The sequence below is a fragment of the Marmota flaviventris genome, chromosome 6 (genome assembly GCF_047511675.1).
Source record: "Marmota flaviventris isolate mMarFla1 chromosome 6, mMarFla1.hap1, whole genome shotgun sequence".
Taxonomy (NCBI): Eukaryota; Metazoa; Chordata; class Mammalia; order Rodentia; family Sciuridae; genus Marmota; species Marmota flaviventris.
In genome coordinates, this window is record NC_092503.1 from 25,895,247 (window position 1) to 26,139,039 (window position 243,793).

At 37.1% G+C, this 243,793-nt stretch overlaps 4 protein-coding genes and 1 non-coding gene across 14 annotated transcripts; 2 read left to right on the forward strand and 3 right to left on the reverse strand.

The window, feature by feature from the left end:
* Positions 1-5,461: 5,461 nt before the first annotated feature.
* Abracl (ABRA C-terminal like) lies at positions 5,462-17,172 on the reverse strand. Its single transcript, XM_027938539.3, has 3 exons — positions 17,002-17,172; positions 12,061-12,127; positions 5,462-6,057 (listed from the first exon to the last, which is right to left on the reverse strand). The coding sequence occupies exons 2-3, from the start codon at positions 12,119-12,121 to the stop codon at positions 5,873-5,875; spliced, it is 246 nt and encodes an 81-aa protein (XP_027794340.1). The 5' UTR covers positions 12,122-12,127; positions 17,002-17,172; the 3' UTR covers positions 5,462-5,872.
* A 29,513-nt stretch (positions 17,173-46,685) lies between these two features.
* Reps1 (RALBP1 associated Eps domain containing 1) lies at positions 46,686-122,894 on the forward strand. 10 transcript variants are annotated; one of them, XM_027938455.3, is made up of 20 exons: positions 46,686-46,932; positions 81,036-81,159; positions 83,076-83,272; positions 83,402-83,555; positions 84,098-84,222; positions 84,737-84,899; positions 85,182-85,245; positions 86,472-86,626; positions 97,726-97,829; positions 101,220-101,300; positions 107,830-107,917; positions 108,808-108,909; positions 111,313-111,385; positions 112,593-112,711; positions 113,570-113,634; positions 117,654-117,839; positions 118,944-119,039; positions 120,038-120,186; positions 121,274-121,379; positions 122,619-122,894. In XM_027938455.3, exons 1-20 carry the CDS (start codon positions 46,780-46,782, stop codon positions 122,685-122,687), a joined length of 2,373 nt encoding a protein of 790 aa, XP_027794256.1. In that variant the 5' UTR covers positions 46,686-46,779; the 3' UTR covers positions 122,688-122,894. The 10 variants fall into 10 exon arrangements, with proteins under 10 accessions (XP_027794256.1, XP_027794257.1, XP_027794258.1 ...); XM_027938456.2 differs by having other exon boundaries at positions 111,316-111,385; XM_027938457.2 differs by having other exon boundaries at positions 101,223-101,300.
* A 1,899-nt stretch (positions 122,895-124,793) lies between these two features.
* Ect2l (epithelial cell transforming 2 like) lies at positions 124,794-216,203 on the reverse strand. Its single transcript, XM_071613871.1, has 23 exons — positions 216,125-216,203; positions 200,862-200,957; positions 199,146-199,221; positions 198,868-198,985; positions 196,799-196,911; positions 171,557-171,719; positions 166,773-167,025; positions 165,269-165,437; positions 164,090-164,231; positions 161,704-161,872; positions 159,515-159,643; positions 153,543-153,635; positions 151,666-151,848; positions 150,010-150,113; positions 143,584-143,670; positions 140,433-140,647; positions 139,387-139,534; positions 138,195-138,268; positions 137,943-138,099; positions 137,038-137,103; positions 135,477-135,565; positions 126,603-126,775; positions 124,794-125,203 (listed from the first exon to the last, which is right to left on the reverse strand). Exons 4-23 carry the CDS (start codon positions 198,967-198,969, stop codon positions 125,076-125,078), a joined length of 2,757 nt encoding a protein of 918 aa, XP_071469972.1. The 5' UTR covers positions 198,970-198,985; positions 199,146-199,221; positions 200,862-200,957; positions 216,125-216,203; the 3' UTR covers positions 124,794-125,075.
* Positions 174,289-174,399, forward strand: LOC114095352 (U6 spliceosomal RNA). The gene has a single exon (XR_003583240.1). It is a non-coding gene; the product is annotated as a U6 spliceosomal RNA (small nuclear RNA).
* Positions 216,204-218,817: 2,614 nt separating the features above from the next.
* Positions 218,818-235,970, reverse strand: Ccdc28a (coiled-coil domain containing 28A). The gene is made up of 6 exons (XM_071612991.1): positions 235,888-235,970; positions 233,484-233,683; positions 229,852-230,015; positions 226,025-226,179; positions 223,257-223,279; positions 218,818-219,416 (listed from the first exon to the last, which is right to left on the reverse strand). The coding sequence occupies exons 2-6, from the start codon at positions 233,639-233,641 to the stop codon at positions 219,362-219,364; spliced, it is 555 nt and encodes a 184-aa protein (XP_071469092.1). The 5' UTR covers positions 233,642-233,683; positions 235,888-235,970; the 3' UTR covers positions 218,818-219,361.
* Between the last annotated feature and the right edge of the window lie 7,823 nt (positions 235,971-243,793).

Below are 243,793 nucleotides of genomic sequence, written 5' to 3' on the forward strand. Positions count from 1 at the left end.
AACACATGGGGGCAATATTTATTATGTTTTAAAAGGATAGTCATGCCAGGAGTAATGGGGCACGCTTGTAAATCCAGTACCTCAGGAGGCTGAAGCAGGAGGGTTGCAAGTTTAAGGCCTGCTTCAGCAACTTAATGAAACCTTCAGAAATTTAGCAAGACCAAGTCAAAATTTTTAAAAATAAAAAGGGAATGGGGATGTAGCTCAGTGGTAGAGCATCCCAGGGTTCAATGCACAGTACCAAAAATTAAACCAAAAAGGAAAAGGATTGCCATGTCTTTCAAATTAAATTTGCCATTTTCACACTGTGCCATAAATCACAGAGTATTCTGAGGTAAGGCTTATTCAAGTACAATCACACTGCCTGCCACATCCACAGGCAGCTCAACTCACAGACCCCATGGCAATGGCTCTAGACGGCCACACTCTGTGCCATACATTCCCGTGTCCCATCCACAGCCATAACTGATTGGATCAGGGGTAGGCAGCTGAGCCAATCAATCCTTGCCTGGCCAGTGACCTCCGATGTGGCTTCACACAAAACATTATCAGTTAGAGACAAATTAAGCTACTAAGAACTTCTTCTGCAGGGCATTTGCTTTGTTTTTAATTGGCACATAAGAAAAACACATATTTTGTGGGGTACAGTGTGATATTGTAATATATGTATACATTATGTAATGATCAAATCAGGGTATTCAGCATCATCTCATACATTTATCATTTCCTTGTGGTAAGAACATTCAACATCTTCTCGTATTTTGAAGTACTTAACACGGTACTGTTAACCATAGTCACCCCACTGTGCAATAGAAACAGAACCTATCTGCCTATCTATGTGTAACTTCCTACCTGTTAATCAATACCTTTTTCAGGCATTTGAACTCAGACATAGAGACATACAGCATCGGAGACAGGAAGCAGCACAAACTGACACCAATGAATCAAAGTAATGTGAGAGCAAACAAAATTCGAAGGAGAGGTTATGAACTAGAGAGAAGAGAGTGGGTAAGGATGCTGACTAGAAGCACAAGAAGCAAATTGAAACAACATGTATGAAAACAGCAGAATGGTGTTAACTTGGAAGTTCCTGTGTCATAAAGTTCTTCTCCAGAGCTGCTCATCAGAATCAGCCTGAGAGATGTTCCCTCATGGAATGCCATCAGAATCTCCAGTGTATTTAGAGGTTGAAAAAGCTATCAAAGCTATTCTGACAGTTGCCGGTCAGGAGTCCCTCGTCTCCAGAGGCCCCACAGTGGCACGTTTCCCTCTCTTGGATTTCATGGAATCCTCTATCTTCCTTTTGACTTTTGAATTGTATGTGCCCTGACAGTTAACCCACTTTACCTAGCCACATGATTTTTCCACTCCTTCTAGGCAAAAGTATCTAAACAATTACTAAAAGGAGAGCTGTAGAAAAGGGGGAAATTTTTTTTTTTGCCTTTATACATGTGCTTTTATTTTTTTGCATTACAATTCTTATTACACATATACACCACAATTTTTCATATCTTTGTATATAAAGTAGGTTGACGCCCAATTCATGTCTTCATACATGTACTTTGGATAATGATGTCCATCACATTCCACCACCATTGCTAACCTCCTGCCCCCTCCCTTTCCCTCCATCCCCTCTTCCCTATCTAGAATTCATCTATTCCTCTCATGTTTCCCCTCCCTACGCCACTATGAGTCAGCCTCCTAAAATCACAGAAAACATTGTTTGGGGGAGATTGGCTGACTTCACTTAGCATTATCTTTTCCAACACCATCCATTTATCTGCAAATGCCATGATTTTATTCTCTTTTATTGCTGAGTAATATTCCATTGTGTATATATGCCACATTTTTTTTTATCCATTCATCCACTGAAGGGCATCTAGGTGGGCTCCACATTTAGCTATAGTGAATTGTGCTGCTATAAACATTGATGTGGCTGTGTCCCTGGAAATGGGTTTTAAATGGAGTTATCTTCCAGAAAAGTAGGGTTTTGAGAAGCTGTTTTTTTTGAAAAGTTGCTTATAACTTGAGAGGGAACCCCGAGACAATTTGGATATAAACAAAGTTACATACATTTCTCTTCATATTTTCTCAATTCATGACTCTAATACTTCATGCCACGTAGAGAAACCAGCTCTGGTTCCTGTCACCTCACGTGTTTATACTTTGTCTGTTAGTACGTGGGCCTTATCTACCTCATGTCTGGAATCACGGACAGTAGCTCAGACACTATGGTAGTCTGAGATGTCAACGTACAATTAAAACAAATCACCAAATCAACATTTCTGTAACTTATTTTTGTGACTCCAGGACACTAAGGGATGCTTGGATCTTCTTTGATGGCCGTTGAAGGAAATTTGAGGATGCAAAAGCGGTAGTGTTAATCAATATCCAATTAACAGTCATTCACAATGAAGATGATAAGTTCTAATTGTAGATTGTCATGATTTCAATATGTAAAAAAAGCACTGTATATTAGAAAATTAGAACTAGAAAATTAAAGTTATTGCATAATTAATGGTACTTATCAAATTACACGTTTTAACAGTTCTTTGTAATTCACCATTATTACGACATACACTTAAAATTGTTTCTTCTATCTTAAGAGTTGAAAACAATGTCCCAACCTTCCTTTCTACTGAAGTTCTTGATATTCCTTTCTTCTTTGCCCCAAGTTACCTGCTTTCTCTGCCTTTGTATGCAGTAAGGTCTCTCCCACTGAATTCCTTCCTTGTTATTTTACTGCTTTACAGCTCCAACAAACTTTATCTGTGAAAGTCCCTGGGTCCACCCAGGAATAATTAGTCATTTTTAAACCCATGTCCCCTACATCATTTACCCCCAAACTTCTTCTACATTGGTCAATATATTTTGTAGAAATTATTTCTTTTTGAGGACTGGGATCAAATTTTATTTATTCATATTTTGCTTTGCTGTAGTAATTTCTAATGCTTAACACAGTGACTGGAACAAAACAGGTGCTAGACACTTTTGTTGCAAAAATGAAGAATGATTGTATGTGGTTGTACACAATTTCTAATTCCCACGTGGCTATAGTCAATGGTACTTATTACCAAGATAATTAAGTGGAATGCAGTTTATGGCCAAGAAAGATCATACTCCCTGTAAATCTGGCTCAAAAGAAACCAAATCCATGATTTTGAATTTTAAGGCCATGATCCAAACAAGACAGAAATATCCACATGTGAAATTGTTGCAAAAGAAGTTACCATCTTGAATCTAAAGGAAAATGCATAAAACTCTGTCATGGATGTCAGTAGTAGATAGGAACACTGCTGTGTCAATAAACTTGAAGTAACTAACAATTAACATGGAAATACCTTTTCTGGAAGATATTTATTAAATGTTAAATCATCCAATATTTAAAACTTTGAAACTCCATTTGATACTGAATGAGAGGCTATTAAACAAATACAAATGACAAATTGAGTAACCATTTCAACTTCTTTTTTTTTGGCGGGGGGTGGGGGGGGTGGGGTATGGGTTACCTGAGATTGAACTCAAGAAAGTTTCTTCAGTTACACGAAGTCATCTATCTCATTTAAAAAAAAAAAAAGTCTTATCTGACATATTTGCACCATCTAGACTGCTTTCCTCTAAAAGCCGCTTCATTTCTGAGCCTGGGCTTTTTAGAAAGCCTATAGAAAATACATCATTTTGCATTTGCTGGAAAATTAAAATGTCAACTTAATAGTGATAAGAGGGGGAAAAGTAGAATTATCTATACAAATCAAAATGAAAATCAAACTATTAATTCTTACAACTGCTTGAACTCTGCCTACATCCTGAAACTTCACCTGGGTCCCAGACCCCAAATCATCTGCTTTCTACACATTTTCTCTAACCACATCAAGTTTACCATGCCCAAATGAAACTCCCTAAAATTAGCCCTCCTGTCCATTAAAAACACATCATTCTCCGAGTCACTAAGGTCACTTATAGTGGTGACTTTTGACCATTCATTTGCATTTTTCTTTTATTTTTTGCCCTTTAATTCTATGGATCTGCAAAGTGAACCTATGTTGTTCCCAATATCCAGCATCCCTTCCTTGCAGAACTAGCTCTCTTGCATTTGAAGTAATACTGTTAATCATTCCTTCCACCTGCATCAAGATGCATGTGACCGGGGCGGATCATTCGAGGTATCTCATTCCCCAAGCAAATAGTATTGGTCAAAGAGATAGGTTTATGCAGCAAGTGGGGCAATCAGAATCCCTATCTTGGAATTCATAATTAAATATTGTAATAAATTCTCTCTCTACTAGCATTGCTAATATAGGAATAAGTGGATCCAGAATAGAAAGAGAATGACATTAAACCCAAGAATGACATTAAACCAAGAAAAAAGCCAGTTTTAATGACATTGCTTGCATCCCTGACACATCCATGCTTGAAGTCTGTCCCATCCCTGAACTTCCAATTAGGTGAATTTCAAAATCCTGATTCTATCACCTTTTACCTAGATAATCTTGGATAAACTATTCAACTTTTCTGAGCCTCACTTATCTCATCTGCAGAATGGAAAATAATATTATTACCTATCTCACAGGACAATATGAGGATTAGCACTGTAAAGTCTCAATAAATGTCAGCAATAATCATTGAGTGCCAGTGAATTCCTGATCTAATTTGAATTGGGGTCCTGTCACAACAGAAAGAGTGATGATGATAGGATTTCAATTTCCTTAAAAAAATGCTTGGAGTTCATCTATCCTTTACCTTTCCATTTTTACCACATCCACAGGAGTCTTAGCAATGTTTTACCTGACTGCCCTTTAATCCCTACAGTCCACCCGTGCCAGAGCGGCTGCAGTTAGCATCACTTTCTTCTTTGCTCCAACTCCCCCTGACTGCTGAGGCTCCACCTTTTCCATTCAATCTGAATTGCCTCTAACATTCTGGTCAGCCTCATATCCTACCTTCCACAAGATCCACCTTGCTAATACTGGTCCCTCTGCCTTCTGCCATCACCCTCATTCGTTCTACCTTTTTTTCCCTCTCAATAATCAATGTCAACCATCCCCTGATGCAAGTTCTGCCTCTTCTAGGATGCCTTCTCTGGACCTCATGGCTTTCACTGAGTTACTCTCTGATATTGCACCTCACTTTCAATTCTGGACTAATAGGCTACAACCTGCAATCATAAACAGCTCCGCCTCACTTCAGGTGGACCTAATTAATCCAACTAGAAAGTGAAGTTCGTAAGTTATGTTTCCTGGCATGTCCCTCAACTCAGGGGCAAGTACATACTGGCATCAAAACAAATATTTTTATAGGCTTCACTGATAACACTAACCATTTCTATTTTTCGATCCTGTTGTCTTTAGAGAATTTTTTTTAAATTAAGATGATTTTTACTGCAATTACCTAATCTTCATGCAAACACTCAATTTTGAGAGCACATAATTACTTTAAATGACAAGATAAAGCAACAAGGCAATTTTAAGAGTTACATGTTTTTATTACACAAACATAACATTTCTTGTGGGAGTGGATCTTCAGTTTGCTTCCTGCTTTGACAGAATGTTAAATATCTGTAGAAACTGTCTAAGAGTGATTTATGAAACAAACATTCCGCTACCCCCTTCAAGGAAAAAAAAAAAAAGTCTCATTGCCTATATTTCCCAGTCAGATTTCTGAGAAAAATAATAGGTTTTCTTTATTTTTACAGTGTGGTACAAACAATTTCTTTAAAGATATAAAAAAGGACAGACTTGTAAAATATGAGCCCCATTTGTTTACAAAGTTCTATAAAAATACATTAAGTAAGCATGTGTTGGTCCTTTGATTTAATATTCCAATTTACCAGAAACGAAAAAAAATTCAATTACACAAAGATATGCAAACTACATTAATCTTGCAGTAATATAATGTCAACATCATCATGAACACCTTGCAAGAGTAGCTCTCCTGGATATGTGACAATCTTCCTTCGTTTTGCAGCTTTGAGAGTTCCTACCAATGCTTCAAAGAGATTGGCACATTTGTCATCTTGGAAGAGGACCCCAAATTTCACACTTAACTTTCCATCAGCATCTAATTTGAGAAAATACAAAGTTAGTAAATGCAAAATTTGTTTCTTGCCTCCATGCTTAGTGAACTTTCAAAACCTTTAATAAACATCTAACACTGGACTAACCAAGATTACAATGTAAAGCTTAGCCATAATTCAAGCAGCCTCTTCCTAGAGCCGAATGATAGAATAAATACAATGTGTTATGACTCTCCCAGCTTTAACATTATCTACTCAAAGACCGAAAGAGAACCAAGAAATATTTATAAAAAGTGAATGTGCTATGGTACAAATACTGTAGATGAATTCCTTTTGCAGTTCTAACTTTTCCTCTCCAATGACAATTCCTGAGTTCAGACTGTAATTGCAAGTTGGTAAATGATAATCCTTTCCCCATTTTTGTCCACCAACAAATACACCATCCACATTGGTGCAGAATTAAAAAAAAAAAAAAGTAAAAGATTTTTTCATGTATTTTTAGTTGTAGATGGGCACAATACCTTTATTTTATTTATGTATTTTTATGCGGTGCTGAGGATTGAACCCAGTGCCTCACACATGCTAGGTAAGCGCTCTACCACTGAGCTACAATCCCAGCCCAGAGTAAAAGAAAGTTTATCAGAAGCAAATCTGCTTGATACTCTTCCACTTTAATTGCTCAATGGCTCCCTATCACCTTCCAAATAAAGTGAAGCCCATGCCCTCATAATAAGAACCTTCATCCTCCAACTACACATCCATTTCTTGCCTGATCTTCTGCCTCATCACAAGATATACCTTTTGATCCAATCATGATGAACGCTTGTCATTGTCCACAGTGACATTAAAGAAACTGATTTTGTAATTGTGCCCATGTTGAGGCATCTGCCCAGCATCACAGACCCTTTCCCTAATAAATTCTTTTCTTCAAGAATGGATTCAAATGTCACTTTCTCCAAGAAGGTCCTCCATGATTCTCTCAGAGAGTTGATATCTCTTCTTATAAAACTGACTATATGTCTATCAAAGCACCACCATCAACTATAGTAAAAATAAGTAACACTTACTAAATACTTGCTATAGTCCTACAACTATTCAATGCATTTTAGTCATTAAAATTCACATAATCCTTATTTCATAGAAGAGAAGACACAATTGATTGCAAGAAGCACCATTATTTTATGTTCCAATTAAACTGCCCACTTAACTCCAGCACACCATGATTAGATAAATCCTCATTTCAAAAATTTTTAAATGTAAAAATGTGTACTTGAATCGCTGAGATACAGTATTAGTATACACATAAGGCAACCAAGAAACAGAAAAGTTTAGTCGTGTACCTAAGATCACAAGTAAGTATGTAAGGAAGTTGGGATTCATTCCCAGAGAGTGTTGGGATTCATTCCCACTCCAGTGTCCATGTTCTTAACCACTTCCCAAAACATGCTCCCAGTCTGTCCTCCAACTACCCAAAGAAGTCTTCAAGGACTAAGACTGAATTTTGTTTATTTCTACATTTCCTGCACTTGAGCACAAAGGAAGCATTCAAGAAATAGCTGTTGGATGAAAGCATTTAAAACTCCAAATAGTCAGTCTCCACTTAGTCTTTTCTAGCTGAAAAATGAGACTTTCAAGAATTTGACTTTAGGGGCTGGGGTTGTGGCTCAGTGGTAGAGTACTTGCCTAGCACATTGGAGGCACTGGTTCAATCCTCAGCACCACATAAAAACAAATAAATAAAATAAAGGTATTATGTCCATCTACAACTAAAAAAAAAAAAACAGAATTTGACTTTAAAAGAAACAGAACTTTGTTCATCCATTTCCAGCTAGAGTTAAAACATCATATGTTTATTAGTCAAAATTACTCCAGACACAACTTAAATAATTAACCATAAGATGTCAGAAGTTGACATATCTCCATATATGCTTTGCAACTCAGCAAGTCATTTTTTTTACCAAAACAAGAAAGTCAATCCATACAATACTGCTACCCCCGAGAGACATGACATCCTTGGGCTAGAAGAAACTAGGAACTGGGGAGGAATAAAAGCAGGGGTAGCACTGGTGAAAACAAGACTTAATAAATTTCCATCAAGTGGTAATGGTGAAGGGGTTGGAGGAAAGTGGAATTAGAAAGATTGTTCATTTGCCTGACCAGGGAAGTAAATAAATGACATTCTCCAATGTCTGTTTGGTGTTCTCCTCAAACATCAGATTCATTCCCATTCCAAAGTGAACTCATGCTTCTCCTCCTATACTGACCTGCCCCATACTTCAAAATCCTATCTGAGATCCTAGGTTTAAGTAAGTGCCCCCAACTATTATATCAAGAATCAATTTCTACAGTCCCATGCTGAACTGTCAGCACTTCATAGTTTAGCATACCATGTTTTTTTTTCCTGATAATTGCTCCATAAGTGCTCCTTTAGTTTCATCAACTAAGTAGTAAGATTCTAGAGGAAGGGTGCACCTATGTCACTTGTCCCTGCGACATATGCAGATGCTCAATAACTATTAACTGACCATAAGATTAAACTTGCTTGCTTGTTAAATCCACACCACTTTTATATGCCTCCTTCATCTTTTCTTAGTACATGATGACTCAGATTTAATGTAGTAACCAAGTGACTAGAGAAGACCAAAAAGAGAAATGGGTGCTAGGGGTACACCTCAGTGGTAGAGAACTTGCTTAGCATGTATAAGGCCCCAGGTCTGATCCCCTAAAGAAAAAGAAAAAGAAAGAAAGGGAGAAACTCAAAGATACCCATGTCCTAACCTCTAACCTCTAGGACCTGTGTTACCCTACATGGCAAAAGGGGCTTTTCAGATGTGACAATGGAGGACCCTGAATTGGGACAATTATATTGTATTATCTAGATCAGCCCAAGTAACTACAGGTCCTTAAAAATGGAAGACAGAGGCAGGAGAGGAGGTCAGTGTGATACAACATAAGGACTTCACAAGATAATACTGGCTTTGAAGATAGAGAAAGAGGCCATGAACCAAGTAATATGGGGTGGGAAAAGGTAAGGACTTAGATTTTTCCCCTAGAACCTCCAAAAAGGAAGATAGCCTGCCAACCTCTAGATCTTAAGCCCAGTAAGACCCTCATCAGACTCCTGATCTACAGAAGATATGAAATATGTTAATATGTTAAATGTATTATTTCATATCACTAAGTTTGTGGTCATCTGTTACACAAGAATAGAAAACTAATACAGGAGACAGTGGAGATAAATGGTTCAATGGAATTTTCAAAGTGTGTCCTATTATTTCAAAGGATTGGGATTCATAAGCAAATACAGCTTTGAAAATCAAGCTATAAATGATGAAATTCATTTGGAAAAATAAGAGACCCAGAATAGCCAAAGCAATCCTTAGCAAGAAAAGTGAAGCAGGAGGCAACACTATACCAGACCTTAAATTATACTACAGAGCTATAGTAACAAAAACAGAATGGTACTGGGACCAAAACAGATACATAGACTAATGGTACAGAATTGAAGACACAGAGACAAACCCACATAAATATAGTTATCTCATACTAGACAAAGGTGACAAAAACATGCACTGGAGAAAAGATAGCCTCTTTAACAAATGGGGCTGAGAAAACTGGAAATCCATATGTAAAAAAATGAAATTAAACCCCTATCTCTCACCCTACACAAAAAATCAACTCAAAGTGGATCAAGGACTTAGACTCTAGAACAGAGACCCTGTACCTACAGAAGAAAAAGTAGGCGCAAATCTCTACCATGTCAGCTTAGGAAATGACTTCTTTGATAAGACTCCTAAAGAAAGATAAGAAGTAAAATCAAGAATCAATAAATGGGATGGAATCAAACTAAAAAGTTTATTCACAGCAAAGGAAACAATAACATGAAGAGAGAACCTACAGAATGGGAGAAAATATTTACCATATGCACCTCAGATAGAGCATTAATTTCCAGGATACACAAAGAACTCAAAAAACCTAACACCAAAAAAATAAATAACCCAATCAATAAATGGGTAAAGGAACTGAACAGATACTTCACAGAAGAAGAAATACAATCAGCAAATAATATGAAAAAATGTTTAACATCACTAGCAATTAAAGAAATACAAATCAAAACTACAATGAAATTCCATCTCACTTCAGTCAGAATGGCAATTATCAAGAATATAATCAACAAAAAATGTTGGCAAGGATGTGAGGAAAAAGGTACACTCATACATTACTGGTGGGACTGCAAATTGGTATGACCACTCTGGAAAGCAGTATGAAGATTCTTCAGAAAACTTGGAATTGAACCACCATTTGACATGGTTATCCCACTCCTAGGTTTATACCCAAAGTATTTAAAATCAGCATACTACAGTGATGCAGCCACATCAATATTTATAGCAACACAATTCACAATAGCAAACCTACGGAGCCAACCTCAGTGTCCTTCAACAGATGAATGGATTAAAAAAATTGTGGTATACACATATCGGAATATTACTCAGCCATAAAGAAAAAAGGAATTATGGCATTTGCTGGTAAATGAAAGGAACTGGAGAATATCATAGTAAGTGAAATAGGCCAGTCCCAAGGCTGAATGTTTTCTCTGATATGTGGATGTTAATTCACAATGTGGGAGGGGGCTAGGAAAGAGGGAGGTACTTGGGAAGAGAGAGAGGAGTGAAGGGAGGAGAGGGAGTATGAGGGTCGAAATGATAGTAGAATGATTTGGACATTTATCACCCTATGTGCATGTGGTTATAGAACCCATATAACTCTGCATCATGTACAACTAGAAGAATGAGAAGTTATACGCCATTTATGTATGATGTGTCAAAATGCATTATACTGTCATGTATAACTAATTTAGAATTAAAAAAAAAAAAGTCATGTATGTAAAGGGGATTAAGAATGCAAAAAAAAAAAAAAAAAGCAAAAACAAACCTGAACGTTGATCTAATCAAGTGTTAGGGGTAATGTATAAAGAAAATTAAATTCCTCTCTTCCTTAGTAGGAAGTAAGCAGATTATTCTTAACACCAAAACATCACGAAAGATAAGTATGCTGTTTAGAGACATGGAGGTAACTAACAAAGGATGTAAGTTTTTACTTGTGAAGGGCAGGAAATGTGGAGAAACTGGGAGTAGAAGGAAGACTCCTATCAAGCTTTTCATCTTTATTATTTGACTCCTTAAACAATGTGCATGTTTAACTTTGTTTTTTACAAAACCATTTTTTAAGTAAAAAGAAATGTTATAGATTTAAAAAAATCAAGCTATAATGATAAAATAACTCTTGTAAGATACTTCGTAAGTATGTTTTTCATTTATTTGATGTAATTTTAAAACTTTGAGTTCCATTATCCGAGTCATTACTGACTATGTCTATTGTTCTTATTATTTTTAAAATGCTCCCCAAATTCTTATGTCTTTTCTCTGAGATGTAACAAATACCTAAAGCTACAAGTATAATAGTAACTCTGATTACAACTTAGGAAAAAGACACTAATACTACCAATTTTACATGTCACTATCTTTATAGTAGCTGCCTGCCTAGTTGTTGAAGAAAAGGACAATTTAAAAGAGAATATCCTAAAAGATTTTGTTTTAAATTCTAGTTATATGCTCACATTTGTATAAAACTCAAGAATTTAGAGAAAATAAAGACGATTTTGTATAGTTGCGATTGAAGTCCTGAGTTACTTTGGAAGTTCATAAAATGGTGGCAGAATAAAGCAGAAAACATGGATTTTAATAGTGTGGCAAATAAAAATTTGAACTCAATTACCAGATTTTAATGCAACCAGATACAAGATGTTCAGTGATTTTCTTTCCATTCAAAGGGTAAGGAAACATCTCAACTATTCTACCTCAGAAACTGGATACCCCAGTAGCCCTGTGTCTCAAGGTGTGCCTTCATGGCCAAGGGTAGTTACTACTTGAGACTGTGGACAGAATTGCCAGTCACTGTCCTAAAGCCCTGGGGTGGCCCCTTTCTAGGTCAGAATGCCAGTGCAGCCTGCTGTGAAGTAAACTAGAAGAAATACCCGTGTTACTTACTTTTTGAACCCAAACGATGAATTTCCTCCACTAAGAGGTTAACTTCATGATCCACATTCATTGCAACCTGCAAGAAAAAATAAGACTACCTTATGACCGTTTCTATGTTCCATCAAGCACCTATAATCCAATGGCTCTATCTTTTTTGATGTGACATTTGTCACTATTATTTTCCATGTCCCTCTCCCTAAAAAGACTGTGTGATGTAAGGGCATTAAAGTATGCCCACCTTCACTATCTGTGTACAGCTTTCCCTCTTGGCTACCCCAAATCCTGTTGTCCACCCCAAATCCTGTTGTCCACAGTCTATTGGGGGAAAGGCAGCCCTTCTTCTCCTGCTATTACTCTAAGCAGGTGTCCTTCACAGTGCCCTGGGAGACCCAAATACTACAAAAAGTGAGTAACATAGGATCCTTGCTCAGGGCAGAGGGTTCTGGAACCAAAAGCAGGGTGACAAGCACTCTAAGAGGTGAGTCCAAGGCATTAAGGAAAGCTGGAAAAGGCTTCCAGGAGGTCACGGGGAAGGAGTGGAGCAAGCAGACAAACGGGAAAGAGTGTTTTATGAATGGGGAAGAGCATGTGCAAAATCATGGAGAAACTGATATACTTCCTGCCTTTCAAGAGCCTGCAGTCTAGAGGGGAAGGCAGATTGATAAAAGTGGCAATTTTAGTACCCTCAGGTCAGTGCAGTGATAATTTATGGGTCACAGTACATCTGACAGCAGTGAAGAGCTTGTGGTGAAGACTATTCACCTTCAGATAAGGAGGTGTTCAGGACCTAATGGGAGTGGAGATTTATCTTGGATTGCTAGGTCCTCTATAGGCTGCTTCCGCACACTTTCAGCCTCTTTCATTCTTCCCCACTTGAACTCCAGGCTGCAACCACACTGGGTTTCTTTCCATTCCTCAAACGTTCCTTATTCTCATCTCCAGCCTTCCCACATACTGTTTCTTCAGCCTAGACTCATTATTTCTTTCTCAAGGCTAACTCTCATGTGTTCACTTCCTGCTTAGAGGAAACTTCCTCCAGAAAGCCTTCCCCGAAGCTCTGGAGGTAGAGAGCTCTCCAACTCTGTGTTCCCACAGGGCCCTGTGCTCTTTTATATTTTACTCCATTGGAATTACTGGTTTCTCCATTTTCTCCACTAAATGATAAGCTCCTGTCTTCAGGAATTTGACTGAAAAGCTCCCTGTTTATCACTTCTGACACTGAGAGTCAAGGTTCCATAAATATTGGTTTCATGGACTGAAAAAAACAAGCAAAGAGACAAGAGGGGATGGAACTATATCTGTAAGCACATCAGAAAGTTCAAGCAACTGGGTGGAACAAGCATCAATTCAGTCTTTTTGAATCATACTTTTTTCAAACCGAATAAGGGACAAAAAAGGGGGGGGGACTGTGTATATGGTTTCCTTTAAGGTGACAATAATTTGGAAGAAACAACTTTATCCAGATGGAAAATAACTAATTCCTGGTAGCTTTTAGAGACAAGAGTGACATCTATGTCTATAGACCACCTGTTTAAATGATATTGATTGGAACACCAGATTTTCTATCAGCTAATAATTAAAAGCACCACTACCATCTGCTATGTTATTTATCTGAATATTATAATTTAAGGACCTTGTATTGCAATAAAATGCAAAATCTTCAATTAAATGCATCTATATAAAACTTATTATCAAAAATTATCCAAATACTGGGACTTTGCATTTGGGGGAAATCATATCTTTAACATTGTATGTAACTCAAGACATAGTTTAAAAGAGATACTAAAAACATGAAATGTATCCAGAGATTATGGCCAGAATGCTGAAGGCTTGAACAGGATGCCATGAGAAAAACAGCAGGGAAAAAACCTATTAACGACAGAGTGGTGGGAAGCTTTTGTTTTTGCCTGCCAGTACCCATTCCCCATTCTCACAGTGAACAATCTCATTTTTGTCTGCTTGGAGCACTTCCTTCCTTATTCCAAACCCATGGATCTTGGACAGAGCCTCACCTGAGTCTCCAAGAGTGGTTCAAGACCAAAAAGGTTGGTTTGAGGCATTAGGTTGGTGTTGCCATCCACATCAATGAAGTTAAACCCTAACATTTTGCTAGAACTAGCAAAACACCACTCTCTTCCCACTGGATTCTAAGATGTTAGTTTATAGCCCTGATGTTGGAAGATCCCATGTTGAAAGTACCTAACAAGGACAGAGCTGACACAAAGAAAATCCAGACATGTTACAATGACTAAGCCCTTATGTAACTCTGGACTCTCCAGTTACATGAACCAATGCTGTCTTTCCTACTTTTTCTTGTGCTGGTTTGACTGAGTTTCTATCACTTACACTTTAAATAGTCTTGACCCATAAAATTAGTTAGAGATCTACTTTTTTTTTTTTTTAACTAAAGTTCTTTTTATTTTTTTCTTTGTGATACTGGGAATTGAACCCAGGGGTGCTTTACCATGGAGTTAAATCCCCAGCCTCTTTTATTTTTTATTTTGAGACAGGGTTTCACAAGGTTGCCCAGACTGACCTCCAACTTACAATCTTCCTACCTCAGTCTCCTGATTTGTTGGGATTACAGGCATGTGTCACCTCGCCCAGCTAAAGCTCATTTTATACTCTTATATGATTAGTCTTGTTTCATATTTCGCTATTGGATAGATAGGATGGATAAATGTATTAGAAAAGCAGATTCGGGGGCCATATTTTTTAAAAAATTCTAAGGCTGGGGATAGCTCAGTAGTAGCATGCTTGCCTAGCATATGCTAGGCTCTGGGTTCAATCCCCAGCACCATCAAAGAACAAAAACTCTCTAACAACCAAACTGCCCAATAATACAGTTTGTATTCTGTTCCTGGAGGTATTAATGAAGAAGTAGCAAGGCTCTATGAGGAATGATGAAAAAATTAGCCTGCACTGGACAGAAAAATAATGAAATGTTCAAGATTAAGAATTTCTTCAATTCTCCTATTATCAGATTCCCAGGCCCTGGAAATTTATCTCTTCAACACCACTCCCCCATTCCTTCCACCCATCATCAGCAACACATTTCAGATTTAGATCTCAATTAATAATGAGAATCAACGAGAAAATCCCTCTATTATGTTCAACATGCATACCTGCATTATATTAAGCAGATGTATGTCCATCCAATTCTGAGAAAGCAACCAGCATTTCTTTATAATCATTTACACATTCAGGTCTTTACCTATTTTAATTCACACAGTTCTAAGAACCTTGCAAAGTACTTATTATTCATTCGATTTTTATGGATATTGAAACAGGCTCCGAGGGATTAACGCCCCACAATTAAATACTGTTTCCAACATATCATTCTGGTTCTTCCTCCTCCTCCTCCTCCTCTTCTTTTTCTTTTCTATTGTACAAATGCACTAAATATAATAGCGTATTTGTATGAAATATTTCATGCTGAGTACTTGCTAAGGCAGATCAACTTACAAAGCAAAAAGGCTTCCTGCCCAGACCCCTATAAATAGGAAAATAATAGGTTTTGAAATTAACTGCTAGCATACATAATTTGGCATGTTTTATTCATTTCTTTTATTATTGGGGAGGGGAGGGTAGGCATAAAGAAGAAAACTGCTCATTGTGACACAATCCTTGGATGGCCCATGACATTTTATTAGCAGGACAGAAGCCTGAGACTGAAGTGAGCAAGAAGATCAAGAACAATGAGAGGCCATAAGCAGAACAAGCCTAGGGGGAAGAAAGAGGTTGTCAATGAGGCTGAACCAGAAGAAAGAAAGCAGCTCAAGGGAAGGCGAAGGCAGATGCTAGTCGCGCCTTCTGTCAGAGAATCTAATTAGGCTTTGTGCGTGGGAATCACAAAGAAAACGGAATGAGGCATATGCTGGGACGCCCCATCAATACACGCTGAAGAATGTATTTAAGGTCCCTCTAATATTTGTGTGTGTTAAAGTTTGGAGGCAATGCGTGAAGATTTTCTAATAACTACGGAAATAAAACCTACTGGAGTGGGGACTCCAGGAAATCAGGAGCGAACTTCACACAACACACACACACACACACACACACACACACACACACACACGCCGGGCGCTTTCCCAGCCCTCCCTTGCAATCACTTAACAGCTGGTGAGGGTCAAAGGATGACTGGGTTCCTTCCTCTCGCTGGCGCGCGCACGCTCCATATTTGGTCATCGCTTCTCTAAGTTTGGGATCCTGCCAAGTAAGGGTCCCAAGCCCTATGCCCTGCAGGCCATCACACGGTCACCACTGGCACCGGTGCAGGACTGGGGAGTGCTGAGCTTCTGCCCTCCATCTCCGAGCAGCCCTACGCGTCCCAGGAAGAGCTGCGTCCCGGAAGCCTTTGTCCCGGCAACTCACCGGCCAGCGCTGCCTGCCCACGTTTCCCCCAGGGCCGGGTCTGCCGAAAAGGGACACGGCCCAGGGTTCCACCAGTCCCCTCACTAACCTCTTCCCTACCCCCGACCTAAGGGCAGGGCCTCAGCCACCTCCCCCTACTGCAGAGGACATTGCCCCGAGGTCACCAAATTTCTAGGAACAGTGTCTCCCAGCCCTCCAATCCTTCTCCACCCAGTTCTGCAGAATTGGCACCCGACCCACCGTTAAGTGCAAAACCCAAGCGTTACACCGCGGTAAAAAAAAAAAAAAAAAAAATCGTTTCCTCGTTTCTCGCTTCACCGTCAGCCCCTAGCCGGCAAAACGTCACGTGAGCGGAGTGCGGAAGTCTGCGGGAGAAGCGGGGCGTGGGAGGCGCGCGCCCACCCAGTCCACTCCTTCACGGTTTCAGCCCCCGCCGCTCATCGCCTCCGCGCACCCCTGAGCCGCCTCGCGGTCCCGGCTGTCCACCCGCAGCCCGCGATGCCGCCAGCAGATTGACCCCTGCCGGACACTCCAGTCCATCTTCGCTACCTTGCCACATCTTCCCGGGGGACTCACCTATAGCTTCGTTTTCTTTATCAATGAAGAATTGGTGTCGAGTCGGTCTAGACCCGGTTATCTTCTTCAGTGTGTTGGGGAGGAAGAGTCTGAAGAAGGAAGTGGCCGCTAGGCAATAGAAAGGTTCCTGGGGAGGAGGAGGAGGAAGGGGAGGAGGAGCCGGGTGGGGAAAAAGTAAAAGAGTTTCTGCGCTCAGGAAAGGGGCCGCCCATTCACCCAGGGACAAGCCTATGAGGAGGAAACTTGGGGGAGGAGACGCCAGAGAAGGGGGCAGTCTCTGGACAGGTGGCTGGGCACGCGGGGCTCCTAGGAGTACCAACCACAGCTTGGATTACCTCCACCTTTCCTTCGTGCAGCCCAGAGTCCTGAACCGCATCACACTGCATCTGATCCTACCGGAGTCTCTCTCCCAACAAAAGGAACAAAGCGCCCCCAACGTGCTCAACAGTGAGGGCTCTTAGGAAGACCGTGACTCACTTGGGTTCTATTTGCCAGGAGCAGGAGCCTCCAGAACACTGAGTGTAATGACTCAAGAGTGGTCTGAATTGCAAAGCCAAGTGCATTCTTGAAAGCCAGTTTGTTTTACTGCAAAGTAATGTTTCTTGGACAAAGCAAGCTCTTAAGCTTCATTATTTCCTACATCTAACTTTATAATTCAATCATTTTATTCATACTCCCTTTATTTTAATCGTGTGTGTGTGTGTGTGTGTGTGTGTGTGTGTGTGTGTGTGTGATATTTGCTGTATCCAGGTTTTGGAAAGGAAAACCAGCCCAAACTATTCCTAGAGCAGGGGTTGTACAAATAATGAATAATAACTACAAAATAATGTTCTTTCCCCAACCCCGGCTGATTGAATTAAGAGTAATAGTTCCCGGGCTAAGGTTATAGCTCAGTGGTAGCGCACTTGCCTAGCATGTGTGAGGTACTGGGCTTGATTCTCAGCACCACACATAAATAAATAAAGTTCTATCAACAACTAAAAAATGATTTAAAAAAAAAAAAAAGAGTAATAGTCCCACCCGAGCATACACATTCATAAAGTCCTCATTGAAGTAACCAAGGGCAAGCAATTCTCACCAAACAGGGTGGTAATTAGCAAATTATCTGACAACTGTCTGATGGAACTGTGATAATTAATAAACTAATCAAAATATCCCTTGGAAAAAGAAAATAGAGAATGAATTGAGAGGGGGATGAGGCAGAAGGGGCCAAAATAAGCTTCCAGAAAGCAAGACCACTGACTAAGCAGAAACCAGCATGACCAAGTGGAAGGTGGGTGGTGACAGAAATGGCGGAAGCAGCAGCTAAGACAGTGTTGGAAGGAGGGCAACAAAGACCTGCTTCCCCAGGGTGTGTGAGTATCCAGGTCCTAGGGCTGCACTAGATCCATCCACTTCCCAAGCTGGGTTCTAGTTACCCTTTTATATCAATACCTGTCACGTGGGTGTGACTCTGAATGAGACTCTGTAATCTTCAACAAAGATGCGATTCTTCTAAGCTTCTCATGTCCGATGCAGTTTGAGGAGATTTCAAGATCCTCTGGGTTCTGTTTTTTCCTCACCAATAAAAAGCTATGAAGTTATACTTTATATCTTTCAAAGACTACATAATGCAATGATTATAATTGAGAAAAATGTCATATTAGTAATTTTCCAAGCAAGACCTAGCTATTTCTTCCTGTGGCAGTGATCACAATTGGTCAGATAATATCTAATGAAGTGAATAATGAATGATGAATAAGGGTGTACTGTGGTGTGTCACTAAGGAGTTAGTGTTTTCCAGTACTCTGTCAGCCAGGAAAAAATGAAATAGATTACTTTACCTAAACAAGTCTAAATCTATGTTAGCTTTAAGATAAATTCTTTTACAATGTTATTTATACACTTTTCACACTAGGTATTACAGACTTCATATTAATCTACAGTATAAGGAATTATAATTCAAGACGATTGTTTTTGATCAGAGATAATTAAAAGTTTTGTCAAAATAAGGTTTTTCACACCAATTACTGTTCCCTTAGTTTCCATACAGACTTTTGCTATTTTTTTCTTCTCTTAGGAATATTATTGTATATAATGTAAGCAATGTGGAAATTTTATGGTAAATGTAACAATCCCAGATAGTCAACAGTCCCTGACTTTTATTATTCCTTAAAGTAAGGCTTCTCATTGGGACATGTCATTCCAGTTCAGTAATAATAATAATGATTGCATGTCTTGGCACTAATTCCTGAAACAACTGGAGTACTGTTTGAGTGCAAGTAAGTAAATATAAAATCTGTGCCTCAGCCAGGTATAGTGACACACACCTGTAATCTCAGCCGGTAGGCTGAGACAGGAGAATCACAAGTTCAAGGCCAGTCTGGGCAACTTAGTGAGACCCTGACTCAAAAACAAAAACAAAACAAAACAAAAATTCTATGCCTTCAAGAAATTATGGGAGAAGGATTATACAACATGAGCAAGTAGGGTTTATCCCAGGAATGTAAAGTTGATTGAACATTCATAAATTAACCAATATAATACAATGTATTAGTGGAATAAATGGAAATACCACGTTTTTTTTTTTATTTTATCAGGTGCAGGAAAAGCATTTAAAAAATCAATTACCTTTTCATGATCAAAACACAAAAGCAACAACACAACTAGGTATACAAGGGGCTCTCTACAACTTATCAAAGGGCATCTACAAGTGACTCACAGCTAACTTTATACTTGATGATGAAAGACTGAAGGCTTCCCCCTGCATTCAAGAACAAGACAAGGGGCTGGGATTGTAGCTCAGTGGTAGAGTGCTTGCCTCACACACAAGAGGCACTGAGTTCTATCCTTAGCACCACATAAAAATAAATAAAGATTGTATCCGTCTACAACTTTAAAAATATTTTTTTTAAAAAAAAAGAACAAGACAAGAATATATGCTAAAGAATCTGCCTCCCCCAAAGAAGCCAGACATGGTGGTGCATGCATATAATACCAGCTACTCAGGAGGCTAAGGCAGGAGGATCTCAAGTTTGAGGCCAGTTTTGGCAATTTAGTGAGAGCCTGTTTCAAAATAAAATAAAATAAAAAGGGCTGAAGATATATAGCTCACTGGTGGAGTGCTTGTCTAGCATGTGTTGAGGTCCCAGTATGGGGGTGAAGTTATCTTGAATTAAGCATGTGGGGAGGTCTGGAATTTTGTTGCATAATTTTGTGAATATACTAAAATCCAATTGATTGTACACTTTAAAATGGTGAGTTTTTTGGCATATGAGTTATATCTTAATTTTCTTTAAAAAAGAAACTACAGAAACTCAAGACTAATGGATAATTAATTAAAAGCTAAATCAGAAAACAAAAAATGATGATTTAGCTGAAATACTAAACTGTTGAACAAAAGGGCTAGTGTAACTGCTTTAGGAATGTGTTGCATTTATTCATTGCTGCTTTATTCATTCATTCATTCATCCAATATTTACTGAAAACCACTATGTGCCAAGTCTCATATATCTCTTTCTTAAAATGTGGTCAAAGACAACATTTTTATATGAAGGAGAACCATTCCTGTCAAATGAAAAAGACTCTTCTAACTTGGCTCATTACACAATTCATTCTAATTTAAATGAAGATATTTTCTTTTTCTTTTTTTCCTTCCTCCATATCTTGCTTTAGTATTTCTTTTCTGTAACTCTCAAATCAGAAACAATATCTTCAACAAGACTCTTAATTTGTAAGAAATAAAAACATATTAAACTAGCACCAGTAATTGAATTATTGAAAGATTGCAACAGAAATTTTCATGGACATTCAAGGATAGGAAACAAAGTATGTGCTAGTGACTTTAGACTTAGTGGAAAAGTCAGGACCAAAGTGTTACCATCTCTGGAGACAACACTATCACCCCCTCCCCCATCTCTCTCCTCCTTTCAATATGTTTATAATCTCCACCCACTCACCTCTAATTCACATTGCTTATGGCTTTAGTTTCCCATGGCACAAAGTCTCTGGTGCTAACTCTACTTGTTCAACTTGTCATTATCAGACAGATGCGGTCTTTCAGAGTGTTCTTTAAAGAAACAATCTAATTGGCCTAATATGGATTATCAGCCCAGTCAAATCTGCTATGTCCAAAACTAGGGCTTCTCCTTCCAAAAAAGACAAATGAGATCATTTCTCTATCAAAGAGGTATGAAAAGGAGTTATTACAACCTATATCTTCCATGGACAACATCAATATGTAGCTATTAGTCCCACATGGATTTTGTCATTTATACTTAATTTAAAATTTAAAAAATATTAAATATTCAGAGCCGTAGTAGACACATCTCAAGTGCTCAATTACCATAATGGTTAATGACTACTATATTGGGTATCACAGATTTTTCTACTATCTCAGAAAATTCTATTGAGCAGAGCAGTTTTTCTTTTTTCTTTTTAACCATTGGTTAAAAAGAAATCAACAAAACTTGGAAAATCAGTAAGAACCCTAATGAGATAATTAACCACTGGTCTTCCAATTCTTCCCTCACTCCCAACCACCAATCAACAAGTTCACAAATACTTGTGTTTTATACCTCCTGATTTTCTGAAAAGAAACTTAAATTACTACAATAAAATGATTCACCAAAAAGACAAATCATGGGACTGTCCCAGTCAATTTAGGACAACTGGTCATCCTACCCACATTTCACCCTCCCCATTCGTAGAGTTGTTTCATTTGGTATTCAGTTTTTCCACTTTCTTTTTCCTGTGTCTTTGTTGTGGCTCCAGGAGGAGAGAGGCTACATTATCCCTCTTTGAGCTTGAGCCAAATGGCCAGTGTTGCCAGCTGAGAGTTAAAGTTTCAAGATCATTAAACCCAGTCATGAGAGGTTAAATGCTGTGTGCAAAGAGCAGCCAGATGGGCAGCTGTGGGGAACTCAGTGGAGTCAGGTGTCAAGGAGGGCACCAAGAAATACAGTTGTTTTTTGTTTTTTTTTTTAATCTGAACATCCAAGTGACTATCTAGGGAGTCTGGAAAGCTTGGAGGGGAAGGGCTTACTGCCACCAGACGTGCACATTAGAATCACCCACCAACTTTAAAATGCAGTGCCTAAGACCTAACCAAACTAGTGGATCCAGAATTTCTGGGGCAATCATGTTTTAAGGTCCCCAGATGATTCTAATGTGCAACTGAGGATGAGAACTACTGTTCTAGATGGGCCTGTGAAACCTGAAGCCAGCAAAAGCTCATGGCAGCAGTTGCTCCAACGAATTTGAAAGAACTTCTGCTACTTTTCAGCTAGAGTAGCCTATGGATGTCTTGTTAGTCCATCCCACAGAATGTAAAGTGCCTGTTCTGATCTCTTCTGAGGCTTCCTCCCTTGTGGTATCCGTGGCAGGACACTCTTCTGGGATGAGCAAAGAACAGTCTTACATCTAGATAAGGTAGGGCCAAATAGCATTGCAAGATTGGAGGGATGCTCAGGAAGGTCTCCATTCCCGTCCTCGATATCTTCTCTATCGCCACATGACTTAAACCTGAAATTCTAATTAGTATAAGTAGCTACACACACACACACACACACACACACACAATAAGTATGGAGTTTGCATTATCAGTTGCCTATTGAGGTAGGCAAGTAATCTAAGCAGATGAAATAACCGTGATTGACCACTTCTTTTGAAGGGATAGCTGCTGTTCACTTGCAATATGGGAATATGCATCCAGTTTTGCTAGATCTTACCATTTTGCTAGAGAAGGTAGAAATTTGGACTTTTTAAAACAAAATTTCCCATTTTTAAAGGCATGAGGCAAATCATTAAAGTGTTTTAAAAACATTTTCCAGCCAAATGAACCTTTCTTCAGGCTGAAAATTTCCCCTCAAGCATACACATGTCCCTGGGAGTAACAGCAGATGGCTTCGTTTTGTCAAAAATATCTGTTGATTTTTTTTTTCTTTCTACAAACCAGATAACCCCTCCTACTCCTTGCCTGCGCTCTCGTTTTTTCTCTTTCTCAACAAAGTTCATCAATTAGTACTTGAAACTTGCTGTTTCTATCCCTTACCACCAACCATCTGTTTCACTGCTTGTAATCTCGCTTCAGACTTTGCCTCTTTATTGAAACTGTTCTCTTTAGTCTAAGGTCACTAACGACTCAATTGGCGAACAATATGGCCTGTACCCAGTTCTCATCGCACTATATCTCTCTGTAGCACCTGATATTGTTATTACTCCCCTCAGTCACGACCATCCCCAACAAGGAAAGTGGCTTAGGCACACACCACTGGCTGGAAATCTGGATTGCTGGAGATCAGGAAGAGGGTGACACTGGGAATGGATAAAAGAAAGAAGCACAAGGCAGGGGACTCTGGGAAAGGGAGTGATATTGTAAGGCTCCTGAAGCAATTCAGATGTGAAATTCTGATCTGGAGGTTTCAGGACCTGGGGAGAAAAATTGTATGCTCAGCAGTACTAAATAAACATTTATGAAACAAAACTGATCTCTACCCTAGCCTTCACTAGTCTCTGGATCTTATGTCCAGGACTGGAGATGATGGAGAGGAACTAGAGTAGGAAGCCAATGTCCCCTGCCAGGGATAGTCATGGGCAGACCCTCATCGTGAGTGCCTAGAACTCTTTGCAGGATTTTCGTGACTATTGCCAAGTTGATGGGATCCTTTCTGTTTGGAGGGGACTCTGAGAGAGGCTGGAATAGTGTGGCCTCATCTTCCTATAATATAGGTGGGAGAGGAGTGAGATAACCAGAACACTGGGAAAACAAGTACAGAAACACAGGAGAAGGGACAGAACTGTACACAAGCTCAAACCCCTTCCCGTGTCAAGGTATGGGATAAAGAGCTATGTACATAGTCTCCCTTCACTATTTCTTCTCTAATTTCTTTTGCAGTCTGTTTCTGCCCTGAGGTCCTAAATAGAAGAAGTCCATAGGGGTTCTGAGCCCACCCCAGATCCTCTCTCAGAATCACTAAGGGAGAAGAGCTTGTTAGATATGCAGGATTTCAGATTTAGGAAAAGAGAGGCTGTGTTACCTTGTGTTTGAGATGCTCTGCTCTGGTCCACCCTCCTCTTGACTGCCAGGTTAACTTTGCTTTTTGTATTGGGAATTGAACCCAGGGATGCTTTACCACTGAGCTGCATCCCCAGCCTTTATGTTTTATTTTGAGGCAGAGTCTTGCTAAGTTGCTGAGGCTGATCTCAAACTTGGGATCCTCCTGCCTCAGCCTCCCAAGTCACTGGGATTACAAGTTTATGCCATTGCACCCATGCCAATTTAACTTTCTGAAACTACAACTTTCATTAAGTTATACCCCACTGAACAATTTCACAGTCCACTCATATTCTATTAAATTAAGAATAAACTTTTCACTGTGCCTTAGAAAACCTTCACAACTTGGCCCCTGCTACCTTCTAGATTCCTTACCCTCCAATATTGTCTGTGAGAACCAAGACTCCCTCAAACTGAACTTTCCATCCATTCTTTCACCTGATCCAGAGTCAGGTGAGGGGATGGGGTGGAGGGCAGCTTTGTTCTGTAAATGTTTATGTCATGCTTTCTTGCCTTGGCTCAGATTACTCCCTCCACCTAATACCTCCTCCTCTGGTGCCATAACTTCGCCCACTGAAACGGAACATGGCATGTCCTGTTCCAAAGTCCCTTCAACTGCCCTCCCTCTGGGCTTGCTCACTGCCCTCTCCTAAGCTTCGGCCTCCCTTCCCACTGGCTGCCTGGCTGGCACTGTCCTCTACTCCCAGTCCTACTCCTCAGGAGCCAGAAACTCCAGTTCTTTTCCTTGTTATGCAGAGCAGTTTGGTTATAGCTCAAAATCCAAAGCCTCAATAATGTGCTCTGCCTCTGACCCTTGGACAGGTTGGAAGATCTGGTCAAGAGTAAATTGCTCCTGTTTTTCCTCTTCCTTCCTGCCTTTCCCTCTCCACACCACTAATCTCTATCAATGAAAATAAGCTTTAAAGCATCTTATTTTCTCAGTGATACAAGTTAGGACAACCCTCTTGAAAGTCACTGTGGTCTGTTGATAGATTGATAGACTAGTACTGGTAATTGAACCCAGGGACACTTTACTGCTGAACTGCATTCCCAGTCTTTTTCTTTTTCTTTTTAATTTTGAGACAGGATCTTACCATGTTGCTGAGGCTGGCCCCAAACTTGCAGTCCTCTTACCTCTGCCTCCTAAGTCACTGGAATTATAAGCATGTGCCACTATGCCTGGCTCAATCATTTTAAATAAAACATTTATTTAAATTAGTATTGAAATTGTACCACGTCATTTCTCCTTAGTAGACTATAAAATTCTTAATGGCGGACAGTATATTATCCATTTTGTATTCTTTGCAATACTTGGCATCAAGCCTGGTAGAGAGTGGGTGCTAAATATCTGTTTAGTTGACTGGACTCGAGGGTTGACTATCTCACCTCTTGACTCCTCCCCCAGGCTATGTCAAATGAAAGATCAGACATGTAAACCAATTATTTTAGCTATACTGAATATATTTTTCATAGTCACCAAAAAAGAGGTGATATTTAAAATTTTACATATAATTATCCCCATTGATATTTTATATCTCTGGCTTTTTATTGTGAGATTAATGTCTAGAATCGGTGCCCTTGCTGCCTCTGGATCATATTCAATTGAAATAATCTGCTGAAGTATGTAACAATTAGTTCAATATATTTTCAGTGGGTCAAAGTGTCAAGTACTCACAACAAGGAAAGTTTCATTGATATTACAATTTACAAGATATGAATTTTAAATATTAATTTGCATGTAAAATTCTTCATAACAGCAAGCTGCCTTTTAGCCATCAGTTATTAGTAAGTTCATAATATATATTTATTAACTCTTACAGAAGTTTCAGAGAAAGGAGAAGATGGTTTGATATTTTATAAACATAAAATTTAAAGATCTATCTATGACTGTAAATTTTTAAAGTCTTTTTGGCAGTTGTTTTATTACATATTTAGTTAAAGGATGAAACCACAAAAATGTAGATTTCTTTTTTTTTTTTTTAATTTTTTATTGTGGGTTGTTCAAAACATTACAAATTTCTTGACATATCATATTCCACACTTTGATTCAAGTGGGTTATGAACTCCCACCTTCACCCCATACACAGATTGCAGAATCACATCAGTTACACATCCATTGATTTACATATTGCCATACTAGTGTCTGTTTCAATTTAAAAATTCAAACATTCTACAATTATGATGTTTCAATTAAGTCGTGTGTGTGTGTGTGTGTGTGTGTGTGTGTTTAATGGAAACATCCAGATGATTCTGGATGGGTTTCTCAGTAGTTAGGTAGGTTCAGGGTGCTCCTCCAGGTATGACACACATTAAGAAAAGCAGTTCTTATTAACCAAGCATACAGTAGATTGTCTTTTAAAATTGGCATTATTATACAGTAATAAATTCAACTGTAACAAAAATTAGAGTAGCTATTCACCTAAGAACATCCACAATTTACAAATAGTATTGATCTACATGCAACATCAGATTGGTTTTCAAAAGTGGCATTAATAATCACAGAATTAAAGACAAATAATGTGTATTATTTTAGAGGTGATCTAGTTCCTGGAACATTGATAGAATTCAAAGCTTATGAGAGCAAAGAAAGAATATGCATGGCTATCTTCTAATCATGCAAAATTTGATAATGAAATTTTATTTTGGAAGTTCAAACAACTATATTTATCAATGGTAATTACAGCCATTAAAATATTTATTAAGTGGGCTGGGGTTGTGGTAGCACACTTGCCTGGAATGTGTGAGACACTGGGTTCAATTCTCAGCACTGCATATAAATAAATAAAATAAAGGTCTATCAACAACTAAAAAAAATCTTTGAAAAAAATATATTTATTAAGCAATTATTTATTAAGCACCTGCTATGAAATTAATAAGTCATTTTTTCCTCTAATAAGGGTTTTTGGTCTAATATGTAGTACCATTCACTCCACTGGGGAAATATCTACTCAATAATGCTAGACCTGAGATTGTGTAAGTCTCTTCTCAAATGCTCCCATTTCAAAACCTTAAGATGATTCAGAAGCTTTTGTTTGTAGTTATTAAACTATTGTTCTGTCTCCCCTAAGAGTAGAGAACTTCTAATAGCTACCTAAGTCCAGGCTTATTTTCAAACCAAGGGTAAAGAGGCCTTAAGTAGACATATGGTAGTCAGCCATTAGTGTGGTAAGATTTGAGATATCAAAACATTCTACTAAGAATTCAGGCTGTCTTGCTATGGTTCAAAGCACCTACTTGCAATTCCATAGACAAAGAGTTGGAATTCTGACCACATCAGGAAGGCCCTTTTCTTTCCAGTGAGGTATCAGTGTGTTACCTTGTGATAATGATTGTTTTCAGTTTCTGCTATTTGGCTTTTAATGACCATAAATGTATATTTAAGTATGCTTATGATTAATTATAAATGACTTTTAGTTATTGAGTAAGTATCATTGTGTATTTGCATCAGTTTTATTTTGGGCCCATGATTTTCCTATAAGCAACTGCCAAATGACATACCTAAAACACCAAAATTTGCTGTATGATAATATTTAATTCATCATATGCTCCCCAGCAGATCTATATTATTTAAATAACTTTCATCATACTAAGTTAAGTAGAATAATTTATAGTGTCATTTTGTGATTTATAGATTATTGTTTAAGATGTGTAATTTGCATATGTCTTTATTCCTGTTATAAAATAAGTTAATGTTCCAAGTTAGCAACTTACTGTAGCTTTTACTTATAAGTTTTTGTTATCAAAAAGCTCTTTTTTCTTTCTTTACTACTTTTTTCCTGGCAAAAATGGGTCTTCACCCAACACTGATGGAAACATTAAAGCACACACCATGGATAGAATGGATAAAATTCTAGCTCTACCACTTAATGTGTGTCTGTGGGCTCAATTTCTCTGACTCAGGTCCTTCAAATATAAAATAAGAAAAATAACACCTTCTATATAGAATAAGTGTAAGTTTAAATGTACTTAGTTCTTCAAAGCAATTATTGAATAAATAGTAAATGTTGTTATTCTGAACTATGTGATTAAATGATGGAGCTTTGTGTCTAGGCCTTGGGAGATACCCTGTCTAGGGTGATGCCGAGCAGACTCTTCTGGAATTGATGGGCAGGGTGGATGCATTGCAGCTAGGTCCAAGAAAAGAAACCTGTGCCATGTCCTTGAGGCTGACTTGCATTTTGTAGGTTCTGAACAAGCCAAAAGAAATTGTCATGCTATCTCAGCAGGAACTTCTGATTTCTCAGGATGAGGTGATCCAATTTTCTGTTTTGGAATTAATCTGTAATTTAATCTTGTGTGGGTATAGTAGTCCTCTGGGCCTTCTTTCCATTAACTGATGAGCATTTCAGGATTTGCAAGAGGGACCCTTTCAATCCATATCAGGTACTCAAAGGAACAGGTAAGGGTGTGTCTTATGCCCATAAGTTTGAACTCTCATTGCCAGAGCCTGTTTTTCACCTTGAGAGCAGAGTACAAGTTAATTCTTGGACTAGGGGTAAGGCTCAGTGGTAGAATTCTTGCCTAGCATGTTCAAGGCCCTGGATTCAATCCCCAGCCCGGGAATGGGGTAGGGAGATGGTTAATTCTTCCTCTGAAATTTCTAGAAAACTAGTATGGTTTAGAAAATGGATTCATATGGACTTGAGAAGAGGATCCTAGGGGTAGGGTTTGAGTAACTGGATGAGCACAGTTGCATTGATAATGTAGACTTTGCCATAGGCTCAGGGTTTGACTATCTCCCTTCCCTTTGGTGAGAAGAGATGGGAATGTAGCTTGATCTGGGCACTTCCCAAGGGACAGGAGTTGAGCTAGGGCTTCATGTAGGGCAGAGACACCGAGGCTGTAAGAGCAGGAAAAGTCAAAATTATGCAGGATAGCCAAGGTCCAAATGGCCAAAAGTATAAAGAGCACAAAATCTGGGGTTCTAAGTATCTAGGTCAAGTTCAGAGAAAATATAGAAAAGATAAGAAAAGGCAGAATATAAGAAAGGCAGAATCAAATGTGGTAGAAGGATCCAAAAAGGCTGAGGAAGGAATAGTGTTCCTGAAAATTTTTCTAGAATATCATATATTGGTTTCCTATAGGAACCGAAGAGGTGTTGGTGACCAGTGGTATGTGGGCAAGCACAGATTAAAGAGTGGGGGGTAAAGCATCCCAATAATAGGGAGATTAGTTATTTTCTCCGTCCAGGCTGATTTTAAAGTTCTTTGGTTCAGCTCCTAATCACAAGTGGGATGATCTCTCTCCTCTTCTCATCTTCCACTGAGAGCAGTGCTCTTGTCCTTTTCTCTGAGAAGTGTGGCTATTCTGGGCCATTGCAATTGTGGAGAGGGTGTGTCTTGGTATTCATATGGGGAGTGAGCCTGGCTGAGCTTTGCTCTGCTGGACAGTCCATTGGGTGGAGGACATCTTGTACCAATTATAGACAGGACGAATGGGTCCAGAGACAAAACATACCCTTCAAAGGTGGCCTCCAGTGAACCACCTCTTCTAACTAGGCTGTACCTCTTTAAGTTTCCATCACCTCCCAATAATGCCTTCAACACATGAATCTCTGGGGGACATTCCAGATCTAAACTGTATCATTTGATCCTTGGCCCCCAAGGGCTCATGCCCATCTCACAATGAATCTTACATGGCAGGGGGAAGAGTGTGGATATGAAAATGATTCTCAATTAACAGATTAACTTTCAAAATGAGAGTTTAAAAAGAGAGTTTAAATGTATTTTTAAGTGATAATCCATGAAAGTAGTTAAATTTATCTTCCATCTTAAAGCTTAATTATGTTCTGCTTTTAAAGTACAAAGGGCACAGTCAAAAAGATTGGTGATGTCAATTTGAAAATATCAATGCAAAGGATACATTTCTGAGAAAAAAATATTCAACAAGCCAAAAAAAAAAAAAAATCTAAACAGGTCAATAACCTAGAAAGAAAATATCACCCAAAATTGTCAAATGGTTTGATAGGCAAATAATTCCCCTTAAAAATAAAAAACAAGCCATCTAGTTAATTTGGAAAGTTAAACATAATCTTAATGAGAAAGTGGCACATGTTCAATGCCAACTGTTGTTGAACAGAAAGATGTAGGATTGACTGACAGGGAGAAACATAATCTAAAGGAAATCCCCTGGTTAGCTACTTTCATTTTTTTTTTTTTTTAGTTACTGTATAAATGGCTTAGAAAGACATTTTTTTAAAAACTTGGCTTATACTTATCCTCTTGGAAACCTTGCCCTTCAGATAGTCCCTCTTTAAACCAAATCAGTTATGCTATAAGAAGTCCAAACACATGGAGAGGCCATGAGGTGCTCCAGGGGACTGTCCCAAATGAGCTTCCAGACAACAGCAATTGTCATCTGCTACTACCATGTGAGCATCCAACCTGACTGAGCCTTCAGATGATTGAACGTATAAAAAACTGTGTATGTTAACAACTTAACTGAGCCCTTCTCAAATCCCTAACCCACAGAATCATGTTTTATGCTGTGAAATTTGGGGATAATTTGTTATGCAGCAAAACCTAACAAAACTTCCTGACTAATTGAAATTCCTAATTCCAAGAAATAACTTCTTAAGTTCCTATATGGACCAGTGGAACTTCTAATGAAAGGATTAGTGGATGAAAGAGGCTGCCAAGTACAGAGACTTAATGATTGGAGGTTAAAGTCTACAAGTGATTTTATCAAACCAGCTTGATGCTTCAAAAACCGGCTAATTCTGAGATCACTTCAACATAAGCCTGGGGATCAGGCTGAACCACCAACCTTATGGTGGAGCCAGAGGACAGCACAAGGACTCTCACTTGCATATTTGAGTCCCCTTTCTCCTCACAACAAAACCATATGAACTGATCTGTACCTCCCACTCTCACATACCCCAGGACATCTGGGAGAAAGGTAGGGAAAAGAGGAAGAAATATGGAAGGCTGAAAATGCAAATGAAAGAGATTGATTTGCTCAAATTATTACACTTAAAGAGAAAGATACTGATGGTAACTGTATTAGTCAGCTTTACATTCCTGTGACTGAACGACCTGAGAAGAAAAAATGAAAAGGAGGTAAGGTTCATTTCGGCTCATGGCTTCAGAGGTCTCCATTCATAGACAGCCACTCCATAACTCTGGGCCCAAGGTAAAGCAGAACTTCATGGTGGAAGGGCATGGCAGAGGACATGGCAACAATGAAGCAGAGAGGGTGTGAGAGCTCTGCTCACCAGGGACAAAATACAAACCCCAAAGTCATATCCCCAATGACCTAATTCCTCTAGTCATACCCTACATGCCCACAATTACCACCCAGATAATCCATCAGTGGATTAATCTACTGATAAGGTTACATTTCTTATAATTGAATTGTTTTGCCTCTGAATATTCTTGCATTGTCTTATACATGAGCTTTTTGGGGGATACTACATATCCAACTCGGAACAATAACTGACAAAATTAAGTTCAACTCCCATACTGCAATACTGAGGAAGTTATATTCAGTGGTGAAAAAATTTAAAAACAAAATGTTTTATTCCACTACACTATGCACCTGTACCAAAATACATCAGCTTTACATTCCTGTGACTGAACCACCTGAGAAAATAATTTATATATATTTTAAAAACACAAGTAGATTTTAAGAACTAAATGCTTGCTGGCCAGAATACTTGTTGATCAGATTGCAAATTTTCTAAATATTATCAGATTTTTTAAAAATTCAGTGGTTTTACAGAAATAGCAACAATTTAAAGACTTGAAGGAAATGGACATGATAGCTGAAAATACAAGCTGTAAATAATTATTTATGTCTTAATAAAAGGTCTTCTTTCAGTTGTTTGAATTATTTGAACAAAGATGCAAGAGAAAGTATAAAGAATGCAGATTTTAAGTGACTGTGTTTGTCTTTCATAATAGCTGCCAGTTGTTAAACCCCATTTAAACAACAACCTTTGACATACATTATTTCTTTTTTTATATACTGATCAAATAAAGCATCCCATTTTACAGTGGAAGACATTCAAGCCGAGAGAGGTCCAACTTGCCCTAGATTACTTGACTAATAATTGCCAGAAGTAGGCTTCAAACTTGCAAGGGTATGACCTCAAACTTATTTCAACTTGCTGTCTTCCTATTGCTATAGCCATTAAGATTTATGTTCAGTTTACTTTCTATATTTTCTAAGATTGCACAGAAACAACCTCTAAGCATCCTCAGAAATTGAAATATTGACAAGAGCAAAGCATGCCACAAGATTGAAATGGAAATAGACTTTACAAAGCAGACAACCTAAACAAAGGGTTATGGACTATGGAAAAACATTTTGACGTTTTCCATGTGAAGAATTCAGAATCTGAAAGCACACCAAATAGACAATATTTATTTACCAAGGAAATCTAGGGGGAAACTGCTTTACAGAGTAGGTAAGTAATAAATATTTGTTGTTTTGATTTTTTTATTTGAAGGAAAATTTTTAAAATTTTTTGGTTAATCTCTCCGGAGAATTCTACTTCTACAAAGAGTTGATTTATTTTTGCTAAGCTAACAATTTGGTGAAGGTTTCTATGCCCTTCCTCCCAATGAATCTGATGCAAATATGAGACCTTAAATTTATATGACATTTTCTATCTCATTATCAATCCACAGATTTACAACTGCATTTTCAAAAAAAGTAATAATTTTATGATTCTTTCCTATTTAGGCATTGAAAATGTATCCCATTGGCAATATAGCATAAGATTGCCTCGTGTGGTTTTTGGAGAATTTAGGTGTTTTTGTATGTTAATCTAATATGTCATTTTATGGATGACTTCAAAAGAGGAAAATAAATAAGATTCATATTAATTTTTAAAAAATGACAATTTTACATGTATAATCTGCATTTACGTGAACAAGATGTACTACAAAAGGTATTAGAAAGAAATAAGCATACAATATCAAATAAATGGATGCATCATACATTATTGCATTTTGTTCCCTATTACTTTATATAGTAATATATGCAATGTACCTATTTATTTGATATATCTGGTTATTTAATGCATAGTGTCCATTTACTTGCTATTTATTGTGTGTCTATGTCTTTTTATTTTATTTTATTTATTTATTTTTTTCTTTGAGACGGTGATTTTTATTTCCTTTGGATATGTATCAAGAGGTAGGATTACTGGATTACATCAGTTGTATTTATAACTGAGTAACCTCCATAGTATTTTCTGTAATGGCTATACCAATTTACATTCTTACTGACTGCTTTTTTTTTTTTAATTTTTTATTGTGAGTTGTTCAAAACATTACAAATTTCTTTTTTTTTTTTTTTTAATTTTTTATTGTGGGTTGTTCAAAACATTACAAATTTCTTGACATATCATATTCCACACTTTGATTCAAGTGGGTTATGAACGCCCACCTTCACCCCATACACAGATTGCAGAATCACATCAGTTACACATCCATTGATTTACATATTGCCATACTAGTGTCTGTTGTGCTCCGCTGCCTTTCCCATCCTCCCCCCTCCCCCCTCCCCACCTCTCCCCTCCCCTCCCCTCCTCTCTCTCTACCCCCTCCACTGTATAACCCTGAGGGTCTCCTTCCATTACCATGCAATTTCCCTTCTCTCTCCCTTTCCCTCCCATCTCTCATCCCTGTTAAATGTTAATCTTCTTCTCCTGCTCTTCGTCCCTACTCTGATCTTAGTTACTCTCCTTATATCAAAGAAGACATTTGGCTTTTGTTTTTTAGGGATTGGCTAGCTTCACTTAGCATAATCTGCTCTAATGCCATCCATTTCCCTGTAAATTCTATGATTTTGACATTTTTTAATGCAGAGTAATACTCCATTGTGTATAAATGCCACATTTTTTTTTATCCATTCGTCTATTGAAGGGCATCTAGGTTGGTTCCACAGTCTTGCTATTGTGAACTGTGCTGCTATGAACATCGATGTAGCAGTGTCCCTGTAGCATGCTCTTTTTAGGTCTTTAGGGAATAGACCAAGAAGGGGAATAGCTGGGTCAAATGGTGGTTCCATTCCCAGCTTTCCAAGAAATCTCCATACTGCTTTCCAAATTGGCTGCACCAATCTGCAGTCCCACCAGCAATGTACAAGTGTACCCTTTTCCCCACATCCTCGCCAGCACTTGTTGTTGTTTGACTTCATAATGGCTGCCAATCTTACTGGAGTGAGATGGTATCTTAGGGTGGTTTTGATTTGCATTTCTCTGACAGCTAGAGATGGTGAGCATTTTTTCATGTACTTGTTGATTGACTGTATGTCCTCCTCTGAGAAGTGTCTGTTCAGGTCCTTGGCCCATTTGTTGATTGGGTTGTTTGTTCTCTTATTGTCTAATTTTTTGAGTTCTTTGTATACTCTGGATATAAGGGCTCTATCTGAAGTGTGAGAAGTAAAGATTTGTTCCCAGGGTGTAGGCTCCCTGTTTACCTCTCTTATTGTTTCTTTTGATGAGAAAAAACTTTTTAGTTTGAGTAAGTCCCATTTGTTGATTCTAGTTATTAACTTTTGTGCTATGGGTGTCCTATTAAGGAATTTGGAGCCCGACCCCACCGACTGTAGATTGTAGCCAACTTTTTCTTCTATCAGACGGCGCGTCTCTGATTTGATATCAAGCTCCTTGATCCATTTTGAATTCACTTTTGTGCATGGCGAGAGAAAGGGATTCAGTTTCATTTTGTTGCATATGGATTTCCAGTTTTCCCAGCACCATTTGTTGAAGATGCTATCCTTCCTCCATTGCATGCTTTTAGACCCTTTATCAAATATAAGATAGTTGTAGTTTTGTGGATTGGTATCTGTGTCCTCTATTCTGTACCATTGGTCCACCCGCCTGTTTTGGTACCAGTACCATGCTGTTTTTGTTACTATTACTCTGTAGTATAGTTTGAAGTCTGGTATCGCTATACCGCCTGATTCACACTTCCTGCTTAGCATTGTTTTTGCTATTCTAGGTCTTTTATTTTTCCATATGAATTTCATGATTGCTTTCTCTATTTCTACAAGAAATGCCGTTGGGATTTTGATTGGCATTGCATTAAACCTATAGAGAACTTTTGGTAATATCGCCATTTTGATGATGTTAGTTCTGCCTATCCATGAACAGGGTATATTTTTCCATCTTCTAAGATCTTCTTCTATTTCTCTCTTTAGGGTTCTGTAGTTTTCATTGTATAAGTCTTTCACCTCTTTTGTTAGGTTGATTCCCAAGTATTTTATTTTTTTTGAAGATATTGTGAATGGAGTGGTTGTCCTCATTTCCATTTCAGAGGATTTGTCGCTGATATACAGGAATGCCTTTGATTTATGCGTGTTGATTTTATATCCTGCCACTTTGCTGAATTCATTTATTAGCTCTAATAGTTTCTTTGTAGACCCTTTTGGGTCTGCTAGGTATAGAATCATATCATCTGCAAATAGTGATAATTTAAGTTCTTCTTTTCCTATTTTTATGCCTTTAATTTCTTTCGTCTGTCTAATTGCTCTGGCCAGTGTTTCGAGAACTATGTTGAACAGAAGTGGAGAGAGAGGGCATCCCTGTCTTGTTCCAGATTTTAGAGGGAATGCCTTTAGTTTTTCTCCATTCAGAATGATGCTAGCCTGAGGCTTAGCATAGATTGCTTTTACAATATTGAGGTATGTTCCTGTTATCCCTAGTTTTTCTAGAGTTTTGAACATAAAGGGATGCTGTACTTTGTCGAATGCTTTTTCCGCATCTATCGAGATAATCATATGGTTCTTATTTTTAAGTCTATTGATGTGGTGAATAACATTTATTGATTTCCGTATATTGAACCAGCCTTGCATCCCAGGGATGAATCCTACTTGATCATGGTGTACAATTTTTTTGATATGTTTTTGTATCCGATTCGCCAGAATTTTATTGAGGATTTTTGCATCTAGGTTCATTAGAGATATTGGTCTGTAGTTTTCTTTCTTTGAAGTGTCTTTGTCTGGTTTAGGTATCAGGGTGATGTTAGCCTCATAGAATGAATTTGGAAGTTCTCCCTCCTTTTCTATTTCCTGAAGTAGCTTGAGAAGTATTGGTATTAGTTCTTCTTTAAAGGTTTTGTAAAATTCTGCTGTATACCCATCCGGTCCTGGGCTTTTCTTCGTTGGTAGTCTTTTTATGGTTTCTTCTATTTCCTCAATTGATATTGGTCTGTTTAGGTTTTCTATATCCTCCTGACTCAATCTGGGCAGATTATATGACTTAAGAAATTTATCTATGCCTTCACTATCTTCTAATTTATTGGAGTATAAGGATTCAAAATAGTTTTTGAATATCTTCTGTATTTCTGAAGTGTCTGTTGTGATATTGCCTTTTTCATCCCGTATGCTAGTAATTTGAGTTCTCTCTCTTCTTCTCTTCGCTAGCATCGCTAAGGGTCTGTCGATTTTGTTTATTTTTTCAAAGAACCAACTTTTAGTTTTGTCAATTTTTTCAATTGTTTCTTTTGTTTCGATTTCATTAATTTCAGCTCTGATTTTAATTATTTCTTGCCTTCTACTTCTTTTGCTGTTGTTTTGCTCTTCTTTTTCAAGGATTTTGAGATGAAGTATGAGATCATTTATTTGTTGTTTTTTTCTTTTTTTAAGGAATGAACTCCAAGCAATGAATTTTCCTCTTAGAACTGCTTTCAATGTGTCCCATAGATTCCGATATGTTGTGTCTGTGTTTTCATTTATCTCTAAGAATTTTTTAATTTCCTCCTTGATGTTTTCTATAACCCATTGATCATTCAGTAACCTATTGTTCATTCTCCAAGTGATGTATGCTTTTTCCTTCCTTCTTTTATCGTTGATTTTCAGTTTCATTCCATTATGATCAGATAAGATGCATGGTATTATCTCTACTCCTTTATATTGTCTAAGAGTTGCCCTGTGACATAATATATGATCTATTTTTGAGAAGGATCCATGTGCTGCTGAGAAAAAAGTGTAACTGCTTGATGTTGGGTGGTATACTCTATATATGTCAATTAGGTCTAGGTTATTAATAGTGTTATTGAGTTCTATAGTTTCCTTATTCAACTTTTGTTTGGAAGATCTGTCCAGTGGCGAGAGAGGTGTGTTGAAGTCTCCCATGATTATGGTATGGTGGTCTATTAGACTCTTGAACTTGAGAAGAGTTTGTTTGACAAACATAGCTGCACCATTGTTTGGGGCATAAATATTAATGATTGTTATGTCTTGTTGGTGTATGTTTCCCTTAAGCAGTATGTAGTGTCCCTCTTTATCCCTTTTGATTAACTTTGGCTTGAAATCTATTTTATTTGATATGAGTATGGACACTCCTGCTTGTTTCCGAAGTCCATATGAGTGATATGATTTTTCCCAACCTTTCACCTTCAGCCTATGTATGTCTTTTCCTATCAAATGCGTCTCCTGTAGGCAGCATATTGTTGGGTCTTGTTTTGTGATCCATTCTACTAGCCTGTGTCTCTTAATTGGTGAGTTTAAGCCATTAACATTTAGGGTTATTATTGAGATATGGGTTGTTCTTCCAGCCATATTTGTTTATTTCTGTTACTAAACATGGTTTGTTTTCCTCTTTGATTATTCCCCCCCCTTTACTGTCCTACCTCCCACTGTTGGTTTTCATTGTTATTTTCCATTTCCTCTTCCTGTAATGCTTTGGCGAGGATGTTTTGAAGAGATGGTTTTCTAGCTGCGAATTCTTTAAACTTTTGTTTATCGTGGAAGGTTTTAATTTCATCTTCCATCCTGAAGCTTAATTTCGCTGGATACACAATTCTTGGTTGGAACCCATTTTCTTTCAGTGTTTGAAATATGTTATTCCAGGATCTTCTAGCTTTCAGAGTCTGTGTTGAAAGATCAGCTGTTATCCTGATTGGCTTACCCCTAAATGTAATCTGCTTCCTTTCTCTTGTAGCTTTTAAAATTCTCTCCTTATTCTGTATGTTGGGCATCTTCATTATAATGTGTCTAGGTGTGGATCTCTTATGATTTTGCACATTCGGCGTCCTGTAGGCTTCTAGGATTTGGGATTCTGTCTCATTCTTCAAGTCTGGGAAGTTTTCTCATATTATTTCATTGAATAGACTGCTCATTCCTTTGGTTTGGAGCTCTGTACCTTCCTGTATCCCAATGACTCTTAAGTTTGGTCTCTTAATGTTATCCCATATTTCTTGGATGTTCTGCTCATGATTTCTTAACAGTCTTGCTGAGCTGTCTATGTTCTTTTCCAGTTGAAATACTTTGTCTTCATTGTCTGATGTTCTATCTTCTAAGTGTTCTACTCTGCTGGTAGTATTCTCCATTGAGTTTTTAAGTTGGTTTATTCCTTCCTGCATTTCTAGGATTTCTGTTTGTTTATTTTTTATAACCTCTATCTCCCTGTATAGTTGATCCTTTGCTTCCTGGATTTGTTTGCGTAATTCATTGTCGAAGTGATCTTTCATTGTCTGATTTTGCTGTTTAATGTCTTCCTTGATACTCCAGATCATCTGAAGCATGTATATCCTGAATTCTTTATCTGACATTCCATCTGCTGCAGCTGTTACCTCTTCTAAAGTTGCGTTGACCTGCATTGCTTGTGGTCCTTTCTTTCCTTGTCTTTTCATACTGCTTGCGTATCTTTCCTGCAGGCGCGGGCGGCGGCTCTGCTCTCTCCTTATTCCAATTGGGGTGTCGTGGCTACCACACCGGCAGGTCATTGGGCCTGTTCTGGGCACTGGCGGCGGCTCTGTTCTGCCCCTACTCCAATTGGGGTGACGAGTGTACCACACCGGCAGGCCACCGGGCCTGATCCGCCGGTCGGTTGCAGGTTTGCCTACCCTGCAGGCGCGGGCAGCAGCTCTACTCTGCCCCTACTCCAAATGGGGTGACGTGTCTGTTGTACCGGCAGGCCACTGGGCCTGTCCCGCTGGTCGGTCGCAGATCTGCCCACCTTTCGGGCACGGGTGGAGGCTCTGCTCTGCCCCTACTCCAATTGGGGTGTCGTGACTACCCCGCCTGCAGGACGCTGGGCCTGTTCCTGGCACGGGCGGCGACTCTGCTCTGCCCCTACTCCAATTAGGGTGGTGTGTGTACCACGCCGGCAGGCTCCTGGGCCTGATCCGCCGGTCTGTTGCAGGTCTGCCTACCTTGGAGGCGCGGGCGGCGGATCTGCCCTGCCCCTCCTACCACGCCTGCGGACCCCTGGGCCTGATCTGCAGGTTGGTCACATGTCAGCTCACCCTGCGGGCACGGGTGGCGGTTCCGCTCCGCCCCCACTCCAATTGGGGTCACGTGACCACCACACCGGCAGGGCCTGATCCGGGCGTGGGAGAAGGATCTGCTCTGCCCCTACTCCAGTTGGGGTGACATGTGTACCACACTGGCAGGCCACTGGGCCTGACCCGCCAGGCTGTCACAGGTCTGTTTACCTTGCAAGCGCGAACCGCGGCTCTGCCCTGCCCCTCCTACCACGCCCCTATACCACTGGGTCGCGGGTCTGCCCACCTTGCGGGTGCGGGTGGCGACTCCGCTCCGCCTCCTCTCCAATTGGAGTCACGCGGTCACCACGCTGGCGAGCCGCTGGGCCTGCTCCGGGTGCTGGCGGCGGCCCGGCTCCTCCCCTCTGGCTCCACAACAAATTGAGGAGACTCGGGTGTCTGTGCCTCACCCCCCCTACCAGGAGACCAACTGTTTCTGTCACTCCTGGTATTGATGAAGTTCTCTCCTCTGCGGCTTTCTGATGACATCAGATCTCTGCCATGTTGGTATCCTATGCGAATGGCAGCATTTCGTTCCCCTTGCCGGGCAACCAAAGCAACGGGTGAGTCCTGACCGGCCCTCAGCAGGACCCGGACCGAGAAGCAGTTTCCGCGGGCTCCTAGCCCCGGGCCAGGGAAGTTCCGGGAGCCGGAACTCGGCCGCTTCGTGCTCGGTGTAAGCTCCTATAAGTGTAGGCTCCAAGAAGCAGTCCCCGCGGGCTCAGTTCCGGGAGCCGGAATTCGGCCGCTTAGTGCTTGGTGTATGCTCTGATAGGAGCAGGGTCCAAGAGGCAGCCTCCGCAGGCTCCGCGGCCCTGGGCCAGGGCGGTTCCGGGACGGTTCCGGGAGCCGGAACTCGGCCGCCCCGCGCTCGGTGTTCGCTCCGATAAGATCAGGTTCTAAGAAGCACCCAGGCACTGAACCCTAGCACTCTGTCTGCAAGTCGCAGGCGAATTGCAGCCTGAAATTACCTGTTCTATGGCTGAATGAGCTGCGGTCAGTCGAAAACAGGTATGGTGATGTCAGCTTTCCAACATGGTGGCTGCTGGCCTCCTCTGTGGTCTGACCGGTGTGGAGAACCGAGATGGACCGCTTCCTTCCACCGTCTCGAACCCAGAATTCAGCCCTGAGTACGGTGCTTGCACGGCTGGCAGAAACTGCAGCGCTGTATCCCTGCGTCGCTATCTCCTCGTTTCCCAGCGCGCGCTGCAGACTCTAGCCCCGGGGCGATTTGCTGAATAAGCAGTGTTACCCTCCGAGCGACAAACCTCTCGCGTTTGAGTCCCCGTAGCCGATCCTCGTGCGATGGAAATCCTTCCTCCAGGTTCCGGAGCACCCCACTATTGCTGGAAATTCCTAACAAGATATCCTTTAGCCGTCCTGACTTGTCATACTCCCACACAGTGAAGCAGCACACGGGGGCAATGCACTCCCCTCGCCGCCATCTTCCCGGGTCTGTCTTTTTATTTTAAACAAATGACATCAAGAAAGATACTCACTGAAATGTTAATGAGGTTCCCTGCAAGTGGTAGGATTCCAGATAGTTTTTATTCTTTCTTTATTATTTTCTGAGTTATTTTGAGTTTTTACATGAATGTATGTATTTTTACAAAAATAATAGCTTTTCCAAAAACAAAAACAAGACATTATGATACCAAATAAGCAACTGTATTCCAAACTCTACCTCAGTCAAACAAGAAGCATACATTGAATAAACTGTGCCCAATGCGTGGATACCATCCATGTTGTTTTCCCAACTCCAACTGTTTCTTCATGAATCCTGCAGAGAGTTCCATAGCAGCTTGCACTCGTGTCTTCCCAAAGCATCATTCTTAATTTTTGTAGAAACAAAGGCTGACTTTTTGTTTTCCTAATTAATTTGTTTATATTCAGTCCAATTATAATAATTACATTAATAAGTCTAAGAGGTTGATAAGCACTAAGTAACTCAACTTAAGAGATCAGAAACGAGTGGGTGGCTTAGATCAGGTTCCCAGAAAACAGATACTGAGATGGAATCTTGGAGATGAGGAGTTCACTGATAATTGTCAGTAAAAACATCAGTAAAGAAGAAAAGAAAGCCCAGAATCAGGCAGAGGGAAAAATGTAATGCAGTAACAATGGAGGCCCCCGTCAATACCAAGAAGGGTTCTAGAGCTGAGATGATTCTTTTAAAGTTGTACCAAAACAATGCAAGGATCATAAGCTCCTCTGTCTACTGACTGGTCTTTGGATGTGGGCTGCCTCTGGGGCAGGAGTGTAACTTGAGCAAGGCAACTTCCTTTTCCTAAGGACAATTGCTGGAGAGGAATTCAACAGTGAGCCTTTCAACACTCACAGAAGCTCATGGGATGGGAGTCTGAGGCCCGGAGATTGACAAGAGTTGTGCCCACAGCAACCACAATAGTCCAGGCTCACACCTGTTGGATCTACTTGCTTCATATAATGTAATTACCTTATATGGAGATGATTCCTCCAGGATTCTTATTGGTCTTATTTCCTGAAAACTTTATAAAAGGAAGGTTAGTGGAATGAATGATATCTGCCACCATCACAGCTAATCTCAAGGCCACATCTGTTACTCATAGTCTCCTCTCTATTTCTCAATCTAGATTCCTCTCACTGTCTCTCAACACCTTGGCCACTCCAGTGGCTGGTATCTTGTGGCAACCCAGACTCTCATTCTAAAATGGACTGGATCCTTGTTACCATATCCTTCCAACTATATCCTTTGTCCATCAAAATGAACAGAGGAGTGCTAAAGAAAAAGAATTATTCAACGACACTTGCTAAAGCATGATAAAGCTGACTATTCTGGAATATCATGATAGGTATAGGGACCAAGTGGAAATTTAAGGCTAAGGATCAGGGTAGGGGTCAGTCGATGTACAAAAATTACTAAGAGGAAACTCAGTCTAAAGGGGAAATTCTGGCTGAACTGACGTAACTAGATTCTTGCTGAAGATAGGCCAGATTGATTAGATGGCCAACTTGGAGATAATGGGGGATAATGGACCAGACCAGAGATACAGGATGACCAGATATTGAAGGAGACGGGATCTTGCTAAACTGAGTTATCAGGATTCTTTGTTAAAACTGGATTTTATAAAGAAGCACAGAGATGAGTCTATGAGAAGTTTCAGGAAACTGATTAAAGTTTGGCCAAGCAAAGAATCTTTATCAAAAGTACTAAGAAATGCTTCTGTGGATTTCTTAGGTGTAAAAATTACTGTTTCCTGCTTTGGTTATGAAACATAAGTGCTATTTCCTTCTGGGAAGTAAGTTCAATTACTCTTTAGTAGGTTGATTCTTTGGTTATCTACTAAACTTTTAACACAAGGAGCCCTAAGTGACTGGACAATACCTGTAACTGGATATTTACTGGTTGATAATAATTCACCTAATGGAAGCTTTGAGTCACCTTTGAGAACCAAAACCTTTAGACCCAGACACAGCCTGTCATTGCAAGGAGAAAAAGGGTAAAGGCAGAGGCCAGTGTTCCACTCTGGTTCATCGTCTCATACAGCCGACTTGCTGGGAACACAACAGTACATCTGGTCACTTATTTGGGGTGCACACTGTGTCCTGGAATGTGGAGTCCCTTATTCACAGAATATCATGTGCAAGCTGACACATAGCTTCCCCTTCAAAAGACCATTTTATTATTCTCTTGGATTGGCAGCTTTTGGATGATGTGGCTTATGAGAGGTCCAATAAATTAGGTCTCTTGTTCTGAAAGGATGTAGAGAGACTAGGTTGGTTATTTGAAGTTCAGATACTGGTACTGGCTGAGGTCCTGTGATGAGAAAGTCGATATATGTCCAGAATAGATCTGGTTCCAAACAACTTGTCAACAAGTGTTCAATTGATCTTCTTGAGGGATGATGCTGTATTGGGAACTCACCTTGGGTCTATCTGGATGGAAGGTTAAACTTTTTTTGGCCTTGGTAGCTGGAAACCCATGGTGAGGGGCCCATGTATAGTTTTCTTTGCTGTCATCGTAGTCATTCAGTTCCTGAAGGCAATGTGCCACCACTGGGCTGGGTGGCTGAGTGATAGGCTGCCTGACATCAACTGACCATGTCATTTTGTTTACTTAGTCATTTTGTGCCTCCTCCATAGTGGGTACCTTCTGGGGGGTATGAACATGTAATACCAAGATATTCACACTTCATGCCCCATTCAATAGGCTTGCCCAGGTGCTTCCCCCCAAGACTTCCTTCTTTCTTATTTTCTGAACTGTGTCTTTCCTGACTTCCCAGCTAAACTACACCCATGGACTTATTGTCTATTTTTATCTTCAGCCCATCTCTCTTACACAAAGACAATGACAAGGTACACTAACTGAAGCTCTCCTCAATGTTTCCATTCATTACTGTTTAGGAGTTCCCCTGATTTAGGTTTAACCCAAAATTTAAATTTTTTTTTTTAGTTTACCTTTATTTTATTTAATTACTTTTATGTGGTGCTGAGGATTGAAACCAGTGCCTCATACATGCTAGGCAAGCACTCTAACACTGAGCTACAACCCCAGCCCTGGTTTAACCCAAATTTTAACTATTCTTTTCTGCATAAGATACTCCTAAGTAAAGATACTAGTCATAGACTGTAGAAAATATTGATCATAGACTATAGAAAATACTTGTAAATTACATATCTGACTTATATAAAAATGAATAAAGAAATTTGAAAACTCAACAGTAAGAAAATAACTCAAAACAAGCATGGAAAATTTTTTAATAGATACTTCACCAAAGAGGATATTAGGATGGCAAGAAAGTACACAAAAAAATCAATCAATGTCATTTGTCCTTAGAGAAACACAAATTTAAATCACAGAGAGATACCATTATGTACCTATGAGAACAACTCTAGAATGGATTCTTGATGATGTCAATACAAAACAAAACAAACACTGGGAATACAAGATGGTACAGGCATTTTGGAAAACAGGTTAGTGGTTTCTTATAAAGTTAAACAATACATTTAATCATCAGCCCAACAATCTCACTCAGATATTTTATTAATGATCACCCTGAATTGGAAGCAACCCAAAAGTCCTTCAGTTAGTGAATAAGCAAACTGTAATCATCCACACAATACAAAACTACTCAGTAATTTAAAAATGAACCACTGATACAAATAAGTAATGGAATAATTTCAAAAGCATTTATATTCTTTGAGAATAATCCAGAGTTAGAAGACTAGGTACCACATGATTCCATTTATATGACAATTTGGAAGAGACTTTCAAAGCAGTGGTTGCCAGAGGCCCAGGGTGGAGAGTAGGGGATTGGGGGAATGGAGTGATTCTGCCTCTTGATTTTTGTGGTGGTAGCATGACTAAATGCATTTTTCAATACTAACATAACTGAATACCAAAAATAATTAATTTCACTACATATAATTTATTTTTAAAAACTAGAGATTTCCAGTTTTAAAACAGCTGATGCTTTTACTGGCAGTAATTCACTATTTGATCTTACCTGAAAACCAGCATCTTTAAATTTGTTGCTATATAATATAGACCATCTGTTTTAAAATAGCTTTCTTATGATGTCACTTTTAAATATTGGTATGTCTAGAAATATATAGGAAATAAATTAGACTTGACCTCAAAGGGCCTACATGCTTAATTGTATTTCTTTCCCTTCATACTTGGAAATATAAATTTAAGTGACAGATAGAGAAAAAAGATCATTCCCTTGTAAACAGTTCAACCATCCACCCACGCAGCCCACCCAGTATTCTGGGGGTGACACAGCTTCCATTCTTGCAAAGTTTCCATGTCTTTCTGAGCTCCTGTCCCCAAGGAGGAGTATGCATCTGTTTGGAGGGGCTCACACACCACTCCAATTGCTTCTTACAGAGCAGTGAAACCCAGGACCCCTCCTCCATCCTGGAAAGTGTTCTGCTCAAGGCCCACGCAGGTTTATAAAGGTAATGGTATAACTTTCCAGTACAGTAGTCCTAGTGACCAGAATGGCTTTGTACAAAGAGCAAAATCTTGCCAGTTGCCACCCTCCCCCAGCTACTCAGCATATTTTGTTTTTCAGACTTGGATCAAGAGTAGGAACCGAATCTCTGTAGTGGTCTTTATATGAGGAAGTTTCCCTTTTTTTTTTTTAAATTTTTTATTGTTGGCTGTTCAAAACATTACATAGTTCTTGATATATCATATTTCACACTTTGATTCAAGTGGGTTATGAGCTCCCATTTTTACCCCATATACAGATTGCAGAATCACATCAGTTACACATCCATTGATTTACATATTGCCATACTCGTGTCTGTTGTGTTCTGCTGCCTTTCCTACCCTCTACTATCCCCCCTCCCCTCCCCTCCCCTCCCCTCTTCTCTCTCTGCCCCCTCTACTGACATTCATTTGTCCCCCTTGTATTATTTTTCCCCTTCCCCTCACTTCCTCTTGTATGTACTTTTGTATAACTCTGAGGGTCTCCTTCCATTTCCATGCAATTTCCCTTCTCTCTCCCTTTCCCTCCCACCTCTCATCCCTGTTTAATGTTAATCTTCTTCTCATGCTCTTCCACCCGATCCCTCATCTACGGGATATCCCTCAAAGCAGAAAATCATCCTCAGCAACTTCTGCTATCAGAAAGATACAAATAATAAACTGAATAACATTTCCCTTTCACTCAGATGTTTGTTAAATGCTTTGTGCCAGAAGCTTCGAAATATAAAAACTGCGACCCATATCTAAGTTCTCTAGCTCTAGCATGCTGATCCCCCAGGTGTCCCCCTCCCAGGGATCTCGTCCACCGGGCTCTGAGGCGGCTGGCCTTCCCGCCGCCGGGCTCCGGCCACCAGGGGGCGCTGCGGCCCGCTCTCTCGGGAGCGGCGGAGCCAGCCCGGTGGGTGTTTCTCTCTCCCTCTCGCGCTCTCTCCTCCCGGCCTCACATCCGGGTCTGGAACGCGGCCGCCGCTGTCAGTGTTGGTGCGGGCGCGTTGGGGCCGGGCCGGGGCTCAGTAAATGGCGGCGGAGGGAGGCGGAGCGGCGGCCACGCTCAGCCCAGAGCCCCCGAAACTTTAGACGCGAAGCCCCACAACTTTCCGGGAAGTGCTGCCGCTCCGGGGGCGTGGACGGAAGGGGAAGCCGAGGCGGGAAGTCTTGGGGAAGCGGCGGGGAGTGGGGAACCTCGAACCCGCGGCGGGGGCGGTGGCTGAGTCCGCCCGTGCCTCGCGCCGCCGCGGCCCCCGCCTCCTTCTCCGCGCTTCGCGGCTGCTGGAGCCGGGGCCGCGCGCCGTGCCTAGCCCGGGACTGCGCGGGGCCTCGCAGGCGGCGGCGCGCGGAGCCCAGCCGAGCCCCCTCCTCGCGACCTCCGGGCCCTGTTGCTCGGGCGCAGCCGACTCGCCAGAGGCCGGGGCTGAGGCTCCGGGCGTCTACGGGGACCGAGGAGGAGGCCGGGCCGCGCGGCCACGCGCAGACCCGCCGGCCCGGGGTCGTGGGGCCGGGCACCGGGTGTTGCATGCGGGGCGGGGCAGGGCGGCCGCGAGCCGGAGGCGAAGATGGAAGGCTTAACGCTGAGCGATGCGGAGCAGAAATATTACTCGGATCTCTTCTCCTACTGCGACATTGAGAGCACCAAGAAGGTGGTAGTCAACGGGCGGGTGCTGGAGCTGTTCCGGGCCGCGCAGCTGCCCAACGACGTGGTCCTCCAGGTAACGCCGCGTCCCGGGTTTGGCCGGCCGCCGAGGGTAGCTTCCCCGCGGCTCGGGCCTCCAACCTCCTTCCTCCGGGAGTGGGAGTGGGCGCCGTTTCCAGAAGGGCTGGTGGTGAGCAGGTTTCCCCCAGCTTTCCAGCTGCGGGCAGGGGCCGCAGGTGCCCGGGTGGCCGCGACTTGCGCTGCGGCCGAGGGGGAGGGGTCGTTCCTAATTAGAAGAAACTCCTGTGATGGAGGTAATGGTCTGAGGAGCCCTGACCCCTCATCCCTTGACTGCTCCTGAATCTTTGTTTTCCAAGCACTGGAAGAACACTTACCATGAAGAATCTTGGGTAGTTAATGTGTTTGAATCTTAGATTCTGGTACATGCCTAGCTCTTCCGTTCCTGCAGGGTAGGTTACCAATATAGGCGAAATGTTATTTTAATTCTTGAATTAACCCTGACGATCTCATAACGTGATTTTTGTAGATTTAAGAAGATAAAAAGCAGTTTTTAAAAGGAGACAATTCTTAGGGAAATTAAGAAGTTCGAACTTTCAGCTAATTGTTTACAAGTAGATTTTAAAAAAAACTTGTAAGTACTCATAGGACGTGTGGCTGATGTAAACTGGACAGTGTTTTCCAGTGGACATTGGATTATATTTGTTGAAATTTGTGGGTTTAGGTTGGGAGGTAAGTATTCAGTAGCTTGAAGTGGAATGTGCATGCTTGCTTCAGTCTGTAGCCTTGGAGGTAAGCAGGGTAAGTTAAGACTTCTTTACCATATCTGTTTTTAAAGCAGGAGGCTTCCTAGAAGTTCTTAACTAGTGTATGTGGTGAACATCAATGTTACTGTTTAATGATTGATAGCTGCTAGTAAGAGTCTCACTACACGTCTAGAACACGTTTTAAGCTTTCATTGATCCAAACCAGTTTTTTCAGATCTCCAAAACTGAAAGCCAGACACATAGGTGTAATGCAGTGGACTGCAGTAGTCTTGAGGCCTGGGTTTTTGACTTCACCTCTTGTCAAGTAAAATTGTGACTTTGGGTCAGGCACTTTCCCTCTGAGAGCATGAGTACTGTATATTCATTTGTAGAATCAAAGTTGCTTATCTTCTAATAAAAATTATGTAAAATATAAAAATATCCACACATACACTTCTGATTTAGAAATTACCTGTGCCTTAACTAAGTTTGATCATTTTGCATAATCCTGTATGTTTTATATTGAATTTTTTAAAACCTGGGGAGAAAAAGTTGAGTTTGTTAGGTGCCGTGAAGGACAGGTAGAAGGCCTAAATTCATGCTGTGGGAGAGACAAATGGTAAATATTTTAGTTGTCATTGGCTACATATAGTCTCTACTTTTTTCTTTTTTTGACTTTTAAAAATGTGAAAACCATTTTTAGCTCAGGAACATAACAAAACAGGGTTTGTAGTATGCTGACCCTGCTAAAGAATGGTGGTAGTGTGAATAACTGCACTGTCCCCATATAGATTTGAAGTAGGACTTAAAGAGGTCTGGTCAGAACATGCTCGCTAATGATTCTGCTCTTTTTATGGAACAAAACATACCTTCAGGTCAGTTAGGAACTAAAATGAGAAACCTCCCATGTTCTATTTTGGTTTATGTCTTTGGGGCAGGAAGAGTTGAAATAAACTGACTTTTCATCTTTTTAATGGTGCACAAGACTTGATGTTCAATATATTACTTAGGACAGACAAATTAGCATCAATTAACCTTTACTTGAAATATATTTAGTCTAATTAATCCAAATTATGTTTTGCTCAATTTTATTAACATTCAAAAATTAATTTGTCATCTTTTTTATAAAGCATTAAATAGCTTTACTATTCAGGATCCAGTGACAAATCAGAAGCTATAGTAATTCCCTGAAGAAGGACTCTTGTGGTAATATATACAGTTAAGCATCTGATTTGAAAAATCCAAAATGATCCAAAACTTTGAGGGCCAATATGATACCACAAGTGGAAAATTTCACACCCCAAAACTTTGTTTCATGCACAAAATTATTAAAAATATTGCATACAGTTATATTCAGGCTATGTGGATATGGTATATATGAAACAAGTGAATTTAGTTTTAGACTTGGATCCCATCCCCAAGATATTATGTATACGTAAATATTCCAAAATCTGAAAAATAATGAAATCTAGAACATTTCTGGTCCTAGTCATTGTAGATAAAGGAAGGATACTAACCCTGTACTAAATATCAATCTGGGCATTTTGAAGGAAATTTACTCAAGAGTTGGCCTAAGACATAAATGTGAGATAAAAGCAAAATATGAGCCCTATTTCCCTTAGGGAATTTGGATTTTCTAAAAAGTTCTCCACTGCTTTCTAAATAAGAGTTATTTGGGGCAACTCACATACTATACTGAGTACTCAGCAGGACTAACAAAGAATAAGAAGCTCTTAAGGATCTTGTAAATTGTGGAAATAGTCATGTGTAACATAAAGCAGAACGTGAAGAGAGGGGTGCAAAGTATTTTGTAAACACGGAGGAGGTATGACCAGATTTAATTGGTCGTAATGATTTAATTCAGGTGGGCTTTAAATTGGTGTGAGGGAGAGGGATAGAATGAAAAGAGCTTCCAGGCAGAGAAAAAACATGACCAAAGGTGCACCATGGTCCTTTTCAAGGACTAGTAGATAAGCAAGTTTTCAGGATAATGGAACTTAGAGGCCATTTTACAGAAGACTGAAAAACAGGCAGGAGACTTCATATGTATTTTAGTAGGTATTGGAGACCTCTTGAAAGTTTTTGAGGGTGAGGAAGGAGGCTTTTTGAGAGGTCTGGAAGGATGGTAGTTAATGGCAACCAAAGGAGAGTAACAGCAGTATAATAGAAAAGGAGGAACTGGTTGAAGAGCTGCTGGATAGTCATTATACGAAGTGCCTTGTGGGAATAATGTTTAATTTTTAGGCCAGATTATCAACACTGTGTGGGGAGCTTTGAACTGATTGTGAGCAAAGGCAGTAGATTTAAGAGAAAAGACTGAACAGGGGTACTTTAAGAGGCCTTTGTCAGTGCCATGGTAGTTAGAGGAAAGCAACTGGACGGTGACTAATGTGTGGGCTGATTTTGTATCAGATATGAAGTAATGAGGAGTTGGGCCAGTGGCACTCAGACATGGAGTGAGGGGGTCATAGAGATTGATTTTTGCCCCCAGCCAAGGTGGGGCATTTGGCAATGTCTAGAGACATTTTCGGTTGTCATAACTGGAGAGGGGAAGGCCGAGTTCTACTACTGGCATGTAGTTAGTAGAGATCATAAATTCTACTAAATATCCTGCGAGGCACAGGATAGCACCCCACAACAAGAATTATTTTCTCCAAATGTCAGTATTGCTGACCCTGAGAAATCCTGACCTGGATTCTGGTGGTAGCAGTGGAACAGAAAATGAGGATAGAGATACAATAGTGATTATGAAGATAAACTTGATAGGTCTGGGTTGCCTGGCATTATTTAGGTGGGAGAAGAATGGGACAAGAATTATTCAGTGTTGGGTACCACTCACAACTAGAAAAGGGCAAGAAGAAGGCCTGACTTTTTAAAAGAGATAATGGTGAGTTTGAGGTCAGGCATTTTGAAGTGTTGGTGCAAATCTCCAGAGATAGTTAGAAAGGGGATTTGTCTATGATGAATGTTAGTTCTTACAGTGAAGTTCACATTTGGGGTGTCTTCCTCACGTAATTGTTGGGGGTAGGGGCTAGACAGTGTCTCACACTGTGGGCATGCACACACACATCAGGGCCTTGATTGATCCAGTAGTTCTTACTATTGTTAATAAGCATCATGAGAGAGGGCTGAGTCATCTGGAGGAATGAGTGTAGAGAACAATGAACATAGAACCAGAGCTGACAGAGGAAGGAGCTGGCATTTATTGGGTAACTAGAGTCCATTTACCAAGCAAATCATTTTCATTCTAGATCTCATTTGATCCTTGGCACCAACCCTGTGAAGTGGGTATTCTGGTTTATTAACCAGAAACTTGATAGGCAGAGAAGTTAAATAACTTATTTATCAGTAGTGAGTATTTCTCTCTTACCATCATTCATTGTCAACTTCTAGCTCTATCTTCCCTTCACTGTTAATGTGATTCTGGGGCAAGGTGGAGAATAAAATTCAGTTAGATTTTGATTTGCCCATACTTTTTATGAAGAGTAGGGATTTATTTGGTTTTGAGTTATATGTGAATTTCCTCTTTTGCATAGTAAAGAGTTTAATGTATGAAAATGTCTTGAAACACAACAACTTCAAAGAAAGAGGGAGATTCTTGTTATCTTGGACACACATAGAGACACAATTTTATATTATAGCTGTCAGACATCTTAAGGTATGTTCATTACACTTGTTTTAAAATAGCAGTGTAAAACCTATTTTGGATTAAAGGGTTGGATTTTGAAGACAATGTCAATAGACAAAATCAAGGAGTTAGCACTTTGTAAAATTGTTCCATGCTACAGAGCTGAATAAGGGGGAGAAAAATCTGGCTCATAGGATTTAATCATAAGGAATTTTAATGTGCACTGAACCAGAAAATATTTAATGTTGTGTCTTAAAACAACTTTTCAGAACAAATTTACTTTTTAAAGATTAGGAAAGGTATATTATTTGCCATATTATCTGTTTTCTTAGCTTTCACTTAAAAAAAAATCTCTATTCTCTATTTTGGGAAATATCTTAAAACTGCATACAGACTTTGAATACCTAATAGCTTGATAAAAGGTTCTAGTACTAACTGTTCTTTATTGAAGTTTGTAAGCAGTGTACTCTATTAATGAAGCTGAAACTCTTTAGATCATTTGTGTTGAGCAATTTCTTGGTAACATTTGAATTTTGTGTATAAATTTAATGGGTGAAGGCAACAAAAACAAAATATAACCATTTTGTCTTTCCTGAAACTTGTTCAAGTTGGTTATAAGTTCTGTTCATTAGTGTTAGGTCTAAAAATAGGGAAGCACAGTTTCATTTATGCATTGAAAGATATAAATTTATTAAAAATGTCAGATGTGTTACTTTGAAGTAGTGGGTTTTTTAAATTTGTAATTCCCAAATCACTAAAATAATTGTAACAAACTTAAAAAATAAAATTATCTTAATCAGACATTTTCCTGTGTACGGCTGAAAAATGCTGTTTGAGAAAGAAGTCACAATTAATGTCTTTATGCACTGTCATTTTTACTTTTAAATTTCTCTCCATTTAGCTTCATATCATGATAGTTTTAGTTCATATGTCCTCCCCGCATCCCTCAATATCCCAGAGTTAGAGTTTTAGTATTTGGGGGAAATTATGCTGAGCATTTTGACAAAGCTACAAAAGAGCATAAGAAGTTGGTAAGAAACACTAAATAAACATGGGAGTCCTGGCTTTAGCTAGCTTTGTGGACCTTGAACAAATCACATAATGTCTGAGTTTAGTTTTAGCACATGAAATGATTGGGTTGGATTATTGTGATATCTGACTCAAATGAATATCATCGTGTAGGGGTGGTTACTCTTTTCAGACACACCCTAAGAAAGTGGCACAGATTTGTAATTTGATTCGTTATTTTAACACTTCATTTGGCTTCTTCACATTTCTTTGAAGGATTTAAAGAGGAAAGTCTTAAGCCTAAAATTTTGTAGTAATTATAAGAGGAAACTGAGGGAAGGGTCCTAAACTCATGGTGTATAATTCTTCAAGGTGTCTAGCTGGAAAGAATTTGAAATAGGTGATAGAATTTGGCATTTCTGATACTTTTCTTCAGATAGGTTTCATTTTCTATAGCTTTTCCTGGGATGCATCTTTTCATTCATCTCTTCTGCCTTTACCTCATTTGTTTCATGGAAGTTAAATCATACACCACATGTATTTTTTTGAGATTTGGTAAATTACAGAACTTTGGGTTTTTAAAAATAATACATCTGTTTTGTTTAAAAATGGGCTATATGTTGAAATTGAGTTCTAAATTGTTAAATATTACAGCCAGAATTTATTAGACTATAACTTTTGGGTTGTTGATTCCTTCGAGAGTCTGGTGCACATACTGGATATTGCTTATAAAACATAATTGCACAAAATTTTGCATATTATTTGAGGTTGTCGACCTCCTCCAGCCTAGTCAAGCTTGTCTCATTTGTCTCTACATTAGTATTAAGATAGAACAACTGGACCTGTGAAATGCTGAAGATAGATCTTTCTTAAATCAGTGTTTGTGATCACTATTTATATTCAGAGTATATATGTAGTTTTGAGAAATGTCTTCACTCCCTTCATGGATTATAACTGTGCTAATGTTAAAAGGAAAAACTGTACAATAACAGAAAATCATTGGGTAAGGAGGCAGTGGGGACCTACTTGTATGCAAGGGAAGGCCTCTCAGATGAAGCATGAACAGGGAGGGGAGTGGGAGAGAGATGTTTTTAGTATAGAGAAAACTATGTGAAAGGGATGAAACTATGAAGAACTTAATATGTTTAAGGAAATGAAAGCTAAAGCATTAGGATATGAAGGGAGAATGATATGGACTGCATACTGCATGGAGTTTGGATTTGAATGGGATTGTATAAGAGTTTTTATTCAGGGAAGTAGCATTGTTGGATTATATTTTTAAAAAGATCACTCTAACTGCTGTGTAAACAAGGAATGCTGGGGCAAGTAGAAACAAGTTGGTCAGCAGATATGCAATAATCTGTGCAGGTAAGCTAGAAGTGACTTAATTTTAGTGTGGTGGCAGTTGGATGGAGAGGAGTGTATATATTTAAGATTACTTGAGGTGACAGAAATAGTAAGGCATGGAGATGGATTGCATATAGAATTTAAGGGAGAAGAACTCAAGGAGGTTGTTGCAAGTTGCCATTTTGTAATGTTTAGGAAAGGAATAGGTATTTGGAGGTTTTAAGTTTTATTTTGGTGGATGGATAATGGTGAGTTCAAGAATTTCCCTTTGTTCATTTTAAATTTAGAAAAGCTTATGAGATTGTCAATTAGGCCTTCACAATGGAGGATCTACAAGTCTCAAGGAGATATATGGCTTGGAGATATCAATTTGAGGATTGTCTGTACACTGGTGATTGTGTAAGCAATGGCAGTAGACAAAATAAAAAAGACTATTAAAAAAAGAAAGGATTGTCTATAAATGGAGCTATGGAGAACACTGAACATTTCTAAGCTGGGAAACGGGAAGGCCTCCTGGGAAGGAAGACTAAGGATAACAGGAATCGTTGGAGGACAGTGTGGGGGGTGGGGGGATGCCTAATGTAAATCATATCATGGATACCAAATGAAACAAGTGTTTTAAAGGAGGGGACAGTCAATTGTATTGAGTTTGGTTGAGAAGATATGGGCAGAAAAATGTGGCCATGGGACTTGACAACCTAGAGGTCATTGATAACTGTAATAAATCAGTTTCATGAACTGGATACCAGATTTAAGTGACTTGAGAGATAAAACGATGGCGGAGGAAGTAGAGATGTGATGTGTAGATAGCTTATTAAAGAAGTTTGCTTATGAAAGAGAATAGGTATAGAGCAGAAACTGGAGGTGAATGAGGGTATAAAAGAATTTTTTTTTTTACTTTATGAGAATAAGGAATATTGCAGCATGATTTTAGTTAGAATTGATAAAGGAAGGAAGGAAGCAGACCTTGAGAAAGCAAGGATGGTCACGATCCGGATTCCATAGAGTCCTTTGATGGGAAGGGCACCATTTCCTCAGTTTTAACAGAGGGGAAGAAAAGAACATGAGTTCAGAGACAAGTAGTTATGTAGATTTAGTTGGGGGAAGTGATTTGGATGTTCTGGACTAATATCTTCCAGTTTTTCTACAAACTGAGTCAAAATAAACAATGTAATAGTGATATGAAATCTTAATATAATAGTAAGAAAAATTTACAGTAGAACCAAAAGATTGGAAATACTTAGGAATAAATTTAATAAGAAAAGTACCAATTTTTTAATATGGCAAACTACAAATCATTACTTGTAAACCAAAGATTTAATAAATGAAGAGATAATATATGTTCATTGAATGTTGAGATGGTAGTTCTTACAATCTTTATCTGTAGATTCAACAAAATCCTAATTGGACTTTTTTTGTAGAAATTGTTGATCCATCCTGAAATTGATAAGGAAATAAGGACCCAGAATAGTTGAATTAAAAAAAAAAATAGGAGACTTGTCCTACCCTATTTTAAAACGGACTATAATGCTGTAGTAATCAAGACAGTGTGATTGGCCTAAGGTTAATAAACATGTAGATCAGTAGAACAAACTGAAAATCCATAAAATGCCTGACATTTATCATCAGTTCATTTTTGAAAGTGCCTGAACAGTTCAATGGGGAAAGGACTTCTCAACAAGTGGTTCTGGTACAGTTGGATATCCATATGTTTAAAAAAATATATTTAGACATGTTGTTTCTACTTTACACCATACACAAAAGTTATCTCAAAATAGATCATGGAGGCTGGGGTTGTGGCTCAGGGCTAGAGTTCGATCCTCAGCACCACATAAAAATAAAGATAAAATAAAGGTATTGTGTCCAATTACAACTAAAACAATTACAACTAAAACAATAAATACTAAAAAAAATAGATCATGGACTTAATTGGGAAATTATAAAACTGCTAGATGATAAAAACTAATAGAAGAAAAATCTTTGTGACCTTGGGTTCAGCTGAGTTCTTAAATATGACACTAAAAGCATGAGCCAAAAAGAAAAAACTGATTAACTGAACTTTATCAAAATATTTTCAAACTTTTGACACTTCAGAGGATACTTAAGAAAGTAAAAGACAAAGCACATATTGAGAAAATTTTGCATGTTATAAACACGATAAAGATCTCTAATCTAGAGTATAGTTAAAAATCCTACTATTTCCGCTATAAAGAGAAAAGGAGTTTAAAATGGTCAAAGTGGATGTTTCACCATAGAAGATAATATGAATGGCCAGTAAACATATGAAAAGATGTTCAACATCATTAGTCATTAGGAAAATGCACATCAAACCACAGTGATGTATTGTCACATACCCAGTAGAATGACTATAATTTAAAAGACCTGTAATACCTACTATCAGTGTTGTGGAGAAACCAGAACCTTTATACACTGCTCTTGGAAATGTTAATGGTACAGCCATTTTGGAAAACATTTTGGCCATTTCTTTTCTTTTTTCTTTTTTCTTTTTTTTAGCCATTTCTTAAAAGGTGAATATACACATACAAACAAAATTGTTTGTAAATGTCTGTTAGCATTATTCATCATGGTAAAAAACTAGATAATTAAATGTTTATCAGGTGGTGTTTTAATAAATAAAACATGACATATCTATAGAATGGAATACTACTTTGTAGTAAAAAGGAACAGATTATTGATATATACTACAACAAAGATGAATGTTTAAAACATGCTAAGTGACAGAGGCTAGGCACAAAAGGATTACCTATTATGTTGCTTTTATATGAAATGTTTGGAAAAGACAGATCTATAGAGATAGCCAAACAGTGGTTGCCTGAAGCCAGTGTAGGAGAAACAGTCTTGAGGGAAATATTTGGGGTGATAGAATAGGTTGGTGTGATGGTACACAACATTATACATTTGTTAACTCAGTAGGTTGTGCACTTATCATGACTGAATTTTGTGTTGTATAAATTGTATCTTAAAGCAGTAAAGTTAGCCAGGCATGGTGATACACACCTGTAATCTTGGCAGCTCAGAAGGCTGAGGCAGGAGGATCACGAGTTCAAAGCCAGCCTCAGTAACTCAGCAAGACCCTAATTCTAAATAAAATACAAAGAAAGGACTCGGGATATGGCTCAGTGATTAAGTGCCCCCGAGTTCAATTCCTAGTATATATATATAAAAAAAAAGAAAGACAAAGTTGTAAATTTTTTTTTAATTTATGAAATACCCATCCTGAAGAATGTGAAGTTTGAGTGTGATGAATGAAGGACTTTGTACTGCATATATAATTGTAATTTAAAAACTGCAACATAATTTAATGTAATCTGGCTTTTGGTAAGGTACTTGTATTTTGAAAGGACAGATTTTATGTGTGGAGAAGATTGTCATATAAAGATGGATTATAACTGAGTATATTTAAATGAAGCACCTATAATAATTTCAGTTAACATTTATTCATCTCTTTTTGTGTATCAGGGATTATTCTGTGTTTGTTACATGTATTAACTTTTTTTAAGACAGAATGTTGAAATGTTGCCCAGACTGAAACTCCTAGGCTCAAATGATTCTTCTGCCTTAGCCTCCTGAGTAACTGGACTATGGGCTATTGGCATGTGCCACCGAATCCCACTAACTTTTTTTTTTTTTTTTTTTTTGACAGTACTGAAGATTGAACCTGGGTGTTCTACCACTTAGCTATATCCCCAGCTTTTTTGTTTTTTATTTTAAGATAGTTTCTCACCAAGTTGCCAAGGCTGGCCTTGGACCCGTGATCCTCCTGCCTCAGCTTCCTGAGTAGCTGTGATTAGAGGCGTGTGCCTCCACATCCAGCTGTGACTAATTAATTTTTTTATAAGTATATTGTTAGATTAAAAGTGGCTAAAAAAAGAATGAATTAAGGTCAATTTCCATCTATTGAATTTGGGTGTTATGCTGAATTTATATACAATTAAGTTGAATATTTGAATTTTATGGGAAATTATAGAACTGTAATGCCTCAAAAATAATTTGAATTTGAATTAATCATGTCTGACAAGTAATAGTTTTAATGAAATAGTAATTTCAGTCCATAGGACTGCTTAGGGTTGCTTTCTTCCACTGGAGTGATTACTGTCACTATCATGATTATTTTTGAAGTCTAAAAGCTTCTGTTGTTACTTAGAGGAACTGATTGAAGTCTCTATATTTCTAATGGATGAGTATGAACTAATAGCTAGAGTTTGGATTCAATCCTTTAAATTATATGAGCATGTTCCTTTGGATAAAAATCATTGTAAAGAGTACTGATCAAATAGTGATTATTGCTTCTTTTTGCCTGTGGATTATATGAAAGGTTGTATGTGGAATTTAGAAATATCTGTATCTTTGAAAAAAGAAATATTGTCTAGAAATTATTTAAGAGTATTAATGGTTGTCTCACCTTGATGTCTCATTGTGAGTAGGATGATTAGGGGCCTTACTATTTTGAATTTTATTGACATATTATTAATAGAAGAATTTATGGGTTTTTCTTTTTTTCTAGAGTACTTCATTATATTTCATATAAAGCATTTAATTAAACATCCTTCTAATTTTCTGTGACAGTAAGCATTGAGTTTAGTCAAAATAGCATAGACTTTGGAATGAGACAGTTCCAGATTTGAATCTCTACTTGGTGCTTATAAACTTCTGATTTTTTTTTTTTTTTCCTTTTGGTACCAGAGATTGAACCCAGGGATGCTTAACCACTGGGCCACATCCTCAGCCCTTTTTAATATTTTCCTTAGAGACAGGATCTCAGTGAGTTGCTTAGGGCCTCACGAATTTGCTGAGGCTGGCTTTGAACTCCCCATCCTCCTGCCTCAGCCTCCCGAGTTGCTGGAATTACAGGCATATATGCCACTGTGCCCACCTAAACTTCTCACTTTGAACATGAGCATTTTACCTATTAGCATGTAACTTAATCTGTCTTGAAGGTTTTATAATACCAAACTGAAATGTAGTGACAACTAGCATAGTACCTGTTGCTTAGAAGGTGATCAGATAGGTTTCATTTGCTCAAGTTCTACTCTGCATGAGAAAACGAATACTTTGTAGTATTTTGGTTTTAATGATAAAACACTGTCGATTTTTATTCACACCTAACTTTATGCCTTTTGTGGTGTTAACTTAATGCTGCCCCAATCCTTTGATCCAGTCATTTGCATTTTATTTTTTCCTTTTACTGTGTAATTAAATTAAGGGTTTGTTCTTCTGAAGTCACGTTTACCACCAAAGACACACATAAAAGATGCTTCTGAGGTTTTCAGCCTATAGAGCTTACAGAATAGTGATGCTATAATCAGGAAGTGAAGGGGATGGTCTGGTTTTGTGGGGAGACAGCATGCTGAATTTTGAACATTCTGAGTGAGATGCCATATTCATTTCATTTGGGCAACAAGGGTAGGTGGATATTTGAAAGCATGAGAGAAGCATTTGCGTAGCTTCAGAAGCTTGGGCAAAATTTGTTCTGCAAATGAGGCCATTCGCTGAAAAAACAAGAAATGCAAACTTAAGTTTATTAATATTTGAAGTGTCCTGCATTTAGGCAATTAATTCAACTATTGCCTTAGTGCATTCCTTGGAGCATACTGTTTGTTGAATTAATGAATGATGTAAATACAGGATATTAAATTTTTAAAAAATTAATATACAGAGAATAGCAATTCACTGAAGCCATCTCAAAGGCAGCATAGTTCTACAAGATAACTAACCCTCAAAGAGTTTGTATACAAACCTTCAAGAATCTGCCAGTTCTTGTGTGTCATAAAGAGCATACATTTTCTTATAAACAAAATGGGGATACCAACACCTGTCAGGCTTATAAAGATTAAATGAGATTCTCTGACAAATGGGAAGTGTAAAGCTGCATTGAGATGCTGATGCCAGAGTATGGGCTAGACTTCGCTATCTATAAAACTCAATTCTCTAAGTGCAATTTACTAAGTGTCCAGGGTTTTGGGAGTTACTTAAATAGCTAAAGCCTATTGTATGATTAATATCTATTATCCTACTTCCATCCCTTATCTTTGCTCTCTAACATATCTTTAAAGTACTCAGAATCTTCAATTTATTTATTTATTTTTTTAGTTGTAGTTGGACACAATACCTCTATTTCGTTAATTTTTTTTATGTGGTGCTGAGGTTTGAACCCAGGGGCCCACACATGTGAGGCGTGCGATCTACCACTGAGCCCCAGCCCCGTCAAATATAAATAAATATAAATAAATAAAATAAAGATCTATCAATAATTAGAAATTTTTTTAATTAATTAGACTTTTACAAGTCACATCGAGGGGCTCATTTGGGTGATGTAGCACTGTTGACCCTGCTTACAGAGTTTCTCAGAATTACTTTGAATCCTGTTAGAATCTAATACTGTTTGTTGAATTAATGAATGAATCCTCTGTCTTGTCTTGTCTGAGCATGTCTTAGAACATTTGTAGATAAATCTTAAAATAGTTCCTTTTGCTACATTTATTTGGATGTCACTGATTATTTTTAATAATTTGCAAAGTAAATTAATTTTATTAAAATAAAGAGATATTTAAGGGCTGGAGTTGTGATTCAGTTGTAGAGATCAGCACACATATAAATAAATGAATAAAATAAAGGTCCATCAACAACTAAAATTAAAAAAAAATAAAACTTAGACACATGACTTTTGAATTGATTGTTAAATAGAATTCTTTGTTTCAACAAAGCAAAGTTAATCCAGAGCTACTTCAGTAAATCTAATATTCATTCATTTGTGTGACTAGTTGTTAGGGATTTAATGCAGGGCCTCAATACAGGCTATGCATGGGCTCTACCACTGAGCTACACTCCCAGCCAGTTTGACATTTTTGAGGGCCTGCTTAGCTCCATAGAAGACTGAAACTTGAGAGAAAGTTCCATAACATGATTTGGATATCCTTAGCATGTAGATGGCAGTTTATGAATAAGATTAGCCAGGATGAATTTGTTGAGTGAAAGAAAGGAGAGAATGAGAAAGAGTCTGAGGCAGCTGCCTGAGGCATTGGAGGGAAATGAGCAGAGAAGCAAGGAAAGGGTATGATAGAAAGAATAGTTTGTCACAAGAAGCACAAGTCAGTATTAAACTTTTTGGAGGTATACCAGTGAGAGATTGCTTCCTGACAGTTTTGCATAGTATTCCTTCAAAAATATTTTTTATTTAGACTTTTGACTAATTCCTACTACATTTTCCCTTACATTCTCTATACTATTAACTGAGGTTTTATTGAAACTACTGTATCTTTCTTGAGCCAGAGCAAATCCTCAAATTATATTCAGATACTTACAGACCAATTTATTTTTACTTAGTCCTTGATTTCCTTCATAAGTTTTACCCCAGGTATGTTTATCTAAATAATCTGAATCATTAAGTAACATCTGTATGAGTGTTATATGGCATTTCACGGAATTAGAAAGGTTTTTGAAAGGTTTTTGAAATATTTAAATACTTTCATTTAAAAAAATTTTTTTAAATAATTTTATTTATAGTGGCATTAAGAACATTCACATTGTTGTGCAACCATCACCAACATCCATCTCTAGAACTCTTTTTTTCTTCCAAAATTGAACTTGGTATCCATTAAATAATAACTCCTCACCCTCTTCTTCACCTAGTCCCAGATAACTTATTTTAAATTTTTTCATATAAAATACCATGTTTTTGTTGTCATTGTTGTTGTTTGCTTATTTGATGTCCTGTTTTTTGAACTTTTCCCTGATCATTCCAACCAGATAACCCTTCCTCCTCCTGTAATCTTCCAGCACTGTCCTATGTTAGCACTTGTATATATTTTTTACTTTTAGGGTCCTCTACATGTATCTCTGTTTTCATTGATAGGTGGCAAACAAGTTGAGGGCAAGTTTTAATTTAGCCTTGTTTTTTCCCTCAGGTCACTTTGTTTATGATAAGGCACCAAAAGCCTGTTAAGACTAGTTATTTGGTGCTTTAGAACTTCATTCCTTTAGTCTGATGGTGAACATGCCCACTAAAGACTTCACCTTAAGGTATTGTTACCTCAAGGCTGTTTGCTTTATTTTATTTTTTAAAGATGATAAACTTCACTTTATTATTGAACTCACATGAGTTTCTTTGTGCTTCAAAGACATAGTTTTCAGTTGTTGAACTTGACAATGAGCAAGTAGAGGTAGACAAATAATGTAAATAAGGAAACAGGTCAGTGGACTTTCTCAATTTAGTTAAACTCTGTTGGAGGGAAAGTGAAACATTCTCTTAAAATACATGATGGGAGGGAGAGCGTATCAAATCTGGCAGTCATGCCTACTCAGCCTTAAAAGCTTCTGCCAGTTCAGCCCCACATCTCAAGTCTTATTTCTGATTATTCTCCTAATGTGAACTTTGTGTTCCAACCAGCATATCTGTTTTCTGTTTCTCACACAACTTGCTTATTCTTTATCAGTTTCTTTTCATTGTTTTGCTTTCTTATCCTCCATACTCTCTCCCTACTTCTATGCTTATTCTTCCCTCCTTTTAAAAGCAGGACTTAACCTTAGACTTTGGAAATCCTGATCTGAACAACCTCAGTCTCACTCTGAGACTACTTGCATCCTACCCATCCTTTTATATGTGTTTTGCATTGTGTTGATTTTTATTCATTTATGCTGTTGCCAATTTATGCCATTGATTAGATGCTTCTCCATTATATTTACCTCAACAATATTAGAAGAAGGTTGTGAATAAAATTCGGACTTCTTTCCTCTCATGAACTCATGATGTTGATTGAGAGCAGCAAAAGCACAAAGAAAACATTGACAGTTTCTTAGGGCAAGCCAGTTGCTTAGCCTTGCTATATTGCTATGCATTCAGACAGGAGTGGGATGATAAAGTTAATGCAATTGTGGGCTCTTCACCCAGGGGATTAAAAAATCCGGGTAGTGAAGTTTGCAGTCTTGAATGTTCCATTGCCTGGCACTGTGAGTACTCTTTCCCCACCCCAATCAACATTCTGGGCATGAGGAGAGAAAGAGGCAAGAACAGGAACAAATAACACTGAATTCTGTGAGCTCTGACTTTGCTGGCAGACATTGCCAGTTCCTCCTCCTCCCTTTCCAGAACTAACTCTCTCTCTCTCTCTCTTTTTTTTTTTAATAGTAGAGTGACTATGAAAAGTTTTAAGATAAGCAAAACTATGAGTTTATTGGCAACTGAAAATATAAATTAGGGTAATATCTGAATATCTGGCATTGTAGCATATATTTGCATTCACAGAATGTAATAGAGCACAACCTCTACAGAGTTCTATATTACCTGTCTTCAAGTGCAGAAACATAAATCAACTTAGAGATGAAGGTACACTCTTAACTCTTACATGGAATCACAGAGAAAGCACATTTCCTGGCACAGGCCATTAGACTTGTGCCTTGTGCCATGTCAAAATTACATATTGAATTATTTGTTAAGTTTGGTGTAAGTCTCATAGGACTATGAGAAACTGCAGTGATCCTTTGAAATCTAAGAGTGTATTGTGTTTTCTGTTTGCCTTCAAAAAAAAAAAATGATGGCTAGAGGAGTTAAGGTTAGTTTTTCTGTTTACTACCCACATTTTTGAACCCCTAGAGATAGAAATCTTTTACTTCTCTAATCACATTTTCCTCTAAGACTTGATCCTGGAGTAAATCCAAACCTAAATTTTTCTCACTAGCTCTAACAAATGGCAAAACCAGGAATTCTCATAGTTACTAATTGTATCCTGCTTATTTTCTACATAGTGTTCTTTTTGCTTCTGGTGTTATTCATTTGACCCTGCACATCCATCTGCCTTCCTATTTTTCCTTTAACTGCAGAATAACAAATGACCCAGATTTCTTCTTTCCTAGCCTGTACCCTGCCTACTCTCCTTAAGCACTTATAATTTAATATTTGTAAAAAATATTAAACAACCCACCCCTCCAACTTTTAAAGGTATTTATAAAGTTCACTTTTATCCTACTCACCAAATCCAGAGACCTTTTATTAGGTCTTATTCTGTTTTACCACCTCCCTGGCAGTCAACACTGGATAACATCTTGGTGGATATATCTTTTTGTTCATCATGGTGTTAAAGTATTCTGTCTTTTGCATCCTGATTGTCTTCATATTCTTCCTCTTACTCAGAATCGGCTTTGACGCCTCCTTCCCTTATATTCAGCTTACAAAATCCTGAGATTCTTCAAAAGATCTCAGCTAATTGTTATTTTCTTTCCCTGTCATTACTATTATCCTAGCCCTGATCACCTGCATGCAGTGGCCTCTTAAATATTAACAGAGCTTTTCTGTAGTTACTAACAAGTAGAATAGACAGGTGACTTAAAAATTATGTGATAATTTTTAAAAATGTTCAGGAAGATTAGCCTGGCATTTAGAGCCCTCCCTAGCTAGCTCTAGTTTACTGCCTAGTCCTCTCATCCCCACTGCCCTGCCCCTCCTCCCCTCACACAACCATTGAATTTTCTACCTTGTTTTGACTTCCCCAAAACCTCCCCTGTACTTAGGATCAGATCAGATCAGGCTCCTTTAAGCAATTTTTTTCCCCAACCCATATTAACCTTTAGTCTCAGAGTAATAAGTACTAACTGTATTGTACCTATCATGAACCAGACATTGAGCTATTTGGTATAAGTTTAAATTTAGAGATAGTTATTTTCAGTTTTCAGCTATGAGAAACCTGGAGCTCTAGAGAGGCTGTATGCTCAACATGAGCTGGAATTCACATCCTCCATTTTATGGCAAAACTTATGTTCACGATACTAAACACTTTGATTCTTAAAATTACAGCTTTATGTTATGGCTTTTTAAAAAAAATCAGATTATGTGTTATTTGCAGCTAGATAAGATTTTAGGGAATAGGGTTGTGTATTAGAACTGCATTAGAACTTTTTGTGTGTTTCCCCAAACCCAGTAGGTACTTTGAATATAGCATGTGAAAACTTAAGACAACATTTTTTTAGAAATTTCTAGAGTGCTGCTAAGTATAATAATTAGTTCATCTCTTTATCCTAGAGCATTTGATAAGATGTTTGGAATACAAGAAAGACTGTAGATATAGCTGCATACTTAAAGGGAGGCAGCAGAGTGGCCTTATGTTGTTTTCCAAAGTGTGGGATGTACCCAGCAAGATGTGGAAGTTTTTCAAATCTGATTATTTAAGGAGAAAGTTTCAGCTTGGTGCTAGTAAGTTAACACCTTTCTAACACAGATTACTGTTAATAAAGGACAGGTAGGCCTTGATGTAGCACATTTAGCAATTGATGGTATTTGGCTGAAATTAAATAACAGTTTTGTTTTCATTGAGTTTATTATTTTTAAATTTTCTATTTCGGGAGATATTCATTTTCCATTTACATTATTTACAAAGTTTCTTTCTTGATTTAAAGAATAAGTATTAAGTCCATATCAGTGAAGGCGTTCTATAGGCATGGCAGAATTCATGAAGGTAGGATGCAAGTATCTGAAGTTTGAGAAACACTGGCATAGAAAAGAAAGCCAGGCATTAGAGTCATATAGAGAAAAAACATGTCTTGGTCCTTCTTGTTTCTAATCTGTGACCCTCAGGCAAGAATGCTTTCTTCTTCCATTTTTTGATTTATAAAGTGAAAATTATGATGCCTACTTTTTAAGGGTCGTTTGAAGATTGTCTTAAATAAATTCTAGTAAGCCACTCGATAAATGGGAGCTTTTTAAATCATCATTTTTGTTATTCATATATTATTTCTCAGCTAAAAATCTTTGCTAGAATTTTAAAGTTGCAGTTTAATTCTTGGGTGTTCTTACATTAAGTAAGTACTTAAATGGTATAAACCTTTTTCTCTTGAATATTGGGACTTATCACAGCAACTACCTCATAGGATTATTTAAAGATTAAATGAATTGGTAAAATAACAGGAATAGAGCCTGGTACATGGAATAGTACTACATAACAGTTAACTATTATTATTTTTCCCCTAGAAAGAATAGATTTTTGGAAAGCTTTTTTCCCTTTGTTCTCATCATCCTGAGTTGGAGTTGTTTGTATATGTTCTTTAAACACCTACTAAGTGTGAAATGTTAACATACTGCCACTATAGTAAATAAGCAAGGGCCAATAAGGTCAAAATTTCTTTAAGGTATTATTTGCATGGTTATATTTATTACTATTTTTGTTTTATAATTTTTATCTATTTTATGGGATACACCTAAGTTTAAGGACAAGAAGTGTTGTTTTTTTTTTAATTTTGAAAAGTTTCTAAAATGTCAATTGTAAAACAAATGTGATAAGCCAGACCATTTTCTTCTTTGTTTTTTAGTAATTAAATTGTTGTTGTTCTTCTGTAGGGAGAATAATTGGTCCTAGTACAAAATAAATCACTTACAAAATACAAATGATTGAATTCTGTGCAGATATTTTTTTTTTTCTTTTTTTCTTTTGGTACAAGGACTTGAACCGAGGAATACTTTACCACTGAGCCACATCCCCCATCCTTTTTTTTTTTTTTTTTTTTAATTTTGAGACAGAGTCTCACTAAGTTGCTTATGGTTTTGTTAAGATGCTGAAGATGGCCTTGAACTTGTGATTCTCCTGCCTCAGCCTCCCAAACTGATGGGATCACAGGTGTGAGCTACCATGCCCAGCATGGAACTTGATTTATTGGACAAGGTTTAGCAAATGACTTAATAAATTCTACATAATTTCCAACATTGTTGAATGTAATTCTTTGTTTGTTTGTCATAACTATTCATATTTAAGTATACACCTCTTTTTGTTTTGGGGGTACCTGGGATTGAACTCGGGGGCACTTGAACCACATCCCCGGCCTTATTTTGTATTTTATTTAGAGTTGCTTAGCACCTCGATTTTGCTGAGGCTGGCTTTGAACTCGTGATCCTCTTCTCGGCCTTCTGAGCCCCTGGGATACAGGCATGCACCACTGTTCCTGGCACCTCTGTCATTTTCAGAGGATAGTTTGTGTTGTTATTATATACATCATATGAAATTTGCATTCAGGGAAATAATATTTGCACTACACTAGGTCTTAATGATGGAATCCAACCCTTTGATTTTTTTTTAAGAAAGAAATTTTGAAATTATGACACTATATTAATATAGCAAGCACCTATCAAAATTGAATTCTGTTTCAAGGTCCTGGGTTCAACTCCCAGTACCACAAAACAGCAAAACAAACTTGATTCAAAACCAGGTGTGGCGACACATGCCTATAATCTCAGGTACTCAGGAGGCTAAGGCTGGAGGATCAAAGTTCAAGGCCAGCCTTGGACAATTTACTTAGTAAGACCCTGTCTCAAAAATAAAAAGAAATGGCTAGGATATAGCTCAGAGGAATGATGCATTGGATTAAATCCCCAGTACTACAAAAAAATGTAGTTAGGTAGGGCAGGTTGGATTGTAGCTCAGTGGTAGAGTACCCCCAGATTCAGTCCCTAGTTTTGATTCTGAAACCTGTGCACCAAAAACTTAACTCGTATTTTATGATATAACACAGTAGAACTCTGTTATAATGTAGCTTATAATATGTATGTACCACTGGGAAAATCATATCCTTTATAGATCCCTTTATAACATTTCTTATAAGGTAACACAGTAATGAAGAACATGGGTTTCCATCCAAGTTCTGTTACTTTCTGTTTGTTCTTGAGCAAGTTACCAGAGGGTCAGGTTTTTCTTCTGTAGAACAATAGCTAATCTCATAGCATTATTAAGATGATTGGATTAGCGAATGTGAACGTTTTATTAAGCTTAGAACAGTTCTTGACATGTTATATACATATAGTTAATGGTAACTTTTACCATAATAGGTCTTTTTGGTCCTCATCCTCACGCTATAGCATAGGTTGTTAGTGCATTCTCCTAACACCAGAATAAATGGGTTTCTCTTTATCAAAAGTAAATTCCCAGGCCCATGTTTGCTGCTGCTTGACTTCTGGTAACAAATATATACACCAGAAATTGTATCGGGTGCTTAATTCTATTTGTCCCTAATTCTGCCCTTCTCACTTAACTGCATACACTTCATAGCTCCCCTCTATTCTGTGTATTCATGAAAAATAGTGGGCACTTAGAAGAGTGAAAGTGGCAACAAGTTGCAATATGAACTCCTTCTGAAAGAACATGCTCTGGAGTCAACCTCATCACTGTGACCGTGGATGGGGATGCTTCAGTTTTCTTATCTGAAAATAGGGATAAAAGTCCCTTTCTTTGGGAGTTATAAAGTGCCTGGCCCTCTTACTTAAATATTCTATTATGAACTATTATTATTTTTAAAAAACTTTGATTAACTAGGAGTTGTGGCTCTGAAATAGGTTTCCATGTAAGAAAGCAGGGATTTATCCAGGTATGGTGGCACACACCAGTGATCCCAGAGACTCAGAAGACTGGAGGTTAGAAGGATTGTAAGTTCGAAGCCATCCTTGGTAATTTAACAAGACTCTGTTTCAAAATAACAAGAACTGGGAATGTAGCTCAGTAGTAGAAAACTACTGAGTTCAATCCCCAGTACAGAAAAAAATGGGGAAGGGGTGTTTGAATACTAGTTTGAAATCAGAACTGATTTCTGAAAAATATTACTCATTAATCGGACATTAATATTTTATATGGCATATTATTAGGAAACAGATTATAAGTGTTACCTTATGCACTTTTATTGGGTAAAAGGGATCATATGTCTTCACTGGAATTTTAGAAGTACAGTTATAAGTCTGGTTTATTTAGAATAGTCCCTGCTTGTGCCTCTTGTCCAGGCATAATTATAAGTAGTGTCCCTTTCACTCTTAAAAATGTCCAAGGTTTAGGGTTGGAGTTGTGGCTCAGTGGTAGAGTGCTTTCCTAGCATGTGTGAGGCACTGAGTTTGATCCTCAGCACCACATAAAAATAAAATAAGGGCATTTTGTGTTCACCTACAACTAAAAAATATATTTTTTAAAAAAGTTCCAGTTTAGATGTAAATTTTCTGGCTACCTTAAGTATAGTTTACTTATCAGATTTATTTTACTGGATGGTTCTCATGGCCCAATATTATCTTTAAAAGAAAAATACTAATAATTTATGTTTAAGTTTTAGATGGTATATTATCTTTTTCAAATCCTTTTTTGTGATTTTTTTTCCCCTTAACATTTAGAGTGTAATTGTGTGTATTTTTAAGGTTCCTTTTTGTCGTTGTTAATGTCAGTAATACAAAGAATTATTTTAGTTGGAAATTTGAGACTTGGATTGAACTACCAATAAACTCAAAAAGTTATCATATTGTCATCCTCTCCCTACTACTTGTAACCAGCTTGTTTCATAGTGAGTTATTTTTCCTGTCAGTAATTACCCATATTTTTGTTAAAAAAAAAAAAAAAAGAGTTCTTATTTTTGAAGCTTCCAAAGTGTTTTATTTAAACATCCAGTGACTGTGATACTAATGATAAGCAATTTTATATATATATATATATATATATATATATATATATATATATATATATATATATATTTTTTTTTTTTTTTTAAACTTGTTTGAGATTTTATTAGCAGGACCGTAGCAGCCAGTCGCAGAAGAGAAGGGGTAGAGAGAGAGAAAGGGAAGAAGCAATAAAATATTTATTGGACTATATGTACTATTATCAAGAGTAGACTATCAATGGGATCTTGTATTGCCTGAAGCAAGCATAATTTTTATTTAGAAACAGGGCCTCACTAAGTTCTTGGGGGCCTGGCTAAGCTACTGAAGCTGGCTTTGAACTCACAATCTTGCCTCGGCCTCCCAAGTCACTGGGATTACAGGCATATGCACTGTGCCTGGCAGCAAGCATAATTTATTGCCAAAGAATTAGAAGTCACACCTTGCTAAGGGGAATCTCTGCTATCTCAGTCTAGAAGTGTACAGTCAAGAACTCCACAAACATTAAAAAGCTGTTTTAATCCTCTTTCCTATTGATTATTTGACACAGCACATTCCTTATGGTTCCTGTCCTTAGCATGTAGAATAAAATCTGCCTTCCAGATATTAAGCTTCTTTGTCTTATAGCAGTAGTCTATATTTTGATGGTGAGTTCTTGATAAATAGTAGGGGTAAAAGTAAAATAAAATATTCAAACTTTGTCAGCTAAAAAGTTATAGTAGACATTTGTAATTTTTCTTTCTATTGAGAAATATACCTTTTATATTTCTATTCAGATACTTATATTAAAAAATATAATTATCTTTTGTTGGTGCTTTTTTCTTTGTTCATTTTTATTTTTTATGTCTGCTTTATTTTGAAGTTCACAAATAGAATTTTTATATTGTATAGAGCATGTTGTTTTGAAATATGTATATGTTATAGAATGGCAAAATTATGGTAATATGCATTTCTATTTTTTTGTGTGTGGTCATATTTCTGTATTTCATTGCCTGACATAAAACAAGAAAAGTCTGATGTTGCTAGTTAGCTCTAGTAATTCTACTAGGACGGATTTTATACATTTCTTTTTTTTTTAGGTGGTCTTTAAAATAATGTACCTCCTTTTTGAACATCACAACATATAAGCAGTTTATTATATCCAAGGACATACTGTTGGGGAAAGACTTACCCACACTGAAATAGAAGAGTGGTTGAAATGTAAAATGGAAGTTACCAATAATGGTTTGGGTGACAGAAAGAATGTTTTTATAAATATTAAGATAAAATTGAAGCAGGAGACAGAAAAGAATACAGTCTCAATCTACAGATTTGAAAGCAAAGATCACTTGAGTTATGTAAGCAAAGGAATCAGCAATTAAAGATTTTGGATAAGAAAAAAAGTGGAAATGAGGTGAGATATTTGCTCTGCTACAATTGATTAAGTATCTCGGAAGGGTTGGGCCAATCGCATTTCATGTTAGAACTAAGTTTATTTTTACTTATTTACTTGTTACGGAGATTTAACCCAGGGCACTTTACCACTGAGCTACATTCCCAGCCCTTTTTGTTTTTTATTTTGAGACAGGGTTTCACTAAGTTGCTGAGGATGGCCTTGAATTTGTGATCCTCCTGTAGCAGCCTCCCACACAACTGCAATTATAGGCATGGGCCACTGCACCTGGTTTAGACCTAAGTTTAAAAGGGTTTGGCAGTGGAGTTGGTCACCAAGGGATAGCAAAACATCATTTAGGAATGCAAACATGATTGTGAATGCAGTAATGGATATGAGTTATCTGTTTAATTTGGTGGATTGTGCTTAGTATTTAAATTAAAAATATTCGAATTTGGTGTGTCCACAAAGCTAAATACTTCTGTTTTGACAGCAGAAAGAAATTAAGCCGTTTTGGAATAACCTGAGTTTGATGTTATTTCTTTTTTTTTTTTTCCTTGACCCATTCCCTTTGCAACAGTGTATTATAGTGCTGTCCATTCCAACCTCTGGAAGCATTTCCCCTCTTTTCTAGTAGTTTCATAGTTTCACATGTGGAATTTCACAAAGTTGTGTAGAAGTTGAGTAGATGGTGGTTCTCAGAGGCTGGGAGAGAAGGAGAGGGGGAGATGAGGAAAGATTTATCACCAAGTTTTAAGCTACAGTTAGGAGCAAGAAATTCTGGTATCCACAATAGGGTCACACATGATAGTAATGTGCCGCATTTCAAAAAACATGAAAAAGGCTTATGAAAGTTTTCATCATAAAGAAATGATAAATATTTGAGAAGATATATATGTTTAGCTGAATTTAAACCTCATGCTATATATATGTATTAAAGCATCACATGTTATCCCATTAATATGTACAATTATTATGTTTTATGCACCAGGTAAAATAAATTTTATTTTTAAATATGAAAATGTTACAGAAAGTAGAGGGTCATAAAATGGGTTATGATGGAAGGGTGTTCTTTAAAAGGAAAATGTGGGTATAATATTGTGAGAGGGAAAAGGAAAACTACAGAGTCTGTGGAAGAGCCTAACCTAGATTGATTTAAGAAAGATTAGGAAGGAAGTTTGGTGTTATAATATGACTACTAGACTTAGAATTTTGTTCTTTAAAATTTAATAAAATTATTTGTAGCGATACTTGAGGACTATTGATTTGGTAGGCTATGTGTAGGAGTGAAGAGATTACAACAGAATCAATCCATAAATAACATTGATTCATTCTTTTTTCTAGCCACAAATATAAATTGACCCTGTCAGGAGTTGTTCTGGGTGCTAGGGATGTAAGTGGCCTTCCCTATTCTCTAGAGTCTTATTCTTTCAGGAGATACAATAAATAAGTTAACAGTACAGTGTTCAGGGAATCATCTGAGATCATTGATATTTGAGCTGAGACTTGCATGACAAAGCAGCCAGAGAAGCAAAGGTCTGAGGGAAAACATACTAAGGATGTAGCAAGTGGAAAGGCCAAGAAGCAGGAGCAGTCTTATACTAGAGGAAAGAGGGTTTGTTTGTTTGTTTGTTTTTTAGTTGTAGATGGACACAATGTTCTTTGTTTTATTTATTTTATGTGGTGCTGCTGATCGAACCCAGTGCCTCATGCATGCGAGGCAAGTGCTCGACCACTGAACTACAACCCCAGCCCCAAAAGAGGTATTTTAAAATGTACACTGTTGGAATATGTCATTAAGTACATATTCCAATGAGGGATATTTTAGAAATTACTGTTCCTTGGTTTTTGTTCAGTTGTCTCAGTTCCTTGAGTTCACTATGCCAGATAAGATCTTACATAATGCTAATATATAGTAATTCATTGGTGGTGCCAGATAACAAGAGCTTACATAAAGCTAATAATATATAATAATTCACTGATGATTTAAGAACAGTTTTTTTCTTGGGCATCCAGAATCTGCCATTATATAAGCAGGACAGTTTAATATAAAATATGCATACATACACATATAGGAATGATTACCTTTCATGAAACTTGGTCTCACTTTCTTTTCCCAGTCTACCTTTACCTACTCACTAGAGGAGAAGGCCCAGTATGGGAATTTCACCATTTATTTTATTGCTTTTTTTTTTTTTTTTCCAGTATTGTAAAAGACCCTGTGGGATAAAAAGTGTGGACCTGTGGTCTAAGTGTTTTGTTTGGTCTGCATATTTTTTTGAGTCCACATTAGCATTTGAAAAATGGGAACAGAATAGTCTAGATATCTAGCTTTTAAAAAATCTGAAGATGGCATCGCGGGGAAAATGGTTTTGTATGGAGGCGTCTCTCTTTATACTTGCACTTAATTCACTGCTTTCCTCACCTGCCAGTTTCATTAATTTATATTACTTGCTTGCATCCATAGACATTGTGTTTTGGGAGGCTATTCTAGATCAAAGTTCTTCCAAACACTTACTATACTCCTTTTCTCTCTCTCTCTCTCTCTCTCTCTCTCTCTCTCTCTCTCTCTCTTTGTAAAAGAAGAGGGTATGGTCTATAATAGCATTTTTCAAAGTGTGGTCTGAAAGTCCCTGTTCTGTGAAATCAAAACAATTTTTATAAAAATAATAAGACATTACTTGGGCATCCAGAATCTTTTTATTGTTTTGACTCTTGGATTGACGATGTCAAAGTAATGGTAGATAAAACTGCTAATTCAGTCAGGTGTGGTGGTACACACCTGTAATCTCAGCTACTGAGGCAGGGGGATCACAATTCAAGGGTGGCCTCAGTTTATTAAGACCATGTCTCAAAAAATAAAAAGGACTTGGGGGGCGGGTAGCCTAGTAGTAGTGTGTCCTTGTGCTCAATCCCCACTTGCACAATCAGTTAATATCAGAAAACACTGCTGGTTCTTTAAGCATAGAACAAGGCAGTAACTCCATACTGTACCTGTATAGGATCTTGGGCTGCTATGTAGTAAAAAAGCCAGTTTCACTTAATTATATCCTTTATATAGCAGTGAAAATTACCAATTTTATTAAATCTTGACTCTTAAGCATACATATTTTTAATATTTTATATGATTAAAAAGGGTATATGTGCATAAAGTATTTCTCTCCCATACTGAAGTATGATGATTGTCTTAAGGAAAAATACTTTTTGAGTTAAATTAACCATTGAGCTAAACAAACCTTTTAATTTTTGTTCAGGGAGCATCAATTTTCTTGAAAGAATAGCTGAATTGGATTTAGGGTATATATTTTCTTGAAAACGAAGGAAGTATGCTTGTTACTTCAGGGAAAAGAGCTGATGCTGTTTATTGTTAATGATAAAATGCAAGCTTTTTGTGAAAATTAGAATTTCAGAAAATCTTTTATCCATCACATGTGTTTGACTGCGTCTCAGTGCTTAATGATTTAATTTTCTGATGAAATCAGTGATATTAACAAATATGATTTGCAAAAATATTTTTTAAGTGAAATGTGTCACATTTGGGAAGTCTTCATAATTCATTAGACCAGTAATTTACAAATGGTCAGTGTAAATGCAATGTACCAAGACACACATGAATTTTATCATCAGTGTATGCAAAATGTTTATTGATGTGGCTTTGGACTTTACATTGAAGCTAATGTGTAGGCAAGTACCACTTGTTGAGTTTTGATGTACTCTTTTTTGTTGTTGTTTTGATGTACTCTTAATGAGTAATATCAGAATTATCTGAAAAGGCTACTTAAATACTTCTTTTACTAATGTGTATCTGTGGGAAATTAATTTCCTTTTATACTTTAAACAAAGCAAATAAAAAGGGCTGTGGAGGTAGCCCAGTGGTAATGCAATTCTGGGCCCAATCCCCAGTTCATATTAGAGTAAACTGAATTCAGAAAAGAGATATGAGAATATTCCAAACCAGGCATTGAGAAAATGTACACATAGGTGAAATAAGGCATTCTTCTAGCCTAGGTTTTGTTTTTTATAGTTTTATTTTTAAAGTTTTGGGATGCAGTTATTTTCCTATGTGATAGGACTATTCTTGTTTTTAAAATGGATTCATAGATATACTTTTGAAATTCACTGATTTAAATTATGATATGTCAGTAACTAAAGCTCACAAAAGACATTTAGGAGGGAGTCTTAGTAATTTAAAGGATGCTGAGACCCAAAGGATTTAGAATTGCTGTTAGAGTCTACAATATTCATTCCCAAAGGGTTAAGCAGAGGGTCTAATATATGGATCACTGGTTCTGAAGCCTTTTCATAGGCCTTAAACTGAAAATGGATTTATTTCTAGGCAAGGATTTTTTTAGTGCCTTGTATGGAGTAAAAATGCATTCTGAAATCTTCAAAGGAGCTGTAATTTACATCAACTTACTCAGCAATAGAGCTTTCAACTTGACTGATGTTCTTTGGAATAAATTTTGGAACTACTGCTCTATAAAGATACCACTGTAAGAGTTCTGACTAAGTATCTCCTGGAGGCAGCTGAGACAGAGAAGCTTTCAACCTCAAACTATACTGACTCCACACCTTATTAGCCTCAGTTTTCTTTCCTATGAAATGGATTAAGGCAGCCAACATTAGAGAATTGTTAAATAGAATAACAGGTAAACGCCCTTCCTAAATAGTGAGTGCTCATTTTTAATTATTCCCTACTTTTTAAGTAGATACAAATCTCCATTACAAATATTCCCCATGTCACTAAAGCTAGTGAGTCACAGAGAATTGTAGGAACCAGCCTAACAAGTTGGTAGAACAGGAAAAGTTACAGTGTCTGGCTAGTCCAAATTGTCCAGGCTTTTAAGCCATCAGAAAACTGCATATCCACTGTCCCTGTCCCACTTAACCTGAAGAATTTTTTGTAAGAATGAAAGCAGAAGTGTTATCTCATTCTTAATCTGATAATAATTGGAAAGGGAGGATCTTATTTTCTATTATACTTTATTCATTTTGGAGGTTGTTTTTTTTTTTTTTTTTTTTTGGTGGGGGAGCAACTAGAGATTGAACCCAAGGGCACTTAACCACTGACTGAGCCACATCCTCAGCCTGTTTGTTTGTTTTTGAGATGGTCTTGCTAAGTTGCTGAGGCTGGCTTTGAACTTGTGATCCTCCTGCCTCAGCCTCCTAAGCCACTGGGATGACAGGAATGTGCAGCCACGCCCACAGAGTTTCATTTTGGAGAGCGATTGATAGCTTACTGGAATGATTCTGTCATAGTATTATGTACAGTTTCAGAGTATTCCTCATTCCATTTTTTGAGTTCTTATTTTTCGTGATTCAGCTCATGGATTCAAAGTCATGCAGATTATTGTGTCTACTTCACTTCATCTTTTCTCATCTTAATTAAATAATTTCCATTGGGGGAGGGAGAAAGGAAGGAAGGGAAGTATTGAGAACTGAAATGGAGCAAACTATGTTATATGAATTTATGAATGTCAAAGTGAACCCCACTATTATGTATAAGTATAATATACTAAGAAAAACATTTTTTTAAAAAAGAAATAACTTCCATATACCTTTATTGTTAACATTCCCTGCACTCTGACATTCTGAGCATAGCAATAGAGCATATCTACTCTTTGATTGTTAGTGTAGAAGAACAGAAGCATGTTGTGGTAGAACAACTATATATATATATATATGCCCTTTGTTAGGCACTTTGGCCTTAGGCAAATTACTTTGTCAGTTTGATTCTCTCTTTTCTGTAAAATGTCAGTACCAATTCCATTCTGTTATTTTTAGGGATTAAATGGGAACACATTGAGTATTTTATTTAGCTCAATGCCTATCATTTGTATGTGCTCAACATATATGTTAGTTGCCTCTACCCCATATTTATATATCAAGATATTTTTTAAAAAAACATTCATGTATTTTACTCCTTGGAAAGTTCCTTTGGTCATTATTCAAGAACTATTTATTCTTGTTTTATACAGTTTAAAAAACTTGTTTGTGTGTATATATATATATATATATATATATATATATATATATATATATATATATTTATTTATTTATTTATTTATTTTTAAACTTGTAGTTGGACACAATACATTTATTTATTTATTTATTTATTTATTTATCTTCATGTGGTGCTGAGGATCAAATCCAGTGCTTCACACGTGATATGCAAGCGCTCTACCACTGAGCTACAACCGTAGCTCACTTTTTTGTATTTCTAACACATAGCATACAAGGCAGAGGGCAACAACTAGAGACTACTGATAGAGCAAAAAATTATAGCTTGGCAAACGGAAAAAGTCACACATTATAACAAAGATAATAAACTTTGTTTATAGTATTATTCCATTATATGAAAAAAAAATTTGATTTTTCTAAAAGACCCTGAATATACAATCGAAATACAGTGTAGTATGCCAATATGTGTTCCTTAAACCAGAAGTTTAGAATACTTGTGAAGGCCTTAGAGCATCTTATATTTTAGAAGGCTTCCCATCAAAAATTATAATAAAATTCAACTGGAAATGTAGCTCAGTGTTAGAGTGTGCTTAACATGCACAAGGCCTTCAGTCCAATCCCTAGTATGCCAGTACACAAAATTATAGTAAAGTTCATGTGCTTAAAGGCTCTCAGGAAAATATGGTTTTCAAGAATGACTTAGTATTTAGAGTTCCTAACTATATGAAGTCTATTGTGGTTAGTGTAGTAAATGAAGAGTAATAGTGGTGATATTTGTGGACTGCTTTATTGAATATAGTTTCCTCACATCCTGACAGTAACCAAAGAGATCATATACTCTTTTTTTTTTTTCATTTTATATTTGAAGAAATCAAGGCACAGTAAAGTTACATAATTTAAAGTGTAGTCTCTCTTTTACCTAGTAGTTAGTGGCTTTTGGTGAACATTATTGGACAGAACATTCAGAAAATAAGTCAATACTAACTTACATAGGGGATAATTCTTCTTTGTGAAGCCAGTAAAGCTAATGAAAAACATCTCTGATCATGCAGGTAGGATTCTGTGCTGGTCAGTTAAGTGTTATAGACAAAGTTTTTAGTGCCTGGCTGTGTTATATTTTAAAGCATATTCTGTGTCTAGAATTTTGTCCTGCAGTTAGTTGTACAAGTAGACAGAGGTATGTACACAATAATGTTTTTATTATTTGTAGTACAAAACTGACAAAACTCTAAATGTTCCTTGTGGGGGATTAGTGACAGATACATCTATGTGATGAAATGCTATATAAGAAAGTGAGAGACCTATATATGCTGATATTTGTTGACCATTCGTATTACATGTGTGCTTGTGTGTTTATATACATGTAGAAAAACATAGGAAAGGAATTATTAATTCTGATGGACTTGTAAGAACTTTAAACTTCATATCCTTAAGTACTGTTTTATTTATTTTACTATGATTTTGTAGATTTTATAGTGTCAGGAAAATAAAGCTTGGTGGTTTTCAGTAGCTATCAGTAATATACCAACAGCCACTAGCTAGCTCTGGATTTTCTAGGTGAGTTAGAAATCTTAATATAACAGAATCTATAGTCAACAGAATCTATATCCTAATAAGTACTTCAAGTATTCTTCATGTTCAAGGTATTTAACTTTGCTAGACAGTGAATATGCACATATATATGCATAATTAAGAGGAAATTACCATTGAGAGGAAATTAAAAGAGTAAGACTTTGAAAGATGCTCAATTAATATATTTCGTAATTTTAGAGATGATAAATGATTCTCTAAGAAATTATCAAATATTTTAGAAATAAAAAACCTAGCTAATTTCAAATAACATGAAAGAAATGGAGATACCTATCAGCCTAGCCTGTAATCGTAGGTGAATTCTTTCAGCTTTTCATGGAACACATAATTTCTGATTTATTTAAAATATTTCTGAGCAGAGAGAAAAGAGGTAAAGCTTGCTAGTTAGGTTCACGAAGCCATCATAATTCCAATTAAAAACCTAACAGATTGATTTGTTCTAACAAAAGTTTAATTGTGGACTGGGGATATAACTCAGTGGTAGAGCACTTGTCTAGGATGCTTTAAGCCCTGGGTTGGGTCCCTGTTACTGCCCAAGAGAGTTTAAAGATTATGGTTAAAATGTTACAAATGTTATTTTTAAAATGTCATACACCATGATTAAATGGAATTCCTTCTAGGAACCAAAGGGTAGCTCCACATTAAGAAATCTATTAATATACTTATTGATAGACTAAAGAGAAAAATCTTGGTCTTTTAATTTTCTACCCAAATGCAAATGGTAACATCTATATTTGGTTTTTGAAAATATGAACCAAAACCAAACTCTTAGGAGAAGAATGGAACTGAGTAACATAACAGATGTTAAGAGTGTTATACGGTATTATGCTTAATAACAAAACACTAGAGCTAATCTTAAGTTTAATTTCAGAATAAGACTATAGAGTGCCATCCCAAGTAAAATCTCAATTTATTCTAACAAATGATTCTGAAGATTACTTGGAAGAGTATATGACAATATTTTATATGCTTTATTTTACAAACAAAATTATCTTAAGATGTGTAATGATCCCCTCCGAGGCATTAGGTGGGCAGAAAAGAGTAGTGCTAAAGATAGTAATCACAATAAAAATGCCTGCATGGTGGATAACCCTGTGTGGCCTTCCTTTGTTAACTCTGCCTTGTTTTCCTCATAGTTCCTTTAATGGTTAACCTGACTCTTAGAATTTCTTTTGCCTTTTTCAGTTTCCTCAGAAGTGCATGCCCCTTAGTGGCAGAACTAGGAATTTTTTCTAGAGCAGGTCAGTCAACAGATATAACTTTTCTTTTTTTTTTTTTTTTTTAAAGACCCTGAATATATAACAGTGATAACATTGAGAGGTATTTTTCTGAAATTCTTTATATACTTCAGACTTAATACTACAACATCTCAAGTGTACTTTAACTTCATTTGAATTCGAGAAAAAGAAAATCAGTGAAATATACCAATAATTTGTTTTCTTGGAAAAATGTGACAAGGATACTTAGTTCTTATTTTAAGATTAATTTATAATATCTGTCTAGCAAAAATTATACCTTTTAAAGTTATTATTTAATCTCATAATCTGAAATCCTCTTTTTGGGATATTTTCTTGTAGTAGCCAGTTAAAGAGGTACTTGTTAAGAATAACTAGAATGATCAGTGTAGGTCCTTGAAAGCTTTTATGCTTAAAAAAGGGAAAGGGAAAAAAACTTTGTGTTTCAATCAAAGTAGTATAATTATATTAAACAAAGGAAAAAGACCCTGCTATTTTTTTATTTGTCCTATTTTAGATATACATGACATTAGAATGTATTTTGGCATGTTATACAAACATGGAGTATAACTTATTCTAATTAGGATCCCATTCTTCTTGTTGTACATAATGTAGTGTTACACTGTATATTTATATATGAACATAGGAAAGTTATGTCCAATTCATTCTACTGTCTTTCCTATTCCCATCTTCCCTCCCTTCCCTTCATTCCCCTTTGTCTAATCCACTGAACTTCTATTCTCCCCTTCCCCTTCATTGTGTGTTAATATCCACATATCAGAGAGAACATTGGGCCTTTGTCTTTTGGGGGGATGCATGATAGTTTCCAGTTCTACCCATTTACTGTCAGATGCCAAAATTTCATTCTTATTTATGGCTGAGTAATATTCCATTATGTATGTATATGTACCACATTTTCTTTATTCATTCATCTGTTGAAGGGTACCTAGCTTGGTTCCGTAGCTTAGCTGTTGTTAATTGAGCTGCTGTAAACATCCATGTGGCTGCGTTACTGTAGTATGCTGATATTAAGCCCCTTGGGTATAGTGCGAAGAGTGGTATTACTGAGTCAAATGGTGGTTCCATTCCAAGTTTTCTGAAGAATCTCCATATTGCTTTGCAGAGCGGTTGCACCAATTTGCAGTGCCAACAGCAGTGTATGCGTGTACCTTTCCTCCATCCTTGCCAACATTTATTGTTTCTTGTATTCTTGATAATTGCCATTCTGAGTTGAATGAGATAGAGTCTCAGTGTGGTTTTAATTTGCATTTCTCTAATTGCTAGAGATGTTGAATATTTTTTTCAATATTTGTTGACCATTCATATTTCTTCTTCTGTGACTGCCTGTTCAGTAAAGCCCTGCTATTAATCTTGCGTAACAAAATAGCTGATAGAATTTTGATAATTTCCAAATTTGTTTTTCTGTGGTTATAATTGTGTACCTTGATTTTTTTCCTCCATTTAATATATCTTAGCATTCTGCCATGTTATTTTATCATTTTATAACCTTATTTTAAATGGCTGTGTAATAAGCTACTGGTTGCATGGTACTGTTATATGTACAGTGCTTATGATGAAGAGTATGGATGATATATTTCTAAAAAAATAATGTGAATCTTAAGGAAAAATCATTACTCTAATAAAATGAAATTGTTCACTACATGGATTTTGATAAATAGGAAAATGATAACTTTCTTATACAACCAGTTCTTTTTTGTTTTCAAACATATGAACCTGAAACTTGAAAAAATTGGTTACCATATATTAGAAAAGTATTTTTGGAGAAGTTACAAACAAGTAGGATAGCTGCTTATTTTTGAATGGAGAATTTTTGCCATAAATCTTAATGTTAACATTCTGTTCTTTTATAGATTATGGAACTATGTGGTGCAACGAGACTTGGTTATTTTGGACGAAGTCAGTTCTACATTGCTTTGAAACTTGTAGCTGTGGCCCAGTCTGGTTTCCCGTTAAGAGTAGAAAGTATAAATACGGGTAAATATGCAACACACTAGTAATTGAAATGAAAATAATCCTCCTACTTTCAAATGAAATCAAAAGGACCTTTGAATCTTTCTGATATTTTAATAACATCTGTGACCTTTAAAATATCACAACTTTATTCTCACTACCTTGCATTTCTCACTTGAAAATGTTAGAAATATATGTCTAATATCTGTTAGGGCATAGAGTATGTACATCATATACATTTGATGATAACATTCAGATGGTAATTTTTTCAGAGTTAATCCACTAAAAATTGCTTAGAAAGAATTTGGATAATTCTATAAAGGTAAATGATAATTGTAGTGACCATCTTCTCATATTAACTTCCTTATTGTCTTCTTTTCGAATATAATAACCTTATACTTGCCCTTTTGTTGTTGTTGTTTGTTTGAGAAGGCTACAGAAGCTCCATTGAATTAAGAAGTGTCAGTTAATCAAAATTTTTTTGATTAATAGAGATAATATTGAAATAATTGGAAACTGAAACCCGGTTACAGACATCTTAGCTACCAGTAATTCATTTTCAATTATTTGGAGGGTCGTTGATGTGGAAAAAGATAGAAATTCTATAAAAGTAGTTGCTTGTATGTAGAGGGTTCTATAGTTTTCTTAGAGAAAAGGGGAAAGGGAAAATTTGAAGTTTTCTTTAATGTCAGAATTTTTATACTTTTAAATGTTAGCTTAGTTGATTGGTAGGTCAGAGGTTTTCATTGTGGACCTCTGATTTGCTACGTCTTATTCTTCTAGTGTTGAGAATTTGCATTCTTTTCAAGTGATTTTGAAATCTCACATACGTACTAAATAAAGTTAGTTATTTCCCTCCTTCAAGTGATGGTTCTAAAAAGAAATCAAAAGGGAGTTGTTGATGTAGCTCAGTGGTATGGAGTACTTGCCTAGCATGCATGTGCACAGGCCTTGGGTTCAATCCCTAGCAGAAAGAAAGAGACAGACAAACAAAGGTAATCACATAGTAGAGGCAATGTACTTTGTTCCAAAAATGATTCTGCAGCTGTATTATTCTACCCAAAAAGTATGAGTTATGGTTGACCTGCAAAGAAGTTCTGTTTTTCATCTCCTCTGCTTAAGATTGATATCTTGATACCAAATAGGATACCTGATGTGGGAGAGTCATAAACCAGACTAAAGGGGATATATAGAATTCCATCTATCATGTCCTTGGTAGATAAGCAAGATATTTTCAGGAATTTCTATTATAAAAATGTCTAAATTAAATTAAGCTAGTCTCAAACTTAGTGACATATCTTGTGCTTTACTTAGAGCTCTAAAATCTTACTTTAGAGACACAGTATGAGTAGAAGCATCCTAGGCTTTTAGTCTAACTGACTTGGGTTCAGATTCTGTTACTTGCTACCAGTGTGGCCTTGGCAATCTCAGCCTCAGTTTCCTAATCTGTAAATAAGAGTGATGTTCATTGGGTTGAGATGAATATAAAGTGACAAGTAAAGGACCAGACATACAGTGGACATTTAATAAAGCTGTTGTTGTCATCCCTTAGAAGGACAGTTTGACTTCTTTCTAAGCAGGAGTCTCCCTAAACAATCTAAGCCATTTTATGCCTGTTGTTTGTCTGTCAGTTTTTGCAAAAAATGTCATATCTAATTTCACTTTTTAATAAACGTGCCCTTTTAAATTTTAAAGTAATGTAGGTGGAACATCCCTAATGTAAACTCCAAAACCCAAAGCTTTGTGGGCATTGACATGATACCCAAAAAGTTTTGGATTTTGAGCATTTCAGATTTTGAATTTTTTAAATAGGTATGTTTATCTTGTAAATTCTATTCAGATATTCCAAAATCTGAAAAACTCTGAAATCTGAAGCATTTCTGGTCTGAAGTATTTTGAGTAAGGAATACTGAGCCTGTAATTATTTTTGTTGTTAACAGTAAAGGACCTTCCTCTGCCAAGATTTGTTGCTTCAAAGAATGAACAAGAATCTCGCCATGCAACCTCATATTCTTCAGATTCTGAAAATCAGGGGTCTTATTCTGGTGTGATTCCTCCTCCACCTGGCAGAGGGCAAGTAAAAAAGGGATCTGTAAGCCACGATATGGTTCAGCCTCGTGCGTCTGCAGATCAACAGGTAATCACATTCATGTAAACGTTATTAGTTGAAGTCCTGTATAGGTGTTTATACTAAAACATTTATTAGCACCTGAATAGTTAAAATGTCACCTTAGATTTAGTTTTAAAATAATTATATTCTTCCTAGGAACCTGCATCCCCAGTAGTTTCACCACAGCAGTCCCCGCCGACTTCTCCACATACATGGAGGAAGCACAACCGTCATTCCAGTGGGGGGAATAATGAGAGGCCTCTTGCAGGACCTGGGCCATTTTGGTCTCCTTTTGGTGAAGCACAATCAGGTATTTGAGATATTCCATAAGAATTATTTAGAATTTTCAATTTGACATTCCTTTAAGAATTGCTACCAAGACAATTGTAAGGTTGATTTAAATATAAGCAAAAGCTAGTAACGAAAATTTGTAAGTAGATACATTGCTTTGAAAAGTTGTGATTACATTTACTTAATATAGATATGATACTAGAAAAAGATATGGATAACATTCTCTGAAGGTAAAGTGAGTAATCATTTCCCAGAAAATTGGGTATATTAAGTTTTATTATTGACAAAGAAAGCAGAAAATTACTAAAAAGAGTTAAATGAGATAATTTTTAATTGAACAGAAAAGATTCCTTAGGAAATTGTATCATTTCTTTGAAGTTGGAATTTAACAGAAAACTTTTTTTTATTAGTGCATATTAATGATACAGAATAGTGGGTTTCAATGGAAAGAAAACTTTAAAAATGTAAGTGGTAGTTTGTTACAATCTTAGCTTAAAAACCTGTTTTGTTTTGTTTTTCCCTTCAAATATGATTCACCGTGTTCACCAATTTTCCTCCTAGGTTCTTCTGCTGGTGATGCAGTGTGGTCTGGGCATTCTCCACCTCCACCTCAAGAAAACTGGGTCAGTTTTGCAGATACTCCACCAACCAGTACTCTTTTAACCATGCATCCTGCTTCTGTCCAGGTGTGACATTTTATTGGTATTGCATTTTTATTTGCTTCATTCAGAGTATTGCTGCAGTCATTATTTTTATATTTTGCTGTTGCAGATTTTATAAATGTAAGTTGACTCTTATTTAAAAAAAAAAAATCCAGAACTTCTCTGTGTTATTTTTTAAGCCTGTTATCACTGGAATGTTTCACTAAAGGTTCTGGCTGATTTATTTGTTTCTAATTTCCCGGTGAAGCTTGGAAAGGTTTCTGCATCTGTAAATATATTTGCTTGGCTTCCTTAGCACATTTTTCATAACTTTCTGTTGCTTACATAATTGCTATCATTCTACACATTTATATAATCATTGTACAACAACATATCCAATAACCTGGCTCTAACTAATGTGTGATTTGCTGATGACTTCTTACATTTTAAATATCCACAAAAAAGTAAGTTTTACTATCAAGGATGAGTAACCTAGCAATCTTGGTCCATATAATCATATAGATAGATACTGTACTGAGGAAAAAATGTTTCATTGCAGGACCAGACAACAGTACGAACTGTAGCCTCAGCTACAACTGCCAATGAAATTCGTAGGCAATCCAGTAGTTATGATGATCCCTGGAAAATAACAGATGAACAAAGACAGTATTATGTAAATCAGTTTAAAACCATTCAGCCTGATCTAAACGGATTTATTCCAGGTGAGTTGTTGAAAACAGAAGTTCTCCTAGATGGGACAGGACAATCTCAATTTTATAATCTGAAAGACATTGTTTTATTGGTCCTAGATTTTAATTATAAAAGATCATTAATTCTCAGATTATTTATCTAAAAAGTTTATAATCACTGAGGACCAAAAATATGACATATTCACAATAATAGTTACCTTTTTCCCAATGAGAAAAAGTCTAAAATTCTTACCTCATATTCTGTTTTTAGATCTATACATTCAGAATAACATTAACACTGTTTTAATATTTCAGGATCTGCAGCTAAAGAGTTTTTTACCAAATCAAAACTTCCTATTCTTGAACTTTCTCATATTTGGTAAGTGTGGTATATCATTAGTTGGGTGACATGGGTTGTTTCAAAGGAGTTTCCAGCAGGTAGATTTCAGAACCTTAAAACTATGAGACTAATCCATTCAAAAATGTTCTCAGAGAATTTAGTATGGCCTTACAATAGCCAGTTTCTCTCTCACTTTCTAGGAAAGAAATAAGTGATAGTGGACATCCTTTCATAGTAGAATTAGGTGATATGGAAATTTTTTGTATATTGTAAAATTCAAACAATATTAGCTCTTCTTGTTGCTAGCATAATGAATGCATAGAATAAAAACTAGTATAATGGTTGTTACTTATCTCTTTTAGTTTTGGTTTTTATCAAGTTTAATAAGGTCTAATGAGAGCAAACACATTCAGGGTTGTATGGCTGTAGACAACTAAGTTCTATAGCAGGCCATAAGTTGAAAAGCAATGCTTAGCTCCTATGTTAAACATAGACTAAAAGTCTCTAGATAGCTGCCACATAGTTGGAATTGGCCATTGGAACACAAAATACAATTTCAAATTATGTTTTGAAACTAATGATCAGATAAACTTTATTTCTACTTGCTATCAGTATATTTCTCTGTTTTCTAAATTATTTTGTAATAGATTTTTAGTAGCATGTAGAGTACTATAATAGGAGGTAGGAAGATTATGCTTAAAACTGAGATAACCAAGAACTAGCATGCCCTTTATAGATAAAGGCAATAAATACAAAAGTGGTGACCTTACATCTAAGAAGTGGTAGGGGACAGCAGCGTGGGAGGCCGTATTTTTGTACTGAGTGTTGTAGTTCTATTCAGTGCTTTAAAGTGCATACATGTTGAACTTTGATAACAATAAAAACAAAATTTTAAAGAATGTCCATGGCTTTATATACAGCTTACTTTAAACTTTATTACTTAAATACATGGGCTAAATTAAATTAGGTCATTTTTTGGTGGCCTTAATTATTGGCACTATTTTTCAGCATTTTATTATGAGAATTTCAAGCATGTAGGAAAGTTGAAAAATTATAGGTACCCAGATTCCCACCACCTACATTCTGCGATTAACATTTTAATTATATTTGCTTTATTACACATCTTTATTACACATCTATGGGATTTTTAAACCTCATGACTTTGTACTTTTTGGAGGAAAGAACGTCTCTTTCCTATTTTTTGAGGAAAAAAAAAGGAATCCAAAGCAGAGTATGGTTGTGTTCATAGTAAGTTTGTCTTCTAGGGAACTCTCAGACTTTGATAAAGATGGTGCATTGACACTGGATGAGTTTTGTGCTGCTTTTCATTTGGTGGTTGCTAGGAAGAACGGCTATGACTTACCAGAAAAACTCCCTGAGAGCTTAATGCCCAAACTGATTGATTTGGAAGATTCAGCAGGTAAGATTGGGAGCCAGAGGGAGCTATTTGCATGCCTTGATAAATATAATTCTTGATTTAAAACAAAATCAAGATATATGTTAAATGTAGCTTAATAGCTTAGACTTTCCATTAGGAGCAAATAGATTTGCCATTAGAAAAGACAAGTAGACTGAACTTGGATTTATTTTAGTCAGCTTTTAAAAATAAAGAGGGGGTTAGAGTTGTGGCTTAGTGTTAGAGCACTTGCCTAGCACATGTGAGGCACTGAGTTCAAGCCTCAGCACCACATATTAATAAATAAATAAATGAAGGTATTGTGTCCACCTACAACTTAAAAAAATATATAAATAAATAAATAAAAACAAAGAATATATACCATTGTTTCATCTTTAACTTGTTACTTGCTGAGATTTGAAGAGCATTTCAGTTTTGACATTTATCTTCTATTTTAATTGCATGATATATTGTCTGAAGTGGGTATAATCTGTCTTTGTTATAAACATCTTTCTATTTAATGCATCTTAATTTGTTGAAAGGAAATCATCTGATTTATCTTTAGACCTTTGCAATCACAAGCATTTTCCTTTAAAACACCAAACTTTTTTTTATGCAGATTGTAAGGAAATCTGGAAGTTTTGAGTTTGATGTTAGATAATATTATTTTGTTAACAAGAATGTTAAATGATCGTATTTACTGATAGCTTTCTTTAAAAGCATATTGAATACATAAATAGGCACTTAAATGACAGAGCAGGTGGTTTTTAACTGTTCTGTTTCTATACACACTGATCACGTGTATCTGTTTGAGATACTGAAAGATATAAAGGGATGTGTTTCCTGTTTTTTCCTCCATAATCATTGCTGTACACATTAAACATGGGCATGTTTCATTGTTTTATCTATAGTGCATAGCTTATATTTCCCAAACTCTAAATAATGTTTTTTTTTTTTTTAAATCAGGGGTAAAAATTAGCATTCTTAAATTCTGAATGAATAAAGGGAAATTTGTTACATTAATAAGCTTCCTTAAAATCATTTTATTATCTTCAGTCTTCCCTTCTAAATTCAGAACTTGGCTTTCAAATGAACATTTATCAGGCAACATCTCTTTAACCCAGAAGTGTGTATTGTCTTAATTTTATTGTCTAAGTTATACCAAAGGAAATCATACATATGATTACTTTTGTGAAGAGAATGACTCAAGAATATGAGCGTGCTTCTAGTTTTGCCAGTTATGTCTGTGACCTTGGACAAGTTCCAACCAAATACTCTACTTTTCCCTCCATTTCTCTACCTAATATATGAAATAGATGCCATTCACATTGACCTGTACACTGACCTTTTGTCAACCGGTAGGTCGATTAAAGAGTTTAGCATTGATTTTATTTTTTTAGGAACATTTTTTTATGAGAATCCTAAGGTTTTATTTCAGATACTTATAAAGTATCATTTAACCTCTAACTTGAACTAATGCTAAATACTGTGTCTTTATTTATGTGATTTTGTTTCAGAGTACTTGATTTATCTACTTAAGAAATAAACAAATAACTCCTTTGTTTAGCTCAGATGATAGTTGCCAAAAGAAGAAATTGCAGTAGCCTCAGACTCTTGATATTATTTGGTTTAAAAATTAAGCCTTAGGACAGTGGGTGTAGCTCAATGGTAGAGTGTTTGCCTGGTTATGTGCAAGGCCCATAGATTGATCCCCTGCACCTTTAAACAGTAACAACAACAAAAAAATTTGAATCTTGGATATAGAGTTTTTATATGACTGAAGCTTTTGAAAACTGGTAGTATAGTAATACAAGGAGATGATTTAAGTTAACTTTACTCTTTTGTATGTAATTTTCTAGAGACTTGTCTGGTTTTGTCATCTATATATGTAGATAGCTGAATCTGGCTTTTGCATGTAATTAGTGAGTTTTTCTTTTATTTAATTTGAATAAAATCATTGCCTTAGTAAATATCTACTGTCGAATTTTAAGGCTGATGTTCTGAAAGTAGTTCTTTTCTGGGCATTTTGTCCAATTTTATACTTGTTACATCTATTTAATTGTCTTTTTGTCCAATTTTATGCTTGTTACATCTGTTTATCAGAGAGGCTAATATTTTGCCTGCATATGTCTGTGCACTATTGCTTTTTAACTATGATTTTAGAGGTATCACAGGCTTAAGACTAAATATAATACATGGTTTTCTGATTAGCTTTTTTATAAACATTTTAACCACATAGATTCACATCTGTTTTGTCTATTTATAAATGATAAATTTTGGAATTCTATTAAGTTAGGGGTTGTAGGAAAGAAGTATGCCTTTTTTTCCCACTTGTGATAACCCTGGGATTCATATGACACAAAACCCGTTTAATGTAGAAATTGTCCTGTGCTACTGTGGGTCAGTCAGTGTCCATAAAAATTATAAATAGCTGTGTTTTTAGAAGTGTACAAGGGAGAAGTAACCAGATAGTTTCTTCTGGCAGATCACAGTTATACCTGCTTTAGAGCTGTTTTGACTATTGGCCAAGGTAGTTTCTCTGTTTGATTTCTCATAGCATCTTTGCTTACTTTTCAGAATAGAATATATCACTCTGAATCTTGTTTCTTTAATCTTCCCCCCCCCCTTTCAAATACTATACTTCGAGCTTCTTTTTTAAAAAATGTATCATATTCATTATTAAGTATCTTTAGGAACTGGAGTGTTGGCAGCCATATACTAAATTGCTCAGTAAAGAATTATTAGAAGATTACTGCTATTAATGTGTACCATTTTCAAAGTAAGAAAGTTTTGTTGATACTTTTCTGACCTTGAAAATATAGAAGTTTATTATATTTGTGATGTTGGGACATACTGAAATATTACCTGTACAAGTGTTCTATACTTAGAATTTAAAACTCTTAAGGAGTAGGGGACAGCTCAGTAGTAGAGTGCTTGCCTAGCATATCTGAGGCTCTGGATTCAATCCCCAGCACCAGGTAAATAAGTCCAACAGTCAAATAGATGGTAAACAGTGGTAACTTGAATTAGAGCTCCTGGGAGTTACAAGTTGGCTTTCTTCAGATGTGTAGACATGGGTTGAGTTAAATATATATTTTTTCAAAAATAATTTGAGCAGGTTTACGGGATTAAATAGCAGATAAAACAATTATGAATCAGAGGTAGAAGTACTTATATAGACAAATTAAAATATGTACTGTCAGCACTGAATTTGGCAACTAAAATAGAGAAACTTGGTATTTGTTTTACAAAAAAAGGCATGTAGCTGGGTCAAATGGTGGTTCCATTCCCAGCTTTCCAAGAAATCTCCATACTGCTTTCCAAATTGGCCGCACCAATTTGCAGTCCCACCAGCAATGTACAAGTGTACCCTTTTCCCCACATCCTCGCCAGCACTTGTTGTTGTTTGACTTCATAATGGCTGCCATTCTTACTGGAGTGAGATGGTATCTTAGGGTGGTTTTGATTTGCATTTCTCTGACTGCTAGAGATGGTGAGCATTTTTTTCATGTACTTGTTGATTGATTGTATGTCCTCCTCTGAGAAGTGTCTGTTCAGGTCCTTGGCCCATTTGTTGATTGGGTTATTTGTTTTCTTATTGTTTAATTTTTTGAGTTCTTTGTATACTCTGGATACAGAATACAACAGACACTAGTATGGCAATATGTAAATCAGTGAATGTGTAACCGATGTGATTCTGCGATCTGTATACGGGGTAAAAATGGGAGTTCATAACCCACTTGAATCAAAGTGTGAAAATGATATGTCAAGAACTATGTAATGTTTTGAACAACCAACAATAAAAATTAAAAAAAATAAAATAAATTTTAAAAAAATAAAAAGTGAAATATGATTTTTAAAAAAAGGCATGTAAAAAATTCATCCGCAGAAACAGTGTCTGAAGCTGAATTCAAGAATGTTTATCTTTAAAAAAAATTAAAATAATCTACTAGCCTGCTACTGTATTGTTTTTTAAGGGGAAAAAATGTACAGGTGCTGTACATCTTAAATCCAAGTCTCTAAAGAATAATCTTCTTTGTAGCACAGATACAGTTTTACAGTTCTTTTGTGATTGTATGATACATTTTCATCTCTCTTTCAAACTAGACTATAAACTCTGGGGATGGTAAGTGGATTAGTTTTGTTTGTTGTATGTCAGCACCTAGCAGAGTGCAAATTGAATACATAAATAGGCAGTTACATTTTTTAAAGGTCATTGACAGAGCAGCAGGTAGTTTTTAACTGTTCTTTTTCCATACACACTGATCATGTAAGTATCAGTTTGAGATATAATGCATTATCTGTTTGAGATATTGAAAGATATAAAAGGGGTGTGTTTCCTGTCTTTTCCTCCATAATCATTGCTGTGCACTTGAAACATGGGCATGTTTCTTTGTGTTATCTATAGTGCATAGCTTATATTCCCCAAACTAAGCAGTACTTCCATCATGAATATTTTTAAAAGCCAGGTAAGAGAAGGCACGTGATACTTCTCATGAATAGTTTACTAGAAATCCATGTAAATTGAGACTACCTTTATTCAAGTTAATTACTGTGAAGAGCTTCTCTTGTATACATCAAAAAAAAATTAACAAAACAGCCTAAACACACGCCCACACACACATACCAATAAAAGTAACAATCTTGGTTTTTGAAAATTCATTATCCAAGTGCTGTTAATTACAGAGAAAAAAAATAATGAAAATATGTACTAATACTCATCATCATTACATTCAAGGAATTATTTCTCAAACCACCCCATCAACACACACACACACATTCTTAACTGTCATTTCTAGGTACTTATTATAGCTGAAAAATCAATATAATAAATTACAAATATTGGCAAAAAAGCACTATGTAATGAAATTGGTGGGAGTAATTAGAATTTCTCAACTGCAAGACATTGACAAACCAAGCTAGATAATACTTAAAGGAGAAAAACTACGAGGATAATTATAGTCAGGACTTTAAGAGATTATAGTTTCAGATCATGGAAATAATTAATGATCCCCTTAATTGTTTGTTTTTGCAGAAATGACTTTTTTATTTATTATTGTGCTATGAAAGTGAAAAGGGAATAAAAGGCAGTTCTGTTTTCTCTTAGAGAACTCTGTAGGAGAGGTGGTCTTGTCTTCTTGCTTAGTACTATATATATCCCAGGAGCCTGGAACCTTAATAGGCTCTCAGTAAGCATTCATAGACTCAATTAGTACTTTTTAATTTTGCCAAATTACACTCAGAATTAACATTTTTCATTCTTTGCTCTTAATACTTATTTCCACAATGTTCTGTATGTTTAAGACAAAGCCCCAATTATATTTCTTTTCCTCTTTTTGAAATACTAGTTCTTATTTTAAGTAGTTTAAATTAAATGGACTTTGTTCATTTTAAGCTACCGTTTGATAATGGGAACCTCTTCTGTATCTCTAGTAGAATAGCTGAGTCAAATTGTAGGTGCTATCACATGTTCATCAGTATTGTGAAAGAGTTAGCAGATAAAATATAATTAGAATTTTGGGTGTATTGTTTTTCTTTCACACCTAGCTGGGCACGATTTTATTTTCATTAAAAAAAAAAAAAAGCTTTGATTTTTTAAGTTAAAATGGGTGGATTTCTACATAGACCTTCTTAAGGTCTGTTTACTGAAAAAAAATTCCAATTTGTGGAAGTTGGAGAGAAGTGGAGTTCATTTTTAAAACAGAACTTAGTTTTTTGATGCCAATACAATCACTCAAGACAAAACAGAGCATATCTTAAATTCCTTCTTTAATTTCCTCTTGCATATCCATTGCTTTTATCCCTGCCTTTTAAGAAAGAATGGAAGAGTTACTATCAGTACTTTTCCTCAAAAGCTTAAAATTCAGCTAAATCCATTTTTTCTTTATTTTAATTTTTTATTATAAGAATAATAGTTATTTTGAATAAATAGTAGATATAGTTTTGCCTTCATGAATCTTTTAAATGAAGTTGGAACCTTGAGCCTTCATGACTGAAGAACTTCCTAGATTTGTTTGCTGCTTGAAAGCAGAATAAATTTTAAACCATAATACTTCAGGGGAGTGTATATATTTATATAAGATTAATGTGCTGGCAGTCACTTTTGAAATAACTTTTAATATACTAAATATAATATAAAAAATAAATTTAGGATGGATAGTTACAAACTTAGAACAACACTGAAGTTCTCTAGTAAAGAAGCTTTCAGCAGGTACATTGTATTGGACTGAACCTATGAATTTTCCAGATTCTTTGAAAGGTAGAAGGATGAAAACTGCAGCCAGTGTTAATAAACCAGATATCATTCCCCAGTATGATCATACTGGTTTGTCTCTTCCTGACAAACCAGTTTTATACCTGGAGAGAAACTTTCTTTGCGTAAAAGCCCTTTGGGGGTTAGCTTTAACAAACAATTTAGCCTCATGCTCTTCTTTTTCAGCCCTGATGCTCTGATGGTGTCAGGGCAGAGCAGAACCCTCAGGAGGAAGGCAGGGTTGACACAGTGTTCCAGCAGGAGGCTAGGTTGGAACACTGCATCAGGTAAGAGTAAAACTACACCCCTGCCTCCGGAAAGATAGTCTTGTGGGCGGGCAGTAAGCTCTTTGCTCGAGTGTTTACAGGGAGCAAAATTGAAGGAGGTGCATCCATATCTAATGCTTCTCCTCAGATTCATGATTGTTGGTTTCTAGAATATAGGTAGTTTGCTCATTTTGCTCTTTGCCTACTGCTGTTTGTTGTTTTATATATGAAGTAGGAAAGAAACAATGTATAATTTTGCAAATTTGTCCCAGAAGTACTTTTTGGATTTGCTAGGACAGGAATTTTTTTCAAGTTACTAATCTCGGGACCCTTTTTCCTTCTTACAAATTGTGCCTCAGGAGTGTTTGATCATGTAAGATCTATCAATAGTCATCCTGTTAGAAATTAAAACTGATATATTTTAGTTTTTTCCTATCTCCCCAACCCCAACATTTAAAAAATACTTATTACTTAAAAACAACAGTAACACACTCTGTACATATTAGCATAAATATCTTTAGGAAAATAACTGTATTCTCTAAAATACAATTATGAAAAGAGTGACATTGTTTTGTATTTTTTGCAAATTTTTTTAATACCTATCTAATATAAGTCAGCTAGATTGTCATATTTATTTCTGTGTTTAGTCTTTTGGATATCTTATTTTGTTTGAGGTAAATTTGGGCTCCAAACACCAAGCCTTGCAGCTCAAATCAAATTTGTTGCTTGTTTTTGTATACTGCACAAATTGAGTGGGTTTTTTTTAATTATTGAAAAAAACCAAAAGGATAATATGTCATCATACATGAAAATTATGTGAAATTCGTATTTTAGTGACCATAAATAAAACACACAGCCACACTCATTCAATTACAAATTGTCTGTGGCTGTCTATGTACTACAGTGGCAGAGTTGAATAGTTGTAGTAGAGGCTATATAGCCTATAAAACCTAAAAAATTTATTATCTAGACCTTTGCTTAATAAAGAAAAGTTGCTAATTCCTAAAATACATAAAGAATATCTAACTTTGCATAGAAAAAGGAAATACTATTATATACTGCTTTCAGATATTGTTGACTGTTCTTAGGTACTACGTCAAACACAAATGGTGGACTGGGGGTGTAGTTCAGTTGGTAGAGCACTTACTTAGCATGTGCAAGACCCCAGGTTCGATCCCCAGTACCACCACCAAACACACACACACACACACACACAAATTGTAATTTCTTAAAAGTTATTTGAAGTGTGAAAGCTGAAACCATATTAATGAATTTTTTGTAATGTTAATGTTGTACTTTGAATGAACCCTTTATCCATGAATGATTTTGTATCATAATATAGTGGTTGGTTATAAAAATAAGAGTTTATTGAGTTATACAGATCTTTTACATATTGAGATGTTTCATTATAAAATATCAAAAATATTTTCCTTTTTTTTGGCAGTACCAGGGAATGAACTATGGAGTACTCCACCACTGAGCTACTTCCCTAACCCTTTTTGAGATAAGTTCTCTCTTAAGTTGCTGAGGCTTGTGTCTAACTTGAAATCCTCCTGCCTTAGACTCCCAGATATCTGGGATTATAGGTAGGCACGACCATACCTGGAAAAAAAGCATATTTGTTAATTTTGTAACCTGTCTCATCAGAGAAGTCTTTATGTGCTAGGAAACACTTAAGGTTATGGATATATATACACATTTTTCAAAATTATAAGTTTTTCCTAAAAGCTTAAAATTTGTCGTAAGTAACAAATACTGAAAAGAGTTGCTCACTTTATTCATTTGAGAAAATGTCTGCCTAATACTCAAGTCCAAATACTTATAGTTTATAAACTGTTCCTTCAAGATAAATGGTATTCTATGAAAAGTGGTCAGTTCGGCTTACAGCTGAATCACATAGATATTGTTTGTTTGAGACAACCATTGTACCCTGATATGCAAAAGAAGTGCTTTATATATATTTCCCATTTTGTCACAGAGTATTATAAAGGTGTGTTTTTAGTGCTAAAATTTATCAAAATTAAATATTATTTGCTTCATTATGAAATTCTTCAGTGAGAGCAACATGCATTTTTTTGTATTATAGTAAAAATTTTGAATTTATATATGTGAGGGTGAATAATACATTTTGTCATCACTGCCGTGATTCTTCTTGATGAACCAGTAGTGCTTTTAACCACTGTTGCTTTTCAGGATCAGTGTCAATATCAACACAGGAAGAAAAATTACTAATATTATTACAAGAATAATTTTGACTTTTCAGGAGCCCCCCCCCCCAAAAAAAAAAAAAAGAATTGTAAAGATTCCCAAAAGAATACATTGGGAATACAGTGATACATTGTTTGAGAACTGAGATTGTAAGAAAATAATCATTGAAATGATAATAAAGTATAATTACTTGGGTGAGTAGTATTTTATTTCTTAGCCTTAAGAGGCTAGACCCACTGTAGCTTTTGTACCACTGATAGAGATTATCTGAATCTCTTCCCAAATTATAACTGCCTTGAGGTGAGGATGTGGTATAGTCTGTCTCTGAATTTGTAAAACAACATCATGAGAACTGAGATCTGAAAGCCAAACCAGAGCCTCAGAAGGCCCTAAGATGATGTTGAAGAGAAAAGAATAGAGTCTGGCTTTAAATTGATTCTTTTGGAAATTAATCCCCCTAGAGTAAATACTATTTAATTCTATTTATTTTTCTTTAATACTTAAGTGCTTTGGTGGGGGGCAGGGATCTCTCGTAAAGACCTTTCTTCATTTTCTATGGCCCTGGAGACTTTCACTTTTAGCAAATTTCATATTGTTAGAAGCTATCTTTCTTTGCTTAATTTCCTTTCACTTTGTTATGATGGGGGGAGAAAGGTTTATAATGTCGGTTCCCACAAAAAAACACCAAACTATCCAATGAGAAATGACCTATTACTGTTTATTCTAAATAATTTTTCCACTAGTTCTTTAAGAACTTTGAGTTCTGCAGTCTTCATATAGCAATAGCTGAAGCCTTCCTGCCTCTAATGCTCCCACACTATACTGTGAATGTATAGGACTCAGAAAGAAATAGGAACATCTTTTCAATTTATAATACAAATAGAAGTCAAAATGTAATGCTAGACTGTAAACTAGAACTTGCAATGTGGTATAATGATAAAGGTATAATTATAGGGTACACAAAAGGAAAATATTTTGAGAGAGTCATGAAACACCGCGGGTAGAAGGAGAATTTTGAGAGTTTTCCCAACTATTAGTTGTGATTCTAAGAAAATGACAGCAATGAAGAACACAAAAAACAACTTACTCAATAAATACTTGAGTGCTATTCTGTATTAGATCCTATGTTAGGTACTAAAAGGTAAAAATTTATGACTAAATTGAAAGATTAAAAGCTATATATCGGTAGGTTTATTATATGGCTGTATGCTTAGAAATCTGAAGTATAGAGCTAACACTTAATACCAAGTATCTTTCTTTCTGGTGGAAAAACTTGGATATTATTTTATTTAACTTGCCCATGGTCAAATAGAAAGACAGAGACAGATATTGGAATTGTGAATGATATGTGGTCTAAACAAATTACATACTCCCTGTTGATTGGGATTATATTCAAAGCTGTGTAAACCTTGGAAAAATTAGGGAATTTAGTTACTTTTGAAATTATATTTTTAAGTGTAGCTTTAGAGAGATTTTAAATTAGGGTTTAAATAGAATTAAAATTATAGTATGATACTTTGATTTACATTAAAAATCATTTTGAATTAGTGTCGTGGATTTGTAGCTATCGATAAGATAGCAGTGAGTGTAATGACAAAAGTTTTAAGGGCTGGGGGTATAGCTTAGTGGTAGAGGGCATGTGCAAGGTCTGGGTTCAATCCACAGGACTAAAAGAAAAACCTTTCTTAAAGCTAAGTTTCATATGGGCTTATGGATTTTTGCTTTTTTTTTTTTTTTAATGACTGGGAATACCTTTTATTTTCCATTTTTTTGTATCAAGAAAGATTTGTAGAGGAAATGTGATTAATGAGTATGAATCAGCAGTTCCCAAAGTATATTTCAAGAGAATATTGAAGAATTTTATTTGATGAAAAGCATTTGTGTTTTAGAAAAACTGACTTACAAAAACTGACTTAAGTTTATTTACTATTGGACATAAGTAGTCTTGATATGCATGGGAGTGCTCCAACAGGGAATTAATAGTATCCCACAAACTTATTTGAGCAAAAAAACCCTAATTTTTGAAAGTCCCCATAGTGATTAGTATTACAAGAAATATACTTTCGGAAGCTGATAAAAAAATCCATCCCTGATATCAGAAACTGAGTCAGAGCATTTGACCTCTTTTATTATCACTGTGTAAAATAAACGTATAACACTCTTCTGCTTATTCCTAACTAGATTTTATTTTCATAAAAAGTTAAAAAACTGGTTTCAGGTAGACAGAGTAGTATGAATGAGTATTGTCTGATGGTTAAAATGTTTATTTTGGGAACATAAGAAAAATCAGTTTATAAATTACTACTTAGGAAAATCATCTGCTAGCTTTTTTATAAGTAAATATTCTAAACTAAAATATATTGTTAATAGAGGAGTCTTCTGTTTTTAAATTACAGATGTTGGAGATCAGCCAGGCTCTCCTACTGAAGCACCTCCAAGCAAGTCACCATCAATGCCATCACTAAACCAGACTTGGCCTGAGCTGAATCAAAGCAGTGAGGTTAGCATAGCTTTCTTTTCTTCTCTTTCTTTTCTTTTTTTTTTTTCAATTAAAAATTTGCATTTTTAAGGTAAGAAATTTCAAACAGGTTAATGTCAGTATAAAGCTCTTTGAGCATGCATGCATAGTTAATATAACTGATAAATAAATGTTTGTAATGATGTAACTTTTGAGGTTTTTAATGTACATACACTATCATTTGGTTTCCATTGTTTATCCCCACTAAAATATTGTGAGTTAGTTGGGGCAGATGAATGAAGTTAAAAGTCAAAGTGAATGACTTGGCCAAGATCTCATTTCCAGGAGATTTAAGAGCTAAGATTTTAATACAAGTCCTTTGATACTAGTCAGCTGCCTTGTCTAGTGAGTCATGCCATCTCAGTCCTTAGGTACATGATAATACAATTGGAATCTTGGGATTGGAAGTGATGTGATGTCACTAGGCATGCCTTCCACAGGAATAAGATGTTTTCTGTGACCTTATTCAATATAAAATGGAGTGTTTTTGTCTAAATGTGTCCAAGCATAGTATGCAAAATAGAATTTGGGACAAATGCATTGTTCTCCAGTGACTTCAAAGTTCTATCATATAAAACAATAAAAGGATCACTTTGCTTAGAATAAAGGAAGAGGGCCTGAGGCCCCCCTCTCCTGAAGCACCTCCTGAGGATGCTCTGTTGAACTTTAGTGTTCTGGAGGACTCCATTTGGAAACCACTGTTCCAGCCTGAGAGCATTTCTCTTTGTGAATAAATTATCTTTTTTTCTTTAGGTAGTACTGCAAAAATAAGAGTTTGTTAACTTTCAGGAAGCTTCTGTGCTTTCCATGTTCTTGAAAGCCAGAAAAATACTAGATTAAAGAGTACCCTAGTTAATTTGGGACAGTTGGAAAACAGAGAAGTAACTGGCAGTTTTGTACTATTTTTACTGCTTTGTAAACACCCAATCACAGCCAAGACTGTGTCTTAAGCATTATAACATTATACCATATGTCCTACCATCAGATGTAAACCTATTAATATGTTTTTGTAGAGAAGGGGATTAAGCCTTTGAAAAATTGGCCAGTAGAACGTTTATGGAGAATAGATAAGTGTTCCTGAAAATATTACTTTCACTGCATTTACATTTCTATCATTTTTTAAAGGCACTATCAGAATAAAAGGAGTATTGTTAGCCTACTTTTATCAGTTTGTAAATAGGAGCAGCTCTTATAAAGAGTCTCAACTCCTAAGCCTGTGTTCATTTTAAATGAAATCACATGCAATTAACGCGTTAAAGACAAGGGCTGGAAGTCCCTTCTCAATTCTGATTCCACTAGTTGCTGTCTGCCTGATTAAATATTCCTATCAAGTTCTATTTTCTAGTATTTGCTAACAATACCAAAAAAGTGGTAATTTTTTTTCACTTTATATGAAATATCTAAAGCTCATAGAACATTGGTTTTAAGATGTATTAATGATACCTATTTTAAATGATACCTATTTAGCTACTTAGGATATAAAATTTAGATTTTATTTTCATTGTCTACCACCAAAACACTAATATTTTTTTAACTTTAATTTAGCACCTGTGGATATGGATTAGGTAGTACAGTGGATAACACTAATGATAATCACTAACATTTGTTGAACACTTTTGATGTTCCAGTTCTGTCCAGAAAGCTCTTTATCTATATTAACTCCTTAAATCCTCAGAATACTCCTTTGAAGTAGATATTAATTTCATGTTACAGATGGTGAAACTGAAGTACAGAGAGGTTATGGAATTTAACTGGCCCAAGTTTGCAAAGCCCAAATAGGATTCCAGTAGTCTGGTTCCAGAGCCTTGTGCTCTTAACTATTTACTAAAGTCATGAAGAGGACAGTCTCGTCCCTCCAAATTGCTTACAGATAATCTTGTAAAATCACGAGGACAAACCTCATGACACCCAAGCAGGGTGTTAGTATATATGCCTTCTTTTTGCCAAAGTTTTCTGTATTTGAACTTTTTTCAGTTAATTAGGATTTTAAAAATTCCTTATGAATCCTGGCGACAATAATCGTTGAAGAAGAAAACAATTGTATTAACAGATATTGTTAAGTCACTTCCTTGAACTTATGTCTCCTGATAGAAGTGAGTTATTATGGCTTTTCTACCTAAAATACTTTGAGTGCATCACTATTTCTGTTTATCTTATTTTTCAAGCTAAAACTAATCTGCAGAAAAAATTGATGAATGATTGTATTGCCCATTTCTGTAGATAATTTTTAATAGTGCACTCAATTGCTAACTTCTACATGTCTTCTCAAATTGAATATCAGTATTTTAAATAGTAAGTTGAACTTTGAAGCATAAAACTATACTTTCCCAAAGTGAATTATAAAAAGAATTTTGGTGAATGGGTAGTTGTGTGTCTGTGTGTAAACATTTGTTTGTATATATTGTATATGTGTAGATGTTTTTCCCTCTTCAGAGGATAACTGATAAATTTTAAGAATCTGATTTAACTGACAATTTTAATGTAAAAATTCTGTACCATATTACTAAGATCTCTACAACAAATGGAATTTACTGTAATTAATATTGAATTATCCACTATTTTAAGAGGTATGATATTTCTTTGTGTACCTCTTTTAGATACATAATATTTCATATACATCTTCTATATATAACACATACTCAAATGCTTGATTTGCTCTCATTGTGGCTGCATTCTGATTTTTCTAGCATGGGGAGGGGGGTGCCTGATTGGCGATTCCATCTTGTGAACTAGCATGGCCCTGTTTGTTGTGCTGATTGCAGGGGTTGACTTGCTACAGGTTGACATAAGCACAAACATATTAATTCCAGAATTCCTTGCATTTTACCTCAATTATATTTTATTAAATATCTATGCATATGTATAAAATATGTGCACGAACATAATAGAATCATCTTTCAGGGGTCGCACTGGCAAGTCACACTGACTTGCTTTGTTTTAATCAAAACTTTGTTACCATTACCAAATCAATGCATTAACATTTGAATTTTAAAAGAAGGATTATTCTTTCTTCCAGGCAAGACAAACCCCTTTACATTTTCACTTGATAGCCATTTATATCACTCACAATATGGTCCTGTATTATGTTTTGAATCTTAATTCTGTAAGGCTATGAATCTCTTTAGTAGAGATTGCAAAAAATTATTACTATTCAGTTGATATCTGCTTGTGAAACTGTTTGCCTTTTATTCAAAATGACCCAAGATAGATAAGTATAAGATGTTCATGGAAAAATAGAAGTTACATAATAATGTTAGACCTATGAAACACAGCTTGCAGTGCAACCTCTGAATTACTTTGCTAAATCTTCTCCAGTGATCTTTTACTCCATCTTTCTCATCATGCTGACTTGTCTCTCCTCTGTCTGTTCAGCAGTGGGAGACATTTAGTGAACGCTCTTCAAGCTCACAAACTCTGACCCAATTTGATTCTAACATTGCACCAGCTGATCCTGTAAGTCAATCACTTAGCTTGCTTGTTTGAAATTAATTTTATTAACCCAAATTTCCATTCATTATGGTTTTTTAGCCAATATGCATGATTCAGTGCAGTGCTTAGAGGGAAATGTTGGCAGACTTTTCAATTTTTGTGTGTTTAATGGTGGAAAGAATTTTTTTTTTTCCCATTCCTTGTATTTTCTAGTTATTTTGGTGAGAAAAACTATGCTTTTAAAATCTGGTACATGTGTCCAAAGAAGCATTTTGTGATAATTGATTTGGTTAACCATGTTGTCATTTGCTAATTAAATGTATGTTTTATTTAACATACTACGTATTTCAATGTAGTGACACTTATGTAAATATTATTTGTATGCTTATGCATCATGTAATATGTACTGTGTATGCAAATATTTATGCAGTGTCATCTTTTTAAAAACGCTTCAAATGATAGGCTTTTGTTTAATTAGTATGTTAAGTTCTGTTAGATAGATTCCAGTTCAGTAAAACAATACATAGCTATTTGTCAAAAATTCCTCTTGTGCAAAGGAACCTGTCTTGTCTTCCTGTGGTTTACTGTGTTTTTTGAAAATGCTACAAAGTTCATATCCTGATTGTAAAAATAAATTTTATCTCTATAAAGTTAATTTCATCTATGCCCCTCCTGTCCTTGAAGTTATTTGAAAACTTCAAAACTTTAAATTATTTTTCTCTCTGTTCATTTCTCTGCCTTTGCATGCGCGCGCGCGCGCGCGCTCGCTCGCTCTCTCTCTCTCTCTCTCTCTCGACATGCTAATAAGCACTTTCCAAAAACAAAAGAGGAATTCAGTAGTAAGGGAAGAAGAGTGTAAAGGTAGGGTTTTTTTCTTTATGTTTTCTTAAGTGAGCTGAGTAGAAAGCTATGTAGAAAGTGACACAGGCATTCTTAGATTTAGCAGCTGGCAATTAATAATTAAGTATTAAAATGGCTTCATCATTTAATATGGATTTGGAGAAGTGGCTTTAAAGATAAAATATCTTCAGTTTCAATCAGTGGGTTTTGGGTGCCTTATAAAATTTTAAAGAATTTGTATTGAGGGCTCAGTGAGGCTCAGTGGGAGAGCACTTGCCTGGCATATGTGAGGCACCGGGTTCGATTCTCAGCACCACATATATAGAAATAAATAAATAAAGGTCTGTCACCTAAAAAAATTTTTTTTATAGAATTTGTATTTGAAATATAGAGGATGCTGTTACAGTCATTTAATTCAAACATAATATATGGCCTTTAAAAATGTTTATAGTCTATTAAAATATTCAGGGACCAATTTATATGTAGATCTTCTGTGCCTTTTGCTTCTGTTAGTATATTTAAGGCATTTATTTTTTACTTTTATCTGAAAAGTGCAAGAGAAATAAAACCAACAGTTGAAATTTTTGCTGCTTATTAGCAGCCATAATTAAGATCTTTTGGGAAGTGACAAGTTTTAAGCTTTAAAGAGTTCCCTATTTTATTTCTACCTGCTAATTTTTTAAATATATAGTCCAGTTAATTTTGTTTACTTAATGAAGGTATTTTATAGAAAAAAAAATCATCTTAATCTCTTAACCCTTACAAGACAGTGAAAATAATCACACGTAGTATTATAACTCTTTGTGAGACAAAGGAAGAACATTATATATAAAAATCTAGAGCTCAGAGGCAAAATAAATTGACTCATGACTGCCAGGAAATATAGAGGAATGTTAAGCTTATTACAAGTGATGTTCTTACTTGGAAATAATATCCTAATTTATGAGTGTTTAAAAGTATACTTTGTTATTTCTAGTGTGGTAGACAAGAGATTGTAGGAAAATAAAGAATGCTTGACATTTTAAACTTGAAGTTAGACTTCTGAATTTGATCATTTTAATTGGCATTCATAGCAGACATGGCTTTCCCTATGTTCATATGTGAATACATGACCAGCTAACTCCATATCATGTACAATCACAGAATGGGAAAGTATACTCCATGTATGTATAATATGTCAAAATGCACTCTACTGCCATGTATATGTAAAAAGAACAAATGAAAAAATGGGGAAAAATTAAGTTGACATTCTTAAATATTTATACTTTGACATCTAGAAAATCTTTTTTCATTTATGCTGGTAAGCTTAAACCTGAACTTCGTTCTCTAACCTGTAATCTTTAATTTTTCAGTTGGGAGAATGCCTTTCTTTCTCCTAATTGTGTGCTTTAGAGTCTGAGTTTCTTAACCTTCATTTAATACTAACTGAAATATTGACTGTTTATAGAGCACAGCCTGGAGCCACAATCCCAGATAATCCTTTGCAAGGCTTATATAAATAAGGATTTTAAGTAAGTAAATGAGACCCTTTCAGATTAGAAGGGAGAAGATAAAAACAATAAAACTAAAGTTTTCATGTGAATTTCACTTACCTTTCAGTGATGTATTTAGTTAGTTAGGGGATTGAACTCAAGTTATTACTCATGCCAGACGAGCACTCTACCACTGAGCTACAGCCCAACCCTTCAGTGTTGAAAATATATAATGGAATATTAAAAAGGAACTAAATCTTGGTAATTAACCCTTTGCTCAATAAAATAAAAAAATCTCTGAAAAGCTTCAAACTTATCTGTAGCACTTACATAGATAGCACAGTGACCTCATGTGCACACTGGGATGGTTAGTTATTAGGCTTTCAGAGTTCCGATGAAATTAAGATTCTAATTATCTCATTTTCAGCTGAACAAAGCTGTAGGCAGAGAAAGGGTTGGCTATGTGGGAAGGATTTCACAAGAGGTTTTAGTAGTATGCTTAGTCTTCACTGAAAATAGACATTGGCAGAATGGACGAGGGTAGTCCAGGCAGGGAGAGTTTCATGAGCAGGATCAGTTCATTGTGGTCATAGTATAGGGTGCACATACCTATGGAGGAACAGTGGGAACTGAGGAATGTAGTTGAAAGTAGATTGAGAAAATCTTCATAAGCTAGAGTAAGTAGCTGAATTTCACCTTACAGGGTGATAGCACCAGGAGATATCACAGAGTACCCCAGTGAGTGGGCAAGGACAGTAAGGGGAAGATCACTTAGGCAACAATGTGAATTAACTGAAGCAAGAGGGTTCAAGAGGTCTAATACCTAATTCCCTGACATGAGAATGAAAAGTAGGCAGGACTGGATTCAGACAGATAAGAATAATAGCATTTAAGGCATGTAGAAAAATTAGATCTATGAGATACATGTATAATATATATAATTCAATAAAGTACTGCATTATATAAAATCACACCAAATACATAACACAGATGTGCCATGAATGATTAGAAATGGGTTTCCTGGAGGATTTGGGTAATCTGACTAGATAAGAAGAAGTTGGCCAGCCAATTTTGTTTCCTCCTCACTATTTAAAAACACTAGGTTGGAGCAGAGAAAGTGTTATTTTGGCATCTTATGGCACATGTGTCTTAGGACTAAGAGATTTGTATACATTTTGGTTCTTCATATGGATGCTAAAATGCTTAAAGTGAAAGCTCCGTATCTTGCTGCACGTGACAGTCGTAAATGCAACTTCTGATATCTTAATCTGAGGTTAGATGTGGTCATGTGTGTCAAATTCATCAAAGCACTACCATATTCTGCTGTCAGTAGATCCACTGGACTAAAGCCATTGTAGAACCACAGCAACCAGTAGTTGTAGGAATACAGTGTGCTACAGAATATTGCTTTGTTGGTACAGAAGACCTGAATGAAGTTACAGAACATTCCTGATTTTCTTGACCTCCCTTTTTTATACCACAAATGTATATAAATACTCGTTAATATTTCCAACTATTTTAAATTTTATAAATCTGATTTTATACACATAAAATATATATTAGATAAATGTTACAAATTTGAAGCATCTAAATTTGACATTTTTTTCCCCTGATTTGTTTGGGTTTGGGATCAGAAATTATTTTCACATGTGCTATCATTTCTTTTTCCTTGATCTTGTCTTAGAATGGTGAATTCTGATTCTTATAACATTTATGCAACTAAAATTGTAAATATACAGAGCTATATTTTGCCTAGTATGTACAATTAAATGACAGAATACATTTACTTGAAAAATACAATATAGTTAATGTTGTACCTGATAAGTTAAAAATACATCAAGCGAAAATTAACTAAAAGAAAAGTAGAAAATCACCTTCAGAGTCAAGTTTACCTATTTTAGCAATTTATATATTAATCAGTCAAGTAATCTATAATTTGTAAGTGATTAGAATGATACAAATTTATCTATGGATATAGTGAAAAATACAGTGCCCAAGATTTTAGGCTACAGATTTTTTTCAAGAACATTTTGAGAGGAATAAACAAAACTGAACTTAGCTGCTTTCCTGGCATCACATTTAAAACAAAAACCTTTCCCTTCTGATACAGTAGTAAATGTAAAGGCAAGATTATAAAACATTGAGAAGAAGTCATGTATCTTTTAAGACTTTGAGAGAAAAGAAAAAAAAATTAAAGGTACCACTTGGACAAACTGTTTTTAAAAAACAGTTAATTAGGGCTGGAAATGTGGCTCAGTGTTAAAGTGCCTCTGGATCCAATCCCTGGTACAAAAAAAAAAAAAGCAGTTAATTAGGCTAAATTGAAATTATATATCAAGAACATAATAAAGGAAACTCAGTAACAAGAATATATTTATCTCACACTGAAAAAACGAATGCAGAATGTTTTGAAGCTCCTGTGCATCAGAAAATAAATGAATACAGAAGTGTATAAAAGACGTGCAGATTGCAAGAAAGAAATATACAAAAGAACATTCAAACCATCAGCTAAAAAAAAAGTGTATAACTGGGGGTGGGGCAGTGGCTCAGTGGTAGAGCACTTGCCTAGCTTGCCTAGCATGGTTCAATTCTCAGCACCACATATAAATAAATAAGATAAAGGTGCATTGACAACTAGATAATATATTTTTTTTAAATATATAACTACAAAGAGAAACAACTCACATCTACAGATTAACAAAGATTGAAACTCTGACATTATAAGAAATTATGAATTAAGAAAATAGTCATGTATAAAACCATGGTGTGTGTGTGTATTTATTTTTGTGGTGCTGGGGATTGAACCCAGGGCCTTATGCATGCAAGGTGAGCACTCTACTCCCAACCCCTAAAGCCATGTTTTTTGTATTGCAACTATAACTTAAATAGTATCTTAAGTGTATTATTATATTTTGAGAGTCACTCATTATGAGAAATCTAAACTTTGATCCATCTGTAATGTTGGTCTTTATAACTACAATTTTAGGATGTATAGGGGAAATATTAGGCTTCTTGAATAAATGTTAACCCTATTTAAAATTCTCTTAGGTATAGGAGCAGGAAATTACTTTGAATGACTTTATCAAGATAGTGGCTCTAAAGAATTTGTTATAAATTGAATTTTAAGGTGATGAGAGTAAGCCAAGGAGGCTGGTCCAGTAAGAGACCATATGCAGGAACATAACTTTCCCTCTCAAGGGCTTGGTGTTAACTCAGTATTATCACCAAAACAGTATCCAGTATAAACTAAAATTCAGCATCCTCTACACTAAATTATAAACTTAACTCATTAATAGATATTTGAAATTGAAGGGTCTCAAATTTGTTTTTAACTGCAGCACGTACAGAGTATGAACTGATTCCTCATAGGAGGAGCCAAGCTCCCTTGGCCATGTTTTTCAGCTGGTCTGTTGCTGTGAATTCAGATGCTTGACCTGGTTCTGATTCCTCTACCAGGGGTTAGGACGAGGCTTCTCCGTGTCCCAGGGCACCTCACTCTTCTCCCACCCTTTCTGAGATGTCTCCATTAGTCTTCGTTCTCTTCTTCCTTACCTTTGCTCTTTCATTATTTACAAAAGTCTATACAAATAGCTTCTTTATGCCTCTAAATCACCACTCACCAAGTTAGATATATTGCCATCATGGAAATGGTAGAAAAGTATTAGCAGGTTAGACAGGGAGTCTTACTTGCTTTCTGAAATAATGAGTTCCTTTGTGGAAGTCTGAGCTAAAATTTGAGGTACTCTGTTTTTAACAATTTGAATTATTCCATAGAAAGGATTTATTGTGCCCACTATCCCAATTAAATTGACAGCTCATTATCTTTGTTTTATAGGTGAAAAAAATCATCAAATTTTCTTAAGTAGTCTACAAAAATGTTTTTAGTCTCGGTTTTCATGAAATAGTTTACTTTAACCTCGGGATTTAACAATTGTATAATTTCATCAGACCATTTTAAATTGCTTTTGAATATTGTCATGAACTGTGTTTTTATAAGAGAATTTTTTCATGTAAATGTTTAATCACTCAATTTAAGATGTACTTTTTATAAAAGAAATCAGATTATTTGACTTGATAAAATCAACTAAGCTTTTGATTATGAAAATTTATTTTCATCTTTACCTTAATGTAAATGAGAAAATCTATCTACTAGTTTTTGCATTGTTGTTAGTTTTGGTTATTTAATGGTATTAACTTGACATTTTAAATACAAAATCTATATTTACTCCCATTATCTTTAGGATACTGCTATTGTTCATCCAGTTCCCATTCGTATGACTCCAAGCAAAATCCACATGCAGGAAATGGAACTTAAAAGAACTGGCAGTGGTAAGGAAGATGTTTCTAGATTGTATTTTAATTGCTTATTTTCCAAATCTAGTGCTTTCTAACTGTTGTGTTTGTAGACACGTGTGTTTGCTTATATTGCAGTTTTTTGTTTTGGTTATGGTACTAGGGATTGAATCTAACCACTGAACCACATCCCCAGCCCCCCCTTTTTTAAATTTTCTATTTTGAGACAGGATCTTGCTAAAGTTGCTTGCAACTGGCTTTGAACTTCTGATTCTCTTGCCTCAGCTTCAAGCTGCTGGGATTATAGGTATGTGCCACTGCACTGGCCTATGTTGCAGTTTTTTAAAGGAAATTACTGATCTTAAAGTATAAGGTTTTAGAATAAGGGCATGTGGAAATGTGACTTTTCCAATAACCCTGGATTTATGTGGTCACCATCATGAATTATTTAAAGTGTGTTCAGTTTTTAACTAAAAAAGATGTAAAAGTAGATTTTGGCCTTTGTATAAATTTTGTAAGTTGTCTCTTTTACTTGGACTTCTGGAATTTCCCATCAGTTTAGACTAAATATTTTGGTTAAAGTTTCTGAAAGGTAGATTTTTTTTTCTTGTGTGAATTAGTATCATTAATTAACTTATCTGTAGCCCAATATATATGGTGTTTTGTTTAAGCAGTTTCACTACCAAGCTAAAATTGAACGTGCAGATAAATTTTTTCATTATCAAGTATCTTATTATGGCCGATGACGAAATTCCATATAAACAGGTTTACATTTATTTTTATTAAAAATATTATTTTGTCTAATATCTCATGGATTTATTTGTCACTTTTATGGAATATCTAAATGAAGTTTTATATTCTGAACTTTATGAATTTATCAATTCAAATACTAGTATTTGTATTTTTACCTATTAATTCTCCACTAGATCATACTAATCCAACCAGCCCCTTACTTGTGAAACCATCTGACCTTTCAGAAGAAAATAAGATAAATTCATCTGTGAAATTTGCTTCTGGAAATACTGTAGGTAAGTAAGTGAAACATTTGCCTCACACTTTCCATTTGAAGTATATTAAGTGTGGATGGATTTAAAAGTCTGAGTGCTTCAAATGTGTAGCCATTTAGTGCTGTCTTCACTGAGTAAAGTAGAAGATAGTTAACTCTTTTAATCATCCTACCCTGTCTATGAACAAATGGCCACCCTTCATTGCCACCTGCTTGAGGGAAGGCTGCTCCCTCCCAGCTTGGTCCATTGGCTCTTTTCTATCAACATTTTTTCTTTCTGTCTCACAAAACATTGTGGATATGTTTATTCATTCAGCCAGTGCTAATCAGATACTAAGTGCCAAGTTCTGTTCAAGGTACTGGGAATTTAGCAGTAAACAAAAAAGAAAAAAAAATTTGCCCATATAGAGTTTATATTTCTGTAAGGGAGATAAGATAATAAGAGGGAGGGCAGCTCTTAAATTAGAAGGTAATTAATACCATGTATAAAAATAAGGCTGGAAAGGGAAGAAGGAATGCCATTTTAAATAAAGTGTTCAAAAAAGGCCTTACTAAAAGATAGCATTTGAGTCAAAACTTGAAGGAGCAGAGTGATTCAGCTGTTTGAATCCTAAAAGAAGGATGAATTAAGGCACAGGAATTAGTAAAACCTTAAGAAAGGAAACTTGTTTCTGTTGGGACCGCAAACAGATGTGTAATAAAAGGTTTGGCAAGTCAGAGTAGTAAGTGGTAGAATAGTAGCAAGGAGCAGTGCAAGACTTTGACCTTTACTGAATGGAAAAGCAATTAGAAGATTCTGAATAGAGAAGTGAAATAATCTGAACTTCCTTTAAAAAAACAAAACAAAAAAACGAGGTCACTCTGGCAGTTCTAATAGTAATAGACCAAAAGAAGGCAAGAGAGACAGTTCAGGAGAGAGTTATAATAATTCAGGCAGGAGGAGAGAGTGGCTCAGTTTAGAGTGGTAGCAGTGGGTATACTAAGAAGTAGTCATATTTGGGGCTGAATTTTGAACATTTCCTAGAAAGCCACAGAGTTTGCTTACCTCTGTGGTATAAGATTGGAGAGAAGAGGCAGGGGTAATTCTTGGGCTTTTTATCTGTAGCTGGGAAATGAGGAAGGCTGTCATGATAGTAGGTTTGTGGGGAAAGAATTAAGACTTCAGTCTTATACATCTAAAATTTGACATATATTTCAGGACATCTAGGTGGAAATATGTTCATTTTAGCATCGTTCTTTTACCAATTAAGTAATTCCATTATATGGCAAGAAAAAGTAAAAGGATAAGTTTTGAAATGAAATTAAACCTAATAACCAATATCATTAAAAGTGTATATAGTTTTCCTTCAGATTATACCTTGAGTTTCTATTTTAATTTTTTTTAGTTGTTGATGGACCTTTATTTTGTTTATTTATATGTGGTGCTGAGAATCGAACCCAGTGCCTCACACATGCTAGGCAAGTGCTCTACCACTGAGCAACAAACCCAGCCCTCCCTGCTGCTTTCTAAGTCTTTGAGGACATAGAAAAATCAAGGACCCCTAGCTAAAAAAATTTATTATTGCCAGCATATGTTACTTCAGGTTGTTTTATTTTTCACTTTAACAATTTTAAAGTTCATTTTTTTATTTTAAATATTTTAAAATTTATTCTTTGAAGGTGACTTTTTTACATTACGAAGCAGTTCACATTTAACTGCAAAAATGTAAAAGATAAACAGAAATAACAAAATAACTATTCATACTCTCACTATTTTACAAATGACCATGGTTAACAAAGTCATCATCAACTTTAGTTCTTATTCTGTGTGTGTATAATACAGGTTGAGCAATCCTAATCGAAAATCTGAAATGTTTCAGAATCTCAAGCTTTTTGATTGCCAGCATGACACCACAAGTATAAAATTCGACACTTAAATTCATGTGATAGTTTACAGTCAAAGCACAGGAACACTAAAAATATATATATAATTACCTATAGGCTGTATGTATAAGGTGTATATGAAACAGATCTTGTCTTTAAATATCCCTAAAACATCTCATTATATACATGTAAATATTTCAGACTCCAAAAAATTGGAAACAAATTATTTCTGGCCCCAAGCATTTCAAATAAGGTATACTCAATCTGTAGTTCTGTTTTTGTATAATATGAAATTGTAACATATATAACATTTTGTGACTTATTTTGAATAATTCTGTATCATTAAGTATTAAGTTTCTAGATAATGATTTGCTATATACATATGCATGATTTATTTGATTGATACTTAATTTTTTACAGTTAGTAACATTAGGATGAACGTTACCTATTAGCAGTCTTTGAATATTTTTGATTTGAAACAGTCTCTCACTTATATTTGTGTGGGTTAGAGCAAAAAGTAAAGAAATGATTATTATTAAATAGGACATATCCCATTTATCAGCAGATGGTTACAGTAGTTCAGACTCTTTTACTTCTGACCCAGAACAGATCGGGAGCAATGTAACTCGTCAAAGGTCAGTATTTCTGCCAATTAAAAGTGTTAAAATATCTTAACGCATTTTTTTTATTTTGATGCAGTTTAATACTTAAAATCATTTGGAACCACATACACATTATTTTGTTCTCTGAAAGTTGTTAGGTTACTTTTTGGTAATATGTAAAAGACAAGTAATTTTCATTCTTTCCAACTTAATTAGAAAAATCAATGAAATTCTGTTTTGTTTTTTTCCTCATGTATTTTGTGGAAGTTCTAAAGGCTGATAAATTCTTCATAATAGAAGCTTAATATAGTCCTTTTTGTAGAGAAACAGTGAGAACAGTGAGAGTCTAAAGTAATAAATGAATAGGTTATGGCAAGTACCAAAAGAATTCTGTGTTTTAAAACAGCATCCAACACAGCCCAGCAGTGCAGGCCCCTGACCCTAAACTTCTGTGTTACATTAAAGCTTAGGCACAAACAATTCGTGTGGGATAGGGTGGGAGGATGACAAGAGATTTGTCTGTGAGGACTTTGCCATTCCCTAAAAGCTGTTCAGAAGAGAAGCATATTTCTCTCCCCATAAATTAAGGCTGCTTGCTTCCTTTCCAATTTTTCATGTAGTTCTTCCTGTGTTTCTTAAGAGTTCTCAGTCATCTTGGTTTTATTCTTTTTATCCCTATATATGAAGACCAGATTGCCAGTATCCATGGAGACCCTTTTCAGAAGAAGACTGAAAGTAGCAAAGACTTCAGTAGCAAAGAAGTGAATCTCTAGGGCGAGTTGAGCTCTTAAGTAAGATGGTCTTTGATGAAACAGAATGGGCACTTCAGATAGTTTACCCAGGTTTGACCTCAGCTTACCAGACTCCGGTTTTTAATAAGTTTGGAAGATAAACCAAGTTTGATAGTAGAGTTTCTCATTTTAAATTTTTTTTATTATTACCTTTAGTTGAATGGGAAAAGCAGCCTGTGGTTTGCAAGTTTAGCTTGAAATCATGTTGACAACTAACTTCTCCAAATTTTTAAAATACTGTTTATTGTTTTACTTTACAACATTTAAAAAAAAAACCACTTGTTTAGGACACATAATAGTGCTATCTTTACTGATGGTTATATTTAAATAGGTACTGCTTGAGAAAATGTCATGCTAGTAGGGTCATTTGCTGCTTAGCCAAGTTTGAATGCTTAAAAAATTTTCCAATATGAATAGCATGACCAATTGTTATGGGGTGAATTTTGCAGGTCTCATTCAGGAACTTCTCCTGATAACACTGCACCACCACCTCCCCCTCCAAGGCCACAGCCCTCTCATTCTAGATCATCATCCTTAGATATGAATCGGACCTTTACAGTCACCACAGGTAGGGGCCAAAGAAGCACAATATATATTATCATTTAATTTTAAAGTTAATCCAAGACATACAACATTTTATTTCCATTCTTGTTAATATGTCTTATTTATTGTATTTTTATGAAGAAAAAATCTGGATGTAAAGATAACATCAAATAAAAGGGATGTTTTTTCTTAGTAACTCTCTTTTTGTGTGTTTGAATGGAAATAATACATATAGAAACCTGAGGTATAACTCAGGAAATTTGAAAAGAAGATGTAGTGATATCAGGGGTGGGAGAGTAATAGGCCTTCACTTGGCTAATGAAAGGGCAAGAACAGTCAAAATTTGGTAAAATTTCAACTGACAGTATTGCTATTACATTAATTGAAATAGAAATGATGGGCAAAGGGTAATGAGGTCATGTTTTAGTCATTATGAGTTTGAAATGGTAAGGAAAAATCTAAATAATCAACAGGTCATTGGATCTTCAGGCAAAGAAAGATCAATGTAATGTTTAGAATTATTTGCATAGAAATGGTAGAGTGAAGTATTAAAAAGAAAAATTGGAAGTCTTTGTATCTGATAGCTAACAAGCAATCAGAAATATAGCAGGAAAAGATGAGAATATATTCTAGTATGGAAACAGGAGCTTATCAGGAGTCTCTCATGTAATGCAGTTCCCAAGAGAAATAAGGTCTGAGGAAAAGTCAAGAGATTTGGCCAATGGGTGACATATAGACTGTTGTACAAGATAGTATTCACTGTCCTATAATTATCAAGCATTCTTAGAAATGTTTATCATGTGGTCACATTGATTCAGCCTGTTTTTTCTATTAGCAAAGTGACTATATATTTGCTAAAAAGAAGACTTGCATATTCACACAGGACAACAACAGGCTGGAGTTGTTGCCCAACCTCCTGCAGTGCCTCCAAGACCACAGCCCTCACAGGTAATTCTCCAAGGTACTCATTACTAAATGTTGGCTATTTTACTTCCTCCTGATGAGTTTGTCGGTTGGATATTCAATTCTGTTATACATTTATTTGGAAGGTCAGTAATCACCTAATAATTATCCTTAATGAGTATTTCATTCAGTGAAGATGAGGATTTTGGAAGAAAAGGATTTCAATAATAATCTGGGTTATTTCTTGAAAGATCCTTTAAAGTGAAGTCAGTGAATTTGCTGAGAAAGAAATCAGGAATACTGTTCCATTCATAATAGCCAAAAAATAAAATAAAATAAAATAAATAAATCTGACAAGGTGAAAGACCTCTCTACAATGAAAACTACAGAACATTAAAGAAAGAAATTGAAGAAGACATAAGAACATGGAGAGATGTCCCATACTCATGGATAGGCTGAATTAATATTGTCAATATGGCCATACTACCAAAAGCAATATACAGATTCAATGCAATCCCCATCAAAATACCAATGGCATTCTTCACAGTTCTAGAAAACACAGTCCCAAAATTAATTTGGAAGAATAGACTCCCAGAATAGCCAAAGCAATTCTAAGTCAAAAAAGCAATGCTGGAGGCATCATAATATCAGACTTTAAATTATACTACAGAGCTATTGTGATAAAAAGTGCATGGTACTGGCATAAAAACACGTACATAAACCAGTGGCACAGAATAGAAGATATAGAGACGAAAACCACACATCTACAGTCATCTGATCTTGATAAAGATGCCAAAAACATACATTGGACCCTTTTCAATGAATGGTGCTGGGAAAACTGGTAATCCATGTGTAGAAGAATGAGACTAGACCACCCTTTTCTCTCACCTTGCACAAAAGTCAACTCAAAATGGATCAAAGACTTAGGAATTTGACTAGAAACTATGTAACTCCTAGAAATAAACTTGGTGTCAACAGTCCAGCACACAGGCACAGGCAATGACTGTCTCAGTAGGACTCTGTTTTCCAAAAGGCACAAACTATTTTCTGAATCTCTGGAAATAATACCAAGAGTTAATAAATGGGATGGCATCAAATTAAAAATCTTCACAGCAAAGGAAACAACTAGGAATGTGAACAAACTAGGAGAAAGTTTTTGCTAGCTACTCTTTTTAACAGAGGATTAATATCTAGAAATTATGAAGAACTCAAATGCCAAAAAATCAAATAACCCTATTAATAAATGGACAAATGAACCAAATGACATTTTCAAAAGAAATATAAATAATCAACAAATATATGAAAAAATGTTGAATATCATTAGCAATTATAGAAATGCAAATCAAAACTACACTGAGATTTTGTAAGTGTTGGAGAGGATGTGAGAAAAAGGAACAATTTTATATCTTTGTGGGACTGTAAATTAGAACAACCATTATGGAAATCACTCTGGAGGTTCCTCAGAAGACTAGGCATGAGAGTATGGGATATAGCTCAGTTGGTAAAATGCTTGCCTCGCGTGCACAAAACCCCTGGGTTCAATCCCCAGCACCAAAGGAAAAAAAAAGACTAGGCATGGATCAGCCGTATGACCAGCTATACTACTCCTCAGTACTTACCTTGAAGAAGTCATATAAATGCCAGATAGTACACTGTGTCTACATGTAGGTAATTTTCTGCCCACAGAATACAGACTAATTAATTTGCTTATATAAGGCTTAAGTTTATGGTGTGGTTCTCCAGCCACTTGAGCTAATGAACTGTACATAAAAATAATGTCAGTTTAGGTGCAAAAAAAGTACAATCAGCCCTTTGTATCCATCTGTACTGCATCTATGGATTCAATTAATCATAAGTTGAAAATATTTGAAAAAAATGTGTCTGTACTTAAAAAAAAATTAAAGTTGTATACACATGTTTATAGCAGCACAATTCACAATAGCCTAGTTGTTCGTCAATGGATAAAGAAAAATGTGGTATATAGACATCATGGAGTTTTAGTCATCAGCCATAAAGAAAAAATGAAATTATGTCATTTGTAGGAAAGTGGATGGAACTGGAGACCATATGTCAAGTAAAGTAAGCCAAACTCAAAAGGCCAAGGATTGTATGTTTTCTCTCATATGTGGAAGCTAGAGAGGAAAAGGAAAAGAAAGGTGGTGGTGATGGGGGTGTCTCATGAAAATCCAAGGGAGATAAGTAGAGTAAAGGGACCATGTGTAGAAGGAAGGGAGTGGGGAGAAGTGCTAGGGAGTGATATTGGCCAAATTATATTGTTAGATTGTGTGTATATACGAACATATAATAAGAAATCGCATCATTATGTATAGCTGTAATGTACCAATAAAAATGTGGAAAGAGAAAAAATAAAAATGCATATACAGAATATTACTCATTGTACATTTTTTATAATGAAAAAAGTTGGAAAAATTAATAATCCTATGAATAAAGCAATTTAATAAACTTAAAAGTGAAGCAAGTAATATATCTTGATAAAGGAGGGCTTAGGAGAAAGAATAACAGATTTTAGGAGATGGGAGCTGTCTGTCCATTTATATTCTGCAGTCTGGCATTTACAAGAGTAATCCCACTGCATCTTTCTGGATGTGTTCTTACATCAGTGAAAGAAGTGTTAAAGACCTCTGCATTCCTTTCAGGGAGAATTGAAATGCTGCAGTAGATATATTTATAAAATGCTTTGGAACAGACTTAGTGGCTAGTAAAATCAAGATTAACATTGAGAAGGTAAAGTAAAATGAAGGAAGAAAGATTTGAAGAGGGACTTGAAAGATACAGTAGTATTTACTGGGGAGAGGACATGTGCAGTAGCCTGGCTTTCTTTGGGGGGAAAACCAGTTAGTTCACTATAACTAGAGTGGACATGTGGGATAATGAAAAAATGAAACTAGAGAAGAAGGGAGGAGGCAGAGTATCTTCTAAGTGATGGAAAAATTTTAAAGGGTAAATAGAAAAGAAACATCTGATATATTCCTGTAGCATGTTTTAATTCCTTGCTTGCTTATTATCTCTTATCCTGTACTGGACTGTCACCTTTATTAGTGGATGAGCCTTATTTGTTTTCTTCCCTATTATATCCATAGTGCCTGGCACAAAGTAGATACTCAATAAATATATTTTTATACTGAATATTTTAGTATCATTGGTGTGGTGTAGGACAGATTGAAAAGAAGTGGGAAGTGCACTTGATCTTGGGAAACTAATTCTTTTGCACTTCAAAAATAATGACCTTTTAAAAAAATAATAATAATAATGACCTTTTAAAGAAACATAAGGAAGCATTTTTAAAAGTAACTTTTTAAAAGCGTAAACTATTGTGCAATATCCCAATTAAGGAAAAAAAATACGGGGCTGGAGTTGTGACTCAGTGGTAGAGCACTTGCCTAGCATGTGTGAGGCATTGGGTTCAATTCCCAGCACCACCATAAAAAATAAAGATATTGTGTCCATCTATAACTAAAAAAATACTTTCTAAAAAACTGCAAGAAGAGGAGTTGGATAGGGCCAAACCCTCTCCTCTTCTTTAATGTACTTTTAAGTTTTTTAAATAAAAACTTTGTGGTACTGGTATCCATGTGTTCTGACTGACACCTAATTTTTGTCCCAGTATTGAAAAAAAAAAAAAAATAGTGGGGGAAGGGACAATAGGATCCTATAAATGTACATTTGAAAAATGTATATAAAATTATAAAATTCAAATGTACAATTTATAAAATTCTTCAGATGAATAAAAGACATTCTAATAAAAAAACTTTGAAAAAGTATTTTTATTGGAGCTTTATAATCTTAATGCTTTTGAGTGTCTGCTTTTCACTTATGAAGACTTATTTATAACTAAATGTCATAGTAATATACACCATGAATTTACAGATAATATACTATTTATTATAACACAGTTTAAAATATATTACAATACAGCTAATATGTTGTATTGTAATATATTTTACAACATATTTTCAAAGAAAAAGTAGACTGTTCTATGGTATTGATATTACCCCCCCCCCCAAAAAAAAATGTATGTTTCTCTGTTCTAAACCATTGTCCAGGCTCCTGGTCCCACTGTACATCGTCCAGTGGATGCCGATGGCCTAATGACTCACACTAGTACCTCACCTCAGCAGATACCAGAGCAACCAAATTTTGCAGATTTCAGCCAATTTGAAGTATTTGCTGCATCAAATGTAAATGAAGAACAAGATGATGAAGCTGAGAAACATTCAGAAGTCTTGCCGGTCAGTTTTCAAAGGCTTAGCTAATTCATGGATTCTCTTCCCGTGTCATTCTCTTAAAGCCTCTCTGTGAACAAGAACTCCTGATAAGGCAAATAGTAGATGGCACACCATTGAGTAAAATATGTGCTGCTGCCTCTTTGGGAGGATTCATATTCACTGGGTCAGTGTTTCTCAACTTTTTTCTTGCCCTCTTAATACCTGCTTGTTGCAGTATAATGCTAAGAATCTGAATCTGGTATGGTATGAAAAGACACAAACACAACTAGCTGGTCCTGGATGAAACATTTGTCTGGAGGTTCAATACTGAGCATCTGATTGTATGATTTAGTGAAGATTTCCAAGAGAGAAGAAGCCATGGTTACCATAACATATACCCAGTTTGTGTAAGTCACCTTAGTTAGGCAAACTTACAAACCATATAATGCCAAAATGTGATCTTAGCAGATTGCATTCTAGGAGACTATTGTAGTTCTAGTGGCAAGGAGCATTACTAGGAATGTCTTAAACCACTAGGAATAAATATGAAGTGGAAGGGACTAGAAAAATTCTGAAATCTCTGTCCTAATTGTTGTTTTAACCCATGTTGAGCCTTTCTGTCAGATTAAAAAGCCATGTTTATTTGACTAGCATGGCTTAGATAAAGGTTTCCTATAGATTTTATCTGTGGAAAATTTCCTACTGGTCACTAATTCCAACATATAACTTTGTGCCTGGCCATTAGGTGAAAGGGCTGCACCGAGGAAGACAGGAGCAGGTCTGAGGGCAAGTGCAGATGTGTCAGAGTACTGGTACTCACATCCCTGGGTGGGTGAATTCCCTCCCCAACTAAAGAACTTTCCAGCCACAACCTAGATATTCAGTACAATGGCTGCATCCTTATTCACCCTTCCCTCCTTCACGGATGTTGACCTCCCCCCTTTGCTTCCTTTTAGTACTAGAGAAAGGACATTTAATGTGGTATTTCCAAGTTCCTTCTCATCTCTGAGCTCTCAGTTTTCTTGTCAAAATATTTTCTTGAAGTTTTACTCTGATTTGTTACATATTCTATATTTGTGCATAATTATATATTATATATCGTTAAAATGGTAATGTGTTCATCTCTAGGTTGAAAAAGCTTCTGATCCTGCAAGTTCTCTTCGAGTTGCCAAAACGGATAGTAAAATAGAAGAAAAGACAGCTACTAGTGTTCCTGCCAATGTGGTATGCAAAAAGTATTATAGAGAAAGAAATTTATATTGTTTATCAATAAACCCCATGTTGATTATACCATTAATATTTTATTATATTTGCTTTCTAATATCTTTCTCCATTCCTCTTGTAAATTCTTCTCCCTTGTGCATTTCAAATTGTAAATTCATTCATTCCACTCCAGGGAACAATTTTGGTAACTTTTTTTTTCCCTTTTATTATTCATATATGTCCAGGTTATTTAAAACAGGTTGTGTTGCTATAAAATGCTTAAATTCTGCTTTTTGGACACTTAATTTTTTACTATGTTAGTACTTCTGTGATATTTTTAAATAATTTTATTTTTTGTCAATTTATCACAACAAATTTTAAAAAGCACTTAAGAGATGACAGTTGACTCTCTTTTTTATTTATTTACTTAATCAGGTTATACTAAACATTGAAATACTCTAGTGTTAATTGATTCTATTGGAGGCAGATTCACAATCCCCAAAAAAAGTGTCCACTCATTTTCAAGAGTTATAATTACTGTGCATTTTAGTGGTATTTATTAATTATGTAGCCTTCTGCATGTTCATAATAAATTATTTTATTCTTAAAGATGATATATTTTAGTATTTTTGAATAGGATTTCCTATGTTGAAAATGAATATTTTTGGAGATTTTCTTTATTGAATTGGTATATGTTGAATATGTATCATATTTATGTTAAAACTGACTTTTACAGTCTTTTATCAGATTTGGACTCCAAGGAGCTTATTTTACTCTATTTAAAAAAAATTGTTATTGTAGATATATTCATGATTGTGGGATCAACTAGAAGCATCCTTTCCTGTTGCACTTTAAGTTAGCTGCTGACAAATAGATGAATTATTTTAAAGTAGGACAGCCAACTTTTAATTGTTTTAAGAGCAAGTAGCTTAAAGAAAGCAAACAGAGTTGGCAAAGTGCTAGCTAACCATGAACGTCTTCAGGAAATATCCATTATTAATGGATTTCTTGTCTTCCAGAGCAAAGGCACAACACCTCTTGCTCCACCACCTAAACCTGTTCGAAGAAGATTAAAATCAGAAGATGAATTAAGGCCAGATGTTGATGAACACACACAAAAGACAGGTGTCTTGGCTGCTGTTCTTGCATCACAACCTTCTATTCCCAGGTAATCAGCATTATTATTAAACATTTAATTACTAAGAACAAAAAGCACAATAATTAAAACACCAAACTGAAAGAAATTAATGGTCAGACTAATTCTCAGTTTTTAGTTTTTCATTCCTGAATAGGTGGACTATTCTTCCCACGTTTTCCCCCATTATTATTATTAAATTCAATTCCAATTCCATTTTAACACCCTATTGTAAACTCTGGGGTGGGAGTTTTTAAAAACGATAATGTAGACTGAAACTAATATTTTAATTGTGGTTGTTTAAGATCAGGGTTTGGCAGACTGAAACTCAGGGGCAAATTCAGACCATGGCCTAGTTTTGTATAGCCCATGAACTAAGAGTGGTTTTTACATCCTTGTAAAAAAAGAATAGAAGGGAAAAGGGGAAAAAAATAGAGTATACAACAGAAACTGTATGCCCTTAAAGCCTAAAATAAGTCTGTTTACAGAAAAAGTTTGCCAGGGCCTGCCCTAGACTGTTTAACTTTAAACTTGGGATTCTTGCCGGGTGCAGTGGCTCATACCGTAATCCCAGCTACTTGGGAGGCCAAGGATCACAAGTTCAGGGTAGCCATTTAACAAGACCCTATTTTTAAAAACAAAAGTCGAAAGGGCTGGAGAGATATAGGGCTGGAGTTGTGGCTCAGTGGTAGAGCACTTTCCTAGTATGTGGAGGCACTGGGTTTGATTCTCAGTACCACACAAATAAATAGATAAATAAATAAAATGAAAGTTCATTGACAACTAAAAAAAATATTTAAGGGGGGGGGGGTGAAAATGTGATTCAGTGGGAGAGCACACCTTGGATTCAATCACCAGTACGATGCAAAGGAAAAAGATGGAAAACAGAAAAAAAAAATCTTGGGATTTTCAGTAATTAAAACAATAGCAAAAATAAACAAAAGCTTCTGAAGCTTATATGTTTTTAGTTGACCATTGAAACTAACTAAGTGAGGTTTTGAGCTGTGTTAATAAGGAAAAAGATGTTCCCTGTTCTTTCCATGCTCAAAAATAGATCAGGGAACAATGAGTTCAGGTAAAGAAATAAAGGTTTTGGTTTTTGTCCTCTTTACTTCCTCAGATCCATTGGGAAAGATAAGAAAGCTATTCAGGCATCAATTAGACGCAATAAGGAAACCAACACAGTTTTGGCCAGATTGAATAGTGAATTGCAACAACAATTAAAGGTAATATAGTTTGTGATACATTATTTGGGAATTTCCACAGGCCCAGAGTTGTGGAGGAAGTTAAAGAGAATCCAACAGGTTTTATGCTTGCATGAAATCTCCCTCATATCAAGAGAACTGTATATCTAAAATGCTGTATTAGCCACTGAATTTTTTAGTAGTAAAAGAAATTTTTGAAACTCAATTCTGATATACATTGCCTTATCCTATATAGATACAAGAATTACAGTTCCTATAATGTTCCTTAACTTTCATATAAAAACTTAAAGAAAAGAAACCCTGTAACCTCAGGCACACCATACATCACATACATAGCTCTTTGCATTATAAGTAATTATTAGATGATTTGACTGCTTGTAGTTTATCTTTTTACCAAAAACTACTCAGATTATATTAAAGGAACTTAAAGATGACAAGGGGTGGAGAAAATTTAGATTATCTTACATGTAGAAATAGAAAAGACAGACCTTAAATAAAAATGGTATTTCCATGTAATGTGTTCCACTGTTATCCAATACTTGAGATGAATGAGGGGTTTTTCCCCATTATGCACTATGATTTATTTGAATGAATAAAATAATTATACTCAGAATCACTCACATTATTAAGCCCTCATGTCTTATAAACCAGTGGTTTATAAACTTTAATGTATATATAAATAATCTAGGGTTGTATTAAAATGCAAATTCTGATTTAGTAGGTCTGGGATGGAACCTGAGAATTCTACCTAAGGTTCCAGAGAAGAAGAAGAAAAAATTAGAATTTGTGGCTACTTGAAAAGACTCCTCAGAATCAACAGTAATTAAAAAATCTGGGTGCAAAATGAATTTTTCCTTTGGGGACCGGAACTCAAAATGGGATCCAGAAGTTGCTATAACTGAATGACATCACTAGGGAAAATAATCTGTGTTAACTAATTCATCTAACAGTTTATTTAGGAGGCTGGCTTTATATAAAATTTTTATAGAAATACCCATTCTTTGCAAATGTTAACTTTCCTAATAACTGGCTTAAAAACATTTTATTACTTGATTTACATAGTAAGAAAGATTTAAGTTACTAGGATCATATTTTCAATGTATGAAGAAACTACCTTTCTAAAGTGATGTATACTTTCAAAATATGAATAGTTGTCCATTAGTCTCCTTGACAAAAGCAAATTGTTTTCAGAGTTGTTGTTAAATGTGTCTTTGTTTTTATATATTTTTGAATATAACTTGGACTTGATATCTTTTTCAGGATGTTCTTGAGGAGAGAATTTCCCTGGAAGTTCAACTGGAACAACTTCGACCATTCTCTCACCTATAAGCCAATTGCCGTTAACTGTGAACATACCCCATTTTTAAGCGGTTTTGGGTTCAAAGCCAATTTGGAGGCCCAAATATTCAGCTCACTGCTTAATTCAAAATTAAATTTTATGATTCTGTTTTGCCCTATATGTTCACCATTGTATTTAAGTATCTCTTTTTTTTTTTTAATTTCAACAATAAAAGGGTCAGGATGACTTTTTCTGGAGGATACATTGTGTTTGTTGGCATATCCCACCTCTGCTCTTTTGCAGCATCAGGAAAATATAATATTGGTCCATCATATTTATATGGCAAAACCACATACAGATTTGATTGACAGTATGGGCTCAAGCATACACTCAGAAATCTTTGCAATAAGGAAATAAGGAAAACAAAAATAAACTTGATTTATCCTTTTAGGCTTAATATGTTATATAAAACATCTATATTCTGTAAAAAAAAAAAAAGCTTTAAAATTAGTTTTCTATGTAATTTTTACTTCAAAGAACTATGTTGGATAAGATAGTTTTTACCAGAAGCTAATTTACTGAGTGGAGTCCTCCTATCTGCAATATTCTACTTTCTTAAATACCCAGATGATTCTTTAAGCATCGTTTACATATCAGTTTGGGGGTCAGGTACTAGTTTTCCTTGTCATATTTTGACCAGTTTCATCAGAGACTTAGAATTTTTCAGCAGCAATCATAGAAACTTATGAGCTGTCTATGAAGATGGGCCTTTTAAATTGTCCCTTCAAGATAAAGGAAAAACTGTGAAACCACTCCATAAATACTGCCCATTCAGAAACATCGCCATGTCAATTTTACATGATTGATGCTGTCAACTTTTTTAGAAGTTATTACTGAGATTATTTTAAATTAATGTGCTTCTAAATTTCCAAGGATATCAGTTATAGAAGAAATGGAAATTCCTTAAGATTTCTGTTTACCTTTCACTATCTTGTCACTTGTTCTTTTTGCCATATAGATAGGTTTTCCTATTACAAGTTTCTGGAGTATACCCTATTTGGGATAATATACTATCTTACAATTTGTTTTATATCATACATTGGGATCACATGTATAAATTTGCATTCTTGCTAACAACAGATATTGTCTTTAAAGTTATTCTGTCTGTTGTATCATAGATGTTAAACTACAGGGCTATATCATAATAGAATCAGAAGTGTGATTTCACACTAAAAAGAACAGTACATACGTATTTTAACTTTTGTATATTTTTCATAAGAATTTAAATTTTTAAGAATTAGAAGGAATTAGTTTCATTGTTTAACCCAGGATAAAAATCCTAAACTGTACTAGTAAATTTTATTACTTTATCAAGCAAAAAGGAATTTGGCGACCTAAAGCTTCCAAGATTATATAACTTTCATTTATCATTAAGTAGATATAAATATTACTACTGCACACATCAGCTAAAGCTTCCAGGTGGCCCCAAGTTATAACCTTTATTAGCTAAACATGCTAATAAAGGCTTTAAAGGCCCAGGAAACTTCTATTTTGCTGTTTCTTTGTTTTAAACAGAGCTGTCTTAATTTATTTGATTTTATTAAGCTAAGTCCCATTACAGGCAGTTTCACTAGGTTTCCATTTATTTTTGTTTCTTAAAAATGGCTTATTTTTCAGTGGCCTTCTAATTTGACAATATCAACAATATTTTTAAACCTCCTTATTTGGATATTCTAAGTTTTGCAGCAAAAAAAAAAAAAAAAAAAAAAAAACTAAATACAAAAAAATCTAGTGCTTTGTAATGGTACTTTTTTGTTTGCTAGAGGATTACATTCATATTAAGGATGTAATTAACAAGTGTTTTAGAAAGTTGTCACTTATATTTCTTATGTATTTTTTAATCAGTAATTGTTCTATGAAAATTTTAAAGATTGCAGATCAACAAATTAAGCTTTCTAGAATGGTCATTTAAACTTTTCATTCTAGTGTTTTTTCTTTAGATGATTAAAAAAAACTTTGCACAAAATGCTTGCTCTCTTAGGACTCATTACATCAGTCAAATTATTTTAAATAATGTCCAGGAAAAATAACTACCAAAAGAAATGGTTCAAAATTTTAAACTGATCACATGACTGTGTTATAAAAGCCTATTTTTTTTTAATTTTTTTGTGGGGGTAGTGGTACTGGGGATTGAATCCAGAACCTTGTGCATGAGAGGCAAGCACTCTACCAATAGAGCTATCCCCAGCCCCACAAAACTTTTAGATAATGAAGTTCAAAAGTTGGAAGAAATCTTATGGGTCATCCTAGTTCATCTTCTCATCATCCACAACAGATCATCATTCTGCTTCTTACTGGATACCCTAGAACAGAAGAACAACATTTTCTGTCTTTGCCAGGGAGAATTGACACCCCTGATGTTTTCTTCAAGTCCAGTCTCACTTGTCCATACTGCTTTTGATCGCATTTTTGAGTACTGACAACCATAGGAATTTGTCATCCTCTACTTCAGTAGCACAAATCCATTCACATTTTGGACCTTGAAGAATAAATGCATTCTTGACATCTGTGAAAGCGTTTAAGGTACACAAATTATTCTTTACAGTAACAAAAAGAGAAAATGTTTTAAATTTCAAGGACTGACCAAGTCATCTTTAAGAATTCTTTGAAACCTAAAATTAAGGGTTCAACACAAACACAAGCCTAGTTTAGAACATAACTTCCTAAAATTAATGATTAAATATGTCATAATCTAAAATAATCTTTATAATTAGCAATTATTTGAAAGACTAAATGGTAGATGATGTGGTATTCTTTAATTTCTTAATCTCAGTCACTCCATGAAGAACTGGAATTGATGAAGATCTTTACTAATAGTTACTATAATTAGACATGCTGAGAGCTAGACCTAGACAACTTTGTTATGAGGTGCCAGTGACAAAGCCAGGTACTGTACTTAATTCAGTGCCTGCCCACTGTTAGGTTATATAACAGTTTCACAGAGTATAGCTGGTTATCATGAAAGGAAATGAACTGAAGAAAAGAAACATGTTTCATACACTATGATTATGGGTAGCTAACCCTTTTTACCTTCAGATACTTTCTAGGTAGAAATATTTATTCCCACACTTAGCATTCTTTTTTCCCTAATGCTCAGATTTAGAATGGAGCAGAAGCTATTGAGAAATAGTTTTTTTATTCAAGTTAATTTCTTCTCTAAGATCTTGATTCCTGCTTTAACATTAACTCCTTTCTTTACATGCATTGGAAAATATTGGAATGAGAGTGTTACATTTAAATTGGCCTAATAAGTATAGGAAAGAGATTGGTCCTTTTAAGTTGAGAAGTAGAGTGCAGGATGATAACTGAAAGTAGGCATAACAGGTTAAGTAGGATTTCTTTTTTGTGATTTCCACTGGAATTAGTATAGATAAAATGTTCAAATTACTAAGCAGCCTATGCAAGTTTGTTAATTCCTTTATAGAAAAACTCCCAACTTCAATGTGAATTTTAGGAAGAAAAGGTACAATACAAGTTTGTAGTAGCTATATAGTCCTAGTAGAATAAAGAAGTAATAGAGGAAAATCTAAAGTGGTGTTTTAAGTCTCTAACATCTTCAGACTTTACTGCTTAGTGGTTAAGAACTCTAGCTCTGAACTCAGAACTCTCAAAAGAATTCAGGATGATATGGGGTCTTGCCTCCCTTTGTGATTTTGAAAGCTCTGTTCCTGATATCTAGGGGACTTGTCTGATAATGCCAACATTCCTTTTTTTTTTTTTTTTTTTTTTTTGCTATTTCAGAGATAGATGAAAGTTTAACAAAATTCTAATGTTTAGGGAATTATTTGCAAGCTAGCAAGTTGTAACTCCAGTCCTTTTCCTGCTAAAAGGAAAACAGTCCTTTTCTATTTTAATAGTTGATGAACTTTATAAAGATATTTGCTCTTAAAGGAATAAATACATACACTTGGAATCTGGAATATCTTCTATCAGTAACCTGTGAAGGGCCACTGATGCAATGAACTGGTAGGTTGTTTTTGAAGTCCTTTCAAATGGAGTGTGAGATATGCCCCGGCTAGAAACAAGCAGTGCATCATTGAAGAGGAAGAAGCTGAGATCACGAATTTGTTCATAGAGCCTGTGTTAAAATGGAAATGGGAAGAGTTTTCATATATGTATATATGTGCTTTGTTAAACAGTTAAGCCTCTTTAATAAGTCCTAGTTAAGATTTTGACCCCACTCCAGACTTTTCAAGTGCACATCACGTTCACAGTAAGATTTTCCTCCTGATGTGATTATTTCCCACTGTCTCTCTCAGACCAATATTGGGAGCCATCAAGTTACTGGATGGAGTCGTTCATAATCAGTGTGGGAAAAATGAACATTGAATTTTCGCTCCTTTATGAAGAATCATATTATGGTTCTTTGTTTTGTTTTGAAATTATAGCTCCTTTTATTTTCTTCGTTTTACAAAGCATGTAGTTTTTTAAATTTTTTATTCTAATTTGTTATATGACAGCAGAATGCATTACAATTCATATTACACATATAGAACACAATTTTTCATATCTTTGGTTGTATGTAAAGTATATTCACACCATTCGTGACTTCATACATGTACTTAAGAGTAATGATGTCCATCTCATTCCACCATCTTTTTTACCCCCATGCCCCCTCGCTTCCTTTCCTACCCCTTTGCCCTATCTAGAGTTCATCTAATCCTCTCATGCTCCCCCTCCCAAACCCTGCTATGAATCAGCCTCCTTATATCAGAGAAAACATTCGGCATTTGGTTTTTTGGGATTGGCTAACTTCACTTGGCATTATCTTCTTATTATGATTCTCTTTTTAAACTTGTTTAGTGTTTTGTGCCAGGCATATTTGGGCAGTGTGAGAGAAATAAGTTTTTGTTTTATCTCTTAGGGAAACATGAGTGTGGCACAAGGTGTCTTTAAGTAGAGGGGAAAGAGACATTTAAATACTAGGTAGAAGTAAGTTTTTCATTTTGATTGATCAGCATGCAAGGTAAAAGATAGTTTTTCATTTTTACTGGGGTTACTAACATGGTCAGCTGTAGGCATGTTTATCAAGAAGCAAAATTTGGTGTCCTTAGCCAGTTATACTTTTTAAAATTTTTTTAATTGTTAGTGAACACAATACCTTTATTTTTATTTATGTTTTTATTTTTATGTGGTGCTGAGGATTGAACCCAGTGTCTCACCCATGCTAGGCAAGAACTGTAACTCTGAGCCACAACACCATCCCCCAGTTATGCTCTTTGATTTCTGTTGTTGGAGCAGTTCATTGGTGGGTTTCACTGTGCTCTAGTGTGGGTTATACTGTGAGAGTACACTAACAGAGCATCATACTTGAGAGTAATGATGTCCAGTAATAGACTGGGGAGGAGCCCAGGAACCCAAACCACTCCCCATGGCTCCCATGCCCCTCCCATTCAGGAATGGCTACATGAAGAAAGCTAAATGTTTGGGGGTTTTAAATATATTTTTTTAATTGTAAATGGACACAAGATTTTTATGTGGTATTGAGATTCAAACCCACTACCTCACACATGCAAGGCAAACACTCTACCACTGAGCCATGACCTAGCCCGAAACCTAAATGTTTTGATAGAGAATATAATTATTTTATGACTGTCAAGCAACCCTTGGGAATTTAATGAAGGGAGTCAATTTGTGTATGCTTATTCAAGGGAAGTCTCATTCTTTATCTTCAATATTAATTTTTAAATTATCCATTTAGAGCATACATTTTTATAGAAATTTTTAAGTACACCAGTCTTGCAATTGGTTCTTATTTAATGTACAAATATGTACATTACTTTTTCTCCTTTTTCCATTGTGCTTGGCTCACTCCTCCCTCTACTCATGTGACCCAACTTTCCAACCCAATGCATATCCTTCAATTTCTTTGTATTGCTCAGGTAATCACGCATGTATACACACATTTATTTACAGGGAAATTTCCATTATTTTACAAAAATGCCAATATTATTCCCCACTTTTTTTTTCTTTTCTGGTTTTCTCAGCAATGAAAATCATTTTGATCTAACTACTTGGTTTTAATTCATTCTTTTTAAATAGCTAAATAGTACTTAATGGTGTGAATGGACTTATTTATTTCCACTACAGATGGACATTTTACCTTGTTTAGAAGTTTTGGTCCTCTTCCCCCTTGCCACCAACTAATTCCTAGTTCCTTACACATAAACAAATTTCTTACATTCGCTGTTAATTTCTATCAGATAGGAATCCCAAGAGTATGGATTAGTCCCAAGATAGATTAGTCAAATGAGTTCTGTACTTTCATCAAAGAATTCCAGGTTCTCCATGACACCTGCATAAGATGGCATTTCTAGTAAGCTCCCTTGTGTTGCTGATTCTACTGACCTACAGGCCAGCCACACTTTGAGAAGTAAGGCACTTAAGTCATTTATTTATTTATTTATTTACCATACGATTTATTTTTATTTTTTTTTTAGTCCTACATGAGAGCAGAGTGTATTTTGACATATAATACATACATGGAATGTACATACATCAATCATAATGTCTATTCTATTCTGCTGCCCTTCCTATCCACCCTATTCCTCCCCTCCCCTCCCATCACTTCTCTCTATCCAATCTAATGTGACACACTTTTTTTTTTTCTTTTTCTCATCACAACATCATATATATATATTCTATATAACAATGAGGTTCTCCTTCCATCTTCCGTGCAACACCCCTTCTCCCTCTTTTTCCCTCCCACCTCTCTTCCCTATTTAGTGGTAGTCTTCTTCTCATGCTCTTCCTCCCTATCCCATTTTGAGTAACCACCTTATATCAGAGAAGACATTCGGCATTTGTTTTTTAGGGATTGGCATAATCCCACTTAGCATATTCTGCTCTAATGCCATCCATTTCCCTGCAAATGCCATGATCTTGTTATTTTTTAGTGCTGAGTAATATTCCATTGTATATAAATGCCACATTTTTTAATCCATTCATCTATTGAAGGGCATCTGGGTTGGTTCCACATTCTAGCTATTGTGAATTGTGCTGCTATAAACATTGATGTGGCAGTGTCCTTGTAGTATGCTCTTTTTAGGTCTTTTGGGTATAGTCCGAGAAGGGGAATAGCTGGGTCAAATGGTGGTTCCATTCCCAGCTTCCCAAGGAATCTCCATACTGCTTTCCAAATTGGCTGCACCAATTTGCAGTCCCACCAGCAATGTGTGAGTGTACCTTTTTCCCCTGCATCATCACCAGCACTTATTGTTGTTTGACTTCATAATGGCTGCCATTCTTATTGGAGTGAGATGGCATCTTAGTTTTAGTTTGCATTTCTATGATTGCTAGAGATGGTGAGCATTTTTTCATGTATTTGTTGATTGATTGTATATCCTGAGAAGTTTCTGTTCAAGTCCTTGGCCCATTTGTTGATTGGGTTATTTGCTTTTTTGTTGTTTAACTTTTTGAGTTCTTTGTATACTCTAGAGATTAGAGCTCTATCTGATGTTTGAGGGGTAAAAATTTGTTCTCAGGATGTAGGCTCCCTATTCACCTCACATAAGAGCTGAGCAAAGGACTACATCCAGGAGTTAAAATTCCAGGGAATTTTATATATACTTTAGGTTTCAGCTATTTGTACAGTATTAAGGAAGTATGAGGTTTGTGGGTGTGTGGATAGATAGAAATACAGTAGTATTCCAGCTCCTTGAGCCAGCTATTCCTTTCAAACTTTTCCTTTCTGTCTTTGGTTATCCCAGCCACTCAGGAGGCTGAGGCAAGAAGAATCAGTTTCAGGCCAGCCTAGGCAATCTAGCAAAACCCTGTCTCATAATAACAGATAAAAAAGCTAGGGATGAGGCTCAGTGGAAAAGCCCTTTTGCATGAGACCCTGTGTTCAATCCCAGTATCCCATACAAAGTTTTATACATATTTAAATACATATATGCATATATATATATAAAATTTTAATCTAGAAAAAGTTTTTCAAAAGCCATTTACTAAATTAAGCCCCTCAAGCTCTCCAACAATTTTCATCCATAGACAAAAAGCACCAAAAGGTTTTTAAAAAGTTTTAATAACTCTTTTAAATATGCAAAAGCAAATAATTTGATCTTTAATATCAACCTAATAAAGCAAGTAGAGTGGAAATTATGGATCCTATGTAATGTTTCAGAATGCTACCAATGCTTACACTCAGAATCAACTCCAAGATTAGGGCATTTGCTTTTTCCCTGAATTTTGACAGGATTTCTTTGCTCATCTATAAATAATGAATGACTCAGGAAAATGGAACACAGTTACTCTAGTGTAAATTCTTAACTCCATTCTAGAAGTGCTGTGTTATTTATGCATTAACTAGACCACATCAGAAGACATAAAGTACCTAACTCCTATAATACATAAAACTTTAAAAGAAATTTTCAGGATGAAAGCTTTAGAAGGAATGGACAACAGCTTCTACCGTGAGCTGATCTGAGCAGAACAGTTGACAGCTAGCATCTGTCTCCACACTGACTTGGGGATCACAATAGCTCTTGGGTCCCTAGAGTAGGACTAAATTCAGAACCAAGAGTCTAGTGTCTCCAAAAAATCTGGGTGTTTCCCTTTCTCCAATGCATAGTTGCCCTGGTAAATAACCACACTTAAAAAGATTAGCAAGCTTAAAGTCACATATATGAAGATTGGTGTTTCTGGAAAAAAGTTATAAGAGTTCCAAAATACATAATACACTATAAAAGCTAAATATAATCTAAAACTACAGTTTATGTCCACAATGGAAAAAATATCTTCTGAAATTCCTAGCTCTTCATATGACTCTATGACTTCCATCTCTATTTCCAGAGGAATAGAGAATTGTTTAGAATGCAAACATTTACCCATTCTTTCAGTGTTAATTATTTGTTTAGTACTTGCTGCTACATTGGTAAATTTATTATGAGGGAGGCTCAGTTCATCTTTCCACCTGCCTATGATCTGTGGAGACAGCCTGTGCACTGAGAGACTAGGTTGTGAATTCCTGACCAGCCTTTAATAGTTCTGTGACCTCAGGCAACTTACTGAAGTTGGATTCTCCAGGATCTTGTCCTACCTGCCTCACCAAGAGATTGTAATGAATTTATCAAGTAGAATAGTTAAATACATGGTAAACTATAAAGCCTTATATTCCTGTCACTGTCATACCTATAAGCATAATGTATTTGCTTTAGTAAAAATCTCTGATGGAAATCATGGGAATGGCAATTCTTTTATTTTATGTGATTTTCTAAAATGACAAAACAAGATTGCAGGCTAAATATTGTGCAATATTTTAGAATATAAGCCTGTTTGCAGTTATTTAATTTCAAATGTTAATGTGAAGTTATATATGTTTATTGGCAAATAGTATAAATGTAATCAGAAAACGTGCCTACTTGAATATAAATGTACCACACAGAGTGTAAAATAATTTAGTATTATCTTAATCTTCTTAAATGTACTGTCATCTCTTGTCCAAGACAAGTCTAAATTCTAGTAGACTTCCATTCCCAAATGACATGTAAAGGGCTTGGAAGTTGTCTTTCCTAACCTCATAACAAAAAATAAATGGAAAAAACCCTCAGAATTGACAACTCTTCTCAGATCTACCAGAGAACTGAAGTCACGGAGTTAACCACCACCCCAAAAGCTGGATAGACCAATACAATCTTAAACCAACTACTGGCTAGAGCCAGTATCAAACACTTAAAGGCTCATTGATTAACTATAGGAGATTGTGGAGAGAAGAGAAAGGGAGAAAACATCAGGGGTTCCCACACTGGTCTGAGTTTTACCCACAAGTTCTTATGATGAAGGACAGAGAAAAATCCCCTTATTCTTCCCCAGGGCAGATGAAAAGTAGCCATTTTGAAATATGTCCAGAGAGTTCTGTTCTCCTTAACCAAGTCCTGCCCCAAGGAGAACTTTTAACAGAACTTAACTAACTTGGGTTTTACCAAAATATAACCATTGCAGGAAAAGGAGAGTATCTAACTCCAGCCCTCTCTATCCTTCACGCCTCATCTTAGAGTTGGAAAAAATGCTGAGAAGCACTTACGAAGGTCACATCTCAGGCAATAGGCTCATTAAAAGACTGAACACTGGTCAAAGAAGTACAGAATGCTTCCCCTTCCCTCACTTTACTTCCATATCAATAGTACCCTCATATAATACAGCTGACAGAACCACAAGGGTCAGACCCTATTTAGATCTTCCAGGAAATCCAAAAACAATAGGGGAGACCAAAACAAGGACACTAGGGAAAATTGCAAACTCTGACCTCAACCCAGTTAAACACAGCCTACCTCCTAGCCAAATAAACTAAAACCTCACACTAAAAAGGTCTATTTAGCCCAGTTCCTTTTGCTGATACTTTGTGTCTGTCCTTCAACAAAACATTATAAGGCATCCTAAGAGGCCAAAAACAGATTGAAAAAAGGCCAAGTATCAGAACCAGACTCAGAGAAGGTAGAGATATTGAAATTTTTTAACTATGATTAATATATTAAGGGATCTAATAGGAAAAGTAGACCACATGGAAGAAGAGAGGTGTCATGTAAACAGAAATTTTTAAAAGAAAGTTAAAAAGAAATATTAAAAATAAAATCATAAATGAAGAATGCCTTTCTTTAGTGGGCTCATCAGTAGACTGGACACAGCTGAGTTAAGAATTAGTATATTTGAAGATATGTCAATAGAAACTTTCCAACGGAAAAAGAAAAAAGACCAGATTGGAAAAGAAAGGAACAGAATATTTAAGTAATGAGTACATTTCAAAGCACATGTGTGTAATGGGAATAGTAAATGGAGATGAGAAAGAAACAAGAAATATTTGGAGTAATAATGGCTGAAGTTTCCAAAATTATTGACAGCAAAACACAAGCCCAGGAAGCTCAGAGAATACTAAGCAGAATAAATACCAAAAAATCTATATCTACACATAATACACTCTTAACTTCAGAAAACAAAGAGAAAACCTTGAAAGAATCCAAAGAACAACAAAACACCTATTTATAGAGGAACAAGGATAATGATTACTTTATACTTCTCTTTGGAATTATTCCATCATGAAGTGAATGGAGTGAAATAAGTATAAAAAAATCTCCAACCTAGAATTACATAGCCTGCAAAATTTTCCTTCAAACATGAAGTAGAAGTAAGAATTTCTCAAACCAAAATTGAGGCAATTAATTGCCAGTAGACCTGCTTTGCAAGAAATGTTAAAGGAGGTTCTGCAGATAGAAGGAAAACAATACAGAAACTTGGAAAGGAAGTGCTCAAGAAGGAACACATGAAGGTCAAATAATAACCCAAACTGGAACAATTCCTGGCATGTGTCCTACCACAGCAGTTTAGAATTGCTGCTTTAGGCTCTAGTTTCTATCATTGTAGCTCTTTGCTAGTGTCACTAGCCAAAAACAGCACAAAAGAAACAAAAATACTGTGACAATGAGACACTACTGTATAATTTGATTTTCACTAATGATCTGCTCAAGGTGGAAATAGAGGTAAATATTTCTTCCATCTACACCAGGGCTCTATGCTTTTGGAAAATGGTTGCTGAAATATTCATTGAAAGAAATCATCTTTTTACTTTTATTGCAATGGGATCATTTGGTCACTTGGGTCTTCTTTCAATAGAAAAGTGACCATCCTTGAGAAGTTCTGCTTAATTATGTGCTAGGTCATTATCTTTGCTATTAATACTGGAAAATAGTTTTTTAAAATATATTTTTAGTTGTCAATGGACCTTTAATTTATTTATTTATATGTGGTGCTGAGAATCCAACCCAGTGCCTCACACATGCTAGGCAAGCACTCCACCACTGAGCTCAGTTTGATAGTTTTCTAAAGCAGAGATAAACAAACTATAGCCCATTACCTGTTTTTGTAAATAAAGATTTATTGGAACAAAGCCATACATATCCATTTATATATTGTTTATGAATAGCATACATTTTTTGTATTATATCATTTATGTTAGGGTTTTTTGCTACAATGACAAAGGTAGGTCATTGCCACAGAGATCATTTGGCCAGCAAATCCTAAATATTTACTCTCTGAACCTTTACAGGAAAGAACTTGTCCATCTTGTTCTAAAGGAGGAATGGAACACTAATTTATGGACATTGGCATTCTTGCACTACTCTGAGCACTGTGCAAACTACATGTGGTGAAGTTGTTGTTGTTGTTATATTATTATTATTTTAGTACTAGGGATTGAACCCCTGGGCACTCAACCACTGGGCCACATCCCTAGCCCTTTTTTGTATTTTATTTAGAAATAGGGTCTCACTGAATTGTCTAAAGTCTCGCTAAGTTGCTAAGGCTGGCTTTGAACTCAAGATCCTCCTTCCTCAAGCCACTGGGATCACAGGTGTGTGCCACTGCGCTCTGCTAGGTGAAGTCATTTTTAATACCAGCCTCAACAACTATTTGAGGATAATAAGATGTTCCCCTCTTTTGTATAGTTGAACAGATGATTGGTGCGCAATCCATAATACTTGAATCTTCTCTCAGTAGAAAAGTAACCAACCTCTAGAAGTTCTGCTTCTATGGAGTTTGTGGTCTTGGTAAAGACAATTTATTTTCTCCCATCTGCCCAAGAACTGCATAGAACTTATGTAAGGTAATAGAGTATACCTCTTGCACTACATCAGAGGGATTGTATGTAGCTTCTTTGTTCAATGCAAAGATTTATCATACACATATAGTATGTCAGGCACAGTAACTGAAGGCCACAGATGCGAAATGAATAACAGCCACCAGCACTTAAGGTCTTCGCAGCCTTAGAGGAATTAACTGCTGCTTACCTTAAAGAGAAACTTATCTCCTCATCACAGCAATGGAGTTGGACTACATCTTGGACCCTAATCAGGTATCTGTTTATTTCAAATAGAGTCTATAAAGTCAAAAAATTAGAAGCATGTATAAACATTTTAAAACAAATACCATCACTGCAGAACCATTTTATATCCCAGAACATGCAAGTGTTGACTAGAACTTGGTTCAGTTTTGAAAAAGTGAATATTTTCATTGTTTATAAAACAGGCTTTCTTTAGAAAGACCACAATTGACAATAAAAACTTATTTGGGAATGTTGTCAAAGTTTTCAAACTACCAAAATTGGGCTGGGATTGTGGCTCAGCGGTAGAGCGCTCGCCTAGCATAGGCGGGACCTGGGTTTGATCCTCAGCACCACATAAAAATAAAGGCATTGTGTTGTGTCCATCTACACCTAAAAAAAAAAAGTACCAAAATTATTTTTTGTAAACAATTTTATAGTATCAAAAACAAAGTGAAGGAGGGAGATTAAAAGGAAATTAGTAAGAAAAAGAAGCATGGGGCTGGGGTTGTGACTCAGTGGTAGATCACTTGCCTCACATGCTTGAGGAACTGGGTTCGATCCTCACCACCACATATAAATAAATAAAATAAAGATATTGTGTCCGTCTTTAAAATATCTTTAAAAAAAGAAAAGAAAAGGAGGCAAATGAAATGCTACAAATTAAGATGTCAAGCCTTTGTATTGATCTCTTGATCATGAGAATAATATCTTGGTATGTACAGTGAGTCAGAGATGAAGTTCTAGAGACTCTCTGACTTGCAAAAATTTGGGCTTTTGCTGTTCAACCAACTCTTTTCTTTCCATGCAGATTGAAATAATGACAAAAACTCCATCTAGCTCCCCCAGCTTGACCAAATAAAAATCATATCTCCAATCCACTGATACTTCAACATAATTCACATAGGGAGCTCCTACTGAATGCCAGACACCGGAAGACAGGTGAGTCAGTTCACACATGGTGGCTCTCCCAGCTATGTAAATAGAGGGTCTCGGTAACATATGTCAGGGATGGTCCAGGGCTGTGAAAGAAGGAAACAGCTCACAGCTGGAAATGTTAGGGAAACTGCATGGAGAAGAGAATGATTGATCTGGTTTTTAAAGGATGAATAGCATTTATCCAGTAGACTAGGAAAGGAAGGCAATTTCAAAGAAGAATTTGTACAAAGAACAAATGCAAGACAAATGAAGAAAGGCTACACTACCAGAGAATGGCAAGTACATTTGTGGTGTGATCCTTAGTAGGTAAGAGAAGGTAGGAGGACAAGTTGATAGTCAAGAGGTAACAGCTAACCACAAATAAGGACCCAAGACTGCAGAAAAGTGGTGGGATAGGGCCAAGGTCACGTGTGCCTCTTCTCATGGAGCATGGCTGCAGATAAGGAAGTTGTGAAATGTGAGAGGTTGCAGTGAGCCCCAGCAGCAGCAGACGTTCCATACATTAGCTGCAGTGGGATCTTTATGTCTTCTGCCAAAGATGAGATTATACTCACGAGCAAAGAATACATAAAATACATCAGAATACTTACAGGGCACCCCCAGATGATTCTCTGTATGTCTGACAGCTGCTCCTTCATTCTGATGTTTTCTTTCATCTAGAAAACAGACTGATTTTAGACCAACTAAAATTGTGACATTTTTAATCCTAAAAGAAAAGGATTAAAATATTTTTGTGGCACTTGGTGCATGGTTTGATACCTTACTACAATAAAAACTTAAATTTTCTGTACCTGCTGTTTTAAAACAGTGTTTTATTTTTTTAAACAAATTGTAATATGTAGTTGGATACAATACCTTTATTTTATTTGTTTGTTTTTATGTGGTGCTGAGGATCAAACCCAGGGCCTCACATGCTAGGTGAGTGCTCTATCACTGAACCACAACCCCAGCCCCATAAAACAGTGTTTTAAAAGGCAAGTAACATTACTATTTATGAAAGCATCCTCAGGGCTTTGATATGGTAACAGGAGTAACAGGTTATATTCAGCCCAGATTCCTATGTAGTAGGCACAATCGATGATGATGTCTACAACATGAGAGTACTGTACTCCAAGATGCCAATGTCTTTCAGATTGATTTCTGTACTTACTGAAGCAGGAAAACTAATTAATACTTTAAAAAGTAATTTCAGAATCAAAGGATTATACACATCATTCTTTCTTTTTGTTATCAAGAAAATAAAATTTTCAAACTTTCATTTTAGTAAAGGTTTTATTGTCATTGTACAGCTCTCTGAAAACATTCTATTCCATGTTGCTTGGGTTAGGATTGATGCCCTTAGTGTTCAAAACCATTGAATACATCTATCTATTTAATATTTAAAAGAACCAAAGACTACAAGAACACCACAGAAGAGAAGATATCTCAGGATCTTTGAGAGTGCCACAAAAGCATTGTGACATTTGTGAAAGACAGATGCTTATCAGCAACGAACCTGATCTATATAACCTTTGTATTTTTTGATTTGGCCAATTGCAGTGGTCAGGTCCCCACGGTCAACGTGTTCCGCAGCAGTATGAAGCCTCAGAGCATAGAGAAGATTCACATATTCATCAAATCTCCGAGATGGGAACAAAAGCAGCTCCGGCAGGCTGTATGAGGCACAGAGAAGGGAGCCTGGTCTCTGCTTGAAAATTGAGGAGTACCCTCTCCTTGGGACCCAACTGTGCTCTCCCTTGGAACTCACCTCAGCATTTTAGTAACAGTGGTCTTATCATGCCTCTTCAGGAAAGCTCGGAATGCTGGTGTCATTTCTCTGCACTAGAAGGGAACAACTGTCAAAACCTTGCTGTATGAGACAGCTGCAAAGCCTTCTGTTCCACCTGGTGAGTGATGACCTATGGAACACTCCAAGCAGGACAACATCTCCATCTATTCCAAGTACTAAAGGCACCCCCAGTGTCTCCTAATATATTAAGCAGAGTGTCTTAATTATATCATAGACCTAGCCCTAGCCATTGAACTTAATAAGACAAATAATAATAGACTTTTCAATGGGCCTGGATTAGAACTAGAATAAATCGACATTGTCAAGTTAACTTCTTTCACCTTTAGCTTTCTCATCTGTAAAATGGATCTCACACCTAATTTAGGATGAAGGGGATAATTCTGTCAATAAAGTACCTGTCATGCAGTAGAGGTTATTTCATTGTAGTAAGAACTTGACTAGTAATAATAGTCACTTTTAATACTGCTATTAATCATGTTTTCATAATATTATAAAAGCATTCTACTATATTTAATATCTGTTTTTAGATGTATTAATTCATTTCCTTTATTGCAACCATGAACTTACCTCCTTCCACTTAGTAGGTACATGTCTAAATGATATCAGCAGTGCTAATTTCTAAAAATTCTGATTTCGGTAATTATAGCTAACAATTATTGAATATATACATATACACTATGCTAGTGGAGCAGGTCTCATTGTTAAACATAACTATAAAAATTTTGGCACCAGTTTGTTTCTGGTAACATGTGTCTCTGCTCCAATTCTTGTCCTCAAGATCAGATCTATGAAATTGCCATATTCAAGTGCACTTTTGTCCAAAGAGCTGAACTCATCCGAGCCATATGGGATTGGGCTGGAGAATAGAATCAAAGCTCACAGTCTTTCTTCTACCTAATTGTTGAACATTCTCCTGTAACTGAGCCACAGGGGAGCCAGGTAAGATGTAATGGGCAGTGTATATGAGGATTAGTCCAGTTCAACCTAGATAATGCTGTGTGTAAAGCAATGTCCTAGCTCTTTGTCAGGGTCCCTGTCCTCAGAGAGCTCACAGGACAGGAGAGAAGACCTAGGAGAGAAAGGCAGAGAAGCAGCCCTTCCTGTTAACTCTGGTCCTAATCAAAGGATGGATGACGAGTCAACCATTTACCTTCTCGATGGTTTTCAGAACAACAGGGTAATTATTGAAGAAATTGGTGTATGTGTTCAACTGGCCTCCAAACTTTATGAATATTTCCCCCACACAGTGGGCTGAGCTCCATTCCTGTAGTCTGTCTCTTAGGTTATCTAGAAATTGCCTGCAATATGGGGAAAATATAATTGTGAATATAAGCCCATGATAGCTTGCAGACTTAATTGTTGCTAGTGTAGACTTTTGCGGCCTAGTCTTTTATGACGGTACTTGATTTTGATCAAGAACTTTTTTCTTAACATAGAGCAATAGAGATTTGATGGACCAGAAGTAGGGGTAAGGGTGTAAGGAAGTAGGCACGCTGTGGAAGGTCCCTCTCTTTGTCCTAATTCCTGGAGTCAGAACCCAGGCTAGCTTCAATACAGCTGCCCCTGAATGTCCCACCTTCAGGGAACAACAACAGCTTAGACAGCTCCAACTCTAAGCACCATATGTCCCTGGGCCTCTAAGATAGTCTCTCCCAGCTGTCCCAGATCTTGAAAACTGGCAGAGGCCTACCAACCTCTTCATTTCATGGCAGCAGGGGCCTATAGAGGGTGGACAACTGGTCCCAAGTTACCTAAAGAGTCACTGTCAGAGCAGCATATGCTCAATTTTCTTACTTTACAACAGGTAGAGTGACTGTTCTCTCTCAGGTTATATACATGAAGCACATTTATTAAACTGATCTGTGTTGGGATTTCTGGGTAAAGTTCCCTATTACCTTGAGCCTGTTAAGTTCTTCTGCTCCTCTCTCCCTGATCAATTAAGATTTGCTGATTAAGAATGACTCCACCCAGCTCTCTTTCTGGTTGTCTTTTGTGCAAATATTCTCCTGATACAGAAAGCCCCAGCACTGGACTCTATTTTTGCACCTAGCCTGGACCTGGGGAGGAATGATCACTTCCAGTTGCAGCCCAGAGAGTGACGGGCTGAGGAGACCTCCCCTCTGCAAGATGATCATTGTACCCAGGAGGAGCAGAGAAAGAGGTTCTGTACAGCTCTTGAGACAAAATGTAATTTACCTGTTGAGACTTAAAATCTGCAGAATATCAGAGAAAATTATCTGTATGTTTGCAGCACTCAGAATTGCTCTGTTTGATGCCAGTGCTGCTCTCAGTGGTCTCACATAAACATCCCGCACAATTTCCAGCATCTGCACATACTTTCTCTCACTCTGTAAGAGTTCCCTGGCAGCACTAGTTCGCTTATCTGCTGAGTTTCTCTGCAGCTTTCTCTCCTGTAGAAAGGCATTAAAAACTCATAGGAAAAGCATCATGACTCCAGCCCTCAAGAAGCCCTAGGAAGAGGCCAACACTAAGAACAATGAACATCCTAATTGTTTCTGTGGAGTGGTTTAAGATTGAGAGACTACACTGCTTAATGAACTAAGGAAAGTCTACAAGGAACCACGGGGTTTGTCGAAGTCCAATTTGACAGACAAATCTTCTCAGTCGCACCTAGAGGCTGAAGCTGCAGCAGATGGGAGGTGTCTCCTAAAAAAGGGAAACTGCTCTTCTCCAGAGGGAGTACTGTTCTCACAGGGAAAGAGCACTTCCTCAGCTGGCAGATGCCACTGGGCTTCACCACAACCCACTACTAAAGCAGTGTAGGTTTCCCTATTCTTTCAGCTTCCACTTTCCATTGCTTTATTAAGCATACAGTAACTAGGGTATATACACAAGCTTCCTCCTCCTCCTCCTTCCCCCTCCCCTCCTCTTCCTTCTCCTCTTTTTTAATTTGAAACTTTTTATTTGTTTTAATTAATTATACATGACAGTAGAATGCCTTTATGCACTTTGATATACATAGATGGGATATAATTTCTCTCCTCTTTTTTACTAAATAGGCAAAGGTATGTTTTGATTGACATCAAGTAGAGATGGAATGGGAGAAAAGCCCTTCTCCATGAGTAGCATATTCCTTCAGCTCTCACCTTTATATTACAGTAAATTATTTTGTTCTTACTGTTTTAACAAAACAACAGCAACAACAACAAATCCTTGTATACCTTGTTCTAGTGGAGAATTCTAATGTTTTTTCATTTATTGTTGTAAAACCAAGAACAATTTTGTAACTTTTTTTCCTACATAACTCTTACATGTAGGATAATCTGTCTTTCAGTAGGTATAGATTACTCATAAAAATGAATACTAAATAGCTCATTGATTATGGTTTAAACAAACTTCTTGTTTAAAATGGAAAACAAAATATGACAATATGAAGTATAAGGCTATGTGGTCTTCACTAAGATGAGCCAACCATAATTTTAAGAATTAAGACTGAAATTTATAAAGTAATTTTTTTTAAAAAAAATGAGAAAATGCATTCTCTTTGAAATACTATAAAAACACTGCTCTGCTGGGCATGGTAGTGCACTCAGGTAATCCCAGTGGCTCCAGAGGTTGAGGTAGGAGAATTACAAGTTTGAGACCAGCCTCAGCAACTTAGCAAGGTTGTAAGCAACTTAGTGAAACTCTGTCTCAAAGTTTAAAAAAAAAAAATTTTTTTTTTGAAGTCTGGGGATACAACCACAAGAATAGGATCCTAATTAGAATAAGTTATGTTCATGTATGTATAATATGCCAAAATACATTCTACTGTCATGTATATCTAAAAAGAACAAATTTAAAAAATAAAAAAGACTAGGGATGTGTCTCAATGGATAACCACCCCTGGGTCCAATTCCCCATACCAAAAAACCAAAAATCAAACAAACAAAAAACACTACTCTTGGTTACTTAAGTTTTATGTTTCAAACACATGGTCTGTGTGTAACGTCTATTTAGACATATCTAATAAATTAAAAAATACATCTGCATCTCAATCAGCAGTTGGTTTGCAACCTAGTTATATTTTTACGTATATTTACATATGTATATTATTTTAAACATTGGCGTTATTAAACGTTTACAATCATTGTGGCTTAAAGTGTCAACTGCCAAAGCTGTTGTTTCAAAGCTGTTGTCAGATGTTCTTTCCACAAGTCTTCTTTTGTTTTTTCCCAGTTTTTCTGACCTTAGGGAATTCATTTAACTTTTCTAACTCTAGTTCTTCATTTCTAAAAAATTTGGCTACTAACATCTACTCTACAGGCTTTTGAGAATGAAATATGATAACAAATGGGTACATGTGTTGAAGAATACAAAATGATATGTACATGCCACATATCCAGCAGGACAGGACCTCTAAGTTTATGCAACTTCTTTTATGTACTCTGCCTGTTTTACCCCAAAGGACAAAGCCCTAAACATTACATTGATTACAGTCAACATATGAAGTCAAACCACAAGTTGGTGGATCAGTTAGAAACTGTTTATTTCCATTTATCCATTTCTTTAAATGATATCTGTTATGGTTTGGATATGAGGTATCCCCAAAAAGTTTGTGTGTGAGACAAGGCAAGAATGTTCAGAGGTGGGACTGGGGATATAGCTCAGTTGGTAAAGTGCTTGCCTTGCATGCACAAGGTCCTGGGTTCAATCCCCGGCACCATACACACACACACACACACACACACACACACACACACACACAAAGTTCAGAGATAAATGATTGGATTATGAGAGTTCTGACCTAATCAGTAGATTGATTAACAGGTGGTAACTTTAAGCAAGTAGAGTGTGGCTGGAGGTCACTGGGAGTATGCCTTTGGAATTAGTATTTTGTCCCTGATGAGTAGAGTCTTATCTCTGCTTTTGGTTGCCATGTTCTTAGCTGCTTTCCTCTACCATTACCTTCTGCCATGATGTTCTGCCTCACCCGCCAACCAAGAGCTATAGAGTAGGCCAACTAGGGACCTGAACTTCTGAAACTGTGAATCAAAATGAAGTTTTCCTCCTCTAAGTTATTTTTGTCAGGTCTTTTGGTCATAGTGATGCAAAGCTGACCAAAACAACATCTAGTATTGGAAAATCATGATGGCACATACAGATTGGTTTTCTTAAAGATGTTCTGCTTTCTCTTTTTGGCTCAACTTCTTTTCAGTGCAGAGCTTAATTCAGGGGAGGAAAAATTTACCAGATGGATTCCCCTCAATTATACTTAGTGTTTTTTTTCTTTACTTTTTAAGGGAAATGTTCAAGGACAGCAAAGGACTAACCAGAATAAAGACTGAAGCTTCATTGTCAGGAGTAAAACAAATGGGAAATTCACATTATGTTATTACTGACTTACCAGCTTAAGCAGCACCTCAAAATCTAGATCACTTTTGTTGAGACTTGATTCTGTGTCCTGAGAGTTGTCTTCTATAATGTTTCTTTCCTGAAGATTAAATGGAACTTGATTATTTGGAGGTGAGCCTTGGGATCTCTGGAAAGGCAGTACTCTGCCCTAAGAGACATTGGGAAGCTATCTGCCCTAACCCGATTCCCTAATGAGAGCCTGACAAATATAATGCCTCTCTTAACTTAAAATTTGTGTTTGAAAAAACATATACCCTTTAGCTTCCTTTCAATGGCTTTCTACTTGGGAAACTAAAGTCATTGAACCTCATTCCCCCGGAAAGTAGTGGGGGTGTTTTGTCCTGAATTCAGGGGCTCCTTTCTGGCATAGAGTATTGCACATATCTTGGGCAACAGGCTTCTGCTTCAGTGCTGCTGTCACTTCACAGTAGGGGATAAGTAGGTTAGCTCACTTTTAAGATGCCAGAAGGAAAATAACACAACACTTTATAAAATTCACCTTTTTTTTCAACTAATTTTTTGCAAACATGTCATAAACAATTTGCATCCCCTTTCCAGACTTGTCCGTTTCCACATTTAAATATGGCGTATTCTTTCTTCACTTTTCCTTGTCAATTGTTCTTCTTGTGACCTCCTTACAAATTAGCACATTAAATTTACCCTCCCCGACATGCCTGCAGCATCCCAGGGCTCACTCTAGCTAAGAAACCAGTGGACCTGTATTTAATTTGAGAAATAATCATGACAAATGGTTATTATTGTTGCCCTTCCTAATCAAAAATAAACGTACCAGGGCTGACCCCGCTATTGTCCAGGCAAGAAAAACATCAATTTGTTCCCAAGTTGCTTTTGTCTTACTCAGGCAAAAGTGAATTTTTATTTCATAGCTACAGGGTTCCTTATGGCAGCCTGAATTCTTTGTGAGGGAACCCTGGTCCCTGGACTGCAGCCACCAGCTCTCTCCTTATTTTGCATGATATGCCACCTGAACCTGGCACTTGTCTACTCAGAGAGTCTTTCAGTCATTTCCTTTGTCCTCCCCATGTGTGGTGACCTGTGCCAGTCTGGTATGTATTTACACTTTCACTGGGGGATTATGCTCCCACCACCACCCTGTGTGCACAGTGGGGCTTTGTTCCATTTCTGGCTCAGCAGCAGCTATTTTTCTTCAAATATAAATTGTTCTTTGAGGATAGGGAAATGATTTGGTGTAGTAATTTTGTTTAAACCTAAAATAACAACTTCTCTCATTTTATATTTTAAGTTATAATTATTAGGATTTTTAGAGTCTATTTTTAAAAATGAATATGCTACCCCTTATTTTGTTTTTTAGGGATGAATTCAGAGGCAGTAGCAGAGGCAACCAACTTTGCAAATATGTAAGAAAGTCATTATTTTGTGTTGGTGGGCCTTTTCCATGGCTCTCTCCAGGACCTATAGGACTACCATAAGAAATAAGCTCACAGGGCTGGGCCTCCATCATATGACAGTAATTTTCCTCTAGGATAGAGTGCAAGCAGGCAGTGTGTTTTCCAGTCTAGACTTGGCTAATGCTTTTCCAAGAAGACACTATGCTGCCTGCACCAGGGGCCAGAAATAGTTGTGGAAATGACAAGTAGAGCTCAGGAATAACTATGATTCTAGCTGCATGACCATCACCAAGGTTGCATCGTTCAGGGTAAACACCACAGGCCCACAAGGACCAGAAGTAACTGCTGATTGGACATCAAGATGATAGTGGATAGGTGGATGGATAGGTGGATATATAGATAGAGAGATGGATAGATAGATAATAGGTTGGTAACAGAATAGATAGGTGAACTAGGAAGATGATAGGTAGATAGAGGGGGAAAAAGAAAGGAAGGAAAGAAAAGAAAGACATATGGAGTCCTGAATTTGACAGACAGCCCTGTTACACAGGACTTAGGGGAGGTTCTTGAGAACAATCATCTTAGAGAAGCTACTATTTCTACTCCTATGGCTGAAAGTTTGGGTGCTCTTTGGTAAAAACAGTCAGGTTTAAAAACACACCCCAAGATGTAAAGAAAGTCAGATTCTCTATTTTAACGTAAGTCAGCACTTATGTTTAAACTGGGTTTTTTTTTTCCTCTAAAGAGTGCCCAAGTTTGTTTCATAAACCTGTGAACAACATATTAAATGTTAAATAATAAAAACAAAATGAGAATCTAACACATATTATTTCTAACTTGACATTAAAAAAGAAAAGCTATTAAAGAGATTCTGAGGTGTCAGGGTGATCCTTGTTGATGCAGTTTTATTACAGGCAGATGACAGAAGGAGAGTAACCTGATTTCCAGCAACAGGCAGCTCCAAGCCCACACTTCATGCATTATTTTATTAACATGACTAGATGTTTCAGTCAACAGTAGGTTGACAAGACTTGACTCCAGTGTGGATTTTATTTGGCAGAAGAAATTTAAGAAAGATCAAGGAGGAAAGCATCTTTGAAAGGAATTGTTCTGGTGACCATTGCTGTAGGTGTAGAGATTCCACAAGTAGTTCTCCCAGTAGTTAGGTCTTTAACATGTAAAAGTGACACTTCAGAGGAGGAAGCATGTACAGATTTGTCCTTACTGCTTTCTTCAAGTTTGCCTGCTTCATAGGCAGGTATTATTGGGTTGGTAGCGGGTAAAAGAAACTCCAATAAAGTTTCCAGGGAGTCAGGATCACCCAAGTCTCATAAGGACTTTGAGAGACTTTGAAACCTGTGTGATACAGTCACATGTGGGTCATGTGAATGAAGGCAAAATGAGTAGGATTATTTTTAAATGGCTTTCCCAGGCGGAAAGATAGATACAGACTAAACACACACCCAAATCTCAGAGAGGTGGCTGCCCTGACAAGGCAAAAGCAGCAGCCTCTGAGAAGTGGAAAAGGGGGTGTGCATGAACAGCCAGCCCTGGTGTGTCCCCCAGCCTGCACATTCTGTTAACCACCACCACTTACCATCTGCTGTGCTGCTGTCAGCCACTCACAGAGACTGTGTCTCATTGAGCTCTCTATTCCCAGAATCTAGCATGGCACCTAGCAAATGGTTAGCTCCTGTAATTATTAGGAAACTGAACTGAAAAGAAGGGAGTTGTTCTCTGCCTAAGAAGTGGTCTAGGAGTGTTTCCTGAAAAAAACATAATTAGCCTGGGCAGTGGGCCAGCAGAGGTCCATCCTAAAAAGAGTTTAGAGATCCTGCAATATGTTTGTTTATGACTCCTCTCAGGGAGATGATTGGGTTTGGGAAGAATAAGGAATTTGGGGGGGAACAGAGGTGACTCAATCTCAGTTGGGTGGGTTTTAATAATTGAGATCTTTTGTTTTGCTAAGTCAGTCCAGGGCACCTTAGCAAGAGGGGATACTTCCCTGAAATCCTCCATGTCTGCTGGCACTAAGCTATCCTTGAACAAAGCACTGACAAATACTTTCAGAATATTGGGTTAATAAAGCAACAGATGATTCACCTACTAAGGAAACCCTCACAGCTATTCCTACTAACAGTCTAAATGGCAAGTTGTGTTGTGGGACTTAGGCCTTCAGATACCAAAGATGGGTGACTTTTCTTTGAACATAAAAATGGTTCTAATATAACCTTTTCCCCTATCTAGAAATCAGCTCTGTGAATGACAATGTGATTCTCAGTGTTTCCTGAATCCTGATTATTTCATGTAACAAAGAATGTGTGGATTTTGAGCTCAGTACTGCCAAAAGTATTTTTTTTTTCCTGAAGAGGTAGCTTTAAACCTAAATTTTTTTCTTTTATAAATATGAATCTCAACCTAAGAAAAAAATTCTCTGGCTCCCCCCCCCCCCAAAAAAAACAAAAGTTTAAATGAAAAAAATAATTCAAGTTATCTTAGGACCCAACAACAGAATAAGCAACAAGATAAAATGCAAATTTCCAATTTTTTTTATTGTACTTTTCTCCCACAACCAAGTATTGTTACTCAAGCAGTTGAAATGGCTTAAATGCTACTCATGCTAGGGAACAACAAAATGCCTTTTTTAAAAACAGTCCATCAAAATCATAGAATTTGCAGGGAAATGGACGGCATTAGAGCAGATTATGCTAAGTGAAGCTAGCCAACCCCTAAAAAACAAATGCCAAATGTCTTCTTTGATATAAGGAGAGTAACTAAGAACAGAGTAGGGACGAAGAGCATGAGAAGAAGATTAACATTAAACTGGGATGAGAGGTGGGAGGGAAAGGGAGAGAGAAGGGAAACTGCATGGAAATGGAAGGAGACCCTCAGGGTTATACAAAATTACATACAAGAGGAAGTGAGGGGAAAGGGAAAAATAATACAAGGGGGAGAAATGAATGACAGTAGAGGGGGTAGAGAGAGAAGAGGGGAGGGGAGGGGAGGGGAGGGGGGATAGTAGAGGATAGGAAAGGCAGCAGAATACAACAGACACTAGTATGGCAATATGTAAATCAGTGGATGTGTAACTGATGTGATTCTGCAATCTGTATATGGGGTAAAAATGGGAGTTCATAACCCACTTGAATCAAAGTGTGAAATATGATATATCAAGAACTATGTAATGTTTTGAACAACCAACAATAAAAATTAAAAAATAAATAAAATAAAAACAGTCCATGAAAAATGAAGTTCTGAGGAGAAATGACAAGTTGAAAGTTTTCCAGGAAAAGCTAGCATTATTACTTACTAATTTCTTCCCCTCATGTGCCTAAAACTACAGTAAACAATGGCATCAAGATGCAACTTTACCTTTGTGAACAAATCAAGTGTTTCTTTTAGGTCACATTTTGTCAGAATAACATTTCCTTCATCTTTGCTCTTTTTACTACATTTCTTCAGCAGAAAACATGCCAAAAATTCCAGAGGCCTTTCCTGAAAAATGCCCCCCCACAAAAAATACAATTTAAAGCATTCATCTGAAATATGAGTAATCAAGGGTACAGCAGAAAAGAGAACACTTTTTAGCCAAGTTTTCAGATTTCTACCTAATTAATGTATATATCCAGAAAAAAAAATAACTCTTATAGTGGGCAAATGGGACTTTCTAATTAATTTCATTCTGGCTATAATATATGCTCCTTGTTCTTGGCTTTTTGTCACAATGTGATTAGCAGGTCAACTTCTTGTGCAATGGTCTTTCAAGATCTTCATACCCAAAGTCGTCCACACCAACCCCTTGGCCAAAAGAGGACAGGGAGCAGGAGGGATTCTGCTGTCTCTCAGGGAAGGAGGTCGGCCTGGGAGAGAGGCAGCAGCGGCAGGGTGGCTAGGAAACACACCCTGAGGCTCCGCTCTCACACTATGGGCTTTCGCACCCTCAAAATTATATCACACATAATTCTTTTTTAAGTAATTAGTGGCAATAAGTTTTCTGAACCTACACCAAACATGTTTAGCAATTCTTTGGTGTTTGAGAGAAAGTGCAGTATCTTTCCAGGCCTCCAGGGCCAGCTCTGTGAACATCCCTGCTCATTTTAGCAACAGAGCTCACCAGGGTCTTAACTCACTGGGCTGGTGCACCTTGACTTAAGTACTGCGAAGCTAAGCCTTCAGAGAAAACAAATCACAGCTAACTGCAACTCCACGCAGTACAGCTAAGCCTGTATAATGCATAAGTCTGGTGCTGATCCAGGAAACCATCTAGAAATCAGAGGAGATGCCCAGTAACATGGAGACAGAATGTGTGCAAAGACAATATGCAATTCACCCACAAACTAGCGTGACCACAATAGAAGAGGACTGGAGAAACTTCTCTTGGAAACTGAAGTTTAGACAGTGTTGAGAGTCAACATCATTCTTATTTCCAGTGGCCCCCAAACAGCCAGCAGCACATTTCATTTTCCCTGAGCCTCACTATCATCTTGAGGGGAGAAAGAGGGAAACTTCTGTCTAACTTCTCCTCATTGTCTTCTGAAATGTGGACTGACTTTCCTGCCACAGCATCCAAGATTTGGTTTTAATAAGAATACTTCTTTGGGTTCCGCAGACCTGCCACCAACCAAATTGCTGATTTGTTTATTTCTATTCCTTTGTGTTTTCTTTCCCATCCCCTCATCTAACCCCCTCGTCCTTCACCTTTCTATGTCTGGTTTCACACATTTTTCCCTTATACTAATGATTGTTTTCACTATGTGAAATATATATTGTGTTGTATAAAATTAACATCTCTCTTAAAGAAGTCACTTCTGACTGAAATTAAGCACAAGACAAAATAGTGCACAGTATATTTTAAGTATCCAGAATATGTTCTTGGCCTAGAACATATTCTGGATACTTAACACATCTCAGGCCTAGAATCTCTCCATGGCTAGTTTTATAAACTGATATAATTTCTCTAAGAAATTATGGTTTAAAAATGATAAGTCCAAGTTAAGAATTTAAGTATTGTGGGTTTTCTGGTTTGCTTTCTTCAGTGAAACACTTACAGAATTTTCTTTTGACAGCTCCATCAGACCATCTGCCAGAGCTTGTGCAATGTCTTGGTTATTCAGAATGCTTGTCATACTCATGGAGTCAAACATAAATTGCCCTGTAAATACAAGGTCCATGTGTCCTATAATTAATTTATGTAAGATATGCAAACAAAAAGGAAAAAACTCAGTCCTCACTGCTGCTCTTTAGTTGGACAAACAAAAATGCAAAGAATAGAAGTAAAAATTTTTATAAGTCCATAGGAAAAAAATATATTTTAAATAGAAGTAAAAATTTTTATAAGTCCATAGGAAAAATATATTTTTTAAATTTTAATTTACGTTTAAATACATCTTTTAAATTTTTTTTGTATTTGAACAACTTGCTTTTATTTGAAAACAAGTTTTTTTCATTGGCTTATCACTGCCTACATATATCATCAAAAACATACTTCTATAATCCCAGCAACTCAGGAGGCTGAGGCAGGAGGATTGGAAGTTCAAAGCCAGCCTCAGCAACTTATTGAGATCCTGTCTCAAAATAAAATATAAAAAGGGCTGGAGATGTGGTTCAATGGTTAAGTACCACTGGGTGGGTTCAACTTTTTTTAAAAAAAATTCTATCTTTAAAAATCTACCTTTTGGGCTGGGGATATAGCTCACTTGGTAGAGTGCTTGCCTCACATGCACAAGGCCCTGGGTTCAATCCCCAGCACCACACACACATAAAAAAATCTATCTTTCCATTTTTCTGTCTGGTCTTTATATGTGTGAAAGAACCAGGGGAAATAATTACTTCCTGTGATTAATTTCATAAGTACTTAAAAACATTGCTGGACACCTCCCAAAGTACAAGAAAATAAGAGGAAAAGCCCTGTGTTAATGGGAGGCATTTACAAAGAGATGTAGAACGTTTATTGATGGATAAAATACCTGTGTGCACAGGTGTTACTGCTCTTGTGCAGACAGTAGCTATGTAAATAGACATTTAATCAGGGGAGGAAAGGGAATAAAGGAATACAGCCATAATGACTACAGTGATATAGGGCTTTAATCAGATGGAAAGTACTGGGAAAAATTGAAAGAGGTTATAAATGAAGCAGAGGGGAATTTATCTAGATGATGAAAAAGACTTCATTTTAAAGAATGGACTGATCTAGTTGAAGATTCAAAGCTGACACACTAAGTTGTTCTCCAGGGACGATTGTGATATTTTGATCATGGGAATGGAGTCTGAATGGGAAAATAAGTTAAGAGATGTCCACCAGGCTCTGCAAATTGGAGCTATCACCAAATTATATCATTTAGATAGATAGGAAATAGAACTTAAACTTTAGAACAATTTATATAATAGGTGCAGTAATGTAAAAGTGGCTTAACTAGGATGTTAAGTGCCAGGTGTTAACTTTTAGAGCAAACTGTTTGGTCTGGCTCCGCAAACAGCAGATTTGGTCTAGGCCAAATTGACAGACACAGGAATTAATAAGATGGTATATTTTAAAAACAGAAACCATGGATATACTTTTTTCTTAGTAGGTATTCATTATTTGAAACAAAATATAAAAAAGGGGATAAATGTTTTACTGAAGATGTTCAAGAGTTAAATTTTGCTTGTACCATTCCTAATGAACTTCATAATGCACCTGCGTTAGAAGCTGCCAGTGTACTTACCTATCATCCTGCCACTGATGCCCTTCTGCAGCTCCTTGAAGAGAGGTCTTAACTCTCTCCTCACTGATTTCAAGGCATCTTCCAGGAAGTCTGTGAGGTTGGACCACATCTGTAGCTTGGCTTCATTGAAGTAGATGGAAGGAGGAGGCCCACCCTGCTGAGGTCCCAGCCAGTCACTAAGAACTAACATTATTTTTTCCTTTTATTATTGTGGAGTTGAGCTCAGATGAAAAGATTCTACTTCTTGTTTAAAGTATAACAAAGCCCCAATTGTACTAGGTTTATATCCTTCCCCATTAGAAGACCAAGATGTTAAGAGTAAGATTCAAAACTCAAAAGGACATAAAGAACCATTTTAAATGCCTGTCTATTCATCATAGAAAGGTTGATATATTCTACTTGAAATCAAAAATTAAATAGCTACGGCATGTGCATTGGGAAGCAGAGCAGTCAGTTTAGCAAGAATGTATTGCTTTATCTATTCATCTTAAAAGTGAAAGTACTAGAAAATTCCATTCATCATTTTCCATTCCCCATCATGCCATACAAAGCCAACCCTGTATCTTTCTTAAATTAGGACAAACTGCTCTCTCTTTCTGCAAATATCTCCAGTGGGTGCTTTAAATAAAGTTTCCTTGAGGACTGGGAATGTAGTTCAGTGGTAGAGCTCTTGCGTCTCATGTGTGAGGCACTGGATTCAATCCTCAACACCACATAAAAATAAATAAATAAAATAAAGATATTGTGTCCATTTACAACTAAAAGATATTTTAAAAAAGAAAAAGTTTTCTTAAAAAGCAAGACTAGAAGATGCAGGGTATGATAAATCTGCTTTTTCTGTCCTTAATGGAGAGATAATCTTACTTAGGTTGTTTACCAAAATTTCATTGATAAATGTGAAATTTTTTATAATAGGTTCTTTTATAAGGAGAATGAGAAAAAGAGAGGGGAAAGGAGGAGAAACCAGAGGAAGGAGAGGCAGAGGAGGAGGAAAAGAAGAAAGCCTGTTCCACACTGTAAACGACAGTGCCCACGCCCTGCTCTGCCCAGCTAGGCCAATTCCTCTCGCCATGGGGCTGTCATAGGGTGGTGTTGTTATTTGAACTAAAATTAACAAGTAATTTCTGCTTCAAAACTATAAAACAATGTGCTTTTTGTTACCTCCGCACAGAGTCCTTTCCCTTACAAGTTTCCCAATCATGCCAACTTTCCTAGTCTTGAATGGCCCCTGGCATTTGGGGAATAGAGAAGTAAAGCTCTATATAGTTTCTCCATCATCCCCTGTTAATAGAAAGCAAGGGAGTTTTAAAGGGAAAAAATGACTCATGTTACTGTAGCAAAGCAATTTTGTTCTCTTGTTTTTCAGCCAATATTACATTTTGATCTAATGTTTGAAGCTTTAGAATCTAGATGAAAGTTTGCTTTCTAGTATATTTTCTCTTTGTTTCTCTTCTCAGATAATGCTACTGAAATGGGATCTAAATGGGACTCTGTTAACACCTCCTTATAGCTACAGTTTTGTTTTTCCAAAGAAACGCATTCTGATTACATTTTACCAAGAAAAACTATTATTTGTACTTATTGTTTTTCTAGATCAGCAGCTATACATCTTGCTTAACTCTTGCTGGTGATAATTTCAACCAAGATTTTGTAAATGATTTCTTGAAGGAAAATATTTGTAATAAATAATCCCCTCTAAACAAAAGACTCAGTGATATGAAATTACATATTTTGTGGAATGATAGCATTCCTTTAGAGAAGGGATGAAATGCAGATGTTGACATTGGCCACGGCATGATTATCAAGTGTTCTTGTCTTCTAGTGATCCTGGAGTCGGTGTTTGTTGTTGGGCATAGTCACCAGTCATAAGCACTTACTGTGTTGGTAAGAGCCAGTTGCAATCCCAGTGGGGGCAGTAAAGAATGTGCCAGTTAGTTGAGACAGCTGAGAGAGCACTTCTATGCCTGCCTCTGCATAGCCAAAAATACTTGTATTAGTTTACTCACAGGTTTTACCAGGTATTGTTAAATACCACTTAGAAGTACAAAGGGCTCAGCCAAGAAAACTCACTAGGAGTTGTCACCTTCGATTCAAATCCTGCCTTTAAATAGTCCATTAAAACTTCATGTTTAGCTGGGCATGGTAGTGTGCCTGTAATCCCAGCAGCTGAGACAGGAGAATTGTGAGTTCGAAGCCAGCCTCAGCAATGGCGAGGCATTAAGCAACTCAGTGAGATCCTGTCCCTAAATAAAATACAAAATAGGGCTGGGGAAGAGGCTCAGTGGCCAAGTGTCCTGGGTTCAATCCCTGGTACCCCCCCCCCAAAAAAAAAAAACTTTATGTTTCACCCCTTAATACTGAAGCTCAACCCTTTAGTTCATTAAGACTAAACAGTAGAGTGGGGAAAGAGGGCAAGGAGCTGGGCACAGTGGTTATTTATAAATTTGGAATTCTCAGCCCAAAGACAGGGAAAAGCTACATATATTTTTAAAAATAGTCTGACTTAAAGGAGAGTTCTCATTGTAAGAGGACAGACATAATTAAAATACAAATCAATACAGGGCCAAAATTTAGTTTCCTCCCTACCTCAATGACACAGCATATAGATCAGATTATTGAATTTAGTGTATAGATTGAATCATTTGGAATAAAATAATGTAACGAGTAATGCATTTTAGTCCTTTGTGGACCAAGAGTAAATATTTACTTCAAACTGTGCAATTACTGTTTGGAACAAGATGAGAGAGGTGGAAGTTTAGATGCTTCTGACTTACTGACGGCTAACGTTTCAAGTACAGAATCCAAGTTGTGGACCTCCATGCATGGAGTCAACTGACTTCAACAAATATGCTAATGAAATCACTGTGGAGAGAGCAGTCTTTAAAAGGAACGGTGCTGGAAAACTTAGATATCCATATGTTAAAAAAATTTAACCTCAACCCATGCCTCATAGTCTACTAAAAAATAAATCAAATGGGTCACATACCTAACTGTCAAATTAAAACTATAATTAATCAAGTCCTACAAATCATAGGGGAAAATCTTTATGACCTATGGTTAAATGAAGAGTTTTTAGATATGATACCAAAGGCATGATTTATAAAATTAAAAATGATAAATTTGATTCATCAAAATTAAGAACTTCTAGTCTTCAAATGAAACCATTCAGAAAACGAAAATATTAGTCACAGACAGAAGAAAATAAACAACATTGTTTTTCGAATATGTAAAATATTTGAACAGAAATTTCACCAAGGTAAGTGAATGGTAAATAATTACATGAAAAAATGCTCAGCATCATGAGTCATTAGGAAACTGAAAATTAAAAATACAATGAGATAGGCCAGGCAGGGTGGCCCAAGGCCCAAGTGACTCAGGAGGCTGAATCAGAAGGCTTGCAAGTTCAAGGTCAGCCTCAGCAATTTAATGAGGTTCTATGCCACTTAGCAGAACCTGTCTCAAAATTAAAAACAAAAATGACTGGAGATGTAGCTCAGTGGTAAAGGTCCCCTGGGTTTAACCCCCAATACCCACCCCACAATGCGACAAGATACCACTACACATTCATTTGAATAGTTAAGACAGCTGACCAGATCAAGTACTGGAGCATTGGGCAACTGGAGTTCTCATATATTCCTACTGGAAATGTTAAGTGGCATAAGTAAGTAGTTACTCTGGGAGATAGTTTAGCTGTTTTTAAAAAAGTTAAGCACACACTTATCATGTGACCCAGTCATTCCACTCTTAGATATTTATCCAAGAGAAATGAAAGCATATGTTTACAGCAACTTTAATCCTAAAAGCCAAAAACAAAAAAGAATTCAAATTTATATCAAGAGATAAATGAATGTGTCTATCTGTTAATAGATTATGAAGTTACCTACATAATCTGTCATTGTCTATGATTATGGTGTATCCATGAAAAGTAATAATTCCCAGGAGTAAAAAGAAATGAGCCATTGATTGCATTCAGTGGATGAACCTAAAATAATTATTCTCACTGAACGAAGTTGGACCAAAAAAATATATGCTACATGATTCCATTTATAGAATATTATAAAAGATGTAAGTTAATATTTAGTGAAAAAAAAGTATATCAGTAGTGGCCTCAGGTTGGGGAGAGGAGAAGCAGGAGAGAAATTGTTGATGTTGGGTTGATGATCATGTTCATCTCCTTGACTATTTTATGATCACAGGGCAGGAATACACAAGTCAAAATTTATCTAATCATACACTTTTAAGTATATGTGATTTATCGTATATCCACTACTCTTCTATGAGCTATATAAAAATCAGGCACGGTTGTGTACACATATCCACAAATGAGAAGCAAGCAAAGAAGACCTAGAAGAAAGGTCACTGAGGTGGGAGGGAAACAAGGAGAGCATGGTATTAGAGAAACCAAGAGGAGTGTTTTGAGCAGGCATGTTCCTCTGCATCAAATGCTTCCAAGAAGTCTAAGCAAGGGATGAGAAGGAAGGGACCACTGGGATTTGAGTACACGAAAGTCACTTCTAGCTTCCAAAAAGGCAGAAGTGGGTAAAGAAGAGACAATCAGTATAGATCAGTAGGTCACAAAGTGGGGCTGCAGCAACATCTCAGGGGAACCTGTTAGAAATAAAAATCCTCCAGCCCCAAGACCTGATGGGACCAAAAACTCTAGGGTGGAGCCCACTGATGTGTATTTTAACAAACCCTCCAAGTGATTCATATATAGACTGAAGTTTGAGAATCACTGAGGTGACTATACTTAAAAAATGATGAGGGAAAGTTTGTCTTTTTGTTAAAGACAGGGAGATGCTAAAGATGCTCCTGATTTTTTAGGGAGCATATGACAGAGGGAGAATTGAGGCTCTGGGGAAGGAACTGAGTGTGGGATTAAAGTCTACAGGAGAGTGATAATGAGGTATTGAGTGAGCGGCCGATCTTTGGGCAGGGGCCCTTCTTCCATGGTAAAATATGGGAAGAGTAAGAATGAAGACAAGGGCGGGAAAGGTGGTGGGAGGAAAATTAGGGAGTTTCCAAATGATTCAGCTTTCTTAGGAAAATAAGAGGCAAGGTCAACACAAAGAGATGGGTTTTGAAAGACTGCCTGGAGAGAAAGGATGAAATTATCATCTCAAAGAGTGGGACAATGAATCTACCAAGGAAGTATGGAAAGATTGCTCATCAGTGTTGCTATCACACTTGATATTGATGTCATCCCAGTAGAGTTGGACTGGTCAGAACAATGCTATTACTTTCCCCAACCATCTTCAGCTGCTTTAATGCAACTGGGTGTAGTGTATGCCCATGGTTTATTGTAAACCAGCATTGGTATTTACCAGGAGAAAGAGGCAAGGAAGTTCCAAATCTTTGCAAGGGTGTGTTGAAATGTGGGATCATTAAATCCAAGTTCATCAAGGGAGGGACCAAGGAGGATGGAAAGGCAATAGAAGGGAAAAGTGGGAGTGTGTGGACTCGAGGGCTTCAGGAAAAGAATTGCTAAGTGGGAATATTTGAGCACATGATTTAGAAGTGGGAATCAGAGACAATTGCTGCAGTCACAGCTCATGGGGATAATAAGCTCAGGAGTGATGCCAGAAGCCAGGTGTGGTGGGGGCACCTGTGGTCCCAGATGCTCAGGAATCTGAAGCAGGAGGATCACTTGATCCCAAGAGTTTAAGACCAGCTTGAGCAACTTAGCAAGGGGGGAAAAAGTGATACTTAAGATGGGAGGAGGCATATTTTGGAGGACAGATATTTGTGGGTCTTCAATGGTTCATCTAGGAAATATTGTATTTGATGAGAATTTTAGGGATGTTGTTAGGGCCCAAAATGTAAGAAATGTATTTTGGGGGGGTATCATTAAGCTTAACTTAAGATGATATTTATATTGATAAATCCTCTCTTTGTTCCTCACCTTTCCATATTGTTGCTATTTCTTCTTCTCCAGTTAAAAATTTTGCTCTTGTAGGCTGACATTGTAGCTCAGTGGTAGAGCACTTGCCCTGCATCAACAAGGATCTGGGTTTGATTCCCAGCACCACAAAAATTTGTTTGTTTTGTTATCATTATGAAAGTAATATTGTTTTGTTCTAGAATATAGGGACAAACTAATTATTTTTAAAAGTTTAAAAAAAGATAAAAACTCAGCTATCATTCTATTTGATTTCTATTAGCATTGTGTACACATTCTTCCAGACCCTTTTCTATCCATACACCATCACCACCCTGTCCACCTCTCATGCACAAATGTCTTAAACAGTGGGATCAAACCATCCATGTCCTTTGTAACCTATCTTTTAAAAGTGGTTTCTAAAGTAGGGAATTTGTAAAGCACATATAGAAATGGATGCTGCTTGCCAATATTTTGGTACATTTCCTCCTAGGTTTTTCTATATATATTTTTCTATATATATATATTTTTTCTGTATGGTTCACATTGTGTGTGTGTGTGTGTGATAACTTTACAGAGGTAGTTATTTATAATTTTTGTACATTATTTTGTACATCTCGGCGGGGGGTACTGGGGATTGAACCCAGTCCATCATTTTTTATTTTTTATTTTGAGACAAGGTCTCACCAAGTTGCTTAGGGCCTCATTAAGTTGTTGAGGATGATCTTAAACTTGTGATCCTCCTGCCTCAGCCTCCTGAGTTGCTGGGATTACAGATATGCACCACCACACTCAGCACCCAGCACTTTGTTTCATTTTTTATCCCTCTCCATCTTTTTCATTTTTCCTTCCCTTTGCATGTATTAAATAGTCCTGTGAAATTTGAGGATTAAAGCTGAGTGTGGTGGTGCACACCTGTAATCCCAGTGGCCTTGGAGGCTAAGGCAAGAGGACTGTAAATTCAAAGCCAGCCTCAGCAACTTAGCAAGGCTCTAAGCAACTCAGTGAAACCCTGTCTCTAAATAAAAATACAAAAAAAAGACTGGGATGTGGCTCAATGGTTGAGTGCCCCTAGGTTCAATCCCCAGTATTAAAAAAAAAAAAAGGTTCAAAACTCACAGTACTTTCAAGAATGACAAATAAGAAGCATTCTGAGAAATTTTAATTTCATGCTCCCTCTCCTCTTCTCTGCTTCATAAATTCCAGACAGGTGGGCCACTTTACTGATCACCAACCATGCTTGTTTTTATAAAGCACTTCACTGTTTTTAATATTATCTATTTATTTTAATTTTTATTATTCAAATATTTATATTTTTTAACATATTTTTACTTGTATTTGAACACAATACCTTTATTTTATTTATTTATTTATTTATTTATTTATTTTTAGGCGGTGCTGAGGATCAAACCCAGCGCCTTGCATGTGCTAGGTGAGTGCTCTATCACTGAGCCACAGCCACAGCCCAAAATATTTATATTATTTTTATATTTGCAAGTCCTTATGGTCAGGTAAGTTACTAACTCCTAATTTCTGTGTGAGGAAATAGCCACAAACTTGCCTGTGGCCACACAGCTAACAAACAGCATGGGCAGACTCAGGTCCAGGACCTTGGTCACCAAGGTCATGTTCATTCAAGATTCTAATCACTGAAGGGGCAGTTTTCCTCAGACTGTTGATAATTGTTCCTCTGCTGGCCAGGTACCTTCCCCCATATTATGGATACTGATTTTTGTTTCCAGAATAAATAGAAATGATGCTGCTGAGTCTTACCAGACGTGACTATTTCTGCAGAGACAGGTTATTCTGATCACTATCCCCAAACCCTTCTTTCCTGGGTATATGTCATATAAAGAAAAGTAAAAGTGAAGTGTGACTGAATCATTTGCTCTACGAGCACTTCATAAATTCACAGAGGAACATCATAAAGTACGTGTGACCACTTCTTTCTACGGTATGTCAAAAGCTCACCTGATGCTCCAAGAGGCACAAATAAGTCCACATGACCCCCTTCTTCTTTGGTGGCTACAAAGCTGCCTAATTTCTCCCAGAAGTCTCTCACTTCAGGCCTCAGTAAATTTTTAATACCAATTTTATAGCCTGAGGGGGACAAATCAAAATGTCATATTAGTTTGTGAAATTATCATGAACAGCAGTGTGCAAACACAGATTCAAAAAGCCAACATCTGCCCATAAGACCAAGATCTCCGGACTTCATGCTGCACCACGTTCAGGCCACTAAGATGCCACTGGACACCCCCATGGCAGAGTATCCTTCACACTGTGGAACAACTGGACATGGTGTGTTTTGGCTTTGGGCTTTGCATTTCTGCCTCCACCTTGCAGCGGTGTGAGTCACCAGGCTCACACACAGTTCACAGGGAATAGCCGGTCAAGTCCTGGGGGATCTTGCAACCAAGTTCCAAAGTCAAAATGCTTCCCACAATTATCAATCAACACATAAGTAGTTCAGAGCAGATGTAAGGCTCCCAGAGTCAGCAAACATTAACTGCCACTCTCCTCTGCTTCACTTCCTGGGAAGTGATTCAGGGACTCACTACACCATTTTGTGAATTTCCTACCAGCTGGATCTTTGATCATCTTGTTCCCTCCTCCCTCAAACCACAAGGATGGAATATTTGATGACAGTAAATCCTTTTTTAGGTATAGGCAGGGGAGAATTCAAGTTCTATAAGGGAGAAAAGAAACTAGAAATTTACTTCTAAAACTCATCATTTCTCCCCAGCCCCTAAAAGGGTGACTGTTAGCCTAGCATGGTGGCACATGCTTATAATTCTAGCAATTTGAGAGGTTGAGGCAGGATAATATCAAGTTTGAGGTCAGCTCCAGGAACTCAATGAGACCCTGTCTCAAAATAAAAAATAAAAAGGGCTAGGTATGTACCTAAGTGATAGAACACCCCTGGGTTCAATCCCAAGTACCACACAAAAATATATATGTAGACATATTTAGATACATAGATATAGGTAGATAAATCGATAGAGACACCAATGGCCAAACATCACTCATCACTCAACATCAGAGCAATGCCAGTCAAAAACAATGAGGATGGGTATTATTCAAAAAAAGAAAAGAGCCAGGTGCAGTGGTACACTTTGGGAAGCTGAGGCAGGAGGATTGCGAATTCAAAGCCAGCCTCAGCAAAAGCAAGGCACTAAGCAACTAACTCAGTGAGACCCTGTCTCTAAATAAATATACAAAATAGGGCTGAGAATTTGGCTTAATTATCTAATGCCTCTGAGTTCAATCCCTAGTACCGCCCCCCCACGACCCACCCTCCCCCCCAAAAAAAAGGAGAGGAAAGAACAAATTAAGGATTTAGAAAAATTGAAACACTTATGTCACGTTGACAAAACAGCTATGCAAAACTATATGGGGATTTCTCCAGAAATTAAAAATAGAACTACCAGGTGTGGTGACACATGCCTGTAATCTCAATGTCTCAGGAAGATGAATTAGAAGGATCATAAGTTCAAGATCAGCCTCAGCAATTTAACAAGACCATGTTTCAAAAAAATTCAGGGCTGTGGAGGCAGCTCGGTGGTAAAGTGGCCCTTGGGTTTACTTCCTAGCACCAAAACAAAAATAGAACTACCATGGGAGACCCAGAAATCACATCCAAAATAATTATGAGCAAAAACTCAGAGAGATATTTGCAGATCCCTATTCACAGCAGCCAAGATATGGAAGTAACAAATGGATGGACAAACTGATTCGAAAAATGGGGCATAAACATACAATGAAATATTATTCACTTTCAAAAGAAGGAAATCCTGTCACATGCTACAACATGGGATGAATCTTGAGGACATTATGCTAAGTGAAATACATCCGTCACAAAAAGACAAATGTGATTCCACTTGTAGGAGGAATCTAAAGTGCAGTAGAATGACGTTTGCCAGGGATTACGAGAAGGGAAGAGAATTAGTCACAATTGAAATTATTGTTGGGTAGACACAGAGTTTGAGTTGAGAACATGAAAAAGTTCTGGACAGCTATTTCGCAACAATGTGAGTATGCTCTTAAGCTAAAATCAACACTTCTTAGCAAATTGAAAATTAATATTAAAGTTATTCAGTGGACAAACACTGCATAAGTGCAAAGTTGTCTGGCTGTTCTTCACCAATCCCCAGTCCCACCTTGAAGTAAATTGATTTCTCTGCTATCTCCATCACTCAGGATTCCTATACTCTGTGCCTTCCGCCCCTGCAGGGCTTTCCCCATGAGGTAGAGAAGGCTCTCCAAGGTCATGCCGCCGTGTTCACAGACCACAGAAATCACACCTGCCTTCACGCTGTCCACCACCATCTAGAAAACAAACACAGCTACAGGACCAGGGTCTGTTATTTTAGAATGTTTACTAATAGGAGAATTATAATGGATATATAATGTACTGTGACTGCTAAGGAGGTTTTTGTTTTTCAGAAATCATGGAAGGAAGAAGCTAAGTTTCCTTCTTAATTGATTCCCTTTAAAATTATTGTACTCCTTTTCTAATTACAAGAGGAGAAAATTAAGTATACTTGCAACTCCATCACTCAGAGATACATGTTTTTAACAATTTAGGTTATTTTCTTTTAGTCTTTTTACCTTTGTACACTCTATGCAAAAATATATACATATGTATTTTAATTTATATTTAATATTAATATATATTTTAAAATATATTTATGTATTTTATATACTCATATATATTAAAATGTATATAAAATATATAAATATATCATATACATATATAACTTAAAAATTATAAAATCGAGATCATGCAATACTGCAATGAACTTCTTGGATTTAAATTTTCCTTTTCACTATGAATTTTTGAATTATCAATATCAGTTTATAAATATTTCCCATTTAAATCAATGTTAAAAAATGCTGTTAATTCAATAGCCAAGCAAACTTTTCACAGTGATAAAGTTAATTCATAGTGTCAGACAGTTTGAGAAGTCATTAAAGCTGCTGCTTTTTCCAAAACCTCATGCCACGTTCTTGATTCAGTTCAACTGACCAGAGAACTACCATGTGGTTATGTTCCACTTTTTACTTAAACTCCCCAACATTCATAGTCAAATAAATAATTGTGCCATAGTCTTACGTAAAAGAGGATAAACAGGGAAATGGACTTGACCAACTTATTAGTGCACACAGATAAAATAGGCAATATTTTATTAACTACCACAAAGAAATCAAATCTGATTTGAGTCATTATCAGAAATATAGAAAATGTAGAGATTTTTGTGGACTAGGATGATATAGGCATACTTCTGAGATCGTAAACTATAGGTGGACCTTGAAAACAGGTGGCATTTGGAAGGTGGAAAGGGGTCATCAATGATCCTCTGTGCCAACGGTACGTTTTTTTTAGCATTAGGGGAACTACTTGTGGCACACACGCAGATCACAGCTCTGAACTTATTCTCTCATAGACCTGCTGAGCTCACCGGCTGACAATGATTAGAGCCACTTCCTCCATGCCCTAAAAAAGCAATTTCACATCTTCAAAGCAGCCATTTTGTTACAAATAGGAACTTTCTGGTAAACTTTCTAAATAGGCCAATGAATGTAGCCTGCTGAATGTGATCCTCTTCATCTCTTTGTGTGTATTAATACAAACACATCCATATATGCAGATGCTCGCCAACTTACAGAGTTACGCCCCTACAAACCCACTGTAAGTTGAAAACATCCCACGTCAAAACTGCATTTCATTTCATACCTCTAACCTACCAAGCATGCCCGTCCAACAACACAGCACACACAGCACACAGAGCCTGCTGTGATCCCCATCGCAGGGCTGACTGGTAGCTGTGGCTCCCTGCTGCTGCCACCTGGCATTGCCAGACAGGATCATACCATTTATGACCAGCCCCAGAAAAGATCAAGATTCAAAATTCAAAGACTGGTTTCTACTGAATGTCTCTGGCTTTCATGCCTTGTATGAGAAAGTCAAAAACTCATTAAGTCAAACTGTGATAAGTCTGAATACTAACGTATACCAAAAAAAAAAAAAAAATAAGTGTGTCTTCTACATATTCATTTTTTGTATTCATATTAAAATTAAAAATATAAGTTTATTATATATAAAGCATATTTTAATTGATTGGTACCTTCATGAACTAGATCAAAGAATACGATTTCTCACATTCTTCTTCTGAGAGACGGTGGTTATGTAATATTATTAAAATCTTTGGGAATTCCAGAGAAGATCTTAAATAAGTCTTAATCATCATGCTGTTTTTTGGATTAAGTGCAACAGATTCATTTCAATAAGAATATTCTGAACACCTATTAAATGCAAGTCAGTTTGTCTACTGCTTTTTCAAAGTTAATTTGATTTATGGTTACCTTTATTGTTTCCGGTTTTAAAAATGTTTGGGGTTTGTAAATTTCCACTTAGATCAGGCAATTTTCCATTTAGGAGATGAATCATTTTCATACACATCGTGGCCAAAACCTTGCTACACACCCTCTATGTAGATGAAAAATGACCATTCAGGAAAGGGCTGGCCTCACAAGAGTCTGTACCTCATACGCAGGAATCCGAGATGATATTATGATGACATGTAGCTGGGAAGCATAGGAAGAGCTGTCATCATTTTGAGAAACTCCATGCCAGATTTTCTTTTTTGATAATAAAGGGTATGGATGACTTCCAGAAACATTGCTTCTGTAGGGAAAGAGAAGGGGTGAGTGAAGTACTGCTCTTCTCTTGACTTCTGATAAGTAAGCATCTGTGTCCTCTGAACTCCAGCTGCACTGCATGGGGCACCTGGCCTCTGTGTCTCAGACTCTCCCTGTGGCTTGGGGGACAGCAGCAGAGTAGAGTCACATCTTGGGCTGCTGGCAGAGCAGAGTCACATCTGTCCTCCTAGGCCTCCTCTTCCCCACATCTGGGATGTTAGAAAGGTCTTGAAACATTATGGCTTTTGTTGGGCCCTTAAAGTTAATGTGATGATATACTTAGGGGTTAAAACTGAGCAATCAAGAAATTTTAAATTTCCTTCTGAGACTTAGGGGTCTCTGAGTCTTGTCTCTATTTTCTCCACAGCCACCCCGACCCCAACATTACCCTATGACAAGTGCTTTAGAAGGTGCAGCCTACTGGAAGGGAGTTAGGTCACTGGGTGTGTGCTTTTGAAGGAAATATTGGGATCTAGCCCCTTACTCTTTCTGCTTCCTAGCCTCCATGAGGCCAGCAGGCCTCCTCTGCCACTCACTGGCCATGATATACTGTGCTGACCACAGGCCCAATGCAGCACAGCCAAACAACATGGAGCCATGAGCTCTGAACCCATGAGCCAAAAAATAAACCTTTCCTCCTCTTAAGTTTATTTATCTTGGGTATTTATTATAGCAACAGAAAGCTGACTAGTGTAGACCCCATTTAGATATGTTTGCTCCATCAAAAACACTTGTGGGAAAACATTATTTTTACTCAAAAACTTTATACAGAAAATGTACTACATCCACAATACAACCTCATTGCAAGGTTAAGAATATATCAAACGCAAGGTTTCAGTGTTACACATTTCCCTCTTCAGACAGCATTTTCAAGACTACTGTTCTGGAAAATGTAATAATTGTTTCCATAGATAGTTAATAGAATATGAACCATATAATTACTGAAGCTCCTTGCAGGTTATCTAAATTATTCCAGAATGGATTATTGGTTATATGGGTAACAGTAGATGGAAATGTGCTTACTGTTTGGGCAAAGCTTCTATTGATGCCAAAACAAGCTGTTTCTCCAAAGCTTCATGTAATCCCACTCGATCCCTCACCGTCTGGGAGAGATGTGGTTGGTATTTGGATTTTAACAATCTGGAGCAGCATGTTCCAGTCACCCAAGGGGGTCGAACTTTGAATAACTCCTCTGGAAAACAAACACCAGCAGGCTCGGCTGTTTACTTCAAGCTTCTTCCAGCCAAGTCAACATAGATAAAGGCATCAATAAAGCTATATCAGGGCAGTATTCCAGATGACAACAATTATAGCCATTTGCAAACACTCTTAGGTTTTCTCATCCTTACAGCACTGTGGCTGTGACTTATCAGTCATTTCAGGTCAAGAAAAAAAGCACAGAAGACAAGGAACTCTTCTTGTGGAGAGCAGGTCATCAATTTATAGACTTCCCATCCATTTCTGCCCTTTTTCTTGGTTCCAAGCAATTTCCCATTTGTTACAATCTCCCCAGAGGATGAGTCAGTGGGGGGAGGGGGGCAGGGAAAGGGAGAACTCAAATCTGTCTAGTTGAATCTATTTATTTATTTATATACCAGGATTGAACCCAGGGGTGCTTAACCACTGAGCCACATCCCCAGCCCTTTTTATATTTTATTTAGAGACAGGGTTCCCCTGAGTTGCTTAGGGCCTCACTAAATTGCTAAGGCTGGCTTTGAAGTCACAATCCTCCTGCCTCAACCTCCTGAGCCACTGGGATTATAGGCGTGCACCAACTATGACTAGCTAATTGCTTATTTTTAAAATAAGCAATTATGTGAAGCTGGGGTTGTGGCTCAGTGGTGGAGCCCTTGCCTAGCATGTGTGAGGCACTGGGTTCGATCCCTCAGCACCACATAAAAATAAGATAAAGTATTGTGTCCACCTACAACTAAAATATATATGATCAAACACACTGTACAGGCTAGAGGACTTAGCTAAAAATATGTCTTCATTCCTACTTTCTCTTTGCCCTTTTAAGAAACTTTTTTTACTGCCATCCCTTCTGCTTCCATTCCCATTTTTATTTCTCCTCTTTTATTTTATTTGTTTATTTTTATAGGTCCTGAGGATCAAACCCTGTACCTCACATGTACTAGGCAAGTGCTCTACCACTGAGCCACAACCCCGGCCTCTATTTCTCCTCTTTTAGCATCAATCCCAGCTCTTCCATCCTGAAGCTCTTCCTTGACTCTCAGTGTGTATATCTTTCTCCTCCTTGTTCTTGGTCTTAAAAACCTGAGAGGAACAGTGATGGAGGTGCTGATTCTTGACTTTATATATTTCATCTAAAGTCTTTTGGTTTTTGTTACCCACTAACTTGAAATACACAATAAAGGAAAAAGAATTGGCCCTGAGCATACATGAGAGAAGACCCCGCAGGCTGTTCCAGAAAGACAGAGCTATCCTCCTCTGTAAGAATCAGTCTGTAAATCCATTTGTTTCTACAACACTTGAGTAAGACACAATGTTTTTAAATGCTACTCACTCTTGTGTAGAGCAATTTTCTCCCAAATTATTTTCCTTAGGCATTTTTCTCTCTGTCTCTCCTGAAGCTCCTCGTCCTCTGCTTTGGGTTCATTCAGTGTCCCATAAATAGCAGCGGCCTCCCTGGGAGTTAGCCAATCTAGGTTGGACACACAAGCAATATAATGGCGCTTCCAAGCCCCATACTCGTTGTCTGTTGGTGTATAGGGCAGAAACCATCCAAACTTAATACATTTGGGCATCCATAAGCAATCCTTCAAAAAATCATAAAAATAAAAAAAGAGAACAATGAGTTATAAAATTTAAAAAAAATAGTTTTCTAGCAATAACATTTTCAGGTATCCAGACAATATTTTTTTGTTACATTTGAGATTTCTGGTATAATTGACTTGACATTTCAGCTTGACCCTGAGAAATAAGAAGCATACCTTACTCCATAGGAAAAATTCTTTGGTAGAAAAGAATATCTATATGACAGATGGATATATGTATTGGTCATATTTGTGACACTCTTCCAGTGTTCCCATTGCATTTGGTTACACTTAGAGTCATACAATTCAATTTCCTGCAATATCGTAGTGGTTTGTTCCAAACCAACCCTCCCACGAGAACACTTGTGATTGAACCATATGATATTGCAATATGCAACCATTTTTGACACATGCAAACAGCAAATTTCATGGGATTCAATCTAATCACTCATCTAGACAAAACATCATTTTTCAAAAACAATTTTGAAGGCATTATAGAGCTATCAATGAAATTTGAAGGCATTATAGAGCTATCAATGGAACAAGGGACTTGCCACCAAGACCTCAAAAGAGAGAAAACCAGACAGATACGCTTGATATTTGTCAGTACTTTTTACTTCAAGGCATTTTCTAGTTCTGAAGTAAATCTTAGTAGGCTAAGAAGCTGAGAAGAAAATTATGGCTGAAAGATTTAGAAGCTATAAAGAACTTTAGGGATTTTTATAAGAAAGAAAGGAGACAAGTAAAATTCAGGGCTCAGTAAAGGGAATAGCACTGGTAACCACCCCAGGCCTTCAGGAGAGACCCTTTCAGAAAAAATGATGCAAAATTAGACAACCTACCACAAGAACAAAAGCCAGCTTTGAAAGAGTTTTTTCTCTGATTGGATTTACATGATCCGTTCCCAGCCTAACCATATGCCAGAGGCAAAAGTAAATTCTCTTGGAGGAAAATAACATCATCTAGAGATTCAAATTATCACATCAATGTTTTATACTCAGTATCTAGTGCCTAAACAAAAATAACCAGAACATGGAAAAAGACAAGGATTGTTTGTTTCTTCTTTAGTTTTTAGTAACCATAGAGAGATCCTCAGGAGAGCCAAACATTGTAATTATGAAACTTTGAAAAATTACACCCTGTAATTAATATATCTGAAGATATAAATGGCCAAGTGGAAACTTTTGGCAATAGAAGTACATTGACATTCTAGAACTGAAAAATATAATAATTGAAATTTAAAACTCAGTGAATGAGGTTTAAGAGAAGATCAGATTCCAGCTAAAGAAATAATTAGTAAACTGAAAGATGGGTCAGAAAAAAAAATCTGGATTTAAATGTGGAAAGCTAAAAGCATAGAACATGCATATAACAAAATATGGAACTTATAAAGCATGGTGAATCAGTTTAACATTAGTATCAGAATCCCAAGAGCAAAAGAGACATACCGGGGCAGAAGCAATATATGAAGAGACAACACACAAATGAAAAACACTAAATATGAGATTAAAAACTGCAAGGGCTGGGGATATAGTTCAGTTGGTAGAGTGCTTACCTCGCAGAAGGCACCACAAACAAACAAACAAACAAACAAAAAACAACTCACTGCAAAATACTAATACAAAGCTGTATACATATAGGTACATCAACACACATATATACCCGGGTATATCAAAATATAATTGCTGAAAATAAAAGAGAAAGAAGTCTGATTGGCAGCTAGAGACAAGAGAAAAAAATATCTTTAAGGGAATAACAATAAAACCAGCTTCTCAAGAAAAAGTTGTGGAAGCTAGAAGACAATGGAACATTCTCAAAGTTCTATAAAAATTAACTGCCACCCTATGTGCATAAATTTACACGACCATTGTGATACTACATCAAGCACAAGAATGAGAATTTATTTTTCATTTATGCATGATGTGTCAAAATGCATTCCACTTTCATGTATAACTGATTAGAAAAAATAAAAATAAATTAACTGCCAAATTGGAATTCAAATTCCCAGTGAACAATATCCTCAAATATAAAGATAAAATAAATACTTGGTAGACAAACAAAAATTAAGAAAACTTTATCATCAGCAACAGACCTACACTAAAAAGGAATATTAAAGAAATTCAGAAAAACATGATCCTAAAAGGAGCTCAGAGATGTCAGAAGTTAGCAACAGAAAAAATAAATAGGTAGTTACATATAAATAAATATTGATTTTATAAAACAATAGCAATAAAGTTTTGTGAGGTATATTACATATTATATATAGTTATATATATACATATATTGCAATATATATATATATATATATATATATATATATATATATATATATATATATATATATAGTTACACACACACACATAAAGTTTATATATACAGATGGCTCTCCATGGTATGGTTTGGATCTGGAAGTCTCCCAGAGTCTCATGGGTTGAAGGCTTGATCTCTAATCCAGCAATGTTTGGAGGTAGGACTCTGGGGAAATAATTGGATCATGAAGCCTCTGACATCAAGAATGGATTGATCTACTAGATTGATTCATGATTTGATGGCATCATTGAAAGATGGTAAACTGTAGTGAGTGGGGCCTACTTGGAGGAAGAGGTCACTGGAGGTGGTGCCTTGAAAGAGTGTATCTTGTCTCCTGCCCCTCTCCACCCTGTTTCCCAGCTGCCATGAGCGGATCAGCTTTCCTACACCATGCTCCTCTGACATGATGTTCTGCCTCAACCTCAGGCCTAAAACGATGGTGCTGGCCATTGGACTGGAACCTCTGGAACCATAAGCCAAAACTAATGTGTCCTCCTTTTAAATTTTTTCTCAGGTATTTTGTCCCTGCAATGAAAAACTGGCGAATACCAGGTTATTAGATACTATACATGACCTAGAGATGATTTATAGTGTATCTACTACACTACTATATCATCTTATATAAGTGACTTGGGCAGCCATGGATTTGGGTATCTGTGTGGAGAGAAGGATGTGCTGGAACCAATCCCCTGTGAACTCAAGGACAATTGTATGTTTGTTACACACACACACACACACACACACACACACACACACACATTATACTTGACAACAAAAGCACAGAACTGAGAAAGGGATCAATGAAATTAAAGAGTTCCAAGTTTCTTGCATTGTCTTGAAGTGGTAAAATAACAAAGGGTGCTTACTACAGTCTCTGTGGTAACTATGAAAGAAATTGTAACTTGCAGTCAAAAAATATTTAAAATATTAAGTTAAACCAAAGAAAGATGTAGAGAGGGAAAACACACAGAATAAACTAAAAAATAAATAGTAAGACGATGTATTTAAATCCAAATATTTCAGAATATATACAAATATAAACAAAATTAATACTTCAGTTTAAAATAAGAGGTTGCAGGCTGGGGATGGAGCTCAGCAGTAGAGTGCTTTCCTAACATATGTGAGGCTCCCAGTACTGCAATCAATCCATCAAAAATTGTCAAACCTTAGAAAGAAAGAAATTGCTGCCACCATATTCTCTTCACAACATATACCTTCAGTGTAAGGACCTACAAAAGTTAAATGTCAAAAGACAAAAACAATACATTGTGCAAACACTACCCTGAATTCTGAAGAGATTTTTGAGGTTCTGTGAGCCCAGGGCTCATAGTGGGCTGTGCCTGTGACCTCTCCATCAAGAGCCAGTTAGTCTCAGAGACCAGAGTCTTGACACAAGCCCACCCTGGACATTTTGCATAATCTAAAGAGAGGAAATTATTGACTTGGATCTTAAGTATGTCTGCCATTACATTGCATTAAATCTTTTCACAGAAAAGGAAGAGACAAAATTTATGGCAGAAGATGTTGATTTTAAGCAGCTGCTGTGAACTGCCTTTAACTGCTGTTAGAGGATCTAGATTAATATTCTTCAACAGATATCAGCTGAAGAGGGATCTGCCGAAGACATGGTTGTGTGGCAGTTTTCTAGAACTGAGTTATGGATAAAATAATATCAGATAAAAAACCAAAGCTTAAATTGTTTTTCATGGAGTATAATGAACTCCTCTAACAAGGTAAGGTGTTTTCTATATATTGAATATTTCAAGATTATTTAAAATTATGTGAAGTATTGGAATCATGTATATAGCCTTAGTTGCAAAACCAGTTGCTGTGCAGTGGCACATGCCTGTATCCCAGTGTCTCAGGAGGCTGAGACACAAGGATTGTGGGTTCAAAGTCAGCCTCAGCAAGGGCAAGGAACTAAGCCCCTCATTCAGATCCAGTCTCTAAATAAAATACAAAATAGGGCTGGGGATGTGGCTCAGTGGCTGAGTGCCCCTGAGTTCAATACCTAGTACCAAAAAAAAAAAAAAAAAAAAAAAAAAAAACCACCAAAAAAACAATTGCTGGATTTTGCTTGTCCTTATTATTTTCATTCAGGGTGACTCGGTTGTGTTACAGGCACCCTCTGCTCTTATCTTCGGGGAAGACAGCTAGCAAATTGTCTCATCACAGATCACAGCTGCCTTTGAGTTCTGTTACTAGGAAGTGACACAAACTAAACCTGTTCAGTTAAAAACTTCCAGGGCCAGCTGACTTGGGCTGCTGCACACAGGTCTTTTGGGTTCAGAAAAGAGAAGATATATAGAGAAATGAAGCGTGGTAACACAGTCGAGAAGTCCACCCTGGCCACTTGCGTCCTTTCTGAAAACCAGTCTTGGACACACCTAAAAAGAAAGATGCAGAAATTTAGTTCAGAACCTTGATATCTAAAATTGACTAAAAATCTATATAATCTTTCTCCCAGGTTCTGCCTATAAAAATTAAGGTTTTGGGGCTGGGGTTGTGGCTCAGTGGCAGAATACTTGCCTCGCACTTGTGAGGTACTAGGTTCAATCCTTAACACCACATAAAAATAAACAAACAAAATAAAGATATTGTATCCATCTGTAATTTTTTTTAAAAAAGATTAAGGTTTTTGTCAGAGGATAGCTGTGTACTTCAGTGATAGAGTGCTTGCCTAGCATGTTCAAGGCCCTAGGTTTGATTCCCAGCACCACAGTAAATAAACAAATAAATAGCATAAGGTTAGAATTTCCAAAATACCGTATCCACTTTCAATTATCCATTTTAAAGAGAAAGAGGGAGGACAAAAATATCTGAAATTCACAGGAACAAAAAAGTCTGAAATAAACTTACTTATTTAAACCATAAACCTGATTTCCCCCCTTTCCCCTTACCCCTAATTCAATGATCCAGAAAGTACTATTAGCTCTACGTCCAAAATAAAGCCCCCAGTCCAACTGCCTCTCTCCATCATTACTGCTGTCACTCTGGTCCAAGGCACCTGCACCTCTCTCCTGCACTGTGGCAACAGCTTCTAGATTGTTCTCCCAACGTCCACTCCGATCTTCCTAGAGCCCATTCTCCTCCACACAGCAGCCCAAGAGATTCTTTAAAAAGGTATATTGGGTAATGTCACTCATGCAAGTAAAACCCTAAAATGACTTCCCAACACAATTAGAATCAAAACCTATAGCTGCTTCACACCTGCCACAATAGGAGGAGCAAAGCAAGAATGTCCACTCTGCCTACTTCAGTTCCCATGTACTGGAGGTCCCAGCCCATTCAATAAGGTAAGCGAGAAACAGAAGTAGAACTGTCTCAATTCATATGCCATGTACACAGAATCTACAAAACAACTATGAGAGACAGATAAGGAAACTGCAAACTAAGTTGTTGACAACTTCTTATTTTTAGCATCTCCTTTTTCATTCCTGATATTGATTATTTATGTTCTCTTTTCAAAACAAGCTCTTGCTAAAAGTTTATAAATTATATTACTTTTCTAAAAAATAGCTTTTGTTTTCATTAATTTTCCTTGTTATCTATCCATTGTCTATTTTATTGACTTTCACTCTTTTTCATTTCTTTCCTTCTGTTTATTTTGAGCATAATTTGCTATTTTTCTACTTTCTGCTGTCTGAAATTCAGGTCGGTAATTTTAAATCTCTTTATTCTTTTTTGATATAGTCATCCAAAATGATAAATTTCCCTCTAAGCTGTGCTTTATCTGCACCACACACCTTTAGATATGTTGAGTTTTCACCATCATTCAGTTTGAAATATTTTCTAATTTCCCTTGTGATTTCTTCTTTGACCACAAGTTATTTAGAAATGAGTGCAAATGCTACAATACTATCATGGTACTTAAAACATTCAACAATAATTCTTTCATGTGACATCTTTTCAGAATGATATATATCAGGTCTGTGCATTGCATTGCATTGTCTTCCACCTAAGCACAAATGAGTCCTAAATGGGTACAAAATCCAAAGCCCCATCAGTGGCCTTCTTGAGGGCTGTACATGTCTTGACAAAAGAGGCATTCCGCAGCCCATGAAAGAAGCACAGCTGCACAGACCTATTGCCTCCAACTACATAAAACATATATATATACAAATTCTTAATTCCTAATTGTCCATACTGGTGACCAACAGGTTCTACAGTCCCAAGACACCCAATAGGGGTCATGTTTGAATAACAATTGCTAGAGCAAGAAGGCTTGGAAGCAACCCAGGCAGCAGTAAATCAGGGGCTTTTTCTGGAACCCTTGTCTCCTCCAAATTCAGTGAAATTACAGACATCTCTGACTGGTCTCAAAGCTACTTAGAAACTTGCTAAAGAACCCACCAGAACTCTTTACCTCAGGACTTTGGGACTATGGAACCTTCTCCCACTGCTAAGTGACTATGCTGACCAGTGTTACTGGACACTAATGAACACAGATTAACTCATGGGAAGAGAACCTGGGACTGAACAAGCCTCATCTCTGACTTAAATTCCCATAGTGTGGCTTAAGCCTGAGTAAGCTTCATGTGAGAGGAAAATGGCATCTCTAATTAAGAAAAAATAAGACATTAGTTACTGTTGTAAACAAGTGGCTAAATACCCTGCAGATCTAGAGATAGTCAAAACCACTACTTTACCCAGACAACTGGCTTAAAGTGAATCCTCACCTACAAGTCTCAAACCCTGGAAACAGCAGAGCTCACTAATGAAATAGTCCACCATCCAAAGGTCCATAATCCAGCATAATGGTGAAATGTTGATCACCACTCATAGTACTTGATGCTTAGCAGTCTGAACTCTAGTGGTACCACTAGTCCCAACACACTGTCTGAGACCAAGTTTTACCCAAACAGACCAGTTGGTGAACTAACTGTTGAGCCATGTTGGACCATACAAAGTAGCCACATCTTAAAGAAAATGCCTCACTTTAAAAATAGTTGAAGAGTGCTCACTTTGGCAGCACATATACTAAAATTGGAACAATTTAGTATATGGAGATTAGCATGGCCCCTACTGAAAGATGGCATGCAAATTCATGAAGTGTTCCATATTTTTCAAAGTTATGATGTTTACTGGTAAATGGATGGAGCTGGAGACTATCATGCTAAATGAAATAAGCCAATCCCCCAGAATCAAAGTTCTAATATTCTCTGTTATATGGATGCTAACACACAATAACAGGGGTGGGGAGGGAAGAATAGAAGTTCATTGGATTAGACAAATGGGAATGAAGGGAAAAGAGGGAGGATGGGAATAGAAAAGACAGTAGACTGAATTAGACATAACTTTCCTATGTTCATATAAGAATACAGGATCATGGTAACTCTATATCAAGTACAACCACAAGAATGGGAAGTTATACTCCATGTATGTATAATTTAACAGAATACACTCTAGGGTCATATATAACTTCAAAGAATAATTTTTTAATATTTATTTTTTAGTTGTAGTTGGACACAATACCTTTATTTTATTTATTTATTTTTATGTGGTGCTGAGGATCGAACCCAGGGCCTTGCACATGGGCGGTGAGCACTTTAACCACTGAGCCACAACCCCCTCGCCAAGAATGAATTTTTGAAAACCTAAAAAAAAAAGTAGTTGAAGAATAGTTCTGCTTAAGCTCGCTTGATTTATGCTCAAAAGAGTTATAATAGTAGTTAGGCTGGGGTTGTAGCTCAGTGGTAGAGTGCTTGCCTAGCATGTGGAAGCGCTGGGTTCAATTCTCAGCTCCACAAATAAACAAATAAATAAATGTCCATTAACAACTAAAAAAATATTTTTTAAAAAGAATTATAATAGTAGAACTACGCAGGGCTGGGTTTTGGCTCAGTGGTAGAGTGCTCACCTAGCATGTGGGAGGCCCTGGGTTCGATCCTCAGCACCACATAAAAATAAGTTATCAAAATAAAGGTATTGTGTACAACTAAAAAATAAATATTTAAAAATATAATAGAACTACTCTAAGTGATTAGACTATCTGGCAAGATTTTTAAAAAAATTTGTATGAAACCTATTGTTATCCACAAATCCTGTATAATTTATCAACTGTGCCAAACTTGGATGAAGACCTCTATAAGCCTATCTCTTCATGTGTCTTTAGTTATTATAACTTGCATATAGCAAAAGTAAATTCTCTTTCTTTTGTCATGCTTGGTTTGACCTCAACAGATAGACAATTAGTATTGTTCCAATTGATATAAATCTGGACACTGACTTTGCTGTGCGTGCTTTTATGGTCACCCTCGTCTCTTCTCAGAAGTCACTCATGATTGGAAAACAGTAGCTCCTGAGTTTCTGGGGACTCATAAGTTAGGGAAAGGTCATCTGGTCATCTTGGAGGGGAGGCTATAGGCCTTGCATGATGGGCAAGGAGGCAGAAGTAGATGAGACTGAGGAGGGTACAAAAACTCCATTCCTATTTTAGATACAGATTAATCCTTGTTCCCCCCACCCCCACCCCAGGTGCTTTCCATAACTCTCTCAATGTTAGAGATGTCTTTCCCCACTGGACCCAGTTGTATGAGATATTATTGACAGCCCAATTGAGAACAGAAACATAAACCTGCTATAACTGAGTAACAGTTAATGCAAAGAAATACATTAAATGAAGGTTCTAGGGGTTGCATTGAGAGGTACAGACCCAAATGGCCCCTTTTCATAAGCTTAGCAGAGCGTTTTACAGGAGATCTGAGTTCCAAGTTCCAACAACTACTGAGTTCCAAGATTCCTGTTTTAATAGGGCAGATATAAATGTGTGTGTGTATGTGTGTGCGTGCGCATCTGATGATGGGTACACTCTCTCTCTCCCCCTTGACTCTATCAACCCTGGATCATGCAGCCCATCTCCACATTGCCTAAGCCGTGGGATCGTGTAAGTTGAAGAGATTGTGTGTTTCTGTTTCTCTGTTCTTAATGATTTTCCCAATAAACCCTATTCTATACATGCATCATGATGAACCATGTATTTCACTGTAACCCCTTTACATAGCAGAGGATGATTCTTGGTAAACATCAGGCACTCAATAAATATTTATTGAGTAAATGTGTGATAGGAAAAAATTGTTAAATCTTTCCCACCATCTGCTAAGAAAAAGCCAGTGTTGGAAAATTCGTGTCCTAGATTTTTTTTTTTTTTTTTTTTTTTGGTGCAAAATTATAGAATGGAGAGAATCCTGCATGCTTAATCCTACATGATTAATTTACAATGGAAAGGAGAGATAGGCATCTTAATGGACAGATAGAGTTGAGGACTAGGAGTCTACCAGGTCCTTCTGCAGACTTGCAAATAATCTCTCCAATTTTAGCCCCCAATTCCCAATTTCTGTCAGGAGTTTGTACAGTGAACTGGCTTCTCATTCATTCTCTCTCTGTGAGTGTTAAGTGTGATGTGCTTTCTGTTATTCTGTTGTTCACGGTTTCTCCATTCAATCTCTGCTTGCACATTTTTGATTTGTTACAGACATCTTTTAGTTTCATCCATTTTGTGTTTCTTGTTCTTTATCGTTTGAGGGTGATTTTTCAAGAGAAAGAGAGCATAGAAATGGCTTTACATTCTCAATTTAAAACTGGAACTCAAGATTTTTAACAGAGTTGGAATTCAAAGCAAAGGCATTTCACTCAGATTTTCTTGCAAATTTTATTTTAGATGGGTCCTGTTGGAAGAAATCTATTTCTTTTCCCTTTTAAATGGCAATCTCTGATACAAGACTAAATTTCTTCCCTACTGGAACTAAGTGAAGACACATATTATGTGGTTCATTTAATCCTAACTTTGATATCCAGGCTGGCCACATTCTGAGATGCCAATCATTTCTCCTGATTGGATTACAGCTGTAAATCTGCAAGTTACAGGAAAAAAAAAAAGAAAGAAAGAAACACAAGCCTGCTGTGCATGGGTCAGCGATAGGGTACGCTCAGCCTGGAGAGGGCTGAATGAAAACCAAGGGTCATTTAACAACTGGCCTGTCCTCCTCAAAACTGTCAAATAAGAAAAAATGAGGGAAAACCTGAGCAGTTGCTCCACATTGAACATGGACACTGAGTACAATAGGTCACCCTGGAGTGGATTCTGGACCAAAAAGGAAAGGATGCTAATGTAGGACATTGTTGGAGCCATAGGGAACATTGGACTCAGGGGCATGGGTAGGATGTTTGCAACGTACAGTATTATAGCTGCCCGTACTTTGACTTTTCCTTGTTTGTTAGGAAACTCATATTGACAGGCTTAGGGGTTAATGAGTACCATGTAATCTCAAATGATTCAGGGTAATAAGGCAAAAATGGTAAGATGTTAATTATTCAACTATAAACTATTAAAGTTTAATTAAATGGAGGAATCCAGGTGGAAAGGGTGAAGAAGTTATTTGTACTCTTCTTGCAACATTTCTGTACATTATAAATTATGCAAAATATGATTTTTTTAAAAAGCTGTCTGCTCCAGTTCCCAAATATTGCTGGTATATGTTGTATATGCCTACTCCTCTGACATTGTTTGAAGTCACTGTTCCTTCCTGATCCCTGTCCTTGTAGCCTAGTTACATTTGAGATAAAACAGAGTGACTTTTAAAAAAAACCTGTTGGCATGTCAGTCTGAGGAAAGTGTGTGGGTCTGTGTGTGTGTAACCAGGAGAGCCAGAGTAGAGTTGTGCCTGTGCTAATAGTACATGGTATTTACAAAGAGAAGTATCACTTGGTGATCTTCTCAGTATTAATCACAAATCACGTGTATAACTGCAATTTCCTTAGAAATTAACACTCAAGCTGAAAAAGATTGTGACATCACCAGGAACAGTTAATCTCCAAAGCACAACTGTCCCAACTCATTGTCTGGTAGGCTTCAGAATCTTTTTTTTTTTTAAGGCTTTGACACAACATTTACTTTCATTTTCTTTGGAATTATAAAACAGATTAGTAAAATAAGATAAAAAACACAAAAGCTTCCAGCCACATTTCCGAGAAGGATCTCAGTATCTTTAGAATTCTCATCTCCAGGGCTGGCAGTGTTGCTAAGTAGTAGAGTGCTTGCCTAGCACGCATGAGGCCTTGAGTTCAATCCCCAGTGCACCCATACGGGTATGTGCATACACACACACACACACATACATACACACACACAAACACACATCATTTCCACCCACCCCCTTCCCTCCTCACAGAATCGACTGTTCCATCCCAGGAGGGCAAAAGAGAAGAACTGAATATGAATTATTATAAAGTAAACCTCAATTATACATGTTTTCTATTTGTTGCTAGTTTGCACTGCTGCAAGAACACATTCAAGGATAATGAATCTTAAGCAAAAAAAAAATAGAAAATGCTTCAGTTACATTTTTTTTAAAAAAATCAGTGCATGAGCAGCAGAACCAGGGTAGTTTGCAGTAATGGCATTGCGGCTTATCACATTTTAGTTAATGTTGCAAAGTAAGAAATCCATGAAGAGAAATAACAATATGTAAGGAGAAAATGAACAAAATGTGCTTTGCTCATTTCTGCAACAAGGATAGTTTCGTTTAAATAATTCATGACCAGGCCTTTTCAGTGTAGGACTGAATGTACAATGTGTACTTTCAAAAATAACAGAGCTTAGTAATATGAGGCTTGAATTTAATTCTCTGCTCTTAAATTTCTGATAAGAAGTGGAAAGGAGCAGCCAGAAATGTGAAGAAAATGTGCAGGAGAGCAGGGTGGAGAGGTGGCCTGTAAGGGTGAATGGCTTTGGCAGAGGTCCCAGTTTTCTAGTTGCCTAGGTAGCCCTTCTTAGTCTTGTCTAGTGGCCTCTTACAATCACTGTGTGGCATGTCTGGAGTGCAGTTCACGTCTGTTTCAATCCCTACTACACTTCTCAAGAGGCCTCCAGGAGATGACCCGGGGCCCATGGAGCATCCACAACAAGAACCATTGGGATCTGAGTAACTCCAGAGTTGCATGGAAAAGGAAGATGAGTCAGCAGTGTGACAAGTATCAACCGTCATACAAATGTGCCTGTGGATCCAACAACCCATCTTGTGGGAGTTTTTCCTGAAACAATGATTAAGGGTATGTCTAAGGATTTAGCTAAAAGTTGTTCCTCTATGTGTTTTTATAGAGCAAAAGCCAGGGGGAAACATACTAAATGTCTAAGTTACTGTATATCTACAAAACCTAATAAATCTTTCTGGAAATCAGTAGACTGAGCCAAAAGGAGAATCTATGCACTAATTTCAAACACTCAGAAGTTCTAGAGATTGTAACAAGGACACTTTAAAGCATAATAATAATCTTTTCAAAATGAAACATAAATCTGCAAGTTACAGAAATAAAAAAGGAATATAAGTTAAAACAGTGAGAGGGAGTTGGAATTGAGATATTCACAAAAGAGTTGAGCCCTTGAACTTTCCCTCAGATGCTCCTAGACCCCGGGGGGGGGGGCAAGAAGAAAGGAAGGCCTGGGGGAATAAGGCCTGCACCCCACAAGGATGCAAGGTCCAAATGAACATTTCCTGATGTTAGAGACCACAAACTACTATAAAAACATAAGCTGGTGAGAAAATGAAAAAAGCCGCAATGCCATTACTGCAATATAGAAGACAATGCTAACTCCTCAGCAGGATGAAGGTAACTGGAATAACAGGGAGATCAGTTAGAAGCTTCTGTCTATAGCTAAACAATGTCCACTCTCTGTGGAGTTCCAGAGAGGGAGATGAAATGTGAGACAACTCCGACACTCCTACAATACAGGGCATATCCCCATGGAAGATAATCTCCAGCTAAAATACCATGAAGGAAGAACAGCAAATGAGACAAATAAAACTCTGCCACCTTGGGAACTGGAAGTAATAAAATAATCCAAATGAGACTTTAGCAAAACTATATTTAAAATATCCAAAGAGAAATCAAGGTAATAACAGAAGTAAATTTTTAGATGTCCATTTGGAAAAGAAAAAAAAAGATATTTTAGAAGTAAAGCAAATATAGTATATCTAATGCTTGAAATAAAGAGAAAATTAAATAGATGAGTTGGAATAAAACACTTGAAACAGAGGAAATGAGAATCTTAAGCAGAATCTGGACTGTGGAATACTATAGCGTCCTTAAAAATGATGATGAAAATTTAAAACATTTAACTTGGTATCAAACACTGATATAGTATGGATCTGAAGTTCTCCAAAGGTCCATGTGTTAAAGGCTTTGTAACTCCGATGTGGTACTATCGGGAGGTGGGGGAACCTTTAGGAAGTAGAGCCTAATGGAAGTTAGATCATTGAGTGACTTCCTTCAAAGGGGATAGTGGGAACTCAGTCCCTTTCTCTGTCTCTTTGCTCCCTGGCCACCAGGAAGTCAGCAGTTTCCTCCACCAGGGGCTCCCACCAGGACTTGCTGCCTCACCACAGACTCAAAAGCAACAAGCAAACTGATTATGGAATGATACCTTCAAAACTGTGAGCCAAGATAAACCTTTCCTCTTTTTAAACTGATTATCTCAGGTATGTGTTACAGTAAAAACTGAATATCACATGTACTGTTGTCAATATGTGAGCTTCATGGAGCATACAAGCTTTCTAAATTTTCGGGCAGATTTGGCATACATAGGCATGTGTGTTTTTCTGGGGAGCAAATATATATATATATATATATATATATATATATATATATATATATATATATATATATATATTAGTAGTTTGAATACTATTTTTCAAAGGCGTATGTGATACAAAATGGTTTAAGAGCTTAAATGTTATATGCATATTTGCTGTGATTTGGTTCATTGCTTAATTCACCAAACCAATATTGATTGGATTCCTTTTTATATTCTGGAGTTATAATGATGAGACAGAAAAAGATGAAAAGAACATTATGCAATTTCTGTCTTTATGGAGTCTACAATTTGATTAGAAAGACAGCATTAATAACTAAAAATTTAACAAAGAAATATGAATTATACCTGTAGTAAATCTTAGGACAAAACACACACACACACACACACACACACACACACACACAGTGCTATGACCATATTTAATTGAAAAAACTAGCTGGGCAGAGAGGTGCAGCTGGCCAGAGAGGTGCAGAAGGGCTTCCCTGCAGGAGCTGAGTGGGTTAGCGGCAATTTGGAGAAGCGGGCAGTGGAGGTAGAAGAACTTTCTGTGCAGACAGAAGGTTCAAGGACACAGGCAACCTGGCACTACTGAGAAGCTGGAGAAAGGCAAATATGGCCGAAGCCCAGAGACTATGGAAACGAGGTAAGGAACACTGAAGAGCTGGGCTGGAGTCCATCCCTGCAGGGTCTGCGGTGCCATGTTAAGGCAAACAACTTTTACAGTTGTGACAAGGTCACAGTGCAGTGTTAGAAGACAATGCTAACTCCTCAGCAGGATGAAGGTAACCGGAATAACAGGGAGATCAGTTAGACGCTTCTGTCTATAGCTAAACAATGGTAGCCTGAATGGATTTGAGAGATATTAGAGATAACTTGATAAGTGACTCTCAGGTTTCTGACTCTTGAAACTGGGTGCTTTGTGGTATCAGTTATTAAAACAAAGAAAATGGTCAGGTTTTACCTGAAATAATTATATATCCCCAAAAATGTTGGTTTCGAAATCTCTTTAAGACACCAAAAAAATTAATATCAGATAAGCAGTTGGATAATATGATTAAAAGCTCAAAGAGCATGTCCAGCCCAGAAATAAATTATCTGGTATAGAAATAAATTACTGGTATAGAAATCATAGGTCTGAATTAAACAGCCTAGAAAGAATGTAGAATGAAAAGGGATGCAAAGTTAAAACCCACTGGAGGAATGCCCACATATAATGACTGAAGAACATTAAGAACATTCTGTGCAATGTGTCCATTTATAGCTAAAAATTGTGTCCATTTATAGCTAAAAAATAAGTATTTTTAAAAATTCAAAATCAAAATTAAGCAGATATAATTGTGTATCAATTTAGTCATATAGCCACAGATAGAAATTATTTCAATTTTTAATGTGGTATATTTTAAGGATGAAAGGAACTGAAAAAAACATTTTAACAGGTTTCAATGACTGTATTGTGTATATGGTGATGGTTTTGTTATTCTGGGAGTGTTGGGCATGCATTGTTATGGAACAAAGAAAAATGGATAATTATATTGGTGTCCCAAGATTTCCTATGTGAGAGAAAGTAGATACAGATGCAATATAAAAAGTGTTAAGTAAAGACTGTCAACTTGAATTTGAATAGTAAATATGGATCTGAACTCATGATGCATTGGGACTTTTTAAGAGATATTTTCTAGTTCTGTCTTTTGAAAATGCTTAGAAAGTATGTGTAACCTAGATAGTTAGGTGTGCACTTAAACCATACTTCACTCTAAATATCATTTCCCACCCAAATATACCAGGGCTCCTTGAATAAATGTTGATCTTAAGTCTGGGGCAAAGAAGAACAAGATGAGCCTGGAATTTCTTGTCACACTGGAAAGAAAAGAAAATAATTTGCCAAGATGGATCAAAAATATTCAAGTTTTCTTGAAGAGGCTCCAGAGCCAAGGATAGAGCAATTTGAACCACAATAATAAAAAGAACTGAATTGGATTAAGTCATATCAAATTACTTAAATTCATAATAAAAATACTTAAGTTCATAATACTACAAAGAACTCAATGATCAATTATAGAGGATGACGAAAAACCAAATTATTGTTTAGAAGACTGGCAAATAATAACAACATATGCCTTCGCTTTATAAACAATACCTCAAGAGAGAGCAAATCTGTAATGTCAGGATGCTTCTATTCCAACTAGTGAACACAAAATGAATGACATACTAGGAAGTCAACATTCTGCAACTTCTAATGAATAATGGGCCTGTATAAAAGAATGGCAGCCGATAGCCCTCCAAGAAACACCAGGAAAACAAGCCGTGGAAGGAAGGAGGAACTTAACACCACTGATCAGGTGTTCTTATCATAAAGTCAAACCTGATCAGGCCCAAACTACCAAATTTGAGGAAATAGAACCCAGGAGGGTACGGTCAGCAAAGTGAAGACTGTGGGAAGCTCTAGGAAACTTATACATTAAAAGAAATTTAGGAGCCACAGTGATCAATTGCAATGTATGCTGCTTGAGTTCTGATTTGAACAAATCATTTTTAAAGCAAGAATTTTTGACACCATTGAGGAAATTCAAACACTGACTAGATAGTTGGTATATTAAGGACTTTTTATTAATTTTAACAGATTATCCAGGCCCAGTGGTACATGCTATAATTCCAGCAACTTGGGAGGCGGAGGTGGGAGGATCTCTGGTTCAAGGGCAGCCTTAGTAACTTAGCCAGACCCTGCCTTAAAACATGAAAAGTATGGGGATGAAGTTCAGTATATATCACCCCTGGCTTCAATCACCAATACCACAAAAGGAAAAAAAAAAAGAATTATTAGGTTAATATGGTTAATATAATAGTAGAATTGTGATTAAAAATGTTAAGAACAATTATTTTTTATATGCTGGAATATTAATGTATAAACCAACATATCTGGAATTTGCTTTAAAATTATTCCTGGTAGCTAGCAGTTGTACCTTTGGGAAACTTGATGAAATAGTAAGAACCATGACTTGATCATTGTTAAAAATGGGTGTTGAAAAAGGTATATTCATTATTATTAATTTGCAATTTACAATTAAAGAAATGCAAACCAAAACTACACTGAGATTTCATCTCACTTCAGTCCCAATGGAAACTATCAAGAACACAAGCAACAATAAATGTTGGTGAGGATGTGGGGAAAGGGAACACTCATACATTGCTGATGGGACTGCAAATTGATGAAGCCACTCTAGAAAGCAGTATGGAACCACCATTTGACTCAGCTATCCCACTCCTCAGCTTATACCCAAAGAAATTAAAATGAGTATACTGCAGTTATGTAGCAATATCAATGTTTATAGCAGCTCAATTCACAATAGCCAAGCTATGGAACCAGCCTAGGTGCCCTCAACAGATGAATGGATAAAAAAAAAATGGGGGGCTGGGGTTGTAGTAGTGGTAGAGTGCTCACCTCACATATAGAGGGCACTGGGTTCGATCCACAGCACCACATAAAAATAAAATAAAGGTATTGTGTCCATCTACAACTAATTTTTTTAATTATTAAAAAAAAGAAAATGTGGTATATATGTACACAAAAGAATACTACTCATCCATAAAAAAGAATGACTTTATGACTTTTGCAGGTAAATGAATGGAGCTGGAGACTATCATGTTAAGTGAAATAAGCCAGTCCCCCAAACCCAAAGGTTGAATGTTCTCTCTGATATGCTGATGCTAACACACAATAAGGGTTGGGGGAGGGAAGAATAGAAGTTCATTGGATGAGACAAAGGGGGAAATAGAAGTTCATTGGATTAGATAAAGGAATAGGAAAGTCAATAGAATGAATCAGACATAACTTCCTGTGTTCATATGTGAATACACACAATGTAATTCCACATATGTACAACCAGAAGAATGGGACTTGTATTCCATGAAAGTATAATATGTCAAAATCCACTCTATTTTCATGTATATCTAAAAAGAGCAAATTTTAAAAATGGGTGTAGACTATATGGGGATTCTTTATGTTGTTTATATAGTTTTGATTAAGATGGTAAAATTCCAAAATAAAGTTAAAGAATAAAAAACAATTAAACAGTTTACCCTGCCAATGGCTTTACCCAGTAACTCCCTGCGACTGGTATGCATAGGGGAGAAATGAAAAAGTTGGGCTGACCAAAGACTGGGGTTTGGGAAACTAAATGTGATGCTCAGAGTCAAGGGAACTGGAATGTGGGATAGTGAAGGAGCCGCAGCCTCTAAGTGGAGTCACCCAGGAGCCTCCAGGGAAGGGCCGACTGACTGGGAGGAAGCAGGAGCCAATTGACGGAAGAACCTGTGAGCCAAATAGCAGTCAAGGGGGCACTGCTTGAGCAGTCAAACTGGAAGAAGAAGGACTGCTTCCACCTGTGGCCTTGGGTATAATGCACTTATTATGGGAATCGATGGCTAAGAAAAGTGGAGTAAAAATTCAGTATGGATGAGAAGATCTATTGCAGGCACAGGGTGTGAGGTACGCTTTCCACCTGGATGCCAATGTCAGACAGAATAATGACTAGGTTAGGAGAGAAAGGATTTGAAGAATCATGTGCTAAAGTATTCAGAGCATGAGACAGAGAAGCTGGGTGGCTTTGTAAGGCAATAATGAACAGTTTCTTTTAAAAAAAGATGTAAATATTTATATAATCTGATCCATATATCATTATATGGCACATAAGTATAAGAAGTTAGAACAACTATTGGTATTTTTTTCTTTTTGCTTATCCACATTTTCTAATATGTCTACAGAAGACTGGTATTAAAAATTGACTGGGAAAATGAGAATTCATACCCTATTTGAATCAAATGTATGATATGTCAAGATCATTGTATTGTCTTGAGCAACTAATAAAAAAAAAAGAATAAAAAAAATTGACTGGGCCAGGTGAGGTGGTGCATGCCTGTCATCTCAGCGGCTCTGATGGCTGAGACAGGAGGATCTTGAGTTCAAAGCCAGCCTCAGCAACAGTGAGTTGCTAAGCAACTCAGTGAGACCCTGTCTGTAAATAAAATACAAAATAGGGCTGGGGATATGGCTCAGTGATCAAGTGCCCCTAAATTCAATCCCCGGTACCAAAAAAAAAAAAAAATTAACTAGGCTGGGATGGGGTGTGGCTCAGAGGTAGAGCACTTGCCTAGTATGTGCAAGGCCCTGGGTTGGATTCTCAGCATGGGGATGAGGGTATGGGATGAGTAGGTAAAGAATACCTGATATCTGCCCACATATTTTCTTCACTAGGTGGAAAATTCATCCTCCAAGTCTTTGTCTAAAGAAGTTCATTGGATTAGACAAAGGGGGAAATAGAAGTTCATTGGATTAGATAAGGAATAGGAAAGTCAATAGAATGAATCAGACATAACTTCCTGTGTTCACGCATGCTTCCAACTCCACCATAAATATCACACCCTCAGGCAAGCCTTCTCTGATCCTCTGGACTTGGCAAGGCCCCCATTATTTTTCCTTTGTTGCTTAGCACAATTGTAGCTATTTATTTGCTACCAGGCTAACTGGCCCTGCCTTGGATTGTAGGAAATCAGGAAAATGCATACATGCAGACTTGTTCTGTAGTTCCTCTGTGTGAGGCAATGTGATGCTGAGGATGAAGAAATTCTATTTGGACCCAGTATGGTAGGTAGGTCCAAGTCCTGTGGCATCTGAGCTGACAGGAGAGTTTCAGCCTGGGATACAGTCGGATCCCCCATCTCCCCAGTAGCTGACGGTTCCTGCTGCCCCAACACATGCCTGCAGGAGGCTGACCTGCTCACTGGCCACTACTACTCCATTTCATTGCATAACTTCTCCTTAAATCTGTATCCCTTACACCTGCACTATAGTACAATCTAGGTATCATATTTGTGTTCTCAATCTTGCTGACACCCAAACTCGGTATTATTATTATTATTATTATTATTATTATTATTTCTTCATCATTTAATGTCACACGTCAATGCTATTTTGTACACTTCTCTGTCCCCAGCAGATGGCATGGTGGTTGTAGTCTGGCTGGGTCTAAATAAATGGATGTTCTATAAAACGAATAATTTTTTTAAATAATAAAAGATAAAAAATATTTTTAAAAAATCACTGTTCTGTGTTGGTTTCTTGTTGCCAAATTACCATGAATTTAGTAGCTTAAAGCAACACAAATGTATGTTCTTACAATGTTGGAGGTCAGAAGTCTTGAGTCAGTGTCACTGGGCTGCTACGGAGGTGTTAGTCTGACTGGCCCCTTGCCTTTTCCTGCCCTAGGGGCTTCCCACCTGCCTTGGCTCAGGGCCTTGGCTCCATGTTCAAACTGGCAGTGAAGCATTGTCAGACCTTCCCGTCTCTCCCACTGCACCCACCAGCACACCTTCTCCTCTGGCTTTGACTCCTCCCGAATCACTCTTGTAAGGACCACTCTGATTTTATTGGACCCATTCAGATAACCCAAGATCATCTCCCCGTTGCAAGATTTTACACTCAGTTACACCACAAAGACCCTTTGCCATAAACAGTAAGATCCACAGGTTCCAGGGACGAGGACATGGACATATGGAGGAGGGGGTGCTGTTATTTAGCCTGCCACACAGCTCAAACATCGGAGACATCCCATGGAAATAATCACTGTGGTGCTACTTTGCATTGTCAAATACCCTGTGAGAAGAAAGGATACCCCCCTTTTTTTAATTTTAGGACAGGATTCATTCTACTAGAATATAAATTACAGTGGGCTGGAATTTTTATGTTCTGTTCACTGTTGAATCTGGTGCACTCTGGACTGTGTTTAGTCCATAGTAGGCACTCAGTCAATGTTTGTTGAGTACTAAATAAAGAAACTTTCGGTTTTGCCACCCTCGTTTGCTTACACATTTTTAGGTGAAATAACCTCAATTTCTTTTTGGTAGTGCATCCCTAGCTATAAAACAAACATGATTAAGGTCAAGTCAATTCATGTGGGTCAATTTCCTGGCTACAGGAACTGGTCAGAAGCCAGAATGAACCTAAAACAGTATGAAGCCCAAACAAAGAAAATCTCTTTCTCTCTCTCTCTCTCTCTCTCTCTCTCTCTCTCTCTCTCTCTCTCTCTCTCTCTCTCTCTCTCCTTGGACACAATTGAAAGAAAGTAAGAATGAATCCATGGTTACTAAAGGCAGAACAGAGAGGGGGAGAATTCATTGGTTTCATTATTAAACCACTGGAACAAGGTTTAACTGCAGCCCAACCAGATGGGTTTTTCAATTACAGGAGAGTAGAAGGTTTCCTTAATTATTTGTATCATGTTTAGAGCCAACTACAGTGAAGCACTTTCTATACCCACTAAGTATAACCACAAGGATGAGATTAAAATGGTACCTACCAAATCTGAACAAATAATATGGTTTCATTACATTGAGGACAGAAGGGATGAGACAGCACTAGTGGTCAGAGTTCCTGCCTCCAAGGAATAGGATCAAGAGGCAAGGGACACCTCAGGGCCTTCAAGTCACTCATGTCTGTGCCTTAACTTGGCTATATACCAAATCACTGGAAGAACTCAGTCAAAATAGTGTCCTAAGCCCATTCCAGGTGTATTGAGCCCAATCTCTATCATCCAGGCTCATTATCTGTGTTTTACCAACTGCAAGTGACTCTGATGGGCCACACATTTTCAATGTCCGTGAACGAACTTGACTTCTCTTGGTAGGCGGAAGAGGCAGCAGAATGGATCCTGTTGCTGATCAGCATCAGCTGACATCAGTTACAAAGCACTGAGTATTTGCATGGTGGTCTTAGGAGTACCAGTAATTCTGTTTCAATTCACTTTATAAAAGCCCCATATTAATTCACTATTTAATTATGCCTGCAGGTCTGAAGGGCTCTATCACACCCATTCCACAGCCAAACACTTTTTGCTTTTCCTTCCTTGTTCTCGGCTATATTCTGGAGAACTGAGATGCCCAGAGAATTGACTATTAGATAAATGGAAAATTTTGAACCATTTTTAAACCTGTTATCTCCCTTGTGTTTTTCACAAATAATAAGGAAATCAGGGCAGCTTCAGTGTTAGTATAATCAAGGACTCAATGATGTTTTCAAATGCCTAACTGCTGCAAGCATCAGTCTTCATGCAATAGAGATCACAAGCTAGCAAAGTGGAAGACAGCATGTCCCTTCTGCCAGTCCCTTCAAAAGTTTTTTTAAATTACACCTGCATTCCTAGTGAGTCAAGAGGCAGAGGCAGCAGTATCTCAAGTTCAAGGCCAGCCTAGCAACTTAGCAAGACACTCTGCAACTTAGTTGAGAGAGCAACTTAGTGATACCCTGTCTCAAAATAAATTTAAAAAAAAAATGGGAGTATAACTCAGTGGTAAAGCATTCTGAATTCAATCCCCATTACAAAAAAATAAAAAATAAAGAAAACTCCAGAAGCTTCCTAACAGCCACCCCTTTATTTCATGGGCAGAATTAACATGTCCTAAACCAGACACCACCAAGAAATGTAATGATCATTATGAATTCAGTTCACTTCCCCGCACCCTTGGTGGGGCAGGTGATCAGCCCGGAGGCACGTAATGCCTGGGGAATAGACAGAGCTCCTGTCAGGAGGAAGGAGAGGAATGTGCAAGATGTGTGGCAGTCAGTTGTCTAACCCACTCAGAAGGAAGGGAGGAAAAGACCTATTCAGTCTATTTCTGTGCCTTTTTGAGCCCTTACTGATCTCAGTCCCACTCTATTCTACACTTGGGGGTATTTCTTAAATGGATAAAAATGCTTTTTAATGACTGGTAGTGAAACTCTCTTGCTCATTTTTTCTTTGTATTTAATTTTTTTCTTAGCCATTGTTGCCCATCTTCTTTTCCAGATTAGCTGTAGAATCAGTTTTTTCAAGTGCATAAGAAAAGCTCACCTGTGGATTTGGAACGATTAATTTGGAAAGGAGTGACGTCTTAAACATGGAATATCTATCCATTTACCCAGATTTGTTTGTTATTATTGTTGCTATATGCCTTAATACAAATTTGTCATTTCCTTCTTGAGGATTTTGTGCTTATCTTTTTAGTTTTAGGCCATGCACACAGGAAAGCAGACCTGTGAGAGGGGGAAGGGAGAGAGCCCTGGCAACATTGCTTTAATCTAAGGATCTAGGCCAGCCTGCAGCTAGATGAGTTGTAAGTCAGTAAATTCCTTTTTTCTTCTTAAGCTGCTTTGAGTTCAGTTTCTCAGTTGTGTTGGAAAGCCTTCTGACCAGGAACTTGAAAGAACAGCTAGAGAGGTCAGGAGGAAAGAGGATCAACATTCATTGGATGCTTGCTGTGTTCTGCAGATGTGATACTTCTGCTTCTAAGACTTGCTGAGCCCATTTGGATCTCATGGGCAGCCCCTTCCACTCTTACCCTGCAGTAACCCTCCTAGACATTTCCTAAATAGCTTCTCTAATACAGAGTAAGGCAAATGGTCTCTTCAAACCTTGTCTCGAGTTTCCAGTGAATTATATCTGAATCAGATGTTTCCTATGTAGAAAGTAAAAGAATACTTGGTAGATCTGGAAGCTAACATCATGTATGATATAGAGAGAGCAACAGAAGCATTTTCTGAGATGCTGCATTTAACAAATTGTGCAATGAGCAAACATCAGAGCTGCCGTTCATGAGATAACAGGGTGAAATAGCATCTTGTGGAGTTGTGCATCCTGACACACTTTGAGTATTATTACTGTTTGTAATTCCTTTTGGAATTGCTTTATATGTGATCTTTTTTAATTAAAATATATTTTTAGTTGAAGATGGACACAATACCTTCATTTTATTATTATTATTATTTTTTTTTAATGTGGTACTGAGGATCGAACCCAGTGCCTCACATAAGCTAGGCAAGTGCTCTATCACTGAGCTACAACCACAGCCCCTTATAGCGTGGTCTTGAATTAACTAAATAATGAAAAGTCTTGTATCAGTTAACCTCCTATATTTTAAAACTTATCTTTAGAAAACTACTTCTGCCCAGAGAACTACTAAATGAAAATTTTTCTCAAATATCTACCTTTTGGTCATTTTTGTAATTGAGCATGTTTTAGATATTTGCATTCAGTCAATTAGCATTTATTGAGTGACTCTTGGGTGCCTGACATTTCTGTAAGTGTGGAGACAGAAAGAGGCACCCAAGTCGTTGCCCTCACAGAGCCTGCCTTCTAGTGGAGGGGACAATAAATGAAGCATTGCACGGAATATAATGCAGGGGGTGCTAAGTGCTATCCAGAGACTTTAAACGTGACCAAAGAGAGCAGCACCACTTGCAAAATGGGAAGTGAACTTCAAGTGCTTGTACTTCTCCTCCTGTCGACCCTCCCTCTGCCTGCCCCTCACCCCCATCCAAAAGCTTTGGGTTTTGGTTTCTTCTTTCCTTTTAAACTCCAGAATTTTATTTTTTAACCTTCAGCTCCCCGCCCTAAACACAATCTCAACAGCAAATGAGAATATTGTCAATGTAAGCTCCTACCCAGCCACCCTCTGAGGATAGAACATGACCGGAATCCTGGACCTAAGGGAAAGAGTCAGAATGACCTGCCTTGCCTTTTCTTTTCCTTTTCCTTCCTTGCTTACTTTCTTTCTTTTTTCATTTTTTGTTGTGCTGCAAATGGAAGCCAGGGCCTCATACAGGCTAGTTGAGTGCTCTACCACTGAGCTACACCCTCAGCCCATCTTCTATATTTTGAAAACAGTAATTTTAGGTAAAAGTGAACAGTTTATCTTTCAAAATTTTTCTTTCTGACATAGATTCTCTGCTTGACCAAACTTTGGTCAGGCCCATCAGTGCACTTCCTTGTAAAATCTTGTTTTAGCCAAGAACACTGCTAAGTCAGTTTAGTAGAAACTCCGACCTCTTTATCTCTAATGACCCTGGATATCTGATCAGGTTCCTCATTCTTCACCAGCCTCAGGAAAGGTCTGATCACCCAGGCCTGTCTCTGGCAAGAGTTCCGCTCGGTCCATCTAGACAGGAACCCCCCTCGCCTCTAATGTTTCCTCTTAGTAATTTTCCCACTCAGCTCCTTTGCCTATAAATTTCAACTTGCCTGTGCTGTATTTGGAGTTGAGCCCAATCTCTGCCTGGCTGCAAATCCCATGGCAGTGGTCCCTATACCCATAGCAATGGTCCTAAAGAGTCTGCCTCACTATGCTTGAACAAGTACCAAGGGATGATTTTTTTTTTTTCCTCTAACATCTTCACCACCTTCACACAGAAGTATTCTCATTTCAAATGGACTCCCCATAACTCAGTTACGTGGTTGTTCTGTATTCCAAATTAAGCTACAAGTATGAAAAACTACACATCAGATTTCCTCTACAGATCACAACTGAGCGATCTCCTCAACAGACCCCCACCTGGGCTGCTTGGAAAGAGTGGGTAAGGGTGCTGAAGTGGGCTGGGGGGTGTTCTTTCTTAAATGTACTTTGGTGGGTACATTTTTCTGCTCTCCATCCCCACTTCCAGTCTGCCCTGAAGGGGGCAAATGATGAATGCTAGTGCCTTGTCAACCATCCATGTAACCTTCTTTGCCTTTGCCAACTCTCTCTCTCTCCCCCCACCTCCCACCCCCTTCCCCCCACCGACAAGCTATCTGCTGTTTTGAGACTGCAGCTGCCTGAATGGTGCCCCACCTGTCCAGGAAAGCTACAAGTTGAAGCAGCTCCAGCCCTGGAGTGCCAGGCCTTTGTGTAAGGCATTGAGTTGCTGAGCAGAAGCAATTTAAAACCGGTTCCACCAGTGCAGCAAGGAGCCGGATTCAACTCCTCCTAGGTTTCTCCAAGTATGACAGACACAAACAGCCAGTTTCCTTTAAGGAGTCACAGGAAAGGTCAGTTTAGACGAGTGGCAGAGGGAAGACACCGATGGGAACCATTGGATGTGTTGACACATAAGCATAATGTACTGGGGAGAATGCCATGATGTAGGTGGAAAACCCTCTAAGCAAAAAGACTAGCAAAGAAGGCTTCCCAGGAGGGCTGACATTTAAACAGAGGTGAGAAGGAGAATTTGCCAGAAGGACGGTTTAATAAACTGAACCTTTGAAAAATGTCCTTAAAATCATAAAATTCCAGTTAAGGTCCTCTACCAAGCCACGTGTGGTGGCACATACTTGTAGTCCTGGTGACTGAAGAGGCTGAGGCAGGAGGCTCACAAGTTTGAGGCCAGCCTTGGCAACTTAGTGAGATCTGTTCCAAAACAAGAAAAAGAAAAAAAAGAAGATGGGGCTGGGGATGCAGCTCAATGATGGAGCATCCTGGGGTTCAATCCCCAGTATTGCAAAAAGGAAAGAAAAAATAAGTTCATGCTAAAACTTAACAGTATGGACTATTGGAATATGTATTAAGACAGGAAAAAAGTCTTAGATATTTAAATATATTCCATAGAGAGTAAGGAGAAATTTTTTAATTTTTAATTTTTTGGTATCAGGGATTAAACCCAGAGCACTTAACCACTGGGCCACATCCCCCTTTTAAAAAAAAATTAATTTTTTCTTTGGAGACAGTACCTTGCTAAATTGCTTAGGGCCTTGCTAAGTTGCTGAGGCTTACTTTGAAGTTGTGGTCCTTCTGCCTGAGCCTCCCAAGTCTCTGGAAGGAGAAACTTTTAAAGAAAATTCTGATGAAACATTTCCTACCAATAGTTGAAATAGTATATTAATAAATGTAACTATCTGAATTATAATAAAATTATTTGAAAATCATAAAACAAACTATTTAAAACTAAGGGCTCTCTGACTTAAAAAAAGCATAGTCAAGCTTACATATAAATATTTCAGGCATTCAAATAATGCTTATTTCTTTCATTTATTAATAAGCATATTCACAGGTATGAGAGAAAATAGAGTACGGGAATAAATAGGACTCAAAACAAACTGTTAATATTGCACCTAGTAATTTTACTCCTAGATATATACCTAATAGAAATAACAACATCCATATACAAAAGCTTGGAGATGGATATTCATAAAATCATTACTTACAGCAACCAAAATGAGAAACAGCCCACATGTCTGTCAATTGATAAATGGATAAATAAATATGACACTTTTATACATTGGGATGTTATTGTCAATAAAAGGTAAGTACTGCCAGCAACAGTGGCACACACCTGTAATCCAGGTGTAAGGAGGATTGCAAGTTCGAGGTCAGCCACAGAAATTCAGCAAGACCCTGCCTCAAAATAAAAATTAAAGAGAGGGGGGACACTGGGTGTATACCTCAGTAGCAGAGCACCCCTGGGTTCAATTCCCAGTACCAAAAAAAAAAAAAAGGAAAATATCAGTGATATATACTACATACTACAAAATGGATAAACCTTGAAAACATATGAAAGACATCAGTCACAAAGATCACATACTTCATGATTCCATTTATGCAAAAAGTCCACAAGGGGCAAATTTATAGAGACATAAGACCATTAGTATTTGCCTGTATCTGGGCAGGATGAGGGTGGGGCTCAAGATAGGGAGTGACTGTCAACAGGTAGGGGAATCATTTTGGGGTGATGAAATGTTTTAAACCTAGATTGTACTGGTGGCTACACAATTCGGTGGATGTATTAAAACCACTGAATTGCATCTTTAATTTGGAAAACTTCATTATATGTGAATTATATCTCAGTAAAGATGCTTAAAGGAAAGTTCACTGCATTAAATTAAAAATATGTGTGTGGGGGGGGCGCTGGGGTTGTGGCTCAGGAGCAGAGCGCTTGCCTAGCGCATGCAAGGCATTGGATTCGATCCTCAGCACCACATAAAAATAAGTAAATAAAATAAAGGTATTGTGTCCAACTACAACTAAAAATTTTTTTTAAAAAGTGTGTGTGTGTGTGTGTGTGTGTGTGTGTGTGTTTGGCTTCTATATTTAACTGAAATTGAGCACAGCTGACACTAGGTTAGACCACCAACATGCAGTGTGACAGAAATCAATGGGAAAGAAGAAGTGTAAAAAAGACTTGACCAGGCTTTGCAGAAGGAACTGATTGATGCTTAACAACAAAAACCATTAACACAAATTAAAGGTGAGTTCTGAATGCCAAATCTAGACACTAGACACATATGAACAAGTTTCCCTGAAATCAGCTGCATAGAGCTATTTAGCACATACTGCTCTCTGTGGAAAACACAGCTGCCACCAGACAAACAAAAGTAATTTCACTGAACAGGTTAGTTCCACATTCTTTTCCCACAGAAAGTTAAGAATTCGGGTACTAGAAAAAAGATGCAATTTCCAGAGACAAAATGTCAGGCCTGAAGTTCAGCAGTCTCAAAATATACCACAAGAGCTCTAATGACCCCCAGTGGTTACAACTGAGATTGCTTGGTTTATGATACGTGAGACAAGAACGTAATGCACACAGCAATTACTAATATGGGGTTCCACCTATTATTTTCTTATCTTGAAAGCAGTAAAGTTTGAGTAAAAGTAAACATAGCAAATGACTGTCATAAATGTCCCTTCCCCTGATTTCTACGCATGAACTAAAGAGCCCATTTCGCTGTAGCCTGTCCACAGCCTGGTTCAGCAGAGCCAGGAAGGTGTTTGTCTCCTTCCAGTTGACTGGTCAGGGTGAGTCAGTTCACAACCTGTTTTGCACCTGCAGATGCAGGAGAAGCTGACAAATGAGAAGAGAAGAGAAATGGCTGATCAAGTGAGATAGGCAGGGAAAGTGGAAAAACATAGGGGGAGGCAGGTTGCAAACTGAAACAAGCCAGTTTGGTCATGAACAACTCTCAGATACTTTTTGGTAGCTGCCTAAGAACCAGAAGGTTAGCCTCACCACTAGGTTATATGGAAAGCAACTAACACCAAATGATGCCATTCCTAGGGTTTCACTAAACAGACCTTAATAAATAAATATAAACCACTTGTAGAGTCCCCTGTGCAGGCTTGATGAAGCTTCTATCTGCTGGGTGAGAGTTTCATCCAATTGAGAAAGAACAGTGTTCTACCAACAGCATCCTATTGTTACTCTAGTAACCCAAGACTGACCCAAGGTCATTTATTTGGGGATGAAGCCTGGGAAACCACACACACAACTTTTCACTGGCCCAGCTGGAGTCTTCGCTCAGGTCCAAGTGCACTGAAGTATATAAATATCCTCCTCTCTCCTGTATTTCCGTCAGTCCATACCACTTGAATATCCCCAATTTCACGAGAGTCTATGTCTAACACAGTTAACAAGGCATTGGTTGCCCATACAACAGAGGTCTGATATTTGCTCTAATAATAACTAAAGCATTGGGACCCTTCCAACCTAGAAAGAACTAATGACCCCTAGAGTATTAATTCCCAATCAGAACACTAGCTGCCCCTGGGTATCATTTCAACTAACAAATGTAATGCTGTCTATGCTGCGTTATTTGAAAGTAAATTACAGATAGAACACCAGGGAAGGGGAAGAGTAGGGGCGGGACCCATTGGCCACCACTGTCCATTGCTGTCTACTTCGGCCACATCCCTTTATGTCACTGCCATTGTCCGTGCTCATGTATATTTCAGATCCATCATTTAATAATCATTTACAAGTGTCTAGCTGTGTACCAGCTATCCTGCCTGTATGACACTTCCAAGGAAAATTTAATAATCCAAGAACATATTAAAAATTCACTGGCTGAAGCCACTAACAAATTTTGCAAAAACAAAACAGCTTCATAATGGTGTGATGGTGTTCATACCCCCCCACCATGGCTTCGTTGCAGCCTCAAGGAGGAAACAAGCATTTGAAGAGTCTGTAGATAAACCTTCAAGTATTAATTGTGTGATTTTTTAATAGAGAAAAAAAGACTCGTAAAGGTTATATACACATTTTACAATGTTTTGTTTTCTTTAAGGACCAATGGTAATTACATCATTAAGCAACCAATTTACCTTAATTGTGATTTAGTGCATCGTAAAAGAATTGTGAATAAGAATTCTTGACGTTGTTTGTTGGTCCAGAGGTCAAACCAATGACTTATCAAAGCAACTCTTTCCTGAAAGAGCTGTAAGGGGGGAAAATGATATTTTACTGTACCTTTATATACATTCTTAGTTGCTAAGCAATCTTCAGATGATCCACTAACAACCTCCCAGCTAATATTTGCATAGCACTTTACAATTCACAGGGTGCTTTCATGAATGTGTAGGGGTCTCTCCTTTCGGCTTAAACTGTTTTTATCCAGGGATAAGAGGAGCCTGGGCTTGTTGGGTAGGCTGCTGGGAAGGGTGGTGGGGATGTAATTACAGAGAAGGAGGGAAAACAAAAAGGTAGTGTGAACTGGCTCTTGTTTTTAACCTAGACTACCATGACCCAGGGAAACAGATTCCACACGTTTTTGTCTTGAAAACACATATATGAAAAAAAAAAATGTGCAGTATCTCTAGCAATTAGAGAAAAGCAAATCAAAACTACACTGAGATTTCATCTCACTCCAATCAGAATGGCAACTACCAAAAAATATAAGCAACAATAAATGTTGGCGAGGATATGGAAAAAAAGGGTACACTCATACATTGTTGGTAGGACAGCAAATTGGTGCAACTACTCTGGAAAGCAGTTTAAAAATTCCTTTAAAATTAGGAATTAAATCATCCTTTGACCCATTTATCCCACTCCTCAGCATATATCCAAATGATTTAAAATCAGCATCCCACAATAACACAGCCACATCAATGTTTATAGCATCACAATTCATAATAGCTAAGCTATGGAGCCAAACTTGGTGCCCTTCAACAGGTGAATGGATAAAGAAAATGTGGTACATAGACACAATGAAGTATTACTCAGCCATAAAGGATAACTTTATGACATTTATTAGTAAATGGATGAATCTGGAGGCTATGATGCTAAGTGAAATAAGCCAATCCCCCAAAATCAAAGGTTGAATATTTTTGTTGATATGTAGAAGCCAAACCACATAAATAAGGGAGCGTGAGAAGAAGAGAAGTTCAGTACATTAGACAAAGCGGAATGTAGGGAAGGGAAGGGGATAGGAATAGGAGACAGTAAAATGAATCGGACATAATTTTCACACACACACACACATATATATATACATATATATAAATTAAAAAAACTTAGCAAATTCATCATTGTATATACCCAGAAGAATGGGGTCCTGATTAGAATAAGATATAAAAATGCATGTGTAATTTTATCAAAACAATTCTACTGTCATGTATAACTAAAAAGAACCAATAAAAATAACTTTCTAATTATTAAAAAAGAAAGAAAGAAAACACATATAGGCCTCACTCATTCCATTGCTAAAATAGATTCATTTAAGTAGATATGAATTATTGATCCACAGCCATGGATTTTCATAACACTCATGAAACTGACCATGAATAATTATTATAAAATGCTATTGTTAGTTGTGTCTCTAAGACAGTGTTCCCAAAGACCAGTGTCCCCAAAACTGGGTTCCAGTCCAGCTTTGCTAGATAGGCATATACAAACTCACTGTCTTTATTACAGGTCAGGCTTTAATCCCAGCCAGTCTATTCTTCCCTTGTAAAAGAGGTTGAGCCCACGTGAGCTCTGAGGACCCACTATGCTAGCTCCATTAATGCCTTGCAGACTGCCCTCCACCATTCGATGACTTCTTCCTGAATTACTGTTCAAGGGACGGGCATCGCCAGGCCACATAGAACCATATGGTTGGCACCAGAGAGGAGTATTAAGGACACAGTGAGACATACACGCACACACCCTCACCACCACCACCCAGAGCATCTTCTTTCCTTCTCCTTCCCCATTACCGCAAACCACAGGTGTCCTGGGGATCTCTATTTTGACTCTGGAAGCACAGAATAAGATGGGAGGCAGATTGGGAGACTTGCAACAAAGCTAGAATTGTTTTTGTTTAAACTGACTCAAAAACTAAATTCTTTAGAGGATTTTCTTTAAAAGTATGACAACGTAAGACTCACTATTTGTAACTCACCATGTAACTCACCTGTCTATTTAGTGACTTGTTGCTAAAAGGTGTCCAGGCACTGAACCTTGTTTGCAAGCTCTCCATTTCCAGGGTTTTCCAGGAAGAATCCCCAACTGACATCACAGCAAACTAGGAACTACAGGTACATTTCAATAAATGTATAATTTAAGCCGACTTAGAAAAATCCAATACAGCAGGCACAGTGGTACACCCCTGTAATCTCAACTACATAGGAGGCTGAGGGAGGAGGATCGCAAGTCTGAGGCCAGCCTGGGAAACTTAGCCAGGAAACTTACCCTGTCTTGAAATAAAAAATAAAATGGGCCAAAGATATATCTCAATGTCAGAGTGCCCCTGGATTCAATCCTAATACTGGAAAACAAAATAGAAAAGAAAGAAAGAAAAATTATAATGTATAATTATACTGTACACACTTAATACATTAATGCTGTCCCTGTAGGAATTTTAGAATTAGAACATATATTTTAGAATTAGAATAATCCCTTTGTATGTATAAACTGTTTATAAAATTATAGTTCATGGAAGCATATGTATATGAATATACACACAGAGGATGAACCACATAAATATACACTGAGTCCATGGATTCCTAATCACTGCAATTATTCTGGCCTTACCTACTTGCAAACAAATCTAAACCTAAATAAAAGTTCTTTTTTACTTTGCCGGAAAATGGAAGAGTAGTGAATATGTTTCAGAAAATGCTATTAATAACTCAGACATTGGTATAATTTTTTTTTTTTTTTGAGGGGATAGAACCTGAGGACTAATGCTAAGCAAGTGCTCTGACACTAAGCTATATCCCCAACCCAAAGCATGGTTTGTTATCTGCTAGGAAGACTGACTTTTTCTTTCCTTGGAAAGCAAAAATTTGAAGTATTCAAACAGGACACCCTACCTACCCATCTTTTAGGGACATAAGTCAGAGAGGATATAAAGGGGGAAATTAGGTTCATGTATTAGTCATCTATTGCTGCATAACAAATGATTCCAAAGTTTAACAGCTCAAAATGACAAGCATTTATAACCTCAAAGTCCTGAGGGTCAAGAATCTAGGTGCAGCTTAATGAGTACTATATTAGTTTGCTGGGTCTGCCAAAAAGAAAAAAAAAATCCACAGAACAAGTGGTTTAAAAAACAGAAATTTATTTTCTCTCAGTTCAGGAGGCTAGATGTCCAAAATCAAATGCCATCAATGTTGGCTTCCTAGCTTGTGGATAACCACTTTATCACTATGTCCCCACACAACCTTTCTTCTGTTGAAAAACCAGCCTCTACCTCAGAGCAAAGCCTGTCCAAGGAAGGGACATGACCTTTGTCCTTGGAAAGACCCACAGAGCACTCCTAGGCACATTCCCACCCTGCTAAATTGTTTATCTACAAATGAAATCTGCTGCGCCAGGTGTCCCTGACTTAGGCTAGGTGGGGACCCATAGCAACCCCCTAACAGCCACCAATCAGCATGAGACAGGGAAATAGCTGGGATGTCAGATGACCCTCCCAGTAGTTTACAGTGTTGGGAAACCACATAGTTCAGCACGAACACCCCTCTTAGCTTAAACCAATCAATTCAAATGAATCCCCCTCTTGTAGTAACCAATCACCCCTACCCAACTTGTTCCCGCCAGTAAATGTGCTAATCATGTTTTAGAGCTCTTATTTGATTTTCCCTCGGTGTGTGATGATTTGCTAAGAGATGCTATGATGTATGTGGGGGTCCCTGCCTTCTCCAAAGAATGTATAAAACTGCTGCAAACCCTGGGCTCAGGGCCTCTCAGCGTCACCAGTTGCTGTGTGCGCGTGGAGGACCAAGCTAGCTCGCAATAAACACCTCTTTGCTGCTTACATCGATCTTGGGTCTCTGGTGGTCTTTTGGGGGTCCTGAATTTGAGCATAACACTGTGTGTACACAAAGGGAAAGGGGTAACTTTGTAAACTGGGCCCACTGTACTGACCAACCCCCACATGTTTTCTTTTGAAAAACAATTTACCTGCAGCCCTTCCTGGCTTCAGCCAATAGACAGACTACATTCCTCAGCAAAAGACCTGTTGTCTGCAGGAGAAATGCGGGACCCCAAGGCTCCTTCCTGCTGATAAGAACACAAGTTACCGTGAAGTGGGAGACTTTCTTTATACAGACCAGATTCCACGACTGAAGGAGACAAGATAATTAAAAGTAAAACCCCCTAACCATTAAATCTGTAAAAAAAAAAAAAAAATTCCAATTGGAACCAGTCATCAAGGTGACCCAGAGTTGCCTTGGATCTTGAGATTTTATAGTAAAATCTCCCCTTCATGAGGTAATACCATATGCACTGGAGACTTGAAAGTCTGATGCAATCCTACTATCAGTCAAAAGTCAAGAGGAAGACCTGGGCAGACTCTTTGGAAACTTCCTTGGGAACCCCCAAAAAATAGGAGAGTAGGAGAGGTGAGCCATCACTCTCCTCTCTGATAGGACCTACTCTCTCCTTTGAGAGCTTCCCCCTTTCCCCTTTCCTGTCCCTTCTAATAAACTCATGCCTGCCATTATGTGCATCTTGCCCAAATTCCTTCTAATATGGTCTCAAGAACCAGTGACAGAGGACATCCATGGTTGCTTCAGCTCCACATAGGTTCTCGTTCTGCAAAAGTATCAGGACCTATTTATTATAAAGCTAGTGTAAACTGGGTGCAGTGGCAGGAGGAGCACAGGTTCAAGGTCAGTCTCAGAAACTCAGTGAGGCCCTGACAATTTAGCAAGATCCTGTCTCAAAAAACAAATAAATAAAATAAAATAAAAATAAAAGGACAGGGGATGCATCCAAGTTTGGACAGGGGTGTCCAAGCACCCATGAGTTCAATCTCCCAACCCTTGCAAATAAAGCAAAAATAAATAAACAAATAAAACTAGTGTAACTAAAAACATGAAACACTGGCACAAGAATAGACAAGTAAACCAATGGAAGAGATAATTGAGTCCAGAAACAGACCATATATGTATGGACACTTGATTTATGACCAAGGTGGCACTCAGAGTAGTGGAAAAGATGAGTCAGTGAAACATGGAGTAGAACAACTGCCCAGAGCAGCCCTGCTGGCCTCAGAATCATCAGAAATGATCACTAATGCTTTACAATACTACATTTTGGGGTACTTTGTTAATCAGAAACAACAACAACAACAAATTAGGGGTAAATTATTACCATAATTGAAACACATGGTACTGCCATTGGAACTGAAAGGGTGGTGAGGAGACTGCTTAGTGGAGTTGAGGAGAGCAGTCAAATTGCTAGGAAAGGATAAGCCACAAGAAGTCTTGCATTTTGTAGCAGTTTAGTAACACAATTGCCTGTGTTATTGTGGATGATAGAAAGGGTACCAATGAATATGTAGGGCTGACTAGAGAGATTCCAAGCTGATTAAACGAAGTGCTGATGGAATTATTGAGCTCCATATGGTAAAGTCTAGTAGGAGAGAGATGAACCAACCTGAAAGATCTGTTTAGTGTGGGGCAAATGTTAGTGGAAATAGACTATCTAGCACAGTCTCCATCAGACAAAAGTATCTCAGAGTAATAAATGGCCTTATGTGGGGAGCCATTTGTGAAAAACACATGAGGATCTTCTCTTGGCTAGAAGCCAGGAAGATTTTAGGTTTAACCTTCGGAACTATGGTGGCTCTCATATGCAATAGATTGCCCAAGGCATATGACCTTTATCTTTGCTCCGCTAGGAAGATCTCTGTGATGGTGGCTCCAGAGATGGGCAAAACCAGTTGGGAACTGGACAGCCCACCTTTAACATTTTTTGGAAAAGAACATTCTATGAAAGGCCTCCAATATCCCCCGATATATATAAATCAGGCGCAGGCTCCATTTTGCCATAGAATAAAAGCTCGATCCGTGTATCAGCTTGTCTGTCCCACCCCTGCTTTTGAAAATATTTTCTGTGTCCTGTGGTTCTTTCCCATTCTATTTTTCCTAGCTTTTATTTCTCAGTCAGCCCATTCCACCAAGGGGAACCCCAGCCCCTTGGGGCAAAGATCAAATGAAGGGTGTGGTTGTAAGACTCCTTATTAAAAAAATTTCAGCTGATTCCTCATAAACTCTCATTTAGGGGTGAAAAACATTTCCTAAGAATCTTAGCATTTTTGTTCCACATACCCAGTTTCACAGCCCAAGTCAGAGAAGAACCTATCTCATAAGGAGTTTTGGATTTAGCTTGTGTTGAAGGAAAATAATTACAATTAGATACATACAAAACCCATAAAATTGTCAAGAGGGTAGTTCTGCTGAAAGTATGATCAGCTTATAATAAAGCTACCAACATTGTTTGAAATAAAAATCTCCAAGCCACCATAGTAATCTGTGTGTCTCTGGAGAGAGATAACTTGTTTTTTTAAGTTCACAGGTCTCCAGATCAGGAGGAATTGTGGACAAGGAGAGTTATTTACAGTTGGATCTGATGCAGATCACAAGAGACTGGACCTTCAAGCCTAATTCTATAATTGGATGAGACTTTGAATGTCTCAGGGTAGAGTAAATGTATTCTGTACGCTAAAGGCATGTGAAGGCAAAAGGTAATTTGTTTCCTTATGTAGGGCCAGGAAAAACTGCACCCATTCCTGTACCTCCATATCAGTTATCCCATCAGGAGGTGGAGTCTGTTCCTCTCCCTCCCCTTAAATCAGCCCTCGTAATGATTTATTGTAACCAATAACATGTCATGAAAGTGATCATGTATAACTTCCAGGTACAGCCTTAAGAAGACTTGCAGCTTCTATTTTTGTACAGTTGCAAGGTGAATAAATCCTGGCTTGGATTCTGAATGATGAGAGATCACACTGGGAGAGAGAGGCTAAACTACCCCCCAGCTGTTTCAGCTATCCCCAAGTGCTAGATGCATGAGTGCAGTCATCTTGGATATTTCAGTTCCAACCAAGCTCTTAAGTTAATGCACCACATGAATCACCCCAGCCAACAACACAGGAAGTGAAAGAACTGCTCAGCTGAGGGCAGCCAACCCATAGAATTGTGGGAAATAAATGATTTCTGTTTCATGCTGCTAAAATTTGGAATGATTGTTTTCAAGTATAGACTGATCAAACCATGCGTTGGTGAACATGCAGAGCTTTCAGCTGGTAAAAATGAAAATTGGTATTAAGTACTTTGGAAAATTGTTTGGTATTATTTCATAAAGTTGAACATATGCATTTACTTACCCCAACAGAAAAAGGTACACATTTGGATTAAAATATATCAACAAGAATATTTATAGCTAAACTGGATAGCCCCAAAATAGAAACAATCCAAGCATCAGTCAACAGTTGAATGGATAAATATATTGTAATTAAATCATGTAACAGAACTCTGTTCATCAAAAAAAAAAAAAAAAAAAAAAATGAAGGACCTGGATAAATCATGCACATATCACATTAAACAAAAGAAGCTAGGAGCAAAATAATTCATTTTATATGGATCCATCCATACAAACTTCTAGCATTACAATGTAAAAGTTAAGATAGAGATTAGTTTTGGGTGGAAAGAGGGTAATGTTTAGGAGAGGGCATAAGAGGTGACTCTGGGTGCTGCTACTGATCTACAGATGGGAACCCAGGTCCACTCACTTTATAATTCATTGAGCTCTACACTCATGATTGGCATATATTTCTAAATCCTCTATTTTGATCAATAAGTGTATAAAATGATTCAGTTTAAAACTTCAAGAAATATAAATTTTATAAAGAAAATTGTTAAACTTTATTAAAAATCTTTTTTTTTTCCTTTTGATACTGGGGATTGAACTTAAGTGTGCTCTACCCATGAGCTACATCCCCAACACTTTTTTGGTGGGGAGGGGACTAGGCATTGAATTCAAGGGAACTTTACCACTGAGCTACAACCTCATTCTTTAATAATTTTATTTTGAGATAGGTTCTTGTTAAATTGCAGAGGCTGGTTCCAGCTTGCAATCCTCTTGCCTCAGCCTCCCAAGTAGCTGTGATTATACATGTATGCCACTGCACCCTGTTTTGAACAACATATTTGGAGTAAATGGAGAGATATGGCTTGTTCCTAGAGGACTCATTAGAGTGAAGAAATTAATTCTCTCAAATTGATCCACCAACTCAATGCAATCTTGGTAAAAACAGTCCTAAAATATATTACTGTGGAGTGTGCATGTGGTGTGCGCACACACACATGCACATGTGTATGCATATGTGATTTCAAAAAACTGATTCTAAAATATTTATGGAAGTTTAAGGGCCCCAAAATACACAATAGCTAAGCTATGGAACCAACCCTAGGTGCCCTTGAACAAACGAATGGATAAAGAAAATGTTGCATATATACACAGTAGAATAAAAAGAATTTATAACTTTTGTTAATAAATGGATGGATCTGGAGACTATCATGCTAAGTGAAATAAGCCAATCCCCAACAAGCAAGGCTGAATGTTTTATGACATGTGGATGCTAACACACAATAGTATGGGGGCAGGGTAGAAATTCACTGGATTAGGCAAAGGGGAATGAAGGGAAGGGAGGGGTTGGGAATAGTAAAGATAGAAGAGTGAATCAGACATAATTTTCCTATGTTCATACATAAATACATGACCAGTGAAACTCCACATCATGTACAACCACGAGAATGGGATCCTAATTAGAAAAAGTTATACTCCGTGAATGTATAATGTGTCAAAATACACTCTAGTGTCATGTATATCTAATAAGGAGCCCCAAATTGTCAAGACAATATGAAGGACAAGGGAGGAAGAAGTGTTTGCCGATATCGAAACTTACTTTGAAGTCATAGTAATAAGATGATGTGGCATTAGTTTGGGGGTGACACCTATAGCAGTGGAGTAGAAGTGTCAAAACAACATGGGTTACACTTACTGGTTGACAAATCAAGAGGTAGAGTTTTCCATTTAGGGGAAACAGATTTTCTGTCTAAAAAGGAAGAAAGAAATTTGACCCTTTCTCACACTTACACTGACAAGCATCAACTATCTAAAGGCTTTTCATATATACATAATCAATTACACATAGTTTGTGAATCGCCAGAAGACAAAATTATGAACAAAGGATGATGTCAGAGAAGATGATTTTGGCTCAGTCTAAGTGGAAGAAAAATCAGGTCAGCGGCTCTAGGAGATTATGTCCTGTGCCCATTACCTGGAATGGTAAAGCTCAAGTTGGCCTACCACTTGTCAGTGATATTCTAGCTAGGATTCAAGCAATTTAAATGTTTCTAGCCACCCTCTGTTACTACCAGTTCCAAGGAGAGAGAGAATGCAATGTGCCTGGCATAGCTGAAGAAATTTATTGGAGTCAGGAGAATTTCAGCATAAGACTAACATTTGCAGCACCTCCACTCAATGAGAGGGAAGCACATTTAAAAGTGAACATATTTCAAAGCTATGCATCATATTAGGAACAATTTTGGAAATGTTATTGGAAGACAGCATGATATAGTGAGTAACTGATTTGAATCCTTGATCCAACTTTTCAAAATTGAAGCTTTATAATAATTCAGTATCTGAGCCTCAGTTTCCTTATGTGTGAAACAAGGTGGTGATGTGTCTTGGCTAATACATTATAATAATGTATTATTCACAACCTAGATGCCCTTCAGTAGACATATGGATAAAAAAATGTGGCATATATACACAATGGAATATTACTCAGTAATAAAAGAGAATAAAATCATGGCATTTGCAGGTGAATGGATGGAATTAGAGAAGATGATGCTAAGTGAAGTTAGCCAATCCCAAAAAAACAAATGCCAAATATTTTTCTTTGATATAAGGAGACTGATTCATAGTGGGGTAGAGAGGGGGAACATGGGAGGAATAGATGAACTCTAGATAGGGCAGAAGGGTGGGAGGGGAAGAGAGGAGGCATGGGGTTAGAAATGATGGTGAAGTGTGATGGCCATCATTATCCAAAATACATGTATGAAGACACAAATTGATGTGAATATACTTTATATACAACCAGAAGTATGAAAAATTGTGCTGAATATGTGTAATATAAATTGTAATGCATTCCACTGTCATATATAAAAAATCAATTTAAAAAATAATGTGTTAAATGTATGATATGTCAAAATCATTGTAATGTTTTGAGCAACTAATGAAAAATTTTTTTAAAAATGTGTTGTTCAAATAAAAACTTCATGGTGAGGTGAGAAATTAAAAGAAATTAAAAACCATCTCGCTTCTAGGGATACCAGGATACCAGCTATGGCCCCCTTCTCTCTCCTGGGAGAAATGCAGAAGTCTATGTTACCCCTTGTAAAATAAACCCTGCTTTATATACTTGCCTTGGCTTCTTCTGAATCAGCATTAAATCAAAACAAATCCTGAGTTTCATAAAATACCTATTTGTTATGTGAAACTACCCCCCGCCCAGAGCTATCAGAAGGGATTTTTACTTAGCAAATTCTTGAAATTGTTATTATCCTCTGTGTTAAGGGGTTAGTAAGTTCCATAATGAGCTGAAAGTTAGTAGAACCCTGTCTCAAAAATCAAAAATAAAAATGACTGTGGATGTTGCTCAATGGTGGAGTGGCCCTGGGTTCAATCCCTAGTACCACAAATATAAATAAAATAACAATTTTGCTGACTACCTATTTCAATTCAAAGGGAAGGGGTATGTTGGTAATCGCTACTTCATTAGTGGATTTTTTTTCTTATTCTAGCATTTTACATTTCTCCAAAAAGTAGTTCCATAGATATTAATAGGTGTTTCCCCAGAAAACAGAATCTGTGACTGAATATGATTGGGAAATGATTGAACAAAATTAAGCATGTTTCTTTTATGTGGGATGTTTTGGAAGCATTGACATACTGAGGTTCACAGGGAATTTACAAGAGGAGATAATGTGTAACATTTTCCCTCTTTTATTGTTATATGGATCCCATAATAGTGTGTATTGATTATTTAATATGATTATCATAGTGTTTATCTAGTGCTGTCAAATTATCCCTCAAATCACTGGTTTAAAATAATAAACATTGATTATCTCAGAGTTCCTGTGAATCAAGAGGATAGGCACAGCTTAATGGGGCCTTCCAGCTCAGGATCTCTCATAGTCTAGGAGTCAGCAGGGGCTATAGTTATCCCAAAGATGGCCTGGGGAAGGATTCCCTTCTAAACACATTTAAGTGATTGTTGGCAGGATCTAGGTCTTCCCAATCTGCTGGAACAAGGCCTCAGCATCCTCTATTATGTGGCAAAAATGGCAGCTTACTTCTGTTCAAATGATCAAGCAACAGAGCAAGAAAGGACAGGCAAGATGGGAGCTGGAGTCTTTGGGTAATATAATTTCAGAAGTGATGCACCATCACCATCATTTTAATTAGTCAGAACAGGGGGCAGCTAACATGTTTAACAGACATATGTGGCCCACTACCTAATTTTTAAATCAAGTATTATTGGAACAGCCAATCCCATTTACTTATATGGTTGTTTTTATACTACAACAACAGAACAGAGTAATGGGGAGAAAGACCATATGACCCACAGAGCCAAAAATTTATTTATTATCTGGAACTTTACCCAAAATGCCAATGCTTGCATTAGAAGCAAGTCCAGCACATATTTAGGGGGAGAAAATTTACAAGGGCATTAATACAAGGAAGTCTGAGGTCATTGAGAGCTATTTTAGAAGCTGCCTGCCACATAGTGTCTGCAATAGAGTAGGTGCCTCACATATTTGCTGAATGAGTAAGTGAATAAATGTTCATGGTTTGAATGGGTCTCCTTTAAAAGTCAGGTGTTAAAACTGAAGCCAGAATTAGATGGACAGTCAGTATAGATGGGTAAATTGGGTAAATCGAGTCAGGTCAGATTGAATCAGGCCAATTTTGAATGGGTCCTGGGAAGTTGGAGACTGTCCCCTGAGGGATTAAAATGTTAATTCCTTCAGAGCCTTTCCTCCACCCATATCAAGAACCTACCTCTGTCCCAACCTGTTGCTAAGGTAACCTGTTCCAGGAATTGCCCCTTCCTACAGGGAGCTATAAAATTGTTAATTAATGTGTCCTTGGCTGCTCCATCCTGCCCTTCCCCCTTCAGTCCTCCTGTTTCCCACCTTTTGGCCATCCCACCAAGCATTCCTGGGCCTAGTCACATATGCAGGAAGGAGAAAGGAAGGGGAAGAGGGCAGGAGAAAAGAGGAAGCCTAGGACATATAAAAAGGGCAGACCATCTCGCTTCTAGGGATACCAGGATACCAGCTATGGCCCCCTTCTCTCTCCTGGGAGAAATGCAGAAGTCTATGTTACCCCTTGTAAAATAAACCCTGCTTTATATGCTTGCCTTGGCTTGCTTCTCTAATGTTCAAACTTCAACATGTGGGGAAGCAGAGCTCTTCATTGATAACAGGCGGTATCAAAATTTAATAGCCAAGGAAATGATAAGAAGAGGTGAGACTTTAAGAGGAGAGCTGTTTTAGTCAGCTTTTTTGGAATTATGATCAAAAGACCTGAAAAGAATAATTTTAGAGGAGGAAAAGTTTATTTGGTGCTCACAATTTAGAGGTCTCAGTCTACAGACAGCCAACTCCATTGCTCTGGGCCCAAGGTGAGGCAGAACATCATGGTGGAGGAAAATAGTTAAGACATGGCAATCAGGAAGCAGAGAGAGCTCTGCTCACCAGTGACAAAATATTAACCCCAAATGCATGCCCCTAGCAAGTCACCTCCTCCAGTCACTGCTCACCTGCCTCAGTTATCCCCAGATAATCCACATCAGTGGATTAGTGCACTGATTAGTTTAAAGCTCTTATAATCCAATTATTTCACCTCTAAACTTCCTTGCATTGTCTTACACATGAGCTTTTGGGGACACCTCATGTCTAAACCATAACATTCTGCCCCCTGACCCTCCTCCCCAAACTCATGGCCATTTCACAAGGCAAAATATATTTAGTCCATTCTCAAGAGTCCCCACTGTTTTAACAGTTCCAGCGTTACCCAAAGTCCAGGTTCAAAGTCTCCTGAAACTCAAGGTGAACTTTCAGTATGAACCCCTGTAAAAACCAAAAGCAAGTTACATGTGTCCAATATATAATGGCATGGAGTAAACATTCTCATTCCACAAGGGAGAAACAGGGGCACAGAAAGAAGGTATGGGACCAAAGCAAGACCACACTCAGCTGGGCAAACAAGTCCTAAAGCCCCATGACTAGTATCTGGGGCACATGGCATTGCTGTGTTCTCTCCAAAGGGCTTGTGTAGCTCTTCCCCTACGTCCTGGTTACAGTCCATGTGACCTCTCTTTTAGCTTGTTTCTGCTAAATTCCTACAGCTTTTCTCAGCAGACATCCCACATTATTGGCATCCTTTAATCTTAAGGGTCTCCAATGCGCTGTGGCTTCCTTTTCACTTTTTCACCCATCAACCTCTAGGGGGCAGCCCACAGGGACTCCAGCCCTGCTACACTTTGCCTGGCCTCCCAGGCCTTCCTTTGACATCTTAGTGGAAGCCTCCATGACCCCCTAACTCCAGCATCCTACATTTCAGCGGAACTAGCACCATGTGGTTGACTACATAGTTTGCCACTATCTTGAATAGTAGTCAACCCTTTAGGGACCACGGCTGCAGCAGCCTCTGAGTGCCTGGGCGGCGAACGTGGTGAAACAACTTCCCAGCCCCCTTTCCCTTGCCCCTGTGCACTCAGGTGCTCCCATGGTCTCTTCTCAAAGAAATTTTACTTTTACACCCTTGAGCCTGAGATGTGTGTGGTCTTGCCAGTTCATGAGATGTCCTAAGCCATCTTTCTACTGTCTCTGGGTAAAGTATTTAGCATTACTTTAGTACTATAATTCCTTTAATAACCACACCTTCCTTAGCCTCAACTTTACTTGCACTTTTCTGGCCAAACTGTAAGTTTTTCAAATCTTTCTTGTTGCTTTCTGCTCCTGATTATCACAGTAAACTTGGCTAAAAGCCACCAGCAATATCCATGCCACCCCTGAATGTGTGCTGCCTTGAAATTTCCTCCTCCAGATTACTGAGTCCATCACCCTTAAATTTAGTTTCACAGAAAATTTCAGGACATGGGCCACAATATAACATGAATGGCCACTGGTCCAATTTCCAATGCATTTCCTACTTTTCTGAAACTTCATGAGCACAGTCTTTACTGCTCATAGTCCTATCAGGATTCTGGTCATTTGAGTTCCCACTAGAATCACCCATTAAGCTCTGCTTACATTGTTCTAAAGCTTTTCCAGTTACCTCTCTAAACTATCCAAAATGCATCCCCCAACAAACCAGCTACAAAGGCTTCTGAACCATATGGTCAGGTTAGTTGCAGCAATGACCCACTCCTGGTATCACTTTCTGTTTTGGTCAGCTTTTTCATTGCTGTGACCAAAAGACTTGACAAGAACAATTTTAGAGGAGGAAAAGTTTATTTGGTGGTCACAGTTTCAGAGATGTCAGTCCATAGACAGCCAGCTCCATTGCTCTGGGCTCTAGGTGAGGCAGAACATCGTGGCAGCAATGCATGGTAGAGGAAAGCAGCTCAGGATATGGCAATCAGGAAGCAAAGAGAGCTCTGCTCACCAAGAACAAAATATAAACCCCCACAAGCATGATCCTAGTGACCCACTTCCCTACCTGCCTACACTTATCCCCAGTTAATCCATATCAGTGGATTAATGTACTGATTAGGTTAAAGTTCTCAGAACACAAATATTTCACCTCTAACCTTTCTTGTACTGTTTTAAACATCAGCTTTGGGGGGACACCTCATATCTCAACTAAAATGAGTAGTTCACAAGGGCTCCCCTCCATTTGTGAATGGGATTAAAGCCCTTATGAAAGAGGCTTCACATAGCATTCAATTTGCTTGCCCATCTGTATCTCATCATGTGAAAACAGAAGATTCCTCCCCTCCAGAGAATGCAGCAAGTGCCAGCTCAGATGGCAGACACTTTGATCTTGAACTTCCCAGCCCCCAAAACTGATAAAAAGAAATTTCTGTTCTTTATAACTTACTCAGCCTCAGTTATTTTGTTGTAGCAGAAAAAAAGGACTAAAATGTGCATCTATCAATTTTCCAAATTCAAGAACTAAAAATCATGTGACTAATAAGAAAACATTCCTTCACTGATTATTAGGATTTGACAACTGTGAAAATTTACCAACTTGTGTGAACCTATGAATAATTTCCATTATTATGCTAAATTAGCTATATGGTAAAATGTGCTAAGAATTGAATTAGAATATAGATCCGACAGGTTATTCTTTCATGGCATCTGCAAAGTAGAAAAAGGGGAAGTACTTTAAGGTGTTCATTTGAGATGAGAATTTATTCTGGAGCATAGTTCACAACATTATTGAGAATTATGTTTACAACATGGCAGTCACGAATAAGTTGCCAATACCTCTCTCTCTCTTTTTTTTTTTTTTTTGGGGGGGGGGTATTAGGGATTGAATCCAAGGGTGTTTAGCCAGTGAGCTGAGCCACATCCTCAGCCCCGCCCCTTCTCTAGATTGCTTACAGCCTTGTGAAGTTTCTGAGCCTGGCTTCATACCCGAGATCCTCCTGCCTCAGCCTCCTAAACCTCTGGGATTACAGGTATGCTCCACCATGTCCTACTGCCAATACCTTCTAATACCAAGAGAGACTCAAAACCTAAGTGTACATACAAAATCATATTCTCATTCACTTTTCATCTTTTTTATGTGTCCTTTTTCCAAAAGCCAAAATACTCTACCATGAAGTTTTTTCCGTTATCACTTAAGAATGATCTTTTTCCTATGCAAAGCGGTACCTCACTACTGGAAATGGTCCTGGGTGCCATCTCACTGTCTCACTGAGCAGCTGTTTCCAGCTTTGAACTGTAACTCTGTTATCTCTATCTGTTAAAAAAAAAAAAGAGCCCTAAATGTTCCTAAAGTTTGTTGCAAGAAGGGAATAAAATAGGAAACGCCAATCTGTAGCTGTTCTCATTTGTAATGGGATCCAATAAACATAGTAATAAAATAAACTGAGTAATTATATAAAAATGGGGAAGAGAGTATAATAAACACTGTATTTCGCATCTTAATTCTTGCCAGAGAGGCTAGTCCGACTGGCACTGTTAGTAAGCCTCTTCCCTATACACTTAGCTCTTTGAATCCTCACACCCACCCTGGAATTTACAGAAGAGTAAAACCATCCAGGGTCTCATAGGTAGTAATTGACTACCAAATTTTAAAATTATACTGGATTTTCCCTGGAGTGTTACTATAATTTGAATTGGATATGGATTTATTTGTAAATACAATTTCTATTTTGTGGCTGACTATCCTTAAGAACTGGTATATTGATGAGAAACTTGGCAGTTGATGTTAGCACTTCAGGGTGGTGGAGAGGCCTGTTGTGTGACAACCTGGAATATTATGAAATAATGAGAAATAAATATATATATGGTCCTTGTTCTGGATTCCCAACACAGAGCTCCTAAAACTCTTATGGGTAGGGTGTTGGGAGAATCTTTTGTCCTAATATTTGGATTGTGCTATGTTCCTGACAAAGAGTTCCTAAATCTCTTGTGATTTCCTGGGTGATAGGAGCATCTTTTGTTCTAATAAATTGATTATTGGTGGGCTTCTGAACAGCCCTCAAGATATGGCTCATTGTCAGAACAACCAACCATGTGATTAGAGGGTTGAAACTTTTAACTCCACCCCCTGATACCCAGGAAAGGAAGAGGGGATGAAGTTTGCATCAGTCATCCATTGCCAATGATGTAATCTATCATGCCTACATAATAAATCTTCCATAAAAAAAAGAGGGGGACTTTGGATTGCTGAACACATGGAAGAGTCTGGAGGGTGGCATGTTTTCCCACACACCTTTCTCTATGCATCTCTTTCATCTGGCTATTCATCAGTGTCCTTGGTAATATCCTTTAAACAAGTCAATGTACATAAAATATTTCCCAGACTGCTGTGAGCTGCTTCTAGCAAATTAATCAAACCTGAGAAGGAGGTCACAGGAACCTGATATAGCCGGGTCAGTCAGAAGCCCAGGTTTCAACCTGGCACCTGTGATTGGCATCTGCTATAGTTTGAGTCTTGATGTGTCAAAAGCCCACAAAGCCCCTCTGTCAAAGGCTTGTTACCCAGAGCCATTCTACTGGTGGTGCTTAAAGATGGTGGAACTTTCTGGGACAGGGCCTAGTGGGAGGTCTTTAGGTCACTGGGAACACTCCCTCAAAGAGGATTGTGGGACCCCAACCCCCTCCTCTTCCTCTTTCTCTTTTTTGCTGCCCTGCCATGAGGTGAACAGTTTTACTCCAGCCAGGATGTGTTACCTTGCAAAAGGCCCAACTGTTCATGGACTAGAGCCTCCAAAATTGTGGCCCCAAAATGAACTATTTCCCTTTATAGTTTGATTTGTATCTGTTATAGTGATGGAAAGCTGACCATGTCTTATGGGGCTGGGTCTTCAACCTGTGGGATCTGATGATAGCTCCAAATAGACAGTGTTGGAATTGAGCACAAAACACTGGACTTTGGGGGCCATTGGAGAACCTGATATTGGTGGGGAGAAATCATTCATTGTGTTGAACAGAGATGATGTGTTGCATTGAGCAAACGTATGGGAGTAGAGAACAACCCCCCCCCCCCCCCCAAAAAAAAAAAAAGATTGCTTTTTTCTCTCAGAACAACCAAAGCCAGAGTAAAGGATGAGATGGCTGGGCAATAAGTCCATGCAAAGAGCTAAACCACCACTGGGAAAAACCCTGTTGTCAGGAACTGTGTTTTCATGTGTGATTAGTTACACAGTTGGAGAAATGCAAATTAGGATGGTCTTGCTCCATTATGGTAGACAAAGTGGCTTAGAGAATTAATAACAAAACTGTGTTCCTTGGTTCAGAGTTACTTACATTTACCTACTTCTGCAATTCCCACATGCAAGTTGTGCAATGATTCATTTATTACCGAAAATTTAATTCCTTAAAAATATGCCTTCTTCCTGGCATGGTGGCACAAGCCTGTAATCCCAGCGGCTCAGGAGGCTGAGGCTGGAGGATGGGGAATTCAAAGCCTGCCTCAGCAAAAAGCGAGGTATTAAACAACTTAGTGAGACCCTGTCTCTAAATAAAATACAAAATAGGGCTGGGGATGTGGCTCAGTGGTTGTGTGCCCCTGAGTTCAATCCCCTGTACCAAAAAAAAGTAGTACTAGAAAGGTGAATGTAATCAGTGAAAAACAAAAGTGAAAGCTCCAGTTAAGTTAGATATACTACGTTCAGAGCATGTAAAAACATGGCCTATTTTGAACATAAATCAGTATGTTTTTACTAATTACACAAGTAAATAGTAAACAGTGGAAGTGATGGTATGTTTAGAGAAAATCTGGACATCAATAGCATTAATGGTGATAGGAAATGCCATATTTGTGCTGGTATTCTTGAATGCTGGATGGGCTCATTGATTTGTAAGTTTAAAGCTATAAAATGAAAACTGTAACAAACGAGAAGTAACTGCATGATTTAAACTCATTCAGGAAAAGTAATATTCTTGCTCTAGAACTTTCAAGACTCTGACTTCTACTTTGTCAATGAAATTATTGTTTTTAAAACATTTTTGAAGTTCCCAGGAGCACAAAAGTTCCTGCAGAAAAGACTTGAATGCAATTAAACGACCTGAATGAATTGAATGGGCTTCACAACGCAGAAATTCATTGCACTGAACTTCACTACAGATGTCAGGATGTTCTGTTCTGATAACTGTGGTAACATCTATTAATGAGCACTTTAGTATTTTTTAAAAGATATATTTAGCAGTACCCTGCTTAATTTGTCCTATTCATCAAGCTTTATCATATCAACACTTAGAGTTGTTGTAACCACAAACTGTATTCGCTGTAGATTCTGTGCATTTCCCCATCACTGTGCCTCCACCCACTTCTCCACATTTTTGGACCCCAAAGTAGGAAAAAAAGGGTGAGAATAGGCCCCAGGAGGAAGGGAGCTGGAGTGCCATTTTGGAGTCCTATGAAAATCAGTGTTTTCCAAAGTGCTCAAGAACTTTTTACTTCATTTCCGCGAGTGCCCTGGAGGAGGTTAGCCTTTGCTCGCCAGCGCCCAACTCAAATCTGACCTGCGAAGTGTGTGCAAAGCCGTCCTGGGAGGGCGCAGCGCCCCGCCACCGCCCTGCGCAGGGTCTTTCCCGCGCTGCAAGGGGAAACTAAGGCGTCCCCAACTTAGTGCCCTGAGAGGCCCGGAGCAAAGAGTGCGGCCAAGAGGCCCAGGGCTTTACCTCGGGGAAGTGGCAGAGAGGCCCAGCACGGTGGCGGCTGTCTCCTCTTGGGACCGTGCAGTGAACAGCGAGAGCCAGCTCTGCAGCCCGCAGCCCCAGGAGACTGGTGGGACAGCCCCATCTCCAAGGGGACGACAACACGGACCCGCCACCCCGCCCCTCCGGGGCCTGCGGCCCCGCCCAGCACTGTGTTCGGTCGCCAGCCTTGGACTGGAGGACCCTGAAGCCGCGCTCCGCGACAGTCCTGCCAGGCTTTAGTCCAGGCTCCTTCTCCAGCCTCGAAGGTGCCTGCGGTGGGAAAACTTTTGGGTGGGATCCCGCGGGTCACTGCACGTCCCTGAAGGGACTTGATTACTGAATCAGCGCTTGCCCGGTCTCACATGAGCTATCAATTTTAAGGCCCGGTGGTGGGAAAGGTGGTTTCTTACTGTCATATTTATCTTCGGCAAATCCTTAGAAAATTTTAATTCTTATTGCCAGTTTTAGTTGTACAGAAGTAAAAAAAAAAAATTTGTAAGACAAATACCACCACCGCACACGCAAATAAAAACAAACAAAACGAGCCCAACTCCCACAATAATTATCTTAATTAGTTTCCAATGGTTCTGGTCAAAATAGCTTTAAGTATTAACTGTGAAACCTTTAAATTTTTTTTCTTTTGTAATAATTATTTACCTCTGTGAAAAGATGTTCATGATACATTAAGTACAGAAAACTGGTTAGAAAACTATCTGAATACTATAGGCCTCCCTGAGACTTTCTGTTTTTAAAGGGATATTAAAAAGACCAATTATAACTGGGTGTGCTGCCACACACCTGTAATACCAGTTACTGGGGAGGCTGATATAATAGGAACATATGTTCAAGGTCAGCCTGAGGAACTGGTGTAGCTAGGTGTCTCAAAAAAGCTAGGTGGAGGTCTAAGGGTATAGCTCTGTGGTAGAACAATTGCCTAGCATGCTTGGGGCGCTGGCTTCAAACCTGAGTACCCTGCTTAAAAAAAAAAAAAAAATTAAAAGTGAATCAAAATTCTTTGAATTTAGACTGTCAAAAATTACTAAAATCAGTTGGGCAATGGTATACTCCCAGTGACTTGGGAGACTCACAGTTTTGAGGCCAGCCTCAGCAACCTAGCAAGATCTTGTCTCAAAATAAAAACTAAAAATGAGCATCTTTTACAATATAGAGGTAACTGAGCTATGAATAAACAAAATGTGGTATATATACATAATAGAATACCTCAGCCATCAAAAGAAATTTAACAACCTGGATGAACCTTAAAACCTTGAAAGCATGCTACGTGAAAGCAGCCAGCAACAAGAGACTACATACTGTATGATTCCTTTTATATAAAATGTTTAGAAAGGAAAATGTATAGAGACTGAGAGTAAATTAATGGTTGCCATGATCTTAAGTGTTTAGGGGTTGACAAGTGACTGCTAATGGGATTATATTTGAGGTGATGAAATGTTCTAGAATTAGGTCTTGGGGCTAGGGATGTATCAGTGGTAGAGTGTTTGCCTAACATATGCCAGTTTAACCTCCAACATAGCAAGGGAAAAAAAGAGAATTAGATGATGGTAATGGGTACATAACTCTATGCACCCACTGAATTATATATATATATAAATAATTATATAAGATATATAATAAAATTCATAGAATATGTATACAATTCAGTGGTTTTAGTAGATGTGTAGAATTGTATATTTATCATATATATATATATATATATATATATATGAATTTAAATATATATATATATTTGGTTTGTGTATGTGTGTGTGTGCGCATTTGCACATGGTACTAAACACATGGAATTGAACTCAGGGGCACTCTATCAGTGAGCTACATCCCTAGCCCTTTTTATTTTTTATTCTGAGACAAGGTCTTGCTAAGTTGCTGAGGTTGGCCTCAAATGTGGGATCCTTCTGCTCAGCCTCCTGTTGCTGGGATAACAGGCATATGCCACTGCTCCCAGCTGAGCTGCATATTGCTGGGATAACAGGCATATGCCACTGCTGAGCTGCATACTTTTTTAAAAGGGTAAGTTTTATGACATATGAATTATTCCAATAAAGTTGCTATTAAAAGATAGTGAGCTGGATGCAGTGGTGTAAATGTACAATCCCAGCAGCTTGGGAGGCTGATGCAAGAGGATCACAGTTCAAAGCCAGCCTCAGCAACTTAGCAAGACCCTGTCTCAAATTTAAAAAAAGAAAGAAAGAAAAAAAGGCCTGGGAATATGGATCAGTGGTTAAGTGCCCCTGGGTTCAATCCTGGTAACAAAAGGAAAAAAAAAAAAAAAAGACAATGAAGCTAATGTTTGCTGCACTTTACAGATATCAGCTACTATGCTGAGCATCTTTTATGCACATCTTCAATTACACCTTATGCAACCACTATCAGTTGGGTACTAACCTCATTTTCTAAATCTAAAACAAAAATTAAACTCAACCTGAGTAAATGTACATGTGCACAAACTAAGGGGCAGAATGGGGATCCAAACCATGGTCTAAGTAACTTTAAAGCCCATACTCTTTTATTACATAGTATATAAATATGTAAAAGGCACAAAATTTACAAAGAAAGTTACAGAACCTCACATTTTATAAACACAGTTTACTTTTGAGGATTGAACCCTCATATTTATAGATTGAAAGACTACCCAATCTTCCAAACAGACAACAGACTCATTTTTAAAAGAATCATTTTATTAAAAATAGCAAATCTCACAAATACTTATTTAACATTTTTGTCACTGGCCATTGGAAAACACACCTGCGTGTGTACTGATTGTCTAGTGTAAACTGAAGCTGGGCTGCCACAAGAGGCCTGTGCACCATCAACTTACGATCAATACTGGAATAAGTCTGATGAGCTCAGGAAGGATATATCCCTTAGCCCTATCAAGAACATTTAGCACAAATGCATTTCAAGTATAACCCCATAAGGCAACAGTATCAAGCACAGGAGTACAACCTTTGCATTGCATTTCCTGATTAAGCCTTCATCAAGGCCTAGATCTCCAGTTACAGTGAATTACAGTGAGCACATTTACTAAAAGCAGTATGTGGATACAATCATTGCACTTGCACTTTAATTACTCGAATTCCTATTGTGGAAGATGATTCTGGATTCAGCTGTAAAATTAAAGAATGCCGCTACTGGATTCAGCTGTAAAATTAAAGAATGCCGCTTCTCTGCAAATCCCAAGAAGGCAAAGTGCATTTCAGTTTAGCTGGTAGAAGTATTTGGAACATCTTGTGCATCCGCCAAATGGAGTTTTTGTCTGAATTCATCAGTTAAGAAGATTTTCATTCTATAGTATGTACTTCTTTTAAATTTCAGGAAATTATACTCTGGAGCTAAGTATTTAAAAAGAAGGAAAGAAAAGAAATATGTTTAAGGAAAAGCTGCTATGTTGCTATTGGGATCCTTGGATGTGGAAAGACAATTTTTAAATGCAGGAATTATACTCTGTCTATGCTTAGTCAATCACTACTAAAGATGATGTTCCAGATTCCAACAGAGCATTATTTTTTAATGCAGCAATAATCATTTTTATGATTTAGGAGCTAATTAGAGTCAAATATGATGACTTACTGGATTAAAATAAATATTTGAGAAGACATCTCTTTATCATCTTTAGGAAAACAACTTCTTTGTAAGAGTCCAAATTAAGATAATCATGTCTCTAAAATATATTCTATAATCCCCTTAATCATTCTTTGAAAAAGAATAATATATGCAGGAAATCTGCATATAGTATTTCCTGCATATATTATTCTTTTCCTTTCTCATCATCACCTCTTATTTTCCTTTCTCCTATACTACTTGTTACCTATTTTCTAAGACCTAATTTAAACAATAATAAGGATACACTGAGGACAATGCTAGCAATGCATGAATGGCAGAGGTTGCAAAATGGATAGATGTAAGCACAGCCATAAAGGCATTCTAGTTCAGCGGGAAGGATGAGCCTTAACATAAAAACAAAACAAAACAAAACAAAAAACCAACAGACAATAAAATAAGGAAGAACGTTCAGTTAAGCTACATACAAAACACTTTATGGAAACCGCAGGCTTGAGTGTAATTTGATAAGGAGGAGAAGGAAGCCAGAGCAACTCCAGGCAGGAAGTACAACCTTAACAAAGGCATGCGGAGAGAATGAATGAATATGGTATTAAGACATTCAAAGAACCAGCTTCATGGGGATGAAAAACGTGATGTATAGGCTGTGACTAGAATACTGAGAGTCTTTTAAAAGTTGGACATGGTTTTAAAAATTGACAAGAAGAAAGTAATGATTTAGGAAGATTAATTTATTAATAGTGCTATCTGAAGTCTAGAACAATATTATTCAATAAAATTATACTGCAAGCAGGGCACCATAGCTCATGCCTGTAATCCCAGGGACTCAGGAAACTGAGTGAGGAGGATCATAAGTTTGAGGCCAGTCTCCCCAATTTAGCAAGACCCTGTCTCAAAATTTAAAAAAATAACTAAGGGCTGGGAATGTAGCTCAGAGGTTAAGCACCCCTGGGTTCAATTCCTACCACCAAAACCAAAACCAAACAAAAACAAAACAGAAAAAAATTTTAAATTTTCTAGCTGTCATATTAAAAGGAAAAAAGAATGAACTTGATTGTAATAATGTATATTTTACCTTAATATATGTTTAAAAAACCATTTCAATATGTAATTATTACACAAATTTAAATATTTTCCATTCTTTTATGACAAATCTTTGAAATCAGATGTGTCTATTACACTCATAACACACTGCAATTCAGCTACATTTCATGTGTTCAATAGCCATGTGACTAGTAGCTACTATATCGAACAGTCAAGCTCTAGAGTAGGAACGGAAAATTCATAAGTTATGAAAACAGGTAATAAATACATAAATTAGGTGACCTGTGTTATCATACAGAGAATGAAGAAAGAATGAAAGCAGACTGATGATACCTGACAGTTGCAGTTAAGAGATGGCAAGTAGATTTCATGTCCATGTCCAAGCTCAATAGGCAGAAAGTGCCATGACTGATTAATAATGTCAGCTATGGTTAGAGAAGGGATTTTGAAATATTCATGGAGACTGGAACAACAGATACAGTGATGACAGAGAAGGCAATTAGGAGGGGGAAAGATTAATTACCACTAGAACATTTACCATATATGAGGAAACCAGGGTTGTCGCACTTTGTTCAAGGTTATATGCCATTTGCCAAGATTTAAAACCAAGTACTCCAAAACCTATACTTTTGTATTATCCCAGGCTGCCTTGTTTGTGGTGGACAAATCCCACCAAAGTTTGAATCAAGGAAAGTGATAAAACAAGTAAGCCTACATGTTTAACAAAAACTCAGATAAGAGGATAGGAGATAGTTGGGTGTCTTGGGCATAGAAAGAACATAAAGCATAAAAGGAATACAATGAAAAAAAAAAAGAATAAGGAATGACTTCTAAGCAAAGTCCCTTATTTAATTCAAATCTTACCCCCTTTTCTTGAAGTCTTTCTTGATAATAACATCTTATATTAATCTATTAATCTCTCCCCATGGTTGATGTAGCTTCTCAAAAATTTATTTTCCTCATCTGCAGAATGGAGAATATAAATAACAACACCTGTGTTATGGTTTGGCTGTGAGGTGTCCCCCAAAAGCTTATGTGTGAGACAGAAATGACTGGGTGTGAGAGTCTTAATCCAATCAGTGAATTAATCCCCTGACATGAATTAACTGAGTGATAACTGAAGTGATAGAGTGTGGCTGGAGGAAGTGGGAATTGGGGTATGGCTTTGTGGTATATATTTGTATCTGGCAAGTGGAGACCTCTCTCTCTGCTTCCTGATCATCATGTGAGCTGCTTCCCTCTGCCACATTCTTCTTCCGTGACATTCAGCCTCACCTTGATCCCTGAGGAATGGAGTCTGCTGTTTATGGAATGAGACCTCTGAAACCGTGAGCCCCTATATAAACCTTCGCTCCTCTATGTTGTTCTAGTCAAGTCTTTTGGTCACAGCAGTGAGAAAGCTGACTAAAACAACCTGCTTCCAAAGGTAAGACCAAATGAAGTAATATGTGTAAAATCCTTCACACAATACTTAGCAAATAGTAAGTATTTATAAAGGCTAGATGTTAATTGTTATTACTGGATTTGTATATACTTCCTTATTTCTTAATTGTTGTTACTACACAACTGAGTAATTAATAACAGTATATAATGTTATAGAAATAGTAATTTACATACATATATATTCCATATAGTTTGGAAATTTTCACATATGCGTTCACATATTACAGAGATCTCTGAGATGTTAAACAACTTGCCCAATGTTACATCATCAAAATATGGAACTAACTATCAAATGATAAAATCTCTAGATGAATAGCCAGTATCCTTTCTATCTCATTATCTGGTTTAAAGGGGATTTTTTACTTCTCAAATTAAATATTCTGTACATATTCTGTAACTGGCATCATTTCTTATTACTCTAATGTTCCTACCATTATGTTCAAAAATACATTTTGAAAAGTTCCTGAAATAATTTTTCTAGATTGAAAAATTAAATCCTGAATATTGGTAAGCATTGGTGTTTTCCTTTGAGCTATTCCTATATTATGCTTAGCACACTTAATTGTGAAAATGTTGGTTCATAAGCTACATACACATCCCTCAAGGCTGTAATTTGATGATACCTAATTTTCAATTTTATATATTTAAAATATTCTAGGTAATGTTATTAAGTATAGTATATTTTCTCTAGATCCAATAGCCAGTTCACCTCAGAATCTAAGATTCAAATAATTTCTATGGCAACTAGCCTAATCCTTAATTATCATGACTTAAAAAATAATTAACTTAGTTTTTAAAGAGTTCAAAAACAATATAAAGCAATGCAGAATAAAGCAGAAACAAAATTTCAGCACACAAAACATTGAGGAAATTCCATTTGGAAACCAAAAGGGAAGAGAGGTGGACCCGGTAAATATTTTGTATTTTTGTTCACTATACTTAAATAATACCTTTTTCTAAAATGTGATAGGGATTACAAATTACAATATTATAAATTTTATAATTATAAACTATAGGCTTTTCATTGTTGCTGGTAGGCAAAGGATACATAGAAGAATTCAATTCTTCCAACTGTAAAACAAAGAAACAAAATTTTTATAAGATAAATATAAGTAATTATAAATATAAGTCATTGTCACCTCTATATTTTTAAGGATTTTTTTCATTTAATATTTCTTAAGAAAAACATTCAAAAAATTTCCAATCTGGGAAATTCCCTTTTGCAAATTAATTAAAAAGTAGCTTTAGCTGGGCGCAGTGGCACAACATGTCTATAATCCCAACAACTCAGGAGGCTGAAACAGGAGGATCATGAGTTCAAAGCCAGCCTGAGCAATGGCAAGGTGCTAAGCAACTCAGTGAGATCCTGACTGTAAATAAAATACAAAATAGGGCTGGGGATGTGGCTTAGTGGTCAAGTACAAAAAAGGTAGCTTTATCATTTATGCAACATAATATGAGAAGAAACTGAAATCAAAGGCTAAAAACTGGAGTTTTGTAAGTATTCCCAAACCTATCCATAATTATAATAACTTCTAATAATAACTTTTAAAAGAAAAAGTTGCCATTTTAATTACACTATCTTTAAAACCTTCATGAATTACAAAACTATTTTATGTCATTCAGTTTTAAAGTATAAAGTATAATTTATCACTTTTTGTCTTTGTTTGGATTGCTATAACAAAATAACATAAACTGCCAAATATGGTGGTCTAGACTGTAATCACAGTGACTGGGAGGCTGAGAAAGGAGGATCACAAGGATCACAGGAGGATTACAACACTGGGGATGTAACTCAGTGGTAAAGTGTCCCTGGGTTCAATCCCCAGTAGCAAAAAAAAAAAAATTACCATAAACTGGTGGCTTGTGAACAACAGAAATTCATTTCTCACAGTTCTGGAGACTGGAAGTTTAAGATTAAAATGCCAGCAGATTTGGTGTCTGGTGACCTCCCACTTCCTGGTTCCAATATGGCAACCTCTCATTGTGTACTCACAGGTAGAAGGGGTAGGGGTCTCCCTCATGCCTCTTTGAATGGGCACTAATTCCATTCTTGACCTTTTTACTCCCAAAGGCCACCTCCCACTACCATAACCTTTGGGTTGAGAATTTCAACATATAATTTCTGGGAAGACACAAACATTCAAATCATAGTACACCTAACTTTACAGAAGGAAAAATCTGAATTACAAAAAATGTTAAAATTGTTCAGTGTTACACAGTATAATCTAAATATAAGCCTTGAACTAAACAAAGGTTTTTTCTGGCTTCAAATTCAGTGTTCTTTTTACCACATCATAGTTACTTTCCTACAGTGCATAGCAAACTAACCTATATTTGCTAAGAGGAATAAAACAAAACAAACTGGTAAAAAGAATGCTTGCAAGACTGAATACAAAAAACCTGAAAAATAAAAAGAGTAGAGGCTTGAAATTTTAAAAGTATGGGCATACAGTTTCCCTTGAATTTGCTTATTCAAATGACAGAGAAAAACAACAGTAGACCCTTCTTATCATTAGTAAATATGAAATTTAAAACTAAAGTATGTTGAATTTGTTTTATTTATGTTTGTCTCGAAAAGCATTTAAAGAGACAACTGAACTAACAATTCTCAGTCCAACAATCTTACAAGATATTGGGGCTGAAAAATGACTACTCCCAAAATTCATGTTTTAGTGTTCACCCATAATATTTCAGAATGAGTATACTTGGAGACCAGGCCTTTAAGAGGTAATTAAGTCAAAATGAGGTACTTAGAGTGGGCCCTAATCCAATGTTACAGGTGCCCTTAAAAAGGAGAGGAAATTTTGACAGGTGTGCACAGAGGTAGAATGCCATGTGAATACGAAGGTCACTATCTAGAAACCAAGGACAGAGACTTCTGAAGAAACCAACCTTATCAACCCCTTGAACTCCAACTTTCAGCCTCCAGAACTGTGAGAAAATAAATTCCTGTTGCTTAAGCCACCCTGTCTGTGGTACTTGGTTATGGCAGCCTACCAAACTCATATATACATGGCAATGTACTAAATTACCATAGACACCCAACACAGTTCTGTATTTAAAAATAGGTAACCACCACCTAAGTAAAAATAACACAAAGAATATTAATCATTTTAGGTAAAGTTCTTTTTTAAAAAATATTTTTTTAGTTATTAATGGACCTTTATTTATATGCAGTGCTGAGGATTGAACCCAGTGCCTCACATATGCTAGGCAAGCGCTCTACTACTGAGCCACAACCCCAGCCTGAGGTAAAGTTCTTTGACTACTATCGTCTCTAAAGATCTGTACATATATATGTATACAACATTTTTACATGTAGTATCTGTGCATATATAATATGTGCTTAAGCAAATATTTCCTTTTTATATTTGCCAGTTATCTGAAAATACATGTTTAGACATAAGTATGATTATTTCCTTAGGATACATTTCTTTGGAAAATGTACTTTTTAAAAAAGTAAAGTACAACATGGATAAAACCTGAAAATACTAAGTCAAAGAATACCCTTAAGGCACATATTTTGTATAATTCCATTTATATAAAATTCCACAGTAGGCAAATCCATAAAGACAGAAAGTAGACTGGGGGTTTCTAAAAGATGGGGAGAGTGGGGGAATTGAAAGGTACAGGCTTCTTTTGGGGGTAATTAACATGTTCTGAAATTAAGACAGTGATTACATCTGCACAACACTATGAATATACTAAAAACCAGTAAATTGTACACTTGAAAGTGTTTAAAAGGTGAGTTTTGTACAGTGAACTTTATTGCCATATTTTTTTTAAAGAATAGAGAAAAATAACTATACTTACATCAGACAGAAGCCTGTCCAGATTGGAATCACTGGCTGTTTTTCTCTTATCCTCAGGAAGTTCCTCTAACTCCCCATAGAGCTCCAAATTCAAGCGAGCTAATTTCTCTTGCATTCCCCGAACATGTTCCATCTGTTCTATGGAACATTCATTTCCTGGGGAACATTCCAGAACATTAATAAAGATTAATGTTAAAACTAATAGCCTTGAGGAAAAACATATAAACTCTGGGTGCTCTAAAAGAAATCCATGTTTTTTCTTTTGTAAATTATTTGCATATTTTCTATGTATAATTACAAATCAAAAACACCATACTGGGGATTGAACTTGAACCCTGGGGCACTGTACCACTGAGCTTCATCCCCAGCCCTTTTCATTTTTTATTTTGAGACAGCATCTCACTAAGTTGTCAAGGCTGTCCTTGAACTTGTCTCAGCTTCCTGAGTTGCTGGGATTACAGGCATGCGCACCATGCCTGGCACAAATCAAATTTTTTATCAGGAAAACAATAACCAACCTAATAATTGACCTTGTTCACTAAAATAAAATATGTATTTTTTTAAAAAAAAGCAAAATCTTTCCTTAAGTAATAAAAATATTTTTATTCAATAGCAATATAATATATAGAAGCAACAGCACCGTCTAATTAAGTTCAATTTGACAACTAACATTTGAATTAACTGACACAACATTTTATGAGAGAAATTAAGATTTCTACCAGAACTTCAACCATGAATCATTTTTTCCAAGCAATTATATATTCTTCCTTTAGAAAATATTTATGAAGCATGAAGAATGTTATGAAGCAAGAAGAACATAATGTAATTTTTTTTGGCGGGGTGGGTACTGGGGATTGACCTCAGGGGTACTCGACCACTGAGCCACATCTCCAGCCCAATTTTGTATTTTATTTAGAGATAGGGGTCTCACTGAGTTGCTTAGTGCCTTGCTTTTGCTGAGGCTGGCTTTGAATTTGCAGTCCTCCTGCCTCAGCCTGCTGAGCCACTGGGATTATAGGCATGCACCACCATGCCCGGCTATAATGTAATGTTTTTGATCATATACACAATAGTGCAAGGCAACTTGCTTGGTAAAGGATAGATCTTACATGATTTACTGACTAGAGTGACATCATCTGCCCACAAGAACAAATTTATGTATATATTACATAGTACACATCCTTATCCAGTTTAAGTACAGCCACTGCAAACTCATGATACTATAATTTTAAAAAAAAAAAAAAAGAGCTTTCTATTTTTCCTGAATGTACTAAACAGGCATAGTTCAGCTAAAGTTAAAATACATATCTTGAGTCAATATGAATTAATGTAGATTATACTATAGTTTCCTGTAGTGAACTTTATAACTTAATTCATTAACTATACTATAGTATGTTAAGGACTACTAATATTTAAAATTAGTTACAGTTCTTTCAAAATCATCCTTTATTCACAGTAAATGTCTTCTATTTTAACTATTAGTAACCTGGAAGAACAAATACCTCAAGATATGTGTGTGTGTGTGTGTGTGTGTGTGTGTGTGTGTGGTATAAGGGGTGTGTGGGGGAGAGAGAGAGAGAGAGAGAAATATATATAGTAAGAATAAAAATATAAAGCAATTGAAGCCACAAGGGAAAAGATGAGTGAGTCAGAAAATGGATGAAGGTAACCTAAAAGCAACAGAAGCACCAGAAGACTAAAAAGTAATAGATGGAGGAGAAACAATAAACAATAGAAAAAGCATTCTGCAAGATGAAAGATGAGTCAGCAAGTAAGAAAGCCTTACTGAATCCCAGGCAGGACTGGTGAGAAAAGACAAAGACCTAAGCACATGTTGATAAATGCCTAAACTTTAAAGATTAAAAAAGGTCTTTTAAGTATCAATGCAGAAAAAAATTATTACGTATTAAGAAAGAATCCAACTGGCAAATAAATCTCATGGTGACACAGATAGCAGTAGAGTACCAGACACATAAGAAAGGACTTCAGTTCAAACAAAGTTACCTACATAGCAAGAATTGTGTAGGGAGGTAGGAAAGAAGTAAAAGTGATCTAAAGGGAACATCTCAAGGATGGGAAGGAAGAAAGAAGGAGAGAGGAAAGTCAAAGAATTCTTCAGATACCACCATACCGGGATGAGGTAGTGCTAAAAGTAATGTGCTTTTAATGTATTCCTTTCAACATACTATATAAAAGACTACAAATCCAGAAACAATAAAAAAAAAAGATAGACATAGTTGAGTATGCAAAAAATTAAAACTTTTACAAAGTTAAATTGCTCTTGGCAATTGACAACAGGATAAATAACCAAATTCAAAACTGAATGAAATACTAAAAAGAGCAATCCAACTGCTTACCAAATACACAAAAATACTCAAATTCAGTAGAAATTTTAATACTGTTAGCTCAACACAGTGACACCAAGTTGAAATACTGGTAACTCAGAAGGCTAAAGCAGGAGGGCTACAAGTTTGAGGCCAGCCTCAGCAACTTAGTCAAACCCTGTCTCAAATACCTGTCTGCCTATCTCTATATCTACATATCTACATATATATGTACAGAGAGAGTTGGGGTACTGGAGATGTAACTCAGCATCCATGGGTTTAATTGTCAGTACTAAAAGCTTAAAATAAATAAATAAATTTAAAGAATCTTAATCGATGCCAACAGAGTAGCAAAAATTAAGACACAATACTATTAAAGACACTATACAAAACTGTTCTTGATGGGAATTTGGGAAAAAAACCTTTTTTTCTGTACCTTTTCTTTATTCAACAATATCTGATGGAACTCTTTTGTAAACTGCTGCTAGAAATGAGAAATGTAAGGTTTTTTTTTTTTTTTCTTTTTTGGAAAGCAATCTGGACACTTCAATTAAAATTAAAATTACATATATGCTGTGACCCAATAATTCCACTCATGGTAATTCTTTGCAAAGAAATAAAAGTACCAGAATAAGAATTAATCTAAGAATCTTCACTGTGGAAGCCAAGCATAGTGGAGCACATCTGTAATCCCAGTTACTTAGAAGGTTGAGGTAGGAGGAACCCAAGTTCAAGGTTAGCCAGGGAAACTTAGTGAGACCCTATCTCAAAATAAAAAAATAAGGGGCTGGGGTTGTGGCTCAGTGGTAGAGCATTTATTTGCCTAGTATATGTGAGGCACTGGGATCAATCCTCTGCATCACATAAAAATAAATAAGTAAAAATAAAGATATTGTGTCCATCTACAACTAAAAAAAGTACTTAAAAAATAAAAATAAATAAAAAGGGCTGAGAATGTAGCTCAGTGGTAAAATGCCCATGTGTTCAATCCTTAGTGCCACACACACACAAAAAAAGAAGGTTCACTATACCTTTGCATTTAGTGGCTCAGAGATTTGAACAATAGGAAAATGATTGAAATAAAGTAGAGCATATTCATAACTTAGAATACTATGTAGCAATTAAAAGGAGAATGTATTAGAGCTGTGCAGAGAGTTCCATCAAATATTGTTGAGTAAAGAAAAGGTACAGAAAAGTATACATAAGGTCCCATCTATGTAAAACAATGAAAACAAAAATCTGTGTGTGTGTCTGCGTGTCTAAATATTGACATCCATGCAGATTATAACCTGGGGAAAATATACAAAGATGTAACCTAACTGTTAACATGGTTAACTGGTTGGGGAGAAGAGGAGAGATGGAAGAAGCAGAAGGCATAAGAAAGGGGAAAAGGAAGTCAATCAATAAAAACATGGGTGAGGGAAAGTCCACGCTTCCATAAATCAATATATATGTTAATGACAAACATCTTAAAAAATAGTAAAGAGAAATATTTACTGCTTACCAAATGCTTGAAGTTTTCCAGAGTGGAAATCATTCAGAAGACTCAGGAGCCCTCGCTCCATTTCCTGAACGTCGGAGACATCAGTGAGGAAAGAGTGCTGAATGGGAGTTGACTGAGCACCTTTTCCTTCTCCACTCTGAGGTTTGGTCTTTTCTTTCATCGCTCTGCAGAGATGATGCAATTAATTCTAGTTACAGATTTTCAGGCTATTCTAGATTTAATTTTTGCTTAATTTTTCCCTTAAGAACAAGAAATCAGAAAAAAGTCAATACTAAATAAAACCAGTAACCTCAAGCCATAGACCAGGAAAAAAACAATCAGGGGAGAGGAAGAACAAGTTGTGAACATCTCAAACAAATGCATGGAATACAATTTCTTATTCATATGAAAGCTGTGGGATTTTTTTTTTTTTTTTTTTTTTTTTTTTTGGTACTGGGGATTGAATCCAGGGGTGTAACATTCCTAGCCTTTTGTTTTTTTAATTTTTTATTTTGAGACAGGGTCTCAATAAGTTCCTTAGGGCCTTGCTAATTTGCAGATGCTAGCCTTGAACTTGTGATTCTCCTGCCTCCAATGGCTGGGATTATTGGCACGCACCCCATATCCAGCAAAAAGTTTGATTAATACATTTATATGATACACTATTTCTCTGGACTATAAAAAATTGAAAAGAAAATTAGTCTTTTTTACTAGCTTATGTTTCATTATTTCATTTTTCAGTAAAACATCTTCCCCTTCTGAACTTTGCCCTATTTGTTTCTTGAATTATCAGTAATTCCACAAATGATTATGGGGTCCCTACTCTGTAGCTGACATACCAGAAGTGCCCAGTCTAAGGACAAAGGAAGACATTTAAATATATAGTCACCATATGATGCAGTGCTAAAAACCTCTTGTAATCCTCGACCCCTCCACTTCATAAGGCCCCCACATGCTATCATGAAGTCCTATTGATTATACCCATAAATTATCTAATTTTCCTAGTTCTCTCCTTTGCCACTGCCTTCTTAACCCCCCTCCCTTCTTCTTCTTTTTTTTTTTTCTCTCTCTCCCTCCTTGGTGCTAGGGCCTCCTGTGTCTAGGCAAGGCCTCTACCACTGAGCTACATCCCCAGCCACCATCATAGCTCTTGTCCTAATGACTCCAGCACCTTCCCAACTGGTCTCCTTATCTCTGTGTGTGGTCTCTGATCCCCCTTCCTGCCTCACAAGGCAGCCAGGTCCACTTCTTAAAAATCAAATCATATCATATAATTTATACCCTTCAGCTTTGTACTGCTTCCTAAGTCCCATATCCTTAAGAAATCCTATCTTCTCCTGTCTGTGCTCTAACTACTACCCTGAATCTCTTTAGTTTTCTAGAAACATTCTGTCTTCTTACATGCTAATCCTCTGCCTACATTCACATCTTCTGCTTACTGCCACCCTTGCCAGGTGACCTCCCACACATCCTTTAAATCTGTTTAAATACTGTTTCCTCAGGAGGGCCTTTTAGGAACCCTGAGACTAATTATCACTTATTGCACGTCTGGCATATGCCAGGCTCTCAACTACTTGAATGACAGTGCTATCTATGCACACTGCCATATAAAAGCAAAGAGCAGGTCATACAGCCCAGGGTAAGCTAGGAGGGCTTCCTCAAGGTGATATGTGAGTGAAGGCTTAACAAGCAAGGAGGGGTTAAATAGGCAAAAAGGAAAAGGTATTGTTGTGATATCTTTAAAACCCAATATAAACTACAGATTCTTGGGGTGTGTGTGTGTGTGTGTGTGTGTGTGTGTGTGTGTTACTGTTTTTTTCTTTTATTTCAGTACTTGGGATTGGACACAGGAATGCTTATCACTGAGCCACAGACCCAGCCCTTTTTATTTCTTATTTTGACACAGGGTCTTGCTAAGTTGCCCAGAAGTTGTGATCCTCCTACCTCAGCCTTTGGAGCTACTGAGATTGTAGGTATATGCCCAGGTGTACTTATCACTGAGCCACAGACCCAGCCCTTTTTTACTTCTTAATTTGACACAGGGTCTTGCTAAGTTGCCCTGAAGTTATGATCCTCTGGTACCTCAGCCTCTGGAGCTTCTGAGATTGTAGGCATATGCCGCAGCATCCAGTCTCAATTATGTTTATATAACACTAAAGACATTTTATCCACAACTGTACTTACCACAATGAGGATAATATAAGTATATATATATGCCTGGGAAAAGCACTGGACAAAAGAAAGAAAATAATAATTCTTAAGAAAAAATTTAGAATTCAAAGGCTGTTGTTACACTAACAGTTCTTTACAAAGTAAAGTTTGCATTTTCTGTAAGTTGTGTTAAATCACATTATCCAGTACTTTGCTACTCAAAATGCTGTCCATGACCCAGTAACATCAATCTTACCTGTGAGCTTACTGGAAATGCTCATGTGAGGCCCCATCTCAGACTGATTCAGAATCTATATTTTATTTTTGGGCACTTGGGATTGAAACCAGGTGTGCATTACCACTGAACTATATTCCTTATCCCTTTTTATTTTACATTTAGAGACAGAGTCTTGCTGAGTTGCTTAGAGCCTCATTACATTGTTGAAGCTGGGCTTAAATTTTCGATCCTTCTGCCTCAGCCTCCTCAGTCACTGGGATTATAGGTATGCCTCACTGCACCAAGCTAGAATCTGCATGTTAAAGAAATCCACATTAAATTCTGAGATAAACCACTATAAAATGTAAGGTTTCAATATAATAAATATATTTTTCTCCTCTCAAATTTGGAAGTTTTATTGAAGAAACGGTTTCACATCAATTCACTGTTTAACAACCCTCTCAAAAAAGAAAAAACCACAGAAGGTAAAACAAAACCGATTATTCCTACTTCAATGCTTTTGGTTATGTCTCATTGCCTCACTTTATGTTAGGACAATTTAATACCAAAAATCATACAATGAAATTAAAAAATTGCAAAGCCCCACTGTGAATATAGTCAGGCACACAATGATGATCAATACAGCTTTAGTCCTCAGAAAGCCTACATTCTAGAAAATAGGGGAATAAAATTACCAGGTAACAAATGACAATAATATCAGTTTTTAAACTGCTATTAAGAATTTAGAGAAAGGCAAGTTGTGGTGGTGCATACCTGTAATTTCAGCTACTCTAGAGGCTGAGGCAGGAGGATCCCAAGTTCAAGACCAGCCTGGGTAATTTAACATAACCCTGTATCAAACTTAAAAATTAAAAGGACTAGAGATGCAGCTCAGTGCTTGGTTGGCATATATAAGGCCCTAAGTTCAATCCCAGTACAAGAGGGGGGCGGGGAGAAAGAATGAATTAATTAATTTAAAGAAAGGAATTCTTGCCTTAAAATTTCTTAGCCTTCTTTCTCTACCAATTATAACTTTATTCAAAATCTGACTCTAAAACTGGGCACCTGAATTCCCAGCAACTTGGGAGAGGTTGAGGTAGAAGGATCAGGAGGATTACATATTTGAGGCCAATCTCAGCAACTTAGCAAGACCTGTCTCAAAATAAGAAATAAAAGGAGCTGGGGATATTGAACCCTGGATTCAATCCACACTACAAAAAAAAAAAAAAAGGGGAGGAGGAATTGACTCAATATTTTACTGTGAAAATGTGAAAGAAGAATTCACCTTTTTAACTTTGGTCGCTGTGAAGTTGACTGTGATGCTGGATTTGAAAACCCTGTGCTCTTACTAACTGGAATGGCATTTTTTTTGGCATTAACAACCTGAGTAGAATGGGCACTAAAAGATTTTGGACTCCTCCTCTTCACTTTCCGCTCTTCCATTGTTTTAAGTTCCTTGTTGCACCAAGGCCAGCTTCTTAAGACCTAAGTAAAGAAACACAGTAATTGTATACATTAGCTATAATATGAAAGAGATTCAAAGACCCACTCAAAGGAGGATTAAGAATTTCAGAGGTCATTAGAAAGTAAGAATAAGGATCCCTTAAGTTTGTGTGATATACTTTATACATTTTTTAACCATTTTCTTAATTCACTTTTCCTACAAATATTTGCTGATTCTCTCCCATGAGCCAGGTCCTATTATGAATATTGAGGAACAGCGCTAAATACGACAAAGTTCCTGCCCTTGAGAAGCAAACATTACACAAGGTGCACAATATATATAAACAATAAAACAAGTCATTCGTGTTATATCCCAGCCTGACTCAAGTTTTAGGTGGCCTTTAGGTCTCCCTTTCAAAATGTATTCTTAGAAAAAACAACTCAGATTCAGACAGATGTATAATTTTCAGGGTATCAGAATTTTAAATAACAACTAGAAGTCTTATTTCAATTACCAAGCAAACATTAGTTTGTACCTAGAAGTAAGACTGATTCTAGCTAGATTCTAGCTCTATGATCAAGTGCAGTTCTATAAAATGAAGCTTGTTTCTCACCTATTTTGAATACTTAAATATACTACCAATGTCTAAGGAAACATGAATCATATCTTTGGTTTTGCTCATATTTTTAAAATTAACACTATAAAGTTACAGATGTCCCTTTCATGGGGAATATGTGTAAGGCTTTATATTTATCTCAATACTGTCCCATTACTTCACATATTAACCAGTTTTATTTCTTAACTCAGATATCCCAAAATGTCCTTCTACATTTGTTTTATTTTTGCATAGGTTAATTTTTTCTTAATTCCATTGACTCATTTATCATAAAAATGAGAAATTCAGATGGCTATATACCCTATCAAATTGTACATTGCCTCAGGAACATTAGACCTTTTAAAAAATATCGTGTTGTATTTAATCATGCTGTGACTGTTCAAAAAGATTCAAACCCTGCTGTCACTCCTAAAAGTTATTTGAGAATTTTAATGAAAATAGATTTTCTTTCTTGCTATTGTCTGAACTCAGTACCATTAGCCCTGGAAATTAAAATGCTGAGTTTTGATTGACTCTAGACAATCACGAGTTTAGCTATGATACCTCCAAAAAAGAAAAGGCTTTCTGGGAAAGATGCCAGTGCCCAGTCTCTAATTCCAGACACCAACTGTAAATCCATTTAAATATTGGCAAACAATATTTCTCCTAACAAGCATTTTTAGGCCAGATGCCTTGGCCAAAACCTGCAATTCCAGCCACTCAAGAAGCTGGGCCAGGAGGATCACAAATTCCAGGCCAGCCTTGGTAACTCTGTCTCAATCAATCAATCCGTCAATAAAAGGAATGGGGAATTAACTCAGTGGTAGAAAGTTCGTGGTTCGATCCCCAGTACTGGTGGGAGAAATGAAAGCATTTTTTAGTAATAAAACACTCATATGGGGTTTGTTTCAACATGCAAATTAAATGGAACTATAAAAGGCAACTGAATAGAGACAATAGGGTATCAGTTCTCCAAAGAGGCAAGGGTCTGCATACATTTATGATACACATAAACACATTGGCCTTCAAATTTTAAGATGGTAATAATACAGCCTTGTATGGTGGCAGATGCCTGTAAATTCCAGCCACTCCGAAGGCTGAGACTGGAGGATCACAAGGTTGTGACCAGCCTCAGCAACCTGGCTAGATCCTATCTCAAAATGAAAAATAAAAAGGACTGGGGACGTAGCTCTGTGATAAAGTGACCGGGTTCAATCCTCAGCAACCCCTCCCAAAAAGGATGCTAACACATTTGGCGACCCACGATCAAGGGAGGAAAAAAAAAGAAAACCTAAGAAGTAAAGTAACGCAAATAAACTGTGACCTCAGGCAATGGTGTTCTGCGGGGCCAAGGCTTGAGATTTATTCGTTTAGTGAAGGTAACATGTGTCACAAAACCACCGAAATCCTTTTTGTATACCAAGCAGCAAGGAACGTTTTAGAGAAGGCGCAAACCGTTCAGGCTTACAAACTAATTTTGGGTGCCAGACCCTGCCTCCAAGCAGGACCAGGGAAAGTCCCTCTGGACTTCACCCCATTCCCCTTTCCCAGTCCTCCAAAGCGATGACCCATCACCATCCCAAACCCAGCAGTGACCTAAGGGGGCCTTAAGGAGGGCGTGGCGGGGTTTCCTTTGCTTTCATTACCTACCCGAGGAAGTAGAGGGTCCGGGTCCCTTTCCTCAACCCGCAAAGATCCGGGAACCTCGGACGCCACTGCCGCAGCTGCAGCTAGATCCCGGGTCACATCTCCAGACCCGCGGCAGCGCAGCGCCCCTTGTTTACGGAAGTGACACAAGGAGGCGGTGCCTTCGTACCCTGGGCGGGAGCCCCGCCCCTTCCTGCTCCAACAGTGTCTCTCGGGTCTCCGCCGTCGGCACCTCGTTGCTTCCCCCGCCCTTCCTTCAGCTGTGACTGTGAAAGGCGTGGAAAGGAGGACCCATGACCGGCCGTTGCACTTTAGGCTCTGTGGTCGAGACACAGGGCGTGATAAAGAGTGGCGGTGGAGCTGGGAAAGGTGAATGTAGTACCCTTACAGGACGCAGCCCCGCCCCTGAGGCGAGACTCAGCCCCACGCACTACAATTCCCAGCATGCTATTCGTTTAAAGCCGGGCGCGGAGCAAAGTGTCGCCATAGCAACGGTTCCTGATTGTTTCCGATTCGCTGCCCCAACTCTAGTAGGCTAAACCGACTCCGGTTGGAGGGCCGCGGGAAAAACGAGGTTGTGATCAAGTTGCTGAGACCCTAAGTGAGGTTATTGTTACTACCGTTAGTAGCGGCTCTGTCCAGGTACTACACTTGCGTTATCAATAAAACTCACTACAATTTTATGAGGTAGGTGTCCTAATCCCCCCACAGGAATCTCTGAGGGAAGTCAATCCAAGTAGCCAGAGACGGTCTCCGACTGTACTGTTCCCCTGGACAAGGAATTGCGTGTTGAGAGAAGGATTTACCCTGAATGGGAGAAGAAATCCATTTTTCATTCCCTGGTCTGGGTAGCCTTCCCTGTGTGGAGGTTGGAGATGGGAAATTTTAGATTCTTTCAAATTGAAGGGACTTTGAAGGAACACCGCCTTGGCTATTTGCTAATGAGGTTATGTCAATGCCAGAGAGAAAAGGCAAAGATGAATCCAAGTCTCCTGGTTTCTTGTTCTTCCACTACCCTCCATTTTTAAATTATGATTGATTTGGGGTGTGTGTGAGTGTGATGATTGAACCCAGGGGACGCCTTACCACTGAGCTACATCCCCAGCCCCCTACATTTTTTTTTTTAGACCCCGAGTTTCACTAAATTTCCCAGGCTGGCTTCTAATTGGCAATTCACCTGTCTCAGCCTCCCCAAGTAGCTGAAATTAAAAGCGTGTGTGGGACACTGCCCCTGGCAGACAAAACAAAACAAAAAAATTTAAAACACAGAGCAAACACTCACGTACTCAGTATCCAAAATGAACAGATGTCAAAGTTTTGTCATTTTACAGTTTTAGACGAAAGAAATAGAACATTAGAGTAAAAGTGGGTGCCCACTCTACTAATCTCCCAAGAGGCAACTAGGATCAGGAATGAAAATGAATCTTTTTTTTTTTTAATATTTATGTTTTAGGTGTAGATGGACACAATACAATGCCTTTATTTTTATGTGGTGCTGAGGATTGAACAGGTCCAGCCCGTGCTAGGCGAGCACTCTACCGCTGAGTCACAATCCCAGCCCCTGAAAATGAATCTTAATAAACTAGGTTTCTATATTTAAAGCATTACTATGTGTTTATAAACAATACATGAAATGGCTTTGGAATGTTGAAGTTTTACATGAATGCTATTGTATTTTGTGAATTGATCTGCAACTCAATATTTTTCACCCCATTCTATGTTTTTAAAATCTATCTATATTGCTTTATATATTTACTTCATTTTTTGCCTATATAATCAAAATAGGTTTGCTACAAATTATTTGGAACTCCTATATTGATGAATATTTAGATCTTTTCCCATTTATTGCTATTACAATCAATGCCCTGGGATACATTCTTATCAGTATCTTTTCTCAGAACCCTACAGTGCTGGGCATGGTGATTCACACCTGCAATTGCAGCTAGTCAGGAAGCTGAGGCAGAAGGATAGCAAATATGGGACCAGCCTGAGCTACTTAAGGAGATGCTACCTAAAAATAAAAAGGGTTTGGATGTAGTTTAGTGGTAGAACACCCCTGGGTTCAATCCCTAGTAACAAACAACAACAACAGAAAAAAACCCTGTAGTCAGAGATCTGTGTTCTTGATAAAAGAAATTAACAATAAATTAGGAGGCAAATAAGACTATCATTTGATGGTTTAATGCCTTGAAATAGCAGTTTAAAGTCATAGGGAGTTATTGTAAGGAGTGGGGTACTGAAGGATGAATATCAGGGGAGGCCTTCCTGAAAAGACAACTTCTAGGTTGAGATCTGAATGAAGCTCCTGATCCAACCTTGGAATGATCTAGGAGAGGAACATCCCTGAACAAAACATATCCTGAAGTTCAGGTCTTAAGACACAAGTGAGCTTGGCATGTTTGAGGAAGCAGTAGATTGGCCTTCCTGCCAAAAGATCTAATGCTTAGGAACTAAAACTTAGTTTTAGTTCTTAAAACTTATCATTTAGGATAGTTTGTGATTCTGCAAATTCATGTTTTAATCCAATTTCAAACTTATTCTTCCTTTTAAGGCCAAGAGTAATTGACAGGATTAGGGGATGGTTATCACCAAGGTAGGTGATCATTTCCACAAATTCTTGTAATAGGAGCACTCCAATTTCTGAAGGCTGTGTTAACCAGAAAACAAAAAATATATCATGGGTTATACTTCATCATGACCCTTCCTTCAGTTTTCTCTCCTTTTCTAGAAGTTTAGACCAAGTTCACCAGTATTCGCATGAAGTACCAAAAGATTGCCAAGAAACACTTGAAGGACTAACTCATAATATGTTAATGGAAGTGGAAGGAAAGAAGGGAGACAGGGAGAGCAGAAGGGAAGCCAGGAGGCCACCATGACACTTTATATCTGTGTAACAAGTAAGTTTGTGAAATGGTAGGGGGATAGCTCAATGGTAGAGCCCCTGCTTAGCACAGTGAGGCCTTGGGTTCAATCTCCATTATTGGAAAATACACATAAATACCAAAGAAGTTTGTTTAAAACCCAAATTCCTACCACTCTGCCTTTTAAGAAGTTGGCATGATTTCTGTCACTGGAAAAATAAATCTGTATGTAGAGGCAAGAAAGGAGGTAAAACTCAAGGTAGATGACCGGTTATGGGGTCACAATGACAACTGGACACACACAGATATGTAGGAGGCTGAGTTTGAGGATATGAAATTGAGAAAGTCAACTTGCCCTGTGTAATAAAGGAGGAAAAATCGCTCCCTGGAGTGTGGGGGTTGAGTGTTGTTGCTAAGAAACAGCAAAGAGAGGGTGGCAGAAGAAGAAAAACTGGTTAAAATGATAGGTAGAAGGAGGACTTTTAAAAGAGCAAGGAATTTTAATTTTAATTTGTAATTGTTAGTGTTACTGTAAACACACATACATGCTACTCATACTTCCAAATGTCATGGATGAAAAGCTTTATGTGGATGAGTCATTATAGAACTAAAGTAAAAAAGGTTGTGCTCTGTATCCTTGGAGATATAGTGAACAAAGACAAAATGTATATCAATAGTCTATACCCTGAACTGCCTCATATGAAGCAGGAACTTAGCATCCACAGTGAATGGGAAAATTGCAAACCACTTTCTACCCTACACTTAGAAGGACACATATGTGTTTTCTGCTATATACAGGTAGGGTTAGTTTTAATCGAATTTTAATTTTAAAGGGCAGTGGTTCCTGGGATGACATCTGATAATCTACCTGTCTTTTTTTAAAATATATTTTTTAGTTGTTGATAGACCTTTATTTTATTTATTTGTATATGGTGCTGAGAATTGAACCCATTGCCTCACACATGCTAGAGGCAAGTGCTCTACCACTGAGCCACAACCCTAGCCCCAATCTACCTGTCTTTACCTCTAGTCTGTCTGTTATTCAAGGAGGGAACTAGGTTATATAATCTTTATATTCATGAAATCTAACATAGTGTTTGGCATATAAAAGAAACTTAGCAAATATTTATTAAATGAATGGATAAATGAGAAAAAATTAGGCCTAGATTAGGGCAGGGTTCAGAATGGCATGATTATATCACATGTCACCATAACTCAGGCTTTCAATCCAGAATTATGAAGATGCTCTTAGCTATACCTGCTTCTGGTCTCCAGGTGGCAGTATTTTATCACATTAAATTGTTTTGAGAAACCAGATTGCGTTTTTCTGAAACCAGAGAACATAAATGCATTAAAATAAAAATTCAGTTCTGAGCTTATTTCTGTAATTGTATATGTAAAATAAGTGATAAAATATAATTATATGAGATTATGGATTTCTTCCTGAGTTTCAACCCAAGTCATTACTGGTAGTTCTTGCCTGGTGCACACCTATAATCCTACAGCTCAGGAGACTAAGGCAAGGGAGTTGCAATTTAGCAAGACCTTGCCTTCGAATAAAAAATAAAAAGGATTGGGATGTAGCTCAGTGGTAAATTTCCTGGGTTTAATCCCCAGTACCAAAAATAAAGAAAGAAAGAAAGAAAAATTAAAGAAAAAAATCACTGGCAGTTCTGGAATTCAAGCAGTTTTACATATATTCAAATTAGTGTTCTATTTTGTTTACAAAACACCTGTAGTACTTCAAAGTGTGAAAATCTCTGTGTGTGTTGGGGGTGGATAGAGAATAAGGGTGATGAAGATTATAGAGAAGGCAATAATATGTTTAGAAATAATTTATCTCCCAACAAATGAGGTGAACAGATTAAATACAGGGTGGCCAATTAAATTTGAATTTCAGATAAATAAGGAAAATTTTCTTGTTTTTTCAATTATTTTACAGGACATACGTATAGAAAAAAAAGTTTTCATTGTTTATCTGAAATTCAAATTTAACTGTGAAACCTCTATTTATTTGTTTGTTTGTTTATTGCTAAATCAAGCAATCTTACTAATAATTATCTTGTAGTCGTTAATTCCAAAATAAAAAGAACCAGGTCAACAGGCAAAAAATGGTGCTTCCTTTTTTGGAGAGATAAAAAGGAAGCAGCTGATAAGGGTTGGCTTCCTTATTGGAAGTCTAACTTTATTGCTCTTTGTATTCTACCCATGCAGGCTGGAGTTCCTCAGCTAAATAACTTATTTTCAGGAAACTGAGATCCAAACTGTAAGCTACCTTTAGCAAGTACAGATGGTAAAGCCTAAAGTATTTTATATAAATACAGTGTTTTGTGCAACTCTGCAAATTCCACACCCTGGAACTGAGGGTATATCTCTGGTAGTCAGTGCTTAGGAGGCTCCAATCCCCAGCATTAAAAAAAAAAAAAAAAGCAAACTCTTTTTATGATTTAGGATATTCTAGACCACTTTAGCTCTCATTTCTCTTTTCAGGGAAACTTGATGCATAGTAGTGATGACAACAGAAATAGCTGAATTCCTTATGAAGTGAATCCTATTTTTAATGAGCTATCATAGTTTTATAACATTCATATAGTTAATAACTATTTCCTATCCTCCAGATAGATTGTTCTTCAAAATTATATTTATAAGCAAAATTTGTAATTAAAAAATTATGGGTGCAATGGCACACATCTGTAATTGTAGTTACTGGGGAGGCTGAAACAGGAGAATCACAAGTATGAGGCCAGTTTGGGCAAATTGGCCAGATCCTGTCTCAAAATAAAATAAAAGGGCTGGGACATGTAGCTCAGTGGCAATGTTATTGCCTTGTATGTACAAGGTCATTTTAAGTAAGTAAGTATGAATTTAACCAAAGTTATATAGCTACTAAGTGGAACTGGGACTTTTTTGTGTACATGCGGTGCTGGGGATTGAACCCAGGACCTTGTGCATGCGAGGCAAGCACTCTACCAACTGAGCTATATCCCCAGCCCCCATGGCCACATTGTCCACTGTACATCATAGCCTCATTAGTTTAGAAGAAATAAGTAAACTGCCTGACAAGGTTTTGAAGGGGACATTTGATCAGTTTCTGGAATATAGTACACATGGCATTTTTCTCTGAGTCCAGAAAAATTCAAATGAATAGCTAGTCTTTCCTGTTTAGGTGTATTATGAATATTACTTTTGTGCTTAACCCGAAGAATGGAGCTGTTCTAGAGTTTATAAAAGGAAGAAAGAATGTTGGAGAGTGGGAGGAAGATTTACCTGTCGTTGGGTAATAATTACAAAAGATGGACAAGGATTAAAGAGTACATGTATGGATGTATGAGAAAGAGATTTCTAGCGTAAAGCTGAGATTTAAAAAGAAAATATAACTTTGCATAATTATCTACATGAAAAGGAAGGGGGGGAGGTGGGAGGGACATTGCCTCTAAGAATCTTAGATTTGTGATAACCCAGATTGTGCATGTTCCACAGTCATGACAGAAGTGAATTCTCAGAGGTCATGATATACTACCCAACATGATAGCCTCCTGCTAAAGGAGAGTTTTATAGACAGCAAGAACAAAATAAACATACATTGTTGATATGTCCTCAAACATGATTCGAACCCAATTAGATATTTTTGGACATTCCTTCCATCTTTTCCTCTTCCAGAGGGAATATCTGTGAAGTAGTCAGGGCAGAAGGGAAAGAGGTCTGGACTTGTTAGGGGAGCAGAGTTCTTACCCTGCTACTTAATTAACTCTCTAACCACTGGTGAGTTATAATCTCTGAGCCTCTTTTTCCTGAACTGAAAGTAGCAATGATTTTACCCACTTGATAACATTGTCGTTAGGACTGCACCTAGTACTATATGTAAGAGCAATGAATGCAGAGCTTGTGGGGGGGGGGGCAGTCATTCCTCACCACAGGTATGTGCCATGGCACCTGGCTAGGACCTAGATCTTCATTTACTTTCTACTTCCTGTATACTTCAATGTCTCAGTATTAGCCAGGAGCCTTAATTTCAGAGATGGATTGCTTGGGTTCAAATCCTAGTTCTGGCAGTGTCATTTTGGATATATAACTTGATCTTTCAGTGCCTCATTTCTTTCCTATAAAGTGGAAGTCATAATGGGGACTTCTGCAAAGCCTTGCTGTGACAAAGGGGACATAGTCTACAAGAGCTTATAGTCTATCAAGAGAGGCTGGTTTGTAAATAAGTGATTACAGTGCCCTGTAATAAGTACAGTTATAGAGATATGATTAAAATACTTCCCTAGAACTAGGCACAGTGGTGCATGCCTGTAATTCCAGTTACTTGGGAGGCTGAGGCCAGAGAATCATGAGTTTGAGGCCAGCCTTAGCAACTTGGTGAGATCCTATCTTAAAATAAGGATTTTTTTCTTTTGATACCAGGGAATTGGACCCAGGAATGCTTAACCATTGAGCCACATTATCAGCCCTTTTTATTTTTATATTTTGAGATAAGATCTGGCTAAATTGCTTAGGGCCTTTTCTAAATTGCCTGGAACTTGTGATCTTCCTGCCTTAGTCTCTGGAATAACCGGAATTATAGGCATGTACCACCACACCCGCCTCCAAATACATTCTTTTTAAAAATGGCTGGGAATGTAACTCAGTGTTAGATACTTGCCTACCATGTGTGAGCAGCTGGGTTCAAGCTCCAGAACACACACACACACACACACACACACACACACACAATCTTTGCTAGCATGAGGAATAGACCAACCTGCCATAAAATTTAAATCTAAAAGACAGGCAATTTGTGTGTGTGTGTGTGTGTGTGTGTGTGTGTGTGAGAGAGAGAGAGAGAGAGAGAGAGAGAGAGAGAGAGAGAGAGAGAGAGAGAGAGAATGAATATGAATGAATGTGAACAACAGAACACCTTCTGTTCATAGGCTTAAGGATGAAGTTCAGAATGAATTGCCATGATCTTCAGGCCCAGGCTTTGTAATATTCCCACCTTTTTCTCTTGCCCCTACTTGCCATTTCCTGTCCTTGGAGTTACTTCTATGACTCTGTGCTTTTGCACATTC

Coding starts and splice junctions, on each gene's coding strand:
- Reps1 (XM_027938455.3), top strand. CDS start 46,780: ATGGAAGGCTTAACGCTGAGCGATGCGGAGCAGAAATATTACTCGGAT. Junction 101,301..107,829: donor ACATTGCACCAGCTGATCCT/GTAAGTCAATCA, acceptor CATTATCTTTAG/GATACTGCTATTGTTCATCC. Junction 107,918..108,807: donor ACTTAAAAGAACTGGCAGTG/GTAAGGAAGATG, acceptor ATTCTCCACTAG/ATCATACTAATCCAACCAGC.
- Abracl (XM_027938539.3), bottom strand. CDS start 12,121: ATGAATGTGGATCATGAAGTTAACCTCTTAGTGGAGGAAATTCATCGT. Junction 6,058..12,060: donor TCATCGTTTGGGTTCAAAAA/GTAAGTAACACG, acceptor TTCTCAAATTAG/ATGCTGATGGAAAGTTAAGT.
- Ccdc28a (XM_071612991.1), bottom strand. CDS start 233,641: ATGGAAGAGCGGAAAGTGAAGAGGAGGAGTCCAAAATCTTTTAGTGCC. Junction 226,180..229,851: donor TGGAAAACTTCAAGCATTTG/GTAAGCAGTAAA, acceptor AATGTTCCCCAG/GAAATGAATGTTCCATAGAA. Junction 219,417..223,256: donor GAAGAATTGAATTCTTCTAT/GTATCCTTTGCC, acceptor TGATGAATTCAG/ACAAAAACTCCATTTGGCGG.
- Ect2l (XM_071613871.1), bottom strand. CDS start 198,969: ATGTCAGTTGGGGATTCTTCCTGGAAAACCCTGGAAATGGAGAGCTTG. Junction 165,438..166,772: donor GAAAATTGCTCTACACAAGA/GTGAGTAGCATT, acceptor TTTGTTTTCCAG/AGGAGTTATTCAAAGTTCGA. Junction 161,873..164,089: donor CTCGGATTCCTGCGTATGAG/GTACAGACTCTT, acceptor TTTGTTTTCTAG/ATGGTGGTGGACAGCGTGAA.